Source organism: Mesoplodon densirostris, chromosome 14 (genome assembly GCF_025265405.1).
Source record: "Mesoplodon densirostris isolate mMesDen1 chromosome 14, mMesDen1 primary haplotype, whole genome shotgun sequence".
NCBI classification, from domain to species: Eukaryota; Metazoa; Chordata; class Mammalia; order Artiodactyla; family Ziphiidae; genus Mesoplodon; species Mesoplodon densirostris.
In genome coordinates, this window is record NC_082674.1 from 79,726,697 (window position 1) to 80,015,054 (window position 288,358).

The window sequence follows — 288,358 nt, forward strand, 5'->3', positions numbered from 1 at the left end:
ATCATTTGAATAGCCCTACAGCTATTAAGGAAATTGAGTGCATAATTTTTTAACTCTCAAAAAAGAAATATCTAGGCTTACATGGTGTCTCTGGAGAATTCTGCCAGAACTTTAAAGAAGAATTAACACCAATTCTATACAGTCTCTACAGAGAATACCTAATTCATTCTATGAAGCTAGTATTACCCTGGTACCAAAACCAGATAAAGACAGTAAGCCAAAAGAAAACTATAAACCAATATATCTCATGGACTTAGTTGCAGTAATACCCATGAAATAGTAAATTCATTCCAGCAATGTGTAAAAAGATTTATATACCATAATACAAGGAATACAAGACTGGTTTAGTGTTCAAGTATCAACTCATAAATCCACCTAATCAACAGGCTAAAGAAGAAAAAGCATATAATCATATCAATTGATGCAGAAAAGGCATTTGACAACATCCAACATCTGTTTGTGATAAAAAGACTCAGTAATGGGAATTCCCTGGCAATCCAGTGGTTAGGACTTGGTGCTTTCACTGCCAGGATGGGTTCAATCCCTGATCGGGGAACTGAGATCCTGCAAGCCCAGTGGTGTGGCCAAAAACAAAAACCCCAAAAAACCAAAAAGGCCTCAGTAAGCTAGGAATAAAGGGGAACCTTCTCAACTTGTTAAAGAACATCTACACAAACCTACAGCTAACGTAGTTACTGGCGTAAGGCTGAATGCTTTTCCCCTAAGATGTCCTTGGATGTCCACTTTCACCACTATAGGGAAGTGGCTAGAAGTTCTAGCCAGTTCAATAAAGCAAGAAAAAGAAATAAAAGACATGACATACATATTAGAAAGGAGGAAATAATACTGTCCCTATTGCCAATGATGTTAGTGTCTACATAGAAAACTCCAAAGAATTTACACACACACACACACACACACACACACACACACACACACACACACAATCCCAGAACTATTTAGTGAGTTCAGCAAGATCTCAAGATACAAGGTCGATGCACAACACCCAATTGCATTTCTAGGTATTGACATTAAAAACATGTGGAAACTGAAATTAAACACAATGCCATTTACAATTGCTCCAAAGAAAAACACTTACATATAAATCTAATAAAACATATACAACATCTGTTTTCTGAAAATTACAAAATGCTGATGAAAGAAATAAGAGAAGACCTAAACAAATGGATAAACACACTGTGTTCATACATTACTCACTATAGTAAAGATATGAATTCTCCCCACATTGATTGCTATAGATTTAATGCAATTCTGGTCAAAATCTCAGCAAGGTATTTTATAACATAGACAAGCTTGCTGTAAAATTTATAGGTAAAGGTGCAGGACCTAGAATAGTTATAATAATTTTGAAAAAAAAAGAATGAAGTAGGAGGAATCACTCTATCCAATGTTAAGTCTTAATATATAGCTACAGTAACCAAGACTGTATGGTGTTGGCACAGGGATAGACTGGTAGATCAATGGAATAGAATAGAGAACACAGAAATAGGCCCACACAAATATGGACAAGTGATTTTTAGCAAAGGTTCAGGAGAAATTCAATAGAGGAAGGATAGCCTTTTCAGCAAATAGGGCTGGAGTTATCGGTCATTCATAGGCCAAACAGAAGTGAACCTCAACCAAAATCAAACACTTTTTACAAAAATTATCTCAAAATGGATTATGGACTTAAATGTAAAACAGGTCATGTAAAACTTAAAAAAAAACATTGGCCAAAAATCTTTGGTGCCTAGGGATAAACAAAGAATTTTTATATATGACACCAAAAACAGTATCTATAAATGAAAAAATTGTTCATGAACCTCATCAAAATTAAAACCTTTTGCTCTGTGAGAGATCCTGTGAAGAGGATGAAAAAGACAAACTATTGACTGAGAGAGTATAACTGCAAACCACATATCTGATGAAGAACTTATTTCTAGAACACATAAAGAACTCTCAAAACTGAACAGTTAAAAAAAAAACAGTCCAATTAGAAAATGGGCAAAGGGGACTTCCCTGGTGGTGCAGTGGTTAATCCGCCAGCCAGTGCAGGGGACATGGGTTCGAGCCCTGGTCCGGGAAGATCCCACATGCCGAGGAGCAACTAAGTCTGTGCGCCACAACTACTGAGCCTGCACTCTAGCACCCGCGAGCCACAACTACCGAGGCCGCATGCCACAACTACCAAAGCCTGCCCACCTAGAGCCCGTGCTCCGCAACAAGAGAAGCCATCTCAATAAGAAGCCCGCACACCGCAACGAAGAGCAGCCCCCGCTCACCTCAACTAGAGAAAGCCCATGCACAGCAACAAAGACCCAATGCAGCCATAAATAAATAAATTATTTTTAAAAAACACAGGAAAGAAAATGGGGAAGGACGTGAACCTACGTAGCACTGAAGAGGATTTACAGATGGCAAATAAGCACATAAAAAGCTGTTCAAAAATAAATAGCAATTATACATGTATCTATTCTTTTTCAAATTCTTTTCCCATTTAGGTTATTACAGAGTATTGAGCACTTTGCTCTACACCTGGAACTAACACAGCATTGTTAGTAATCAACTATACTCCAATATAAAATAAAAATTTTTTAAAAACAAGAAAAAGGAGGGCCTCCCTGGTGGCGCAAGTGGTTGAGAGTCCGCCTGCCGATGCAGGGGATACGGGTTCATGCCCTGGTCTGGGAGGATCCCATATGCCGCGGAGCGGCTGGGCCCGTGAGCCATGGCCGCTGAGCCTGCGCGTCCGGAACCTGCGCGTCCGGAGCCTGTGCTCCGCAACGGGGGAGGCCACAACAGTGAGAGGCCCGCATACCGCAAAAAAAAAAAAAAAAAAAAGAAAAAGGAAAAAAAATTAGCAGTTAGCAAAATACAAATTTAAACCACCCTGAGATATCACTATATATGTATCAGGATGGCTAAAATAAAATGTAGCAATATGCCAAATGAGGGTGAGGATGCAGAGAAACTAGATCACTCACACATTGCAGATGGGAATGTAAAAAGATACAGCCATTCTGGAGAAGAGTATGGCAGTTTCTTACAAAACTAAACTTGCACTTACCAGGTAACCCAGCAGTTGTTTACACAAGTTTTATTTGTGATAGCTCCAAGCAGGAAACAACCCAAATGCCCTTCAACAGGTGACTGGTTAAACAAACCGTGGTACATCCGTACCGTGGACTATTACTCAGCAGTTAAGAGGAGTGAACTGTTTTTTTTTTTTTTTCTTTTTGCGGTATGCGGGCCTCTCACTGCTGTGGCCTCTCCCGCTGCGGAGCACAGGCTCCGGACGCGCAGGCTCAGAGGCCATGGCTCACGGGCCCAGCCGCTCCGCGGCATGTGGGATCCTCCCAGATCGGGGCACAAACCCGTATCCCCTGCATCGGCAGGCGGACTCTCAACCACTGCGCCACCAGGGAGGCCCAAGAGGAGTGAACTGTTGATACACATGACAGCGTGGATAAATCTCAGGGAATTATGCTGAGTGAAAAAAAGCCAATCTCAGAAGGTATTTTTATATAGCATTCTTGAATGACAAAATTATAGCGATAGAGCACATATTGGAGTTTGTCAGGGATTGGGGATAGTAGGAGGGGCAGGGGTGGCTGTGGCTACATAAGAGTGATGAGGGATCTTGGTGCTGGAGCTCTTCTGCATCTTGATTCGGATGGCCACGCGATTCTACCTGTGTGATAAAATTGCATAGAAGTAAGCTTCAGCATACGCACACACACACACACACACACACACACACGTGCATGTAACATAAATGAATTTGATGGGTTGTACCAGTGTTAGTATCCTGGTTGTGATATAGGCCTATGTAGGATCTCTCTGCATTATTCTAACTGCATAGGAATCTACAATTAACTCAAAATTTTTTACCTGGCCTTTTGAAAATAATTATGATAATGAAGGGGAAAGGCAACCACTCTTTATGTCCCTACTTATTATATCTACATCCTCTTCTCTTTGTTTTCAGGTTTACCTGGTTCCTTTTTTCCAGTGATGAATTCTGAGTTATGTTTAATCCCCCTTCTTCTATCTTCTCCATTTTTCCTGTCAAATAATCAGTAGGTTTTTTGGGCCTGATGCAAGATTCTTTAAAGTTATATTTAAATATAGAAACTATGATCATAGTTCTCAAACTTTTGACTGATTTTCCTTACTGTCCCAAGGGCAATAAGGAGAGTGTTATGCTCTCTAGTGGACAGCACATAAGAAGTATGTAAACAGTGAGCTGCTGTTGCTACCAAAGGAATGCCTCCATTACTAATCCTCTAAATCGTCTTGGGTGTTGAAACAAGTGAGGGGATTTTTTTCTGCTCAACTCATTCTGAGCTCCTGCCTTTACCCTTGGTTGAGAATCAGGCATTACCCTTTTTGGAAAAGAGTAACAGCTTACTAGAATTCCAAGAGGGTATTGTTTACCAGTAGAAATAAAGGTCAGGATATAAGGAAGACCGCGTAACTGATTACAAACATTTGAAAGGAATAGTAACATGTCCTTGGCAAACACGGTGTCGTTTTGTGCCCCCATACCTCAGCATATGCTGTTCCATCTGCCTGGAATGCCTTCCTTCCGTCTTTCAAATCCTGCTTAGGTGTCTGAATCCTTCTGACCCCTTTCTTTATCCTACAGATATAATAATTCCATATGCTGTACTACTCCTACAAAGAATACATACTTATATTGTGACATATAAAATGGAAAGAAGCAGTGCAATAGAGTGATTAAGAACTTGAACTCTGGCACCAAACTGAGTTTGAATCTCAGTTCCACTATCTGTATGACCATGACCAAGTTATTTAACCTCTTGTTGCCTCAATTTCCTCATCTATAAAATGGTGATAGTAATAATATTTACCTCATAGAGTTGTTACAAGATGAAATTAATCAATATGTATAAAATCCTTAGAAAAGTACCTGGCATGTAAATAAGCACTATATTAAGTGTTAGCTATTGTCTTTATGTATATATTTATTTCACTTAATCAGACCATAAGCTACTTGAGGGCAGTGTAAGTTATCTATTGCTATATTCAAATTACTCTAAAACTTAACGATTAAAACAACAAACATTATCTCATGGTTTTGTGGGTCAGAAATCTGGGAACACTTAGGTGGGTCCTCTGGTGCAGGGTTTCTCACAAGGCTGCAGTCAGGGTGTTGGCTAGGTTGGCAGTTATCTGAAGGCTCAACTAGGGGAGGATCATGTGGTTTTTGGCAGGATTAAATTCCTCATGGATTGTTGGACCGAGTTCTCAGTTCCTCACTACCTGTTGGCCACCCTTGGTTCCTTTCAACTGGGCAGCTCACAATGTGACAGCTGGCTTCCATTGAACGAACAAGCAAGAGAGGCTGAGCAAGAGATGCCACCCTAATTTTATACCCTAATCTCAGAAGTGACCTCCCTCACCTTTCCTGCATTCTATTTGTGAGAAGCACGTTACTAGGTCCAGCCCACATTCAAGGTGAGGGAATTACACGAGAGCAAGAATAAGAGGAGACAGGGCTCCCTGGAACCCACCTTAGGGGCTGCCTCCCTCCTCCCACGTGCAAATTACACTCATTGCCTCCCAAAGTCCCCCAAAGTCTCATCTCATTATAGGCAGGGAATGTAACTACAGCTACCTTTTCTTATGGATTTGAACAAAGGGAAAACAGTAACATTCTTCTTTGTTTTGAAGGAAAAATATAGAATCTCTTGTCACGAAAACTTAAGCTATGTGAACAAAATTCTATAAATAAAAATGTATTAAAGAACAAGATCTTTTTTAGCCGTTATTTTTTTTTTTTGAATATATTTGATTTACCCTTAGCACTTATTTTGAATGCCCTGAAATCTTTTGGAGAATTTAATAACTACACAAATTTTAAACATTCATCATTTGATTTCATTTCCACGTTTGGTTTGAGTGTGAAGATATTCCAAGAGATCAGGAGGTAAAACTTAATTTTACATCTTAAATTTCAATAAGCTCATCCATGTAATATTTATCTTGTCTATTTATAGTTGGATTCATAATGCCAAGGAATGTGGATAATTTAAACTCCTTTTTCCAAAACAACTCCCGATCATGGTTGTCCAAGAAGGTACAACCAACTAAAACACAGCAATGTATTCAAATAGAACTCTTCTCATCTAGCCATCTCCAGGGCATTTCTCCAATCTCTAGCTATAGGTTCATTCATTCACCTGTGATATGAAAGAAACACAGAGTAGGTATATGACATACCTTGCTTTCTATCCATGAGACATATTTTCCCGAGGCATAAGCAAAAGCCATCTGCTTTGCCATGGAGCCTCTGGTGGATGTATAATAGCTGTTGGAGAGGGCGTTTGGAGAAAGGGCAGGGGGAAGGGGATTTCTCCTTATGAAGAGCTGAGTTCAGTGCCGTGAGACAAACCAGAGGCGTTTGGAGCCGACAGGTCTCCTCAAGGGGTAGGTATTGATGGCACAATCATTAAAATCTATTTTTCTTGTTCCCAGTCCAGAAAACTTTTTCTTCTGTTTTAAAACTTTGGGATTTTAAGACAAACTTAAGGTTTTAGATTTAAATTATCGATATAAAGGGAGATTTTCAAGCTACTTCATCTATCAGGGCTAAAAACCTGTAGGGCTCTTCAGGATCGTCGTTTTATTTTTCCTGAGAAGCTACGAAGGATATACTTCATAAAAAATCAAATGGTGTATTATAAATAGTAAATAGTTCCGTCTGTGGACCGCCAGTCTCCTGAAATAGCACCTCTAGGAATCTCTGAGCAATGCCTCCTTACTAAATCCGGTCACCTTCCTGTCCTGCTTGCTACTGACCCATTTGTTTTCGAAACGTCTTCCTGGCATGACCCTTCAGTTCTGATCTGAATCAATCTCCTCATTTTCTCTACTCACACTGTCCTTGCTTCTGTCCACAGCCCTCCGCTAATCCAAAGCCCTTTTCTCAAGTCTCTGAAGTCTGATCCTATCCCTCAGAGCCCAGCTTATATTACAGTTTTTCCTTGAGGCCTCCCCACACCACGGGAGCCCTCCTGGATCTCTGCCTCCTGTGGATTACTCTTGCAGATAAAATTTGTCACTGCTTATTTTGGCTCTTAACCAAATATTCTTTTTTTAAGTTATCATATAACCTTTTCACGAGTGAGTGTCCATCACAAAGCTGTCATGTCATGGTATTTGTTTTCAATTTTCAAAGACCTGTGGAGGGACTTCCCTGGTGGTCCAGTGGGTAAGACTCCACGCTCCCAATGCAGCGGGCCCGGGTTCGATCCCTGGTTGGAGAACTAGATCCCACATGCATGCCGCAACTAAGAGTCCACATGCCGCAACTAAAGATCCCACATTGCTACAACTAAAGATCCCGCATGGACTTCCCTGGTGGCGCAGTGGTTGGGAGTTTGCCTGCCGATGCAGGGGACACGGGTTCGTGCCCCGGTCCGGGAGGATCCCACATGCCGCGGAGCGGCTGGGCCCGTGAGCCATGGCCGCTGGGTTTGCGCGTCCGGAGCCTGTGCTCCGCAACGGAAGAGGCCACAAAAGTGGGAGGCCCACTTACCGCAAAAAAAAAAAAAAAAAAAAAAAGATCCCTCATGCCACAACTAAGACCCAGCACAGCCTAAATAACTAAATACTAAAAAAAAAAAAAAAAAAAAAAAAAAAGACCTGTGGAGATTAATAGATTGTAAAGTGGGAGTTTGTCCTGCAGATGCTGTACAACACTACCAGGTGGTGGTGAACAGTGCTGCATATTCTTGAGATTGAAGGGTGCAGAAACAGAAGAATGTGTCTTTCCTGAATTAAAGGGTGGGTTTCTGCCTGAAATATTAAAATTAGACTTCCAAATCACAGTACAGAAATAAACTAAAACAACTTCAAATTAAACACGTAAAGCTGGTATTTCTTTAGAGTATCTTACTAAAAATATTATATGGTGTATCTGCATGTGCATGCATTTGTATGTCTGTATTCTATGATACATGTGGATTCCTTTCCTCGTGGTTTCTTAATTATTTCTGAAACTATAATTTTCAAATTTTCCTGAATTTTTACTTAAACTAAGTCCTTTTGTGGGCAATTTGTCAAGTTTACTACCTTTTCTGACAAGAGTTTTATTGTGACTACTGCTGGGCTCAGAAGTAAAACATCTACAAACTTCTGAACTAAATTGTAATAATGGTGACAGGTTTTATTCACCCTTCTTGGGTAGCTTCTCACAGAGTTTTCCAACCTGTCTCTCACTTTCTCTCCAGTCATTTCTCAGGACAAAATACACAGGACACTGTTATATAGTCAGCAGCCAAAAATTCTTATATATTTTCCACCAAACAGAAGATAATACTCAGCCACTTAGGAAAATTCATCTTAATTTTACCCTCTCTCATGGCCATCTCAGGCAGGGAGTCCTTTAGGCATTTTTTATTTACTAACCTAAGTTACCAATTTAGCAACTTTTTCCCTTGGCAAATTATAGTGTGTGTGTGTGTGTGTGTGTGTGATTTCAGTGATTTCTTCATATTACATTTAAAGTGACAGTATCCCTTTTGGGAGACAAAAAAATAGCTGGTTTCATCATACTCCATAACTAAATTATAGGGTTTTTTAAAATAAATTTATTTATTTATTATACTTTTGGCTGCATTGGGTCTTTGTTGCTGCGCACAGGCTTTTCTATAGTTGCGAGCGGGGGCTACTCTTCGTTGCGGTGCAGGGGTTTCTCATTGCTGTGGCTTCTCTTGTTGTGGAGCACGGGCTCTAGGTGCTCGGGCTTCAGTAGTTGTGGCTCACAGGCTTAGTTGCTCTGCAGCATGTGGGATCTTCCCGCACCAGGGCTCAAACCTGTGTCCCCTGCATTGGCAGGCGGATTCTTAACCACTGCGCCACCAGGGAAGTCCCTATATGTTTTTAAAAATTTTTCTCTTTCCTGCACCTCTCCCAACTTAGCGCAAGTGTTTAAGTAGTATAGTATGTAGTCCCAAATTAAAATTCTATTTAAAATTCAAAAATGAAAATATGTCAGGGTACTAACTGCTACAAAAAATTCTAGACCTCCTCCCTACCATTAATATTACCACAATATTATAAATTTCATTTGTTGGAAATGAAATTTTAAGTTTTAAGACTAATAAATAATTAGCAATTTAACAAATTACATTTAATATTTGTTGATGAGAGTTTATGACAGTGAAGCTGCTTAATTTCTCAACATGTTGCCCTTATACACACACAAAAAGTGAAAAGTGCTCTCCATAAGAGACTCCATGTTCTTGCTGTGATCAGAGTTCTGGTTCTCTCTTTAGAATTAAGGGAGCATCTAAAATTCAAGATTCAATACTGTTGGAAAAGAAGTGATAAAGCCTTGATCCAACAACTCCCAAGAATGAAAATTCTGGAACAATTTCCTGGGCTGGTCTTCTTCTCCTGTTACCCAGCCTCTGGACCCAGAAGGAGTTGAGAGGAAATGTCATGATAGAGTTGCTCTATTAGTTATCTCTTGCTATATAACAAATTATCCCAAAACTTAAGAGCTTAAAACAAACATTAGTTGCCTCACTTAATTTCTGAGGTTCAGGAATCCAGGAGTGGCTTAGCTGGGTGGTTCTAGCTTAGGGTCTTAAAAATAGATGAATCATTTATATATACACATGTATATATATGTATATGTATATTTGTATATAAATGAGTCATCTATTTTTATAAATTGATATAATTATATATAAAATTGCAAAAAAGTGAGCACATTTTATTTTACATGAACATTACATTTAATCAGAATGTATCATGTGTTTCATTATCATTTCAATTAACTTCTGATTTTTTTTTGCCTCTTTGATCAGGTCTTTATTCAAAATTAGCCATCCAAAATGATTTGACCTTTACCGAATAAACAAATTTAAGTTTATACAGCAGCCTTCTTTTCCTCTGTGGTGGGTTTCTTTTCTGTGGGCTTCTTTATAGCAGGCTTCTTTTCAGCTGCTGGTTTCTTGGTCAGAAGAAAGGCTATAAAAACGTTTTCAGACAGCACAGGTTTGCTTCTCTCAGAGAAATGCAGCAACATAGCAAATAATTAATAAACAGGAAAAAAGACTAATGAAAACATCAGTGTCAAATCATGGGGCAGATTAAACAGAGAGCCATTAAAGTGAAATTGACAGTCCATAGTAGAAAGAGGAAGATGATGTACAAAGGGCATGGAACATGGAATCAAAAGTTTGGCGTTCCAGCCCAGTTCTTCCAGTTGTTTGGCCTTAGGTAGGACACTTACTTCTCTGTGACTTTGTTTCCTGAACTATAAATTGAGGAGATTAGAAGATCACGGTACCAGAAATCTCTTCTTAAAATGATGTAGCTCTGTGTGTCTAAGCTCTAATTGGCAAGACATAGAAGTATACAAGACAATAAAGAAAAGGCAAACAAAATACACCCTTTAAGGAAATAACTGAAGAAAAAATTTCTGAATCAAACAAACAACTTAAAAGTCAAGAAAGTTCAAGCTGCCTCCAAAGAATAATGATCAAAGAAAAACTCATTCCCACCATTCTCCCACCCCCAGTCAAGCATATTTGAAAGAATAATCAATCATAAATGAAGCAATAAATGAAAGTCTAATTATAATAAAAGATATGAACTCTGCATTTTCAAAAGATTATAATAAATTTAACAAAGATACAGTAGATTTGAACAATACAATGAATAAAATGTAACTGATTGAAAAAAATCTATAAATGTACTTCCTTTCAGATGAAAAGATTCAAATGAATCTTTTATAGGAACTACACGATAAGCATAAAGAGTATCAATTCTATAAATGACTTTATACAGTTTCAAATAATTTTTTTAAGTATCTAACCATAAGGGAAAATAGTAAAACATTATTTTTACAAAAGTTCTCTTCAAAGAAGAAATACAGGGGCTTCCCTGGTGGTGCAGTGGTTAAGAATCGGCCTGCCAATGCAGGGGACATGGGTTCGATCCCTGGTCTGGGAAAATCCCACATGCCGTGGAGCAGCTAAGCCCGTGAGCCACAACTACCAAGCCTGCACTCTAGAGCTTGTGAGCCCACATGCCTAGAACCCATGCTCTGCAACAAGACAAGCCCCTGCAATGAGAAGCCCATGCACTGCAACAGAGTAACCCCCACTTGCCGCAACTAGAGAAAGCCCGCATGCAGCAACGAAGATCCAATGCAGCCAAAAATAAATAAATAAAACAAAAAAAAAATTTTTTTAATTCATAAAAAAAGAAGAAATACAGACTATAATAATGGAATTTTAAATTAGCTGTATTGAGGTATAGTTAACATACAATAAACTGCACGTATTTAACGTGTACAATTTGACAAGTTTTGACATATGTATACACCCATGAAAACGTCACCACAATCCACACAATGAGCACACCCATCACCCCCAAAATGTTCCTTGTGCCCCTCCGTAATCTCTCCTGCACTGCCCTACCTCCTGCCCATCCACATGATCTACTTTCTGTCCCTATAAATTACTTCACATTTTCTAGAGTTTTATATAGATGGAATTATACAGTATGTACTCTTTTTGCCTGGCCTCTTACTCAGCATAATTATTTTGAGATTCATCCATGTTATAACTTGTATGACCAATCCATTCATTTTTATTGCTCAGTAGTTTTCTATTGTATGGATATACCACAATTTGTTTATCCATTCACCTTTGATGGACATTTGGGTTTTTTCCAGTTTGAGGCTATTACAAATAAAGCTGGTATGAATATTTGTGCCCCAGTCATTGTATGGACATGCACTTTAATTTCTCTTAGGTACATGCCTAGGAATTGAATGACTAGGTTATATGGTAAGTGTATGCTTAAGTTTTAAGAAACTGACAAAGTGTTTTTCAAAGTGCTAGTCCCATATTTCATTCCTACCAGTCCCATATTTCATTCCTACCAGCAGAATGTAGGAGATAGCTCCTCCACATCCTTGCCAACACTTGGTATGGACAGTCTTTTAAATTAGACATTCTAATTGAGGCATAGCAATATCTCGTGATTTTAAATTTGCATTTCCCTAATGCTAATGATTTTTAAGCATCTTTTCATATGCTTATTTGCCACCTGTGTATCTTCTTTAGTGAAGTATCTTCTTTTGCCCATTTTTTATCAGTTGTCAGGTTTTAAAAAAAAATTTAGTAATCTTGAGAGTATTTATATATCCTGGACACAAGTCCTTTATCAGATATGTTACTTACAAATACTTCTCCAAGACTGTGCCTTGTCTTTTCACTCTCTTATCATTGTTTTCCAAAGTGCAGAAGTTCTTGATTTTGGTAAAATCAATTTTTTTTTCTTTTATGGATTGTGCTTTTGGTGTTATTTCCATGAAATCTTTGCCTAACCCCAAATCACAAGGTTTTCTTCCATATATTCTTCTAGAAGATTTATAGTTTTAGGTTCTGCATTTAGTTCTATGAACTAGCATCAATTATTTTTTCTGTGTAGTGTGAGGTATGGATCAAAGTTCTTTTCTTTCTTTCTTTCTTTTTCTTTCTTTCTTTTTTTTTGCATATTGTTATCCAATTGTTCCAGCAGAATTTGTTGAAAAGAAATGTAATTTCTTTGTATGTTTGTGAAAAATCAGTTGTCTATATATGTGTGGGTCTATTTTTGGCCTCTACGTTCTTTCCACTCATCTGTTTATCTTTTTTTTAAGTATTTTTTTTTTTTTTTTTTTGCGGTATGCGGGCCTCTCACTGTTGTGGCCTCCCCCGTTGCGGAGCACAGGCTCCGGACGCACAGGCTCCGGACGCGCAGGCTCAGCGGCCATGGCCCACGGGCCCAGCCGCTCCGCGGCATATGGGATCCTCCCAGACCGGGGCACGAACCCGTATCCCCTGCATCGGCAGGCGGACTCTCAACCACTTGCGCCACCAGGGAGGCCCCTTTTTTAAGTATTTTTAAAAATTTATTTTATTTATTTATTTTGGCTGCATTGGGTCTTCGTCACTGCGCACAGGCTTTCTCTAGTTGCAGTGAGTGGGGGCTACTCTTCTTTGCGGTGCATGGGCTTCTCATCGCAGTGGCTTCTCTTGTTGCAGAGCACAGGCTCTAGGCACATGGGCTTCAGTAGGTGTGGCGCACAGGCTTCAGTAGTTGTGGCTCACGGGCTCTAGAGTGCAGGCTCAGTAGTTGTGGTGCATGGGCTTAATTGCTCTGCGGCATGTGGGATCTTCCCGGACCAGGGCCCGAACCCGTGTCCCCTGCATTGGCAGGCGGATTCTTAACCACTGTGCCACCAGGGAAGCCCCTGTTTGTCTATCTTGATACCAATTCCATATTGTCTAGATGACTGTAGTTTTACAATGTCTTGAATTCAAGTAGTGGAAGTTCTTCAACTTCGTTCTCCTTCCACAGAGTTGTTTGGCTTTCTAGGTACTTTGTATTTCCGTATGAATTTTATAATCAACTTGTCAATGTTTACAGAAAAAGCCTATTGGGATTTTGGTTGAGACTGCATTTAATATATAAATCAATTTGGGGACCGTTGGCATCTTAACAATATTGAGTCTTCCAACCCATGAACAAGGTGTGTCTCTTCCTTTATTTAGATCTTTTTAAATTTTTCTCAGCAATATTTTGTAATTTTCAGAATACAGCTGTTATACATCTCTTTTTCAGGTTAATCACTTAGTATTTCATATTCTTTATGCAAGTATAAGTGGTCTTTTAAAAGTTTTTTCAGTTTCCAATTGTTCTTTGACCATGTATGGAAATAGAATTGAATTTTGTATATTGACTTTATATCCTACAACTTTGCTAAACTCACTTTTAATCAGTGATCACTTCTAATACCTCTTTTGCAAACTCCATTGGATCTCCTAAATGATCATGTCTGCAAATAACAATAGTTTCACTCTTTTCTTTTCAATCTGGATTCATTTTATTTCTTTCTCTTGCCTGATTTCATTGGCTGTACTTTCCAGTACGAGGTTGAATAGCAGGTGGTGAGAATGCACATCCTTGTCTGTTCCTGATCTTAGGGAGACAGTATTCAGGCTTTCACCACTAAGTATGACAGCAGCTGTAGATTTTTTTAAGATGCCCTTTATCAGGTTGAGGAAATTCCCTCATGCTTTTGTAATTATTGATATAGTTAGGTTTAAGTCTGTCAGTCTGATATGTCTTTTCTAATTGCCCCATATGTACCTTGTTCTCCTTTTCTTCACTTTCTTTGGATTGAGGATTTTTTTGATTCCTTTTTATATCTTGAGTTGGGTATTGGCTATTACTTTTTCTGTTGTTCAATGGTTGATTTAATGTTTATGGTATATTTTCCTTGATGCATCACAGTCTACCTTGAAGTGATATTATGCCACTTCATGTATAGTATACAAACCTTAAAATAGTATACTCCTACTTCTTAGCTCCTGGCTTTTATGCTGTTGTCGTCATGTATTAGAGTTAATACGTGTATTAGAAGCCCCACTTATGTTTTCTTAAACAGTTATCTTTTAAAGATATTTAAATAAGAAAAAAGGGCAAATATTTACCCATATAGTTACCATTTCCAGTGTTTTTCATTCCTTTACATAGATTTATATTTCCACCTGATACATTTTTCCTTCTGTCTGAAGAACTTCCTTTAACATTTATTTCAGTCTAGGTCTGCTAGTGATTAATCCTTTCATTTTCTATATATTTCAAAAAGTCTTTATATTGCCTGGGTTTTTTGTTTTCTGGGGGGGGGCGGTTTTTGGCTGTGTGGCATGTGGGATCTTAATTCCCCAACCAGGGATTGAACCATTATGCCCTACATTGGAAGGTGAAGTCTTAACCACTGGACCACCAGGGAAGTCCCTAGGCTGACAGATTCTTTTTTTCTTTTAGTATATTAAACATGCTGCTCTCTGCCATCTAACTTGCATTGTTTCCAAAGGGAAATCTGATGCTTCTTTGTGTCTTTCTACATAACTTGTATCTTTTCTTTGGTGGTTTTTATCACTTTTTTTGCAAACTGATAATTATGTACCTTGGTGTAGTTTTTGTTATATTTCTTGTGTTTGAGATTTGTCAAGCTACTTGAATCTTTGAATTTAAAATTTTCATCAAACATGAAAAAAAAAAAGTTTGACCATTGCTTCTTCAAATATTTTGCAGATCCCCACCCTGTCTCCATTGAGGACTCCAATTACATTTATATTAGGCTACTTGAAGTTGCCCCAAAGATCACTGATTTTCTGTTCCTTTTTTCTTGAATTATTTTTTAAATCTGTGCTTCAGTTTGGATAGTTTCTATTACTATGCCTTGATGTTCACTAATCTTCTTTATGTCAATTTATAATCTGCCATTAATGACATCCAGTATATTTTTCACCTTAGATACTATAGTACTCATCTCTACATATTCAATTAGGTATTTTTAAATATATTTTATGTTTCTACTTAAGTTTTTGAACATATGGAACACAGTTATAATAACTCTTTTTTTAACATCTTTATTGGAGGATAATTGCTTTACAATGGTATGTTCATTTCTGCTTTATAACAAAGTGAATCAACTATACATATACATATATCCCCATATCTCCTATAATAACTCTTTTAATGTCATTGGCTGCTAATCTAACAGCTGTGTAAGTTCTAGTTTAGTTTTGCTTTGTTGATTCAATCCTCATCAAGGGTCATATTTTCCTGCTTCGTATGTCTAGTAATCCTTGACTGGATGCCAAACATTGTGAATTTTGCCTTGCTGGGAGGTGGCTATTTTTTTTTTTTTTTTGCGGTACGCGGGCCTCTCACTACTGTGGCATCTCCCATTGCGGAGCACAGGCTCCAGACGCGCAGGCTCAGCGGCCATGGCTCACGGACCCAGCCGCTCCGCGGCATGTGGGATCCTCCCGGACCGGGGCACGAACCTGTGTCCCCTGCATCGGCAGGTGGACTCCCAACCACTGCGCCACCAGGGAAGCCCTTGGAGGTGGCTATTTTTATTCCTATGAATATTCTTGAACTTTGTTCTAGAATGCATTTAAGATAATCGGAAACACTTTGATCCTTTCAGGTCTTTCTTTTACAATTGTTAGGTGAGACCAGGGCCATGTTTAGTCAAAGGTTAGTTATTTTTTACTACTGAGGTAAGATCCTTTTGAGTACTCTACCCAACGTGCCATAAATTATGAGACTATTCAGTTTGTCTAATGGGAACAGGCCCTATTCCCGGCCCTCTATGAGTTTCTCTAATCCTTTTGGATGGTTAATTCCCAAGCCTTGAGTAATTTCCTTATACATATGCACTGATTAGCACTCTGCTCAATACTCAAGAGGGACATTCTGAAGATCTTCAGGGTTCTCTTTTTGTATCTCTCTGGTACTCTGTCCTGTGATGTATAGCCATCTTGGTCTCTCCAGACTCTCAGTTTCATTTCCTCCATTCAGGGAGTCCAGTGAATCCCCTTTCTATGCTCTAGACTGGAAACTCTCTAAAGGTAAAAAGCCGGGACAATTATAGGGCCTACCTAACTCATTTGTTTCTTACCTCTCAGGAATCACCTTCTTTCATTGCCAGTGTGCAATATTGAAAATTATTGTTTCAAATATTTTGTCTGGTTCTGCTGTTGTTGCTTCAGATGGGAGGGTAAATCCATTTCCCATTACTCCATGTTGGCCAAAAGCTCAAGTCCATTAGTCTTTTATAAGAACTATACAATAATCTTAAATAAGCTTAAATTCTACAGAGAATTATGTGTGTGTGTGTGTGTGTGTGTGTATATATATATATATATATAATTTTATACATATACCAAATTATGTGAGTAAATGACAAAAATTATGTTAAAAGTAAATATTCTCTTCAGAAAGTCCAGAAATAATAATGGCATATATTTAAACAATGGAAATCCTAGATAAAACATTTTAAAATCACTGGAATAGAGCCAAAAACAATATGTTTGCTTCAAATGCTTACACTGACAAAAAGAGAGAAAAGAGAAACCCAATTAGTCAAATTATATTTTAGAAAAATAGAAAAGGAAACTAGGAAAGGTATAGTAATAAATTTAAAAGTAGAAATATACTGTTGGAAAATGATAACTTAGTATGAAGGATAAATAAAACTTAAAATTAGCTCTTTGAAGAATAAAATACAGGTAAGCTATCAGCCCAACTAATTTTTTTAGAGCACAGGAAGTACATAAATTAAGAATGCCCAAAATGAGGAAGAAGATATTGCAACCAATAAATACACATACAGGGAAATGATGTAAGCCAAAATTCAGTAGTCCCCCCTTATCTTCTGTTTCGCTTTCCCCAGATTTCAGTGACCAGCAATCAACCACAGTTTGAAAATACCTACAATACAGTAAGATATTTTGAGAGAGAGAGAGACCATATTCACATAACTTTTATGACAGTATATTGTTATAATTGTTGTATTATGTTAGTAGTATTGTTGTTAATCTCTGAGGTTGACCAATTTATAAGTTAAACTTTATCATATGTATGGATAGGAAAGAATGTAGTATACATAGGGTTTGATACTATCTGAGATTTCAGGCATCCACTGGGGTTCTTGGAATGTATCCCCCTTGGATAAGGGGGGACTACTGTATTACTTACTAGTTATCATTGGGAGCTGGGGTTACATATAACTTTTATTTATCTCTTTCTCTGTTGTGTGTCTGTGTGTGTTTTACATTTTCTGCAAAGAACATATGATACTTTGTAATAAAAAAGGTATTTGGAAAAAAAGTTGATGCAACAAGATTTAGAAAACTTAAAGGCAGTAAGAAGGAAAGAAAGAAAAACATTTATCCAGTTGATTCACAGAAGGAGAAATTGGAGTGGCCAAGAAAAGATTAAAGAGATGTTCACCCTTACTAGTAATCAGAGAGGCACAAAATAAAACAATGTGAGAACATTCCACATCTTTGAGTTTGCATAAGTTAGTAAGTCTGATAATGCCACGTGCTGGCAAGGATGTAAGCCCCAGGAGCTCTTATATTCTGCTAGCAATAGTGTAAACTTATAATGTTGCACTTTGGTTCTCTGGGAAACAGGCTCTGAGACAGAGATCTGTGTACGGAAGATATTGGAGAGTGTGCTTGGGAGCAATACCTGTAAGGAGGGAGAGAGGTAACATTCAGCAAAAAGAGAAGTTGAGCCCTCCTTACTCCTCTTCCCCAAGACCCTGGCAACCATGAATAGGCTTTCTACCTGTATGAATTTTATTTCGTATGAACGTAATCATATGACATATGTCCTTTTGTGAACGGCTTCTTTTACTCAGCATGTTTTCAAAGTTCATCCATGTTGTAAACATGTATTAGTACTTCATTCCTTTTGATGACTGACTATTTCATTATATAGATATATCACATTTTGCTTATTCATTCATTAGTCAGTGAATACTTTGGTTGTTTCTGCCTTTTGACTATCATGAATAGTGCTGCCATGAACATTTATGTGCAAGTGAACATCTATTTTCAATGGGTATATAGCCAGGAGTGGAATTGCTGGGTCATATAGTCATTCTATTTTTAACTTATTGAGGAACTGCTAAACCGTTTTCCATAGCTGAAACATTTTTCACCCTACCAGCAATGCGTGAGAATTCTACTTTACCCACACCCTTGGCCAACACTTGTTATTTTCTGTTTTGTTTTCTTTTGTTATTATTATTAAAGCCATTCTACCAGATGTGAGGTCATATCACATTGTGGTTTGATTTGCATTTCCCTAATGACTAATGACATTGAACATCTTTTCATGTGCTTGTTGGTGATGTGTGTATCTTCTTTGGACAAATGCCTATTCTGAAGTGGTTTTTTTTTCTATCACCATCAAGCAATTCTCAGCAGACACTCACAGGGTGTCTTACAAGTTTAACTCAGTTCTGACACTGTCTACCTGGAGGTAGCATCCGATCCCACAGGTTAAGGGCCCAGTCCCATAAGACCCTTCCCACATCAGACACCAATCAAAAGGCTAGACATTCCACAGCCCCCGCCTCCAGTTTGATCATTTGGTTAGAATAGCTCACAGAATTCAGGGAGGGAAACGTTTACTTAGGTTTACCAGTTTATTATAAAAGGTATTATAAAGGATCCAGATAAACAGCAAGATGAAGAGGTACACAGAATGAAGTCTGAAAGGGTCCCATGCACAGAAGCTTCTGTCCGAATGGAAGTGGTATATGCCATCCTCCAGTATATGGATGATTTTACCTGCCCAAAAGCTCATCAGATCACGTGTTCAAGAGTCTTTATAGAGCTTAATTTGCAGATTCTCCCTCTCCCTCTGCCCCATTCCAGAGGTTGATAGATGGCACTGAAAGTTCCAACCTTCTAATCACTTGATATTTGTGGTGACCAGCTCCATTCTGAGGCTATCTAGGGGCTCGCTCTAAGTCACCTAATAGGCATAATAAACTCCCTGTACTCTAAAGGGGGCTTCTTAATGAATAACAAAAGATACTTCTATTACTCAGGAAATTCCAAGGGTTTTAGACGCTTCGTGCCAGGAACCCAGAGACAATCAGCAAATATATTTCTTATTATACCACCCCTATTTAAGTCCTTTATCCATTTTAAAAATTGGATCATTTGTTTTTTTGTTGTTGAATTTTAAGACTTTATACATTCCAGATACCAGGCCTTTATCAGATAATATTGTTACTGAACTGAACTTGGGTCTACTCACCTGCTGCACAGCAAAGCCAATCTACTGACATCAGGTTATAGTGAAGGAAAGTACAGTGCTTGTTGCAGGGCACCAAGTGAGGAGAATAGGCAGCTAATGCTCCCCGATGGCTTTCAGGGAAGGGTTTTAATGGCAATATTTGAGGTGATGGTTGCAGCTCTTGGACTTTCTTCTGATTGGTTGGTGGTGAGGTAATGGTGATGTTTCAGGAATCTTAAGCATCAACCTTCTGGTTCCAGCCAGACTGGGGTCTATGTGCTTGTGGTCAACATGTAGTCACCATCCTCTACCTGGGGGGGTGTGGGTCTTGGTTCCTTCAAAACAACTCAAATATCTGCATCAGATTGTTATGTATGTCCCTTTGAGGAGGAACTAGGACTCTGTTTTATCACTGAACTATTGTTTAAGCTATCGTTACTTTTTATGTTTGATTGCTTTTCCTTTCTTTCTGCATTCCCTCACTTCCACAACTAGTAACTGTTGAATCTGCTCTTTGAAACTTAGGGAAGGCCTAGGAGAATAAAGCCTTTTTCTACAAACAAGAAACGGGACACAGAGGGACTTTTGTACCCAGGAGGGCCCTACAGGGTCCTGCTCAGTTTCAATATAATTTACAAATATTTTTCTCCCTTTCTCTAGGTTTTCTCACTCTCTTTATAGTGCTCTTTGGTGTACAAAAGTTTGTAAATTTGAAGGCTGATTTATGTATTTTTTCTTTTGTTGCTTGTGATGTTGGTGTCATATCTAAGAATCCACAGCAAAATTGAGGTCATGAAAATTTACCCCTATGTTTTCCTCCTAGAGCTTTACAGCTTTATCTCTTATATTTAGATCTTTGCTGAATTTTGAGTTAATTTTTGTATTGTGTGAGTTATGGGTTCAATTTCATTCTTTTACATGTGGATGTCCAGTTTTCCCAGCATCATTTGTTGAAGAGGCTATTCTTTCCCCATTGAATGGTCTTGGCACCTTTGTTGAAAATCAGTTGACAATAGATGTATGGGTTGTGACTAGGAATTCTGTGATTAAAACAGTAGCTTCCAAAGTGAGTATATACACCCCTGAAAGTATTCAAAATGATCTGTTAGGACACAGAAAGAAATTTTATAAACTATATATTTTTTAAATTTAATATACAATTTATAAGATATGTAAAGTAAAATTATATATCCTTAAAATAACAAATTAATCGTATTAGTATTTACTTTGCTAAAAAAAAAATTCCACTGAGTAAATCTGAAGATCTAGTTGGCTTTATTCAACGATTCATGAGCAACATCCCATGTAGTAAAGAGAAAGGCACTCTCAGGGGTTGTACAAAATGGAAGGTTTTTGTAGGCAGAAGGAGAGTGGGACAAGAAGGGATTAGCAAAAGAAAAAAAAGGATTGTTTTAGGCCAAGCCATTTTCTTTTGTGGGGAAGGGAACAACGACATGGGGTGGGGAGGTTTGTCTTTTGTTTTTATTTGGCTACACTGCACAGCATGCTGGATCTTAGTTCCCCACCAGGGATCGAATCTGTGCCCCCTGCAGTGGAAGCACGGAGCCCTAACCACTGGACCGCCAGGGAATTCCCCAAACACAGGTTTTATTATGCATTCTTCCTCTGGGGGAAGGGGGAATAGAAAGGCCCATGTGACAGATTACCTCACTGGTGCTGATCAGAAAATCCTAGACTGGCCCATTAAGATTACATTCCTGGGGAAGGCCAAAACTAAAATCAGGTCAGGTATTAAATCTAGGTTTGGTATCCTGGGCTTTAGCAAAAGTGACACCACTTTGGGCCTGTGGTTTTCTCTTTAACAGCTTTGTAGATTGACCCTGTGATACACCTTTTCTTTTATTTTCTGTATATTGGGACATATCACAGTGTATTTGCTACAGGGCATCATGAACACGATTAACCTTATTTTTTTTAAAAAAAGAATTTTCAGTGCTAGACCCTCTACAGTATTTTGTATTGAGATGGGAAAGCACAAATGCAGTTTTTGATACCACACGGAGTTTCACTGGCATAACCTTTCTCAATCTTTTCCCTCTAGAGGAGCTCTTGGAATAATTTTCAGGTCTCAGAGAACATCTGTATAATTTTTTTTTCTTACAGCTCATAGTACATTAGCATGATCATTAAACTGTAGATATAACAATCCAATAATAATCTCCAATGATCTTTTTTATTTAATTAATTAATTTATTTGGTTGCACAGGGTCTTAGTTGTGGCATGTGAACTCTTAGTTGCGGCATGCATGTGGGATCTAGTTCTCTGACCAGGGATTGAACCCAGGCCCCCTGCATTGGAGCATGGAGTCTTAACCACTGCGCCACTCCAATGATCTTTTGAGTAGAGAATAATTTTTTTTTGAGGATCTGTTTATTTTAGCTAATTGATTAGCCTACTATGTTGTGAGGTTCTTCCTACTAACAAAAGATGTTAACTTATAATACCTACTTGATTTTTTATCTTAACTAACTATTCTGAAATTCTTATCCCAATTCCTACTAAAGGATATTCTAATGAGGTTGCTATGTGGTGTATGATGTGCACGAGTATTTATTTTCCTTATTTAAAATTAAAATTTCTTTTAACCATCTGTCTTTGAAAAAGAATCAGATAATTAAGATTAGCTTACCTTTCTTGAAATTTATCTCCTTATTGCCTTGTCATAAATAGTTAAAACTTGTGAGGCAAATATAATACATTTTTGTTAAATAACTGGCTTAAGACAAAATGAAATTTAATTTTTTAAAGGTGGGGGAGTAGATTTAATTTATGTGAGGTCATACATTGATTTTAATTAATGTTATTTACAATATGAAATTTATTGACAATGCTGAAAGTTACTAAAATTATAAACCAAGCAATATGAATAAAAATATGACCTAAGACAGTTTTTTTTTAATTTTTTTTATTGGAGTATAATTGCTTTACAATGGTGTGTTAGTTTCTGCTTTATAACAAAGTAAATCAGTTATACATATACATATGTTCCCATATCTCTTCCCTCTTGCATCTCCCTGCCTCCCACCCTCCCTATCCCACCCCTCTAGGTGGTCACAAAGCACCAAGCTGATCTCCCTGTGCTATGCAGCTGCTTCCCACAAGCTATCTATTTTATGTTTGGTAGTGTATATATGTCCATGCCTCTCTCTCGCTTTGTCACAGCTTACCCTTCACCCTCCCTATGGCCGCTCTCTCTCTCTCTCTCTCTCTGTAAATATTAATCAAGACATATAGTTAAGATTTGCATACTTTGCTGTATATATGTTACATCTTAATTTAAAAATTGCTGGGAATTCCCTGGCAGTCCACTGATTAGGACTCGGCACTTTCACTGCCATGGCCCAGGTTCAATCTCTGGTTGGGGAATTAAGATTCCACAAGGGCCTCCCTGGTGGCGCAGTGGTTAAGAGTCCGCCTGCCGATGCAGGGGATACGGGTTCGTGCCCCAGTCTGGGAGGATCCCATATGCCACGGAGCGGCTGGGCCCGTGAGCCATGGCCGCTGGGCCTGCGCATCCGGAGCCTGTGCTCCGCAACGGGAGAGGCCACAACAGTGAGAGGCCCGCATACCGCAAAAAGAAAAAAAAAAAAAAAAAAAAAAAAAAGATTCCACAAGCCACGCAGCGCAGCCAAAAAATTAAAAATAAACAAAAATTGCTAAATTTTTAGAAAGTTTGATAACTGGGTATGGAGAGACAGATATATTGCTGGCTGCACTGTAAATTGATAACAATCTTTTGGAAAGCAGTCAGGCAGTATGTAATGAGAATTAATACTTGACATCATTTCACCCACCAATTCCACTTTTGGCAAAAAAAAAAAATTTCCTAAGAAAATAACAGGGAAAAAATTTAGAGAGCACTTGTAAAAACATGTTTATAACAGTATTATCCACAAAAATGGAAAGTACAAACCAAATGTCCAATTACTGGGGAAAGTTTAAGTAAACTGTGGTAAAGGAATACAATAGAATTGCATATAACCATTTTAAATTGTCTTGAAACTTGGTCAAATACATAAAAAATTATATCAAAATAATAATTCCAAAATTAGAATGCAAATATAATATACCAAATTATATCAGTTATCTATTATGCCCTACAAACTACCTAAAATTTAGTGGCTTTTTTTTTTTCTTTTGGCCACACCATGCAGCTCGTGAGATCTTAGTCCCCCAGCCAGGGATTGAACCCACTCCCTCAACCAGTGAAAGTGCAGTCCTAACCACTGGACTGCCAGGGAATTCCCTAAAATATAGTGGCATAAAACAGCCATTTTATTTGCTCACACTTCTGTGGGTTAGCAATTTGGTCTGAATTTAGCTGCATGGTGTTTTAGCTGGCCTGACCTGGGGTCAGTCTTGTGATTGCAGTCATCTGGCAGCTCGACGGGGGCTGGATGGTCTTAGACGGCTTCATTCACCTGGCTGGAGTTTGGTGCTGGCCGAAGGGTAGGCCTTCCTCTCTACATACTCTCTCATAGCAAGGAGACTAGGTCAAGCTTCTTCACAGGATGGTGGCAGCGTTGCAAGGGGGCAAGAGCAGAAACTGCAATCTCTTGATCAAAGCCAGTCACAAGCCAGCAGAGGTTCAAGAGGGGAGGCAATAGACTCTGTACCTTGATGAGAAAAACATCTAGGTCACATTGCAAAGGGTGTTATGAGAAGGGATGGTGGAGTATGTGGTCGTTAAACAACGTACACACCAGTGATTCACAGCCAATCCCACAAGGAACATATTAATCATGTGTAGTACACTAATAAAGATCGAAGAAAGATCCAAAAAGCTGTAGCAAGTTGTTTTATACATATGATGTTTTTTCTGTAAAATTGTTTGCAAATTGTTTTTAAAACTAAGAAAAGAAATTTACATACCAAAGTATATTCATCTGACCACATTAAAAGAGAACACAGATGACTGTTTTGTGCACAAGCAGTGCTCATAAAAGGTATCAGGTAAGTAACTCCAGCGTTTCAGATTCTATATTTAATGACAGAGCAGATATGGCAGGGACCGAATCAGCTTTCCAGGAAGCTTCAAAGATTTTCTGAAAGATTCCCCACAGTTTGTGATAGAAGAAAATGCTACATACCTGCTTATGAGCAAAGGTTTTTATTTCACCTAGAACTTCTTAGTAGCACTGGCCTACACTACCAAAACAGGTTCCCCACTCATTACTTCAGATTCCTTCCACTCACTGAACGTGTCCTCACATTCTTATTTCTAAAAACTTTGTACTTTACATCCATACTCACTTGCTACACATTATTGTATTTATTTTACCATTTTGTTCTGATTTCTTCTTGCTTAGATGCCTAAGATTTCTCCTAGATTTAAGGACATACAGCCCCTAAAACTTAGTGTGACTAAACTGAACTCGTGTCCCCCCAAACCTGCTGCTCTTTCTGCCCCCCTGGGTTAGTGGCATCTGCATCATTTTAGGCACATCCAGGCTCAAAACTCTGGAGTCACCTCCATTCCCTCCCTCTCCCTCTTCGGCTAGCATCCTGTTGGCTTCCTCAGCCAGCTGAGTTGACCTTTGAAAAGCCTCTTCTGACTGCTTCCATTCTAATCCTCAAGGAGCCCCAATTCAGGGCATTATCAACTCTTGCCTAATTACAGCTGCCTCTATCTCTTCATGATTTTTTTTCCATGCCTCATGCTGACATCTGCATTATCCTTATAAAATAGACCAGTCCAGGTACCCTGATCAGGAAATTCAAGTACCACTTGTCTTCTAGGTTATGGACAGAAGGGGATATTTACCTCCTTCCCCGCCCTTAGCAGCTGAGGTTTTGTGACATGAAAGATTGGACACCAAGCTTGAACTCTTGGAGAGTCAGGAGGAGAGTCTGAGGGTTGAAGATGAGGTACATCTAAGGTTATGGGGTAATGCTTTGTGGATCAAAATGTCGTCTACAGACCAACAGAACCAGTAGCAGGTGCGAGTTTGCAAAAATGCAGAATTTCAAGAGCTACCCCAGACCTACCCCAGAGTCAGAATCTGCATCTTAGCACTATCCATGTGATTTCCGTGCACACTAAAGTTTGGGAAGCATTCTAAGGGGCACCGTTTGTGCACTACTTTAATCCTGTTGGCCTCAGATCTTACTCCAGTGGAGACTCCTGGAGCTTAGTTTCACAAAGTAGCGTAGCCCACATGAGATTGCCTGCCCTCAGGGCAGGGCCAGCTTCATGCGTCTGAGATGGGTCTGTGCACTCACACACAGAAGGGCCCCGCACTGGGTCTAATGCTCTGCTGTCGCCATCTTGAAATTGTCAACGATTTTTGAACAAGGGGCTCTGTATTTTCATTTTGCACTGAGTCCTGCAAATTATGTAGCTGGTCCTGCTCCAGGATAGGGAGAAACAGCAAAGTCTGGGTCACAGGCTGAGTGATTTCTCTTTAGGACATCCATAAGCTCCCAGACTCTTCTATGATCCCAATGGAATTGGGAGGGTGGGGAGAGAACTCCTCCCCAACACCATCATCTGCAACGAAACTAGGTTTTTGCAACTCTGAAGAATGGGGGAATGAAGCAAATTTGATTTGATGTTAGAACACAAAAGAGTATAATAGTACTTGCATTTCAGGTTACAGAGCAAATTCTTACCCCTTCCATGAAGACTTTATTATGTCAGGTGTATATTTAACATTCTGTGGTGGCTTTCCATTACCCAGAAACTAAAGTACAAACCTTGTAGTAAAACATTCGAGGTTTTCTTTGATCTAATGCCACCCTAGTCTACTGCCCACTAAATTCTCTCTTGAACCTTAAAGATGGGGGATAGGGCTGGAGGGAGTGAAGTCTTCCCTCCAGCCCCATCCCCCATCCACCCAGACCACATACTTGACTCCAAATAGCCAACCCTGATATTAGGTTCTTATGAGTACACAGAAACTTTAAGCATTTATACAAATAAATAATATGCACTTTGTTTCCTTTTCTTATACAAAAGGTAGCATACTGTATTCACTGTTCTCTCCATTATTTTACTTATGCTACTGTCCTTAGCTTGGGATATTTTTCTATATCATCTTCATTACTATGTCAAGCAATCTTTAACACTCATTGCAAACCCCTTGCCTGAGCATTCCCAAATCCCACTAGTTGCAATTTAAGATTGTGTTCCTGGGAAATTAAATAGGAACTGTATAACTGAACTGTAATTAGCTGTTCAATATCTCAGAAAGTGTCTTAATTTTGACTTAAAAATGGCATTTCATGTGGGTAATCAGATAGATTTAAGTTTAAATAGACTTTTCCCTCCCTTCTTTAGATTGCTATAGGATTCTTTTCTTACTGAGAAGCATAGAATTTAGTGACCTATATTCTTTTATTCCAACACTCTGCATCAATAATATTAACCTTATGTGAATCTAAGTCTTTCTAGGTTCTAATTGTCTTTTTTTTTTTTTTGGCTGCGTTGGGTATTCGTTGCTGGGCACGGATTTTCTTTGGTTGAGGCGAGCGGGGCTACTCTTTGTTATGATGCACGGGCTTCTCATTGTGGTGGTTTCTCTTGTTGTGGAGCACGGGCTCTAGGTGCGCAGGCTTCAGTAGTTGTGGCACGTGGGCTCAGTAGTAGTGGCGCACGGGCTTCATTGCTCCGCGGCATGTGGGATCTTCCCGGACCAGGGTTCGAACCCGTGTCCCCTGCACTGGCAGGCGGATTCTTAACCACTGTGCCACCAGGGAAGGCCCTCATAATTGTCTTTTATGCCTACGTCACACATGGCTCTTACTCAAGAGTACTGACTCATACTGCCTCCACCATCCTTATGACCAGCACAACCTGCACATGTTGTCATCAACTCTACAACCCACTGCTTAGGTAAGCAAAGCATGAAGTCACTCAGGCATTGCAGCTGGTATTGCTTCCAACTATGTGGGGTTTTGGGTTTTTTTTTTTTTCTTTCTACTCTGCTTGCTAGTTCTAAATGAGGTCATAACAACAGCAGTTGGCACATCACACAGATCATGTTCTCTAATTAATCAAAAACCTCATCACTAATTCATGTTAGGAAAACTTATGCTGAAGACCTCCTCTTGCAGATGGACTCTCCATACCCAGCACGTATGCCCTCCAACAGCTCTGGGCCCACAGCCAAAAAATTCAGTGACCAAAAGGGAAGAAAAGAAGACCAGTCCTGTTAGAAAATGTTTGGATAAGGACTCTGATTGTCCTGGCTGGGGTCATATGCCCATCCCTGGACCAGTCACTGTGTCAAGAGAGATGGAATAATATTATTGTCCACTGCTATAACAAGGACCACATTATTAACAGAAGAAGCTGGGGAGGCAAAGGTATCCTGAATAGATAAGAACACTAATTTCTACTCCACGTTGAATTGAAACAGATTCCCTGACCTTCACCTTCACCAAGTGGGTTCCTTTTTGTTTTGTTTTGTTTGTTTGTTGGCCATGCAGCATGTGGAATCTTAGTTCCCTGACCAGGGATCAAACCCATGCCCCCTGCATTGGAAGTGCGGAGTCTTAACCACTGGACTGCCAGGGAAGTCCCACCAAGTGGGTTTTATATTACCTCTTGTGTTATATACAGGCATACCTTGCTTTATTGTGCTTCACTTTATCCTGCTTCACAGATATTGTGTTTTTTACAAGTTGAAGGTTTGTGGCAACTTTACATTAAGCAAGTCTATTGGCACCATTTTTCCAAAAACATTTACTCACTTCATGTCTCTGTGTCACATTTTGGTAATTCTCACAATATTCCAAACTTTTTCATTATTACTATATTTGTTATAGTGACCTATGATCTTTTATGTTACTATTGTAGTTGTTTTGGAGTGCCGTGAACCATGCCCATATAGGATGGTGAACTTAATAAATGTGTGTGTTCTGGCTTCTCCACTGAATGGCCATTCCCCTGTCCCTGTCCCTCTCCTCGGGCCTCCCTATTCCATGAGACAGAACAATATGAAATTAGGCCAGTTAATAACCCTACAATGGCCTGTTGGTGTTCAAGTGAAAGGAAGAGTCACAAGTCTCTCACTTTAAATCAAAAGCTGGAAATGATTAAGCTTAGTGAGGAAGGGATGTCAAAGCCAAGATAGGTGGAAAGCTAGACCTCTTGCACCAAACAGCCAAGTTGTGGACACAAAGATAAAGTTCTAGAAGGAAATTAAAAGCACTACTCCAGTGAGCACATGAATGATGAGAAAGCAAAACAGCCTTATTGCTAACATGGAGAAAGTTTTGGTGGCCTGGATAGAAGGTCAAACCAGCCACAATGTTCCCTTAAACCAAAGCCTACTCCAGAGCAAGGCCCTAACTCTCTTCAGTTCTATGAAGTCTGAGAGAGGTGAGGAAGTTGCAGAAGAAAAGTTTAAAGCTAGCAGAGGCTGGTTCGTAAGGCAGAAGGAAAGAAGCCATCTTCATAATGTAAAAATACAAGGTGAAGCAGTAAGTGCTGATGAAGAAGCTGCAGCAAGTTATCCAGAAGATCTAGCTCAGATCATTAATGAAGGTGGCTACACTAAACAACAGATTTTCAGTGTAGATGAAACAGCCTTCTACTGGAAAAAGATACCATCTAGAACTTTCATACCTAAAGAGGAGAAGTCAATGCCTGGCTTCAAAGCTTCAAAGGACAGGCTGACTTTCCATTAGGGGCTAATGCAGCTGGTGACTTTAAGTTGAAGCTAGTGTTCATACACCATTTTGAAAATCCTAGGGCCTTTAAGAATTATACTAAATATACTCTGCTTGTGCTCTATAAATGGAACCACAAACCCTGGATGACAGCACATCTGTTTACAACATGGTTTACTGAATATTTTAAGCCCACTGTTGCAATCTATTGCTCAGAAAAGAGTCCTTTCAAAATATTACTGCCCGTTGACAATGCACCTGGTCACCCAAGAGCTCAGAAGGAGAAGTATGACAAGATTAAAGCTGTTTTCATGCCTGCTAACAATCTCCATTCTACAGCCTATAGATCAAAGAGTAATTTTGACTTTTAAGTCTTATTATGTAAGAAATAGATTTTATAAGGCTATAGCTGCAGTAGACAGTGATCCTTCTGATGGATCTAAGCAAAGTAAGTTGAAAACCTTCTGGAAAGGATTAACCATTCTAAATGCCATGACTTTGAGGAGTTCAAGACTTCAGTGGAGGAAGTAACTGCAGATGTGGTGGAAATTGCAAGAGAACTAGAATTAGAAGTAGAGCCTGAAGATGTGACTGAATTGCTGCAATTGCATGAGAAAACTTTAACGAATGAGGAATGGCTTCTTATTGGATGAACAAAGAAAGTGGTTTCTTGAGATGGAAACTACTCCTGGTGGAGATCTATGAATATTATTGAAATGAAAACAATTTAGAATATTACATAAAAGTAGTTGATAAAGCAGCACAGGGTTTGAGAGGATTGACTCTCTCAAAATTTTGAAAGAAGTTTTACTGGGGGTAAAATGCTATCAGACAGCATTGCGTGCTACAGAGAAATTGTTCTTGAAAGGAAGAGTCAATTGATGTGGCAAACTTCACTGTTGTCTTCTTTTAAGAAACTGCCACAGCCATCCCAACCTTCAGCTATCACCACCCTGATCAGTCAACAGCCACCAACATTGAGGCAGAGACCCCCCACCAGCAAAAATATTATGAGTCGCTGAAGGCTCAGATGATCGCATTTTTTATCAATAAAGTGTTTTTAATTAAGGTATGTACATTTTTTTAGACATAATGCTATTGCACACTTAATAGACTACAGTATAGTGTAAACATAACTTTTATATGCACTGGGAAACCAAAATATTCACGTGACTTTCTTTATTGCTGTGATCTGGAACCGAAACCACAATATCTCCGAGGATACCTGTAAATAATTGTCATATACTTGTTATATGAATAAATTTAATCTCTTTTCCACAAGAAAACCTTCAAATATGTTAACAGCTTATTTGTCCTCCCTGTTTCTTCCCTTCTCCAGCCGGTAACCCCACTGCTGGTTTCCTCCTAGGACTGGCCGTTCCTCCCAGGTCTGGCCGTTCCTCCCTGAGCCTTTCCCTACCCCACGATGTAGTCTTTTGTGGGTTTTTACGTTGACCCTTTTCTCTTCTTCACTGTCTACACTCTCCCGGGGTCAGTTAGCCATTGCCTGCTGCTCTGTCACTAGCACACCACACCAGCATTTCCTGTGCTTTCAGACCTTTCTGACTCTATGCTTTTTCTGACAGTGTTTACCTTGTCACAGTTAAATAAAATCATGCAACACCTCCACTTAGGAATTGTATACATTATTTATTTTATTTCATTTTATTGAATAGCTTTGCCTTACAATGTTGTAATTTCTGCTATACAGCAAAGTGATTCAGTTATACACTTATATATTCTTTTTCCTATTCTTTTCCATTATGGTTTATCACAGGATATTGAATATAGTTCCCTGTGCTATACAGTAGGACCTTGTTGTTTACCCATCCTATATATACTAGTTTGAGAATTTTATCAATTACTTAATCATTTGTATACGTTAGGATTGTATTTGCTTGCACATAAAATATAGATGGTGGGACTTCCCTGGTGGCGCAGTGGTTAAGAATTCACCTGCCGGTGCAGGGGACGCAGGTTCGATCCCTGGTCCAGGAAGATCCCACATGCCACGGAGCGGCTGGGCCCGTGTGCCACAATTACTGAGCCCGAGCGCCACACCTACTGAAGCCCACGCACCTAGAGCCCATGCTCCGCAACAAGAGAAACCACCACAATGAGAAGCCCGCGCACCACAACAAAGAGTAGCCCCTGCTCGCCTCAACTAGAGAAAGCCCACACACAGCAACGAAGACCCAATACGGCCATAAATAAATAAATAAACTTATTTAAAAAAAAAGATAGCTGGTGTCTTAGTCTATCTGGGCTGCTATAACAAAAATACCACAGACTGGGTGGCTTAAATCACAAACACTTACTTCTCACAGGTCTAGAGGCTAGGAAGTCCAAGATTAAGGTGTGGGCAGATTTGGTGTCTGAGGAGGGCCTGCTTCCTGGTCCATAGACAGTGGTCTCAGCAGACAGGGCAAGGCAGCTCCCTGGGGTCTCTTTTACGAGGACACTAATCCCATTCATGAAGATTCTACCTCATTACCTAATCACCTCCCAAAGGCTCCAGCCCCTAATACCATCACATTGGAGATTGTCAATATGTGGATTTTGGGGTGACACAAACATGCAGTTTATAGCAGCTGGCTACAGCAGTTCAAAAAAGTAAGTTGTTTCTGTGCCTCAAGTCACAAGAAGTTAGGTAGTCAGTGTAGTGCTGGTGTAGAAACCCCACAGCACCATCCATAACCAGGTTCCTACTACAGTAGATGTTCTACTATTTCTCTGCACTTCATGAAAAAGTACTTTGTAAACTGAAAAGTGCTGTATAAGCATGACTTGCTAACAATTAATCCTTAGATTTTCAATCTAGACTTCCTGAGGTCCTTTCTTCCACTGACTTCTGAGCCTGCACCCCTCCTAGCACCTTCACCCTCCAGCCTTGGCATGACCTCCCTAAAGCCCTTCTGTTTGTTTGTGGAAAAATGTATTGATAAGAACAATTTTACAAGATAAACAGCAAAAATACACTATTAATTGCTTCACCTTTTCTTGGGTAGCCTTTTCCTTTTTTTCTATTTCTTCTATTTGTATCCATTGGTTAATGTTTCAAGCTCCCCAGCTCTGGAGAAATCCTCCTGCCTAGCCCTGATTACCCTGAGCTGCCTACGCTAATCCCAATCTAGATATGGAAAGCAACTCCATTTGCATTGTGTTCACTGCTCACAGATAAAAAGGGACAATAATACATGAGTTTATCACACTCTTCTCTTGTGGAGCTTGTTGAAAGTAACAGCATGAGCACTGACAGTGGAAGTTGTAAATTGGTACAACTACTTTGAAGGGACATTTGGAAAACATATCAAAACATCTTTTAAATGTTCAGATCCTTTGATAAGGTAATTTCTCTTCTATAGAATTTCTCCTAGGGAAATTATCAGTAATAATAATTTGTAGAATCATGTGGTAAAATCAAAGATGGTCAGCAAAGCCTTTTTTGGAATCTCAAATTATCAGAAATGTTGAAAATTACAGGATTGATCAAATAGATGATCATATATCCATGATGTTGCAGAAATGCGTCAACTTGAAAAAAATTCAGAATATATTGGCAAGTGAAGAAAACAATTTATATAAAAGTGTTCACTGTGTTGTTATCCCATTTTTGTTTCTCTAAAAATACGTAGAAGAGGTTCTGAAGGATTTCCACTAAGGCATTAATAGAGAGAGGGGATTATGAGACTAAGATTATGAGTCTCTTTTTTATTATTATTATTTTATTTTATTTTATTTTTTAATTTTTCAAAGTTTTTGGCTGCGTTGGGTCTTCGTCGCTGTGCGTGGGCTTTCTCTAGTTGCGGTGAGCAGGGTGTACTCTTTGTTGCCGTGCGTGGGTTTCTCATTGTGGTGGCTTCTCATTGTGGAGCACGGGCTCTAGGTGCGTGGGCTTCAGTAGTTGTGGCACGTGGACTCAGTAGTTGTGGCTCGCAGGCTCCAGAGCACAGCTCAGTAGTTGTGGCATACGGGCTTAGTTGCTCTGCGGCATGTGGGATCTTCCCAGACCAGGGCTCGAACCCATGTCCCCTGCATTGGCAGGTGGATTCTTAACCACTGTGCCACCAAGGAAGTCCCATGATAGTCTCTTCTTGCTTTGTCATATTTTTCTGTTTTTCTCTGAACATCACAAATTATTTGTGCAATCAAGTGTCAACAATAAACGATGTTTTGATTGCTGTAAGAATTATGTGAAGAGTCAGGATTTGCCTGGTGGTCCAGTGGTTAAGACTCTGTGCTTCCACCGCAGGGGCGCGGGTTCCATCCCTGGTTGCAGAACTAAGATCCTGCATGCCACGAGGTGCTGCCAAAAAATAAAATAAATAAAATTTAAAAAATAAAAAGAATTATGTGAAGAGTTAACGTCCCTGCCTGTTCTAATAAGCTGTCACCTGCTTCTCCCAGGCCAGCTAAAGTCAGTATTCCACTGTGGGTGGGTCTGCCCTTCTGGTAAAGAAGGTATGTCTTCAAAAAACAGGTTTCCTAATTTTATACCCTGCTCATCTCTGCTCAAACAACTGCAGAACTATCAGGAATTACAGTTTTCACAACTGATGTAGCCAGTTTGGCCCTAGTTTCAACAGATTTGCCTATTTGCTAAAGGAATGTGGTCTGCAAACCTCACTCACTGTCTCTAGAATTCAGTAATGTTTTATTAAAATTTAGTGCTATTTTCTTTGGAAAAAAGAGCTCTCTGTATTTAACTTCTCTAAGATACATGGCAAAATATGGCAAAGCATCCTCTGCATCTTAAATCCTCTCAATTATACCCTCTGTCTCCCTGATTTTTGGTCTATCGTTGCTCTACTGTAAAATCATTTATCATCATCAATCACATTATTGAGTACATACAATATGCTAGGTACCACATATGTACATTATATGTATCATTAAATTTGAACTTCCCAGACTACTCTGAGGCAGGTGCTATTATTATAATATGTAAAATAAAATATATTAAATAATATAATATACAATATAAATTTAAATATAAAATAAGTTAATATATAAAGTATACAAAATAAAATTATATATATATATATATATATGTATAAATATGAGTCAGGTGCTATTATTAGCCCATATGGTAGACAAGTGTAAGTGGCCAACCCAACATTTCTCTCCCCCATTCCTAACAACACTCTGGAAAATGGGGAGAATGAGAGAATCTACCTCATAGGATAATGTTGTGAGTTTTAGATGAGTGAATACATGACTATTGCAAATAAAGCCACTATACACATTCATGTACAAATCTTTGTATGGATATATGCTTTCTTTTCTCTTGGGAAAATAGCTAAGAGTGGAATGCCTGGGTCCTAGGGTTGGTATATGTTTAACTTAAAAAAAAAAAGCCAAATGGTTTTTCCAAAGTGGACATACCATTTTATATTCTCATCAGCAGTGTGTGAGAGTTCTAGCTCTTCTACATCATTGCCAACAATTGGAACGGTGAATTTTAAATTTTAGCCATTCTAGTGAGTGTATAGTGATATCTCATTGTGGTTTTAATTTATGTTTTCCTAATGGCTCAAGATGTTGAGCACTTTTGCAGACGTTTATTTGCCAGCTATGTATCTATGTATCTTTTCTTTAATTGTCTATTCAAATCTTTTGCCAACTTTTGCATGGGTTGTTGTTTTGCTTATAACTGACTTCTGAGAGTTTTTATATGTTCTGGATCCAAGGCTTCTATAAGACAGATGATTTTAAAATATTTTTCTCTCAATCTATGGCTACTCCTTTCACTCTCTTAACAGTATCTTTAAAGAATAGAAATATTAACTTTAAGTCCAATTTATTATTTTTTGTGGATTGTACTCTTGATAGCATGTCTAAGAAATCTTTATCTACAAGGTCACAAAGATTATCTCCCATGTTTTCTTCTAAAAATTTAATACTTTCAGACCAAAGATCTATTTTGGGTAAATTTTTGTATATGACACAAGATATGGACTGAAATACAGTGTGTTTGGGTTTTTTTGCATATGGATAGCCAATTGTTCCAACACCATTTAATGATAAGACTATCTTTTCTTGCTAAATTGTCCTGCACATTTATAAAAAATAAGTTGTCCATACATGTATAGGTTTATTGCTGAACTCTCTATTCTGTTCCACTAATATATTTTCCTAATTTTGTGCCAGTACTACACAATCTTGATTACTGTAGTTTTATAATAATTTTTGAAATCAGATAATGTAAGTTCTCTACCTTTGTTCTACTTTTTCAATGATGTTTTCACTTTTTCAGGTCCCTGCATTTCCATATGAATTTTAGAATCAGCTTGCATTTCTACCATAAAAAAAGTCTGATAGGATTTTGATTAAGATTGCATTAAATCTATATATCAATTTGTGGGTAAATGACATCTTAACAATATTGAGTCTTCTGACCCATGAACTTTCTGTTCTTTAATTTCTTTAGTTTCTCTCAACAATGTTTCATAGTTTTCAGTGTGCATGTCTTTCATATCTTTTGTCAGAATTATCTCTTTCAATTTTTATGTTGTTGTAAATGGAAACTTTTATATCAATTTCCAGTTGTTTGCTGCTAATATGTAGGACCATTGATTTTCATCTATTGATCCTGTATTCTACAAACTTGCTAAATTCACTTATTCTAAGCCCACAATGGAATTGGGATATTATATTGGATTTCCTACATATCATCTATCATATCATCTCAAATTAAAACAGTTTTGCTTCTTCTTGCCCAATCAGGATGCCTTTTATTTCTTTTTATGGCCTGATTGCACTGCGTAGAATCTCCAGCATGATGTTAAATAGAAAGGAAAAGCATTCCGTTTTCACCATAGAGTGTGATGATATTGTAGGAATTTGTAGATGCCCTTTATCAGAATGAGGAAGTTCCCTTCTATTCCTCATTTGCTGAGAATTTTTATCAGGAATGAATGTTAGATTTTGACAAATACTTCTCCTGCATCTATTGAGATGGTCATATGACTTTTCTTTTTGAGTTTATTGATATGGCAAATTACACTGACTAATTTTCAAATGTTAAACCAACCTGGAATTCCTGGGATAAACCCCACTTACTTACGATGTATTATCTTTTTTATTTATTGTTGGCTTGATTCACTAAGATTTTGTTGAGAATTTTTGCAGGTATGTTTATAAAGGATATTGTTCTGTAGTTTTCTTCTGTAATGTCTTTCTTTGGTATTGATATCAAAGAAGAATTTGTATAATACTGATATTATTTGTATCTTAAATTTTGGTAGAATTCACAAGTGAAGTTATTTGGGCCTGGAGTTTTCTTTGTGGGAAGGTTTTTAACTACAAATTCAGTTTCTTTAATAAATATAAGGCTAGTCAGTCCATCTGTTTCTTCTGCATAAACTTTAGTAGTTTGTGTCATTCAAGGCATTTGACCATTGTTTCTAAGTTACTGAATTTATTGGCATAAAGATGTTTATAATGTTCCTTTATTATCCTTTTAATATCTGTAGAATATGTTGTGATTTCACCTCCCACTCTTTATGCTATCATTGTCATATTTATTTTACTTATATGTGTTATAAACCCCATAATGCATTTTTATTATTAGTTCATCATTTTCATTTAGAAAGCAGTCATCTTTTAAAGAGATTTAAATTTTAAAAAGTCGTATATTTACCATATAGTTATCATTTACAGTGCTCTTCATTCCCTTGTGTAGATCTATATTTCCATCTGGTATCACTTTCCTTCTGTTCATAAGATTTTCTTTAACATTTTTTGGAATGTAGTTTGGCTCATGATAAATTCTTTCATCTCTTGTATGTCTAAAAATGTCTATGGTTTTTTTTTAATTTAGATGTAATTCAGATATCATAAAATTCACTCTTTAACGGTGTATAATTCAGTAGCTTTTAGTATATTCACAAAGTTGTGCAACTATCACCACTATTTAACTCCAGAATATTTCATCAGTCCCCGTAAATCCATACCCGTTAATAGTCACTCCTCATTCTTCCGTCCCCCCAGACCCTGATAACCATTAATCTACTTTCTGTCTCTATGTCCTTAATTTTTTTTTTTTTTTTTTTTTTTTTTTTTTTTTTTTTTTTTTGGTACGCGGGCCTCTCACTGCTGTGGCCTCTCCCGTTGCGGAGCACAGGCTCCGGACGCGCAGGCTCAGCGGCCGTGGCTCACGGGCCCAGCCGCTCCACGGCACGTGGGATCTTCCCGCACCGGGGCACGAACCCGCGTCCCCTGCATCGGCAGGCGGATTCTCAACCACTGCGCCACCAGGGAAGCCCTCTATGTCCTTAATTTTTGAAAGATATTTTTACTGAGTAAAATATTCTAGGTTGACAGGTTTTTGGTTTTGTTTTTTTACATTTCTTTTAAGACATTTTCCCACTGTCATCTCATATTATTTTCAACAAGAAAACTAATGTTTTCCTTATATGTGCCCCTCTGTGAGGTAGCTTTTTCCCTGGCTGCTTTTAAGATTTTTCTCTTTGTTATTGTTTTTGAGCAATTTGATTTTGATGTGTTTTGGTGTAGTTTTCTTCATAGTTCTTGTTTTGAAGGTCCATTGATCATCTTGGATCTGTGGGTTTATGGTTTTCACGAAATTTGAAAAAATTCTGGCCATCGTTTCTTCAAACATTTTTGAGCTCCCCTTGTTCCCCTTCTACGTCATCTGGGTCTCCAATTGCATGTGTATTAGGCTTGAAATTGCCTTATAGCTCTTTATTTTTTCTTTTTCAAATACACTTTTCAAATACACACTTTTTTCTCTGTATTTCATTGGAGACTTTCTAGTGCTGGGTCTTCACTAATCATTTTCTAAGTAATGTCTAATCTGCAAGTAATCACATCCAGTGTGTTTTCCATCCTGGACATTGTAGTTTTCATCTCTGTAAGTTCAATTTGGATGGTTTTCTATCCTCCTGTCTCTCCTTGACTTTCTGAACATATGGAATACAGTTCTACTAGCTGTTTTAATTTACTTGACTGCTTAGTCTAACAGCTGTGGCAGTTCTAGTTCATTTTTGATTGATTTTTCTCCTCATTATGGGACATATTTTCCTGCTTCTTTGCATGTCTGGCAATCTATGGGTGCCAGGCATTGTAAATTTCACCTTGTTGGGAGGTGGATTTTTTTAAAAAACAATTTTTTAAGGCAGTTATAAGTTTACAACAAAACTGAGAGATAGACACTTCTCACATATTCCCCTGTCCCCATACATGCATAGCTTCTCCCATTTTCAACATCACCAAAATCATACACTTACCAAGGATGAACCTACATTGACACATCATGATAACCCAAAGTTCATAGTTTACCTTAGGGTTCACTCTTTTTTTAAAATATCATTCATTCATTCCTTCCTTCCTTCCTTCCTTCCTTCCTTCCTTCCTTCCTTCATTCTAGCTGCACCAGGTCTTAGTTGCGGCACACAGGATCTTTCGTCCGGCATGAGGACTTCTTAGTTGTAGCATGCAGACTCAATTGCGGCATGCGGGATCTAGTTCTCCGACCAGGGATCGAACCCAGGCACCCTGCATTGGGAGCACGAAGTCTTCCCCACTGGACCACCAGGGAAGTCCCAGGGTTCACTCCTGCCGTTGCACATTCTATGGGTTTGGATAACAGTATAGTGGCATTATATCAGGCACTATAATATCAGGCAGAGGAGTTTCATTGCCCAACAAATCCTCTGTGCTCTGCTTTTTCAACTCCCTCCCCAACCCCTTCCCACAGGTGGGTATTTTTGATCCTTACAGATATTCTTGAGATTTGTTCTGGAACGCAGTTAAGTTACTTGGAAGCAATCTAATACTTTTGGGTTTTGCTTTCATGACTTGTCAGGTAGGACCAGACCAGTGCTCAGTTTGGAGTTAATTATTCCCCTCTTGAGGCAACACACTTCTTTGTAAGCTCCCCCAGTGACCTGGCAGTCTTCCAGCCTGTGTGAATGCCAGTCACTCTTACCTCTAATCTTTATGGGTGATTCTTTACCTAGCTTTGCATAGTTTCCTCACACACATGTGCTGATCAGTACTCAAAGGGCACACTCTAAAAATCTTCAGAGTAATCTCTCTGTGAAGGTCTCCCTCCTTGATACTCTGTCCTGCAAACTGTATCTTCTTTGGTCTTCAATGCTTTGAGCTTGATCTCCTCAGTGCAGGGAGATCACTGGTCTCTGCCTGGGCTCCTCCTCCCTGTGTCATTGCCTTGAAACTCTCTCTACACAGCAAATTGAGACAAAGAATAGTCCATACACATACAAATGTATTACTAAATGTTTAAGCATATATGGGTGGTTCAGAGGTATGAACTTAGCCTAGGATGGAGGTTGAGAAAAGGGGATTGTCAGCATGGGCTTAGGCAGCTGCTTGTGGCTTAATGGATGACACTCGGCTTGAGCTAGTCTCAGTAGAGGCATATGCTTAGTAGGGCATATTCCAGGACAGGGAGCAGCTTCCAAAGAGATTTTTCTCCTAGAGTGAGTGACATCAGTAGCCAACATGCCAGAGGCAGGAGAATTAGCAAGACATGGATCTGAGGTTGCTTCATGGAGAGGGAAAGAGCTGCAGATTTAAGAATGTTCTGAGCTGGACAGATAGAGAACAGAGGAAAGGTATTTCAAGGAGTGTTTGAAGAAATTCTGAAGTGTAAGGAAAAGTAAAGGTGAGTGGAAAGAGGAGGTCAGCTATGGGAGACATTCCGCAGAAGGCTCTGTGGAATATGGATGTTGCATTTGGTATGGCCTATGAAAGAGAAAGAAAAGCCAATGCTGACTCTGATATTCAGAATTTTGTTCACTCCTGGGGAAGCCTTTGGGGATAGTTCTCCATGGCTCTCTTGTTTAGGACACTGCTGACCACCTGTGGTAGCTAAGCAAAGAGCAGGCATAGTAGGAACGGGACACGTTCAGTTCACAAAGGGCTGACTTGCAAACCTATACCTTAAAATAACTGTAAACACTAACCATATATCCCCATTTGAGAATATCCCCCCGCAAAAGACATCTCAGAGTCGCATGCATATGTGACCGATGCTGACAATCCCCAGGTTATTAAATTTGGGTGAAAAAATTCCCCAACGTCTTTGTCTTTGACTTCATCAGTGCCAATTTTCTACGTGGAGCACCTCTAGATCCTTCTCTCTTTTGTTTGCTTGCAGTAGGATAGCATATAACATCCAGCTGAAAGTTTGGGGAAGAAAATAAAGATGTTTCATACTGAGATGGATTCTTCTCAGAGCTAGGGACAAGTTGGGTTTTCCATATACACTTGGAAGCTCCCTTTTTTTTCAACAACAGCGATAGCTGGAATTCATAGTATGCTTGCTGTATAGCAGGCAGTCCCCTACATACTTTTCATAGATTATTAATTTACATTCATACCAACCTTGTGAAATTGACACAGATGTTCCCTATTTTACAGATGATGACCTGAGGCACAGAGAGATTAAATAATCTGTGCTTCCCCAAAAGCAAAGCCCAAGACAAAAACTTTTGGGTGAGTAGTTTAATTGGGAAAATGATCCTAGGGGCAGGAGTGAGGGAGGAAGGGAGTGAAATGGGAAGGAAAGGAAACCAACACAAGGATGTGTCTTGAGTTGACCAGCATTGCAGAGACTGGTTGCTTGATTCCATGGGATCTTCTGAGAATTTTCCAGCCAAGGAAGACAGAAGACAAATGTGCACATCAGCTACCTCCAGCCCCATTCCATTAGTCAGCATTTGCCCCCATAGTACATAAAGTGCTGTACTTCCAAGCTGCACATGAGTGAGAACTGAGAGGAGTCCTGTAGCCATACCACAAGGCATGTCAGAAAAGCCCTGGGACTGAAATCAAGAGGCATGTAGCTTAGATGCTATCAGGCTACACCATCTAGACTTGCATAGAACTGGTCATTTCATCAATGGCCAAAATAAGAAGTGAGGCTGAGAGCTTCTGAAACGCACAAGAGGTATTTTGCTCAAGGTTCCACCACTAGTGTTCGGTGGAACATGGCAGAGCTGAGACATGAATGCAAAGCCCTCTGAGAGCTCTTGCCAGGAACAGGGCATCCTTGGTATGTTTCACTCTTGCTGTTGCTGGGGAGACTGAGGGCGGGAGAGGGTAGGGGAAGAGGTGGGCAGTGGTGAGACTTTAATTATTTTGTAATGTAGTACATCTTATAGTCCCTGCTAGGCATTGCACCTTGAGTTGTCATAGTAGCAAAATTTGCAAGACTCACACAAATCTACTGCAGGACCCAAAGTCCCCTGGGAGAGGGTCAGACACCTGCACCTGCAAAACCACTTGGAGTGGGAGGCTGGACAGCAAGTGACGAGGTAGTGTGGGTACTTTTACTGTGACAGATGACTTTTTCCCACACACCCTTCATGGTTAGGCTGCTCCCCATTTGGTCCTTTTAATACACAGGAGTTTTCTAAGTAAGCCCAGGGTCCCATGCTGTCTTCCACTTCAACTGTAAATGAACCATTACACGATTTCCTGTAAAATATTCTTCTGGCTTCCCGTGGATCATTACCTCCTATTATCTATTTTGTTTTAAATAGTTGTAACTTTTTGCAGCAGCATTGGCTTTGAACTCGGATAGATCTCGGTTTGAATCCCAGCTCCACGGCTTACTAGCTTTGTGACTCTGGCAAGTTACTTCCCTGAACATAAAGTAAAAGCACATCTTGTTTTAAAACCTGAAAAGAGCCCCAGGCTTTGTTGGCTATCAAAGTTCTTATCAAAGCACAGATTATGCTCGGTTCGTAGGATTTGGCTCTGCTTAAACACAAGGGAGTTTCTGGAGCAAATAATGCAGAATCGTTACTCTCTTACATTTATTCAACAAGGGTCTGAACCAGGCATCATTCTAGGTGCTGGAGATAGAGCAGTGAACAAGTCAGGCAACAGCCTTACCCTTAAGGTGTTTCCATTCTAGTTGTGGGATGCCAGACAACACACAAGTAAATGATTAATTAAAGTAAGCTCTGTGGAAAAAAGAAAACAGGACACTATATTAGAAAGTGACTTTGGGAAGAAACAGGGCAGGAAGGAAGTTACTTTAGCCAGGCTAGTTAGGAAAGGCTTCTCTGAGGAGATGACACCTGAGCTAAGCCATGAAGAATGAGACTGAGCCAGCCATATGTAGTCACTTATTGCTGCATAAGAAATTACCTCAAAACTTAGCAGCTTAAAACAACAAACATTTATTACTTCATGGTTTCTGTGGGTCAGTGATCCAGGCATGGCTTGGCTGGATGTCTCTGGCTCAGGGTCTCCCACAAGGTTAAAATCCAGGTATTAGCTGGGCCTGCAGGCAACTCAAGGTTCTTCTGGGGGAGGATCAGATTACAACCTGACCCACGTGGTCGCTGGAAGGCCTCCTTGCTGTCTGTTGGCCTGAGACATCAGTTCCTCACCATGAGGGCCTTTCCATAGTGTACCACACGGTAGGCAGCTGACTTCCCTCAGCGTGAGCCAGAGAATGAGAGAGAGCGAGTGTACCCCAAACGAGGACCACCTTCCTTTTGTAACCCATCACCTGTACTCCATTTTATTTGCTAAAAGCATGTCACTAAATCCAAACCATGTTCTAGGGGAGGGGATAACACAAAGGTGTGAATACCAAGAGGCAGGGATGATTGGGGCCATCTTAGAGGTTTCCTGCCATACCATGCAAAGAGCTGGGAAAGTGTTCAAGGCAGAAGAAAGAAAATGCAAAGGTCCTGACTGCGAGAAACCTAATTATGTTTCAGGAAGCAAGAGGAAGCTGAGGGAGGTAGAATGTACTGAATAAAGTTAAAAAGCGACGGTAGGAGATGAGACAGTCAGAAGGCAGACCATGCAGGGTCCAAAAAGAAGTTTTGATTTTATTCTGAGTACAGTGGGGATCCAATGAAGGGTTTTTAAGCAAGGGAGTCAAGGATGTAATCCAACCACTTGACGTTTTCCAGAGCTCTATGATGGATGGAGTCCCACCGGGACTTGATAGAGCAAGTGTGGTGGGTGAAGGAAAATAACTTTGGGGCTCAAAAAATCTTAATGGCGCCCAAATGCTTATTCATCTAAGTATAAAGACCTCAGAGTCCTATAAAATATTCCCCTTATCTCCCACCACTCCCCTAACCTTCAGTCAAAGTGAAGTTCCCCAAGCATGCACTGTGTTTTCTTGTCTCTGAGCTTATGCTGTTTCCTCTGCCTGGAGGACCATCCCACCATCTCCACCTGTCAAACTTGAACACTTCTTTCAAGACCCTTCTGAAGTCCCACCTCCTATGTGAAGCCGTTCTCAATTCTTCCCTTCCTTGAACCCTTCTTTTTCTTTGTTTAATCTACTTTTTGATTTTACCATGTCTTTCCTAGTATCAGTAGTTCATATCTAGATTGTAAGTTCCTTGAGATCAGGCACCCTACTTTCCTTATTTTTGGAACTTTCTTTTTGGACTTGAGCATATATAATCACTGTTCAACAAATATTTGTCAATTTGAATTAAACTGGGAACTATCAATAGATGATTACAGCAACTTTGGTTGGCTGTGAGGGTTTCCTGAGAAATAATAGCTTCCCTTTGGTTGACACTAAGCTATAATTTTCCGATCACAATTCACAAGCTATAAACATTATGTTCTTTGACCATAATGGAATTAAATTAGATATTAATAACAGAATATTCTCAGAAAAGTCTCCAAATATTTGGAAACTAAAAAACACACTTCTAAATAATACATGGGTGAAAAAATAAATTTAAAGGGTAATTAAAACTTATTTTGGGGCCTCCCTGGTGGCGCAAGTGGTTGAGAGTCCGCCTGCCGATGCAGGGGATGCGGGTTCGTGCCCCGGTCTGGGAGGATCCCGTGTGCCGCGGGGCGGCTGGGCCCGTGGGCCATGGCCGCTGGGCCTGCGCGTCCGGAGCCTGTGCTCCGCAACGGGGGAGGCCGCAGCAGTGGGAGGCCCGCATACCGCAAAAAAAAAAAAAAAAAAAAAAAAAAAAAAAAAAAAAAAAAAAACTTATTTTGAACTGATAAAAATAAAACAAATCAGAATTTGTAGGATACTCCTAAGGCAATTTTGAGGGAGAAATTTATAACATCAGACACCTATATTAGAAGAAAGATTTCAAATCAATGATCTGAACACACTAGAAAAATAAAAGCAAATTAAACCCAAAGTAAGCAGAAGGAAGCAAATAAGAAAGATCAAAGTATAAATCAATAAAATAGAAACAGGAAAACAATGGAGAAATCAATGAAAGCAAAAAATGCCTCTTTGAGAAAAATCAATAAGTTGATAAAATTCTTGCCAGACTTATTAGGGAAAAAAGAATATATAAATGAAAAATATTAAGAATGAGAGAGGTGATACCACTTCAGATTCTACATATATATTTATATATATTTATTTATTTCATTTATTTATTTGTTTATTTATTTATTGACTGCGTTGTGTCTTCTTTGCTGCACACGGGCTTTCTCTAGTTGTGGCAAGCGGGGGCTACTCTTTGTTGCCGTGTGTGGACTTCTCATTATGATGGCTTCTCTTCTTGTGGAGCACAGGCTCTAGGCGCGCAGGCTTCAGTAGTTGTGGGTTTGCAGGCTCTAGAGCGCAGGCTCAGTAGTGTGGCACACGAGCTTAGTTGCTCCACGGCATGTGGGATCTTCCTGGACCAGGGCTCGAATCCATGTTCCCTGCATTGGCAGGCAGATTCCTAACCACTGCACCACCAGGGAAGCCCCAGATTCTACATATATTTAAAAGACAATTAGGAATTATTATGAACAACTTTATGCTAATAAATATGACAACTCAGATGAAATAGACAATTTCCTTTAAAAACAAAAATTACCAAAGCTCACTCAAGAAGAAATAAATAATCTAAAGAGCACTATATCTATTTAGGAAAGTGGCATAATTCAAAACTCTCCTCCAAAGAAACTCTAGGCTGAAATGACTTCATGGGTGAATTCTATTAGACACTTAAAGAAGAAATAATACCAATTCTATACAAACTCTTCCAAAAATATCAGAGGAGAGAACAGCTCTCAGCCCATTCTAAGAGGTCAGGATTATCTTTAAAATGAAACAAGACAAAGGCATTACACTATAGACCCAAATCCCTCACGAACAAAAATTCTATACAAAACGTTAGCAAATTGAATTCAATAATACATTAAAAGTATAAAGCATCATGTTGATATGATCAAATGAGGTATATCCTGGAACCAAGACTTAGAAGATCCATTTAACATTTAAAAATCAATCAATATATGAGTACTACAACAGGACTTCCCTGATGATCCAGTGGCTAAGGCTCCAGGCTCCCAATGCAGGGGGCACAGCTTCCATCCCTGGTGGGGGAAGATCCTGCATGCTGCATGGCTCAGCTAAAAAAAAAAAAAAAAGTCAAAAAAATATATATACTTCAACATACAAACTAAAAATAAAAATCATAAGCTTATCTAAACAAAACCCAACATTCATTTCTGATAAATACTCTCAGTAAGCTAAAATTAGAAGGGAACTTCCTCAGTTTCATAAAGGTCATCTAAAGAAGCCTACAGCTACCATTATACTTAATGGTGAAAACCTAAATACTTCCCTCATAAGATCAGGAACCAGGTAAGAATGTCTGCTGTTATCACTTTAATTCAAAACTTGGAGTGGTTCTGGCCAGTGCGATCAGACAAGAAAGAGAAATAAAAGGTATGCAAATTGAAAAGGAGGAATTCAAACTGTTTTTATTTTCAGATGACATAATCACCTACGTACAAAATATGATGGAATCTTTTTTAAAAGCTATTAGAACTAATAATTGAGATCAGTAAGGTTGCAGGATACAAGTTCAATATACAAAATTCAATTGTAGTTCTCTGTAGTAGCAACAAATAATCAGAAATTTGAATATAAAAACATTACTATATACAATAACATAAAAAAGAAATACTTAGTGATAAAATTAACAAAAGAAGTAAAAGATCTGTACACTAAAACTACAAAATATTGCTGAAAGAAATTAAAGAAGACCTAAATAAATGGAAAGATATACCTTGTTCATGGATCTGAAGACTCAGTATCATAAAGATGTCAACTGTCCTTGAATTAATCTATAGACTCAATGCAATTAAAGTCAAACTCCCAACAGGACTTTTTGTAGAAATTGACAGGCTGATGCTAAAACTTTTATGGAACTGCAAAGAATCTAGAATAGCCAAACCACTCTGAAAAAGACATACAAATTTCAAGGTATAACACTGCCTGATTTCAATAATTATTATAAAGCTACACTAATGGAGACAGTGTGGTATTAGCATAAAGACAGAAAAATAAATCAACGGAACAAAATAGTAAGTCCAGAAATAAACTCATACATATATCTGGACAACTGGTTTTTGACAAAGACACAATGCAGTGGAGAATAAATAGTCTTTTCAACAAATTGTGCTCGAACAATTGTATATACATATAAAAAAAAGAACTTAGATCCATAACTCACACCATATGCAAAATTTAACTCAAAATGGGTCATAGACCTAAATGTAAAAGCATAGATCTATAAAACTATTAGAAGAAAACAGGAGTAAATCTTTTTGACCTTGGGTTAGGCAAGGATTTCTCAGATATAACATCAAAAACACAGTTCATAAAAGAACAAGTTGATTAATTGGGCTTAGTTAAAATTTAAAATTTCTACTCTTTAAAAGACACTCTTAAGATAATGAAAAGACAAGACACACACTGTGAAAAATCTTTGCAAAACATATATCTGATTCCAGAATATATACTCTCAAAATGCAAAAATAAGATAACAAACAAACCAATAAAAACTGACTAAAAGATTTGAACAGACAAGTTAAGGTACAGAGACGGCAAATAAACATAAGAAAAGATGGTCAACATCATTGTCATTAGGAAACACGAATTAAAACCACAGTGAGGGGGGGAAAGTGGTGGGGGCAGGTGGTGGTGGTGGGATGAATTGGGAGATTGGGATTGACATATATACACTAATATGTATAAAGTAGATAACTCATAAGAACCTGCTGTACAAAAAATAAATAAACAAAATAAAATTCAAAAATTCAAAAAAAAACCCATGAGATAACACTACTTAGCTATTAGAATAACTATAATTAAAAAGACTTGTCATACCAAGTGTTGATGAAGATGTGGAGAAACTAAAACTCTTGTGAACTTATGGTGACAATGTCAATATTACAACCAAACAATTTGGCAGTTTCTTAAGATGTTGAACATACAATGACCGTATGATCCACTCAATTCACTCCTAAGTATTTACTCAAGAGAAAAATTAATTTGTGACCATATAAAGACTTGTACACAAATGTTTACAGAAGCTTTATTTGTAATAGCCCCAAACTGGAAACACCTCAACTGTCCATCAGCAGGTAAATGGATAAACAGACCATGGCGTATCCATAAAATGGATTACTACTCAGCAATAAAAAGTAATGAACAATTGCTACATATAATGACATGGATGGATCTTAAAATTATCATGCAGAGTGAAAGAAGCCAGCCAAAAAAGAGTACATACTATATGATTAAAGTGTGGAAAATTCAAAACTAATCTATAGTGACAGAAGGGAGATTGATGACTGCTTGGAGATAGGGGACAAGGTGTGGGAGGGAGGGATTAGAAAAGCACAAGTGAAAACTTTTAGAGGTGACAGATATCTTCACTATCTTGATTGTAGTGATGATTACACATGTAAAAACGGTACACTTTAAACATATGTAGTTTATTATAAACTTTATATATAAACTTTAGTAAAATTTATTTACATATAAACTTAATCTGTATAATTGACATACAGTAAACTATATATAAAACTTTTATTTAACTTGGGCCCAGAAGTGAAAATGTCACTTTCTGTCATATTTCATTGGCCAGTGAAAGTCATATGACCTCACCTAACTCCAAAGGGGCAGAAAAGAACATTCTTACCACATGCCTGAAAGGAGAGAGAATATTTGTGCATAATTCTAAAAAGTACCATACTCAGCAGTAAGCATGCTGATTCTTTGTAAATGGAACACTTGTCCCAGTTGTTATATAATAGAATTCACATTCATTTGCAGAACCACCAAGCAACAGTGGACTTAGCAGCTCTTACTCAGAAAACCTGCAAAGATACAGCTATTCTGCTTACAATGGTGAAGAATATACACATTAAGTCAAATTAGCCATGTAACCCAGAACTTTTCCTACTAATTTTGAAATTAGTGCTTCCTAGAATCTAGGGAAATGTGAACAACCACTTGGTCTAGCTTCTGTCTCCTAGCCAATTAAGTTTAAGGTGAATCATAGAAGAGAGATGGTGGGTCAGAGATTCCATAATGACAAATTCCTTCTCCTGCATTTATTCTCTTCATCGTCAGGAAATTGTTTCTCATATCCAACTAAAAAATTTTTTTTTAATTTAAACTAATTTCCTTTTGTTCTTTTCAGTCAAAAATATTAAAACAAAAGCTCTATGTCATAGAAAAAGGTTAGCACCTTAATATACAAAAAACATTTGCATATCAGTATGTAAGAAAGACATTTAACTTTTTTTTAGCAACATGGCAGATTGTGTTAATACAGACCCCATCTCACACCTAACAGGCTTTCTTTCTGAAAAACACATAGAAATACTGTGTGCTATATTATTTTCTGTACTTTTTAAATGCATTTTAAAATATTTCTGATTATTTAAAAGAAAAACAGGGAATTCTCTGGCAGTACAGTGGTTAGGACTCCACGCTTTCACTGCCGAGGGCGCATATTTATTCCCTGGTCGGGGAAGTTAAGATCCTGCGTGCAGCGCGGCACGGCCAAAAAATACACACACACACACACACAAATATATATATATGAACAATAAACTTACAAGATGAGAAAGAAGTAATTTACTATTCAAAGAAGCAATTTAAGTCAAAACAGCAATGAGATGCCATTTCAGATGTAAAATTGGCAAATATTTTTAAAAATGAAAATGCCCAGTATGCTCAAACCTGTGTTTACAGTAGGATAATCAACTGGTACACACTTGTTTGTTGTGTGAGAATAGTGGGACTGTGCATATTTTAGATTTTCTTCTTTTTGATAATACCTGTTTTCTAAAATAAATATGTACTACTTTTATAACAAAATACTCACTTTTAATTGAAAGCAATATTGCTATTTTAAAGTTCTCTCTTATCCTTCTCTTCTCCATGCTCTCCAGCTCCAACTTCTTTCATCTTTCCTACTTTCATTCTGAAATCAGATTTACCAAGGTTTTCAGGACATTCTTCATTTTCTCTATGTCCTTAATTCAGTTGCACTTAGTTTTTGAGTTATCCCATCAAAACGGGTTTGAGCTTTTGAAAAAAGCTTTTCTGCTTTCTTCTTTCTTCTTTAAATAATCAACTTATATTTGCATTGCATTTCACCTAAAGCATTCATTAGCCAGACTGATATTTTATTTTATTTTTTATTTTTTATTTTTTTTCCTTTTGCGGTATGCGGGCCTCTCACTGTTGTGGCCTCCCCCGTCGCGGAGCACAGGCTCCGGACGCGCAGGCTCCGGACGCGCAGGCTCAGCGGCCATGGCTCACGGGCCCAGCCGCTCCGCGGCATATGGGATCCTCCCAGACCGGGGCACGAACCCGTATCCCCTGCATCGGCAGGCGGACTCTCAACCACTTGCGCCACCAGGGAGGCCCAAGACTGATATTTTAAAAATGTTCCTATTATCCATGTTCTTTGTCCAAAAAATAGATTTATTACATACCTTCTATGTACTCTACTACCATCCCTGTGTGTCATAGCAGAGATGTATGGGTATCATGTACATGGGTAAATACATATTTGTATGTATGTCCATTTGTACATAACATATGCCAGTCACTGGGCTTAGTGCCTTATCAGCTTTACTTCATTAAACCCTCATAACAATCTTATGAGATCATTGTTTTATTTCTGTTTTAGAAATAAGGCTTAGAGAGGGGCTGTAATATGCCAGAGAATAGCTGATAAGGGTAGGAGCTAAGCCTTGCAGACGGTGTCCAGGAAGGGTTACGTACAGAAATAAAACCATCTATAGCAGCCTATGCATGCCACAAATGTGATAAAAAAAATAAAGAATTTTCTGGACCTTCAGTGGTTTCAATCATTCTATCCCACACAGCTGGCTTCATGGGTGTGTCAACAAAGTAGAGGCTCAGGACCCCAGGTTCAGAGGGATCCTGCGGGTGCTTGGAGTTTAATGCTCTGCAGTTGCCATCTTGAAATTCTAAATAATTTTTTCTTTGGCTTTGTGTTTTATAAGTGAGGTCTGATGGACACTGGAGCATGTGCCGAGGCCTTGGAGCCTTCAGCTTACGTGCGGTCTGCCTGCGGTCAGCTCCCCGCCTCCTGGCAGCTGGCCCTCCATTGCCTGGTGCCCAGGGCCCCTGCCCAGTCTGTCTCCACGACTCCCCTTCCCACTGGGGGGTATTTCCATATTCTGCTGCCTCCCTCAGTGGGGCCCTGGGCTCAGGTCTGCAGAGGGTTGGGGGACAAGTCGCTGAGATCATGCCTCTTGCCCACCCCCAATCCAGGTATGAGCATATGAGCATAAGGACTGAGTTGCAGTCCTTTCAGGACCCACCATCTGCTGCTGGTGGCAGAGGGGTGGAGTCTGCCAACGGAGCGGGGGGTCCAGAGGAGGTCCAAATGTCTGTGAGGACCTGCACTTACCCTGTGAATGTCCCCTGCCCAAGGGAGAGTTCCATTAAATTGCAAATTAAAAACCACTGTAATAAGTCAAGAGAGCGAGGGGGAAAGAAAGGAAAAGCTTTATATAGTACCCCTAATGGCACTTTTTTCCCTGCTTTTTGAACAAAGGGCTTGCATTTTCATTTTGTCCTGGGTGGGGAAACTCTGCAGCAATGCCAGCTGTCCCATGGTCTGACCACGTGTCATTGGAGCTTCAGGTGATCAGAGAAGGGAACAGTTTACTCCAGGAGGAAAGGTGACTTATTATTTGCTTATTCCACACTTATTTACCTTTGTCGTCAAAGTGTTTGTACAGAGTCCTCCTGCTTGCTGTTCCTGGTGTTGGAAGATGAGGGCACCGGTGACTGCTGGCCGCTGGCTGGCCAGGGGAGAAGGGCTGTGTATTAAATGGACAGCAACATGCAAAGCAGAGCTGCCCTGCCAGGGTGCATTCCTCTCTGCTTTGTTGAAAGCCATGTTCTGTAGGTTTGTCTCTGGTGAAAAAAGGTTCCTCCTTTTGAAGATTCCAGCTTGAGTGCCAAACAGGTCTCTGAATATTGCTTCGGGACATTGCTTATTCCTGCATTTAATGGCCTAGTGCACTGGAAAACACAACGTGGTACCAACGCTGTGGTCATAGTCAGTCAACACAGTCCTCTCCCCAGAGGAAGGACTGGACGGGCAGTTCTCACAATCACAGCAGGGGATGTTCCTGGAGAAGGCACTCAGGCAAGTCTGATTTTCTCACAGGAAAAAAAAATGTAATTAGGTAGCTCCATGCCTAGGGCTTGATCTTAACTCTTCTCTCTCTCTCATTTTTCTTTAAATTAATTAATTTATTTATTTTTGCCTGCATTGGGTCTTTTTTTTTTTAATTAGTTTGACCCTCTGCTCATGAGATTTTTTTTTTTTTTTTTAGATGTTGGGGGTAGGAGTTTATTAATTTATTTATTTTTGGCTGTGTTGGGTCTTCGTTTCTGTGCGAGGGCTTTCTCTAGTTGTGGCAAGCGGGGGCCACTCTTCATCGCGGTGCGCGGGCCTCCCACTATTGCGGCCTCTCTTGTTGTGGAGCACAGGCTCCAGACGCGCAGGCTCAGTAGTTGTGGCTCAGGGGCCTAGTTGCTCCGCAGCATGTGGGATCCTCCCAGACCAGGGCTCGAACCCGTGTCTCCTGCGTTAGCAGGCAGATTCTCAACAACTGCACCACCAGGGAAGCCCGCGTTGGGTCTTTGTTGCTGCACACAGACTTCCTCTAGTTGTGGCGAGCAGAGGCAACTCTTCATTGTGGTGCACAGGCTTCCCATTGCAGTGGCTTCTCTTGTTGTGGAGCATGGGCAAGTGGGCTTCAGTAGTTGTGGCACATGGGCTCAGTAGTTGTGGCTCGCGGGCTCTAGAGCACAGGCTCAGTAGCTGTGGCGCACAGGCTTATTTGCTCCACGGCACGTGGGATCTTCCGGACCAGGGCTCGAACCTGTGTCCCCTGCATTGGAGACGGATTCTTAACCACTGCGCCACCAGGGAGGTCCCAACTGTTCTCTCTCTCTCTTTTTTTTTTTTTTGTGGTAGGTGGGCCTCTCACTGTTGTGGCCTCTCCCGTTGTGGAGCACAGGCTCCGGATGCGCAGGCTCAACGGCCATGGCTCACAGGCCCAGCCGCTCTGCGGCATGTGGGATCTTCCTGGACCGGGGCACGAACCCGTGTCCCCTGCATCAGCAGGTGGACTCTCAACCACTGCACCACCAGGGAAGCCCCCCAACTGTTCTCTTTTAATGATCATAAATGCCATATTCAGATCAGCTATAAATACATCATTGTACACTGTCCAATAGTAAGCTTTCAAAATGCAAACCTATTAGTCTGGTAATAAAGAAATAGATCCTATAAATTTTAAGTTAACTTTGTTTAATTGTTTAGGAGACTCCTTAGGTAGGGGGCTTGTGCAGGGGTGGGAAGTATGGGAGGAGAGCGTCCAGAAAGGGCAGAGGATCTATGGGCAGAGAGGGGAGAAGCCAGGGGGACAGTAGGTTTCAGGGGGTGGATGTATGCACTACCTGGCATCACCTCACAACAGTGTGTATCTGGCAAAGAGGTCCCAGGAGAAGTTGCTGGAGGGTGAGCTGCTCTACCCATATCATCCTTTTTATTATTAGTTACTCATGAAGTGAACATTTATGTCCCTGAAATAAGAAATCTCAAATACATGTACACACAGGAGATAGACTTAACATTGGTCCCTTACCTGCCTCAAATCCGTGCTTAGCTGGGTTTATGAACCAGACATACGATGATAAACACCCAATCTATCTACTCAATCTACCCATAGGACTTAGATTTCTAGCCTTTTTTTAAACCATTTCTAGCCATTTTTTACCATTTTTTTACCAAAATATGTTCTCGATAATGGAGTTAGAGAACAAAGTGAGGAAAATGGGGTTATTTCCTTTGTCTTTATCTGCCACTCTCCTTGCCCCCACCAGCAAGCAAAGTAGCAAATGTTGGGATTCGTTTTCCCGTGCTCCCTGTCTACCATTCTGAGGTCCCTGCCAGCCCCACTTTTGCTCTCTGGCTTGTGGAATTGATTGTGTCTTGGAGGCAGAGAGCTCTATGGGCAAAAAATAGAGGCAGAAGAGAAGAACAAATCCCAGGGGCCCCAAGGTAAAGGTCTCAGGCTATTCTTTGGGCCCACCCCTCTCCCTGGCCACCCAATCTAGAGAGGGCTCAAGGCTGTTTATGAGGGCCAGGTCTAGAAGGGGTGCACATCACTTCCACTTGACTCCCACCGGCCAGAATTCAGTCACTTACCCAATCTACCTGCAAGAAAGACTACAAGCTGGTCTGCCTAGACTCCTGGAAAGAGGCAGTGGTGTGGTGGATCTGTGGCACTACCTCTGCCATGTTAAACAGCCGGTGCCAGAGAACCCAGGAAAAGTCCAGAAATTGGAAACACAGCACTTTGGAAGCCCAGGGTGTTGGGCGGGGCTGAAAACTAAAGGATTTGCTAAAAGTTTCATAAGATATAGTTGAACCTGGTGCAACCAGGCACTTTCCCCTCTCCCAGCCCAGAGGAAGATGTGACATTTACCTTCTGAACAAAGAGGCTCTGGACTTGAAAATATGGACATAGCTATGTGAGGGAGGTGAGGAACGTCACGGAAAACCGTAGTAGTAAGTTCAAGCCTAATGGCTGAGACTTGATATTCCCCAGCCTCTTCCTCCCACTCAGTCCCTGGATGCTGACAGTGAAACCTGTACTTTCCAGGCAGGATTCCTCTCTGATAAAAACAAACAGCCCAAGAGGAAAGACTTACAGATCCTTCTAGTGAAATGGCTGGGCCCTGATCATTATTCACCCTAAGTGAGCCCCAGTCACTCAGAGAACTTCCAATGAGCTTTTTAGTACCTCACATTTATGAACTTACGAACAAGGAGAGAGTCAAGTAGTTAAGGTGAGCTTCTAACGTGAAAGATGAAGTCCAAAACAAACAAATAGAAAATGAACCCTGATTCAAAGAGCAAAAGAAACCTTGGGGGGAAGCCACTATCTTCAGAGAGATACGAGAATGTATTGCATACACAAAACAAAACGCACAGGGTGCTACAGAAAAGGCACATACCTGTGACAAGAAAGAGCCTTTGAAAATTAAAAAATGATAGACAAAGTTAAGAATTCACTAGAAGGGGGCTTCCCTGGTGGCGCAGTGGTTGAGAGTCCGCCTGCCAATGCAGGGGACGCGGGTTCGTGCCCCGGTCCCAGAAGATCCCACATGCCACGGAGTGGCTGGGCCCGTGAGCCATGGCTGCTGGGCCTGCATGTCCAGAGCCTGTGCTCTGCAACGGGAGAGGCCACAACAGTGAGACGCCCGCGTACCGCCAAAAAAAAAAAAAAAAAAAAAAAATTCACTAGAAGGGGTGAAAGATAAATTTGAAGAAATCTCCGGAAAAGTAGAACAAAAAGCAAAGAGAGGAAAACTAGAGAAAGAAGAGAAAAAATTATAGGATTGATTTAAGAGTTTCAATATCTCACTAGTAGGAGATCTACAAAAGTGAGAAAATGGACAGAAGAAATTACTGAAAAGTTTCCCAACGGAAGGTCACGAGTTGCCATATTGAAATGGCCACTGAGCACTCAACACAATGAAGGAAAGGAGACCTGCACTAAAGCACATCATCATAAAAGTTCAGAGCACCAAGGATGAAAAGAAGAGTCAAATTACAGAGAGAACGTTCCAGTCACAACAGAAGCCATAAGACAGTGGTTCAATGCCTTCAAAATTCTGAGGGGAAATGATTTCCAATTTAGAAGTCTCTAACTGGCCAGACTATCATTCAAATAGGAAGAGTAACTGCAACTAACTCCTAAGTGGTTTAAGAAAAAATATATACATATTCAAAATAAAGACATGATAAAGCAAGTACAGCAAAAATGTTAACACCTGGTGAATTGGTGAAGGGTATTAAGGAGTTTTTGGTTATAGTCTTCCAAGTCTTTTAAGTTTGGGGAAAAAAAAAAGAATAAGAGTAGAATAAAGGAATTTTTAGGTGTGTAAGGTCTCCAAAGTTCACTTTCTTACTAAATCACTGTAGTTGTGTTCCATGCAAACAAGGGAGTGAAATAACAAAGTGTAACCAGGATCAAAAAAACAGGATCCAACATGGAAGAGAAGGGTAGTCCTGGAATGACTACATAGCTATTACAATAGCTATGTAATTGGTCTGCAGGGTAACAAGTCTAGCCTAGAGCAGGAGGACCAAGGGCAGGTTTATTTCCAATAAAACATAGAATTGATGGATTAGCCATTTGAGTAATTTGATAGTTCAGACAGAGAGTTTGGGAATGAATAAGTGGACAGCGCCCTAGAAAATAGAACAAACCAAAATTTGAGTTAATTATTAACTCCAGGAAAAATGAACAATTGCACAAGAAAGGAAATATAAATGATGTGGTTCAGTCATGAACAAGATTTATATGGACACATTAATATAAAAGTGAATATGTAATATAATCACGTTGGGAATGAGGGGCGGGAAATGGTGTGTGAATGGAGGGTATAAAAGAGATCATTCCTCATCTTCCATGGTAAGAAATCAATAGATAATGTATATAATGGAAAAATCAAGAAGAGCAGTAGAAACCTATTATTAGGAAATACAGAAGTAAACATAAAAAAATGCTTAATAGAATTGAAGGCAGTTGCCTCTGAGGAATGGGAATCAGAGTGGGTAGGGACAAGCAAAGGATCTGTTTTTTATGAGTAGGGTTTGTCTGGGACAGTCCCAATGTATCCTTGATAGTCTGGCATAATTTTGTTACCATTGCCCCTTCCACTATCAAAATTGTCCCAATTTTGAAGCCTTGGAGTGTTACTTGATATGGGTAATAATTTAATAAAAATAAGAAGGGAGGGCTCTTTGGACCCTAAGTTAAATATCCTTGTTTCATCCAGCTCAACCAAAGCTCAACTTTCTTTTCCTCTAAAATTAATTCTTTATTTTAAATTAAATACAAGCAGTATGTTTGTTTCAAAGCACTTTTTACATTCACTACCTCATTTAATCTTTACAACAGTTTCATGAGGTAAGCAGCCTTTCCCATTTTATAGGTGATAAAAATGAGGTTCACAGCGGTCTTGTGACTTCTTAACAAGGTGACACAGCTAGTAGATACTAGTCTACACTGGACCAGCCCCTCCAATTATGGTTCCCATGCTCTTGCCACAATATCAAATGATAAGGCATTTAAGTCATCCCACAAATGAACAGAATCTGAGACTCTGAACCCAGATCAGCAGCCTAGCTGTTAGAAAAACAGATTATGAAAAATGATAAATATTTCAAACATCCTTTTGTCATCCTGGTCTTGGAAGAGAAATTCTAATTAATCTGCCCAGTTAGGCGTAGTGGAAACTGAAATCATCCTCATGGGAGGACAGCCCACACCTCCCTTAGAGTCCTGGAGGATGAATCCCTGCTGCTAAACCTCAAGACGAGGGAAGCAGTTCTAGTGGGGTTTTTTTGTTTGTTTGTTTTTTTAATATTTATTTACTTATGTATTTATTTTGGCTGTACTGGGTCTTAGCTGCTGCACGTGGGATCTTTAGTTGCAGCATGCTGACTCTTAGTTGTGGCAGGCATGTGGGATCTAGTTCCCCGACCAGGGACCAAACCTGGGCCCCCTGCATTGGGAGCATGGAGTCTTACCCACTGGTCCACCAGGGAAGTCCCTGTTTTATGTTTTAAAACACAGTTTTAAATTACAAAAATAATGTATGATTATTTCAGAAAAAGAATAGAGATAAAGCACAAGAGAAAAAAATTTAAATCATCTAAATCCCATCACATAAATATGCATACAGTTAACATTAGAGAATATATATATATATATTTTTCTAATACATATACAAAAAGTTTGCATATCATGCATACTTCTCAGTAACCTGCTTTTCCCCCCCAAATACTCTATTTTGGACATGGTTTCATGTCCATAACCATGTGTCTTTATTGTCTCTGTATCTTTCTTTTTAGTAGCTGCCTACTAGTTCACCTGGGTTTTCCCTTTTTTTCTCTCTCTTTTTCTATTATTAACTTTACAGTAATAACAAAACTCTGCACATGCATCTTTGTGCACACATTCTATGCTTCCCTCAGGATAAATTCCCTGAAGTGAGATCACTGTGCCAAAGAGCCTATGTTTCAGGGGGCCTTCTAACTGGCGTTGTAAATTGCTCTCCTGAAAGGCTGTACATTCCCATCAATAGGGGATGTAAATGTCCATATCCCTATTTCCCACCAACCCTGCGTGTTCTTTTATCAGTGCTGTAATCTTTCCTAAGTGTTTTAACCTTGAGGAACAAATCCAGGGTGTTGAGGATGGGAGGCAGTTAAGATAAACAAGAAATATCCAAAGTGTTCTTTAGTAACTCCTTTCCAGTCTCTTCTACAATCATATTTTTCCAATTTGAAACTCTGGCCTGGCTGGTTCCATCCTCAGCCACCCCAATTTTCCCCACCTGCCCCTCTTGTGGTCAGTCTTTCCTCTCCAGTGAGTACATTTCTTTGAGGTGAAGGACATCACTTTATATGTCAAGATTTGGACAGCAGTATCACCCAGTAACAGCATCACTGTGCCATGCCCAAGGATTCTGAAATTTCAGAACCAAGCGTTTTAGAATGTTTCATACAGTCTCCCACGTTGATCTGCCAGCCCTGGAAACAAAGCCACACTGACGCTAGTTAAGACACACATGCAGAGGCCAAGAGCCGGTTGTACATTCCTACACCTCCTCCTCTGATTCTTTCTCCCTCATCCCTGGGCCCATCCCCGCTAAATAATCCTCCACTAGCTGGACACTGAAATGCCTTTGTTTGCTTTATTCTAAAAGGGCACCACTCCGAGGCTACATTCTCACGGTCCATTCTTTGCTTTCCATTCCTCATTTGTTCCAAACCTGAGGATCACACCCCCATTCTTCCTACAACTTTCACCCCTAGTTCAGGACATTTGACAGCTTTGCACAATAGCTAACGTTTCTCTTGTAATTTCTGGATCTTTTTCCTCCTCATCAAGGAGTGTGGTAAGGAGCTTCCCTGGTGGCGCAGTGGTTGGGAGTCCGCCTACCAATGCAGGGGACGCGGGTTCGTGCCCCGGTCCGGGAGGATCCCACTATGCCGCGGAGTGGGTAGGCCCGTGGGTCATGGCCACTGAGCCTGCGCGTCTGGAGCCTGTGCTCCGCAATGGGAGAGGCCACAGCAGTGAGAGGCCCGCGTACCGCAAAAAAAAGAAAAAAAGGGGGGGGGGCTTCTTCTGGTAGAAGCCAGCATGCAATCCCCTTCTCCCTCAAGATTGGCACAGAGATCGACAGGAAGAGTATGCTCTCCCGGGGTTAAATAAATACAGAACCGCGTACTGCGTGCTCACGTTACTCATTTTATGTAAGTTCCTCTTGCTGGCGGTGCCCCACTCAGCGAGGGTAATGAAAGAAAACGCACGGAAAATTTGCACGGGGACATATCCACACTCAACAACCTTTGCCCTGGGAGCTCAGCATTTCGATACCTGGCTTATAACGCCCCTGAGACTGAAACTGCGACGGGTGAGGAGGGGGTGTGGTGAGGCCTTTGTAACGGGCAGGGACGGGTTCTGCCTAGTTCTGCCTCCCCCTTTGACCAAATCTCCTCCAACACAGAAATGCGCAAACTACCACATTCTCACCTAGAGATGGAAAATCATTGTTTTCTGGGTTTCGCCTTCTACCATCTCAAACCAACTGCGCCAAAATTTTCCCAGTTAACCGGGACCTGGCATACACGTACTCTTATTTTTACTTATTTTAAGAGGATGATTAACTGCCCCATTTTTACCAAAAAACACACAAAGCGACACAGTCCTAACTGCAACCCTCATACAAAATCACTTACTAAACATCTGCAGGGCAAAAGGAAAGAGAAAGGAGGAGACACTGGAGAGGCAACTTCGGGAGCGCAGAAGAGACCGCGTCGAGGCTGCGGCTCCGCGCCGCTCTCCCGCCCCCAGGCTTGGGCTCCCCCTTCCTTCCCCGCACCCTCTCCTCCCCACCGCCGCCCGGCGGGCGCTCCCGTCGTGGCCCCGCCCGAGGCCCCGCCCCGCAGCCGACGTCAGTTGTTATGTCTCGGTTTGGGCCGTGGCCGCCGAGGATCCTCTAGTCCCGAGGCGACGGTGGCGGTCTCCGCGGGGGAGGGGGCGTCGGAGACGGCGGCCGGGAACCCGCGCCGCCCATCCAAGCGGGACGAGCGCTGCGTGACCAGGAGGCAGCCCGAGAGCCGCCCCGGGGAGACGTCTCGGGCCTATTTTTGCGTTTTCTCCGGGACCGTCGCCTCGCGCGCCCCATTTCCCTCTGCAGAGACTGCGACGCCCCCTCCTGGGCCGGGCCGCGGTGCCCGCCCGCCTGAAAGGCGCCGCCCGCCGGCCTGAGCGAACCTGCACTCGCCGCCGCCGCCGTTCCCCGCCGCGCTTCTCGTGGAGCCTTCGCGGCCGGCGGGGCCTGGGTCCTGGGCGCCGGGCGCGGCGCTGCAGCGGCCGGTCCTCCCCGCGCTGGGCCCCGGGCCTGGCCCCGCCGAGCACCGCGCCCTCCTGACTGCCGCCGCGGGAGCCCGGCCTCAGCCCGGCCGACTCCAACAGCCTCCCGGGACCGCCGCCCCTCCGGCCTCAGCCTGCAGCCCGGCCCCCTCTTCCTTTGTGAATCTGAATGATTTTTTTGGCCTCCCCCCTCCCCCCTTGAGATTACGGTGCTAGAAGGCCGACCCCCCCACATCCCAGTGCCCCTCGCCGGGGGAATCGGCCCTCATCTTGTTCTTACCCGCGGGGTCTCCCCGCGCCTCTCTCCTTTCAGGGTTTAATGGGTGGACTTTTAAATTTTTTCCCCCTTTATTTTTCTCGCCTCTTGACTGGAAGGCCCCGCGCGAGGCTCTGCGCCTCTGCCGCTCCTGGTCTGTTCCTTACCCCCGCACAGTCCACCTGCCTCCCGCCGGGGATGGCCCCGCAGTGACGGCGGCGGGCTCCGTACCCCACGCCAGGCTGGTGCCCTCGCCCGCACTCCCCCAGTCTCCCCTCCTCTCCTCCGTGTTCTGAGCTCTCTGAAAAGAGCGAAGACGCAGGGGAAGATGTGGCTGAAGCTTTTTTTCTTGCTCCTCTATTTTCTGGTCCTGTTCGTCCTGGCCAGGTTTTTTGAGGCCATTGTGTGGTACGAAACTGGCATCTTTGCCACCCAGCTGGTGGATCCGGTGGCGCTGAGCTTCAAGAAGCTGAAGACCATTCTGGAGTGCCGGGGGCTGGGGTACTCGGGGTTGCCCGAGAAGAAGGATGTCCGGGAACTGGTGGAAAAGTCAGGCGAGTATCGGCTCCCCGAGGGTCCCCTCCACTCGGAGGAGGGGACGACCCGTACTTCCTTGTACCTGGTGGTCCCCCAGAATGAGGCGGTACCTGGAAGAGTTAAGCAGACTACTTCCAGAGCTGCCCGGGTTTCCTTTGTCCAGGTTTTCTACCAAAAAAAAAGTAAATCCCAGTTTTTGGAAGGGGGCTGGGCTGGAATTATATGTAGGGGTGTTGGTGTGTCTTCCTAAGGTTATTTTAAAATAACAGTGTAAAGTGCAGCTTCTTAGTGTTGTTTACTAAACTGAGTGTTTTTCTCAAATTTCGGAAATGTCAGCCAGTTACAAACAAATTGGAAAGCATTATTTGCCAGTTGAAATTCATAAGTATATAAGAAAAACCCCAAAACGATGTCTGTAGATAGCAGCATTTGTCACCATAGTAATAACAAGTTACCCAGAGGGAAAAACATCATTGGGAATACTTAATATCAAAGAGGCATTTAGGCCTAGGATTTAAATTTTATTTTATTTGCTTTTTATTTTATTTTATCTTCCAGATTTATTGAGATGTAGTTGACTTGCAGCACTGTACAAGTTTAAGGTGTATAGCATGATGATTTGATTTACATACATCATGAAATGTTATCACAGTAAGTTTAGTGGACATCCATCATGTCATATAGATACAAAATTAAATAGAAAAAAATTTTTCTAAGATTTAAATTTTAAATAATGAGTTTAAATATAGAGAAAGTGTACAGGGCACAGTATTAGCTTTTCATACTTTAAATTTGGTGAAAATAAGGTGAATATTTTTTGTGAATGCCTATCTTGTTTGTTTCGAAAGAGTTTATATTTCTCTAAGGATTTTTTTTTTAATTCTTATATCTTGGGTGTAAACTACTTTTCCCCTTCTGTGCCACAGGGACTGCATCAGCTTAAATGGGTTGAGACATATTGATAGAATTGAGCTAAGAGATATTTAACATCTCAAAGAATGCATTTTCAGTAACTGTTGGTTTTGGGGGTAGGATTGGGTGAGAAATGTGCTTAATTTTTTTCACCCCTGGACAAAATATATCTTGGTTTAGATACACTTCCTGGAAGGGGAATGTACTGTAATTTGAGAAAGGCATTCTGGGTTGCTGTAGGAAGCAACTGAAACTGATAGTTATCTTTTTTATTTGTTTCAAGTATATCTGTCAGCTGTGTCTTTTACAAGACAATTTTTTTCCTTATTTAGTATCTCATAGCCATGTAGTATGATAGACAAGAATACTAACTCCAGAGGACTTGAGCACCCAGGTATTTGCAGATCAAGGTTAAGATCACTACTGGGATAGAGGAGGGAACACTCTGTAAAAGTGATGCATTTTTCTTTAGAGAAAACATAAAATTGTGTGTTACTTGCATAAAATTGTGCCTCTTGTTTACTGACTGGTTTATGGTGACTTTTATTACTAGCATGGCTGGCATGTAGGGTAGGGGGAATAAAGTAAAGTAGCAGATCTCTAAGAAATAAACTTTCTAGGTTTAGAAGTGAAAAGTACCTTAACTGCCCAAGCCAAATCATTTTTCATGGTAAAGTAATTTGATACCACATTTGTTTTCTTGTGACTTTTATTTAGTGTTGCCTTCCTCTGGGCCTAAAAATACTTGTAACTTTGAGTGTACAAGGAGTGCACATAATATTTAAAGAATACACACAGCTCATAAAAATATGACTCAGATCACGCATTTTATAGCAGAGAGGTCTGGGTAAAGCAATTTAACTTTAGAATTTAAATATTTGTTGTGAACGGTTTTGCTGCCATCATGATACAATGCTTGTTTTTGCATTGTTAACATTTAAGACAAAAGTTAAAATAATTTGACCTGTTTTTCTTTACTTTTTATTTGATGATACAAGGTGTAAATTTACACTGTAAATGTGTGTATGAATATGGAATTTGTTCTTATAGGTAATCTTTTGTATCTAACCTCCAAGTCATGTAAGCGCTGTTGCTATGTTACGCAGGTGGTGATAGCAAATTTTGTAAACCCATTTCTAATTCTTGTAAGTCAGAAGTATATAAATCATACTGTTTAAAAATTATTTGATGCCTGGACAAAAACTAAATAATATTGTGATGGCTTTTTGGGCTGGTATAAATTCAGTAATTTCCTAATAAATTATGTGATGATGCCACTAGAATATAAACTCCATCAGGAGATGGATTTTTATCTGTTTTGTTCATTTTTGCCTGACACATAGAAGGTTCTTCTTACATATTTACTAAATGTATGAATCTTAAATAGGTGTATTCAGGTTCTACTCTTCTGTAGAGTGCAATGAAAGTACAATGACATAATTTTTTAACAGTATAAAATAGAATTTATCATTGAAGTTGGGAACATGAGATTTTTGCAATCTTATTAGTGTTATTTTTTCTTTTCTTCAGGTGACCTGATGGAAGGTGAGCTTTATTCTGCACTCAAAGAAGAAGAAGCATCTGAATCTGTTTCTAGTACCAATTTCAGTGGTGAAATGCACTTCTATGAGCTTGTAGAAGACACAAAAGATGGCATCTGGCTGGTTCAGGTATTAGAAACAGTGATAGAAGTGAAATTATTTTTACCAAAATAGTAGTCACCAGCTGGTGACACTTCTGTGTACTTGTGTCATGTTTCTTAGACATAACTCACTTCTCATAGGGAGGCTCCAGTGTCCCCTTAAAGAGGTTTTGCAGACCAACAAAAATGAAAATTAATTAAAGAGTGGGGGAAGGGAAATGTTGGGGAAAGAGGGTTGACTGTTTTGTTTAGAACCAGCAGAAGCAAATCCATTTTAGTTGTTGGATCTGCATTATAAAGTAAGAAACACATATATATTCCTTTTATTTAGTGATTTGTACTGTTTCTCTCAGCTTTTGTTAACTCCAGTTTTTAATTCAGTTTTTAATTCATCATTTTTGTTTCTAAAGAAAGAACTATAGCCAACTTTGTGCCTATAGAGGAAGAACTATTGTGGGGAATGGTGGGGGAACTTATTACTTTGCTCATGAAATTGATGAGATTATAATTTTAAACCCTAGCTCTTATGCTATCAAAACTGTGAGATTTAATTAGCATATTAGAATTTTAGAGCTATGAAGGGCCTGAAAAATCATCTTTTATGCTTCCCAAAGTGTGGTTTATATGCCATTCATGGTAAATGAGTGGACACACATTATCATTTGTGTGTTTTTATGTAAATGAGAAAAATCAATATTATATTGAACATGGAATTTCATAAATATTGCTTAGGGAAAGTCTAAAGTTATTTAAATTTTTTAAAATATAAGTTCACTTAAAGTAACATATTAAGTAAATTAACAACATGAATTCAGCTAAAATTATGATTATTGAACCAGAATCAAATCCCAGAACCCCTCATTTCTCGTCCAGTGTTCTTGTTATTTCACATTGGGGTTGGCAAAGTTTGATTCAGGGCATAAAAAACAAAATAATTGGTGCTTCATATTTCTTTCTGAGAACAATGGCTGCAAAATAGGGTAGAAAAAGCTATTGAGTCCAGACACCTTATTTGCAGATTTGGTCCTGTCACTGATTTGCAATATGATTGTGGATAGATAGATTTTCTGTAGCACATGGCCTCAAATAAACACATATACACCTAAAGAAGATAGAATCGTACTATAGTCCGCTGGGCTAACGGGTTGACGTTTGGGAATTCTTCAGGTGATTGCATTGGATATCCATGACCTTTCCTTTACTTGCAACCTTCCTATTGTGTTTGACCTTTTACCCTCCAGATAATCTAGTTCGGCATTTTTTAAGTCTAGCAAACAGAGAAACTGGGAAGAGGGTATGGGTATTGTCTATACATTATCCATCAAATTCTAGTTTATTTGTGTGTTAAATTATTGGTATTGAAAAAATAAACTGTAGCATCTTTAAAGCCTTAATTTATAAATAGTTATTCTATTTCTTTTCCCAGATACTTATTTCTGATAGTTTGATCGAGGAGGACTTACTGGTTTTGGTAACTTCAGTTTTATTACGGAGATTGAACTGAATAGCCAGTCCCTCTGCCCTGGGTCCTATGTCTCATGTTTGTCCACACATTGAACGGTCCCATAGAGATGAATCGTAAAGATGCTGAATACCTTCCAAAGTTGGAAAAAGCTATGTCAAAAGTCTGGAAATTCTTTTGGTATATAGAGTGCTGCCTATAGACTACGAACACATTCTGCTTCACTAATTAGCATTATAGTCTTGGCTTCTAAGTGATCTACTATTTTTCTATGTCATATTAAAGATAAGCATGGATTAAACTCCCTTAAGTTGTTACAAAATTCATACAGTTTATTCAGCATGAATGAATAATAATTCATTAATTCAAGTGAATTGTACACCAGGCTCTGGAGATATACCAGGAGCATACAACAGGCTAAGTCCTTGCTCTTTCAGGCAGCTCACATTCCAGTTGGGAGAGGGAGGCACTAACTAAATAAATATTTAATATAACATTAGTTAGTGGAAAGTGCTAAGAAGAAAAATAAGCAGGGTAAGGAGACAAGAGAGTGGCAAAGAATTCCCTGATAAGGTGATACTTGAATGAAGTGAAGAACAAGTAATGAATGGTAGTGAATGTAAACATTATAAATTCTAATCACTGAATTATTTTTCTCTGAAAATGTTTCTTTAAACTTCATAGGCATCAATAGTCAATGGTGCAGTAAGACACAATTTTTTCAGTGACCTTCAAGATTTGCACTGATCACGACTGTCTGGCTTGTGTTCCCTTGGGCCAGTGGCTTACATCTGTCAAATGGCTGGCTTGGGTTGGAAGAACAGTCTCTGGCAGGACAGCTGAGAAGACTGAGATCGATACCTCAGTCACAGTGCCTACAGCACTCTGAACTCGCTAACTAAGCTAATCAGCACAGACACTTTGGTTTAAGCTCCTAAGAGAGGGCCATGTTGTTTTGTTTTTTAATTGAAAATATCTTCTCAAAACAGAAGAGAAATACTCTCAGTTGCTTGTCATTCTTTCAGCTCAGATTATATTTATCTCATCTCTTGTGAAGAATAACATTCAAGAATTCATTTTTTAACAATTTGAATTATCGTTCTTTTCTATTTGTTTTAAAAGAAGCTGACTCATTTCAGTTTGCTCTATCATTGTCGTTTTTTTTAATCTGTGAGGGTGCATAGATCCCAAACAATTCAGTCTTCTTCATATTGCATTTATTTTAGGTATCCTGGATAAGAAATATTTAAGCACATCAAAGTTCTTTCCTCTTTTGCTCCCAGGTTTCCAATATCATTTTCTTACTCAGATGAATTATACTCTCAGATGAATACCTAACTCTCAGGTAGCATATAACTGATAATTAGCACTTTAGACTTTATATGTCATTGAAAGGATGTCTAGGTTTACTGATTTGGGGAAAATGTGACTTTAATAAATGGGTATATGACTTAGCTATTCCATCACTTGGTCAGTTGATTATTTTTCTGGAATGGGTTGGTAATAATAAAAGATAATCTAGGTTGATTATCTTTTTTGGTGACACTGCATGTGGAATGACACTACAAAAGGAAACATGAATTTCTATAATTTAATTAATTCATCCTATATCCCTTATGATTTCTATCTTCTCGGTAACTCATGAGTTTATTTTCTGAATAATACATGTTAATGGTCTTCATATCTTTCTCCTAACTGTTTTAAGATGTATTGCTGCTCATGAATTATCCTTACATTAAAGCAGAGTGTTAGCACACTTCTTTTCATGTGAAGCTTTTTCGTGTCTCTCCTGTATTCTCTGTAATATGAGGTAGAAAGAACTAATTTTAGTTTCTAAGGCAGCAACACATATGGGACATCTTTACCAACAATACACTACGTAATCCATGAAAGAACCAAGGCATCTTTTTTCTATCAGTTCTTTCTAACATTCTAAGTTTTCCTGCTTTGTTCCTAACCTGACCTCATATCTTTCATTAGCTCTTTATTTCCAGTTTTGTGGATTCTTTGATTCTGATGCCTACCAATCTTTTTAGCATCACAAATAGAAGTTACTTTTCTTTCAAAAGATTCTTGGTCAGGCTTTTTTTTTTTTTTTTTTTTTTTTTTGTCTGTGTTGGGTCTTCGTTGCTGCACACGGGCTTTCTCTAATTGCGGTGAGTAGGGGCTACTCTTCGTTGGGGTGTGTGGGCTTCTCATTGTGGTGGCTTCTCTTGTTGCAGAGCATGGGCTCTAGGCGCGAGGGCTTCGCTGGTTGCAGCACACGGGCTCAGTAGTTGCGGCACGCAGGCCCTAGATCACAGGCTCGGTAGTTATGGTGCATGGGTTTAGTTGCTCCACGGCATGTGAGATCTTCCCGGACCAGGAATCGAACCTGTGTCCCCTGCATTGACAGGTGGATTCTTAACCACTGTGTCACCAGGGAAGTCCCAGCAGATAGGCTTTTGAAATGGAAAAGTTAGTGTACATTGTGGGGTTTATGGATTTATCCTTATCTTAACATTTCTATTTCTACATTTTGACTTTTGTTCAAAGAAGTTCAAAGAGGGACTGTGCTATCTGTTCTCTACTGGCTTTGTCACGTTATAAGGAATTTAACATCAGTGGAATTGAGGTAACAGTGAAAAGCATCATATGATTTAAAGTAAAGCTTTAGGTCAATATTTACTGAAGTATTATGTTAATACAGTTCCTGTTTGGCTGAAAAGACTTACTAGCTGTTTTAAAACTTGTTTATTTTTTACTCCTAGACAGTAGTTTTGTTCAGGGGGGTTCTAAGTTATTTATTCCTCTCTTGACGCTATGCTAAAGGCGAAATACTTCGCAAGCCATCTTATCCTTTATTTTGTATTGGTGAAGAGCTTTTATTTGTGTTTACTCATAAAGAAAGCTAGTGAGGCGACCAAAGAAATCATTAAATGCTGTTGAATTTTGTTTTTGTCAATTACTCATCTTCACTTTTAACGAGTTTATACAATTTGCATATATATATTTAGGTTGGTCTATGATTTTTTTTTTTCTTGGCCATGCCATACAGCATGCAGGATCTTAGTTCCCCGACCGGGGATCGAACCCGTGCCCCCTGCAGTGGAAGCGTGGAGTCTTAACCACTGGACCTCTGGGGAAGTCCCTGTGGTCTATGATTTTGAAAGTAGAAACTCGCTGTTATAATGAAATATTGAGAGATGCAGAAACATATTATAGCTCTACACTCCTTTTATATGGAGTTATGTTATTTAATTTAGCCTCCATGTTGTTGTATGGGGACTAACGATATTAAAAGGGAAATGACAGATGTTCTGATTAGTAATAAAACCCACCTCTAAACAACAGGCGAAAGTGTGTGGGTTTTTTCTTATACCAGTGTAATACCTGTGGAAGGGAGTAAGCAATAACCTGAGGCCCAGTTTTTCTTTGTAAGTTTAACTGGACTACACAAGACTGACATCAGAAAATATGGCAACTTCGCATCTCACACTGTCCAACTCAGCTCCTTCCAGTGCTGTGCTGGAACCAGCTCCAACTGCTTCATGAAGGGCAGTTGTTAACATCCCTTTCCAACTCCACAGTTAGAGATGGCACCTTGGTAACTGGAAATCAGCCATGTGGGAGTATTTACACCAAGGAAATAAGTAAATGATAGAAATCAGAGCTTCTGTTTTCTTCTAGACAGCTAGTTAAACATTTACCAGCAAACCACTGGTTTCATCCATTCATCCAACCATCTAACAAATATTTATTGAAATCTAATGTGTGCCAGCTGAACCTGTGATAAGGGCAAAAAAGACAAATAACCTACAGTCTGCCATAGGACAGCTTACAGCTTGGTTTACTAAAATGTGTGGGCCAGTAAAAAAATCTTAGCATAGATTACCTTTTCCAGCTAAGTTAGATGGTCTGTGATGGTGCTACCATCTTGAGAGATCCTAAAGAACTATTAGACAATAAAGTAAAAACCAGGAAAATTAGTACTAGGAGAAACCTAGTAGTTTTTTTTTCTTCTGGAAAAAGTGTATTTTTAAATACACTGAACTGGAAGTCTTTGTGTGTGACTGGGGTCAAGAACATTGATGTGCAGTTGCATAGCCAGGTACTAGTTATGCTAATGTTTGTCAGAAAACATCCCAGATGACAGGTTGCTGGGGAAGGGACTTTCATGATAACGGAAATCGGAAACTTGGAGCCTGTAGAGAACCTATATAATCAGAAGTAAGAGAATGAGTTACTAAACCATAAAAAGCTGAAATAGTTTAATTCAACATAAATATTTAATAAGTGCCCAACTGACTTAGGCACCATGCTAGCTGCAGGGAATACAATGGTGAGCGAGTGTAGGGATGCTGGTTAGAGAGGCAGATACCCTGGGAAGGGGGATGGAAAGATTGCTTCACTGCTAGCCTACGTTGCCAGGTCTGTTCCAGACTTGAGACTTGGAACTCAGGCTGTACTTTCATCTAGTTTTTTCGAGTCTCTGAAAATATTCCCCACAGAGAATGCAACATCTTTCGTGAACTGCAGAGGAATATGTTTCCCCTTTCACCACCAGAGTGAATGCCATTCAGAATCACTGTGCATGCTTTTGGTTGTGAGCTATAACGTGGAAACTCTTACTCATGTGACACAGTAGTAATAGAGTATTTTGTTGTGCCACGTGACAAGCCAGATGAGTTATTCTGTTAAAACATTTTTAGTGGTTGTTTAATTTGGCCTCCAAGAAATTTAATTTATGCTAAACCTTCAGTTGAATAATATAACTATATAGGACATTGGACAAAGCAATTTCTAATTGTGTAAATATAACTAAAGAGTCAAATAAAATGCTTTCATGTACTGCCTAAGGGATTTTTCATTTTTGTGTGGTTCTCTTAGTCAGGAATTATTAAACTCTTCAAAGCAGATGTTGGAATAGCTTGCTGAATAAATAAGGCCCTGGGGTTAAACATTGTCATGTACCTGCCTCAGAGATGTTCACCACCTCTCTTCACACACTTTTGTTGTCTGTCCTATAACCAGGGGTGCCTGGAGCAACCCCCTCGTTCCTACTTCCTTTCCTAGCATTGGATGACTGTGCAGTGATCAGGATCTTCACTGAAAGATGCCCCTAGACTGAGGGCCAAATCCTATATTGATTAAAGCAACCGCTTGATTAACCCCTTGACACAGTGTCATTATGAATACAGGCCTGAAGTGTTTGGGTTATTTGCAGCCTTGATCAGGAAATAGGAGTGAAAGGGGAGTTATTTTAAAAAACAGGGCAAAGACCAGGGAGTACAGCGATATGATTTTACAGAGATTTCTTAATCCTTCTGAGTAATCCGAAAAATAAGTTCGAGATTTCTTTGGTTACTTGATGGAGAAAAGAACTACCATATTGACTCTTCAGTGGTAGGAAAAGAAAAAAAGAAGAGAAGAGAAATGCCTGCCTTGCTTCATCTCCCTTATTCTTCAGATAAAATTTATAAAGTACTTTTAGACAATGGAAAAATGTGGAAGCTAGGAACTTACTGGGTAATGTAACCTGTGTGCACCTCCTCAGAAAGCGCTTTCACCACTAAGACCATGTCCTCAAATTGCTCTCCTCCTGGTTACCTCAACCATCTGAGCATTTTAATAACATGTGCCTCCCTCATTAAGGCCATTTATTTTCACTTAAAAGTACTATCAGAACCATTTGTTCAATGCCCTAAATTGTATATTTGTGTATGTATTTATTAAGCCTCAAAGTTATGTTACAGAATGTTACATACCTATGTGTGTCTCTGTAGGTATGAGGATGATAGTATCAATGATATATGGCAAAGGTTATTGGACAGTAATCCGTTGGCACATAAAGTGAACTTTAAGTCACTTGTCACCACCACGCACTTTCTCTCCTCCTGCTGCCCTTGAAATTTGTTAGACTTCCCAGCAGAGAGACCAGAGATGAGGTATTTGCACCAACTCTTGCCTCTCCCAGGCACTCATTGCACACACTCACCTGGGATTTCACTTCCTGGAGGCTTTGTGAACGTGAAAATGGCCCCTCCTTCTAGAGAGTTTAGAGGCCCCCAGAGTATTCCGCTGTAATTTTGAATTAAATAGTATCAGTAATATAGCATTCATGAAAATAAACTTGGCCTGTATACCCTGGGCTTAAAATAAATCAAACAGATGGGTTCATGAAGACATAGGACACTTTTGGCTTTCCTTTAAGTTCCCATTTAGTTATTTTTGTTTTTAATATATACTTTCCATTTGTTTTTTACTGGTATCTCTATTCATTAAAATCAGGAAGATCAGGAATAAAGGGAAAAGGTATTAACAATTAGAAGGTCTGAGAAAAGTCATTGCATATTTTGAAGGTTAAGCTACATTAAAAAATATTTTTTTTCTTCTCCCAATCCTAAGTGTTTGAAAGCTATTTGCAAATTTGAATTTAGAAGTTCAAGAATGTAGAATTTATTAATGGTAATTGTTTAATATGTTAGAACCTTTCGTGATTGTTAAGAAAAATGCCATAGTAGTAGTATATGGATTTAGTCAAGCATAGTTTAATAGAAAACATGTGTTTGACTCTTGGCTCCATAATTACACTTTTAAAAAAGTGAAATTTGAACTCGTTGAACCCACATGTGGTAATTTTTAGTAAGCTTTATTTGGGTTATTTAAAATTTTCTTTTCAGAGCAGAGAAATGACTCCAAGGGCCATTTTCTTCCTGTGTAAGTTAATTCTAGAGGATAAGCCGCACGGAGGAGAATGTGGCTAGCTTTTTAATATGGTTTTGACTCCCCCTCTGCATAACTACCACAGAGTGTGAGAGTTTAATGTACTATATTCAGTGTTTTAAATTTCTTCCAGTTGGACAGTTGCTCCTTTTACAAGAATTGCAGTGATAATATGATGACATAGTAAGCAAAGACCTAGGAACAGAATATGTTTTTCAAAAAAAGTAAAGTTATAGATGTAAATGGTTGGTTTGACTCCATTTTAGGTGATTAAAGTATCTGTTTTTCTTTGGGGGGGAATAGGTTATAGCAAATGACAGAAGTCCTTTGGTGGGTAAAATCCACTGGGAGAAAATGGTGAAAAAGGTGTCAAGATTTGGAATACGTACAGGCACGTTTAACTGTTCCAGTGACCCCAGGTAAGTTGATTAGGCAATTCTTAGAATTTGAGTTCTGACCAGAATTTTTTTAATGTGATAAAGACAGTGGTATTAGAAGCCTGTTTAAACTGAAAGTTAATTAGCATGTTTAGCACATTGTTAGTTACACAGGTATTTGATTAATAGTTTTTGATAACTGGCAGTTATTTACTTTCTCTCTGAGATCTCTTTTTGTCTGGTTCTACTATGTTGTTTCTAACGGGGGTGACTCTTTAGAGTATGTCTTCGGTTTTTTTGTTTCAATTTTACTTCCCAAAGAGACTTCAGTACATTGATGGCTTTAGGTGACCCCTTTGTGCTGACCTAAATCTTCTTTCATAATTTGGACCTCTAATTTGCATTTTGACACTCGTTTCCATTTGCCATATGAGTACCCCAGATAGACTCTGTTCCCTAAACCTGGTGTTCAAATTCATATTCATCTTTTATTTTTTAGTAAACCATGTGCCCTTTCTACCTTTTCTTTTACTGTCCTTTACTATTTTTTTTTCCATTTTCTCAGACAAAAATCTTTGCAGGCATTTTTGTTTTACCTTTTGTCATCATCTCCAGTATTTAGTCTGTCACATTACTTCTTGTTTCATTATTCCATTGTTTCTTCTTTGAAATGCGTTTTATTTCAATTTCTAGTTCCTCCAAGTTATAACTTGAATTCATTCATTTATTTAATTATCCATTCAGTAAACATTTAATAAAAGATTAGCGGGACTTCCCTGGTGGCACAGTGGTTAAGAATCTGCCTGCCAGTGCAGGGGACCACAGGTTCGAGCCCTGGTCTGGGAAGATCCCAGATGCCGCGGAGCAACTAAGCCCGTGCGCCACAACTACGGAAGCCCGCGTGCCTAGAGCCTGTGTTTCGCAACAAGAGAAGCCACTACAGTGAGAAGCCCACACACCACAATGAGTAGCCCCCGCTCAACGCAACTAGAGAAAGCCCGCGTGCAGAGATCCAACACAGCCAAATATAAATAAATAAATAAATTTATTTAAAAGAAAAAGATTAGCACGTACAGCGTGTTCTGTTCAGTGCTGAGGACAGGGCATATGATACGTACGGAGAAGTCCCCACGTTAGGTAGTTTCTAATGTAGGTAGATACGCCTGGCTTACCTATGTCGGTTATATGTGGTCACAATGGGAGACCCATTCGCTGTAGAAAACCCTCCTCCACCACTGCTTCACCTCAAATTCTCCTTCCCTTCTCCTTCAGGCTTACGTTTGCTTCGATTTTCCTCACTGTCCTTGTTTTGCTCACTTGTAGTGTAGGCTGAGATGTGTGGTAGGAGGACTCCTTAAAAGTTGGGGATAAGAAGGAAACTTGTGTCTCCTGACTCACATTTAGTCTTCTCATTTACCCACAAAGCTCCCATTTTCATCTTCACCACAGAATCTTGATCACATTCTAATGCCTTTGGTTGAAATGTCCAAGATAGTGTAAGTGTTCATGTTCTTATGAAAAGGAAATCATTCTTATTTCTGTCTTGTGTTTACCAAAGACAACGGCATTTGGTCTTATTCCATCATTCCCAGATGGTCTAAGTGAAAGATCTTTTTCCCTCCCACTGGTGATTGCAATACCAGAATAAATGATAGTTCTGATGTTTTGATATTGTTTTTTCAGATAATGCCAAAAGTCAGTATTAGCATCACTAATTTATTGAAAAATATTCAGAACTTATTTTTTTAAATGAATAAACTAAATAATACATTTTAAACACTAACTTATAAATATATTAGAAAATATCAAGTAAGTACAAAAATATAAAGGTCAAACACATATTTCAGTCTAACATAAGTTCTTAAATAACAATAGAGAATTCAAAATGAAACTAAGCACAACATAAAGTGAAGATGATCTATTCAGCATGAAAAACTGAAGGAAATAGTAGAATTGATTTTTAATATAATTTTATAAAGCAAAATGCCTCAGAAGTGTCATAATTGAGTCCAGTGGACTTTAGCGCGAATTATTCTAGCTTTTCTTTTGAAAGGCCCTTTTTGATTCTATACCAGCTGAGGAACGGTGAAGAGATACATATAATCTACCTCCAAGTTTTCTCTAAATCCTTCATCTTCGTCTTCAGATAATCCCACCTCTTATTTATGATGGAAGAGACCTTTTTTGAGCAACTTTTTGCTTTTTTGTTGACTGCGGCTATAATTTTTTGTTATTAAAGAAGCACTTTTACGTCTTCTTCCTTAGTTTCATCACAAAGATGAAGATCTTGATGCAGAGTTACTTATATCAGTTTCAGTATTGTCATGTTGGTTTCCTTTTATTTGGAAAATCTTCCGACTAGAGTAAGAACTGTTCTTGTCATAGATGCTGTGCTTAGTCAGGGTCATTTTTTTTCTTTTTTTTTGAGGATTATGGAGATGCAGAAGAACAAAATAGGGAGATAATAGAAAAGCGTGTTTAGAATGTCAATGCAGGGTGTAACTGGGCAGAGAATAGTGTTATTCAGCAAGCATGCATTTTAATATGTTGAATAATTCAGTCATCATCTCGACCTCAGATTTTTAAAAACAGCAAAACTCTCTACTCTGCTGCCTATGTTGCTTTCTTTGACTGTAGTTCCTTCTCTTGGGTGGCCTCCAGGACATCCTCCTCTGATGTGCTAACCCCATTGTATAGTAGTATTTTCCTGACCTGTTTTGCTCCCCTTAAGAACATTCAGGACCTCCACTCTGTACAGTATCTGACTCTATCCACGGCAGCAGTTTTCATTTCTTTCCCACACAGCCATCTTGCCCGGCCCCAGTTCTGCTAATTCCCCAACCCAGTGATCTATCTCAGGGGCCTTTCCCTTGTCAGGTCTATTCTCTACTCTCTGTCTCCCCCCACCTTTGGAGAAAGAAGGAAGTGACATGGGATATGTATCGGGAGGTTGGAGAGGCGGGGTAGAGATAGTAAAGAGTGGGATGGCACTGGAATTACAGGAGCTGAGTGATAAATGGGCCAGGAGGGCTTATGATGAAAGAATCAGGGATGCGTGCCCATGGGCTAAGCAGGGAAAAGAAAGTAAAGGGAAGATTGGTGAGCAGGACAGGAAGGCCAAGGAGACCAATGACCTTGTCTGAAGAAACAGCATTTTATGAACAGAATACCAAGGTTTCTTTTTAAATATAGTATGCCTTATCAGAAACTGGAGTGCCAAAACTCACTAGCTATGTTTTTTTTTAATTTTTTATCATTTTTAGTCTTCAAATTCTCTAAGAGATCTGAAAAGGTTTACCTTAAGAACTAGAGGATATTTTTGTGGTGTCATCATTGAACTTATTCAGACCTTTAAAAAGGTTTTTTAAATTGGCAGTAAAAAGTTTTTATATTGATATGAACATTAGTCTTTTCTGTCTAACAGTGGGGTTTTAAAATTAATACGGTGTACTTTATTTGTGTGTTGGATTTCAAGTCTGGAAAACATGATTTAATTTGAAAGATATATGATGACATACAAAATTTTATTGTCCTGGGTACTCTTAAATTCTTGTGAAATGATAAACCTTAAAACTGTCACTTAGTTCTGAACTGAAAAGAAAGTACATAGTACATTTGTTTTCTTCCATGAAGAAATGTATGCACTAAGATAAGACTTTGCTTGTTTTACACAGTAAAATTTTCTGTTTGAAAGACTGTCATTTAATTTATGACACAAATCAGAAGCCAAATATTCTCTGAGGTGGTTATAGAAAGATGAACAGAATGACCAAGAGTAGAAATGTGTCATCACAAGTATCCTATGCAATTTAAAAAGTAAAGCTGGTTAGATATTTAAGATGTGAGTAAGGCAACTCTCTATATGTAGTTGACTTGTTGTTTTGCGGGGAGGGTGGTGGAAATAGCATTCATGTCAATGAACTATTTTGCATTGGACAAATACACTGTTACAGAATAGAAGATATTTTATTTTGTCAGAGTATATAATTCTTAACCCGTTTCAATTAAAGCAGTATTGACATTAATGGTACTATCTTGTTAAGGAAGTAAATCAACTCAACAAGAGGCTGAGTCGTAGTCTTTGGTCCTGAGTCACCCGGATAGCTTCCCAGAGTCATTACTAACCTTGTCTTTGTGACATAACATGTTGTCTTCACTTATCTTAAATTACATCATGAAATTCCTGAGATAAAATTAATTGTATTATCATCATAAAACCATATGCCACGTATGTCAAGACTTCTGTCTTAATCTGATCATATAAATGTATAATATGCTTATTTAATTTAATAAAATATAATCCATACTTTAAAGTAAAGCATAACATTTATGATTTTTACATCAGTATTCTGAATAGCAAAATCAAAAATTAAACATTTATTACCATCCACTTACAAATCTGTAGTGAACAAAATGTATCCACATGGTAGATTTTCTTTTTGCCAACTTTACTGAGGTAAATTTATATATTGTAAAACTCCACATGGTAGGTTTTTAGAAAAAAACTTTTTTTTAAAGGAAATTGTTTCTCTGATTATCTCTCCAAATACCCCTCTTCATGGTCCTCATTAAAGAGATGAGAGAGTACAGAAGAATATAGGACTTGCTCTTTTCTAGGTGAGCTTTCGTGCAGATTACTTTATGACAGTGCTAGTGTGTGTCAGGCATTGTGGTGGGTGCTTGGGTTAATAAGTGGGTACAGCATGGCTTCTACCCTCAGGAGCTTGGCATTCAAGTCAGGGACTCAGCATATAAGATAATCTGTTTCCTTCTCTCCTTTGCCCACCTGAATCTAACCATCCTTCGAGAGCTAGCTCAATTCCCAAACTTTTCATGAAATCTGCACCAGCCCAAACTCCCAATGATACTCCCTTTTTTTTGAACTTCCTTTACATTATTTTGTAATAGAATATATGCAGTTTTATACTTTTGTCTCCTTAATAGGATTTTAAATTCTTTGTGAACGGGAATTATTTTCCTATTATCTTTAGGATCTTATTAGCACATAATGCATTATTAGTTTCATAGTAGATGCTGGAAGTACTTGCCGATTCTCTTGACTCTAAGGCTTTTCAAGCTACACTTTTCTTTAAAAAAAAAAGAAAGAAAAGAAACATAGAGATACAAATGAAAAATATGATTAAAAGAGAGCTTGCTTTTCCTCTTATACAACTGCCAGGTATTGGTACTACTTTTGAGTGTAATTTGTTTTTTGGGGAGAGGGTATCTTTCAAGTGCTAAGGAAATGTATCAGGGAAAAGACAAACTGTTTGCACAACAGTGAAGATAAGCAAGCTAGCTCATTTAGCAGCCTGGCTATTTACTTACAGTCTCCTCTCTTATAGATACTGCAGGAGAAGAGGCTGGGTACGATCCACACTCATTATGTCTGTTCCACAAACAAGTACTTCTAAAGGGAAAGTCATGCTTAAAGAATACAGTGGGCGCAGGATCGAAGTAGAACACATTTTTAAGTGGATAACTGCTCATGCAGCTGCACGGATCAAAACCATTTATAATGCTGAACGTTTGAAAGAAGAATGGAATAAAAGTGACCAATACTGGGTAAAAGTATACCTATTTGCAAAACTTGACCAACCCCCAGCTTTCTTCTCTGCACTAAGCATAAAGTTCACTGGAAGAGTTGAGTTTATTTTTGTAAATGTGGAAAATTGGGACAACAAGAGTTATATGACAGATATTGGTGTATATAACATGCCATCATACATACTTAGAACTCCTGAGGGAATTTACAGGTATGGAAACCACACAGGCGAATTTATATCCCTTCAGGCCATGGATTCGTTTTTGCGCTCAGTACAACCTGAAGTAAACGATTTGTTTGTTTTGAGCTTGGTTCTAGTTAATCTTATGGCTTGGATGGACTTATTTATCACACAAGGAGCTACCATAAAACGATTTGTGGTTCTCATAAGCACTTTAGGGACATACAATTCTCTATTAATTATTTCCTGGCTACCTGTGTTGGGCTTTTTACAGCTCCCTTACTTAGATAGCTTTTATGAGTATAGCTTAAAATTGTTGAGATATTCCAATACGACCACGCTGGCTTCCTGGGTCAGGGCAGACTGGATGTTTTATTCTTCACACCCAGCCTTGTTTCTTAGTACATACCTTGGACATGGTTTACTAGTCGATTACTTTGAGAAGAAGAGACGGCGCAACAGCAACAATGATGAAGTCAATGCCAATAACTTAGAGTGGTTATCAAGCCTGTGGGACTGGTACACCAGCTACCTCTACCACCCGATTGCTTCTTTTCAGAACTTTCCTGTAGAATCTGACTGGGACGAAGACCCTGACTTGTTCTTGGAGCGATTAGCTTTCCCTGACCTTTGGCTTCACCCTCTGATACCAACTGATTATATAAAAAACTTGCCAGTGTGGCGATTTAAATGTCTTGGCGTCCAGTCTGAAGAGGAAATGTTGGAAGGTTCTCAAGCTATTGAAAATGACTCAGACAGTGACAGCACAGACAGTGAGAAGGAAGTATTTGAAGATAAACAAAGCGTAGTTCACAGTTCTCCAGGAAGAGCAAGTCACTGTGATCCTGAGGCTTGTTCGTGTGCCAATAAATATTGTCAGACCAGCCCTTATGAAAGGAAGGGGCGGTCCTATGGATCATACAGCACTAATGAAGACATGGAACCTGATTGGTTACCTTGGCCTGCTGATATGCTGCACTGTACTGAATGTGTTGTTTGCCTAGAGAATTTTGAAAATGGATGTTTGCTAATGGGGTTGCCTTGTGGTCACGTGTTCCATCAGAATTGCATTGTGATGTGGTTGGCTGGGGGCCGACACTGTTGCCCTGTTTGCCGGTGGCCTTCTTATAAAAAAAAGCAGCCATATGCACAACACCAGCCCTTGTCAAATGATGTCCCATCTTAACCATGTGCAATTTGTCCTTTATAAGCTTTGCGTATCTTACAGCTTGCCTTTTTAATGTTAGTCACAAAGTTTTTGTGGTTTGACGTTTAATTTAATGTTAGTGCAGTGACAGGAAATATACATTTTGCTGATGTTGATGACAATTATTTGGTTGCCTAGTGTGTCAATATGAATGCATACTTAAATGTAAAAATTTTTATTTACAACATTGGAAATTCAGAAGTTAATGTTTTTTTGTAAGCACAAAAGAAGTAAGATAGAAATTTATCCTAGCAAGACTTTACAAGGTAGGATCAAATTCTAATGGAATTGAGGCAGTTTCTTATCCTAAGTGTTTCCTCCCTTTTTACAATCTGTGTCCGGCACCTCTTGGTTAAATAATGTATGCTCTGAGACATGAAATTAAAACAGACCTATGAAATAAATTATTTTAAAACCAGAAGATTACAGCTTTTTTAAAATTGTTTTTGATAAGGTGGCTGAGTGCTTTAAGTGTCACAGGTAAGTCAACTATGATTCTTGACTCATGTGGGGGAAAAAACAAGACAAATCATGTTGCTGACACTAGCCAGAGGTGATGTTAGTCCACCTTGGTTAGCTTTGATGGGAAGGAATTTCATGGTGGGCTCTTTTTAAAGTATTAAATCATTTATGAGTATATTCATGTAAATAAAATCAACTATAGCATATTGGCCACACATAGATTACTTTATATATTTTTCCTGACTTTTTATTTTGAAAAAATTTTTAACTATAGAAAAGTTGGAAACATAGTACAATGAACATTCATTTCTCTATCTAATTCACCAGGTGTTTACATTTTGTTATATTTGCTTTATCTCCTCTTTCCATAATCTGGTCATCATGATGCTTCTTTGCCACTAAAATGTATCACCATGTAACTCCTATGAACAAGGACATTTTTTATATAACCACCACACCATTATCACACCCAGGATATTTAACATTGATTTAATAATATCTAATATACAATTTGTACTCCCCAGTTGCTCCCAAAATATTCTATATCTTTATATGTTTCTGTTTTGTTTTTATTGGGAACTCAGGCAAAGTTTATGTTTGGGTTTAGTCTCCTTTGTTTCATTCTTTTCTGTAGAGCAGGTCCCCTGCCCACCCCCCCTTTTTTTTAAAGTCTTCTCTGACATTTTTGAAGAGTACAGGCTAGTTGGCTTATGGAATGTTCCACATTTCTGGATTTGTCTGAGTGTTTCTTCATGATTAGATTTAAAGTAAACAATATTGCCTAGATGATATGTATTTCCCGTTTGTATGACATCAGAAGGCACGTGATGTCAGTTCATCCCATTGTTGGTGATGCTAAATTTGGCTAAGATAGTATCTGTCTTATCTTTGCATTGTAAGGTTCTTTCCACTTGATGATTAAGAAGGAACCCGTGAGGCCACATGAGTATCCTGTTCTTCAATAACCTTTAACCCAATGGTTTTAACATCTGTTGATGATTATTAGCCTGAATCAGTTATTAAATAGGAGTCGTGACTTGGAGATTTTTAAATTCTATCCTTCATTCTACATTTATTAAGTGGCATTTTTTGTGTGTGAAAGAAGAGCTTTCCATTTTTTCATCTTGTGCTTTGAAATATCACCATAGACCCAGATTCTTTTTATATTCAGTGTGTTAAAATTCATTATTCTTTTTGATGCTCAAATCATCCCAAATTTGGTAAGTGGGAGCCCCTCTAAGCCAGCTCTTACGTCCTATTTACATCCCTTTGTGATCTTGAAACACTTCTTTGCCTTTTGACACAAGGTATTCCAGGCTCACTTTGTATTTTTCCTGGCCCAACCCTGTAATCAGTCATTTCTTCAAAGGGTCCAGGTTTCATGGGGGACTTTAAAACCCTTTATTGACTGCCCCTCAAAATGGTAAGAAATTTAAGTTTTCTCATTCTGAATTGCTGCTGGATTACTAGCAGAAACGTTTTTTTCCTTCATGATACACTGAGCCTCATTTTCACAGTAATGGGAATAGTAAGGACTAGCAGTTACTTACTTTGTATTAATATTTGAGAGCTTTTAAAAATTTTAAATGAGTACAAACACTACTCCTTGTGCTCTAATTTTCCTTTCAAAAAAGCAAGTAATCATGTTATCGTAAATGTTTGTGTTTCTCAGAGTTCTGCCATTGTTCCACTGCTCTTTTCTCTCCTATTTTCAGCAGATGTCCCAAATTGACATGTCCAGGCAAAGGCCCCTCCCCAGATCTTCAGTTTCATGTACAGCTGTCTGTTGAACAGCTCCTCCTAGATGCTCTTAAGTAACTAGTAAGTCTCAAAACAGCTTTTCCTTCTCTCTTCCTAACCCCCAGTCCTCCTCTTATGGTCCTGATTTCAATTCATACATATAATATTGTCCATTATGAAATGTACACCAAGTATAGATATTTTAAAAGGTAATTAAAATTTCTCCTCCGGTGTCCCGGGGCACAGCGCATTTTGGAGACTACAGGCATACCTTGGAAATATTGCAGGTTTGGTACACATCCACCACAATAAAGCAAATATCACAATGAAGCCAGTCACAGGAATTATTTGTTTTCCCAGTACACATAAAAGTTATGTTACACTGTACTGTAGTCTATTAAGTATGCAATAGCATGTCTAAGAAAACAATGTACATGCCTTAATTTAAATAATACTTTATTGCTAAAAAAAAATGTTATCGTCAGAACCTTCAGCAAGTTCTAATCTTTTTGCACTATAGTACTAGCCCTGAAGATAAACCAGCCTCCTTAACACTGGATTACAAGGCCCCTCATAATCTGTTCCTAGCCCACCTCTTGGACCCATCATGACACTCTGTACTGCCTGTCTCTTCAGGCCCATGCTCTAGTTTTTCTCAGCTTGGTGATTTGCTGTCCCATCTGCCTAGTGTTTTCACCCCTCTTCTCCGCTTTGTCTGGCTAGATCCCACTTTCTCCAGAAATTCTACACCTCCTCCTACCCATCTTTTCTTTCTCCACCAAGCTTATAAAAAGACACAGATATCTTTACAGTGAAACCTTAGGTGGTAGTCACCCTACTCAAGTGATCAAACTTAGCATCACCAATAATGGAGCAACCCCATTGCTCCTTGACCTTTCTTGATATGTGTCCTTCTTATATCCCAGTGATACCTTGTACGTGCCTGTCCTACATAGCTGCATTGTATTAAAACTATGCATGTGTCTTTTTCAGGTGAATTCCTTTAAGGTAGGAACTGTGCTTTATTCATTAAATATATCAACATGCATGGCATAAAATAGAGATAATACCTTTTGAATGTTAGACATGCAATAAAAATATTACAGTGAGGTCAGGGAGGAAATAATTGCTAGAGGTTCAGGTCTCCAGGGAAGCTTGACTCATCCCTTAATTGTTAAGCATAGCAAACAATGCTTCTGTCAGATTTTCCTGGAGGCAGAGAATTGAAGGAAGTATTCAAGGCTGACAGACTCTAAACTTTAACTGTGTTTAAAAAGAACGTTTGAATTCTTGGAGCCACCTAGTGAATTTAATTAACTAAAAGATTCCAGGGCTTCCCTGGTGGCGCAGTGGTTGAGAATCTGCCCTGCCAATTCAGGGGACACGGGTTCGAGCCCTGGTCTGGGAAGATCCCACATGTTGGGGAGCAGCTGGGCCCGTGAGCCATGGCCGCTGAGCCTGCGCATCTGGAGCCTGTGCTCTGCAACGAGAGGCTGCGATAGTGAGAGGCCCGCGCACCACGATGAAGAGTGGCCCCCGCTTGCCACAACTAGAGAAAGCCCTCGCACAGAAACGAAGACCCAACACAGCCATAAATAAATAAATTAATTAAATTAAATTAATAATAAAAAAAAAAGATTCCAAGTATGTGGACTTTCTAGTTGCTGAATTCATTAACGTAACAGTGGGACGCATAATTGTGTTCTGCTCAACAGTTTTTTTTTTCTTACCGCGGGCCTCTCACTGTTGTGGACTCTCCCGTTTCAGAGCACAGGCTCCCGACGAGCAGGCTCAGCCGCTCCGCGGCATGTGGGATCTTCCCGGACCGGGGCACGAACCCGCATCCCCTGCATCGGCAGGCGGACTCTAAACCCCTGCGCCACCAGGGAAGGGAAGCCCCCTGCTCAAGAGTTTTTTCTTCTGTCTTCTCTAATTATTTCTTATATAAGTCTTTTCTTTCTTTAAGGATGATAAGCTCCCTGAGGGCAGGAGTAATGTTATTATAATCTACTGTTATGTCTTTAACATATTAAACCCAGAGTAGATAATCAATAATTGTTTGCTTGAAATTTAAAAATATTTTCTAATTTTACCCTTCACCAAACATTTTACTCCCCATCAAGTATAGGTGGAAAAGATAAAACAGAAGAGATTATATTTTTAGTACCCATTAATAGTGACGAAGATATCGATATTTATGGCCTACTCCAAGAAAAAATCTTAATTTTTTTCCTGCAGTCACATACTTTTTAAAATAATCTCTTCTTTAGATTATGTGGGAGCCTGGAAGATTATTCAGGTAATCTTTCTCCTTGCTCCCTCATTTTCCCCCTTGGCCATTTTATTATTCCTTAAAACTCTACCAAAGGGACAAAAGGTACAGAGAGAAGTGTTGAGTCCTTTTTGCTATTGGATCTGATTAAAAATTTAGAGAACAAAAAATGGATTTAACTGTTTAAATGTTATTTTTGAATCATCTGTGTTTTAAACATTCTGTTCCTGCTCTTTGTTATCAGTAGTATGAGTACATTGATTTATGATCAATTTAGGCAATCACTGTTTAATTTTTCGTACCACCTTCTCACCATTGTTTTGTATACAGTAGATCACTGTACATTCTAATACTCTCTAATATCCCTATGCAACAGGTAGAACAAAAGGAATTCCCACTTAATAAATGATCAGAACTCAGGACAACCACCGTAGTTAAAGATATGACTATGTCAGGGCCCATGGAAACAGACTTTGAGTAGGGAGCGGTGGGGCAACAGCGTTTATACTCCACCTAAGGGTTCAGATATTTTTTTAAAACAATGTGTCAAGCAGTCAAAGCCGGTGGTGGTGGCCTCTTTGTAACCTGTGGATAAGAGTCTATCTACCTATCTTGTTCAGGATTCTTTCTACCATATTTTCATTTAAAAATAAGTGCATTTGTAGAAGGTATAACTATAGGAAACTGACTTTGTCAAAATTATATTCGTCTTTACTCTGGTGCTAAATTGCTTACTTGTTTTTCACATTCTCTTGGTTTATGCTCATGATGGGATAATAGGCTCTTCACATTGTATGTTAAACAAACAGTGCTTGAGTATTTATTCACAGTCTGTTTGAAAACTCATTCTTAGTACTGACACAGAGGATATCTAACTGTATTTGTAGCATATTTATCTAATAAGAAAAGAGCTTAAAAATACAGAGGCACCCAAAAAGATGGGTGCACTGTGTGTTTCCTTTTTGTTTTGTTTATTTGTTTTCAACTTTATTGAGAGATAATTGACATATAACATTATGTAAGTTTAAGGTGTAGGATGTGTTGACTCGATACATTTATATATCGCCAATTACCACAGTAGCATTAGCGAACACCATCATGTCATGCAATTACATGACTTTTTTTCTTGTGGTGAGAACATTTGAGATCTACTCTCTTAGCAACTTTCAAATATGTAATACAATATTGTTAACTATAATCACAATGCTGTGCATAAGATCCCCCAAACTTATTCATTTTCTAACTGGAAGTTTGTACTCTTTGACCAACGTCTCCCCATTTCTCCCACCCCCAGCCCTTGGTAACCACCATTCTATTCTCTGTTTCTGTGAGTTTGGCTTTTTTGGATTCAACATGTAAGTGATATATACATATTTCTCTGTCTGACTTATTTTACTTAGCATAATGCCCTCAAGATCCATGTTTTCACAATTGACAGGATTTCATTTTTTCTCATGGCTAAATAATGTTCCAGTGTGTGTGTGTGTGTGTGTAGGTGTGTGTATACATGTGTGTGTGTGTATATATATATATATTCAATATACACCGCATCTTAATCCATTCAACCACTGATGAACACTTAGTGTTTTCTTATAAGCATCTACTGACTGAAGAACCATGTAGATGCTTACTCAGAGAGAATTTATTCTTTACATAGAATTTGAATGAGCTCGGTGATCTAGCTTCCCAGTCGATAGAATAGAGGCTACATGTAGAGAGACTATGGAGTAGGGGTAGGGGTGGAGCCTGCTAGAGGCAGGCCTGGCAAGTCATAGTTCCAATAGTATTATAGTAAGGGGTAGAATATATTAAGAACAAAAGAAAGAAAACGCCAAAACAAAAAACAGTCACTTGTGGTACAGTGGCAGATAATTTCCTGAGAGGATATCACTATCTTGCCGACAATGACTATGTCATCAAGAAAAACATTTACCAGTACTATTTGCACAAGAAGTCAGGAAAATTCATTTTATGATATTCAAAATAGTTAAGTTTAAAATGTTTCAACAAAGGGAAAAGTTTCCATTTCCTGGAAAACTCATTTAGGGGGATGGGGTAGGAAAGACAGAAATCTCATTCCTTGGCTCCCTTATAAAAGGTTAATGACTAACAGCCTTAACCAGTTTTTCCATAACCCATGCAATCAGTTGTATAATAGAAAAATGACTTATACAGTGTATATATATTTAATCAGTGTTGCTACTGTTAGTAAAGTTCTGCAAGCTTTTTTCATCTGGGAATATACTTTGAGAACATCATCTATTTGTTGATAAAGCATCTGGTGACATGTTTCCATAAGGGTAACTAATTTGGAGTTTTAGGAGGTCCTTTCACAAAGACAAAGTAGTAGGGTTTCAGACACGGCAAAAGGGAAGTTAGAAATCTGATATTTTCAGGGCCCCTTTTGTTTTATTGTTTAAATGCTCTCCATTTAGTTTTACTAATTTCCTGAGCCATGTGGCTAAAACAATAGGCTTCTGGAACAAAATGCCTCAAGCTGACTCCCAGCTTTGTTGCCAGAGGCTTGGATAGGAGACATCACTTAAAATGCCAAACACAGCAATATCTTGGGCTTTTAAGACAGTACTATTCAAGTTATTTGTTAGTATTGAACATGGTGGACTGTGACCAATCTTAATGTATAATGCTTTGCTTTAATAGCGCTTAGTGTTTTTTCTTTTTTTTTTTTTGATGAGAGAGGGTTCTTATAGTTTTATTGTTTCAAATAATAGAATCTGAGTGTCAGAAGCAAGTGTGAAGGCCCTTTTGTCCAATCTTCTGCCTTAATTTAGATTGTTGATGTCCCTGTTGTCAATGAATTGGCACACTCATCATTTAACAAAAGACATGCTACATTTGCAAGAATCTGTAAACAGTCCACCTACCAGGATCCACAGAAGAACATGCAGTTAACTGGCAGTAGAGTGACAGCAGGTGCTGAAAGCCCAGATTTGGACAGGCGGTTGGACACTTCCCATGTCACCATCTTGGGAAGGAAAATGAATCAGGAGTTCATCTGTTGAGAAAGCTAGTCCTGATATAACCTACTTGCTCTGAAATATGTCATGCTATTTACACTTATTCATCAAAATGGCATATATTTAACCAGCATTTTTATTCAGAGAGAAACCTGTGAACTATAAGGTATTAAAGACCATCCTCAAGAGTTTAGCACCAAACTCGTCCCCTTACCCCAAATATCTCCAAAACAGGTATCAGGAGACATGAGAGCAGTTTTCAGCCAAGCATATTCTCTTCTGTTACTGACTGAGGGCAGACTTACAGACTCGGCTGTATTTTCATGGCTATGGAGAGGATGAGAGGTAACATAACCAAAGCAAAAGACAGTTTATGGTATAATATGCACCGCACTGGGTTGTACAGAGATTGGAGAAAGGCTCCTTTACAATTTCAAAAGTTTTCTAAGGGCTAACAAAAAGACTACAGTAATTCATTCGGTTACATTCCTTTAACTCTAAGGAGGAATGTATCTAATTAACCCATTCTGGGACAATATATGTGTTTTATTTAGAATCTGGTAATCAGAGACCTCGAGTTTCTTCAAGCAGCTTAGAGTTTTTAGTCTAGGAATATGTGGTATTAGCTACAAGTTGCTTATCTGAGAATTATTCCATAGCCTGAGTGCCGTACTAGTGTTTTCTGAAATAATATTCCTATAGGGTGAACCATAGGTGGGAATGGGGAAAGGCTTTGGATGCCTCGTAACGTGTATTAATCAGCTAAAAAGGAGAGGAGCAGGACAAGAAAAGGACGGAACAAATGGACAGAACCTTCCCCATCTGTTCCTTCTTTAACCATCTTCAGCCATCTAGGGAAAATACATTCTTTTTCCCCTTTAATTAAAGTTTTTACTGAAGGGCAATGTATCTCCATAAAAGTATATAAATATTAAATGTGAAGAGGATTAATTTATCACAAACTCAACACACGCTTGTAACCCATCACCCAGATCAAGAAACAGAGCAATTGGGCTTCCCTGGTGGCACAGTGGTTGAGAGTCCGCCTGCCGATGCAGGGGACGCGGCTTCGCGCCCCCGTCCAGGAAGACCTCACATGCCGCGGAGCGGCTGGGCCCGTGAGCCAAGGCCGCTGAGCCTGCACATCCGGATCCTGTGCTCCGCAACGGGAGAGGCCACAGCAGTGAGAGGCCCGCGTACCACAAAAAAAAAAAAAAAAAAAAAAAGGAAACAGAGCAATTGCCACATCCCAGAAACCTCCCCTGGTTCCTTCTTAGTCAATACTTACACCATCCTCCCCAGATGTAATCTCTATGATAACTTCTAAAATCATAGATTAAAGTTTTGCTTCTTTTTGAATGTTATATAAGTGGAACCATATAGTATGTAGTATTTTGTGTATAGTTTCATTTAAAATTATGTTCGTGAGGTTCATCTCTATTGTATGGAGCAGTCATTTGTTCATATTCATTACTGCATAGTATTGTATGAACATACCACAATTTATCCATTCTATTATGGTGGACATTTAGCTTATTTCCAGTCTTTGGCAATTACAAATAGTGCTGCTATGAACATTCTTGTATATGACTTTGGGCCACATTTCTGTTGAGGGTGAAATTTCTGGGTTATTGAGTATGCCTATGTTCGGTTTTGGTAAACATTGACCCTTTTCTAAAGTGGTTATACCAATTTACACCCTGCTCAGCACTATATGAGACTCACAGTTGTTCCACATTCTTGCTAAAATTCGATGGTATAATTTTTTTTTTATTCTTGTAATTCTGCTGGGCATATAGAGATATCTCTGTGGTTTTAGTTTGCATTTCTCCAATGACAAATGAGACTGAGACCCTTGCCATATGTTTATTGGCCATTTGTATTACCTCTTTTGTGAAGTCCTTTTTCAAACCTTTTGCCTATTTTTCTGTTGGGTTGCTGTCTTTTCTTGTTGAATTATATGAGTTCTTTACATATTCTGTATATAAGTCCTTTGTCAAATATGTATATATTGCAGATATTTTCTCCCTGTCTGTAGCTTTCCCTTTAGGGGAAAGGAGGGATTTTTAAAAACCATTTTTTCCCTTGACAAATTTTAACCATACACAAAGGTAAAGAGGTTAATATAATAAATTCTCATATACCCAACTTCAACAATTGTCACCTCACAACCAATCATGTTTCAACTGTATCCCTACTGAAAATCACCCTTTTCTACTGCCCTGATCTGTCCTTTTGTTTCCATTATTAATGCTTTGGGGCTTTACTACCTCATTCAACATTCATTTGTTTATTCTTCATATATTGATTGGATTAATTCCAGTTGAATTGATAATAAAATCCAATGAATGTATTTTTGTACTTATATTATCTGCGTTCTCTGCATATGGTGACTCTATTGACCACTCCCTTCTTGAAATTCCTTTCCCTTAGGCTTCTCTGAAACTACCTAGTTTTCCTCCTACTTCTCCGACCCTTCCTTCGTAATTTCCTTCCTGGGATCTCCTTCCTCCCTTCCTCCTTCAGAGTTATGGTTCTCCCAGAGTTCTGTTCCAGTTCTCAAGTCATTTGGGTGATTTCATCAATATTCATGTCCTTGACTCCCACTTATATGCTGATGGCTTGAGTCCATTTCCAGTTGAGAACACTGTCCAATACCAGACCTCTGTATAGAGCTATCTTCTGAGCATTTCACTTGGAGGGTCCACAACATCCATGGCACACTTGATGATTGTTGGCCGCCTCCAACCCTGTCACCAACCTATTCTCCCATTCTTCCATTATACTAGAATTTTAGCTGAACAAATATCCAGCTATCAACTATATTTCTCAGCTCACATTGTGGTTAGGTGTGACCAGTGTGACTAATTCTTGTCAATACAGTGTAAACAAAGTGATGCATGCCACTTCTGGACCTTGACTTAAAACACTGGGTATGTGCATTATCACTTCCTCTTCTGCATCCAGCTTGCCAGATATGGTGATGACTAATGCAGCCTTGAAAGTTAGGTGTGACCAGTGCACAGAGCTGCCTCAGCAGCCTGCGTCCCTGCATGACCTCACAGAGCAGAGCTACCTGACTATGGAGAGTACTAGACTACTCCACAAACAAATACACTTAATATTTTTTTTTTTTTTTTTTTTTTTTTTTTTTTTTTTTTTTTTTTTTTTTTTTTTTGCGGTATGCGGGCCTCTCACTGTTGTGGCCTCCCCCGTTGCGGAGCACAGGCTCCGGACGCGCAGGCTCCGGACGCGCAGGCTCAGCGGCCATGGCTCACGGGCCCAGCCGCTCCGCGGCATATGGGATCCTCCCAGACCGGGGCACGAACCCGTATCCCCTGCATCGGCAGGCGGACTCTCAACCACTTGCGCCACCAGGGAGGCCCTACACTTAATATTTAAATCATTGCATTTTGGGGTCTCTCTGTGATAGCAGATTAGCCTTTAACTATTACAGCATCTCAGTCATACCATATCAAAAATTTACTAATCGTCCTTTCACCTAAATATCCTGTGTCTATGGTTCCAGTATGAGTAAAGGCTCCTGCGGTTACCTAGTCATTTTTCCTCCATCCCTACATCCAATTTTCCTGAGTGCAGTTGATACTATTTCTTTTTTTTTAAATAGTTTAATTTTTATTTATTTATTTAGGCTGTGCTGGGTCTTAGTTGTGGCATGCTGGATCTTTGTTGTGGCATGTGGGATCTTTAGTTGCAGCATGCGGACTCTTAGTTGTGGCATGTGGACTCTTAGTTGTGGCATGCATGCGGGATCTAGTTCCCCGACCACGGGTTGAACCCGGGCCCCCTGCATTGGGAGTATGGAGTTTTATCTACTGGACCACCAGGGAAGTCCTGATACTATTGCTTAATAATGACTCAGGACTTCTACTTCCGGCCATGTTGGAGTAACTGGTACTAGACTGGTCTTTTTGCCATCACTGTAAAACCAGACAAAAATATATGAGCAGTTGCTTTCAGGCAATGGACAGTAGGCAGCACAAGACTGAGATCCCTGAGAGAAGGGCAAGTAACAGGGTAAGCCCCACAATTACCCAGCTCACTACATAGAGCAATTTCCTGACTGCAATGCAGAGAGCTTGATCCCAGCAAAGCACAGTGAGATTTAACCATGATGTTGCATGCATATATAGTTCATTTTTTGTATTGCTAATTAGTATGCTATTGTATAAATATACCATAATTTATGTATTCATTTGCTGGGACATTTGTTTCCAGTTTTTGCTGTTATGAATAAATCTGCTTTGAATATTATTATACATGTCTTTTGATGGACATGAACACTTACATTGAGTATGTAACAAGGGAAGGAATTGCTATAATGTAAGGTTTATATATGTTTAGCTTTAGTAGATCCTGGTAAAGAATTTTCCAAACTAGTTGTATACTCTAATCAGCAGTGTATAAGAATGCTCATTGCTCCATATTATTTTCCAACACTTGATATTGTCAGCGTTTTTAATATTAACCATTCTTTTTTCTTCCACTTCAATTGAGATATAATTGACATACAGCGCTATAGAAGTCTAAGGTGTACAGCATAATGATTTGACATTTATACGTCATTGAATGATTACCACAATAAATTTAGTGAACATCCATCATCACATAGAGATACAAAATTAAAGAAATAGAGAAAAATGTTTTTCCTTGTGATAAGAACTCTTAACATTTACTCTCTTAACTACTTTCATATATAACATAGAACAGTGTCAATTGTATTTATCATGTTGTACATTACATCCCTAGTATTTATTTTTAACTGGAAGTTTGTACCTTTTGAGTACCTACATCCAATTCCCTCTTCCCCCCACATCCTGCCTTTGCATCTCTTTTTCTATGAGTTTCTTTGTTTGTTTTTGAAGAATAATTGTCCTACAACACTATGAGAATTCATGGTGTACAACGTAGTGATTTGATGTTTCTTTGCAAATTAAAAAAAATTAAAGTATAGTTGATGTACAATATTATATAAGTTACAGGTGTACAGTATAATGATTCACAATTTTATACTCCATTAATAGTTATTATAAAATACTGGCTATATTCCTTGTGTTATACAATATATCCTTGTAACTTATTTTATACATAATAGTTTGTACTTCTTAATCCTCTGCCCTTATAATGCCCCTCCCTGCTTCCCTCTCCACACTGGTAACCACTAGTTCTCTATATCTCTGAGTCTGCTTCTTTTTTGCTATATTCACTAGTTTGTTGTATTTTTTGGATTCCACATGTAAGTGATATCATACAGTGTTTGTCTTTCTCTGTCTGACTTATTTCACTTAGCATAATACCCTCCAAGTCCATCCATGTTGTTGCAAATGGCAAAATTTCATTCTTTTTTATGGTTGAGTAGTATTCTGTTGTAAATATAAAACAAATCCTCTTTATCCATTCATCTTTTGATGGACTCTTAGGTTGCTTCCATATCTGGGCAATTGTAAATAATGCTATTATAAACATCGGGGTGCCTATATCTTTTTGAATTAGTGTTTTTGGTTTTTTTGGATATATACCCAGGAGTGGAATTGCTGAATTCTATGGTAGTTCTACTTTTAGTTTTTTGAGAAACTCCATGCTGTTTTCCACAGTGGCTGCACCAATTTACATTCCCACCAACAGTGTAGGGGGTTCCCTTTTCTCCACATCTTCACCAACATTTGTTACTTGTTTTCTTTTTGATGATAGCCATTCTGATAGGTGTAAGGTGATATCTCATTATGGTTCTTATTTGCATTCCCTGATGATTAGCTATATTGAGCATCTTTTCATGGCCTGTGGCCATGTTCATTTCCTCTTTGGAAAAATGTCTGTTCAGGTCTTCTGCCAATTTTTTAATCGAGTTGATTTTTGATCTTGAGTTGTATGAGCTGTTTATATATTTTGGATATTAACCCCTTATAGGACATACCATTTGAAAATATTTTCCCCCCTTCAGTAGGTTGTCTTTTCATTTTGTCAGTGGTTTCCTTTGCTGTGCAAAAGCTTTTAAGTTTAATTAGGTCCCATTTGTTTATTTTTGCTTTTATTTCCTTTGCTTTAGGAGACGAATGTCCCCAAAAATATTATTATCATTTATGTCAAAGAGTGTTCTGCCTATGTTTTCCTCTAGGAGTTTTATGGTATCTGCTCTTACATTTAGGTCTTTAATCCATTTTGAATTTATTTTTGTATATGGTATTAGAGAATGTTGTAATTTCATTCTTTTACTTGTAGCCATCCAGTGTTCTCAGCACCACTTATTAAAGAAGCTGTCTTTTCTCCATTGTATATTCTTGCCTCCTTTGTCATAGACTAATTGACCATAAGCGTGTGGTTCATTTCTGGGTTCCCTATTTTTTTCCACTGATCTGTGTGTCTGGTTTTGTGACAGTGCCATACTGTTTTGATTACAGTAGCTTTGTGGAATAGTGTAAAGTCAGGGAGCATGATTCCTCCAGCTCTGTTCTTTCTCAAGATTGTTTTGGCTATTGAGGGTCTTTTAAAATTATTTGCTCTTGTTCTGTGAAAAATGCCATTGGTATTTTGATAGGGATTGCATTGAATCTTTAGATTGCCTTGGGTAGTATGGACATTTTAACAATATTAATTCTTCCAACCCAAGGACACAGTATATCTTTCCATCTGTTTGTGTCGTCTTCAGTTTCTTTCATCAGTATCTTATAGTTTTCTGAGTACAGGTCTTTTACCTCCTTAGGTAGGCTTATTCCTAGGTATTTTTTTCTGTTGGATGAGATGGTATATGGAATTGCTTCCTTAATTTCTCTTTCTGATATTTCATTGTTAGTGTATAGAAATGCAACAGATTTCTGTATATTAATTTTGTTTCCTGCAACTTTACTGAATTCATTGATGAGCTCTGGTAGTTTTCTGATGGTGTCTTTAGGGTTTTCTATGTATAGTATTATATCATCTGCAAACACTGACAGTTTTACTTCTTCTTTTCCAAACTGGATTCCTTTTATTTCCTTCTCTTGTCTGATTGCTGTGGCTAGGACTTCCAATACTATGTTGAATAAAAGTGGTGAGAGTGGGCGTCCTTGTCTTATTCATGATCTTAGAGGAAATGCTTTCAGCTGATCCATTCCTTTGTATCATTTAGTCTACTGTTGATTCCTTCTAGTATATTTGTCACTTCAGTTATTGTATTTTTCACCTCTGGTTGTTCTTTATGTTTTCTAACTCTTTGTGGAACACTTCTAACTTCTTACTCTGTGCGTCCATTCTTCTCCTGAGTTCTTTGATTACACTTAGGATCATTACCCTGAGCTCTTTCTCAGCTGGATTGACTCTCTCCACTTCACTTAGTTCTTCTTCTGGGGTTTTGTCTTGTTCCTTTGTCTGGAACACGTTCCTCTGCTGCCTCAGTTTGCCTATGTTGTTATTTGTATTTTTATGCATCTGGTAGGTTAGTTACATTTCCCAACCTTGGAGAAGTGGCCTTCTGTAGGAGACGTCCTGTGTGTCTCAGCAGCCCACTCCCCTCTCATCACCCTAGCTATATGCTCTAGGGGTTCCCCCTGTGAGGGCTGCATGGGTCCTTCTGTTGTGGTGGGCTGACTATGTGGGCAGTCTGGTAGGCTTGCTTGGCCCCTAGTCTGATTGGTTGCCAGACCCTGCCTTGTGTGGAGGCTTCTGACTGCTGGCTGGGGAGGCTTAGTCATGAAATGACTGACTGTAGAACCCCAGGGGGCCCCAGGGCTAGTGCTGACACTGGTGGGCAGAGTCACGGCCCAGAAGACTCTGGGTGGGTGAAAACGCTGGTGGGTGAAGCCAGGTCCCAGGGTTAGTGCCAGACGACTGGGTGGTGGGGGGGTGAGGAGGAGGCTGGTGTCTGATACTATTGAGTACAGGATCCAGGGTGTCCTGAAGCTTGTGTTGACCTAATCATGGGCAGGGCGGAGGCCCAGCTGGTCCCAGGGCAGGGTCTGGTTTGCTGTGGGCAGGCTGGATCCACAGGCTGCAGGACTGTGGTTTTCTTGCATCTGGTGTCTGCCCCCTGGTGGGTAAGGCTGGTCCAGAGGCTAAAGTAGACTTCCTGGAGGGCTGGGCCGGTGCCTGCCCACTGATGAGTGGAGCTGGGACCTGGCCCTCTGGTTGGCAGGGCCATGTTTAGGAGCAGGTCTAGAGGCAGCTGTGGGCCCAGGATGTCTTTAGGCAGCCTGTCTGCTAATGGCTGGGGCTATGTCCCTGTGCAGTTAGTTGCTTGGCCTGAGGCGTCTCAACACTGGCACCTACAGGCTGTTGGTTGAGGCCGGGTCTTGGTGCTAATGAGCTAAAGGGAGGATCCCACAATGATGGCCTCCAGCAGCAGTGTCCACATGGTAGAAAGCTCCCATATGTGGCTGCCGCCAGTGTTTGTGTCCCCAGGGTGATTCACAGCTGCCCCCTGCTTCTCCAAGAGACCCTCCAAGCAGGTAGGTCTGGCTCAGGCACCTATCAAATTACTCCTTTTGCCCTGGGTCCCAGTGCATGTGAGATTTTGTGTGTGCCCTTTAAGGGTGAAGTCTCTATTTCCCAGGACTCCTGAAATTAAGCCCCAATGGCCTTCAAAGCCAAATTTTCTGGGGGCCCATCTTCCCAGTGCAGGACCCCCGGGCTGGGGAGCCTGATGTGGGGCTCAGAACTCTCACTCCTGTGGGAGAACCTCTGCACTATGATTATTCTCCAGTCTGTGGGTCACCCACCCAGGGGTATGGGGCTTGATTATATCATGAGTCTGCCCCCCTACCCATCTTGTTGTTGTTTCTTCTGTATGTCTTTAGTTGTAGGGCATCTTTTCCGGTAGGTTCCGATCTTTCTCATGGATGTGTTCTAGAGGAGGTGAGCTCAGGGTCTTTCTACTCTGCCATCTTGGCTGATTCCTCATTGTGTTTTTGATTTTCATTTCCCTGATGGCTAATCTATGGGGTTTTTTCTTGTATGTTTGTGTGGCTTAAAACAACAACTTATTATTTTTTTAACTGAAGTATAGTTGATGTACAATATTATATGTTACAGGTGTACAATATAGTGATTTACAATTTTTAAAGGTTATACTCCATTTATAGTTATTATTAAATATTGGCTATATTCCCTGTGTTGTACAATATATCCTTGTAGCTTATTTTATAGATAATAATTTGTACTCTTAATTAAATGTATTTGTATAGTTTTTAGTGTTTGCTCTAGGTATTACCATATATATATAAAATTCATCACAGTCAACTGATGTCATCATTTTACCAATTCAAGTATAGAAGTCTTACCTCCCTTTAGGTCCTTTTGCCCTCACCTATTTATAATATAATTATTTTAAGTATTACCTCTATTTAGAACCACATTAGACAGGGTTGTAATTTTTGCTTCAACCATCAAACACATTTTGGAAGACAAAATGGGAGCAAAAGCCTACTGTATTTTTCCATATTTTTGCCTACTTGGATTCTTCTTTCTTCCTAATGTTCCTAGAGTCTTTCTTTTATTGTTACCCTTTTGTTTAGAGAACTTTCTGTTTAGAGACATCCCTTGCTTTTAGGGTAGTTTTCTGGTGACAGATTCTCCTCCTCTCCTCTTCCTCCCCCTCTCCCTCCTCCTCCTCCTTCTTACTATGATTTGCCTCCTGGCAAATTGAAATTTTTATCATTATGTAACTTCTTTATCCCAAAAAAGTTATTTTGCCATAAAATCTATTTTGTCTGATAATATTATAGCTATGACATTTATACCATTCTCTTTTGTGACTTCTACTTTTCCTGACTTTTCTGTGTCTTCTTTCCTATCTTATTTAGATTAGTATTTTTAATTTCATTTTTTCCTTCACTATTTTGGAAGCTTGCTTTTATTTCACAGCTTAGCCTTACAGGTCTAACAAATTTATTTAAAAATCTAAAATTATTGGGACTTCCCTGGCAGTCCAGTGGTTAAGACTCTGCACTTCCACTGTAGGGGGCATTTGTTCCATCTCTGGTCGGGGAACTAAGATCCCACATGCTGCATGGTGTGGCCAAAAAACAAACAAACAAAACAAAACATAAAATTATTCAATATCTTTACTCCTTCCCAAAGAATGTTAGATCAAGTATGTCTTGTTTTCAGTATCTCATTGCTAATGGGAAATAAGGGAAGGCATGTGAATCCCCTTTGATCATCTTAACTCCAATGACTTCCCATTCATTTTTCATATTACTAATGTAGAAAGTTTTAGTTTTATCTTTTTAACTCTCCAAATTCAGTATTATTGTTTATTCAATAAGCTTTTACATTAACCATATGTTCACTAAATTATTTGTCATGATTTCTTCTTGTATGAGGCCTTCCTGCAAAGATCATTGTTATTATTTCTAAAACACATTCTTAAAAACTCTTTAGTGTTAATTTGTTTGGGGATTTTTTTGTCAGTTGTTAGTTAGGTTTCCCCTGAAGATGTCTTTATTTTGCCTCATTTGGGGATGATAATTTAGCAAGGTATACAGTTACAAGTTAATAGTTTTTTTGTTGTTTTCTTTTCTAACCACTCTGCAGATGTTCTTTCACTTTCTTTCATCTTCCATTGTGGCTATTAAGAAGGGTACTGTCAGTCTGACTGTTGTCTTCTTGTATGTAACCTATTTTTTCTCTCTGGTTATGTTTACAGTATTCTCTGTCTTTGATATTTTGTACTGCCACTTTAATGCACAGTTTTAAAAATTTACCTTGCCTGCAATTTATATACTTCTTGAGTCTTAAGATTAATATCTTTGATAAGTTGGGGAAATTCTCAGCTATTATCCTTTCAAAATCTTTTCTCTCCAATAATTTTATTTCAATCTTTCTGAAACTTCAATTAAACATGTAACGGATATCCACATTCCAACATCCATGTTTCATCTTCTTTCCTGTATACTCACGTCTTACTTTATTTCCAAAGCATTTTGGATAATTCAGATCTATCTTCCTACTCACTTATTCTTTCTTTAGTGATGTGTGATCTGTTGCTTAATTCATTCACTGAGGTTTATTCAGTGACTAAGGTTTTTTGTTATTTTTTTTTTACATCTAGAAATTCTTTGGTTCTTTTTCATTTTTGTGGTCTCTTGTTCCTTTTAAGTCCCTCTTTTATTTCTGTGAACATTTTAAGTGTAACATTTTTATTCTGCATTTGAGAATTCTAATATCTGATGTCCTTTGGACTATAATTATGATTCCTTTTAAATTTACTCTTGGCCTTAGATGTTTGTTTCCTTGTGCATTTGGTAATTCTTGTTTATCTTAATCTGTAGGAATACTACAGTGCCTGGATTTGGGGTATGTTCCTTCAAAATGAGCTTACTATGCTTCTGCCAGGTACTCGTGATGTTATCAACCAAGGAAGAGTTCAAATTAATATCTAGGGTTGGGATTTCCAACAGTATGTGAGTAGTATAAATTTAAACCCACATGAGGGCAGGTTTATAATTATGATTTTTTTACTGGCATTTTTTCTTATTAAAAATTATTTATTTATTTATTTAGCTGCACCACACGGCATATGGGATCTTAGTTCCCTGAGCAGGGATCAAACCCATGCCCCTGCAGTGGAAGCACTAAGTACTAACCACTGGACTGCCAGGGAATTCCCTAATTATGATCTTTTAAAGAGGTCTTCTACTTTTTTCATCAGAGCTGTGGCCTAAAACAAACATCTTCTTCTTGGTCCCCTTTGCTAGCAGATAAGACTTTTCTTCTAGCCTGTTCTTTCACCAAGGATGAGGTCTTAATGACTCCTATCTTCAGCGGGTCTCAATTTTTTTCTTTTTTCTTTTCTTTTTTTTTTTTTTTTTTTGCGGTACACGGGCCTCTCATTGTTGTGGCCTCTCCTGTTGTGGAGCACAGGCTCTGGACGCACAGGCTCAGCGGCCATGGCTCATGGGCCCAGCCGCTCCGTGGCATGTGGGATCTTCCCGGACCGGGGCACAAACCCCTGTCCCCTGCATCGGCAGGTGGACTCTCAACCACTGCACCACCAGGGAAGCCCTGAGGCTTCATATTCTTTTTACAGTACACAAACAGGGTTCTTGGCTTCTGTTATTGGCAGATATTACTGATTTACTTTTTTGAGAGATCAACCATGCACATAAAATAATGCTGGCTGTATGTTATCAAGACTCTCTATGTGTTTGCAGTGAGTTTTTCAGAATATCCAGTCCACCGTAATGTTGACTGTGTGAGTTGGATGCTACTCTTCCATTTCTGATACTGTGATACTGATTTTTGGAGACTTTAATAAAGTATTCCTTAAAAATTCAGCTCGATTTTTTTTTTTTAAGTTCAGGCTTTGTCTCTGCTGTGCTGTGGAGAAATAAGAAAAGGCATGTAACCTCCCATGAGAGGAGCTTTGGTGGTGGAAATGGTGCTCTAGATGGCAGTGTGGGATGGTTGCAGTGATTACTGTGACTTCCCGGGAAAGGTACATCCTCCAAGCTAGAGTCAGTCCTCAGATATCTACTTACCCCTCCCAAGTGGAAACTGTCCCTACTTTGGGGCCACTCATGGAGGACAGAAGCTTGTTGTTGTTGTTTTTTAAAGGATTCAGCTGACCAGTCTGCCTCCACCCTCTATCACCTTCTTCTTTAAAGTGGGGGACCCATGTGTATAAATGAGGATTGTTACAGGTTGAAATGTACCCCTTCAAAAGATGTGTTGAAGTTCTAACCCCAGGTACCTCAGAACGTGATCTTATTTGGAAATAGGGTCATTGCAGATGTAATTGGTTAAGATGAGGTCATGCTGGCTTAGGGTGAGCCCTCAATACAATATGACTGGTGTGCTTATAAGAAGAGACACAGAGGGGAGAACATTGCTATGGCTGAATTGTGTCCTCCCCCACTTCATTATATTTTGGAGCCCTAACCCCCAATGTGATGGTATTTGGAGATGGGTCCTTTGGGGGATGACTAGGTTTAGATGAGGTCATGAGGTAGGGACCTCAGGACGGGATTAGTGCTCATAAGAGGAAGTAACACTAGAGTTCCCTCTCTCTACCATGTGAGGACACAGCAAGAAGGCCAAGCCAGGAAGACAGCTGTCACCAGGCTGGCACTTATCTTGGACTTTCAGCCGCCAGAACTGAAAGAAAATTAATTTCTGTTGTTTAAGCCACCCAGTCTATGGTATTTTGTTTTGGCACCCCAAGCTAATACAAACACCACATAACAACAGGGGCAGAGATTGGAGTGATGCAGTGGCAAGTCAAGGAAAGCCAGTGATTGATGGCCATCACCAGAACCTAGGAAGGGGCAAGGAGCAATTCTACCCAGAGTCTCAGAGGGAGCATTGCCCTGCTGGCACCTTGATTTTGGATTTCTAGTCTCCAGAACTGCGAGAGAATAAATTGTTTTAAATCACCTAATTTGTCATACTTTGTTATAGCAGCACTAGGAATCTAATACAAGAGTCATTGTAAGGTTGGTGGAAGAAGGTTGCAAGTGAGGAGGAGATGGCTCAAGGTCTTTCTTTGCCTTATCTCAAGTCATAAACTGTGGTTAGGAGTCCCTCACACCTGAAGGTTGGTCAGAAATTAAGAAATCCACTCCAAAATTATTATATAAGGCAAGGGAGGGGATTCAATTTCCCAAAGGTCAGTTTATATCTAACATTTTCAGAGTCCATCTGTTGTATAAAACAAGGTGTATCTTGTTTTTATTAGGTCAAAATTCCTGCCAGGAATTGGGTTGTGACTTTCTTGCCCAAAGCATTTCATTTAACAGTCTACCTGGTGAATGGGGAACAGTTGTGAGCCAGGAAGCTCACTAAGGTAGGAAATCTTACTGAAATGAGCAAGGACAGTCTGGGGAATGAAGGGAAAACAGTCCTTTCTATTTCTCATTTCAAATTTAGGGAAATACTTAAAGCATCAGGCATTGAGGCAACTTTCACGTCAAGGATATGCATCTATATATCATATTTTTCAGGGATCTGGAGGAGAATGCATATAAAACCTTTTAAAATGTGTGTGCATAAATGTCTATGTGAACATATGGCAAGGGAGTGTGATCCTGTTTAATACTTGCTGTGTTTGGCAGGAGCAAAGAGCTAGAATGCCTGCTCACTTAGTTCTTCCCACCCCCTCAGATGTGCGTCTCAGCAGGTGGGAGGATCCGGTGCATGCTTCCTGAGGTCTATGTAGGAAGGACAAAATTCAGCCGCAGCCACAGCTTTGTCCAATGCCAAGGCAGTATCAGGACACGAAGAGAAAGTCTATGTTGCTCTAAGTGTGGAGCCTGGAAAATGCGTGGAAGATGCATAGTGCCCTTCCAGTCGCTGAGGAGCAAATGCACTGATGTGTTTTTAAGGCTCTGTCGGTAGCTTTGGGCTCTGTACTTCTGTGAGATGCCACAAACCACATCAAACCGTCCTCCGCACTCTGTTTGGCCTCTTTGTCCTCGATGACCAACTTTGGAACAAATGCACCTTTAGGAAATGAAATGCCTGTGGCCCCAAACCTCCACCCCCTAGTAACTGGGAAGGCTCTTAGGCACATGGGGTTTCTTTTGCACTGGAAACTCTTCATCCCTCTGCTAGCTCATCCTTCAGGCCTCAGCTTCTATAGGCACACCTCAGAGTTATTGTGGGTTCGGTTCCAGACTGCCACAACAAAGCAAGTAATGCAAGAAAGCTTGTCACACGAGTTTTTTGGTTTTCCAGTGCATATAAAAGTTATGTTTACACTATACTGTAGTTTATTAAGCATGCAATAGCATTATGTCTAAACAAATGTACATACAAAAATACTTTATTGCTAAAAAATGCTAACCATCATCTGAGCCTTCAGCAAGTTGTATTATTTTGGCAATAGTAACATCAAAGATCACTGATCACAGATCACCATAACAAATATACTAATAATGAAGAAGTTTGAAATATTGCTAGAATAACCAAAATGTGACACAGAAACATAAAGCGAGCAAATGTCATTGGAAAAATGGTGCCGACAGACTTGCTTGATGCAAGGTTGCCACAAACCTACAATTTGCAAAAAAAAAAAAATGCAGTATCTGTGAAGCACAATAAAGCAAAATATGCTCAGGGAAGAGTCACTGAACACCATGTTCTTCCTATAGTCAGAATTTTACACGTTTGTGGTAATTCACTCAATTTTATTTATCACCATTGTTTAGTATCTGTCCTTCTCATCAGATTGTATGAGGTTCTTTTTTGTTCATCGTGGTTTTCTTACAGCCTATAGAATGCCTGACACATAGTAAGCATTTACTAAATATTGTTGACTAATTGGAAGTCCAGTGACCTCCCACCTGAAAAATTTCTGCCTTATAGTTCATTCTCAAAAAAAAGAAGAGGGATATGATGAAGGAGACTTAAAAACATTTCTACAGATTTCTCATCTTCAGAGAGCTCCATCACACTAAAAAAAAAAAATAAAAGGAAGGGAGGAAGGAAGAAAGGGAGACAATTCAATGGAAAATGGGCAAAGGATACGAAGAGGCAATTCACAGAAGAAATTCAAACAGCCAACAAATATACCAAAAGATGCTCATCTAGACTAGTAATCAGAGAAATGACAATTTAAAACAATATTTTATATCCTCGAGCTGGCAAAAATGTAAAATACTGATTAAATTCATTGTTAGCAAGGACTTAGGGAATACGGTGCTCTCACACACCCTAGTAGTTCAAACTGTGCAACCTGTATGGAGGATACTGGTAGTACTTTAAAATTTTAAACTGTGTCTTTATTGCTAAAGGGGAAAACTGGAAACCACTTAATGTCATACGATAAGGAAATGGTTAAATAAATGTTAGTACATTCCTGCTTTGGAATCCCTTAGCTCTAGATATTAATATCAATGAAAACCTATGTAAAAATCTTTTAAAAAGAAGATTGCAAAACAATATGTACAACATGCTCCCAAATAAGTAAAAATATATATAAAAAATTCTCCAAAGGAAAGATCACAAAGAAGTCACACAAACTATTTAATATTATAACTATAAGTAGTTTGAGACCTTTTTCCCTGAGGAAGTGAGTTGTAGGTTTTACTTTTTACAGTGAACATATACTGCTATTTTTTTAAAAAGAGCTTTATTGAAGTATGTTGACATAAAGTATACATAGTTAAAGTGTCCATTTTTATTGAAGTATAGTTGATTTAGAATGTGTTAGTTTCAGGTGTACAGCAAAGTGATTCAATTTTGTATATATATGTAATCTTTTTCAGATTCTTTTCCATTACTGGTTATTACAATATATTGAATACAGTTCCCTGTGCTAGACGGTAGGTCCTTGTTTATCTATTTTATATTTAGTAGTGTGTTTCTGTTAATCCCAAACTCCTAATTTATCCCTCCTCCTCCTTTCCCCTTTGGGAACCAAGAGTTTGTCTTCTATGTCAGTGCATCTGTTTTTGTTTTGTAAATAATTTCATTTGATCATTTTTTAGAGTCAACATATAAATGATATCATATGATAATTTGTCTTTCTCTGTCTGACTTACTTCACTTAGTATGATAACCTCTAGGTCCATCCATGTTGCTACAAATGGCATTATTTCATTTTTTATGGCTGAGTAATATTCCATTGTGTGTGTGTGTGTACACTACATCTTCTTTATCCACTCATCTGCTGATGGACATTTAGGTTGCTTCCATGTTAAAGTGTCCAATTTTTAACACTGTAGGTATCTGTGAAACCATCACCAGAAACAAGATAATATCCATCACCCCCCCAAATATTCCTTATGTCCCTTGGCAATCCCTCCTTCCTGCCTCTTTCAAAACCAAGCCCTGTGCCTTAGCAACCACTGATCTACTTTCTGTCACTATAGTTTGCATCTTCTAGAATGTTATAGAAATGAAATCATACAAAATGTACTTTTTATTTTTCTGGCTTCTTTCACTCAACATAATTGAGATTCATCCATGTTGTTGCATGTATCAAGTCTGTTCTTTTTTATTATCTACCACAATTGGTTTATCCACTCACCTGTTGATAGACATTTGGATTATTGCCAGTTCTTGGCAATTACCAGTAAGGAGGCCTGTACAAGTCTTTGCAAGAACATACTCTTCTCCTCCTCTTGGATAAATAGCTAGCAGTGGAATGGCATGAGATAGATGTACGTTTATCATTTAAAGAACGTGCCCAAATATTTTCAGAGTGGTAGTACCATTTTACATTCCCACCAGAGATGGGAGTAGGGGGTTGAGGCACTAAATGACTCTACCCATCATGAGAGGAGGTAATGACAGCTGCCATCAGATCACCATTGTAGGTTCAATCAGAGATTGCCCAGCTAAAATGCGACTAGTCCTTTTTAGTCACAGAGTCCTCTGAGAATTTGATTAAGGTTATGGTCTATGTGGACTGCAGGACCACACACACACACACACACACACACACACACACACACACACACACACACACACACACGGCAGGTAGGAATTATTCACGCTGGAACCGAACAGAAGCTGTGACACTTGGGAGGGCTGGAGTTTAAAAAAAAAGGAAAGTTACAATTGTTGGGACTTGGTAAGAGGAGCAGGAAAGATAATGTCCAGGTTTTAGTGACTAGGTCCCGGTAGTGACCACAGAGGGGAGGAATAGGTCTGCCGGGAGGAAGAGGTCATTTCTGGCTCGCTGCATGTGGGGTGCCTACGGGACAGGATAAAGATGTTAGGAAAGTGGTTGTAAAAGTATTGTACCTCGTTTGATGCCACAACGTACAGGTTTAGGTGAGCAGGCACAGCTGTAATCACCAGGTGTAGTCAATAAACTCGCAACTTTCAGAGGAACCGCCTCTACGCCTCAAGAGAACACACCTGGGCCCACAAGTCCCCGCCCAGAAAGTGCGCAATCGCCTCAATCTTCCTAACAAAACTCCGCCGACCCGTCTGCGCATGAGTTCGGCGCATGCGCACCAAGGCTCCCCGCGGCCGCTCCCTGCTCCTGGCGCCCCGACTCCTCGCCTCTCAGCGGCCCCGCCCAGGCGGCTGCCCGTGACCTGCCTGGGTGCAGGGAACGGAAAGCCGGGAGGGGTGAGGCGAGTTCAGTTCGCCATGGGGCTGTTTGGAAAAACCCCAGAGAAGCCGCCCAAAGAGCTGGTAAGGGCTATGGCGGCGGCACCGGAGTGGGTGGGTTTGCGTGGGGTGTGATAGAGTTGGTAAACGACTGGACGGTCTCCCCCCAGCGGCTGGCCAGGTGCCGCTCGGCCCCCATTTCCGGGGCCTCCCACTCGACTGAGGGGCCGGAGGAAGTCTCGTAGGAAACGGCTGTAGCGAAAGAGAACCCTGGTATTCCACTCCACAAGGGAGCCGAGGGCCGGGTTAAGACTTCCTCGGCCTCGGCTCCGGGCGCGGAGGCAGCAGCGTCGGCCTCGCCTATGGAACCCTTTCCCCGGCGCGCGTTGGTACGTCCCGCCCGGAACCTTTCCCTGGCGCAGGCCCCGCCCCCTCACTCCCCGCCGCGGACAACTGGCGTACCCCGGTTCCGAGCGTGGTACCCCGAGGACCCCGTCCCCGTCGCGGGACGGTGCCGCCCGTTCCCCACCCACTGCGCCGTATTGAGAGGGAGGCTCTGGATCTCTTTCCCCTGCCCTCCAACGTTCTGTTGACACCAGACGCACAATTATAGCAGGGTCCCCACTCGGAAGGTGGTACAGGAGATAACAACTCTGCGTCTGGCTTAGACTTCTGAATCTGCCTGTCAACTGCGATCACGTCGGGATACTGTGGAGCGGTTGAGTGCCCGGTGGAGTGCGTGTGCCTAAGTTTGTAATCTGGTTCCGCACACATCAGCTTTGTGATGTAGGCAAAGTTAATTTCTCTGAGCCTTTGTCTTGGGTGTCAAGTAGGAATGATAATAGTATCACTTAAGAGTCATTGAAGATGAAAGGACGTTAAGTTTTAGCTAGTAGTGCTAGTTAGGGTAAATTTGTGTTTTTGTTTTGGGCCGCCCCAGGCTGCTCCTGGGATCTCAGTTCCCGACCAGGGATCAAACCCTGGCCTTGGCAGTGAAAGCCCAGAATCCTAACCGCTAGGCTATCAGGGAACTCCCAGGGTAAATTATATATTCTACAACCTTGCTGTCATTGGCAGGCAGATTCTTAACCACTGTGCCACCACAGAAGTCCAGCCTTGCTTTCAAAATGCAGACCAACCATATCGGCATCACCTGGCACCTTGTTAGAAATCTTGAGCCCTACTCGAGACCTACTGAATCATAATTTGAATTCTGACAAGATCTCCAGTGATGCGTATGCACATTAAAGTTTGAGAAGAATTACAGCACCCAGTACAGACTTACACATAATGGGAAACAAACCTAAAATCTTTCATTTAATAAATAGTCTCACATGTTCAGCTCTAGCAGACCTGTTTTAAAAACCAATGTCGTGGGCTTCCCTGGTGGCGCAGTGGTTGAGAGTCCGCCTGCCGATGCAGGGGACAGGGGTTCATGACCCGGTCCGGGAAGATCCCACGTGCCACAGAGCCACTGGGCCCGTGAGCCATGGCCGCTGAGCCTGCGCGTCCGGAGCCTGTGCTCCGCAACGGGAGAGGCCACAACAGTGAGAGGCCCGCGTACTGAAAAAAAAAAAAAAAAAAATGTTGTGCATCATGAGGTTGTTGGCACGTAAAATATGTGTGGATGTTGATCGTATTTGTTAATGATGGGTAGTAGAACAGTAGGCACTCAATAATTACTAGTTCCCTCAGGCAACTTACGCAGTTTTACTCCCTGGTAAAATAAAAATTGTGGAGCTTAAATGAGGTAAGAGTATGTGACATTACTTTTCAAACTGTATAGCATTATATAGATGCACATTTTGTGGCATGTATATATTCTGAGGTGCTTGTTATTGTAAAAGTGTATTTTTGACGTTAGGAAGGATTATTACCTTCAGTGTTTGGTCTTAGGTTTCCCATTCATAAAATGAGAAGATTATGGGAAAACAGTCTCATTACTTTTTAATCTGTTCTTAGTATATGTATTACTTGAATAGCACTGAGACTGCTTTTAAATGATAAATGTAATTGCTAAGAGCTCGAAGATTTTATACTCTTCCAATAGGGTAGCCTACCTGTGAAAGTAAGTTAAAACGTGAAAATCACAGGGTTGTTGCACGAGATTGTTTTTTTAAATGTGCCTGCCAGAGGGATATTATAAAGATGAAATAAACAGCCACAGAACGTATCGTCTAGCAAGTAAGATATGCATTTCAAAAACAAGTCTGGATTGGGTATCATATATATAGTTACAGGAGTTCAGAGGTTGGAGTGATCACTCCCAGACTTGTGTGATTAGAAATGATTTGGGGGACTTCCCTGGTGGCGCAGTGGTTAAGAATCTGCCTGCCAATGCAGGGGACACAGGTTCGAGCCCTGGTCCTGGAGATCCCACATGCTGTGGAGCAGCTAAGCCTGTGCACCACAACTACTGAGCCTGTGCTTTAGAACTGCGAGCCACAACTACTGAGCCCACGTGCCACAACTGCTGAGGCCCGTGCGCCTAGAGCCTATGTTCTGCAACAAGAGAAGCCACCACGATGAGAAGCCTGTGCACTGCAGTGAAGAGTAGCCCCTGCTTGATGCAACTAGAGAAAACCCGTGCGCAGCAACGAAGACCCAATGCAACCAAAATTAATTAATTAATTAATTAATTAATTTTTAAAAACGTTAGAGTGAAGCTGTACATTTAAAAAAATGATTTAGCCCTCCACTATCATATTTTCCACACGCCTCCTGCCTGTGAATTGTTTCTTGACTCTCTCTCCTTTTTAAAAAAAATATTTATTTATTTATTTGGTTGTGCCGGGTCCTGGCTGCAGCACGAGGGGATCTTTGTTGTGGCATGCATGTGGGATCTAGTTCCCTGACCAAGGATCGAACCCAGGCCCCCTGCATTGGGAGCGTGGAGTTTTAGCCACTGGACCACCTGGGAAATCCAGGTTCTTGACCCTTTCGTAGGAATTTTAGTGTTAGATTATTTACTTTAACTGGTACTGGAGATACCCTGCCCAAGATTTTCTTCAAGTTCCTCTTCCTGACAGTACTCCAAGCTATCCTTTGAGTTCTAATTACACCTTGTTCTAATTTGTCAGAAGAGTGTCTCTGTTTGCTTTACATTCAGCTTCTACCAAGCTCTTTATACCTTGTGATTTATGAGGAAATGGTTTTGTCACCTGCCACAATTATTTAGCATTGAATTTGTAATTCCAGAAAGTGCCAATAAAGCAGGAATTAGAAATACTTTTTTCTCCGTAGAGCTGTGGAAGCACAGGCAAAGTATCGAGAACCAATATATGAATAAGAAGACAAATAATGTCTGACATTTTAGTTTTAGTTTGGCATTTTTTTTGAGAGGGAGAAGGAGAAAAATTAAAAATTCAACTTCATAAAAGAAGCTAAATAATGGAAACTTAAAAAACAAACCAAAATCCAAGATAATGTTGGCAGAGAGAGAAGAGTTAGAGGAAAAAGAGAACCGACTAAATGCTGTAGAGTCAGCTGGGCAACTCTTGAATTAGGATGAATTTATAGTATGCCTTCCACTGGGGACTGGAAGATGAGGTCCCAGCACAGAATAAGCAGGGGCCAGGTGCAGCCATGCCACACCATCATCATTGTCATTTAGGCCATGGTGACAAGTCAGGTCAGGCAAGTCAGGTCATGTCACATATACATATTTATGTTATGGGTGATGACCCCAGAACTTTGGTAAAGAATGCAGCACAGAGTAGGTGCTAAATAAATATTGTGTGATGAATGAGTATCAGAATAAGATTAAGTAAGGTTTCAAGTCAAGTAGTTTTAAGATGAGCAGTGTTTCAAGGGATATTCCAGGGAAACATTAGCTGTATAAGGGGCTTTACAGACTAAAGTCTTTGCCCCCAGCTATCTCAGATACTTTTTTTTTTTTTACATCACAGTTTTTTTTAATTCAAACAAAGTCACAAAAATTATAATTATCCTCATCAGTTCACTCAGTCCCATGTAATTAATTTTTTTATCTTTATCTTTTGTTAGCACTTTTATGAATTTATCAGTTTTCCATTAGAGTTCTGAAAATGCTTATTCATTCAGTTCAGCAGTATAGTCAGTTACCAGAAACGAGTACTTGTCAGAGTCTTTTGAATTCTGTGAAGATGAAACTCTTTTACAGGAACATTTTTGCAAAAACATCAGAATACACCCAGAAATGTCTATAAATGACAAAAGACTTAAAAATGACCATGGTTAAAGATTTGATGAAAGTTCATAATAATGCAATTGACAAGGAAATTTAGTTATTTCTGAGATATGCATTTTAAAGTAATAATTAAAATTATGACTTATAACATTATACCAGAACATATAAGATTTTTATGAAATTCATGTAATGTCTGAAACATTTATATTAACATATTTCCATACAAATAACCCAAAGAAAGTTTAGTATTAATTTTTTGTTTGAATTTTTTTTTTTAATTTTTTGCTTTATAACAAATTGAATCAGTTATACATATACATATGTTTCCATATCCCCTCCCTTTTGCGTCTCCCTCCCACCCTCCCTATCCCACCCCTCCAGGCGGTCACAAAGCACCGAGCAGATCTCCCTGTGCTATGCGGCTGCTTCCCACTAGCTATCTACCTTACGTTTGGTAGTGTATATATGTCCATGCCGCTCTTTCACTTTGTCACAGCTTACCCTTCCCCCTCCCCATATCCTCAAGTCCATTCTCTAGTACGTCTGTTTCTTTATTCCTGTCTTACCCCTATGTTCTTCATGACATTTTTTTTTCTTAAATTCCATATATATGTGTCAGCATACAGTATTTGTCTTTCTCTTTCTGACTTACTTCACTCTGTATGACAGACTCTAGGTCTATCCACCTCATTACAAATAGCTCAATTTCATTTCTTTTTATGGCTGAGTAATATTCCATTGTATATACGTGCCACATCTTCTTTATCCATTCATCCGATGATGGACACTTAGGTTGTTTCCATCTCCGGGCTATTGTAAATAGGGCTGCTATGAACATTTTGGTACATGTCTCTTTTTGAATTATGGTTTTCTCAGGGTATATGCCCAGTAGTGGGATTGCTGGGTCATATGGTAGTTCTATTTGTAGTTTTTTAAGGAACCTCCATACCGTTCTCCATAGTGGCTGTACCAATTCACATTCCCACCAGCAGTGCAAGAGTGTTCCCTTTTTTCCACACCCTCTCCAGCATTTATTGTTTCTAGATTTTTTGATGATGGCCATTCTGACTGGTGTGAGATGATATCTCATTGTAGTTTTGATTTGCATTTCTCTAATGAGTAAAGATGTTGAGCATCCTTTCATGTGTTTGTTGGCACTCTGTATATCTTCTGTGGAGAAATGTCTATTTAGGTCTTCTGCCCATTTTTGGATTGGGTTGTTTGTTTTTTTGTTATTGAGCTGCATGAGCTGCTTATAAATTTTGGAGATTAATCCTTTGTCAGTTGCTTCATTTACAAATATTTTCTCCCATTCTGAGGGGTGTCTTTTGGTCTTGTTTATGGTTTCCTTTGCTGTGCAAAAGCTTTGAAGTTTCATTAGGTCCCATTTGTTTATTTTTGTCTTTATTTCCATTTCTCTAGGAGGTGGGTCAAAAAGGATCTTGCTGTGATTTATGTCATAGAGTGTTCTGCCTATGTTTTCCTCTAAGAGTTTGATAGTGTCTGGCCTTACATTTAGGTCTTTAATCCATTTTGAGCTTATTTTTGTGTATGGTGTTAGGGAGTGATCTAATCTCATACTTTTACATGTCCCTATCCAGTTTTCTCAGCACCACTTATTGAAGAGACTGTCCTTTCTCCACTGTACATTCCTGCCTCCTTTATCAAAGATAAGGTGACCATATGTCCGTGGGTTTAACTCTGGGCTTTCTATCCTGTTCCATTGATCTATCTTTCTGTTTTTGTGCCAGTACCATACTGTCTTGATTACTGTAGCTTTGTAGTATAGTCTGAAGTCAGGGAGCCTGATTCCTCCAGCTCCATTTTTCGTTCTCAAGATTGCTTTGGCTATTCGGGGTCTTTTGTGTTTCCATACAAATTGTGAAATTTTTTGTTCTAGTTCTGTGAAAAATGCCAGTGGTAGTTTCATAGGGATTGCATTGAATCTGTAGATTGCTTTGGGTAGTAGAGTCATTTTCACAATGTTGATTCTTCCAATCCAAGAACATGGTACATCTCTCCATCTATTTGTATCATCTTTAATTTCTTTCAACAGTGTCTTATAATTTTCTGCATACAGGTCTTTTGTCTCCTTAGGTAGGTTTATTCCTAGATATTTTATTCTTTTTGTTGCAATGGTAAATGGGAGTGTTTCCTTGATTTCACTTTCAGATTTTTCATCATTAGTATATAGGAATGCAAGAGATTTCTGTGCATTAATTTTGTATCCTGCTACTTTACCAAATTCATTGATTAACTCTAGTAGTTTTCTGGTAGCATCTTTAGGATTCTCTATGTATAGTATCATGTCATCTGCAAACAGTGACAGCTTTACTTCTTCTTTTCCAATTTGGATTCCTTTTATTTCCTTTTCTTTTCTGATTGCTGTGGCTAAAACTTCCAAAACTAGGTTGAATAAGAGTGGTGAGAGTGGGCAACCTTGTCTTGTTCCTGATCTTAGTGGAAATGGTTTCAGTTTTTCACCATTGAGGACGATGCTGGCTGTGGGTTTGTCATATATGGCCTTTATTATGTTGAGGAAAGTTCCCTCTATGCCTACTTTCTGCAGGGTTTTTATCATAAATGGGTGTTGAATTTTGTCAAAAGCTTTCTTTGCATCTATTGAGATGATCATATGGTTTTTCTCCTTCAATTTGTTAATATGGTGTATCACGTTGATTGATTTGCGTATATTGAAGAATCCTTGCATTCCTGGAATAAACCCCACTTGATCATGGTGTATGATCCTTTTAATGTGCTGTTGGATTCTGTTTGCTAGTATTTTGTTGAGGATTTTTGCATCTATGTTCATCAGTGATATTGGCCTGTAGTTTTCTTTCTTTGTGACATCCTTGTCTGGTTTTGGTATCAAGGTGATGGTGGCCTTGTAGAATGAGTTTGGGAGTGTTCCTCCCTCTGCTATATTTTGGAAGAGTTTGAGAAGGATAGGTGTTAGCTCTTCTCTAAATGCTTGATAGAATTCACCTGTGAAGCCATCTGGTCCTGGGCTTTTGTTTCTTGGAAGATTTTTAATCACAGTTTCAATTTCAGTGCTTGTGATTGGTCTGTTCATATTTTCTATTTCTTCCTGATTCAGTCTTGGCAGGTTGTGCATTTCTAAGAATTTGTCCATTTCTTCCAGGTTGTCCATTTTATTGTCATAGAGTTGCTTATAGTAATCTCTCATGATCTTTTGTATTTCTGCAGTGTCAGTTGTTACTTCTCCTTTTTCATTTCTAATTCTATTGATTTGAGTCTCCTCCCTTTTTTTCTTGATGAGTCTGGCTAATGGTTTATCAATTTTGTTTATCTTCTCAAAGAACCAGCTTTTAGTTTTATTGATCTTTGCTATTGTTTCCTTCATTTCTTTTTCATTTATTTCTGATCTGATTTTTATGATTTCTTTCCTTCTGCTAACTTTGGGGTGTTTTTGTTCTTCTTTCTCTAATTGCTTTAGGTGCAAGGTTAGGTTGTTTATTCGAGATGTTTCCTGTTTCTTAAGGTGGGATTGTATTGCTATAAACTTCCCTCTTAGAACTGCTTTTGCTGCATCCCATAGGTTTTGGGTCATCGTGTCTCCATTGTCATTTGTTTCTAGGTATTTTTAAATTTCCTCTTTGATTTCTTCAGTGATCACTTCGTTATTAAGTAGTGTATTGTTTAGCCTCCATGTGTTTGTATTTTTTACAGCTCTTTTCCTGTAATTGATATCTAGTCTCATAGCATTGTGGTCAGAAAAGATACTTGATACAATTTCAGTTTTCTTAAATTTACCAAGGCTTGATTTGTGACCCAAGATATGATCTATCCTGGAGAATGTTCCATGAGCACTTGAGAAAAATGTGTATTCTGTTGTTTTTGGATGGAATGTCCTATAAATATCAATTAAGTCCATCTTGTTTAATGTATCATTTAAAGCTTGTGTTTCCTTATTTATTTTCATTTTGGATGATCTGTCCATTGGTGAAAGTGGGGTGTTAAAGTCCCCTACTCTGATTGTTACTGTCGATTTCTCCTTCTATGGCTGTTAGTATTTGCCTTATGTATTGAGGTGCTCCTATGTTTGGTGCATAAATATTTACAATTGTTATATCTTCTTCTTGGATCGATCCCTTGATCATTATGTAGTGTCCTTCTTTGTCTCTTCTAGTAGTCTTTATTTTAAAGTCTATTTTGTCTGATATGAGAATTGCTACTCCAGCTTTCTTTTGGTTTCCATTTGCATGGAATATCTTTTTCCATCCCCTTACTTTCAGTCTGTATGTGTCTCTAGGTCTGAAGTGGGTCTCTTGTAGACAGCATATATGTGGGTCTTGTTTTTGTGTCCATTCAGCCAATCTGTATCTTTTGGTGGGAGCATTTAGTCCATTTACATTTAAGGTAATTATCGATATGTATGTTCCTATTCCCATTTTCTTAATTGTTTTGGGTTCGTTATTGTAGGTCTTTTCCTTCTGTTGTGTTTCTTGCCTAGAGAAGTTCCTTTAGCATTTGTTGTAAAGCTGGTTTGGTGGTGCTGAACTCTCTCAGCTTTTGCTTGTCTGTAAACGTTTTAATTTCTCCATCAAATCTGAATGAGATCCTTGCTGGGTAGAGTAATCTTGGTTGCAGGTTTTTCTCCTTCATCACTTTAATTATGTCCTGCCACTCCCTTCTGGCTTGTAGAGTTTCTGCTGAGAGATCAGCTGTTATCCTGATGGGGATTCCCTTGTGTGTTATTTGTTGTTTTTGCCTTGCTGCTTTTAATATGATTTCTTTGTGTTTAATTTTTGACAGTTTGATTAGTATGTGTCTTGGCGTATTTCTCCTTGGATTTATTCTGTATGGGACTCTCTGTGCCTCCTGGACTTGATGAACTATTTCCTTTCCCATATTAGGGAAGTTTTCAACTATAATCTCTTCCAATATTTTCTCAGTCCCTTTCTTTTTCTCTTCTTCTTCTGGAACCCCTATAATTCGAATGTTGGTGCGTTTAACGTTGTCCCAGAGGTCTCTGAGACTGTCCTCTGTTCTTTTCATTCTTTTTTCTTTATTTTGCTCTGCAGCAGTTATTTCCACTATTTTATCTTACACCTCACTTATCCGTTCTTCTGCCTCAGTTATTCTGCTATTGATCCCATCTAGAGTATTTTTTATTTCATGTATTGTGTTTTTAATCGATGCTTGATTCATCTTTAGTTCTTCCAGGTCCTTGTTAATAACTGTTTCTTGCATTTTATCTATTCTATTTCCAAGATTTTGGATCTGGGAAATAGAATCTTGGATCATCTTTCCCATCATTATTCTGAATTCTTTTTCAGGTAGACTGCCTATTACCTCTTCATTTGTTAGGTCTGGTGGGTTTTTATCTTGCTCCTTCTCCTGCTGTTTTTCTGTCTTCTCATTTTGCTTATGTTACTGTGTTTGGGGTCTCCTTTTTGCAGGCTGCAGGTTCGTAGTTCCTGTTGTTTTTGGTGTCTGTCCCCAGTGGCTAAGGTTGGTTTAGTGGGTTGTGTAGGCTTCCTGGTGGAGGGGACTAGTGCCTGTGTTCTGGTGGATGAGGCTGGATCTTGTCTTTCTGGTGGGCAGGTCCACGTCTGGTGGTGTGTTTTGGGGTGTCTGCGGACTTTTTATGATTTTAGGCAGCCTCTCTGCTAATGGGTGGCGTTGTGTTCCTGTCTTGCTAGTTATTTGGCATATGGTGTCCAGCACTGTAGCTTGCTGGTCGTTGAGTGAAGCTGGGTGCTGGTGTTGAGATGGAGATCTCTGGAAGATTTTCGCCGTTTGATATTATGTGGAGCTGGGAGGTCTCTTGTGGACCAGTGTCCTGAAGTTGGCTCTCCCAACTCAGAGGCACAGCACTGACTCCTGGCTCTTCAATTTGGGATGATGTGTTGTCCATTCATGTATTCCACAGATGCAGGGTACATCAAGTTGATTGTGGAGCTTTAATCCGCTGCTTCTGAGGCTGCTGGGAGAGGTTTCCCTTTCTCTTCTTTGTTCTCACAGCTCCTGGGTCTCAGCTTTGGATTTGGCCCCGCCTCTGCGTGTCGGTCGCCGGAGGGCGTCTGTTCTTCGCTCAGACAGGACAGGGTTAAAGGAGCAGCCTCTTCGGGGACTCTGGCTCACTCAGGCCGGGCGGGAGGGAGGGGCACGGAGTGCGGGGCGAGCCTGCAGCGGCAGAGGTCGGCGTGACGTTGCACCAGGCCGAGGCGCGCCGTGCGTTCTCCCAGGGAAGCCGCCCCTGGATCCCGGGACCCTGGCAGTGGCAGGCTGCACAGGCTCCCGGAAGGGCGATGTGGACAGTGACCTGCGCTCACACACAGGCTTCTTGGCGGCGGCAGCAGCAGCCCCAGCGTCCCACGCCCGTCACTGGGCTCCGCGCTTTCAGTCGCGACTCGCGCCCGTATGTGGAGCCCCTTTAAGCAGCGCTCTTAATCCCCTCTCCTCGCGCACCAGGAAACCAAGAGGGAAGAAAAAGTCTCTTGCCTCTTCGGCAGCTCCAGAGTTTTCCCGGACTCCCTGCCGGCTAGCTGTGGCTCATTAGCCCCCTTCCGGCTGAGTTCTCGCCGCCAGCCCCAGTCCTCTCCCTGCGCTCCGACCGAAGCCCGAGCCTCAGCTTCCAGCGCCGCCGGTGCGAGCAGACAAGCCTCTCGGGCTGGTGAGTGCCGCTCGGCACTGATCCTCTGTGCGGGAATCTCTCCGCTTTGCCCTACCCAGGTATGTGGGGAGTTTCTTGCCTTTTGGGAGGTCTGGGGTCTTCTGCCAGCGTTCAGTAGGTGTTCTGTAGGGGTTGTTCGACGTGTAGCTGTATTTCTGGTGTATCCGTGGGGAGGACGGTGATCTCCGCGTCTCACTCTTCCGCCGTCTTACCCGGAAGTCCAATGTTAGTCTTTATATTTACTTTTAACCTTAGTCTTGTAGGCAATGTATAGTTGACTTTTTCTTTCTTTCTCTCTTTCTCTCTCACTTTCTTGCTTTCCCCGTCTGGTTTTCACTGAACCTTTCATATGATTCATTTAATCTCATCTATTAGCGTATGAATTATGTGTTTTTACAAAGTTTTTAGTGATTGTCCCAGATTTTGAAATATACATTTTTAATTAAGTTAACTTCAAATGCTATTATACTGTTTAACATGTAATGCGGATACCTTTTAGCAGTGTATTCTGTCCATTATGATATTGCTCTCATTCATTTCAGTTATCCATATTCTATCTTCACCCAATATAATGTTACTATTATTACTTTAAGAATAGGAAATTCCCTGGTGGTCCAGTGGTTAGGACTCAGCGCTTTCACTTCTGGGGCATGCGTTCAATCCCTGGTTGGGGAACTAATAGCCCACAAGCCATGCCACACAGCCAAAAAAAAAAAAAAAGTTAGGAATAAGAAAATAGATTTTGTCTTCATTTATTCTTTCCCTAATATTCTTTCTTTATATATGTCCCAGTTTCTGACCTGTATAATTTTGCTTCTCCCTGAAGAACTTTAAAAAAACATTTCTGGTAATCTAGATCTGCTGTGATGAATTCCCTCAATTTTTGTTTGTCTGATAAAGTCTTTACTTCTCCTCTTTTGAAAGATAATTTTGCTGGATGTAGAGTTCTAGGTTGGTGATTTTTTCTCCAGCACTTTATCTCACTCCACTCTCTTCTTGCTTCCATAGTTTATAACAAAGAGTGTTTTGTAATTCTTATCTTTGTTCCCTTGTAGGTGAGGTATGTTTCTTCTCTGTCTTTCAAAATTTTCTCTTTGCTCTCGTGTTACCCACTTTGAAATGAGATAACTAGTTGTCATTTTTTGGATTCTTATCCTACTTTGTCTTCTCTTTGCTTCCTTTATCCATGGTTTTGGGGTCTGTCATTAATTTTGGAAAGTTCTCAGCCATTATTATTTCATATTTTTTCTGTACTGTTTTCTCTTTTTTTCTCCTTCTGGTATTCAATTATGTGTATGTTACATCTTTTGAAATTGACCACTGTTCTTAGATGTCCTCTTCTGTTTGTTTTCATTCTTTTTCCTATTGCATTTCAGTTTTGCAAGTTTCTATTCACTGGTTCAGATTCACTGATATATTCCTTGGCTATGTCTTATGTACTGATGAACTCGTCAAATGCAGTCTTCATTTCTGTTATAATATTAATGTTTTATATTTCTAGCATTTCCTTTTGATCCTTAATGGTTCCATCTTTGTGCTTACATTACCTGTCTCTTCTTGGGTAATGTTTACTTTTCCCACAAGAGCCAGAAAATGTCAATATCTATGTCATATTTAAGTCTGGTTCTGATGCCTACTTTATCTCTTCAGACTGTGATTTTTCTTGTCTTTTAGAATGCTTTGTAATTTTTTGTTGGAAACTGGATGTGATATGTGGGGTAATAGGAAATGAGGTAAATAGGTCTTCAGTATGAGGTTTTATGGTGATCAGGCTAGAGGTTTGGCTTTGTTAATGTTTGCTGTGGCTATAGGTGCCAGAGGCTTAAAGTTCCTCTACTGTCCTTGTTTTTATTTCTCTTGTTATCTTGGGCATCCACAAAAACTCCTCTTTAGATAGGGCATGCATCTTGCGTCTCTTTTATCTCTAATGCATTGTTATACTGGAGCCCTATTGGTGTGGTGGTAAAATGTGGGGGACTGGAAGCATTCTATAATCTTATTAAAACTCAGTGTTTTAGTGACCTGTGTCCCTGGACGTGGTGTTCACAAGTGTTTCTTAGCTTCCTGCCCACTCCCAGTGACTTAGGAAGAATAGGAGAAAGCAGATAATGTCAGATAAACATCCTTCTCCAGGGTGAGATAAGGCTCTAGTAAGGTTTGTTTTACTGGAGGATAGGCCTTTTTTACAAAGAACAACACTGTGTGAATATTTCAGAATGGTTACTTTTCTTTTCTCCCTGCCGGAGAAATAGGGGTATCTTTCTTGCTTTTTCACAATGAGAAGCTTCTGTGGTTCTTGGAGGTAAAGCCCATGAAAGTTTTGGGGGACCTAGGAGTTTCATTCTCATGGTAGTCTACACTCATCTACCAGCAATTAGTCGAAATTACCATTTAAATGTTCCTTCCAGTGGTCCAGGTAAGCATATCTCAAATGTCACTCTCTGTATTCACCTCTGTCTCCACATTGCAGGATGGCCGTTTGACCTATAACCTTGGTTTTCTGTTGAATCAAAGAAAAGTTGGTTTTTTTCCTTGTTTTATGGATGGGAGTGATGACTTCCAATCTCTATATATCAGAGCTGAACCTGGAAGTTGTCTTCACTTTGAATGATATTTTCACCAATATAGAATTTTGGATTGAGAGGATTTTTTAAGTTCTCTCAGCACTTTAAAGATGTCTCTCCATTATCTCCTGATCATAGTTTCTTTTGAGAAGTCTGATGTACTTCTTATCTTCGTTCCTTTGTCATTAATGCATAGTTTTTTCCTCTCTAGCTGAGTTTAAGATTTTATCTCTGATTTTCAACATCTTGAATATAATGTGTTTAGGTGTGTTGTGTGGTGTTATATTGTATTTTTTGTTTGTTTTGTTTTTGATATTTATCTTGTTTGGGATTCTCTGAGCTTCCTGCATCTGTGGTTTGATATTTTTCATTATTTTTGGAAAATTTTCAGCCATCGTTTCCTCAAATACTTACGCTCTCTTCTCTCATTTCCTGCTGGGATACCAATTACACATGTGTTAGACCGTTTGTTTTTATCTCATAGCTCTTGGATACTTTGCTTATTTTATTCTTTTTTTTAGTTTGGGTAACTTCTATTGACTTTTCTTCAAGTTTGTTGATTCTTTCTTCAGCTGTGTCAAGTTTTGTGAGCCAATGACGGCGTTCTTTGTGTACATTTCAGCATTTTTATGCCATTTCCATTCGAAGAACCCGAAAGTTGACGTGAACTCCCATTGTACTTGTGGCTCCTGAGGTTCTTTGCTGTCCACTAACCCACACTTGGATTTTATCAATTTATTTAGAAATTTAACTGAATTTTCTTCAGTTGCTTTTGAGGTGCCGCCATCCAGGCTATACCACAGATGATTCAGTGCCGGTGTCCCCTCTTTTCTTAGATGTGCCTTTCTTTAGGTTTCATGCTGTACTGTTGCCTTGTGACCTGAGCTTTTCAACAGGTTCAGGAAAAGTTATTTTGTAGTTCATTCAGCTTTGTCTTACCGTCTTGAGAGTCTTCTCCGCTTTCTATACCTAGGCAGAGATGGAACTCTCCAAATCTTTTTGAAATTATCCCCCCTTAGATTAAACCTTCCTTTAATGTCTTTGTTTGAATCTTTATTTCCTCACTAAGAGCGTATTATGTTCTTCTCTGTGTTGTATCATTTGCACATTTCTCTTTCTTGCTCGCGTTTTCCTGAGCTGCTACCCCATATATGATATACAATGATCCTTCACAATGAAGTGTATTACTTGTAACATTGAAGTCATTTTACAGAGATGAAAATACATTTTGCACTAAATCAGAAAACTTGTTATTCTGGTTTGGAAATAAAAGTAGGTAAATTAATTACTATTTTTCCCTAGAATGAAGACAGATTGACTTCAGTCTTCAATTATCATCATTTGTCATACATTTTACTTTTTTGAACTTTTTAATGTTAGAAACTGCTGGTTGTCACTTACGAAAGTGAAACAAAATTTGGGTTCACATTGAACTATTTTAAAGTTTTGGGTAATTGTCTAACAGAGTAGGCTGTGTGGCATCTAAAACAATTTTTTAAAAAATAGCCTTAATGAATATTCTAATATTACAAGGTAGAATTTTAAAGTATTTATTCCAAACAGGGATGATTTAAAGCAGCTCCTGAACCTGGACTTTTTTCATAATTCTTTCTTATGTTATTTTTTAAAGAAGTGTTTCTTGAAATAGGTTATATTTGCACATATTATAAAATTCAAAAGGCAGCAAAGTGTATCCTAAATTACAGGAAAAAGTAAATCTCCCTTTCACTCCTGTTCACAAATTAATTCAGTTTATATCTTTGAAGGCAGCCTAATTTCCTGTAGATTTTTCTGTCGATGTTCCATAATATATGAATATAGAGAGACATATTTATATATCTCTCTCCCTTTTTTTCACCTCCCTCTCTTCTTCCCCTTTCCTGCTCCTTCCTTCTCTCCTTTAGCCTCTCCCTCTCTTTCCTCTTCTCTCCCTTTAACATATGTAATATTATACTGTACACATTCTTTACGTTGCTATTTTCATTTATATTTTGAGAATTAATTCCATGGGTAGTCCTCAGTGCATTGCCTTTCTCTCTTTAATTAGAATATACTGTTCACTTATGGAAATTCTCTAATGTGTTTAGCTAGTCTCCTCTTGATATACATTTAGGTAATTTCTAGACTTTCGCTACTGCAAACAATGCAGCAGTGCCTTTTTAAAAAACTCATTTCACTGTTGCCATTTATTGTCTTAAATTGAATGTGCACCCCTTAATGAACATGAGCAGTTACATAATGTAATGATAAATTTTGAAACAACCATTTCTAAATGACTTTGCTTTCAATCTTCTGGATTCGTTTAAACAATGGACAGCCTTAAAAGGCAAATTGTTAAGTAACTGTAATGGTAAACAGATGTAATAAAATAGTTTCTTAATCTCTTTGAATTAGAATTTTTCAATACTAGACACGTAAAACAATACGGAAGACACTGGATGCTGAAGTTGGTATAACATCGTAACAGCTAATTTAGAGCTTTATATTTCATCGGGACAGACAGAGTATTCTAATTTATTTGCTTTATATTAGTAAAAGTTTTGAACCTGAACCTATGTGATAAATGTACATTATCATAATCTTTTTTGTATCTGTGGAGTTCCATGTTACATTTATTTGAAGGATTCTGCTACTAAAAACAAGCTTAAAAACCACTGCAGTTGTTCATTCTGCCTCATTTTCAGGTTTAAATTTGCATTGTGAAATTTATACTAGGCATTGTTCCTGGAATTCCAGTAACTGCTGAAATTTGAATTGCTTCCAGTAGATTGGCTATCATCAAAGATTACCAATTGAAAGCAGAAATAATGGGAGCTAATCAGTATTTTGATCCATGAAAAAAAAATTAAACAGATTTAGCTATATCATATACAGGATTAGGAGTAATTCACTGCCTTATGTGATTATTTATGTGTAATAGATGATAAATATTTTTTCTATAAACCTGAATTGAAATAGTTTTATTAAAGTTGCTAGTTCAAACAAAAATTTAATCAGGGACTTCCCTGGTGGCTCAGGGGTTAAGAATCCACCTGCCAATGCAGGGGACATGGGTTCGAGCCTTGGTCCGGGAAGATTCCACATGCCGCGGAGCAACTAAGCCCGTGTACCACAACTACTGAGCCTGTACTCTAGAGCCCACGTGCCACAACTACTGAAGCCCACACACCTAGAGCCCATGCTCCGCAACAAGAGAAGCCACCACAATGAGAAACCTGCGCACCGCAACGAAGAGTAGCCTCTGCTCACCTCAACTAGAGAAAGCCTGTGCGCAGCAGCGAAGACCCAGTGCAGCCAAAGATAAATAAATAAATTAATTAAAAAATTATTTAATCACACCTGGTCTTCTACCCCCATTCCTTAGTCTGTATTGAAGGACACTCTTTTGCCTAGGTCTCTTAGTGGCTTTTGTTCTTACACAGAGTATAATGCCATAGCCCCTCCCCCTATCTGGATAGTGGATAGTCACATGTTTCCCTTGCAGGTGTCTTCAGGTCTTCAGGTCTCAAAAGTCACCTCAGCCATTGAACTTTCTTTCATCTTCACATATAAAGTAATCCTTTCCCAATTCCCCTTGTCTTACTTCCTTGCTTTATTTTTTCCCTAGCACTAATTTTCTGACCTAGTATACATTTACATGTTTATTTGCTTATTGTCTGTTTTTCCTCATTAGAATGTAGGTTCATAAGCCTTTATTTTGTCTCCTGCTGTATCACTAGCACATTGAGTGGTGCCTAGCACATTGAACAGGTTGTAGTGGGTGCTCAGTAAACATTTGACTGTTTGAACGTTGAATTTTCTTTCCTGCTCTTTCTGAAAGTTCTGGTTAGATTATAACAGTGTCTTCATATTTCTGGATGTATCACCTACAGTAATTTTGAGTACCTGTGTTCCCCTTGGACATTTGTAAATCAGTATTTTATATTTTTATCATGAGTTTAAACAGTTGCAAATGGTATGATTTTTTGTATATAGTAAATGTTGTGTTTGAATAGAATTGTTACAACACTTCTAAAAGTATCACAGTGATTCGATACCTATCAATGTTCAAACATACATGCACAAGTTCTTATTTATAGTCAGACAGTTTTCATTACTTTTTTCTCTTTGAACGAAAATCTATTTTCTTTCTATTCCACTTTCTCCCATAGATTTCTCCTAAGGTAATACTTTTATGCTTGAAATAATTATACTTGGAACAAAAATATGTAAATACTTTTTATGATAAAAACACTCAGCGAACTAGGAATAGTAGGGAAGTTCCCTAACATGATAAAGGGCATTTATGAAAATCTACAGCTAACCTTATACTTCATTTTAAATTGTGAAAGACTGAAAGCTTTTTCCTTAAGATCAGGAACAAGACAAAGACACCAGGTTTTGTTGCTACTAATCAACATTGCATTAAAAGTCCTAGCCAGAGCAGTTGAACAAGAGAAAGGAATAAAAAGCACCCACACTGATAAGAAGTAAACCTGTTAATTTGCAGATAACATGATTCCACAGATAGAATATGCTAAAGATTCCTCATGCACCAGAAAATTAGTTATAAGTGAATTCAACAGAGTTGCAGGTTTCAAGGTAAATATGTAAAAAATCAGTTGTGTTTTTTACACTAGCAATGAAAAATCTAAAAGGGAAATTTTAAAATTTCATTTACGGTAGCATCCAAAATGATAAAATACTGAGGGATAAATTTAACCAAGGAAACAGTACATTTGTACACTGAAAACTACAAAAAATTACAGGAAGAAATTCCAAGTTTATGGATTGCAAGACTTAATGTTGTTAAGATGGCTGTACCACCAAAATGATCTGCAGATTCAGTGCAGTGCCTGTCAAAACTCCAAATGCCTTTCTTGCAGAAATGGAAAAGTTGAGCCGCAAATTCACATGGAATACAACAGGTTCCAAATAGCCAAAACCATACTGAGAAAGCAAAACAAATCTGGAGGACCCGCAGTTCAAGATTCCAAAACTTACTGTAAAGCTATAGTTACTAAAACTGTGGTATTAGCATAAGGATAGATGTATAGATCAGTCAATGGAATAGGATTGAGATCCCAGAAGTAAACCCATACATCTGTGGCCAGTTGATTTTCTATAAGGGTGCCAAGATCATTCAGTGAGAGAAAGATAGTCTCTTCAACAAGGTCTGTGACAAGTGGATATCCACATGTAAAGGAATGAAGCTGGGCCCCTGCCTCACTCCATATACAGAAATTAACTTGGATCAAAGACCGAAATTAAAGTCTTTGACCTAAAACTATAAAACTCAGAAAATACATAAAGGTAAGTCTTCATGACCTCATATCTGGAAATGGATTCTTTTGCTATAACACCAAAAGCACAAGCAACAGAAGAAAAAAATAGACAAATTGGAATTCATTAAAATTAAAAGCTTTTGTGTATCAAAGGACATTATCGAGAAAGTAAAAAGATAACCTATGGAATGGGAGAAAATATTTGCAAATTATATATCTGATAAGGGTTTACTATCAGAATATATAAAGTACTCATATAACTTAACAATAAAAAGACAGCTGAATCGATAGAAGACATCAATAGACATTTCTCCAAAGGAGATATACAAATGGCCAACAAACACATGAAAAGATATTCAACTTTATTGGTCATTAAGGAAATGCAAACCACAATCATAATGAGATGCTCTTTCAACAGGTCCAACAGATTGGCTGTAATCAAAAAAATGGAAGATAACAAGTGTTGATAAGGATGTGGAGAAATAGGAACCCTTGTACATTGCTTGTGGGAATGTAAAATGGTGAAGCCCCTTTGAAAAAAAGTTTTGGAGTTCCTCAAAAATATAAAATAGAACTGTCATATGACCCAGCAATTTCACTCCTAGGTTTATACCCAAAAGAATTGAAAATAGGTACTCAAACAAATACTTGTATACAGATGTTCATAGCAGCACTATTCACAGTAACCAAAACATGGAAGCAACCCAAATGTCCATCACTGGGTGAATGGAAACAATTTGTGTTCTATGTACACTCAATGTAATATTATTCAGCCATAAAAAATGTTGATAGGGACTTCCCTGGCAGTCCAGTGGTTAAGACTTCACCTTCCAGTGCAGGGGGTGAGGGTTCGATCCCTGGTCAGGGAGCTAAGATCCCACATGCCTCGCAGCCAAAAAACTAAAACATAAAACAGAAGCAACATTGTAACAAATTCAATAAAGGCTTTAAAAATGGTCCACATCAGGGCCTCCCTGGTGGCGCAGTGGTTGAGAGTCCGCCTGCCGATGCAGGGGATACGGGTTCGTGCCCCGATCTGGGAGGATCCCATATGCCGCGGAGCGGCTGGGCCCGTGAGCCATGGCCGCTGGGCCTGCGCATCCGGAGCCTGTGCTCCGCAACGGGAGAGGCCACGACAGTGAGAGGCCCGCATACCGCAAAAAGAAAAAAAAAAAAATGGTCCACATCAAAAAAAAAATTAAAAATGTTGATACATGGTACAACATAGATGAACCTCAAAACCACTATAATAAATGAAAGAAGCCAGACACAAAAGGCCACATAATATATGATTTCTTTTGTATTAAATATCAAAATAAGCATATCAAAAGACATAAAAGCAAATTAGTTGTTGCCAGGGAATGGGAGGGAGGATGGTCATAGGGGAAGATTATTTATAGGTTATAGTGTGTTCTTCTGACATATTGAAAAACTTCTTAGACTATAGGGAGTTGGTGATTGCACAGCATTGTAAAGGCACTAAATGCCACTGAATTGCACATTTTAAAGTGGCTAAGTAGGGCTTCCCTGGTGGCGCAGTGGTTAAGAATCTGCTTGCCAATGCAGGGAACATGGATTCAAGCCCTGGTCCAGGAAGACCCCATATGCTGTGGAGCAACTAAGCCCACGTGCCACAACTACTGAGCCTGCGCTCTAGAGCCTTTGTGCCACAACTACTGAGCCTGCATGCCACAGCTACTGAAGCCCGTGTGCCTAGAGCCCATGCTCCGCAACAAGAGAAGCCACCACAATGAGAAGCCCGCACACCGCAACAAAGAGTAGCCCCCACTCGCCACAACTAAAGAAAGCCTGTGCACAGCAACGAAGACCCAAAGCAGCCAAAATTTTAAAAATAAATAAATAAAATTTATTTTAAAAATGGCTAAGTATAGTTACGTGAATTTCACTTGAAAATGTATATTTAAACCTAACATTAACTTTTAAAATTGTATAACCATACAATTTTAAGTGCTTTAATATATCGTCTGGGTGGAGTTACTAGAGTTGATGAATAATAAATATTTTACAGATTTTGTTAAATAATGATTTTAAAGTCATTAAAAAGTGAAATTTATTGGAAATACATCTTAAGGATATGAATTTTTTAATGCCATTTAGTTCATGTATTCATGGATGAATGCATGAAAGGGTCAGCATCAATTCCATTCCTGTTTTATTATTTTTTACCTTAAATCTCACAACCATTGTTTATTATAAAGGTGAACCCTGATCCTCATGATAGGCTTATTTGTAGGATTTCTAGTAGTAATTGCAGACACCAGGGTCTCCAAATGTTTGAATTTGCGGCTACTGGCGATGTCCACTCATACAGGTTGAGGATGTCTCTGATCTTTTTGGAAGCCTATCCACATATTTCTGATAGTAAGATCACCAGGGCTTTGGAGGTGGACTGGTGGATTGCAAAAGCTGGGCTGTGTGACCACCACCCTTCACACAGACACTGAGGTCCATGCCAGCAAATTGCTCCTTGTCCAGAAGCAAAACGGTACCAGTAACTTGTAGCTGTATTGTAGCTGTGCGTGGTTGGATCATCTCTGGGGGTAACCCATTCACCTAAGGAGCCAGTGTGCCATGGCTGTGGTCATCTTCTTGTGTCTGAAGGGCTGTGCCAACTGCAGAGGGTCCTTGGGTGGCATGGCTGTGATGTAGAGAAGACAGCCTCATCGTGAGACGCCTCAACTAGAAGAAAGCCCTATTTTATGTTTTATTAGACTCACATGATGAGAAACATTGTTAATATAAATAAGTAGATGGTAGCAGAAAGGATTTTTCTGTGTCAGTGTCACTTAGTTTTTTGAACTTCTGTGTCATATGCCAAAAGCAATAATTGATTAAATGTAAAATTTAGTTTTAATGATTTATCAACTGATAACTCAGATTTTCCTTCATTTTTGAAACTGAAGAATTAGAAAGAAATGCATAAGAATTTGGTAATTATTAGAGTCATTCACTACTTTTTCAACACCTATAGCAGTATTTCTAGTTGTCCCTATGTTTAGTGCTTCAGAGGTTTTTGCCTCTCTGGGAAACCTATCATAGTAAGAAGAGACACATAGGTTAGAGGAATATATTTCTTTTGTAAAATGAAAAAGTATAATTGTTAAAGGGGAGAAGGAAAAGGTGAATTCTTATCACACAGGCAGAGCAGTTTTTTAAAAATAATTATGTATAGAAATTGAAAATCTTCTGATGCCCATAAAACCTTTCTATGCCCATGGCACCTCATGAAAAATTTTTATATACCTGCAGGGTACTGAACTTTCTTGGGGAGCTTGTATAAAGTGCTTCATACTGCCTTCAGATAGGAATCTTTGAATAGTTTGAGACTTCTATGTACTGTGAATGAAAAGATGGGAAAAAAAAACCAGAATTTGGCCAGAGAAGAAAAAAAAAGAATTTGGCCCTAAGGCTGTTTCTTTCAAAATAGGTTTATATTATTTCTAACTTGTGTCAGGAATAAATGTAGCATTAATATAAAATTCTTTAAAATGTGGTGAACTGGGGGTATTGACTTCTCTTATAATTCCTTTTGTAAAATTTTTCCCAGGTGAATGAATGGTCATTGAAGATAAGAAAGGAAATGAGAGTTGTTGACAGGCAAATAAGAGGTAAATTATTATTTTACATCTCCTATTCTTTATCTTGGTGTATTTTGCATTAGTTCATAAAAGTAAACTGTATCTACATCTATAAAACATAGTTTATATTTATTATTTATGGCTGCCCTAATTATTTACTTTCTAATTATAGTAAGAAAAACAAGATATAATCAACTCAAAGATCTTTACATTTGATAAGAACTAAAATCTTTCCTCCAGCCTGGCATTGAGCTATTCAAGGGGGAGAGGCCATGTTCATTCATCTGTGATTTCCTAGAGTCCAGGTTACTGTTGGAAACAAAGCAGGTGCTCACATTCTGTGGTAGACAGAATAATGGCCTCCCAAAGATGTCCACGTCCTAAACCCCAGAACCTGTGAATATGTTACCTTACATAGCAAAAGGGAACTTGCAGATTTGATTAAATTAAGGATCTTGAGGTGGGGAGATTAATCCTGGGCTATCTGGGTGGGCTCATAAGAGTCCTTATAAGAGGGAGGCAGTGTGTTGAGAAAAAGTGAGAGAAAAGGAGATGTGACCACAGAACCAGATGTTAGAGTGCTATGCTTTGAAGATGGAGGAAGAAGACACAAGCTAAGGAATGCAGTTGACCTCTAGAAGCTAGAAAAGACAAGGAAATGGATTCTTCCCTGAAGCTTCCAGAAGAAACACAGCCCTTCCAACACCTGGATTTTAGGCTTCTTTTTTGTTTTTGTTTTTTAATATTTATTGGGCTGTGCCGGGTCTTAGTTGTGGCACACAGGTTCTTCCTTGCCGCATGTGGGATCTTTTAGTTGCAGCATGCGGGCTCTTAGTTTGCGGCTTGTGGGATCTAGTTCCCCGACCAGGGATCGAATCCGGGCCCCCTGCTCTGGGAGCATGGAGTCCCAACTGCTGGACCACCAGGGAAGTCCCAATTTTAGACTTCTGATCACCACAATTAAAGAATAAATTTTTGTTGTTTTAAGCCATTTGAGAAAAAAAAGTAAAGAAACCTCTTCCTACTTATAAAGAAATGGTTTTATGGAATTCAAATTAAATAAATTGTATGTGAGGAATGCAGTTCCATTTTCACCACAGTTTATCTTAGCATGGCTGTAAATTGAGCAAAATATGTTTCTAAATAAAGTTGATTATTGTTGAGTACTACTTAAAACTAAGGTGACTTGCAAAGAGTAACATTTAAAACTTTTATGATTTTTAACACTTTCATGATTGGAGAAAATAACAGGTATCACCATATCACTCCTTTTAAAAAAGAATTAGAATAGCAATACAGGGGTAGGGAAGTAAAACGTACAAACTATTAGGTATAAAATAAGCTACAAGGAAAAAAAATAAGCTACAAGGATATATTGTACAACATGGGGAATATAGCCAATATTTTATAATAACTGTAAATGGAGTAAAGCCTTTACAAATTGTGAATCACTATGTTGTACATCTGTAACTTATATAATATTGTACAGCAACTATACTTCAATTAAAAAAATAAAAATGGAAAAAATACTTGTAAACAAGATATTCCAAAAGTAAATAAATAAAAAATAGTTACAGAGGGGAATTACATTCTTAGCCATGATGGAGTAATGGTTATGGATTTGAACTTGCACTCCATTGTAAATAAAGAAAAAACTGGACAAAAGCTGTGAAACATCTGTTTTCAAACATTGGATAACTGTCAGTGCAGGATTTTGATCAGTGAGAAAAGGGAAACAGAAGGAGAGAGCCCTAATATGGTCCTCATTTTCTGCCTAGGGAGACTTTCTGGGTCATAGCATGTGGAAGGAGATTCCAAGCAGAGTGTGGTGTTCTCACTGAATTGAGGAGAAGGAGACTAGGGTTCAGGAGGCTGCAGTGGCTGGAACTTGTGGGGCAGAGTATCAGAACAAGAGCAATATCCAAGCTGTACATATCCACACAGGGTCCCATTGAGTCTTCAGCCGACTGCTAAGCTGTGCATACTTAGACTGAGATCTTAGGAGGCAAAGAACAGTTACTGGGGACAGAGCAGCTACCCGGAGGAGGCTGTAAGCTAAACGGTTCCCAGAGTTAACAGAGGATTGAGAGATGGTAGAGTTCTGACCAGGCCCAGTAAAGAGACTTTGTTGACTATCTGGGGCATTCAGTAGAGACTGCAGAAGGGTCATGCCTTAATAAAGGCTACCATACGCCCACACCAACAAAGCTTAAAAGCAGATCTGTTACTGTATAGCACAGGAACTCTACTCAGTGTTCTGTGGTGACCTAAATGGGAAGGAAATCCAAAAAAAGAGGGGATATATATATATATGTAGAGCTGATTCACTTTGTTGTACAGTAGAAACTAACACAACATTGTAAAGCCACTATGCTCCAATAAAAATTAATTTAAAATAAATAAAAATTAAAAGAAGTCTTGGAAGGTGAACTACCAAACTAAAGTTGAACATTCTTTAAAGCTCTTGAAGGCTGAACTACCAAAATTGCAGATACCCCAAAATGAAACATTTAGAGTGTTCAGCATCCAATGAAAAGTTACTAGGAAAGTGTGACCCAAAATCAAGAGAAAAATCAGGAAATATAAATAGACCCAGAAGAAAAATGGATGATCAAATGAATAAGCAGACAGGGATTTTAAACAGCTATTATAAATATGTCGAGGTATTTAAAGGAAAACATAATGAACATATGTTTCAAAGGAAAACATGAGCATAATGAAGAGGTAAATAGAAGATATTGAAAAGAACAAAGTAGAACTTAGATGAAAGATCTAGAATGAAGTGAAGTAAAATGAAAGCTTCACTGAATGGGTTGAACAAGCAGATTATACACTACGGAAAACAAGATCAGTGAAATCAAAGATAGTAATACAAACTATCCAAACTGCAGTACTGAGAGAAAAAAGTAAAAAAAAAAAAAATCAAATGATCCAACATGTAATTTGAGTCTCAGAAGGAAAAGAGTCCAGAAAGGATCACATGATATAATAGCTGATGAAAACTGTAAACCCACAGATCCAAGGAACTCCAATTTCAAACAGGATAAACACAAAGAAAACCTTGCCAGGACGTATCATAATCAAATTACTGAAAGGTAACAATAAAGAGATAAAACAGTCTGAGGAAAGGGTAATGATTAAAATTTTATTATCAGAAACAATACGAACCAAAACATCTTTGATATGATAAAAGAAAAATCCCCACATTATCCTAGAATTCTGTGTCCAATGAAAACAGCATCCAAAGGTGAAGTAAAGCTACTTGTATACAAAAGCCAAGAGAATTTGTTGCTAGTAGGTCTACAGTATGAGAAATGTTAAAGGAAGTTGTCAGCTGAAGGAAAATCATACCAGATACAAATTTGGATTTACCCAGAGGAATGAAGCATGCTGGAAATTAGAAGTATGTAAGTAAATATAATGTTTTTCTCTTCTAAAAGTTTCTTTTTAATAATTATTGACTGTTTAAAGTAAAAATAATCATATGGGGCATAAAACATATGTAGAACTCAGCAGTATGACAATAATAGCAGAAACCATTGATTAATGTTGTCTTTAGAAACCACATAAATTCAGTTAGTGTCTCACACACCTCATTTATTCCTGTTTTGTGCATTGCTTATTGTATACGTTCTCACCTCCATAGCTCATTTATCTGGTTAAATGATCTTCAAGCTCTGTCTTTCTCCTCATGGTTCCTGTTATTTCTCATTCATAGCAATTTATTAGTTAACTAACTAACATGATATCAGAAAAATAATAGTGGGTATTGGAGTCCTTACACTACCAGATTTCAACCATCACTGCTATCAATTAGCCACCTGTCCCTATTCAAATTCTTTGAATCTCACAGAACTGTACTGACAAATCGGTGAATGTATGTAAAATGTTTAGGACAGTACTTGGCATACAGTAGACAATTTACTACATTTACGGTGATACCAAAAAAGGAGGGTAGGGGTTACTTTAGACAATGTATAACTTTGAAATAATGTGATTACTTTAAACGTTACTTGCATATGAAGGTTTACCACTGAAACACTTTCAAAGTCTTTCATTTGGTTTTTTTGTGTTTTTTTTTAGATAGCATACATAGCTTTATTTAGTCTTTGATTTGAATTTTATTTTATTTCTTTATTTTTATACAGCAGGTTCTTATTAGTTATCTATTTTATATATATTAGTGTATATGTCAATCCCAATCGCCCAATTCATCCCACCACCACCCCACCCCCCGCTTTCCCCCTTGGTGTCCATACGTTTGTTCTCTACATCTGTGTCTATTTCTGCCCTGCAAACCGGTTCATCTGTACCATTTTTCTAGATTCCACACATATGTGTTAATATACGATATTTGTTTTTCTCTTTCTTACTTCACTCTATGACAGTCTCTAGGTCTATCCACATCTCTACAAATGACCCAGTTTCATTCCTTGTTATGGCTAAGTAATATTCCATTGTATACATGTACCACATCTTCTTCATCCATTCGTCTGTCAATGGACATTTAGGTTGCTTCCATGACCTGGCTATTGTAAATAGTGCTGCAATGAACATTGGGGTGCATGAGCAGACCCAATGTGGCCATGGAAGGCTCCAGCATTGGCCGGGGTGACAGCCCAGGCTGGGGCCCCACGCTCTGACAGAGGCTGAGCGGCTGCTGCAGAGCTCACGGGAGGAGACGTGGAGGAGCGGAGCCGGGGGCAGGGCCGCTTCAGAGCCAGGGAGAGCCCGTCCCCTCTGCTCGCTGGCTGGTGGGTCTGTCCCAAGTGCCCCATGGAGTTCCTCTTGCGCACCTCCTAGAGGGCTTCCCCTCTGGGGCACACCGAGGGGACCTGTGGGTGGGGGGGTGGATGGGCTGCAGGGGCAGTACCCAATAAAAACTCTGTCCGGAGGCGAGGGGGGCGGGAAACACTTGGCAGGCCTAGTGTACACAAACTGGTTGTATGTATCATACCGTGGACCTAGGGAGGAGTCGTTGTGGCACAAGTCTTTGCACATCCTCCGCTTCTCTCCACCAGCATCCTGCCTCTCTAGAAGACTGTCTGTGTCTTAGTTTAGTGTACAGACCTGTAAACAGCTGCCCTTCTCTCAGCTCAGACTAGTTTCCATATCCTTTTTCTTTTATTTTTAATTGCTCATTTGTAAAGTTGTCCTAATCTTTCCTAGCTTTTAACTATTAGAAACGCTCTACTAGTTTTCCTTTGAGTTTGTGAGCTCTTCTCCTTGTAGCCCTGAAGGGACTTTTTGAATTACAGTTTTCTGTGGGTATATGTGCAGTAGTGGGATTGCTGGGTCATATGGTAATTCTATTTTTAGTTTTTTAAGGAACCTCCCTACTGTTTTCCATAGTGGTTGTATCAGTTTACATTCCCACCAACAGTGCAAGAGGGTGCCCTTTTCTCCACACCCTCTCCAGCATTGGTTGTTTGTAGATTTTCTGATGATGCCCATTCTAACCAATATGAGGTGATACCTCATTGTAGTTTTCATTTGCATTTCTCTAGTAATTACTGATGTTGAGCAGCTTTTCATGTGCCTCTTGACCATCTGTGTGTCTTCTTTGGAGAAATGTCTATTTAGGTCTTCTACATATTTTGAATTGGGTTGTTTGTTTTTCTCTTATTGAGCTGCATGAGCTGTTGATATATTTTGGGGATTGCTCCTTTGTCCGTTGATGTGTTTGCAAATATTTTCTCCCATTCTGAAGCTTGTCTTTTCATCTTTTTTTATGATTTCCTTTGCTGTGCAAAACATTTTAAGTTTCATTATGTCCCACTTGTTTATTTTTGTTTTTATTTCCATTACTCTGGGAGATGGGTCAAAAAAGATCTTGCTGTGATTTATGTCAAAGAGTGTTCTTCCTTTGTTTTCTGCTAAGAGTTTATACTGTCTGCTTTTACATTTAGGTCTTTAATCCATTTTGAGGGGTTTTTTTCTGTGTGGTGTTAGGGAGTGTTCTAATTTCATTCTTTTACATGTAGCTGTCCAATTTTCACAGCCCCACTTATTGAAGAGACTGTCTTTTCTCCATTGTATATCCTTGCCTCCTTTGTCATAGATGAATTGACCTTAAGCGTTCATTTCTGGGCTCCCTATTCTTTTCCATTGATCTGTGTGTCTGGTTTTGTGACAGTACCATACTGTTCTGATTACAGTAGCTTTGTGGAATAGTGTGAAGTCAGGGAGTCTGATTCTTCCAGGTCTATTTTTTTCCCTCAAGATTGCTTTGGCTATTGGGGGTCTTTTATGTCTCCATACAAATTTTAAGATTTTTTGTTCAAATTCTGTAAAAAATGCCATTGCTAATTTGATAGGGATTGCATTGAATCTGTAGATTGCTTTGGGTAGTAGAGTCATTTTCACAGTATTGGTTCTTCCAATCCAAGAAAATGGCTTATCTCTCCATCTGTTTGTATCATCTTTAATTTCTTTCATCAGTGTCTTATAGTTTTCTGCATATAGGTGTTTTGTCTCCCTAGGTAGGTTTATTCCTAGGTATTTTATTCTTTTTGTTGCAGTGGTAAATGGGAGTGTTTCCTTAATTTCTCTTTCTGATCTTTCGTTGTTAGTGTATAGGAATGCAAGAGATTTCTGTGCATTAATTTTCTATCCTGCAACTTTACCAAATTCATTGACTAGCTCTAGTAGTTCTCTGGTGGCATCTTTAGGATGCTCTATGTATAGTGTCATGTCATCTGCAGGCAGTGACAGTTTTACTTCTTCTTTTTCAATTTGTATTCCTTTTATTTCTTTTTCTTCTCTGATTGCCATGGCTAGGACTTCCAAAGCTATGTTGAATAATAGTGACGAGAGTGGACATCTTTGTCTTGTTCCTGATCTTAGAGAAAATACTTTTAGTTTTTCACCTTTGAGAATGTTGTTGCTGTGGGTTTGTTGTACATGGCCTTTATTATGTTGAGGTAGGTTCCCTCTATGCCCACTTTCTGGAGAGTTTTTTTTCATAAATAGGGGTTGAATTTTGTCAGAAGCTTTTTCTGCATCTATTGAGATGATCATATGGTTTTTATTCTTCAATTTGTTAATATAGTGTATCACATTGATTGATTTGCATATATTGAAGAATCCTTGCATCCCTGGGATAAATCCCACTTGATCAGGGTGTATGATCCTTTTAATGTGTTGTTGGATTCTGTTTGCTAGTATTTTGTTGAGGATTTTTGCATCTATATTCATCAGTGATATTGGTCTGTATTTTCCTCTTTTTGTAGTGTCTTTGTCTGGTTTTGGTATCAGGGTGATGGTGGCCTCATAGAATGAGTTTGGGAGTGTTCCTTCCTCTGCAGTTTTTTTAGAAGAGTTTGAGAAGGATGGGTGTTAGCTCTTCTCTAAATGTTTGATAGCATTTACCTGGGAAGCCATCTGGTCCTGGAATTTTCTTTGTTGGAAGATTTTAAATCACAGTTTCAATTTTGTTACTTTTGATTAGTCAGTTCATATTTTCTATTTCTTCCTGATTCAGTCTTGTAAGGTTATACATTTCTAAGAATTTGTCCATTTCTTCCAGGTTGTCCACTTTATTGGGAAGAGTTGCTTGTAGTAGTCTCTTATGCTTTGTATTTCTGCAGTGTCCATTGTAACTTCTCCTTTTTCATTTCTAACTTTATTGATTTGAGTCCTCTCCCTCTTTTTCTTGAGTGTGGCTAAAGGTTTATCAATTTTATTTATCTTCTCAAAGAACCAGCTTTTAGTTTTATTGATCTTTGCTATTGTTTTCTTTGTTTGTATTCCATTTATTTCTGCTCTGATCTCAATTTCTTTCCTTCTACTAACTTTGGGGATTTTTTGTTCTTCTTCCTCTAGTTCCTTTAGGTGTAAGGTTAGACTGTTTATTTGAGATTTTTCTTGTTTCTTGAGGTAGGATTATATTGCTATAAACTTCCCTCTTAGAACTGCTTTTGCTGCATCGTTTGGATCATCGTGTTTTCGTTGTCATCTGTCTCTAGGTATTTTTTGATTTCCTCTTTGATTTCTCAGTGATCTCTTGGTTACTTAGTAATGTATTGCTTAGCCTTCATGTGTTTGTGTTTTTTACGTTTTTTTCCCTGAAATTTATTTCTAATCTCATAGTGTTGTGGTCAGAAAAATGCTTGGTCGGATTTCAGTTTTCTTACATTTACCGAGCCTTGATCTGTGACCCAAGATGTGATCTATCCTGGACAGTGTTCCATGTTCAGTTGAGATGAAAGTGTAATCTGCTGTTTTCGGATGGAATGTCCTATAAATATGAATTAAATCTGTTTTGTCTGTTAAGTCATTTAAAGCTTTTGTTTCCTTATTTTTCTGTCTGGATGATCTGTCCATTGGTGTAAGTGAGGTGTTAAAGTCCCCCACTATTGTGTTACTGTCGATTCCCTCTTATAGCTGTTAGCACTTGCCTTGTGTATTGAGGTGCTCCTGTGTAGGGTGCATATATATTTATGATTGTTGTATCTTCTTCTTGGATTGATCCTTTGATCATTATGTAGTGTCCTTCCTTGTCTCTTGTAACATTCTTTATTTTAAATTCTGTTTTATCTGATATGAGTATTGCTAATCCAGCTTTCTTTTGATTTCCATATGCATGTAATATCCTTTTCCATCACTTTCAGTCTGTATGTTCCCCTAGGTCTGAAGTGGGTCTCTTGTAGACAGCGTATATACGGATCTTGTTTTTGTATCCATTCAGCGAGCCTGTGTCTTTTGGTTGGAGCATTTAATCCATTCACATTTAAGGTAATTATCGATATGTATGTTCCTGTTACAATATTCTTAATTGTTTTGGGTTTGTTTTTGTAGGTCCTTTTCTTCTCTCGTGTTTCCTACTTAAGAGAAGTTCCTTTGGCATTTGTTGTAGAGCTGGTTTGGTGGTGCTGAATTCTCTTAACTTTTGCTTGTCTGTAAGGCTTTTGATTTCTCCATCAAATCTGAATGAGATCCTTGCTGGGTAGAGTAATCTTGCTTTTAGGTTCTTCCGTTTCATCACTTTAAGTATATCATGCCACTCCCTTCTGGCTTGTAGAGTTTCTGCTGAGAAATCAGCTGTTAACCTTATGGGAGTTCCCTTGTATGTTATTTATCATTTTTCCCTTGTTGCTTTTAATAATTTTTCTTTGTCTGTAATTTTTGTCAATTTGACTACTGTGTGTCTTGGTGTGTTTCTCCTTGGGTTTATCCTGCCTGGGATTCTCTGCACTTCCTGGAGTTGGGTGGATATTTTCTTTCCCATGTTAGGGAAGTTTTCAACTATAATCTCTTCAAATATTTTCTCGGGTCCTTTCTCTCTCTCTCTCTCCTCCTTCTGGGACCCCTATAATGCGAATGTTCATGCATTTGATGTTGTACCAGAGGTCTCTTAGGCTGTCTTCACTTCTTTTCATTCTTTTTTCTTTATTCTTTTCCGTGGCAGTGATTTCCACCATTCTGTCTTCCAGGTCACTTATCCATTCTTCTGCCTCAGTTATTCTGCTGTTGATTCCTTCTAGTATATTTTTCATTTCAGTTATTGTATTGTTCACCTCTGTTTGTTCTTTAATTCTTCTAGATATTTGTTAAACATTTCTTGCATCTTCTCGATCTTCACCTCCATTCTCTTTCTGAGGTCCTGGATCATCTTCACCATCATTATTCTGAATTCTTTTTCTGGGAGGTTGCCTATCTCCACCCATTTAGTTGTTTTTCTCTGGTTTTATCTTGTTCCTTCCTCTTGTACATAGTCCTCTGCCTTTGCATATTGTCTGTCTTTCTGTGAATGTGGTTTTCATTCCACAGGCTTCAGGATTGTAGTTCTTGCTTCTGCTGTCTGCCCTCTGGTGGATGAGGCTATCTAAGAGGCTTGTGCAAGCTTCCTGATGGGAGGGACTGGTGGTGGGTAGAGCTGGGTGTTGCTCTGGTGGGCAGAGCTCAGTAAAACTTTAATCTGCTTGTCTGCTGTTGGGTGGGGCTGTATTCCCTCCCTGTTGGTTGTTTGGCCTGAAGCATCCCAGCACTGGAGCCTACAGCTCTTTGGTAAGGCTAATGGTGGACTCTGGGAGGGCTTATGCCAATGAGTACTTCCCAGAACTTCTGCTGCCAGTGTCCTTGTCCCCGCAGTGAGCCACAGCCACCCCCCACCTCTGCACGAGACCCTCTGACACTAGCAGGTAGGTCTCGTTCAGTCTCCTATGGGGTCACTGCTCCTTCCCCCTGGGTCCTGGTGTGCACGCTACTTTGTGTGTGCCCTCCACGAGTGGAGTCTCTGTTTCCCCCAGTCCTATCGAAGTCCTGCAGTCAATCCCTCTAGCCTTCAAAGTCTCATTCTCCGGGAATTCCTCCTCCCGTTGCCGACCCCCAGGTTGGGAAGCCTGACGTGGGGCTCAGAACCTTCACTCCAGTGGGTGGACTTCTGTGGTATAAGTGTCCTCCAGTTTGTGAGTCACCCACCCAGCGGTTATGAGATTTGATTTTTTTGTGATTGTGCCCTGCCTACCAGCTCATTGCAGCTTCTCCTTTGTCTTTGGATGTGGGGTATCTTTTCTGGTGAGTTCCAGTGTCTTCCTGTCGATGATTGTTCAGCAGTTAGTTGTGATTCTAGTGCTCTCACAAGAGGGACTAAGCACACGTCCTTCTACTCCGCCATCTTGAACCAATCCTCATTTGGTTTTATGTTAGCAGTCAAGGTGAATGGATTTAAAGAATATATTAGTGAAAAAAAGAGTACCTGCAAGACTGTTCTGTGCTGTTAGAAGTCAGGATATTTGTTTCCCTTGTTGGGGGCATGGTGAATTAGTAGGGACATAAAAGGACCTCATGTTATGTTGGTAATATTTTGTTTCTTCATCTGATACCTAGTTACATGGGTGTGTTTAATTTGTGACAGTTTATGTGGCTTTATGGTTATGTGTGTGATATATGTATGTACATATGATATACTTCAGTAAAACATTTAAAGAAAAACAATAGTAACTTAAAGCAAAGTATAACTACAAGTAGTTCTTCTTATGGAGGACTCAAGGTAGTCCACATTTTTAGCTTTCAGCCAAATGTAACACATTTAGAGCACTCATAATAGGCAATACTGGAGTGAATTTAGAACATTTATTTTGCCCTCTCCTCAAATGAACATAGTTAGCTTGCGTTTTTACCCCCATGACTATAAAGGTAATAATACACACACTGATGCAGAAAAGTATAAATAAGAAAGTTAAAATCACACTGAAATCCTACCACCCAGAGATAACAGCCACAGCATTTTGGTGATCATCATTTCAGATACATTTCTGTCTGTATTTGTACTTACATATAAATACTTGTTTATAAATGAATCATAGTATTCTTCCTGCCATTTTATTTATTACATTAAAATATACATAACAGAAGTTGACTATTTAAAAAAATTTTTATTGAAGTATAGTTGATTTATAATGTGTTAATTTCTGCTGTATAGCAAAGTGATTCAGTTATATAGATATTCTTTTTCATATTCCTTTTCATTATGGTTTATCACAGGATATTGAATATAGTTTTCTGTGCTATATAGTAGAACCTTGTTGTTTATCCATTCTATATATAATGGTTTGCATCTGCCAATCCCAAACTCTCAATCCTTCCCTCCCCCCACCCTCCTGGCAACCACTGGTGTGTTCTCTATGTCTGTGAGTCTGTTTCTGTTTCGTAGATATGTTCATTTGTGTCATATTTCACATTCTACATATAAGTGATATCACATGTACATAAATTGATCATTTAAACCATTTTAAAATACACAGTTCATTGACATTAAGTACATTTACATTGCTGTGCAGCCATCACCACTATCCATCTCCTGAATTTTTCCTTCATCTCATATTGAAACTCTGTACCCATTAAACAGTAACTCTCCATTTTTCCTTCTCCACATCCCCTGGTAACCACCATTCTGCTTTCTGTCTCTATGTATAATTAGACTGTTCCAGGTACCTCATATAAGTGTAATCACAGAGTATTTGTCCCATTGTGTCTGGCTTATTTTACTTACCATAATGTTTTCATGACTCATTCATGTTATAGCATGTATCAGAATTTCCTTCTTTTTATAAGACTGAATAACATTCCATTGTATGTATATATCTCATTTTGTTTATCTATTCATCTATCACTAGAAATTTGGGTTATTTCTACCTTTTGCTATTGCGAATAATGCTGTTATGAACATGAGTATACAAATATGTGTTCAAGCCCCTCCTTTCAGTCCTTCTGTGTATATACCCAAAAGTGGAATTGCTAGATCAAGTAATGATTCTTTATTTAATTTTTAAGGAGCCACCATAGTGTTTGCCACAGCACTACACCGTTTTACATTCCTAACATCAAGGGCTAAGACATTCAAAAGCAACCACACTTACAGGGGAATATAGGTGGTCACTGTGCATGCCCAGGGAAATACACAGACTCTGAAAAGACCTGAGAAGGCTAACTTTACACCTCAAGATGATCTCCAGTACAGAGACACCATACAGCAATAAAACAAAACAAAACAAAACAACCATATCAAACCCTGGGGAAGTGGGAGAATCTGGTTTCCAAAGTTACCATCTTAAAAAGTTTAAATGTCCGGTTTTCAACAGTAACAACAACAAGATCACAAGGCATACAAAGAAGCAGGAAAGTATGGCCCATTGAAAGGAAAAGAAATGAATAGAAAATGTCCCTGAAGAAGACCAAGTGACAGATTTACTAAATAAAGACTTTAAAACAGTGATCTTAAAAATATGCAGGGCTTCCCTAGTGGTGCAGTGGTTGAGAATCTGCCTGCTAATGCAGGGGACACGGGTTCGAGCCCTGGTCTGGGAGGATCCCATATGCTGCGGAGCAACTAGGCCCGTGAGCCACAGCTAATGAGCTTGCGCGTCTGGAGCCTGTGCTCCGCAACAAGAGAGGCCGCAATAGTGAGAGGTCCGTGCACCGTGATGAAGAGTGGCCCCCACTTGCCACAACTAGAGAAAGCCCTCGCACAGAAATGAAGACCCAACACAGGAGAAATAAATAAATTAATTAATAAACTTCTACCCCCAACATCTCCTTAAAAAAACATGCAAAGAACTAAAGAAAGGAGGACTTCCGGGTGAGATGGCGGAAGACTAAGATGCGGAGATCACCTTCCTCCCCACAGATACACCAGAAATACAGCTACACGTGGAACAATTCCTACAGAACACCTACTGAACGCTGGCAGAAGACCCCAGACCTCCCAAAAGGCAAGAAACTCCCCACATACCTGGGTAGGGCAAAGCGGAGAGATCCCCACACAGAGGATCGGTGCCGAGTGGCACTCACCAGCCCGAGAGGCTTGTCTGCTCACCCGCTGGGGCGCGCAGCGCTGGAAGCTGAGGCTCGGGCTTCGGTCAGAGCGCAGAGAGAGGACTGGGGCTGGCGGCGAGAACTCAGCCTGAAGGGGGCTAATGTGCCACAGCTAGCCGGCAGGGAGCCTGGGAAAACTCTGGAGCTGCCAAAGAGGCAAGAGACTTTTTCTTCCCTCTTGGTTTCCTGGTGCGCGAGGAGAGGGGATTAAGAGCGCTGCTTAAAGGGGCTCCACAAACGGGCGCGAGTCGCGACTGAAAGCGCGGAGTCCAGTGACGGGCGTGGGACGCTGGGGCTGCTGCTGCCGCCGCCAAGAAGCCTGTGTGCGAGCGCAGGTCACTGCCCACACCGCCCTTCCGGTAGCCTGTGCAGCCCGCGACTGCCGGGGTCCCGGGATCCAGGGGCGGCTTCCCTAGGAGAACGCACGGCGCGCCTCGGGCTGGTGCAACGTCACGCCGACCTCGGCCGCTGCAGGCTCGCCCCGCACTCCGTGCCCCTCCCTCCCGCCCGGCCTGAGTGAGCCAGAGTCCCCGAAGAGGCTGCTCCTTTAACCCTGTCCTGTCTGAGCGAAGAACAGACGCCCTCCGGCGACCTACATGCAGAGGCAGGGCCAAATCCAAAGCTGAGACCCAGGAGCTGTGAGAACAAAGAAGAGAAAGGGAAACCTCTCCCAGCAGCCTCAGAAGCAGCGGATTAAAGCTCCACAATCAACTTGATGTACCCTGCATCTGTGGAATACATGAATAGACAACAAATCATCCCAAATTGAGGAGCCAGGAGTCAGTGCTGTGCCTCTGAGTTGGGAGAGCCAACTTCAGGACACTGGTCCACAAGAGACCTCCCAGCTCCACATAATATCAAACGGCGAAAATCTTCCAGAGATCTCCATCTCAACACCAGCACCCAGCTTCACTCAACGACCAGCAAGCTACAGTGCTGGACACCCTAAGGCAAACAACTAGCAAGACAGGAACACAACGCCACCCATTAGCAGAGAGGCTGCCTCAAATCATAAAAAGTCCGCAAACACCCCAAAACACACCACCAGACGTGGACCTGCCCACCAGAAAGACAAGATCCAGCCTCACCCACCAGAACACAGGCACTAGTCCCCTCCACCCCTCCACTAGTAACCCACTAAACCAACCTTAGCCACTGGGGACAGACACCAAAAACAATGGGAACTACGAACCTGCAGCCTGCAAAAAGGAGACCCCAAACACAGTAACATAAGCAAAATGAGAAGACAGAAAAACATACAGCAGGAGAAGGAGCAAGATAAAAACCCACCAGACCTAACAAATGAAGAGGTAATAGGCAGTCTACCTGAAAAAGAATTCAGAATAATGATGGTAAAGATGATCCAAGATTCTATTTCCCAGATCCAAAATCTTGGAAATAGAATAGACAAAATGCAAGAAACAGTTAACAAGGACCTAGAAGAACTAAAGATGAATCAAGCATCGATTAAAAACACAATACATGAAATAAAAAATACTCTAGATGGGATCAATAGCAGAATAACTGAGGCAGAAGAACGGATAAGTGAGGTGGAAGATAAAATAGTGGAAATAACTGCTGCAGAGCAAAATAAAGAAAAAAGAATGAAAAGAACAGAGGACAGTCTCAGAGACCTCTGGGACAACATTAAACGCACCAACATTCGAATTATAGGGGTTCCAGAAGAAGAAGAGAAAAAGAAAGGGACTGAGAAAATATTGGAAGAGATTATAGTTGAAAACTTCCCTAATATGGGAAAGGAAATAGTTCATCAAGTCCAGGAGGCACAGAGAGTCCCATACAGAATAAATCCAAGGAGAAGTACGCCAAGACACATACTAATCAAACTGTCAAAAATTAAACACAAAGAAATCATATTAAAAGCAGCAAGGCAAAAACAACAAATAACACACAAGGGAATCCCCATCAGGATAACAGCTGATCTCTCAGCAGAAACTCTAAAAGCCAGAAGGGAGTGGCAGGACATAATTAAAGTGATGAAGGAGAAAAACCTGCAACCAAGATTACTCTACCCAGCAAGGATCTCATTCAGATTTGATGGAGAAATTAAAACGTTTACAGACAAGCAAAAGCTGAGAGAGTTCAGCACCACCAAAGCAGCTTTACAACAAATGCTAAAGGAACTTCTCTAGGCAAGAAACACAACAGAAGGAAAAGACCTACAATAACGAACCCAAAACAATTAAGAAAATGGGAATAGGAACATACATATCGATAATTACCTTAAATGTAAATGGACTAAATGCTCCCACCAAAAGATACAGATTGGCTGAATGGATACAAAAACAAGACCCATATATATGCTGTCTACAAGAGACCCACTTCAGACCTAGAGACACATACAGACTGAAAGTAAGGGGATGGAAAAAGATATTCCATGCAAATGGAAACCAAAAGAAAGCTGGAGTAGCAATTCTCATATCAGACAAAATAGACTTTAAAATAAAGACTACTAGAAGAGACAAAGAAGGACACTACATAATGATCAAGGGATCAATCCAAGAAGAAGATATAACAATTGTAAATATTTATGCACCAAACATAGGAGCACCTCAATACATAAGGCAAATACTAACAGCCATAAAAGGAGAAATCGACAGTAACAATCATAGTAGGGGACTTTAACACCCCACTTTCACCAATGGACAGATCATCCAAAATGAAAATAAATAAGGAAACACAAGCTTTAAATGATACATTAAACAAGATGGACTTAATTGATATTTATAGGACATTCCATCCAAAAACAACAGAATACACATTTTTCTCAAGTGCTCATGAAACATTCTCCAGGATAGATCATATCTTGGGTCACAAATCAAGCCTTGGTAAATTTAAGAAAATTGAAATTGTATCAAGTATCTTTTCTGACCGCAGTGCTGTGAGACTAGATATCAATTACAGGAAAAGAGCTGTAAAAAATACAAACACATGGAGGCTAAACAATACACTACTTAATAATGAAGTGATCACTGAAGAAATCAAAGAGGAAATTAAAAAATACCTAGAAACAAATGACAATGGAGACACGACGACCCAAAACCTATGGGATGCAGCAAAAGCAGTTCTAAGAGGGAAGTTTATAGCAATACAATCCCACCTTAAGAAACAGGAAACATCTCAAATAAACAACCTAACCTTGCACCTAAAGCAATTAGAGAAAGAAGAACAAAAACATCCCAAAGTTAGCAGAAGGAAAGAAATCATAAAAATCAGATCACAAATAAATGAAAAAGAAATGAAGGAAATGATAGCAAAGATCAATAAAACTAAAAGCTGGTTCTTTGAGAAGATAAACAAAATTGATAAACCATTAGCCAGAATCATCAAGAAAAAAAGGGAGAAGACTCAAATCAATAGAATTAGAAATGAAAAAGGAGAAGTAACAACTGACACTGCAGAAATACAAAAGATCATGAGAGATTACTATAAGCAACTCTATGCCAATAAAATGGACAACCTGGAAGAAATGGACAAATTCTTAGAAATGCACAACCTGCCAAGACTGAATCAGGAAGAAATAGAAAATACGAACAGACCAATCACAAGCACTAAAATTGAAACTGTGATAAAAAATCTTCCAACAAACAAAAGCCCAGTACCAGATGGCTTCACAGGTGAATTCTATCAAGCATTTAGAGAAGAGCTAACACCTATCCTTCTCAAACTCTTCCAAAATGTGGCAGAGAGAGGAACACTCCCAAACTCATTCTACGAGGCCACCATCACCTTGATACCAAAACCAGACAAAATGTTACAAAAAAAGAAAACTACAGGCCAATATCGCTGATGAACATAGATGCAAAAATCCTCAACAAAATACTAGCAAACAGAATCCAACAGCACATTAAAAGGATCATACACCATGATCAAGTGGGGTTTATTCCAGGAATGCAATGATTCTTCAATATATGCAAATCAATCAACGTGATACACCATATTAACAAATTGACAGAGAAAAACCATATGATCATCTCAATAGATGCAGAGAAAGCTTTCGACAAAATTCAACACCCATTTATGATAAAAACCCTGCAGAAAGTAGGCATAGAGGGAACTTTCCTCAACATAATAAAGGCCATATATGACAAACCCACAGCCAGCATCGTCCTCAATAGTGAAAAACTGAAACCATTTCCACTAAGATCAGGAACAAGACAAGGTTGCCCACTCTCACCACTCTTATTCAACCTAGTTTTGGAAGTTTTAGCCACAGCAATCAGAGAAGAAAAGGAAATAAAAGGAATCCAAATTGGAAAAGAAGAAGTAAAGCTGTCACTGTTTGCAGATGACATGATACTATACATAGAGAATCCTAAAGATGCTACCAGAAAACTACTAGAGCTAATCAATGAATTTGGTAAAGTTGCAGGATACAAAATTAATGCACAGAAATCTCTGGCATTTCTATATACTAATGATGAAAAATCCGAAAGTGAAATCAAGGAAACACTCCCATTTACCATTGCAACAAAAAGAATAAAATATCTAGGAATAAACCTACCTAAGGAGACAAAAGACCTGTATGCAGAAAATTATAAAACACTGATGAAAGAAATTAAAGATGATACAAATAGATGGAGAGATGTACCATGTTCTTGGATTGGAAGAATCAACATTGTGAAAATGACTCTACTACCCAAAGCAATCTACAGATTCAATGCAATCCCTATCAAACTACCACTGGCATTTTTCACAGAACTAGAACAAAAAATTTCACAATTTGTATGGAAACACAAAAGACCCCGAATAGCCAAAGCAATCTTGAGAACGAAAAATGGAGCTGGAGGAATCAGGCTCCCTGACTTCAGACTATACTACAAAGCTACAGTAATCAAGACAATATGGTACTGGCACAAAAACAGAAAGATAGATCAATGGAACAGGATAGAAAGCCCAGAGTTAAGCCCACGGACATATGGTCACCTTATCATTGATAAAGGAGGCAGGAATGTACAGTGGAGAAAGGACAGTCTCTTCAATAAGTGGTGCTGGGAAAACTGGATAGGGACATGTAAAAGTATGAGATTAGATCACTCCCTAACACCATACACAAAAATAAGCTCATAATGGATTAAAGACCTAAACGTAAGGCCAGACACTATCAAACTCTTAGAGGAAAACATAGGCAGAACACTCTATGACATAAATCACAGTAAGATCCTTTTTGACCCACCTCCTAGAGAAATGGAAATAAAGACAAAAATAAACATATGGGACCTAATGAAACTTAAAAGCTTTTGCACAGCAAAGGAAACCATAAACAAGACCAAAAGACAACCCTCAGAATGGGAGAAAATATTTGCAAATGAAGCAACTGACAAAGGATTAATCTCCAAAATTTATAAGCAGCTCATGCAGCTCAATAGCAAAAAAACAAACAACCCAATCCAAGAATGGGCAGAAGACCTAAATAGACATTTCTCCACAGAAGATATACAGACTGCCAACAAACACATGAAAGGATGCTCAACATCTTTACTCATTAGAGAAATGCAAATCAAAACTACAATGAGATATCATCTCACACCAGTCAGAATGGCCATCATCAAAAAATCTAGAAACAATAAATGCTGGAGAGGGTGTGGAAAAAAGGGAACACTCTTGCACTGCTGGTGGGAATGTGAATTGGTACAGCCACTATGGAGAACGGTATGGAGGTTCCTTAAAAAACTACAAATAGAACTATCATATGATCCAGCAATCCCACTACTGGGCATATACCCTGAGGAAACCATAATTCAAAAAGAGACATGTACCAAAATGTTCATAGCAGCCCTATTTACAATAGCCCGGAGATGGAAACAACCTAAGTGTCCATCATCGGATGAATGGGTAAAGAAGATGTGGCACATATATACAATGGAATATTACTCAGCCATAAAAAGAAATGAAATTGAGCTATTTGTAATGAGGTGGATAGACCTAGAGTCTGTCATACAGAGTGAAGTAAGTCACAAAGAGAAAGACAAATACTGTATGCTAACACATATATATGGAATTTAAGAAAAAAATGTCATGAAGAACATAGGGGTAAGACAGGAATAAAGACACAGACCTACTAGAGAATGGACTTGAGGATATGGGGAGGGGGAAGGGTAAGCTGTGACAAAGTGAAAGAGCAGCATGGACATATATACACTACCAAACGTAAGGTAGATAGCTAGTGGGAAGCAGCCGCATAGCACAGGGAGATCAGCTCGGTGCTTTGTGACCGCCTGGAGGGGTGGGATAGGGAGGGTGGGAGGGAGATGCAAAACGGAGGGGATATGGAAACATATGTATATGTTTAACTGATTAAGTTTGTTATAAAGCAAAAAAATAAAAAATAAATAAATAAAAAGAACTAAAGAAAGATGTCGACAAAGCCAAGAAAATTATGTATAAACAAAATGGAAGTGTCAGTAAAGATATAGAAAACATGAAAAGAAGCCAAAAATAAATTCTGCAGCTAAAAGTATAACAGAAATTTTTAAAATTGCTAGAGTTATTCAGAAGCCAATTTGAGCAGGGAGAAGGATTAGTGAACTTGAAAATAATACAGTTGAAATGTTCAAGTCTGAGGAACAGAAGGAAAAAAATTTGAAGCAAACAGAGCCTAAGGGACCTGTTGGACAGCATCAGTTGGAGCAACATACACGTTGTGGGAGTCCCAGAAGGAAAGGAAAGAGAGAAGGGGGAAAAGAGATTATTTGAAGAAATAAAGACAGAAACTTAACAAATTTCCTGAAAAACATGAATATAATCATCCAAGAAAGTCCACACACTCTAACGTAGAATAAACTCAGAGACCCATGCCAAGGCACGTTATAATCGAACTATAGAAAGACAAAGAGAGAATGTTTAAAGCAGCAAGAAATGACCTGTCACATACAAGGGATCCTGAATAAGATTTTCATCAGAAATGTTGAGGGCCAGAAGACAGTGGGTTGATATATTCAAATGCTGAAAGAAGATACCTATACACCAAGAATCCTATACCCAGCAAAACAAAGGAGGAATTTTGACATTCCCACTTAAACAAGAACTATGGGAGTTTGTTACCACTAGACCTGCCTGGGAAGAAATGCTGAAGGGTGTCTGTACTTCAGGTTGAAATTAAAGGACAGTAGACAGTAACTGGAAACCATATGAAAAAATAAATACCTCCATTAAAGGTAAATACATGGGCAATTATAAAAGGTAGTATTCTTGTAACTTCATCTTTTGTTTTCACATGATTTAGGAGGCATGTGCATTTAAAAAAATCAGGCTATATTTTTGAACACAGTGCAGAAAGATGTGCTTTTGTGACATCAGTAGCTCTATGGGGATGGAGTATAGAAGCAAAGTTTAGAAGTAAAGAAGTGTATAGAAGTAAAGTTTTTGCATACTGTTAAAGTTAAGCTGATATAAATTCAAATTAGTGTTATAACTTAAGGATATTAAGTGCATTCACCATGGTAATCACAAAGAAGGTAGATATAAATTATACACTAAAGCAAATGAAAAGGGACTTGAAGTTTCACCATAAGAAAAGAAACAGATAAACACAAAAGAAGACATTAATGCAGGAAATGAAGGATGAAAAAGCTGTAAAACCTACAGAAAAAAGTTGCAACATGGCAGAATTAAGCCCCTCCTCATCAGTAATTACTTTAAATATAAATGAATTAAACTCTCCAATTAAAAGGCAGAGTTTGGCAGAATGGGAGCAAAATGACCCTAGTGTATACTAAGATACAAATAGGTTGAAAGTGAAAGGAAGGAAAAAGATATTCCATGGAAATCTTAACCAAAAGAGTGGAGATTTCTGTACTGATATAATGCAAAATCAACTTTAAATTAGAAAAGATTATAAGAGTCAAAGAAGGACATTATATGTTAATAAAAGTTTTAATACAGTAAGATGTAATCTATGCACCTAATAATAGATGGTCAAAATATATGAAGGGAAGTAGATCTACAACAATAGTTGAAGATTTTAATAACCCATTCCCAAAATTGGATATAACAACCAGACAGAAGATGAATAAAGATAAAAGAAGACTTGAACAACACTATAATGAACTAACAGACACATACAGAATACTAATAGACATATATAGAATAGACATATGCAGAATACTCAATGCAACAACAACAGAATACACATTCTTAAGGGCACAAGGTACATTCTCCAGGATAGACCACGTGTTGGGCCAAAAACCAAGTCTCAACCAGTTTTTAAAAAAGGAAAATAAGAAAATACTTAGAGATGAGTGAAAACCACAGCACTATATATCACAACTTTTGGGATGCAGCAAAAGCTCAGAGGGAAATTATAGCTATAAAGATGCTTTACATTAAAAAAGAAGAAAGATATCAATCAACAACCTAACTTTACAACTTACAGAAAAAGAAGAAAAAACTCAACCTAAAGCTAACAAAAAGAAGGAAATAAGAAAGATTAGGTCAGAGAAAAAGAAATAAAGACTAGAAAAGCAGGAGAGAAAAATCAAAGAAACTTAAAGTGAGTTCTTTAAAAAAGCAACAAAACTGATAAACCTTTAGCTAGATTGATGGTGGTGGGGAGGGAAGAAGGGAGGAGGAGGGAGAGGGAGAGGAAATCAAATTCCTAAGATGAGAAATGCCAGTTGGAGCACTACCATGATTCTACAGAAAAAAAAAATGTAAGAGAGTACTATGAACAATTGTACACTAAAAAAATTGGATAATTTAGATGAAATGGACAAATTCATAGAATTATAAAATCTACCAATACTGAAACACCAGTAGAAAATCTGAATAGATTTATAACTCTTGAGATTAAATCAGTAATCAAAAACCTCTCCCAACAAAGAAAAGTCCTAGACCTGATGTATTCACTGGTGATTTCTACTAAACATCTAAAGAACTAACACCAGTCTTTCTCATACTTCTTCAGAAAATTGAAGAAAAGGGAACGCTATCTAACTTGTTCTCTAAGGACAGCATTTCCCATAGCAAAGCCAGACAAAGACACTACGGGAAGAGAAAACTACAGACCATACTCCTTATGAACACTGATGCAGAAGTCCTCAACAAAATACAAGCCAACAGGATTCAAAAGGATTATACACCATGACCAACTGGGATTTATTCCTGGAATGCAAGGATGGTTCACCTATGAAAATCAATCAATGTAATACACCACATCAACAAAATAAAAAAACTCAAATATTCCAAAAATTTGAATAGGAAGGAATGCTTCCATACTCATTCTATGAGGCCATCATCACCCTGATATCAAAACCAAAGATATCACACAAAATAGAAAAGTACAGGCCAATATCACTGATGAACATAGATGCAAACATTCTCAACAAAATATTAGCAAACAAATTCAACAGTACATTTAAAAGGATCATACTCCATGATCAAGTGGCATTTATCCAAGGATGGAAGGATGGTTCAGTTTATGCAAATTAGACATTGTGATATACCACATTAATAAACTGAAGAATAAAGATCATAGTCATCTCAATAGATACAGAAAAAGCTTCTGACAAAATTCAACATCTGTTTATGATAAAAACTCTCAACAAAGTGAGAAAAGAGGGAGCATCACTCAACGTAATAAAGGCCATCTATGACAAACCTATGGCCAACATCATACTCAAGGTTGAAGAGCTGAAAGCATTTCCTCTAAGATCAGGAACAAGACAAAGATGCCCACTCTTGCCCTGTTTATTTAACATAGCATTGGAAGTCCTAGCCATGCAGTCAGACCAGAAAAAGAAATAAAAGGAATCCAAATTAGAAATGAAGAAGTAAAACTGTTACTATTTGAAGATGACATGATACTATGTGTAGAAAATCCTGAAGATGCCACCAAATAACTATTAGAAATAATAAATGAATTCAGTAAAGTTGCAGGATACAAAATTAATTCAGAGAAATCTGTTGTGTTTCTTACACTAACAACAAACTGTTAGAAAGAGAAATTAAGAAAACAGTTCCATTTACAATTGCATCAGAAAGAGTAAAATACCTAGGAGTAAATCTAACCAAGGAGGTAAAAAACTTGTACTCAGAAAACTATAAGACACTGATGAAATAAACTGAAGACGACAGAAACAAATGGAAAGATATACCATGCTCATGGATTTGAAGAATTAATGTTATTAAAATAGCCATACTACTCAAAGCCATCTATAGATTCATTTCAGTACATATCAGAATTCCAGTGGCATTTTTCACTGAACAAATAATTCTAAAATTTATATGGAAACACTGAAGACCTCAAATAGGCAATAAAAATGGGCAGAGAACCCGAATAGGCATTTTTCCAAAGAAGACATACAGATGGCCAACAGACACAAGAAAAGATGCTCAGCATCACTAATCATCAGGGAAATGCAAATCAAAACCAGAGTAAGATACCGTCTCACACCTGTGAGAATGGCTATTATTAAAAAGACAACAAACAAGTGTTGGATTAGGATGTGGAGAATAGGGAGCCCTTGTGCAGTATTGATGGGAATGTAAATTGGTGCAACAACTACAGAAAACAGCATGGAGGTTCTTCAAAAAATTAGAACTACAATATGATCCAGCAATTATACTTCTAGGTATTTTTCCAAAGAAAACAAAAACACTAATTTGAAAAGATATATTCACTCCTATGATTATCGCAGCATTACTCACGGTAGCCAAGACATGGAAGCAACCTAAGTGCCCCTGATAGATGAATGGATAGATGTGGTGTGTGTATATACATATATAAGTTAGAATACTAGTCAACCATAAAAAGGAATGAAATCTTGTTGTTTGTGACAACCTGGATAGACCTAGAGGGTATTATGCTAAGTGAAGTTAAGACAGGAAGAAAATACCATATGATTTCACTTGTACTTGGAATCTAAAAAACAAAACAAATGAACAAACACAGCAAAACAGAAACCGTTATTGATACAGAGAACAAATGGGTGGTTGCCAGAGGGGAGGAGCGCAGCTAAATGAGTGAAATGGGTGAGGGGGATTAAGAGGTACAGACGTCCAGTTACAAAATAAATGAGTCACAGGGTGAAATGTACAGAGTGGGGAGTATAGTCAATATAGTATCATTGTATAATGATGGATGGTAACCAGACTTATTGTGGTGATCATTTTGTAATGTACAGAAATACCAAATCACTGTGCTGTACACCAGGAACTGTCATAGTGTTGTAGGTCAATTATAGTTCAAAAAACCACAAACAAACAAACTCATAGAAAAAGAGATCAGATTTGTGGTCACCAGAGTTGGGGTTTGGGGGGAGTGAGAGTTGGATGAAGGTGGTCAAAAGGTACAAACTTGCAGTATAAGATAAGTACTAGGGATATAATGTATGACAGGATGAATATAATGAAGACTGCTGTAGATTATATATGAAAGCTGTTAAGAGAGTAAATCCTGAGTTCTCATCACAAGGAAGAAATATTTTTTCTGTGTTTTATTTTCTATCTATATGATGATAGATGTTAACTTACTGTGATCATTTCATGATCTCTGTCAGTAAGTCATCATGCTGTGTAACTTAAACTTATACAGTGCTGTATGTCAGTTATATATCAATAAAACTGTAAGGAAAAAAACTTCCTACAAAACTGTCTAAATAAAACCAGTATGCTACTGGCATGAAGACAGTCATAAAGACCAGTGAAATAGAACAGAGAGCCCAGAAATCAGCCCTCACGTATATGGTCAAATATATGTGAGGACCATTCAGTGAGGAAAAGACAGCCTTCTCAACTAATGGTGCTATGTAAACCGGATTTCCACATGCAAAAGAATGAGTTTGGACCCTTACCTAAAACCATATGTGGAAATTAATTAAAAATGGATCAGAGACCTAAATGTAAAAGCTAAAACTAGAAAACTCCTAGAAGAAAGCAGGGCTATAGCTTCACAACATTGGGTTTGGCAGTGATTTCTTGGATATGACCTGAAAGCCACAGGCAACAAAAATGTATAACAGACCACATAGACTTCATGAAAATTAAAAAGTTTGTGAATCAAAAGACACAGTAAAAAGAGAAAACAGTAAAAGGGCAACCCATAGATTGGGAGAAAATATTTGCAGAATATACGTAGAACTGACCTTGTAAAACTCAACTTTAAAAAGCCCTTTTCAAGCACTTTCCTGGTGGTCCAGTGGTTAAGATTGCACACTCCCAATAATGGGGGCCCAGGTTCGATCCCTGGTCAGGGAACTAGATCCCACATGCCGCAACTAAAAGATCCTGCATGCCACAACTAAAAGATGCCACACGCTGCAACTAAATACCCCACGTGCTGCAACTAAAGATCCTGCACACGACAACGAAGATCCCGTGTGCCACAACTAAGACCTGGTGCATCCAAATAAATATTTTTTAAAAAGCCCTATTCAAAAATGGACAAAGGACTTGTATAGACTTTCAAGTCTATGGAATATTTTTTGAAGAAAACATACCAGTGGTCAGTAAGCACATGAAAATATGCTCAACATCACTAATCATTAGGGAAATATAAATCAAAATCAGGATGTGCTACCACCTTATACCCATTAGGATGGCTGCTATCAGTCAAAACATAAAGTAACGAATGTTGGCAAAGGATGTGGAGAAGTTAGAACCATTGATCACCATTGGCAGGAATGTAAAATGGTGCAGCAGCTGTGGAAAACAGATAGCTGTTCCTCAAAAGGTTAAAAATAGAATTACCATGTGAACCAGAAATTCCAGTTTCTAGTATTGCTGTGGGCTGAAGGTTTGTGTCCTTCCCAAATTCATGTGTTGAAGCCCTAATCTCCAATGTGATAGCATTTGGTGGGGGGGCGGGGGTGCTTTTAGCAAGTAATTAGGCCATGAAGGTGGAGCCCTCATGAACGAGATTAGTGCTGTTATCAGAAGAGACACAAGACAAATAATATCTGTCCTCCATGTGAGAGGACACAGCAAGAAGACATCCATCTGCAAACCAGGAAAAGGGGGCTTCCATCAGGAACTGAATTTGCCAGCACCTTGATCTTGGACTTCCCAGCTTCCAGAACTGTTTGAAATAAATTTCTGTTGTTTAAGCTACCTAATCTATGGTATTTTTATTATAGCAGCCTGACTAATCTGACTAATACAGATATTGGTACCAAGAAGCTGTAACAAACACATAAAATGTGGAAGCAGCTTTGGAACTAGGTTAATGGGTAGAGGCTAGAAGAATTTGGAGTTGCATGCTAGCAAAACCCTAGTTCTCCAGGAGTGGACCTTTAAAGGTGATTCTGGTGAGGGCTTAAGGGAAAAAAAACAGAACTAGAGAGAAAGCCTCCCTCTTCTTAGAGAACACATAAATAACCATGTACATAATGTTAGTTGAAGTATGGATGGTAAAGACCGTTCTGATGAGATCTCAAACGGAAATGAGAAACATGTTATTGGACAGTGGCGAAAAGGCAATTCTTGATAAAGTGGCAAAGAACTTGGCTGAAGTGTGTTCAGGGTCTACTGTTTTGTGGAAATTAGAACTTGGAAGCAATGAATTGTGTGTTTAGCTGAGGAGATTTCTAAGCAAAATATAGGAGGAGTGGCATGGTTCTTCCTGACTACTTATAGTAAGATGCAAGGAGAGAGAAATGAAGAAGGAATTGTTAAGCAAAGTGGAACCAGAACTTAGAGATTTGGAATAATCTCTGTTTGTCCATATTGCAAAACTGAGAAAGCTGGTTCAGAAGACACCAAGTATATGGCTGACCTATCTGACCATTTGATAAGGAGATTAGTATGGGTGTGACCCATGGATTTTATCAGCTACTCCAGAGAGATCACTGCCAGTCTGAACTGATGGGGATGGATCCAGGTCAGAATAAAGGAAGGCTGTCTGACTTCTTAGATTTTACAGGACAAGACTGTAAAACTTAGGCTTTTAACTTGCACTTTTCTTCAGGGAAAGGAAAGAATGTCCCCAAATATGATTCAGACATCATCAGGGCCACTACCTCAGTTCCTATATATGCTAGGCTGCCTCCAACCGAAGACCCCTTGCCTGGCAGAGCCTCAGCTTGGGTGGGACCCCCACAGAAAGCTGCATCAAGGTGGTACCCCACCAGCCATGGTGGTGACATTGCCACCCTTGTGGGTCTGAAAGTCAGAATATCAAACCAGAGAGGTTTATTCTTATTTTTCTTGTTTGTTTGCTTGTTTTTTATTGGAGTATAGTTGATTTACAGTGTTGTGTTAGTTTCTGCTGTACAGCAAAGTGAATCAATTATACATATACATATGTACACTCTTTTTTTATAGATTCTTTTCCAATATAGTCCATTACAGAGTATTGAGTAGAGTTACCTGTGCTATACAGCAGGTTCTTATTGGTTATCTATTTTATATATAGTGGTGTGTGTATGTCCATCCCAATCTCCCAATTTGTCCTCCCTCCCCCACCCCACCCCGCCATCCCCTGGTAACCATAAGTTTGTTTTCTACCTCTGTGGCTCTACTCACAGAGGATTATTCTTGAGTCTTAAGAGCTCATGGAGTTTGCCTTGCTAGGTTTTGGACTTGCTTGGGACCTGTCACCCCTTTCTTCTTCCCTGTTTTTTTCTTTTGGAGTAAGAATGATTATTCTATGCCTGTCACAAATTCGTAGCTGGAGAAGAATTTTGCCTCAGGTTGAATCATACCTCAGGTCCCACCCATATCTGATTTAGAGAATATTTAGATGAGACTTTGGACTTAAACATTAAAGTTGATGCTGGAATGAGTTAAGACTTTTGAGGCTGTTGGGTTGGAATGAATGCATTTTGCATATGAGAAGGACATAAATTGGGGGGGGGTACGCAGAGGCAGAATGCTATAGACTGAAGGTTTGTGTGCCCCGAAATTTCATACATCGAAGCCCTAATCCCAATGTGATGGTATTTGGAGGTGGGGCCTTTGGGAGGTAATTAGGTCATGAGGGTGTGGCCCTTATGAATGGTATTAGTGCCCTTATAAGAGGAGAGACAAGAGGTGAACTCTCTGCCCTGTGAAGATACAGCAAGAAGGCATTCACCTGCAAACCAGGAAGTAGATTCTCACTAGGAGCCCTGATCTTGGACTTCCCAGCTTCCAGAACTATGAGAAATAAATTCATATTTTTTAAGCCATGAGGTCTATGGTAATATAAGTATATACACAAATGATTTGAAAGCAGGGTCTCAAAAAGATACTTGTACACTCATGTTCATAGCAGCATTATTCACAATAGCTAAAGGTTGTGAAAGCAACCCAAGTGTCTGTCAACAGCTGAACGGATAAACAAAATTTGGTATATATATGCAATGGAATATTCAGCCTTTAAAAAGCAGGGTGTCTGATACATGATCCAACATGGCTGAACCTTGAAGACTTTATGCTAAGTTAAATAAGCCAGTCACACACGCACACACAAAATACTGTAGGATTCCTCTTACATAAGGTACCTAGAGTAGTCAAATTCATAAAGACAGGAATTGGAATGGTATTTGCCAGGGGCTGGGGGGAGGAGGGAATAGGGAGTTATTATTTAAAGCCTTTGAGTTTCAGTGTTGAAAACTGTAAAGAGTTCTGGAGACGGATGGCGGTGATGGTTCACAACAATATGAATGTACTTAATACCACTGAACTGCGTATGTAAAAATGGTTAGGATGGTAAATTTGATGTTATGTGTATTTTACCACAATTGGAAAAAATCTCTACTAACCATAAAGCACGTAACTTAGACATATCTTACCTGTAGTTGATACTGATGTGATACTTTTTGTATGTTCAGGCTTTCCTTTAGTTGTAGGTTTTTATAAATCATTAATAGATGTACTGAGATTGTACTCCTGTAATTGTGGGAATACTACTTATTGATTATGAGAGCAAGCTCTGGAATTCATTTACAGTATTCTTTTCTTTTTTTTTTTTTTGGCCATGCCATGCGGCTTGCAGGATCTGAGTTCCCCAACCAGGGATTGAACCCAGGGCCATGGCAGTGAAGCGCTGAGTCCAACCACTGGACCACCAGGGAATTCCCCGCATTTACAGTATTTTTAAAGTTCCTTAGTACCAGTACCAACAGGTGTTAGAATGGGCTTGCAAAAGCAGTTTTGAAATTTTGTCTAGTGTAATAAGATTTACTTTTCTGTTTACTCTTATATTACTTTAATGTTTCTGGAAATAATGAATACTGACCACGTTAATTATTTTTATTTAGTTTCTATCCTCCTATCTGTTCTCCTGTTTAATAGACACATTTAGATCACAGTAAGAACAGATTTCAGGGCCAATAACTCTCCTGGTTTACCCTTAATTTTTTGACATTCTGTCTTCTGTTCTAAATTTAGATATCCAAAGAGAAGAAGAAAAAGTGAAGCGATCTGTGAAAGATGCTGCCAAGAAGGGTCAGAAGGATGTGTGTGTGGTCCTGGCCAAGGAGATGCTCAGGTCGAGGAGGGCCGTGAGCAAGCTCTACGCATCCAAAGCGCACATGAACTCCGTGCTCATGGGGATGAAGAACCAGCTGGGTAAGATGGCGGTACCTTCCAGCCACATCATTAGCTGATGCTCTTGCCGTTATTATAACACTGGTTTCCTTGAATAGGAAGGACAGTCTTAGCTCTGGTTTTTATTCCTTACATTGTCTTAATTGGAGTGTTATACAAAAGCAAAATATACTTATTACTCTCATTTTTATTTTATTGTTACTCATTTTCTTTTGCCAGGGTTGTTGAAATAATGGGAAAATCTCCATCTAAATGTACTTTGTTTAGAACTCAGACTGTATCTCCTCACGTGAACAGTGTGGTAAAGTGACCTGAGAGTTGAGTCAGAGGCATAAGCAGTGCGCCCACACCTTAGAGGAGGATGAAGGGAGGTTTCTTCTGCCCTCGGCCCGGAGTTGCCCCAGGCAGGGTTTTAAATAGTCCAAGTTTGTCTTTGGCTTTCGCTCACCTCCTTTTCTGCCTCATCTCTGACTCTCAACCGAATGCTTTCTTACATCTTAGGAACCTGCAGGCCCTGTACTGGGTATTCAGCATACATGTGAACTATCAATTTAATTTTTTTTTAATGATATATTTTAAGAAGGTTGCTAGAAGGCTATACAAAAAGCTAATAGTGGTTACATCTGTGGAGCTAGAACAAAGAAATGAGAGTAGAGAAAGAACATGAACTTTTCATTTAACCTGCCCTTGCATTGTTCTACAATGAACATCTGCTATTTTCATAATATAGTTTTTAATACCTTAAAAAATAAACTAAATTAATCAACTGGATTTAGTTGCTAATGAGAATTTATCTTATCACTCAGGTAGGCTGGGGCAGAAAAGTTGAAACACATTTATATCAAAGGAAGTCCAAGGTGGATCAATGACTTGACCAGACACAGCTTAACAGAACCTCAGTTAGGACCCAGGACTTCACTGGGGACCCGAGGCGGGGAGTCCTTTCTAATAACTTCTCCTTGCTTCAGAGAAAATAAATATTCTGTAAAGATACGTCTCATCATCTTTGAATATTTATAGATCCTTACACTAAAGTGAAGAGGCCCGGGATGAAAGATCATGTGGAGAGGCCCAGACCAGCAAATAACTGTGCAGTCACGTCCCTGTTGCTGAAAACCACGAATTTGAGTGTCTTTTTATGGAACAAAATAACCAATACAATCTAAACTTTAAAAAAAAAGAAGAAAAAAATGTTGCTGCTCCATAACTATCCTGATGCCATCACACTATTACAATCCTGATTTCTGATGTGGTTTAAAAATCTTACTTTTAAATATTTATATTTTAAAAGAAAAAAGAACAACAAGCTAAACTGAATATTTACTACATTCATAGGAATAGAAGGAATACGACAAGGATTAGAATTTTATAATATACATTAGCCATTTATGTTAAAGATGTTCCATTTTTCAGAGAGGTTACCCCATTTCCCCGTCTTTTCTATCTTCCTCAGAGCAATAAACAGTAATTACTACTCTCATAGATAAGCTGCTCCATTGAGTTAGACAGTAATTACATCTTTATGTTTCAAGTCATTATCATCTTGAAAAACTACCTTTCAGTTCACTGCACAGTCTCACTGCACTGTTTCACAGTAAAACAGTATACTCCTCAAATTTGAAGAGCCTGAATAAGAACTAGAGGCCCAAGGATTTTTAGGGGCTGATTTAGTAACAGTGCCTACTGGCATGAACCTTTTATTTATTCATATTTTTAAAACTTAAATAAAAGAAATGAAAGCTACTTTAATGAAAAAGGAACTCAGGAATGAGCTCATTAAATATAACTAGCTAGACCTTCCTCCCCACAGATACACCAGAAATACAGCTACACGTGGAACAACTCCTACAGAACACCTACTGAACGCTGGCAGAAGACCCCAGACCTCCCAAAAGGCAAGAAACTCCCCACATACCTGGGTAGGGCAAAGCGGAGAGATTCCCGCACAGAGGAGCGGTGCCGAGCGGCACTCACCAGCCCGAGAGGCTTGTCTGCTCCCCCGCCGGGGCGGGCGGCGCTGGAGCTGAGGCTCGGGCTTCGGTCGGAGCGCAGGGAGAGGACTGGGGCTGGCGGCGAGAACTCAGCCGGAAGGGGGCTAATGTGCCACAGCTAGCCGGGAGGGAGTCCGGGAAAACTCTGGAGCTGCCGAAGAGGCAGGAGACTTTTTCTTCCCTCTTGGTTTCCTGGTGCGCGAGGAGAGTGGATTAAGAGCGCCGCGTAAAGGAGCTCCAGAGACGGGCGCGAGTCGCGGCTGAAAGCGCGGAGCCCAGAGACGGGCGTGGGACGCTGGGGCTGCTGCTGCCGCCGCCAAGAAGCCTGTGTGCGAGCACAGGTCACTGTCCACACCGCCCTTCCGGGAGCCTGTGCAGCCTGCCACTGCCGGGGTCCCGGGATCCAGGGGCGGCTTCCCTGGGAGAACGCACGGCGCGCCTCGGGCTGGTGCAACGTCATGCCGACCTCTGCCGCTGCAGGCTCGCCCCGCACTCCGTGCCCCTCCCTCCCGCCCGGCCTGAGTGAGCCAGAGTCCCCGAAGAGGCTGCTCCTTTAACCCTGTCCTGTCTGAGCGAAGAACAGACGCCCTCCGGCGACCTACATGCAGAGGCGGGGCCAAATCCAAAGCTGAGACCCAGGAGCTGTGAGAACAGAGAAAGGGAAACCTCTCCCAGCAGCCTCAGAAGCAGCGGATTAAAGCTCCACAATCAACTTGATGTACACTGCATCTGTGGAATACATGAATGGACAACAAATCATCCCAAATTGAGGAGCCCGGAGTCAGTGCTGTGCCTCTGAGGTGGGAGAGCCAACTTCAGGACACTGGTCCACAAGAGACCTCCCAGCTCCACATAACATCAAACGGCGAAAATCTTCCAGAGATCTCCATCTCAACACCAGCACCCAGCTTCACTCAACGACCAGCAAGCTACAGTGCTGGACACCCTAAGGCAAACAACTAGCAAGACAGGAACACAACGCCACCCATTAGCAGAGAGGCTGCCTCAAATCATAAAAAGTCCGCAAACACCCCAAAACACACCACCAGACGTGGACCTGCCCACCAGAAAGACAAGATCCAGCCTCATCCACCAGAACACAGGCAGTAGTCCCCTCCACCAAGAAGCCTACACAACCCACTAAACCAACCTTAGCCACTGGGGACAGACACCAAAAACAACGGGAACTACGAACCTGCAGCCTGCAAAAAGGAGACCCCAAACACAGTAACATAAGCAAAATGAGAAGACAGAAAAACACACAGCAGGAGAAGGAGCAAGATAAAAACCCACCAGACCTAACAAATGAAGAGGTAATAGGCAGTCTACCTGAAAAAGAATTCAGAATAATGATGGGAAAGATGATCCAAGATTCTATTTCCCAGATCCAAAATCTTGGAAATAGAATACACAAAATGCAAGAAACAGTTAACAAGGACCTAGAAGAACTAAAGACGAATCAAGCATCGATTAAAAACACAATAGGGCTTCCCTGGTGGCGCAGTGGTTGAGAGTCCGCCTGCCAATGCAGGGGATACGGGTTCGTGCCCCGGTCTGGGAGGATCCCACATGCCGCGGAGCAGCTGGGCCCGTGAGCCATGGCCGCTGAGCCTGCGCGTACGGAGCCTGTGCTCTGCAACGGGAGTGGCCACAACAGTGAGAGGCCCGCATACCGCAAAAAAAAATAAATAAATAAAAATAAAAAATAAAAACACAATAAATGAAATAAAAAATACTCTAGATGGGATCAATAGCAGAATAACTGAGGCAGAAGAACGGATAAGTGAGGTGGAAGATAAAATAGTGGAAATAACTGCTGCAGAGCAAAATAAAGAAAAAAGAATGAAAAGAACAGAGGACAGTCTCAGAGACCTCTGGGACAACATTAAACGCACCAACATTCGAATTATAGGGGTTCCAGAAGAAGAAGAGAAAAAGAAAGGGACTGAGAAAATATTTGAAGAGATTATAGTTGAAAACTTCCCTAATATGGGAAAGGAAATAGTTAATCAAGTCCAGGAGGCACAGAGAGTCCCATACAGAATAAATCCAAGGAGAAATACACCAAGACACATATTAATCAAACTGTCAAAAATTAAACACAAAGAAATCATATTAAAAGCAGCAAGGCAAAAACAACAAATAACACACAAGGGAATCCCCATCAGGATAACAGCTGATCTCTCAGCAGAAACTCTAAAAGCCAGAAGGGAGTGGCAGGACATAATTAAAGTGATGAAGGAGAAAAACCTGCAACCAAGATTACTCTACCCAGCAAGGATCTCATTCAGATTTGATGGAGAAATTAAAACCTTTACAGACAAGCAAAAGCTGAGAGAGTTCAGCACCACCAAAGCAGCTTTACAACAAATGCTAAAGGAACTTCTCTAGGCAAGAAACACAACAGAAGGAAAAGAACTACAATAACGAACCCAAAACAATTAAGAAAATGGGAATAGGAACATACATATCAATAATTACCTTAAATGTAAATGGACTAAATGCTCCCACCAAAAGACACAGACTGGCTGAATGGATACAAAAACAAGACCCATATATATGCTGTCTACAAGAGACCCACTTCAGACCTAGAGACACATACAGACTGAAAGTAAGGGGATGGAAAAAGATATTCCATGCAAATGGAAACCAAAAGAAAGCTGGAGTAGCAATTCTCATATCAGACAAAATAGACTTTAAAATAAAGACTACTAGAAGAGACAAAGAAGGACACTACATAATGATCAAGGGATCAATCCAAGAAGAAGATATAACAATTGTAAATATTTATGCACCAAACATAGGAGCACCTCAATACATAAGGGAAATATTAACAGCCATAAAAGGAGAAATCGACAGTAACACAATCATAGTAGGGGACTTTAACACCCCACTTTCACCAATGGACAGGTCATCCAAAATGAAAATAAATAAGGAAACACAAGCTTTAAATGATACATTAAACAAGATGGACTTAATTGATATTTATAGGACATTCCATCCAAAAACAACAGAATACACATTTTTCTCAAGTGCTCATGAAACATTCTCCAGGATAGATCATATCTTGGGTCACAAATCAAGCCTTGGTAAATTTAAGAAAATTGAAATTGTATCAAGTATCTTTTCCTACCACAATGCTATGAGACTAGATATCAATTACAGGAAAAGAGCTGTAAAACATACAAACACACGGAGGCTAAACAATACACTACTTAATAACGAAGTGATCACTGAAGAAATCAAAGAGGAAATTAAAAAATACCTAGAAACAAATGACAATGGAGACACGACGACCCAAAACCTATGGGATGCAGCAAAAGCAGTTCTAAGAGGGAAGTTTATGGCAATACAATCCCACCTTAAGAAACAGGAAATATCTCGAATAAACAACCTAACCTTGCACCTAAAGCAATTAGAGAAAGAAGAACAAAAACATCCCAAAGTTAGCAGAAGGAAAGAAATCATAAAAATCAGATCACAAATAAATGAAAAAGAAATGAAGGAAACGATAGCAAAGATCAATAAAACTAAAAGCTGGTTCTTTGAGAAGATAAACAAAATTGATAAACCATTAGCCAGACTCATCAAGAAAAAAAGGGAGGAGACTCAAATCAATAGAATTAGAAATGAAAAAGGAGAAGTAACAACTGACACTGCAGAAATACAAAAGATCATGAGAGATTACTATAAGCAACTCTATGACAATAAAATGGACAACCTGGAAGAAATGGACAAATTCTTAGAAATGCACAACCTGCCAAGACTGAATCAGGAAGAAATAGAAAATATGAACAGACCAATCACAAGCACTGAAATTGAAACTGTGATTAAAAATCTTCCAAGAAACAAAAGCCCAGGACCAGATGGCTTCACAGGTGAATTCTATCAAGCATTTAGAGAAGAGCTAACACCTATCCTTCTCAAACTCTTCCAAAATATAGCAGAGGGAGGAACACTCCCAAACTCATTCTACGAGGCCACCATCACCTTGATACCAAAACCAGACAAGGATGTCACAAAGAAAACTACAGGCCAATATCACTGATGAACATAGATGCAAAAATCCTCAACAAAATACTAGCAAACAGAATCCAACAGCACGTTAAAAGGATCATACACCATGATCAAGTGGGGTTTATTCCTGGAATGCAAGGATTCTTCAATATACGCAAATCAATCAGTGTGATACACCATATTAACAAACTGAAGGAGAAAAACCATATGATCATCTCAATAGATGCAGAGAAAGCTTTTGACAAAATTCAACACCCATTTATGATAAAAACCCTGCAGAAAGTAGGCATAGAGGGAACTTTCCTCAACATAATAAAGGCCATATATGACAAACCCACAGCCAGCATCGTCCTCAATGGTGAAAAACTGAAACCATTTCCACTAAGATCAGGAACAAGACAAGGTTGCCCACTCTCACCACTCTTATTCAACCTAGTTTTGGAAGTTTTAGCCACAGCAATCAGAGAAGAAAAGGAAATAAAAGGAATCCAAATGGGAAAAGAAGAAGTAAAGCTGTCACTGTTTGCAGATGACATGATACTATACATAGAGAATCCTAAAGATGCTACCAGAAAACTACTAGAGCTAATCAATGAATTTGGTAAAGTTGCAGGATACAAAATTAATGCACAGAAATCTCTGGCATTCCTATATACTAATGATGAAAAATCTGAAAGTGAAATCAAGGAAACACTCCCATTTACCATTGCAACAAAAAGAATAAAATATCTAGGAATAAACCTACCTAAGGAGACAAAAGACCTGTATGCAGAAAATTATAAAACACTGATGAAAGAAATTAAAGATGATACAAATAGATGGAGAGATGTACCATGTTCTTGGATTGGAAGAATCAACATTGTGAAAATAACTCTACTACCCAAAGCAATCTACAGATTCAATGCAATCCCTATGAAACTACCACTGGCATTTTTCACAGAACTAGAACAAAAAATTTCACAATTTGTATGGAAACACAAAAGACCCCGAATAGCCAAAGCAATCTTGAGAACGAAAAACGGAGCTGGAGGAATCAGGCTCCCTGACTTCAGACTATACTACAAAGCTACAGTAATCAAGACAGTATGGTACTGGCACAAAAACAGAAAGATAGATCAATGGAACAGGATAGAAAGCCCAGAGATAAACCCACGGACATATGGTCACCTTATCTTTGATAAAGGAGGCAGGAATGTACAGTGGAGAAAGGACAGTCTCTTCAATAAGTGGTGCTGGGAAAACTGGACAGGGACATGTAAAAGTATGAGATTAGATCACTCCCTAACACCATACACAAAAATTAGCTCAAAATGGATTAAAGACCTAAATGTAAGGCCAGACACTATCAAACTCCTAGAGGAAAACATAGGCAGAACACTCTATGACATAAATCACAGCAAGATCCTTTTTGACCCACCTCCTAGAGAAATGGAAATAAAGACAAAAATAAACACATGGGACCTAATGAAACTTCAAAGCTTTTGCACAGCAAAGGAAACCATAAACAAGACGAAAAGACAACCCTCAGAATGGGAGAAAATATTTGCAAATGTAGCAACTGACAAAGGATTAATCTCCAAAATTTATAAGCAGCTCATGCAGCTCAATAGCAAAAAAACAAACAACCCAATCCAAAAATGGGCAGAAGACCTAAATAGACATTTCTCCACAGAAGATATACAGACAGCCAACAAACACATGAAAGGATGCTCAACATCTTTACTCATTAGAGAAACGCAAATCAAAACTACAATGAGATATCATCTCACACCAGTCAGAATGGCCATCATCAAAAAATCTAGAAACAATAAATGCTGGAGAGGGTGTGGAAAAAAGGGAACACTCTTGCACTGCTGGTGGGAATGTGAATTGGTACAGCCACTATGGAGAACGGTATGGAGGTTCCTTAAAAAACTACAAATAGAACTATCATATGACCCAGCAATCCCACTACTGGGCATATACCCTGAGAAAACCATAATTCAAAAAGAGACATGTACCAAAATGTTCATAGCAACCCTATTTACAATAGCCCGGAGATGGAAACAACCTAAGTGTCCATCATCAGATGAATGGGTAAAGAAGATGTGGCACATATATACAATGGAATATTACTCAGCCATAAAAAGAAATGAAATTGAGCTATTTGTAATGAGGTGGATAGACCTAGAGTCTGTCATACAGAGTGAAGTAAGTCACAAAGAGAAAGACAAATACTGTATGCTAACACATATATATGGAATTTAAGAAAAAAATGTCATGAAGAACATAGGGGTAAGACAGGAATAAAGACACAGACCTACTAGAGAATGGACTTGAGGATATGGGGAGGGGGAAGGGTAAGCTGTGACAAAGTGAAAGAGCAGCATGGACATATATACACTACCAAACGTAAGGTAGATAGCTAGTGGGAAGCAGCCGCATAGCACAGGGAGATCAGCTCGGTGCTTTGTGACCGCCTGGAGGGGTGGGATAGGGAGGGTGGGAGGGAGATGCAAAACGGAGGGGATATGGAAACATATGTATATGTTTAACTGATTAAGTTTGAGGCATAGGTTAAATTTTACATCCAGTTGGTTTCTTTTCTTACTTATTTTCGGTTAAATGAAGAAATCCTAACTCAGAATTAGAGTTCTTTGAGAATGGCAACAAATAACTATCAGGTAATTAGACTGAGTACAGATTCAGGAATTACAGGGTAATTTTTCACTAAAGAATATCTTCAGGGAATGCCCTGGCGGTCCAGTGGTTAGGACTCTGCACTTTCACTGCCGTGGCCCAGGTTCAAGCCCTGGTCGGGGAACTAAGATCACGCAAGCCGCACAGTGCAGCAAAAAAAAAAAAAAAAAAAAAAGAATATCTTCAACTCTGTCATTTACTACATTGATGAGTACATCACACTCAAAAGTTAGAAGACTTGAATGTTTCAGTTTAAATGCTGGTGCCAAATGAGTACTTAATTCATTATTTGGTCGTACTTGGCTCTGAAGGTATTTCTTTATGTTCAGTTTTAACATTTGAATGTGGTTTTTTTTAATGTGCCTAATAGTGAATATATCAGTTTCTTTCTCCAGATATTGAAGAAAACAATCCATGAATTAAGAAAGAGTAAAAAAAAAAAGACAACTGTTTGTACCATATCTTCTTAACTTTTAACAACTGTTTTATTTCAGCCCTAAAGTGATGTATTTGGGCTCTTTAAATATTGGATATATAACCTAGAGATATGACTTTTGGACAAGCCAAGTATTCAGTACTGTGGAGAAACAGTCTAATCTTATCTGTTATTTTGAAAGCTTAACTAAATATACTTGACTTTTACAGCCATCATTGAAAGCTTCATATTTACTCCCTATTTTTTCTGCAATATGCTGAAAAGATACATGTTCAGTTGACCATGATAAGCTTATTTTAAAATTTTTCAGCATTTCCTTTACTGAATCAACATCAAAAAACATATAGCTTATTTTGCCCTTTTTCCCCCTATGAATAAAGCACTGTATTCACACTCTTTTTCTCCCCAGGTGCAAAGATAGTAGTACACAGGATAATATAGTGCGTGCTTATGTACCTAACACCCAGAACCAATACAATTTGACGTTTTGTTATATTTGCCTCAGTTTTTTTAAAATTAATTTTTATTAGAGTATAGTTGCTTTACAATGTTGTGTTAGTTTCTTGCTGTACAGCAAAGTGAATCAGTCACACCTATACATATATCCAGTGTTTTTTAGATTTCCTTCCCATTTAGGTCACCACACCACAGCACTGAGTAGAGTCCCCTGTGCTATACAGTAGGTTCTCATTAGTTATCTATTTTATACATAGTAGTGTATATATGTCAGTCCCAATCTCCCAATTCATCCCACCCCCCCTTCCCCCGCCTCAGTTTTTATATTGTAAAAGAAAGCAGTATTACTAAAGTTGAAGCTTCTTTAATACACCTTCGCAGTTCCATTCCCTTCTCTTTCAGCCTCCTCAGAGGTAACCACTATCATGAATATTAAAATTTGTATAAATGGTATTATACTGTGTGTACCATTCTGCATCTTTTTTTTCCCATTTACCATTGTCCTGTTGAAATATACCCATAAATATAATGATAAATATATCTTGATATGATGATAAATATATTTTGATAAATATATTGATATAATGATAAATATAGTTTGATATGATAAATATGTTTTTAACTCCTGGGTGGTATTCCGTCCTGTGAATGTATCACATTTTATTTTTCTGTTCCCTGTTGATGGACATTTAGGCTGTTTTCAGTTTTTGCTATTACGAAACAGTGCTGCTGTGAATGTTTTTTTACTTTTACACATGTGTTTCTTTAGGACAGTTATATACTCAGAAGTAGAATTGCTGGGTTAAAAATAGCTGGGTTTAAATTTTGCTAGAATTGCAAAATTGTTCTCCAAAGAGACAAATTTGTATTCCCACCAGCAGCGGATAAGGGTTCTTTTTTCCATACCTTTCCACCAACCTTTGTCAGACTTTTTAATTTTTGAGAAATGTTATAACATTTCCCTGGGAACTAGTGGGCTTGACCAGTCTCTTCTGTTCACCTTTTCTTCCTGTGTACTGATTCCAAAATATCTTTTCAAAGATTTATAGCTCACAAATATTCATTAATCTACATGAAAAATATCTCTTCTCCTGTAGCATATACTGTCAGTAATGAACATAACTGTAAACATAAACAACGTATATCAAGAGCCTGTTATCCCTTAAATATACATCCATAATAATATATTATGTTGTTTCCAATACGTGTTATATTGTGGCTTTATCACACCTGAAAAGTAAACTAGCTGCTGCTTTATACTTGTATGTTACAATACTCTAGGGCTCTGTTCTAGACCCTCTGCTCGTTTCTATCTTTCCTCTCTCCCCATAGGTGATCTCATCTAACCTCATGCCTTTAAATGCCATTGATTTCCACATCTTTATCTTCAGGCCTGACTTTATCAGTGTATAGTTGGCATCTCCACTCACATCTTAATGGATACATCAAAATTAATATGCCCATCCAAGAATCTTGGCTGGTCTTACTTCATCTGTATCCCTGCCTTCTCCCTATATTTTCCCCTGGGAATCCAAGACATCATGTAATTTCATCTGCAGATATTTCGACACGGGTTTCTAAAAAGCAAGGATTCTATCCCTTCTGTTTCTTGGTCCTTCAGTTCTTGGGTATGTCGATGTGTTCATTTCATTTCCACTATATTTTCTATTTCTTTCTGAAAGGAAAATATTTTAGTCAGTTGTTAGGAGAGATTTTAGTCAGTTGTTAGATTTCCCAGACTGATCCTTTAATTTTTTTATCTTTCCTTTTTTTTTTTACAGTACGCGGGCCTCTCACTGTTGTGGCCTCTCCCATTGCGGAGCACAGGCTCCGGACACGCAGGCGGGCCTCTCACTGTTGTGGCCTCTCCCATTGCGGAGCACAGGCTCCGGACATGCAGGCTCAGCGGCCATGGCTAATGGGCCCAGCCGCTCTGTGGCATGTGGGATCCTCCCGGACTGGGGCACAAACCCGTGTCCCCTGCATCGGCAGGCGGACTCTCAACCACTGCGCCACCAGGGAAGCCCGGAATTTGCTTTATTTTTACCCTTCTTCTCTTCCTCCCATCACTTACCTTTTTACAATAATCAATAGTAACTTTAACACTGTAGAATTTCTATCTTTCTTATATCATTATAATGGCATATATAATTTATTGCTTATTTCAGCCATACAGATTCTTAACACTTCTTCTCTATAATTAGACTGATCTTAATAAATAGATAAATATTTTACTTTCCCTTTTCAGTGTCAAGGGAAATGAAGTATTCTCTGCAACTAGCAAACTTCCTTACTCCTTTAGAAAAATCACAAAATGCTGTGTATGTCAGGCAGACATTTCTCTGGTTCCTCTTGTTTCCTTGCCCCTTGTTTTCCTTAACTATGACAGCTTCCTGGAGTCTGGATTCATACAGAGGTGGATTGGTGGTGATTCCTGGGGTAGCTGGGGGGCCCTGTGCACTGGTTTTGGTGAACAGCTGAACGTGAGGCATTTCTCAGAACTTTTAAGTCTCATGAAATTTCAAAACAGATTTGAAGGGTTGCCAGCTCTTTATTTTGACATGTTAAAGACTTTAGGGGGGAGAAATGATCATTTGTTACTACCACGATTTCTTATAAAGAATATATAGTGTGTGTATGATCTCAGACAACAGAACATTTTTTGTAACAAGGAACTGTAGCCGTCTTACACTGACACATACTCACTCTCATTTTCCTGTGGACCAGCAGCAGGCCCCTCCCGGGCAGCCACCCTCCGTAGGCTGGTGTGTGGGGAGCACTGCTTGGGTTGCTTAAAGCCTCTTTTCCAGTGTGGCCCCAGCAAGGCCTACCTAGAGCCATTCCTCCTGTGTGTGACTTGTCCTGGGGGTGACATCATTCCTAGCTGGCCTCCTTCCCTAAAGGTCAGATGCAGGCTTTCAGGCCATTCTCCAGATCAGCTGATTGGTGTGGGTGCTCGGAGAATTTGTACCTATTGTAGCCAAAGTAGCACACAATTTAGGAAAGTCAGGCTTGGTCCCAGGACAGTAATGTAGTCTACAGGTACATAAATAGCTTTGGGAGTCCACCCACTGTTGCTGACTTTTACTAGAATAGCTTGTGATTTGACTGTCTTTCTTTATTCCATCCTGCGTCACATTCTGTTGAGCAGTCCTGACTGTCATCTTTCCCTTTCAGCGGTTTTGCGAGTGGCTGGTTCCCTGCAGAAGAGCACAGAAGTGATGAAGGCCATGCAGAGTCTTGTGAAGATCCCAGAAATCCAGGCCACCATGCGGGAGCTGTCCAAAGAGATGATGAAGGTGCCCTGGGGCCACCCTATGTCCTGTTCCAAAGCGCTAAGAGTCAGCAAGCGGCAGGGGCTAGAGGGCCGGGGCTGGGCAGGAGTAGACAGGCCACTGTTGCCAGACAGAAATGATTTTGAGGACAGGGGAGCAGCTATTAACACTGGTTGAAACCGTCTGAGCTGAGCGTGGCAGAGGTTGGGTCAGATGGCCAGGGTGTTCCTTAGAAGAAGCGATAGTATACCCAGAGCTCTAGGGGAGGTGGGAGACCCAGGAAGCAACTGTGTGGGATTCGGGGACCTAGGATTTATGGGTTCTGACATGAACAAGGAAACAGAAAGAAACCCAGGTTCCTCCGTTTGTCCCAGGGGAGTTAGCAAAGCTGGCAAGGGAGGTGTCAAGACCAGGGACGGGCAAACTTTTTTTGTAAAGGGCTGGATAGTAAATGTAGTTTCTACTTTGTGGGCCATACGTCTGTGTTGTAACTACTCAGCTCTACTTGTAGCATGAAAGCAGCCGTAGATCATGTGTAAACAAATGGTCATGACTGGGTTCTTATAAAACTTTATTTATGAAAGTAGGCAGTGGATTGGGTTTGGCCTGCAGGCTGTCGTTGGCTGACCCCTGTCTTAGACTAGAAAAGGAAACTGAGAACCAAATAGAAAGCAGTAAACACCTACCGCCCCGGGATCAGGGCCGGGCAGGGACCTGTCCTGGTGGCCTTCAGATGGGGGGCAGGGCTCAGGAGGGCGTCGTTACTGAGCCCCCGCCTGCCAGTGGTGCAGCACACACCCTCTCCTAGAAAGTCCTCCCAGCCACCTTGGGAGGTAGGTATTTTCTTCCCCATTTTATACAGGAGTAGGAAACTGAGTCTTCAAGTTGCCAGGTAGCTAATCTGAGTGACCTTGGTAGGAGGTGACAGACCTGGGGTTGGGCACAGACGCCTGAGCTGCCTCAGAGGACGCGGTGGTACGAGGTGCCTCCTCAGGTGCTGCTTCACACTTGGAACCCGTGGCCTGAGAGCCCGGACGGTCCACCTCACATTCCTGTTTGCAGCTTGTGCATAGAAGCTGCCTTTCTTCCTACTAGGGAATTTTAGGTATGAACTTGAGTTCTAAGCAGGGCTCTAGGGCATGGGAGAGAGGAACTGGAGAAGAAAACTGATAGAAAAGAAAGGCAACATACAAAGCCCAGAGCCCAGGTCTTTGGAATGAGAAACCCTTGGGCAGTCATCAGGAGGGCACCAGGTCGGCAGGGTCTGTCCTTTACAAGTGGTGTGTGGATGTCTCATCCCCCAAGTTGCGATGCCTGTCCACCTAGAACTGGGTAACAAGGTAATTCTGAAATGACTTCAGGCCTGCTCACTCTGACTTACATAGCCACCAGGATCTGAGGGGCGGAGTCTTTTTTTAGAATCTGGGATCTTTTCCACAAAAGTTTCTGAATACTGAGCATAGTATAGATTTGGAGGAGGGCCTGCATGTAGTAGATAGTAAATATTTCCTGAATTCATCCAAGGGTTCATCTCCAGGTGCAAACTGAAGCCTCTGGCAGGGTCACAGCGTGTTGAGGGTGACGACATGATCTCAGTCATTCCATTTGTCCCCAGACCCTGGCCTGGCGTGTGGCACAGAGCATACATTTGACAAATGTTTGCTGGTTGGATGAATGTATAAGTGAATGGCCACTTGTCCCTCCACGATGTGGAGGGCTATTGGTCAGGCTGCCCTAGGCTCTTTTAACTGGGATGGTGAGTATGTATTGAGCCTCTTTTACACTAGCCTCCAGCACTAAGATCGATTCACCCAGGCCACAGGGCTCCACTTGTATCCTTGAATGTGAATTTGTTCCTTTTGGTTGGGAGCAAAAGGTCTGAGATGGGCAGAATATGGAACTAGCTAGATGCACGCCATGAAGAGTCACTGGAGTGGTCTGACAGCAGGACAGGCAGGAGAGAGGGCTTGCTTTAAATCGGACACCGTCAGCACGGCCGGTGAGAGCCGTGCCCTGGCTGAGTGCCGGCGAGCCACGGCTGGAGCTGCCCCACGTGACCTTGCGCTCGCATGACACTGCTCAGCCAGGAAGACTGCGGGGCCTGCTTGCGTTGGCCGGTGTTAGAGAGCGGTTTTCTCGTGCCCTCAGTGGCGCTGTGCTCTTGAGAACGAAGGAGGCTGACTGGCTGGCTTCAGGCTACCAGGCACGGGGCTTCCAGTAGGGAATGCGGAAGGCACTGTCTTGTTGGGCCCCGAAACACTGTCTTATCAGTTCTCTCAGGCTTTGGTGAATTGATCGATCCTTGCCAGGACCCTGCAGACCCTGGGCCAGCAGCTATAACTTGGATGTGCTGAAGTACAGGCCTTTTCGGGGTTCTGTGGAGCCCCATCCCGCTCTTGGTATTTGTTATCATAGTGTCTACTGTGACTCCAGCCAGTTTCCATACTGTACTTCAACTCCTGCACGCATAGATTTGCAAGGTCAGGGCAAATGCTTCCCAAGACAGCACCCTCTCATCTCAGCAAGTTGTTCCCCACGTGCTGCGTTATCGTCTGAGTTACTTTGTGAAGCTCTGCTGATAGAGGCACCCCCCTCCAACCTGGGTACTAAATTTGGAGAGCAATTTCCGTTTGGCTTTTTGCGTCCTCCAGAGAGGGCAGGCGGCCTGCGGTGTTGCCTGCAGCCAGCTGTCTGTGGCTTAGCCCTTGAAAGCGTGGACAGGACTTGGAGACATCAAAGCTCAGTTGATGCTGGGCCCATAGGGGCACCTGCTGGGAATGGATTTAACAGTTTTGGGGGCTTCCCTGGTGGCGCAGTGGTTAAGAATCCGCCTGCCAATGCAGGAGACATGGGTTCGAGCCCTGGTCCGGGAAGATCCCACATGCCGCAGAGCAACTAAGCTCATGTGCCACAACTACTGAGCCTGCACTCTAGAGCCCGCGAGCCACAGCTACTGAGCCCATGTGCCACAACTACTGAGCCTGCATGCCTAGAGCCTGTGCTCCGCAACAAGAGAAGCCACCACCATGAGAAGCCCGCGCACCACAACGAAGAGTAGCCCCCACTTGCTGCAACTAGAGAAAGCCCGCACGCAGCGATGAAGACCCAATGCAGCCAAAAATAAATAAACAAAAAATAAATAAAGTTATTAAAAAAACAGTTGTGGGAAGTGACATGGTTTATTCTGTGTTTAGGCTGGGATCATAGAAGAGATGTTAGAGGACACTTTTGAAAGCATGGATGATCAAGAAGAAATGGAAGAAGCAGCAGAAATGGAAATTGACAAAATTCTGTTTGAAATCACCGCAGGTATGACCCAAGATCCTTCCTCTTTCCCCTCTCCTTTTATGGCCGTTCTTCTTGCATTCGCAAGATTAACTAGCAGCTTTTTCTTTAGATTATAACTCCCTTCTGCCTATCTTATTTTAGATTAGAACCAAAATTCTAACAATCACAATCCTTAGTTATTATGACTTTGATATCATTAGAAGTTGGTGTTTGCACACATTTGTCATAGTGAGAAAACCCCACCAGAACAGCTGTTTTATTGCCCCTCTTCTGTTTCTTGTCAAACTGAACCAGGTATGAAGGACAGAGAAAATGAGGGGCCACTTGCTTAAGCTGATGTTTTGTTGATCTGCGTGCTGTTCCTTTCCAGGGGCCTTGGGCAAAGCACCTAGTAAGGTGACCGACGCCCTCCCAGAGCCTGAACTTCCAGGAGCGATGGCCGCCTCAGAAGATGAGGAGGAGGAAGAGGCACTGGAGGCCATGCAGTCCCGTCTGGCCACACTCCGCAGCTAGGGCTGCCCAGCCAGGCCCACAGGCTCTCCTCCGGCCCTGTCATCGGGCGCGCACTCCTCGAAGCCTCCGCCATTTTCTGTATCTCTTGCACTACACCTCTGGGTGAGGCACTGCGTTCTGGAGAACGTTCTCTGCTAATCTCTCTTCACTCTCTGCAGAGGTTTGGGGATCTCAATGGAATCGTTTTGAGAGGTGGTGTAATAAATGCATCATTTTCAGCAGAATAAACAGAAGTATCTTTTGGGGGATGAGGGCAAAGAAGTCTGTCTTCTCACGAAGCACTTCTGAGAATAGAGTCGATTGCCTGAATGTTGAGGACTCTCTATTTTTTTTTGTCTGTAAAACACTATATAAATGGATTTTAATAAATTTCTGCTTTAACACTTGGTCTCATTGTAGATTGTTGGGTGCAATGAACTTTCAAGGTGTTTGCTGTCCCAAATTATTTTATATGTTGGCCTTGGAAAGAGGAGGTGCTATAGCACGGCACATGGGATTCGGAAGCTCAGCTGAAAGGGCTTCTGTTCTGTGGACCTGCTCCCCAGCCTTCACAGATGTGCTGTGTGAGCTACTCTTCTGCTTTTTGTCATCTGTGTAAGCAAAAGTATGCTTGGGAATTGTGACCCCTTGTCTTGTTGGCTGGGTAACTATATCATGTGTGTCCTGAGGGGTGTGTGTGTGTCTGTACCTTTCCTCCCTTTCCCTCCCATTGCAAGTTGCAGACAGCTGTGAGATTAGGACTCTCTCACCCTCTGATTGCCTTTCCCTGCGTTAAGCTGATTGTCTTGGATGCATGGGATATGGGCCTACCTTTCAGTGCTTTCTCAAAGCCAGGAGCTGACCGGTGAAAGAGGCATGGTGTGGTCATGCATTGTAAACAACTCACACATTTCTAAGTTATATTTTGAAATAATTCAGCAGTAGCAATTTATATTTGTGTGGGCTTGACCGTTTACAAAGCTGTTTAACATATGTAATCATTCAGTCTTCACAAATCAGGAAAACAGCTCAGCTTGCTGAAGTGACATATCCTAAATCACAGTCACGAAGTGGCAGAACTGGGGTTCAACCCAGGTCCCTCTGGTCCAAGTCTTGTGCCCTAAACAGGTAGGAAAAATACCCCAACCACTCTCTCCCAGGTTGGTTTTGTAGATTGTATGGAGAAATCCAAGTGTATCAGATGTGCTGCAGCAAGGGCCTTCTAGTCTCATCCTGCAAAATGGGAATCTTCAATCCAGGGGACCATCCTATTGCTCTTGATTTCATCTTTAGGATACAGTTTGTTGTTTAAGTAAACATTATTTTTCAGAGAAGTTTTAGGTTCAGAGCACAATTGAGCAGAAAATAGAGTTCCCATGTACACCTCTGGCCCTGACACAGGCACCGTCTCCCACTTATATGTACTGACATCTCACACCCCACAAGTACATTTACTCCTGGAATCATACAGTACGTAGCCCTTTCACATTGGCTTCTTACATTTAGTAATATGCATGTAAGTTTCCTCCATGTCTTTTCATGGCTTGACAGGCCATTTCTTTTTAGTGCTAAATAATATTCCATTGTCTGCATGCACCACACGATCCACTCACCTATGGAAGGACATCTTGGTTGCTTCAAAGTTTTGGCAATTGTGAATAAACCCATAAATGTCTGTGTGCAGGTCTTTGTGTAGACATGCATTTCAACTATTTAGGTGAATACCAAGGAGCACAGTTGCTGCATCTTACGGTAAGAGTATGTCTAGTTTTGTAAAAAACTGACAGTCTTCCAAAGTGGCTGTATCTTTTTGCATTCCCGCCAGCAATGATGAGCGTTCCTATTGCTCCACATCCTCATGAGCATTTGGTGGTGTGTTTTGGATTTTGACTATCCTAATAAGTGTGTAATGGTATCTTGTTTTAATTTGCATTTCCCTGATGATATATGATGTTGAACATCTCTTTATGTGCTTTTTTGCCATATGTATATATTCTTCGGTGAGGTATCTGTTTAGAACTTTTGCCCATTTTTAATTGGGTTGTTTCTTATTGCTGAGTTTTAAGACTTCTTCGTATACTGTGGATAATAGTGCTTTATCAGAAATACATTTTGCAAACATTTCCTCCCAATCGTGGCTTGTTTTCTTATTCTCTTCACATTGTTTTTCACAGAGCAGTTTTTAATATTAATGAAGTCCATCTTACCAATTATTTATTTCATGATAGTGCCTTTGATATTGGATCGTAAAAGTCATTGCCATACCCAAGGTCACCTAGAGTTTCTGTGTTATTTTGTTAGTAGTCTTATAGTTTTTGTATTTTACATTTAGGTCTGTGATCTGTGTTAATTCTTGTAAAGCATGTAACGTCTGTGTCTAGATTGATTTCTTTGCATGTGGATGTCCAGTTATTCCAGCACCATTTGTTGAAAAGACTATCTTTGCTGAAATATACTGCCCTTGCTGCTTCATCAAAGATCAGTTGACTATATTTATGTGGGCCTATTTTGGGGCTCTCTATTCTGTTCCATTGATGTATTTGCTTATTTTTTGCCAATACCAAATTGTCTTGATTACTGTAGCTTAATAGTAAGTCGTGAAGTCAGGTAGCATCAGTCCTCCAACGTTGTTCTTCTTCAGTAGTGTTGTCTATTCTGGGTCTCTTGCCTCTATATAAACTTCAGAATTCATCTGTCAATATCCACAAAACTTGCTGGGATTTTGATTGGGACTGCTTTGAATCTGTAAGTCGAGAGGAACCGACATATTGACAGGATATAGTTTTATGATCGCATTTATCTGGCTATTTTATTCACAGAATGATTTTGGAATTAAGGAATGCTCATAATCCCTGAGCATTTTTGTCCTTATGTGGATAATCAAAGTTTCTCCAGGTGCATGGATGGACAGAAGAATGATGAGCACTGTTTCCACCATTCAAATAAAATGATCTAAATGTAGGGTTGGTTTGTTTTAATTGTTTGAAGAGGTCCTGGTTTTTCCATTCCTGTTTTCAGGCTAAGGAAAGAGCATTCTTGGCTCGTTACCAGGCCGCATATTCCATTTTCCCTCAATGCTCTGTTGGGTATCACTGGAAGCAAGGTGAGTCAGATACTCTCCTGGACCTGGGAAGGTCTGCAATCCGGAAAGGGAAATCATGGTGTCAACGCCTGCAATAAAAGTTTTCCTCTAAACCTCAGGCCCTTGATTTAGGTCCGGCACCAGCAGCACCAGCTCCCACTCTCCCCACCCTCTCCACAGATGAATTTACTTGGTGCCCAAAAAAAACCCAATTTAAAGGGTTGCATTCCAGAATAGCATTCCACACTGCCAACTCATCTGTTTTGTCTTCAGGCACAGCTTACTCTTTAAAAATCACTGTCCAGCTTATGGTGATCACCCAGCAGTTCGTTCTAGGCAGATGATAACTTTACTTTCTCTGTCCCTCCCCACTCTCCCCATGTTGTCCATCAAAGACACCTTCCTGAGCCCTTGCCAATTGTACTGCTCACCTGGGCTTAGGCCCTTTATCGTGTCATATACTTAAAGGTGTGTCTCAGAACTCCTGGAGAGAAGGGGTTATGACTCATATTTGTTCCAAAATAGTACTAGTCATGCCTGCCTCTGCACCTCTCCCTAAAATCCAACCCCATAACTGTATTTATGGAAACAACTGTGAAAAATCAAAGCTTTGAAAAACTGGACAGTTTTCCTTGTCCTATCCTAGTGACAGATGCTCTTCAAATGCTATTCTGTATTACCAATAAGAAAGGCTCAGAAGTGAAAATAAACTTGCGAAATGTTTGGTTGAAATAAACATAAAGCAGGTTTTTTTTTAACTTTTCACAGCCTTTCCATATGCTTTTACCAATTTATTTAACCAAGCAGTTTCCTTTTGAGATACCAGATTGAATATTTCCTAGCCACTGAACCATTTCAGAAATCCAAGTCTGAACCCCAGTAGGGAAATACTGTTTCTTAAGGAAGTTCTCATTTACATATAATTAATTATAGTTTTATAATATATTTATAGAGTTGTGAGCAAAATGGAGGAGTAGGTAGCTCCAAACACCCATCCTTCCAAAGAAACACCGAAAAAAGTACCAGAAACTGTCAGAACCAACTTTGTCAGAACTCTGGAAAACAAAGGCTTATAGCAACCAAGAAGATGCTGTATTAAGAAAAAAGAAACTTAAAAACAGAAAGAAAGCTTTGTGGCATTTTTACTTGCCCTGGACAAACCTCTCTCCCGGCTTGGCAGTGGTCTTGAAGATGGCAGCCCACTTTCTCAAATGTGAGACCCTGGTCCCTAGTCCCAGGGAAAGAGAGGAGACCTTATTCCTGAATTGTCCTGTTTGCCCCAATCTGAGGGCCATCCTGAAAGACTAAAGGTGCTCATCTCTGGTTTGCCTATCTTGGAATTTATTCAGGGAGGAAAAGCAGCAAGCTTTGCTTGAAAACATGTTAAGGATTTTTTTTTTTTTTTTTTAATGTGCAGAGCTACCTGGGGCAAAAGATTACAAGAGACTGCTCAAAACCTGGGAGGAAAAGCCAGGGAGAGGATTTCTTTGGGATATTAGTGCATTCAAAGGCAATTGTGTATACTGGGGAATTTAGAAAAGCAGGACAGGAATTATGCTCAGAAAAGACCTGAAAACACCCCAGTTTTCACCACTGCTTGACCTATAGGCTTGGTGCATTCAGAAAGTGAAGGCTGAGGCAGAATCATAAATGGTCTGGCTAAGTGTTAAGAGTGTCCCAGCACAGAGCCAATCCATAGAAGATTGGGAGAGGTGTTTTTGTTTGTTTTTTAAGGTTCTGAGATTCAAGGAAATTTCTGTCAAAACACTGGCTGGACACAGCTAAGCCTTCAATAATTCAGAACAGAAAAATCCCTGGGAAGGGGGAGATTCTGATTTCCAGAATTATTCTGGAATATTGGAATGTCCCATTTGCAACAACAACAACAAAATCACAAAGCATACGAAGAAAACGGAAAGTACAGCCCATTCAAAGGAAAAAAATTAAATTTACAGAAACCATCCCTGAGGAAGCCCAGATACCACATTTGCTAGACAAAGAATTTAAGCCAGCTGTCTCAGATACGCTTTAGAGGTAAAGAAAACCAGGAAAATAATATACAAACAAAATGAGAATATCAGTAAAGAGAAATAATAAAAAGGAACCACATAGAAATTCTGGAGCTGGAAAGTACAAAAACTGAAATGAAAAAAAATACACTAAAGGGTTCAGCACATTTGAGGAGGAAGAAGAAAAAATAGGGAAACTTGAAGATAGAACAACTGAAATGATCCAGTCTGAGAAGCAGAAAGAAGAATGAACACCACCCAAGGGACTTGTGGGAGACATCAAGCTCACCAACATGTGCATTATGGGAGGACCAGAAGGATAAGAGAAAAAGGAGCAAAAAGAATATTTGAAGAAATAATGACTGAAAACCTCCCATATCTGAAAGATACTAACCTATACATGCAAATAGCTCAACAGATTCCAAGCAAGATAAAATCAAAGGGATCCACGCTAAAACTCATTATAGTCGAATTGTTGAAAAGAGACAGAGAATCTTGAAAGCAGCAAAAGAGAAGCAACTCCTCATGTACAAGGGATCCTCAATAAGATTAACATCTAATTTCTCATCGGAAAGCATAGAAGCCAGAGGCAGTGGGGTGACGTATTTTAGGTGCTGAAAGAAAAAACTTTCAATGAAGAATTCTACATCCAGCAAAACTATCCTTCAAGAGTGAAGGAGAGGGACTTCCCTGGTGGTGCAGTAGTTAAGAATCCGCCTGCCAGTGCAGGGGACACGGGTTTGATCCCTGGTCCGGGAGGATCCCACATGCCGCGGAGCAACTAAGCCCGTGCGCCACAACTACTGAGCCTGCACTCTAGAGCCCGTGAGCCGCAACTACTGAAGCCCACGTGCCTAGAGCCTGTGCTCTACAACAAGAGAAGCCACCACAATGAAAAGCACGAGCACCTCAATGAAGAGTAGCCCCTGCTCACCGCAACTAGAAAAAACATAGGCAGAACAAAATCGCAGCAAGATCTTTTTTGACTCACTTCCTAGAGTAATGGAAATAAATACAAAAATAAACAAATGGGACCTAAGTAAACTTAAAAGCTTTTACACAGCAAAGGAAACCATAAACAAGACGAAAAGACAACCCTCAGAATAGGAGAAAATATTTGCAAATGAAGAAACTGACAAGGGATTAATCTCCAAAATATACAAACAGCTCATGCAGCTCAAAATAAAAAAAAACCCAATCAAAAAATGGACAGGGCTTCCCTGGTGGCGCAGTGGTTGAGAGTCCACCTGCGACACGGGTTCATGCCCCGGTCCGGGAAGATCCCACATGCCGCAGAGCGGCTGGGCCCGTGAGCCATGGCCTCTGAGCCTGCGCGTCCGGAGCCTGTGCTCCACAACGGGAGAGGCCACAACAGTGAGAGGCCTGTGTACTGCAAAAAAAAAAAAAAAAAAAAGGACAGAAGACCTAAATAGACATTTCTCCAAAGAAGACATACAGATGGCCAACAAACACATGAAAGGATGCTCAACATCACTAATCATTAGAGAAATGCAAATCAAAACTACAATGAGGTATCACCTCACACCAGCCAGAATAGCCATCATCAAAAAATCTACAAACAGTAAATGCTGGAGAGGGTGTGGAGAAAGGGAACCCTCTTGCACTGTTGGTGGGAATGTAAACTGATACAGCCACTACGGAAAACAGTATGGAGGCTCCTTAAAGAACTAAAAATAGAACTACCACATGACCCAGCAATCCCACTACGGGGCATATAACCCTGAGAAAACCATAATTCAAAAAGAGACATGTACCACAATGTTCATTGCAGCTCTATTTACAATAGCCAGGAGATGGAAACAACCTAAGTGTCCATCATCGGATGAATGGATAAAGAAGATGTGGCACATATATACAATGGAATATTACTCAGCCATAAAAAGAAACGAAATTGAGTTATTTGTAGTGAGGTGGATGGACCTAGACTCTGTCATACAGAGTGAAGTAAGAGAAAAATACCATATGGTAACACATATATGTGGAATCTAAAGAAGAAGAATGGTTCTGAAGAACCTAGGGGCAGGACAGGAGTAAAGACGCAGATGTAGAGAATGGACTTGAGGACATGGGGAGGGGGAAGGGTAAGCTGGGACGAAGTGAGAGAGTGGCATGAACATATATACACTACCAAATGTAAAATAGATAGCTAGTGGGAAGCAGCTGCCTAGCACAGGGAGATCAGCTCGGTGCTTTGTGACCACCTAGAGGAGTGGGATAGGGAGGGTGGGAGGGAGGGAGATGCAAGAGGGAGGAGATATGGGGATATGTGTATATGTATAGCTGATTCACTTTGTTATAAAACAGAAACCAACACACCATTGTAAAGCAATTATACTCCAATAAAGATGTTAAAAAATTTTTTTATTTAATACACTTAACCTACTAGTTTAGCCTAGCCTACCTTAAATGTACTCAGAACGCTTACATTAGCCCATAGTTGGGCAAAATCATCTGACACAAGCCTATTTAATAATAAAGTGTCGAATATCTCATGTAATTTATTGAATACTGTACTTGAAAGTGAAAAACAGAATGGCTGTAAGGGTACTGACCAGTAGTGTACCCAGCTGAAAGCACACTGGATTTGAAGAATTTTGAAGGATTGAACTACAGTTAACTGCTGGATGATGGGGATGCTACAGCCACAGGTCATCAGTCCCTCTTCTGATGAGGCTTGAGAATAGCCAGTAGAAAGATCTGGGGCATTGACACTTGGTTTAGCTGGCATACTGTTTGTTCTTCGGGAAGATAACCAGTTTTGACTGCACAGTTTTTCTTCTCTGTGGTAAGCAAGAGCTTCCTGTATCTGCCTGCCAGGTCTTGCCAATCTCTTGTAATTAACATCCATACACCACTGGTGATAACAGCAAACGCCTCTGCCAGTTTCTTTGCTGTGAACTTTCTTGGTGCCTCGGGTATAACTTCTTCCTCTGCCTCAACTTCTTCTTTCTTCCTCCAGTTCAATCAGCTCTTCATTGGAAGGCTCTTCAGCCTCGATGCTGAGAAGCTCATGAATATCCTCTTTATCAACGTCCAATTCTAGCTGCCTCCCAAGCACTAGAAGCTTGTTACTTTACTGTTTCGGCAACAGTAGAATCTTTGTTAAAAGCCTTTCCGTGCGTCCATGTAGAACTTTCTTCCAAATGCCATTCATGCATTGCTGTGTGACTTCTTCCCATGCTGCAGTGATGGTTCACATTTAGAGCATGGTTGTGTTTGGAAGCGAATACACCACCTTTACATCAGGATGCATGTCACAGACATGCTGTGGATGCCCTGGAGCTTTGTCCAAGATCAGCTGGAATGGGATGTTGTTTTGCCTACAATATTCTCTTGCCTGTGACAAACAGTTAAAAAAAAGTCTCCAAACAATGCTACTGTTTCCAGGCTTTCTTATTATGGTAAAAACAAATGGGAAGTGTATGCTTGTTCACATTCTTGAATGCTCTAGGATTCTCTAGTTGGTACATTAGGAAAGGCTTTAATTTGAACCCTGCAACATTTCCACCCAAAAGCAGTGTCAAATGGTCTCAGAATGCCTGACATTGTCTTGGACTCTATGAATGTATGTATGTTCTGGCATACAGTTCTAGAACAAGCTTGTTTCATCAATATTCACTTTGTGTTCTGGCAAATGTTTCTCATCCACAATCATCCTGTGTAGCTCTTCCTTAAAAGCTTCAACACCTTTAGCATTGCCACTTGCTGCCTCACTGTTGAATTTCACATTATGAAAATTATGATGCTTTTGAAGCACTGAAACCTCCCATGACTTGCTGTAAACACTTGTGTATAAAGAGTGAATTGAAAAGACTTCTTGCCTTAGCCTGGGTCATCAGTCAGCTAGGTGGTGTACGTTTCTGTATCTGGTCTTCCACGTGACAAGTAATTTTTCAATATCACCAATTAGCCCAGCTCTTTTCTTCGTGATGATGGTATATTTAATTGATGCTGTTTCACTGCATCATTGATTCACTTCTTATCCTTTAAGATGGTTATCATCAATGGAAAATTCCTAACTCATGTGCGATGATCATTACTGGCTTTTGCCACCTTCGTGCTGGACAATTACCTTGAGTTTCCTCTCAAGAGTAACTGCCTTCCTCTTCTTCCTACTAGAAGCAGCAGATGCAGATGGGCATTTTGCAGACATTACAGGATGTGAAAACACAAACCACAATCTGTAAAAAATGCAAGCAACACAGTACACTGAAGAGTATTGGTTGTTTACCCTCAGGATCATATGGCTGACAGGGAGCTATCAACATCCATTTCTAATAAAACTCAACAAAGTGAATATAGAGGGAACACACCTGAATATATATGGTGTCATATATGACAAGGCCATAGCTAACGTAAAACATATAGTAAAAAATAAAAAAGGAAAATCTGAATAGTCTTAGATCTGTTGAAAAAACTGAATCCTCTGTTAAAAATCCTATTGCATGTTTTCACTGATGAAGTGCTTCTACTACACATTTTAGAAACATTACTTCACATACATTTTTAAATTTTATTTATTTATTTATTTGGCTGTGCCAGGTCTTAGTTCTGGCTGGCAGGATCTTTGTTGTGGCGTGCAGGATCTTTAGTTGCAGCACGTGAACTCTCAGTTGCGGCACGTGGGATCTAGTTCCCTGACCAGGGATCGAACCCAGGCCCTCGGCATTGGGAACATGGAGTCTTAGCCACTGGACCACCAGGGAAGCCCCGTACACATACATTTAAAGCTATAAATTCCCATCTAAGCACTGTTGTAAACTGAATTCCACCACTTTTGAATGGTTGTATTTTTATTATGCCGTTCCAAGTATCTCATTTCCATTCTGATTTTTTCTTGATCAATGGGTTACTTAGAAGTATGCTGCTTAATTTCTCGACATTTGAGAATTTCGTAGTTATCTTTGTTTTGGGGCAGTGTATGGTTCTTGAATAAGCAATGTGCACTTGAAATGAATGTGTATTTTGTAGCCACTGGCTTTAGTGTTCTAATAAATGTCAATTTGTTTGATAGGTTCAAATATTTTATACTTGTATTGGTTTTATATGTTTATTGTATCAATTACAGAAAGAGGTGGGTGAGAATCTTCAACTGTAATTGTGAACTTGTTTTCTCCTTTAATTTTGTCAAATTTTGCTTCATATTACTTTGAAGTTCTGTTATTAGGTTCATACTTAGGATTATTATATCTTCCTGCTGAATTGTGAAAACAACTTCTCTCTGGTAAAACCCTATCTTTTTTTTTTTTTTTTTTTTTTTTTGCGTTATGCGGGCCTCTTCACGGTTGTGGCCTCTCCCCTTGCGGAGCACAGGCTCCGGACGCACAGGCCCAGCGGCCATGGCTCACGGGTCCAGCCGCTCCGCGGCATGTGGGACCCTCCCGGATCGGGGCACGAACCCGTGTCCCCTGCATCGGCAGGCGGACTCTCAACCACTGTGCCACCAGGGAAGCCCGGTAAAACCCTATCTTAACATCACTTTGGTATTAATATAGCCATATTTGCTTTCATACAATTAGTGTTTGCATGATATAACTTTTTCCGTGCTTTTACTTCTAACCTACAAACTGTATCTTTTGTAAGTATTATATAGTCAAGTCTTTTACTTAATCCAGTCAGACCATCTTTATCTTGCAACTGGAGCACAAGTATCGTCCACTTGTTGAAAGTTCGCTTTACACGACTTCACTTTTATGAAATACCTACATTAGTACCTGTTTTTGCTAACTGAAAGAAATCTGAAGAGGATTTTTGCTTTTACCAAAAAAAAAGGGAAAATGTGAAAACAGCATTCAGCGTTTGTTTTGCAGAGAGGTGTTACGGAGGCAGCATGCATCCTGAGCAGTGAAAGTGGCACTGCCGAGCTCCTTCCCAGGAAACTACACTCAGCATCTCAGCATCAAGGCGCCATAGCTTTGAACTGTGTCTGTGAGCATCTGCTATGTGTATTTATTTTGTGCATCCATTAGCAAGACGTGTCCTAAGGTACCTGCTTCTACGCTTGCGAAAGGTTGCAGAGGAAACCTCTACTTTCAATACTTCCAAATAGTGGGGGAAACTTGCATTTAGAGAAGTCCCACTTCTTCCTTCTTTCCTACCTTTTTAATCAATTAAAAAAATAAGAATGTCATTTTCTCATTCAACTCCAAAAGCTTTTCCTACTTGGAGTTAATTTTTATTTTGCTTAAAATATACATAACACAAAATTGACCATTTTAATCATTTTTAAGTGTACAATTCAGTGGCAGTAAGGACATTTACAATGTGGTACAACCATCACCACCATCTGTCTCCAGAATTTTTTCATCACCCAAACAGAAAGTCTGTAACCGTGAAACAGTAACTGCCAGTTCCCCTTCCTCTCAGCCCCAGTAACCATCATTCTACTTCCTCTGCTCTAGGAACATGACTGTCCCTCATATAAGTGGAATCATACAGTATCTGTCCTTTTGTGTGTCTGCCATATTTCACTTAGTATATTTTCAAGACTCATCCATGTTGTAGCCTGTGTCAGAATTTTTCCTTTTTAAGAGACTGAAAAATATTCCACTGTATAGATATGCCACATTGTTTATCTGTTCATCTATTGGGTTGTTTCCACTTCTTGGCTTTTGTGAGTAATGCTGCTATGAACATGAGTCTACAAGTACCTGCTTGAATCCTTGCTTTCAATTCTTTTTGAGTATAAACATAGCAGTGGAATTGCTGGATCATGCGTTAATTCTGTTTAACTTTTAGAGGAACTTTATCCAGACTTCTAAAAATATAGTACCACTGCTGCTTAAGATTATCCATGAATTTACAGTTTCCCTTGTACACCGTTTTTTCTTGCATCATGATGTGGGTTACTTTTTTTTCCTAAGGATATTTTTTTTCTTTTTCTTATTATTTTTTTTAAGCCTGAGGATATTCTTAAAAGTTCCTTCAGCAGGTGCCTGAAGAAAAACTCTGGCTTTTATCTGAAAATGTCAGTAAGAACAGGGAAAATAATTTTGCTGTGTCTAGACTTATTTTCAGGCATGTTCTCTGGCACAGTAAGAGTGGCATCTACTTTCTTGACTCCCCCTGTTGTTGTTAAGAAGTCAGCTGTTAAGTCTGTCACCTCTTTGAAGATCATGTTTTTCCCCATTCTGGGTACTTTTAAGAACCTAGTTGTTTTGGGTATTCTTTTAACTTATTACTGTTACTTACTACCCACAGGTGTGGATATTTTATTTATCTTGCTTGATTTAGTTAGGCTTCTTCGATCTGACATGTCAGTACTGGAAAAATTTCAGTCTCAGAATGTCACCCTCCCTCACCAGTCTCTTAATTCTCTGTCACTGATGGTCAAACCTAGACTTTTCTGTGCCCGGCTTATAAGTTAACACTTCTTTACAGTTTCCTGTTACTCAATGCTGTCTTGCGTTATTTTTACCAATCTTTCAGTTTGTAAAAGAGCTTCTTTCTGCCACTTAACGCATGTGCTGAATTTCTAATTTTAACCATCACGTGTCATTTCTGTTAAGTTCTATTCAGCTTCTTTCCAAATCTGGTCATTTCTGGCAATCTCGTTCTTTCATCATATTCCTATACTCTCATTTCTTCAAACATACTAAACATTTCAGAATATAAAATAAGTGCTGGATCATTCCAGAACCTACAAACTTTGCACATTTAATATGGCAGTTTCAGGTTTGCATTGACTCTTGCTCATGGTAGCTTTCAGTTTTCATATTTGTCTATACAATGCATTTGATTGTGAATAACAGTCCTTGGAACTATCTGTGGGACTCCTTTGAGGCCTGGCTTGAAGGTGATTTCCTCTATAGAGAATCCAAGTTTTCCTCTTCTTTTGCCTATTGGAGATTTCTAATCAACAGTGCCAATTCTAGATCCAAAACTGTATAAAGAAGCTTCTGGTAAGAAATTCCCAGGGAAGACGTTTCCCACTAAGATAGGTAGATATTTCTACTTATTCTTTTCAGAAAACTTTGTTTTTGAAAGTTCCTCCATTAAAGATTTTGGTTTGAAGTGGGCTTGACATTAGGCGGGGATCTTTGATCTCCTACTCTGAGCTCACAGGTAAAAATCCAGGCTCTAGGCCTTGTCTACGCTACTTGATTTCAATTTAATTCCTTTTAGTACAGCTACAGCTGTCTAGGAGAATCAACGAGCTATAGAAAAGTGGCTTCTTTATTTTCTTCCTTCATAGAGATGATTATTTTAGATACTACTGTTCTAAAACTGCTAGTAATTTCATTTTCCTTTGAAAACTCTTAAACTATAAAGGGTCAGAAGAGAGACAAAGAATTTTGATCTCTTACCTTTTTAGAACCATTTAACCCATCACTATTTGGTTTTTTGGTTAATTGTCATTTCTAAAGGTAGTAATCAGTGGTGTTTCTTTACAAAAGTGTGACAGGAGTTTCAACTTGGCTGGGGAGAAACTTGTTTCCATGTTAGCATTGTAATAACCACTCAAAAATCACTATAGCATCAAATTTCTGTGCTTTTAAGATGAGTTCCTGGTGCAAACTCTTACACCTGTAACACTGATGAAGTGTGTGTTGACTCTGCAACCAGAGAATAATGCCAATAAACTGAGTCAAAACATTATATGAATACTTTAATGCAAAATGCTTAACACTTAAAATTAGCAAAGCTTCATTTAAATTAAAACTCCATTTAACTAAAGATGGTTAACCCCAAGAATGGTGCAGCAGTTGACCTCTGCTATATAATGCCAATCCTAAGGCAATACAACGTCCAAACGTCGGTGGTCGCTTCCTCCACTGCCCTTCTGAACCCTAAGGGGTCGGGGAGAGGGTACTCAGACACAACAAAACACAGCCCAAATAAACTGCGTGGTGATTCCTAAGAGTTATAACCCATTTGACTAAGCTGTCCAACCACACAGCTGGGGAATAACTGCAGGTCTTGTTCCGGAGCTGATAAGGGGTTCTGTTTTTACAGCTGGGTAGAAGCTCTGCACTAGGTGAGAAGTCACAGTTTAAGGATGCATGTTCTGTAAATAGTTACTACATATACACATTTAGTGTCTGTAAACACTAGAAATATACATTAGACAGAGTACCCTTACTAGGTGGGTACAGTTTAAAAAAGATGAGGTAACATGAGTCTCAAAGTCCACAGGATTCCTGCCTGAAGAGTTTGAACAGCTGCCAGTAATTCATTTCCAATGTGCAGGGGTAAGGCGCCTCTGGGACCCTCAGGGTTTGCCAAAACTGGATTCACTGGCTTTCAGCATAGCAACCGCATCTTTCACTGCATGGTAGATAACATTCTTCACCTGAAAAAACGAGAGAAAATATGGTCAGTTTACCATGAGATCTAAAATCTGTCAGTAAGAATAAACCTCCCCCCCACCCATTTTATACCATGCTCTTGAAATTTATAACTCAAAATCCAATATGAAATGTTAATAATACTTGAAAGGCCCCATGGGCTCCTTTAGGCTGTTATTTTATACACATTTTAAACCCATGCCTCCTTTGAAGAACTTAAAAGCTCATTTTCCCCCTTCCAGAGGCTTTGATCCTACGTGGCCCTGCCCCCAGTGAGTGCAGACACAAGCAAGCCCCAAGGTACAGCTCTATTTTTCAGAGTTTATCTATTTCTCTAGTTTTCCAAACATGGAATCATATTTAGATGATTCACTACTGAAAGCCTCTAAACCAAAATGAGATTTCCTCCATGTTTATTCCTCCTTTGCCTAAGTAGGTAGCAGAACTAGACATAAAGCCAGTTCATCAACTCACTGGACCAAGTGTGGTATGGCCAAGTTTGCTGATTATTTTTATAAGGTCAGTAATGGGCTACAAAGCCAGAGTCAGAGAATGCCAGGAATCACAGCCATTTTTACCTGTAATTTGTCTTCATGATTTGTATGAGTCTGTGACAGATAGCGGAATTCCTGAGTAAGCCAGAAGCAGTGCTTAACATGTTCTGGAGAAACAAAATCTTCAGCCACTTTGATACAGCTATATAAGTTATGAACCTGGAAAACAACAAGCCACACGGTAACACATGCCAAAGTTTACAGCGTAAGGAAAATAAAGACTAAACTAATGGTTCTTGCCTGGTGTGGAGCTCCTGCTGGGATAAATACCACATCTCCAAGAAACTGCACGATAGCCCAGCCTTGAACTCCATACTCTTGATGAAGACGCTTTCTTAGTGATCGGTCTAAATACCAGCTCTGATCATGAATGGGATCGTGGTCGGCGGGGTTTTCTTGACCTTGCTCTTCTGAAACCTAGAATACATTCCAAGTATTATGAAACTGAGTAACATGCTGGGTCTCCATGAGGGCATTTTGCCCCCTGGACAGTGGGCAGTCAGTCAGTAAATGTCAGGCCTTCTTTAAGGTGTGTCCCTGTTGGCAGAAAGAGAAAATCGCACTCAAAGACGTTAACTGACTGACCAAGAGGAGACTGAAAGAAAATGTGGGTTCCCTGCTGTCATTTCCTGTAAACCGTGACTGGCAGGCTGCATATTTCTGTAAACACTGTGTTAGGACAGTATTTTGGCCTAGGCTTTTGAATGTAAGTAGACTTAAGCGCCTTAGAAATAGACTTGCTACACTGCAGTTCTTAAAAATCTGTATTCACTTAACAATTTGAGTTATGAAACAGTCCCAAAGTTGGCTGTAGGTTAAACTCGTTTACTCTAGACCCAGTATCTGGCATCACAGACTCAGGGTGACACCATCAAAGGCACAATATGGTGACCAGCAGGTTTTCTGGAAGAGTCAAGTTATCCTTAGCTGGAAACGTCTTGATTGAAGCAAATGCTAGTTAAGGGTCTAACCTGGCACCAGGCAGCAGGCTAGGAGCGTTCATATCCACTCCTCATGAACAACTGAAGAATACCAGCCACAGATATCTGGGCTGCAACTAGCAGCCTCAGTGGCGAACAGGTTAAAAACTGAATATGCTCATCTTTCCAGCTGCCTAGAACTTCCACACAGAACCCTTGCTGAACAGCCTGCTAACTACTGGAAACCTGGACTCTTCAAAGTCCCTGTATCCCTTTCCCGCATAAGCTAATGGCCACAGTAGGGTGTGAGGTCTTCCTGACCTACTACTAAATGAGGGTGGATAAAACCAACAGGGACCTTAGTAACTCACTTGGAACACAGCTATCAAGAGCAAAGAAGTGATACATGGACTTCTGAAGCGCTTAGATTTTTAAGGCAATAAAAACAAATAGACACTACGTGATCATCAGAGGAACGACCTCGAAGGGAGAGCACAAAAATCTCCAAATGCACTATGACATAACACACAGACATAAGAACAAAGGTAAGTTTCCCTCTTCTCAGACGTGTGAGCCTAATCATCTAGAAATCGTTGTTCCTTAGCAACCAGCTTCAGCCTATCCAATCTGAGATGCACAGATCTAACTTTTGAAGCTGTGATTATTCTCCAGTAATCCAGCCAGGTCTCGACATGTCGTATATAATACCGCTATTCTGCATATCTCTCTCCACATGCCATAGGGTGAGGAGCACACCTTTTTAAGAAATTCTCGTATCTTCTCTGTGTCCTTAGCAGCATATATGTGCCAGAGGGCTCCTGGCTTCTCTTTTCCTTCAGTAAATCGCTTTATCGTGAGTTCATCAGAATCTCCATCTTGGATGGTTTTAAGGACTTCTGGAGCAAGAGAAAGCAAACATCAGACCACAACGTCCCAGCTCAGAGAATAGGCCCCACTTTTTCATGCTCAGCATCCTACCTTCTTCTTGGTCACACTGTCCTTTGGGAATTCCCACATAGACCATGACGTTAGCTGCATCAGATACATCTAAGTGAAGATTTGTTGTTCCATATTTCCGATCTTCTGGAGTAATTAATCCTGCAAACAGAAAATGCCTTAAATGTACTGAGACAGCGAAGACTGTCTCAGTCTTTCCCACTCCCTGGAATACGTGGTCACAAAACTTAAAAGCTACCTTTCTAAGCATGTAAATGTAATGGAACAATATTTAATATTAAGTTATTTTATCCTTTCAACTTTGGGGGGAAAAGTTCTTATTAAATATTTATTTGTAAGACTAAAAAACCAACTCCTAATACTAGCACTTGTTTCTGGTGATAGGCAAAATAGGTTTCCTCCTGCTGAGAACAACTAAAAATCCTTGATGAAATTATTTTTAAAAATATTTTTTTAATGAGTCAATATGCTGGCAAGAAAAGAAGAAAGCCAAAACTAGAAAGCAGGACTCGGGAACGGTACAGTGGACTACTGAGGCTGGGATTTGCCAAAAGGATGTTTGCTCAAGCAGGTGAACTCAAGCTTTGGTTGACACAGACTAGAGGGACTCTGGGGTAAGACGTACGATGGGGAGTCTAACAGAAACCCCCCTCAGAAACCTGTAAAGCTGGGGCCTCAAATGACTATGCATTCAGTGCAAGAAGGAACGCTGCCCACATGTTCCTTGGATCCCTCGACTGTGAAAGAGGTGAGCCTGAGCACGAGGTCCACGCTGGTACTCATAATCCGAGACTCTAACCTCTGACCCCAGGAGAAGGCTCTTTTGTTCAGCATTCACCCTGAGGCTCGTCAAGCCCTGCGGTTACCTTGGACGCACATCCTGACACGCAGTCGCTGCTTCTTGAATGGGCAGCGGAGCCAAGCATAGCTCGGGGCGGGCAAGCCGAGGCTGTTTCCTAACCTGCCAGGCCCTGAAGCAGCCTGTCTTGTTCGGAGGCCAAGGAACCTCTCTCTGGCTTGCAGGCGCCTGTGGTTTAGGAGCAGCTATACACAGGAGAGGGGACCTTATCATTTCAACCGCGGACCATGGCCCTAGGGCTCTGCTGCACTTTCCTTTCTTCCCAGTTTGCTGAAATATCAGCCCTAGGAGGAGGTAAAGCAACAGATACTGGACAAAAATCATAGGATATATGAGATTTCCTTTAAAATAGTAAAGGAAAAATATAAAGGGAGGAAATAATTATAGAAAAAGAACCTGAGAGCTGTTCTAACTGGGGGATGAGTATATGGGAAGTCACTGTCCTGGACTCTCACGTTTTCAGTGCATTTGGAAAATTTTCTATAGTAAAAAATAAACAAGTAAAATCTGAGAAGAGAAAAAAGCAATTAACATGATAGAAGGCAAATGAATGACATGAACAGTTATTCACGACAACGCGGAGGAATATCCAGAAGTCTGATTCCATTTATATAAAGCTCAAAAGCAGGTTAAATACTAAAGAATATTCTGCAGGAACACAAACATATATGGTAAAACTATAAACGTAAGGAAACGATGAACACCAACTTCAGGACGTGGTTAACACTCGGGGCAGAAGGAAGGAGCGGAGCTGGGAGGAGGGAGGGAAGGGCAGCATGTCTCAGAGCCCCGTTGGACGCTGCCTGCTGGTTTGGCCGTTCCCAAACTGAGTAAAGTGTCCCGCCAAAGAGGAAGGAAACGACACCTACCCAGCCATCAGCCCAAAGTGCAGCCAATCCCAGCTCCGGGTGACTGCACACCAATAAAACCAGGCTCTAAACTGAGAGAGCCTGAACTCAGATGGAACGAAAAACAACGGTCCCAGGGAAAGGATTCCCAGAAAATAGAAAATCCTGAAACAAAACACACCATGGACTTCTATGAAAAGAACACAAGTGGATACAGGAGGGGGCTGCTGGGTGACAGAGTACTGGGGTTGGAGGCTGGGCCAAGCCTAGAAATTAGGAGACTTAAGTCCTCCTCCCAGACCTGCCACTAGATGCCCCTTGGATATCCTGATCAGGTCACCGTCCCGTCTACCGTCCTGAAGTCCTGGTCCCCATGTGTAAAACTGGTGCTGGGGCTGGGGCTGGAGCTGGAGAGACGGTGACTGTATGGTCTTTCCAAGGGGCCTTTCACTCTGCATTGTCTGTGGAGGAGTCACAGCTCAGTCACCCCACTTCAGAAAAACGACTGCTCTTTAACGATGTTTACGATAAGGTGTGAGGTGTTTGAAAATGAACACGTCTTCTTTATTTTCAATCCCTAACTGCTTACTCTGAAAGGGAACAATGTTGATAGGAAAAGCTATTATAGAATAACACTGCCCTCTATCTATTGGTATCTAGGAGGAAGAGAGTTGCTGTCAAGCCATTTAAACCAAGCAGACTATTTATTTTGAAAACTTCTCAGATAACCACTTCTACTCTATGAAGCTGCATAATTTCTATAAGGCATGGATAATCACTATGCAACATTACACCATGTGCTTTAGTGGAAAAATGCTTCCATTTACATAAATTCATTGCAAATCTTCCCTGTGAACAGAATATGCCCTGAAGTCCCAGCCATCCAGCTTCTTTGAAGGGCTCGGGGGAAGGGAACATCCTGGGCATCTAGACTGTGGCAACTTTCCAAGATAAACTCCCCTCTTGGAATGTCCCCTGAGCTCACTGCAGGCGGTTCCCCGGGCGACCCCACCGGAACAGAAGAAGTGGGGGCTGAGGTCCAAGCCCTCCCAACAGCATCTGGAGAACGTGGTAAAGATGCCAGAAGACTCTGGCCTGCCACCCTCAAGTCTGAGAGACTGCAGTTGGGATCAGTATGGAAGGAAGGAAATAAATCAGAGAAGTACAATTCCAAGGGTGTTCTCAGTACTAACTTAAGTAACTAACTACTACCCACCAACACAGAACATTGAATTTAAGAGTAGCAGATGCTGGGGCTTCCCTGGCGGCGCAGTGGTTGAGAGTCCGCCTGCTGATGCAGGGGACACGGGTTCGTGCCCCGGTCCAGGAAGATCCCACATGCCGCACAGCGGCTGGGCCCCTGAGCCATGGCCACTGAGCCTGCGCATCCGGAGCCTGTGCTCCGCAACAGGAGAGATAACAACAGTGAGAGGCCTGCGTACCGCAAAAAAAAAAAAAAAAAAGAGTAGCAGACGCTGAAACAGCTGGAATGCTAGCAGACGGACCTAAACATCCGGCAACATTAATAAAATTACATTCATTCAATTATGTACCATGCAACCGTTAAAAATGATCACACTAAAAACCATTAAGCAACATGTGAAGATTTTACTGTATAATATTAGGTGTAGGAGAAACTTTTTAAATGGCATATGCCCTACAACTGCAACTATGAAACGGAAATATACATACACGTGGCCAAGGAATGAAAGGAAATATGCAAAAATGAAGACTACTGCTGTGTTAAGGGTTAGGGTTATAGATGTTTTCCATCTCTCCCTCCCCAAAAATCAATGTTCCAAACATTGTCTTGCCTTACTTCTGTAATAATTTTTTCAAGTGAGCCATTTCTTCCTTACCATAAGCATTATACATCTTGGGACCCAGATCTGGCCTAACGAAGTAGTTTGGCAGCCTTGAGGCCAAGTTCAGTTTGCCATCTCTCCTGGTGTACTCAGGCAGTGGAATGTTGGCCATCAGATCATCAAACCTAGAACAAGAGAACCGTGAATTTGCAAAAGAAGCTTGTGTTTCTAATATATCGTGGGATTTGATTTGTTCCTTCTTACGCCAAAAGGAACGACAAAACTATCTGTGCTCGTGAAGATGGAGATAGCTATCGTTAACAACATTTAAGATTAGCGTATGATATCACTTATATGTGGGTTCTAAAATATGATATAAATGAACCTATCTAGGAAACAGAAACAGAATCAGGGACATAGAGAATAGACTGGTGGTTGCCAAGGGAGAGGGGGCTGGGAAAGTGTAGGAGTGGGAGTTTGGGGATTAGCAGATGCAAACCGGTACATACAGAATGGATAAACCACAAGGTCCTACTGCAGAGCACAGGGAACTATATTCAATATCCTGTGATAAACCATAATGGAAAAGAATATAAAAAAAGAGTGTATAGATATGTATAACTGATTCACTTTGCTGTACGGCAGTAATTAACACAACACTGTAATTCAACTACACTTCAATAAACAATAAATTTTAAAAACCCAATAGTTAAGATTAGAATTATAGTGCTTATGAACAAAAACATCTTCTTTCTCTCCTACAACACACATATATATCAAAATGAGCTCGAATACTGCAGACAAAAGATCTGAGCAACAAGTTCCTGATGGTAAGTAGTGACACTAAGGGATATATTATTCATTAGTTCTGAGGATTCTCTGCAAGGTTCAAGCTCAATTCAGGAAAGTGGATCTAGCGAGTCCGCTGTCTTGTCTAAAGCAATGATATCACTGTATTATACGCAACCCTAGCATGTCTGATCTCACCCCTGCCTCCAAATCAGTGCGTGCACGTCTGAGTCAGCCTCTTCTCTGGCGGAGCACTACAGTGGAAACGCGTGGAGTTTTCACCAGTGAGCCAGATTTAAAAGTCAGTAACTTCATCTTACCACCTCAAAAAAAGTTTATCCTACCAAGTCAAGGACAGGATCATCTCTCCCCTCCCCATAATCGTACCTGGAGGGCATCATATCTCTAAAATCTTCTCCTGGGGGCCAGTCCTTAAGTTTCAACACCATTGGCTCTTTTTCATTTCTCAAGCGGTCTGCAAAAAGGTAACCGGAATTACTGAATTGCTACTATTCATAACTCGGAAACAGACCAAAATCGATGGCAAATTAGCACTTTAAGCCTTAACAATGCAAATAAGACTTATCTCTGCAAGATCTTCATAATCTGATACAGTTGGTATACAGATACTATTTTTAATATTCCCCTCCTGCAAATGGCCAATCATTTTATTTCTGCAGTGCCGAGAGATCCATTCATACCCAGGAAGCAGCAAGGGGTAGCAAAATGAAGACCACCAACTAGTTTGTATTACAGCCCTGTCTTTTCTAAATGCTTATTCAACTGCTACTCCTTCTTTGAGATTTCAGCCACTCCCTTTTGTCTATTCCACATAGGCAGTGTTTTGACAGATCCAACCTCCTCCTATACAGTGTTCTAGAAGAAGTGAGCAGCTCCCCAACTAACAAACAGCAATTTAACAATCAAAGGGCCACAGATTTTAGAAAACCCAGTTTTCTGAGGCCAGCACGAAATAGAAATGACTTACTTTGCTCAGAGAGGCTGAAGCTACCTGATATTCTATCCAGGGACAACTAGGGCTAATAAGGCCCACTCTCCCCCGCCTCCCCATCTTCTAGGTGACACATACAGGGTTTAGTCAGAACTATGTTCTTGTAATAGCGCAGTTACCCACTGCAGGTAATGTGAAGGAACCAAGAACCAAGGAGCTCTAACTGAAAAAAATATGTTGACAATTATGATTAACAGCAATGATAACTATTATTTCACTTCTTGCTGTGTTCCAGTCTCTGCTCAAGTGTTTTAACCATTTAGTCCTTACACCTAAATCCAACGTCCCAGTGAGATCTGGCACTATTTAATATTTCTACTTTTGGATGAGGAAACTGACAGATGCCTGAGGCCATCCAGCTGTTGAAATTAAACAGCAGAACTGAAACTGGAACCCAGTTTCAAACCTTATATTCATGAGGACTAACATTTGTATAGCGTCCTATAGTCAACCGAATCCCATAACCTAGTTTGAACAGGCGCACACTCCAGGAGACGGGAAACACAGGAAAACACGGGTCCAGTGTGTGTTCAGGACACCAGTGGCGTCTCAGCGTGGGGGGTGTACCGGGGGTCTGGGCAGCAGGATCATCAGTATGGAAAGGGCAGGCTGCGGTGGACTCTGGGCTGCCTTAACCATTGGCAGGCATGAGGAAGTGTGAGCCCCAGAAAAATGCAATTACCAAGCTCACGCACACAGCAAGCACCTATCAAGAGTCAGGATTTGAACCCAGGCCTAAGTGGAAAGCACACTGTAGTATGTGTGGCCCTCGATCCCCTTTCAAAGGACCTGCTGCCCAGACACAGCTCGGGGGTCTGCGTCAGCTGCAGAGAGCTGTCCTGCCAGGTCATGCCCTCCCTGGGGCACCAGCACCTGGAGGCCGAGGGAGGTGAGGGGATAAAGGCCCTGACTTTCCCCACTTCAGCCCAATCCGAGACAATGAGAGGCGATGCCTGCTGCAGAGCTCCCTGCCAGACTGGCTGAGGCTCCGCTGGCCTCCGCCGCAGCCCCTCCCGCAGCCCGCCCCTCCCACAGCCCCTCCCTCCCGCAGCCCGCCCCTCCCACAGCCCCTCCCGCAGCCCCTCCCTCCCGCAGCCCCTCCCTCCCGCAGCCCGCCCCTCCCGCAGCCCAGTCCGGCTTCCTCCTCCTCCATCTCAGACGTTGATCCCCAGGGAAACACCTTACGTCTGAAACCCAACCTTAACCTCTACATGTGGAAACCCCCATCATGCCCTGCTTAGAGTCAGCTATACCTTTGTTCTAAAGTTCGTTGAAAGTGCGGGCCATAACCTGTAAGCGTGGGTAATGGGAAATAAGGAAGCAGGAGATTACAAGGTAAAAACATGTCGTGAAAGAACGAGAATGCTAAACGAGCAAAGTTGAATTACTGAGTCTGAGAATGAACTGGCCAAGCCCTCCAGTGGGGGTGGGAGCACGAGGCCAGGTGCCTGTGCTGATGAAGGGCTTCCTGCAAACAGCGTACTGACTGGCCAGTCCACGGAAAGGGCCCCAGCTCGGCACCAGACACTCCAGCCTCCTTACCACCACCAGCCCCCCTCGCCCAGGGATAACCTGCGTTCAACGGATCCACGTTCTCTGGCACTTTCAGTTCTACTTATCGTGTTAAACATAATTAAAATTTTTTAAATAACGAGGCTACAGAAAACCACGAGCCCTGGCTCCGTGCTCCCCTCCCCGTGGGCACATTTCTGTCACAGGACAGACCTGGAGCCACGTGCAGAAGAGGTGACTAAATCCTCACTCTCCAAGGAACCACAAAGCGAACTGGCCTCCGTTCAAAAGCACAAACTTTGTAAAAAGAAAGGGCAAGAGGAGCTAAGACACTGATTTTAAACTCCGGAGTCACAGAAAATGCTGTCGCTGCCGCTGGAGGGCCGCAGACTGCTGCTACTCCCGTGCCCCCTCCTTTCACATCCTCAACCCCCTTAAAAGGTCTCTAATACATACTCGGAACATCTTCAAATCCATCCCAGAAGTCTCCTACTGTGGCTCCTGTGATGATTTCATTGGTTCTGCAATTAACGAGGTCAACTTCCTGACTTCCAAACTCTTTCCTGAAGGATTCCGGTTTCCAGAGTTCAGTGTTCAGTTTACGATGCACTCCTGACACCATCACCGGCTACGAGGACAGAACGAAGACTTTACTTTGAACTCCCCGAGCTCCGTCCCTTCACCCGAGGCAGCCCTTCCTCAAACCGCTGCTGCTGTGTTTCTCTGTGGCTGGTCCTCAGTCTCAGATCCCAAAGTGGCAGCTTAGTCCCGAGTCACCTGCTACACACACCCCTCAAACTACACTAGTGAGCTCCTAAGAGCAAGGATCACACCTTCCAGCTCAGATCCCACTGCTCACAGAACCCCAAGGCCAAGGCTCAGGGCTACGCAGGGGATGTGAAGCAGAGACAGGCGGCGAGAGTGCCCTGTCCAAAGAGGACGCTGCCCCTGGCGGGCAGGCAGGGACACGGCCCTGGACCGCCACGCCTTCGGGTTACCCAGGACAAGCCAGAAATCCTGATCTTTATGCGAAAGAGCCTGACTAAAATACTGGCAACAAGCTCAACTTTTAAAAAACATTATCTAATCTAAACAAAACATGCTGGTGGACTGTATTCGGTCTGTCATTGTCATCGTGAGCAAATCTTGTTAGAACACAGGACTGAAAAGAATCTTTTTTTTTTTTTGGTTAAATACATACATTTTTCTATTTGGCAATTCCCCAAGTCCTGGCCTTGTCCAAGAGAAAAGTGTTCCTTTAGTGAGGCCTCCATGTGGCCCAGAAGAGAAGACAAAGATCCAGAAAACATAAACCAAAACAAGAAAACGGAGGAACAGGTCTACGAAGCCACGCGTCTCCTAAACCATCAAGCAAACCTTAAGACTGAACATCACTGCCCTTTAGAAAGCAGGCTCCTTCCCTTGGGAGACTACACACCAATTCCAGGCTGACACCAAATGGCTCAGGGCCACCTAAGATTGTCTTCAGCACAAGGTTCTAATTCATGGAAGAGGGATGCCTGATTTTTATCCTATTTTGTGTAATCCCCCAAACCCCACCAGCCTGAGTCATCTTCCCACTTCTCCTACTGAAGTTTATCATGCAAGAGTCACCAAGAGCCCAGAACGCTCTCATCAAAAATCCAAGGATGGGGCTTCCCTGGTGGTGCAGTGGTTGAGAGTCCGCCTGCCGATGCAGGGGACGCGGGTTCGTGCCCTGGTCCGGGAAGATCCCACATGCCACGGAGCGGCTGGGCCCGTGAGCCATGGCTGCTGGGCCTGCGCGTCTGGAGCCTGTGCTCCGCAACGGGAGAGGCCACAACAGTGAGAAGCCTGCGTACCGCAAAAAAAAAAAAAAAAAAAAAATCCAAGGATGACTGGTTGGAAGCAATCAAAACCTCATCAGAGAATACAGCTCAGGAATGTCTGCGGTAAGAAATAAGACTCATGGCCACACTCTGCTCTAACTGTATTCACAGTAAACAATAAAAAGAGATAAAGTATATGCCATTTACAATCCAGGAAGGGGGCAGGGGAGGGGGGGTTGTCAGGAGTCTACCAAAGGCACCAAGAAGGGGATGTGAAGTGGGTTGGAAAGCAGAGGCCCCGCGTACCTGCCCTTGCTTCCAGCACTCCCTAAACACATTCCAGTTGCTCTTGTTGTTCGGATCTTGCAGGCACAGCAGGCGACTATCACACAGCCAGTAGTGAGGAGTGTCAAAGCCCAGGATGCTGGGCTTGATGGTCAGTCCTTGCGGCCGCTTAGATAAATCGGAGCAAGTCTTATTTTGCACCAAAGAGGCAAAGATGTCATCAAGGATTTTTGGTGTATTCTTGAGTCCATTTTCTGTCTGAATTTGGAAAAAAAAAAAAACCCACGAGTTTTAAATATATCATTCCCTACCATCAAAAAACCCATTCCTATTATGGTAGGATGAGCATACATTACACATCCAGGAAAGAAGCTAAACCACGAAAGAATCTTACCCTCAAAAGGGTAAGTCCTCTTCCTCTCCCTGACATCACAACTCTCAGAAGTGGGTACAGGAAAAAGTGTTAACAGGTGAAAATGACCCAGCCCAGAATTCTAACCATGTGAAGCCCATGTGCCAATGACACAGCCTCTGTACCCATGAAGGAATGCATGGGACTCATCCTTCCTTCTGCTTTCTATTTCAGTTTCTCCCTACTCTAACTCCAATTCATCTCTACAAGGTGGAGTAATAAACAGTAAAATAAATGCGTACCTTTCCTGCAGAGGAATTCAAGAGATTTCGGAGGAAACCAGAATTGTTGTTGCTTACAGGTGTCAAAATTGTGCTGTTAAAGGTGTGGAGGACTGTGTTGGATTTGCTCAAGGGGGGTAGAGGTGGAAGGCATTTGATTTCATTCTTTAAAATTGGCATCGTTGGTTGTTTTTCTAAAAACAAATCAAAAACATCCAGATGGAAAAAGCATTCTGAAAAGGCAAATCCCTTACTAGTCTTGTACTGACAGAGTTACTTTGGAACTTGGTTTTCATTTACTAGAACCCAAACAACTTAAGAGGATAAATGACATTATTGATTTAGACATGGATTTCCAACTGCTATTAAAAAAATAAATATCCAATATCCAAGGTGATACTATGGTAAACTGCATTTTTTATTTGTTTGTTCCTGGTATACAAAATACAATTGAGTTTTGTAAATTAACATTGTAACTATCAACCCTGATAGATATGTTTACAAATACAGATTCTCTTAAGACTTTTCCCACGTATAATTAGATTGCTTACAAATACCAACAGTTCTATCCCTTTCTTTCCAATCCTAACATCTCTGTTTACCTTACTGACTTAAATAGCCAAAACTTCCAATACAATGTTTAATAAAGGAGTGAAAGCAGGAATCCTTGTCTCATGCCTGAACACAGAGGGAAACTGTTAAAAATTATTCAACCGATGAAAAAATTCAATCACAATTTAGGATGTTTGCTGTTAGTTTTATTATAGAAACTCATTAGATTAAGGACATTCCCTTCTATTCCTATTTTAAGGGTTTTTAAAAAAAAAATTATAAATAGGCTTTGACGTTTACTCTTTTTCTGTATCTCTTCACATGACTTTTCCCCCGCTTTTTTTTTTTTTTTAAACCCCACAATTGTTTATTTATTTATTTTTGGCTGTGTTGGGTCTTCGTTTCTGTGCGAGGGCTTTCTCTAGTTGCGGCAAGCGGGGGACACTCTTCATCGCAGTGCGCGGGCCTCTCACTATTGCGGCCTCTCCCGTTGCGGAGCACAGGCTCCAGATGCGCAGGCTCAGTAGTTGTGGCTCACGGGCCTAGTTGCTCCGTGGCATGTGGGATCTTCCCAGACCAGGGCTCAAACCCATGTCCCCTGCATTAGCAGGCAGATTCTCAACCACTGCGCCACCAGGGAAGCCCTTCCCCCGCTTTTTTAATGTTAAAACTACAGCTGCATTTCTGAAGCTCTGCTTGGTCACCCTGTATGATTCTTTTATTTATAGTGCTAAATTCTATTCACTGAGATGTTGTTTAGGATCTTTGCATGAAAGAAACTGATCTGCAACCTTCCTTTCTTTAACGCAGCCAGGGAGCAGAATCACCAAAATCCTAATCTAACTACCTGATTCCAAACCCGTGTTCTTTATACTATCGTCAAGCATCCCAAGACAACAGCACAGATGAGAAAAATAAAGCTGAAGCCAGGACGCTGCAACTTAGACGAAACAGGAAATATACACAGGGTTAAAGGCAGAAAGGCAAAAATCACTATTAAAACACACACGTCTCAGCCCACTCCATTCCTGCCAGACACAATCTCAACCTTACCTAGAGTTGTATCGGAAGCAGAAGTTCTCTCTGGCGCTGCACGTGTGTCAGGTCTCAGGGCGACTACAGGGAACTACCTTCCACTCCACACTACTTCTAACCGCTCTGTTCTCACCGTAACTAAGGCTGCCAGGACCCTCTGGGAACAGACGGAAGTTCTCAGGGAGGCAGGAAACACTCACCCTTGTTTTCCTTGTTGACATTGCCGCTGGTCAGGTCTGCCAGCCAGTTCAAAGGAGATGTGCTGGCTGGACAGGCAGGCTTCACACTGCTGGCCGGCTTGGACGCAGCCTCCCCACCTACAGCCATGGGCTCCAACACCGAGGGGCTCTGCTGGAGCCCGGCACCAAGAGTCGATTTTTCTCCAACCAGGGAAGTCTGCGGTGAGTACAGGAGGAGAATCTTACACAAGCTGAAAAATTATGTTTCCCATTTCTTACCTTCTCCCCTAACTGCTCACCAGTAAGAGAGAAATATCCAAAACAAAACCACCTAATAGCCCTGGACATCACCACCACTGCAGTAGTCTCTCAACAATCGAGCAGAACTATGTAGGAGAAATTTTAATCTTTTAGCTTTTAAGGATTACTAGTAAAAATATAAGATGCACGTGAAGAATGTAAATACAGCAAGATATCCACCCCCACCCTCGTATCCCCATCTCATGCTGCTCATATCCCTATCGCTCCGTTCACCATGTTGCTTTGGAACGCCCAGTTTGTGCCCATCTCCCCTGTGAACTCACCCCTGTATCATGAATAGGCACTCAAGACCCAGTGGCTGAGCGCGTGAACGAATAAATGAGGCAAGGTAGGAAATACAGCTGTGAATTCAGAAGGAAGTGGGATGCAGAAAAAAGAAAATGCTCTTTTGATTTAGCATAGTGTAGTAGGCTTTAAAAATGGATGAACAGCCCTAAAAAGAATTCAAAACATAAACTGAACAAGAACAACAAAAACTGGACAGACAGAACACACCACTTATTTTTCTATTACTTAGAAAACTGCCTTGACAACTCAGCTAGCGCGTTTATACATACATAAGAAGGAAAAAGGAGAGTCAAATTCCTGTTGGGGTCCAGGCCCTCACTTTACATGTGCTATAATTCTGTGATGCCTAATTACCAGCACTGTTTACTATTTCTCTATTACTGGTGAGGAAGCTGAAGCATATATACATCAGTTCACTTGAGCCAAAGTTATACAACTGGAAAGTGGCAGAAACAATTCAGTCCTGACTACAAAGATCAAAACTCTTCTACCTGTGCTGCCTCCACCACCACAGCTTTATCGAAATGTAAACTAATTTCTGATCACTAAAAACAATGTGGGATAATGATTATTGGGGTGAGGAAGAAAAAGGGAGACAGCTGGGGGGTAGGTGGGATGGTGAAGGGTAAGGGAATGTCACCAGGAAGAGGCATGTGAGCACCGAGGAAATGCACCTTTTTTATGTGGAGTGAGAGCTACATAAAGGTTAGTTTCAGTATTATTTCCTTCAATTCTTCATATATATTATGGGTAAAACGTATTTAGTAATTAAAATATTTTTAAAGCTTATCTGAATAATTTTTACTGTGTAAAACATGAGACGTTAAAAAAACCTATACAAATTTGACAGCAACTTATTAGGTAGACTATAATAGAAAGGGGTTTTGCTTTTTCAAGGAACAAAATTAAAAGCCTACTAAAAGAGGCTACAGATGAGGTCCACAAAAATAATGTGAAACTTGAGAATGGGTCTATAAAGTATTACATGGGGCTCCCCTGGTGGCACAGTGGTTGAGAGTCCGCCTGCCGATGCAGGGGACACGGGTTCATGCCCCGGTCCGGGAAGATCCCACATGCCGCGGAGCGGCTGGGCCCATGAGCCTGTGCGTCCGGAGCCTGTGCTCCGCAACGGGAGAGGCCACAACAGTGAGAGGCCCGCGTACCGCAAAAAAAAGAAAAAAAAAAAAAAAAAGTATCACGTGAACCATATGAACTATCTCTTTCCACTGACAGCTCTCCCCATGTTCCTTTCAAATATACTATAGAAATCCTTGGGTTATTTGAAAACAGACACACAACAATCACAAGGCTGGTGAATCTAGCATAAACAGTAATACCTGTTTTACGTCTTCCTTTGAGGCTGGCTTTGACAAGAGTTTGAACTGCCTGTTTGCACAGGGACAGTTTGCCTTTATTCCCCATTTCGCTCTTACAGAATGAACAATGTCTCCAACGTCATAGAGGGCTAAAAAAAAGGGCACAGGCAAACACCTGAATAAGGATATTAGGTACTTTCAACCTCAACATTACAAAGCAAAAGCTTATATTTCTAACAGGGTAAATTTTTTTTAGCAGCATTTCTTTTTTTTTTAGGGTGCTTACACTCCCCCCCCCTTTACATCCTAAGTATGCCTTGCCCCAAATGTGCCATTTTCTTTCCTTTTACAAAACTATTTACAAGGCCTTTACCAGAAAGTTTGGGGGCGTTATTTAATACAGTTCTCGACAATTTATGGCACATACTGAAATAAAGTCAGTAAGTGATTGTACTGCACAAAGTAAAACCGAACTACCAGCCTCTACGAGCTACCCGAAACACAGGGAAAGGAAAAGCATTGCACCACACGCAATACCTTTTCCAGGAATGATCTGCGTCGGCATGAGGTTCTCCGGTTCGTGTATCTGGCTCTTCACACATCTCAGCCAAGAGAAAGTCTTGTAGGCAGCGCCTGCAAGTAACTGATCTGTAGTAACTGCTCTTTATGGACTCTGGTCCCAAAAGTTTCAGAAATCCATCAACCACAAATCAATGAAAGGCTTAATTTAAGAGTATAAGGGGCTTGGAGAAGAGTCAAGTCAGTTCTCACCCTGTTGGCAATTTTTCCTCTTCATCCGATAGCAATCCACACACACTCCAAACCCACACCGAGGACACACCCAGTGCAGGTTGAAGATGGTGGTGTCACACACATCACACATTTCTCGAACACCTCTGACAGCTCGCTTCCAAGCAACCTGTCCTACAAAAATCAATAAATCACTTAGTCTTGGGGACGAGAGGGCTCCTGAAATAAAACATGAAGTGGGAGGGGAGCTGATGCCGTTCCTCCCTCTCACTGGAGTTCCCATTAACTGTTCAGCCTCCAGAGGCCATCTCAAATCCCCCACCACCGCCATGAAGCTCTCCTGGATTCCTTCAGCACTCCCATCAACTTGTATTTGTACTTCAGACTCAGGCCTCTTCACACTGTACGCAGTCAGGTGCAGTTTTGCTTCCCTCTAGGAGACTAAAGTCCATGCAAGCAGAATCCCTGCTCAGGCTGTGCCCTAGCCCCACACCCCAGCCCACCCTCCAAGGAGCTCTGCATAGTAAGTCCTGCTGAGTAAGTCAGTGAAAAAAGCAGCATTGGTTACACAAGCTGGAGCTCAGACACAAATATAAAGCAGCAGTGGTTCTTCACATTTTGGGTCATGAGACCGTCTGAGACTCTAAAGGCAACAAGGACCATGCTTTCTCCAAAGGAAAAAAAACTGACTCAAGTACACAAACCCAACCTTCAGTGTCGAGTGTTAGGTTATTCACAGATGCCCCGAAACCACTCAGACTGCCCATTACAAACCCCAGGGCGCTGAGGGGAACCTGGAGGGAGCAGCGCATTAACTAGTGGGGGGCACAATGGTCCAAAGTCGGTTCCCTCATAGGCCAGTGTCCAAAACTCAATTTTCAGAGCCAGGAGTGATGCAGGCACCCGGGACCGACTCACACTAACCAAGCAGCCAACAGATTGACGCACAATCAAGAATTCTATGAAGTCGCATCTTCTGTTCCAGTGGCCAAACACTGAAAACTGGAGAGACGGGCCTTCCAGGACTGGGCAAGAAATCGTACCCCACCCCCCGACCATGGAGGAGTGCCACAGACGGCATTAGAAAGCTTCACGGAGTAAGAGCAAAGGGAGGACATTTTCCTGCGTCACAGAAAAGCCCAACGTCTGCTGAGCAGAAGACTGTTTTCTGTCTGTCTGTCTGTCTCTCTTGAACAAGACAGGATCAATACTGTCACATTCGTGTTCTACGGAGAACATCTTTTCCTAATGCAGTCAGCGGTTACTTCTTTCTTCAGACTGCCCCCCAAAAAAATGACTAACTTCAGTTTGCTTTAAGTTAATCCAACTGCTGAGTGAACCTCTGCCGTTCCATTACAATGTAAAAGCTCAGTACACAATACATAGAACTTTAGGCATTTTACACATGAGATTTTATGAACTTCACCTTGGTCACTTGGATTAGACTGTTTTATTAGAAAGTAGTCTTAGATCTCTTAGCCACCTATTTAATGATTATTTGTCATTGAAAAGACAGAATAAATGTACAAAAGCTGAGACCTGCTTCCTAATCTCAGGATCAGAGGGTACCCTCCATCCCCCTCTCTAGCGACACCTTGTGATGGCATCTTTCAGTACCACTCACAGTTGAGTTCCTCTCTCCAGCTGACCAGCTTGTCACAGAGGAAATAAAGAGGAACAGGATAATCAAATAGGCAAGGAGGAAAGGTTAATCACAATTACATCTTTAAAGACACATTTTTCAGACGACTCACCCTGAGCAAAGAAAAAACATCAGTAGCTTAAAACAGCCCTTCCGATTCAGGAAGCTACTAATACATTCCAAAAAATTGGTTTTGCAACCCAGTCATTCATATACTACCTCTAGACCAGTTACTTAAGAACTTTTCTTTAAATCTTCTCTTACTTTAAAAGTACGTAAGAAGAAAACTTTTGTATCTCTACTGAAAATGGAAAACCAGTATCACTTGTCCTAAATAGATTATAGGAAAAACAACTTTAATATGATTCTTGACTTATCAGAGTCTCTACTACCCCAACAGAACAGTGATTATAAAGCTCTCTTCACTTTAGCAGGACTCTGGCTGCCCATGGAGCTCACAATCCCATACCCCACCTAGATCTGAATTCCTGCTCCTGGGAATGTCAGTTCCCATTCCTTGGACTCTGAGATATAACAGTGTTCAAACTTATCCAGTAAGTTATTTTTGTGCTTAAGCTAGCTTTAGTTAGTTCCTGGGACCTACAACCAAAATTCTTAAGATCAGTATGTGTGGATGCTTATAGCGAAACATATTTGGCTATGCAAAGTCTGAAAAGAGATCTACCAGAGGGATGGAAAGGCTTCACTTTTAACTTGCCACCATTTGGAAAAGATAAAATGATGGAACAAAGTGTGAGACTTAAAAAGATAGATGCCCCTTGGTGCTTCTGGCTGGATATCTCACTTCTAAGGGCACACACACAAGAGGTGTGCTGTCCTCCTCGACACCGTACCTTGAGATGTCACGAGGGAGGTCTGGCTCTCATGTGTCACCCACACTGACCTCTGTGGTTCACTGGGCTGCCAGGTTAGTGTGAGAGCACTCTCAGGGAGGGGGGACACTGCACACACCGGCTGGAACCTCCAAGTTTTCCCTGAAAACCTTGACTCTAACGGAATCATTTTCATCTGCGCTTGTTCCCATTTTCGTGCCTGGGTCCCAGCCTCCTCAGACCCTGATTCAGTAGGTCTAGGGTACAGCCTGTCCATTATCTTCTTTGAAATGTTTTCTTAAGAACCTTTGTCTTAAAATAAACCCCTTTTGGTGAGTCCACACTTGTTGGTAAGGCTATGCAAATTCCACCGCCACCTCACCTTTACCTTTCTTAACAGAAAATTTAGTAATTGCCCTGAAACAAACCCCACAGACAGATGACTGACTCTGATGAAATCAACAGGTAGAGTCTGTTACAAAAGGAAAAATGCAACTTCATTATACCAAAGACATCTACACTTCTGGGTGAAAATGAAATCCATGCAATTAGGACTTAGGTGTCATTTAGGAACAAAAATCAAGCTGGACTCAAAAATCCTACCCCCTAAGAGATGCTCTTACTGTGTGGCTCAATAGTTGACATAGCTTCCTTTTCAGAAATCACCATTTGACAGAAGTGATCTCCAATGTTGGCCAGGATATACTTTGCTGTGTCCAAATCAGTCCCAACAACATTTTTGGTTAAAGGCAACCACAAGCCAATTGCTTCACTGTCATACTTGTTTGGTGTTAAGAAGCCTTCTACCCGCAATACACCATGTTTGTTGAACTGTAACCTAGAGGGGGTGAAAAAATAAAAAAAGGATGTTACATACATGAAATAGTGATTTACATGTTGTTGTTACTTTTTAAATGTTATTTAAATCAAGCATTTCCTTCCCAGTTTTCTATAATCTCCATGGCTAATTACAGCCACTTGCTACTTGGCAACATCAATAGAAAGATTTTTAAAACTTCCAAGTTTTCCCCCAAAAGACATGGGGGGTTGGCAGGGAGAGGGGGTTGTGCTCTCCACCCGAACCAACATCTATTCACGTCATTTCCAAGGACAGCTACTGAACCTGCCTGACTCGGAACTTAATAGCGAGAATAATCACAGGTCACCACAGAAGTAAACTGATAACAAACAGAAGGTGACAAATAATCTGACCAAATCTGAATACAACTACTGCTTCAAGAATAATGCTCAGGAGGGGAAGGCTAACCCTAGACAACACTGAAGCCATGACCATACACATCCATGAGGTATTCAACACCCTCAGGAATCCTAGCTACAAATTACCATGCAAGCTTCTGGAATAAGAGGCAGTGTTAAGATGGGCCTCGGTACCTAAGAAGGTGGAGCAAAAAGCAGAATATTTTCTCAGCATTCTCTTTCAGCATCTTTGACATCTGCAATGATTTTTCTAAGCCATGCAATAGTTTTGGACTTACTTAAACACAACATTATATGTCAACCTAGCTGGAGACCCAGAAGTAGACATAAAACACCCAGGGAAGTAGGGTATGACAGGTATCATAACAGTCACTGAGTCTTACAGGAGTCAGAGGAAGAAGTGCTGACTATGAGTTCTGTGGGTCTTATATGAAGAAGACTCATGTTAGAGACAATAATTAAGCTTGGCCTTGCAAGAAAAATGCAGGGACCTTGATTTCTTTGCTAGTCATTGGGCAGCTGCCGAAACTTTTTGAGTCCACGAGACACACATAGAGTTGTGCTTTAGAAAAAGCATTTGTCCAGAACTGTGTAGAATGAACTGGAAGGACACTGGGAGTTGCATAACAGATGCAAATGTATTTCTAGGAGTCCAAAGGAGAGATGCAAGCTTTTAACTGATAGCCCAAGTTAGAGCTAGTCATAGTTCTAAACAATAAATTTGGAAGTTATTTCAAATGGGGAGGAGATGGAAAACAGGATTTGGCAACTGAGCTTTACCACTGAGACCCTACCCCCTCCCATTTCATCTGCAGAATTTAATGAGAAACAAACTTGATAAGACTATTGACAGTGTCGATCTTCACTCTAAACACCAGGAAAAAAAGGCTTTCCTTTTACAACCATGATATTCCTTTTACCAAAGAAGTGAGCTTGTCTGAGTTTCTAACACACTGACTTCTGTTAACAGTTATCGCAGCTCTAAATGCTATACACACATATTATCATGGTGCTTTTGCAATTTACTCAGGAATGAATGGGGCAAACTACCATCTAAAAAACTCTTAAATAAACTCTTCATTAAATAACCCTGAATCTGAAAGTTATCAGCACAGATATAATTATTGATCATTAAAATGCCCGTGCATTTAATTCAGTTCATCCGCAATCTTTAATCTTGATAAAACTAAAGGAGAGGAGAATAGGAAGAAATTAAAGTCAACACTGCAGTTTATGATTAGAACTAGTTGAGACTGAAACTACCTAGATTTCTGAAAAAATGTATGATATCTAAAAGCTCACCTACATCCAGAACACTGCTCAATTATATATCAAAAAGACCAGAAGGCTACCTTTCTCTTCACTCAGGATGGAAGGATTTAAAGAAAATTAATTTGACTTGAAAAAAAAAAAACTCAATGTAAAAATGAAAGTTTTTGCCTATAAAAGCAGAAGATTTTTTAAAGATACACCGGCTGGCAAAGGTTCACGGAGACAGGAATGCTCAAACCCTGCCAGTGGGCATGGATGCAGGTGCAACCTTCCTCCAGGGCTGTTTGGCAGAACTTATATATCAAAGCCTTAAAACACACACACCTTCTGACCCAGTAATGCCACTTCCAATAACCTTTCCAAAATAAATAATCAGAGATGTGGACAAGCTGATGATCATTTCTGTATTATTTTTAGTGGCAAAAAATACATAATAATCTTAATGCCAACAAGGGAATTGGTTAAGTGAATTTTCCAACACTGTTATTATGGGTTCTTGCATAGTTATTCTAAAGTATTTGCAAAAAAAAGTTAACATGATCAAGTGGTTCCTATTACAAACTGGGAAAGTATGCACCGGAGAAAGTAAAATTCAAAACAGTATATAGGGACTTCCCTGGCGGCTCAGTGGTTTTGAATCTGCCTGCCAATGCAGAGGACACAGGTTCGAGCCCTGGTCCAAGAAGATCTCACATGCTAAAAACACAACCTTTCAAGACTGAACCAGAAAGAAACAGAAAACATAAACAGACCAATCACAAGCACTGAAATTGAAACTGTGATTAAAAATCTTCCAACAAACAAAACCCCAGGATCCGATGGCTTCACAGGTGAACTCTATCAAACATTTACAGAAGAGCTAACACCTATCCTTCTCAAACTCTTCCAAAATATAAAAGAGGGAGGAACACTCCCAAACTCATTCTACGAGGCCACCATCACCCTGATACCAAAACCAGACAAAGACGTCACAAAAAAAGAAAACTTCAGGCCAATATCTCTGATGAACACAGATGCAAAAATCCTCAACAAAATACTAGCAAACAGAATCCAACAGCACATTAAAAGGATCATACACCGTGATCAAGTGGGAGTTATCCCAGGAATGCAAGGATTCTTCAATATACGCAAATCAATCCATGTGATACACCATATTAACAAATTGAAGGATAAAAACCATATGATAATCTCAAGAGATGCAGAAAAAGCTTTTGACAAAATTCAACACCCATTTATGATAAAAACTCTCCAGAGGGCTTCCCTGGTGGCTCAGTGGTTGAGAGTCTACCTGCCAATGCAGGGGACACGGGTTCGTGCCCTGGTCTGGGAAGATCCCACATGCCACAGAGCGGCTAGGCCCGTGAGCCATGGACGCTGAGCCTGCACGTCCGGAGCCTGTGCTCCGGGAGAGGCCACAACAGAGAGAGGCCCGCGTACTGCAAAAAAAAAAAAAGAACTCTCCAGAAAGTGGGCATAGAAGGAACCTACCTCAACATAATAAAGGCCATATATGACAAACCCACAGCCAACATCGTTCTCAATGATGAAAAACTGAAACCATTTTTCAGGGCAACAAGACGAGGTTGCCCATTCTCACGACTATTATTCAACATAGTTTTGGAAGTTTTGGCCACAGTAATCACAGAAGAAAAAGAAATAAAAGGAATCCAAATCAGAAAGGAAGTAAAACTGTCACTGTTTGCAGATGACATGATACTATACATAGAGAATCTTAAAGATGCTACCAGAAGACTACTAGAGCTTATCAATGAATTTGGTAAAGTAGCAGGATACAAAATTAACACACAGCAATCTCTTGCATTCCTATACACTAATGATGAAAAATCTGAAAGAGAAATTAGGGAAACACTCCCATTTACCATTGCAATGAAAAGAATAAAACACTTAGGAATAAACCTACCTAAGAAGACAAAAGACCTGTATGCAGAAAACTGTAAGACACTGATGAAAGAAATTCAAGATGATACAAACAGATGAAGACATATACTATGTTCTTGGATTGGAAGAATCAACATTGTGAAAATGACTCTACTACCCAAAGCAATCTACAGATTCAATGCAATCCCTATCAAACTACCAATGGTATTTTTCACAGTACTAGAACCAAAAATTGCACAACTTGTATGGAAACACAAAAGACCCCAAATAGCCAAAGCAATCTTGAGAAAGAAAAACGGAGCTGGAGGAGTGTGGCTGCCAGACTTCAGACTATACTACAGAGCTACAGTAATCAAGACAGTATGGTACTGGCACAAAAACAGAAATATAGATCAATGGAAAAGGACAGAAAGCCCAGAGATAAACCCATGCACATATGGTCACCTTATCTTTGATAAAGGAGGTGAGAATATACAATGGAGAAAAGACAGCCTCTTCAGTAAGTGGTGCTGGGAAAACTGGACAGCTACATGGAAAAGAATGAAATTAGAACACTTCCTAACACCATACACAAAAATAAACTCAAAATGGATTAAAGACCTAAATGTAAGGCCACTATAAAACTCTTAGAAGAAAACATAGGCAGAATACTCTATGACATAAATCACAGCAAGATCCTTTTTGACCCACCTCCTAGAGAAATGGAAATAAAAACAAACAAATGAGACCTAATGAAACTTAAAAGCTTTTGCACAGCATAGGAAACCATAAACAAGACGAAAAGACAACCCACAGAATGGGAGAAAATATTTGCAAACGAAGCAACTGGCACAGGATTAATCTACAAAGTATACAAGCAGCTCATGCAGCTCAATATCAAAAAAACAAACAACCCAATCCAAAAATGGGCAGGAGACCTAAATAGACATTTCTCCAAAGAAGATATACAGATTGCCAACAAACACATGAAAAGATGCTCAACATCACTAATCATTAGAGAAGTGGAAATCAAAACTACAATGAGGTATCACCTCACGCTGGTCAGAATGGCCATCAAAAAATCTACAAACGGGGCCTCCCTGGTGGCGCAAGTGGTTGAGAGTCCGCCTGCCGATGCAGGGGATACGGGTTCGTGCCCCGGTCTGGGAGGATCCCATATGCCGCGGAGCGGCTGGGCCCGTGAGCCATGGCCGCTGAGCCTGCGCGTCCGGAGCCTGTGCTCCGCAATGGGGGAGGCCACAACAGTGAGAGGCCCGCATACCGCAAAAAAAAAAAAAAAAAAAAAAATCTACAAACGGTAAATGCTGGAGAGGGTGTGGAGAAAAGGGAACCCTCTTGCACTGTTGGTGGGAATGTAAGCTGATACAGCCACTATGGAGAACAGTATGGAGGTTCCTTAAAAACTAAAAATAGAACTACCATACGACCCAGCAATCCCACTACTGGGCATATACCCTGAGAAAACCATAATTCAAAAAGAGTCATGTACCACAATGTGCATTGCAGCACTATTTACAATAGCCAGGACATTGAAGCAACCTAAGTGTCCAGTGACAGATGAATGGATAAAGAAGATGTGGCACGTATACACAATGGAATATTACTCAGCCATAAACAGAAACGAAATTGAGTTACTTGTAATGAGGTGGATAGATGTACAGTCTGTCATACAGAGTGCAGTAAGTCAGAAAAAGAAAAACAAATACCGTATGCTAACACATATATATGGAATCTCAAAAAAAAATATGGTTCTGATGAACCTAAGGGCAGGACAGGAATAAAGATACAGATGTAGAGAATGGACTTGAGGACACGGGGAGGGGGAAGGGTATGCTGGGACGAACTGAGAGAGTGGCATGGACATATATATACTACCAAACGTAAAATAGATAGCTAGTGGGAAGCAGCCGCATCGTACAGGGAGATCAGCTTGGTGCTTTGTGACCACCTAGAGGGGTGGGATAGGGAGGGTGGGAGGGAGCCGCAAGCGGGAGGAGATATGGGGATATACGTATGCATATAGCTGATTCACTTTGTTATACAGCAGAAACTAACACAACACTGTAAAGCAATTATACTCCAATAAAGATGTTAAAAAAAATGGAAGTTTATATTTTTAAGCTTCTTTGCTTTAAAAAAAAAACCTGAAAAGGAGAATGAGAAGGAAAGAATGTGTAATAAGACCTAGATTCCTAAATCCACAGATTAAAAAGTGTAATCTGTACTCTTTTCAGTTTTAGACTTACTGTTGCTAGGAGAAGAGGGAGAAAAGCACATTATAGGGCCCAGGGTATCTCAGCTTTTCCCCAAACGGCTCACCTCCTGAAGTGAAAGAAGCGGCAAAACACGGGCGAGTCTTTCTGCTGCTCCTTATCCTTTCGGAGGCTGTCCAAGCGACACTCCCGGCACTTGGGCAGCTGCGCAATGATGTTCACGCAAGAGTCGTCCTGCACAAAGGCCTCACCGCTCTGCTGCAGCTTCTTGAGTTTGGCTGGGTCTGTCAAAACCGACTTCCGGGATGGGGCTAGAAAAAAAGATGAAGGAAAATGGGACCTCAAATTTAAAAAATCACATCAATATCTGACTGAATTCTATTCAAAAGGTCAGTTTTCCCAAAGGGAGAACTCCTCTTCTCAATTACTGGTTCAACTGTAGTAATTTCTAAAAATGGCGTAATAGAAGACAACTATCAGAACAATTGGAAGTTTTATTCTCTTTATAAAATACATCTCATTTGGTGAATCCATTTGGCAACTTACAACCCCAGACTCACAATTCCAAGTTAGTGCATACCTCTATGCACAACCCTAGATAAGAAGAACGCTTCAACAGAGGACCGTGCGGGAGTCAACCGTGTCAGTTTTCACACTCAAAAAGACTGGTTTGAGATGTGTTTTCCAAAGCATTCTGCAAAAGCTAACCATTCCAAATGTCACAGGCCCCTTGGCCTATAAGAGTTATCCTCTAAATGCTTCTACGAGATGCCACTTGACCCTTGACATATCTTCTACTTCCTTCACACATATGTTCCATTCAAGATTAAGAGCACTGGCTAAAGAGAGGATTTTGATTCTAAGTAAATGCATGTTTTAAGTTTTAACTTGTAATGGGCAGGTGAACTTGAAAGGAAAAGTTAAGATGGTTTCTAAAGAAAAAGGGAGACAAAAATAGAGATGTAACATTAATGAGCAACCACTGTGTCAGACCAGATAACCCAGAAAGGAATCCATTTCTAAGTCAAGAGCCGTAAGGTATACAGTGGGCCCTCTGCATACGTGGGTTCAACCAACCATGGGTTGAAAATACTACACGACCTGTGGTCGGTTCAATCTGCAGATGCAGAACCTGCAGATGGGAATGGGAAGGCTAACTGTAGGGGACTGGTGGGTTTGTGGTATCCACAGGGGGTCCTGGGCCTGATCCCTCTCAGATACTGAGGGACTGTATTTCATATAAAACCGACAGAAAAGACCTTTTCTCGGGGTCCAAGGGAGCTGAGAAGAGGAAAGTTGATTCTTAGGCAAACAAAAAACAAAAACACAACTTCTGGGGAACCAGTCAAGAGATAGGTAGGAGACGGTGGTAAGTAGTGTTGAAAGTCTTGAAAGAAACTAGAAGAAAGATCTCAAACCAAAGAAGGCTTTAAATAAAATAAGCATCTTTAATAATTACCTTAGAGGTGTTCTAATCTTACCTCTCTTTTAAAGCACGACTACAGCACACTGTAAAATGCTAAATGGATGCCATCAGGCCTTGACCCCTTAAACATTCTTATTCAGTTAGTGAAAGAGAAGGTAAAGCAAGAAAGGAGGGAAAATAAAGAAATCAGTAGTTCATGATGGAATTTTAATTACTCAGATATTGGAAACACATCATCCTTTGAGTTGGACCAGGTTTTCCCAGATCGAGTCCAAAGATGATCTTATCTGTTCTGCCTGGGCTTAAAAAAGGAAATACCTAGAAATAAGCAAGTTGAACTATCTAAATCTAGCCCTTCAGGGAGGAGAGGGACAGTTGATCCCCAGTCAGTGACTCAATTCAGAGCAGAGCCAGGGGAAAAAAGCAACACCAGCTTCTGAGGAGCCACACATCTACTAAACAGAGAAAGGGCAGCTGTTCAACTCCAGCTTGTTTTTGTTTTCTAACCCCTAAGCAAGCAAGGACACACACGGCAGAGGAACAGTTTCCAGTCGAGTCCCTCCATACCCACAAGCAATACTGGCGGAAACAGCACAGAGATCCTGGCAGGCTTCTGATCACACTGTCTTACTCCTCAGCCAAAAGTCCCAGTAGACAGCATGCCCCAGGATGTGGACTAGGCTTTTCATTTCTCTTAAAATCATTTTAGTTGGAGCACAGCTGCACAACATATTAAGAAAGACAAAGCTGGACTCTGAAACTCACTTCTACACCTATAATGTGCTTACCAGTCCAGAACTTTGTTTCTTCACATATTAAAATAATTTGCCTTAAAAACTAGCTGAGGGCTTCCCTGGTGGCGCAGTGGTTGAGAGTCCGCCTGCTGATGCAGGGGACACGGGTTTGTGCCCCGGTCCGGGAAGATCCCACATGCCGCGGAGCGGCTGGGCCCGTGAGCCATGGCCGCTGAGCCTGCGTGTCGGGAGCCTGTGCTCCGCAACGGGAGAGGCCACAACAGTGAGAGGCCCGCGAACAGCAAAAAAAAAAAAAAAAAAAAGCTGAATGTGAGAGCTGATGACTCAAAAAGAATTAAGAAATAGAACAGGGACATGGTTATGAATATTCACTTTCTTTGGGGAGTTACATAACTCCTGAAGAACAGTAGAACCTTATGCAATTAATTTTGGGCAAATTACCAGCTATATCAACTTAAGCCTCAAGAATGAACAAGCTGGGTTAGAAGTATTACTCAGCAAGGAAAGTTGTTTTCAATTCCTCCAACTCTACTTCAAAAAGACCCCCAGTCAAATCCACCTCCAATTTCAGAGGCCTGTAGGAAAAGCTAGAGTGTGGATTATTCATTTGTTACTTACCCAAATGAATAGCGTTTTTATTAAGTTTTTTTTTCAAGTAATTTTCCCACACAGCTGACAATTATCAAGTTTATTTTTAAACTGTAATAGGCCTGAACCTTCTGACATACTGAAGCCATTTAGTTCTATTAATTCTAGTAAGAGAGCATCTGGTAACTACCATCACTGATATTCATCCTCAAACTTAACATAAGTCGTGTGAAATACATGTGCCATTTTCTCTATAAGAAGAGTACTTAGTTCTAAATTGTGGGTGCAGCCAGACCTCCCCTTAAGCAAAGAGACTCTGCCTGGTGTTTCAGCACTGTCCTTAAATTCTTTAACTAAAAATCCCTTTTCTAGAGGTGGTGATGCAATTCCCTTTTTAAAAAAATTTCAAATCTGGACTACCTGTGTGAGCATAAAATTTCAATCACTTCCTTCACTCCAACCTGGATGTCACAGAAAGATAAGTAATAGGCTGAAGATAAAGCAATCATCAGATCACTCTAGATTTTATTTCAAAATTATTTCCTTAAACCAAAAATTGGGAACCACCTAAGTCATATGGTAAATGCATATAATGGAATCCTTGCAGACTTTAAAATGTTGACAGGCACCTACACTAATGCACTGGGTAAAACTGTCGGTATGAACCCATTTGTGTAATAGTTTATCTGTGTTTCTATATACATGGAACTAAGTCCACCAAAATGTTAAAAGTAATCATTTCTGAGAAGATTTAGGGATTTTACTTTCTTCTTTGAACTTTTTTGATTGTATGAACTTTTTCTACATTTTCCTATTATTTTCTCATAAGGTAAGAAGAAGATATGTACGTACTGACAACCATTTCTTACCTTCTACCAATAAAGATATGCAGAAACACTCACCATTCTGGATTTTATTGTTGCTTCTTGTACAGCAGCTTTCAGTATCTACTTTTGCTGAAGACTCCTTTAAATTCTGTGACTGGCAACCTAAAGTTGAAGGTTCTACCCTTTTTTCTACACAACGAGGACTATTACTACTGACATCTGCTTTCTCTTCTGGCTTATTTGAAAGGACATCAGATGTGGAAGGTCCATGTTCAAGATGTTTCTGCAGTTCAGGAGTACTGGCAATTTCCAATTCTGCCGTAGAAGAAGCCTTTGTAGGTAAGCACTCCTTAGGAAGGTCAGTCGATGATGGAGGAAAAGATTCCAAGCTGCTTTCCTGGTCAGTGTTTGTCTTCAGCTGGGTATAGCTTCCCTTTGGTTCACTCAGGGTTTTCAAGTCTCCAGTTCCAATCTGAGAGGACTTTGAAGAGAGCAACCCTACTTTGCCGACAACATCTGATGTTCTCAGTATTTCAGGCTTTGTATTTAGACAGGAAGAAAGTTCTGGTAAAATCTGTTTATGACTTCTGAAAAAGAGTAATATGTAAACTAGCATCTAGGACTCTTTTATCTCTTCCCTACCTTCCAAAAATAATTGTTTGGTTCCCTAAAGTAACCAGTATGAAAGAGAAAAGAAAACCGCTTATATTAGAGAATTTATGATAGGTTTCTGTGGGCTGAAGTTAAAAGTAATCAGTCAACGGCTCTGCAAAAATATATTAAACACTAAGAAAAAGATAACCCTAAATACTATTTGCATGTTCTCATAAATCTTTAACTGATTCAAGTTAGTTCTACTTCTCATAGCAAAATGAACCGTAGCTTTCCCTCAAAACAAACTGAGTATCACATGGAACCAAAATCACCAGCAGCGCAAAACCCTATCTATGAATGTGTTACCAGCCTTAGCACTGGACTATTTCACTCTTGTTTGGTCAGTGATCAAGACCCAAAGCAAAGAGAAGAGCCAGCTGATTACGTACTTGTTCACAGAACCATCTGGTACTCCCTCCACCCCCGATAGGGGTTATCCTTAAAGAAATTTTGTTTCTCTGAAATTCATCCTAAAGTTCCCCAGCAAAATGCAAAGTCCTTTTTTCCTGTTACACTTGTTTTCCTGCCTCTAACAAAGGATCTCATCCTGGAGAAGCTGTTCTCACTTAAGTACCCATACTAGACACCTTTGCTTGGGTATCATCGAACTTCTTACTGCTCCCCCTTTCTGCTCTGAAGACCACTCCGCCCTCTCTCTGACTGCTATGTGTCCCTCCTCCAAGCTCTCTCCCAAGCAGCTCGCTGTCCTCCCAGTGAACCGATGTGCTCACCCACTCTCCCACTGTATTGCAGTGGTCTTCCAAGCCTACCTTTCTACACCAGTCTCTGACCCCTATCTTAGGTTTTTATCAACTGCCTGCATAGGCCACCACTCCTCCTAAAAGAGATCCTTCCCTTAAAACCCTTCTCTCCATTAACCTTGTAGCCACTTTAAATATCTGATCAAATTTTACATTTCTTTTTTCTTTTTTTTTTTGCGGTACGCGGGCCTCTCACTGTTGTGGCCTCTCCCGCTGCGGAGCACAGGCTCCGGACGCGCAGGCTCAGCGGCCATGGCTCACGGGCCCAGCCGCTCTGCAGCATGTGGGATCCTCCCAGACCGGGGCACGAACCTCTGTCCCCTGCATCGGCAGGCGGACTCTCAACCAATGTGCCACCAGGGAAGCCCAAATTTTGCATTTCTTATTATCTCCATCTGTAACTTAGTAACTATGCCTCATGACTTAGTATTTTCTCTACTGCCACATTTCTCACCTATACTTGAGGTCTGGGCTGATGAGAACCACTCACTGGAACCCTGTCTCCCTCTTCTCCACACTCCCACTGACCCCAGTCTTCCACATACAACCAATCTGCTCCCTCTTCCTTGCAAGTGGACATCTATTCTACAGCTGTCGGTAGTATTTCATTGACCGTTCTCCCTATATCACGTCAAGAAAGCGCCTCTTTCCTCACACCCGCTTCTTTCCTGTAACCTTTTAAATGCTGTCCTGTGTGCCTACCACACCTACCACCTCTGAAGGCACCTGACCAGCTTGGAAACTCTAACCTCCCGGGACAACCTGAGATACACTGAACGGCAGGTAATTACACCAAATTTTAGCTGCACTAATAGCCTCTCTATAAACACTGAATGCAGCGTCAGTCTTGCCACCTGAGCAATGACAGCTCAGACAGGAAGAACCATGGCTAAAATAACCGTTCTTTGTATTATGATTAAACATTTTAAAATCATAACTACTCACCCTTGAGGAATTTTTGCTCCAAGGTTAGGTGGAGAGTGGGCAGCCTGGGGGGTACTCTGGTGTCTCGGGTCCTTACTTGGCGGAGTTGCTGCAGTGCAGCCGAGCAGTATCTCCTTAAAAACTGTTGTGGGAACAGACTGTACAGGACACACACTGGGAGAGGCCTAAAAGATACCAAACCAAACAGATATTAAAAGGAAAGCCCCTAGTGGAGGCATTACGAAATGCTAGCAAGATTCAAGTCTATTTGCTCGGTTTAGTAGTAAACAAGCACACCAAAGTCACCGAATAAAAAGAACAGGACAGTAGAACAAGTAATAAATCACAAATTAAGGACTTATACCTGAGAGCTATTAAATAAGTCACTCCAGCTTTTCACAAAACTTGCGTCTTCCTACAAAAGATCACAAGCTCATCTTTTACAGACCTCTGAATCATTCTGCCGGGAAAATGCAGTCGTGTGGCAATTACTTTACTAATGCAATGCACAGAAGTGAGCTTTTAATCAACAGTCTTCAAATGGTGGCAGCTTCACATGCATTCAGTTCGACATTACTAAGTGCCCACCACCCACTTACTGCGTAGACTGGCAGGAGACCAGACCACATAGGACTCTTACAGGCAGTGGTGCCTACTGGGTACCAACTTAAGCCTTTACAATGCAATAAAGGTTGAGGACATGGTTCTTGCTGGTATGTGGCTCATCAAGTCACAAAGGTCATCCCAAGCTGCAAAAAATGTTAAGTCATGACAGGCCTGTGGGACAAATTTAGGACACTTGTCCCCTTCCACTTTCGTGAACTTTTAACTTTACAAAAATATTAATAACGGACCAACTTCTCCCCAGTTTATACTATCCAGTTTATACTTTCCCACCATGGAAAGAGAAGGAAGAGATTAAACTCAACTCCAGACAACTAAACAGTCTGTGGCTTAACCAGGTGAAACCCAATGACCATCTTCACCAGCCTCTTCATTATGTGCTTAAATTTAAAGTCACATTCTCCTTTTCAACTGCGTCTCTTTCACACCACAATGACCTTTACATTCACCTTACCAAATCTAAACTTGCAAAATCTTCAAAGTTTCATCTTCTAGTTACTAACTTCTAAAATTTGATGCAGAACTTCCCTGAGTAAATTTTTAAAACCTCACAATTCTGAATACAGACTATGTAGTCTACTTATGAATCTTTCTCGCATTTACTCTGACAGCCTTGAAAATACTGTCTAGTATATGCTAAATACAAATATCTGAAAAATAAGAATTTACTTAATCACTATTACAGTTTTGGCATAGCTTCCAACTATTTTAAGGTATCAATGCTAAATCATCTGATCATATATTACACTACGTTAGCTCCGTTTTGGTTAAATATTAGCAGCTTAGTGTTCCCCAGAAGGATTTTTTGGGGGAGGCTTTGGCTATTCTAAGGACATCCTTGGGCTAGCCACCTTTACCTCTCTGGGCCTCAGCTTCCTAATCCTTAAAATGAGGAAATCAGTTATTTTTATTCTGTACACATCCATTGAACTGCTCGAGCCAAAAAACCCTCCAAGTCATTTCCCATATCCGATCAATGAACCAGGAAATCCTGCCTCTATTTCCAAAATGTTTCTGGAATCTATAAATTTCTTTCCAGGCCACCATTACCACCATCTTTCCCCTAGACTACTATGTTTATACTAACTGGCCTGATTCCCTTCCATTTTTGCCTAAACCTTTTGCCTCCTATCTGAAATGTATTCTACCACAGAGCAATCTTTATAAAATATAAATCAATCAGATGGTGGCACTCCACTGCCTACAAGAATTCTGCATGGTCTGGTCTCTGCCAACCCCTGCCCCTCATCTCACTCCATTTGTTTACGGTGCTCCAACTATACCAGCTTCCTTTCTGGTCTTCAAATGTTGTAAGCTCTTTCTTGCCTGCCCCTGTGTACTTGCTATCCCCCGTCTGGGCAGTTTTCATGTGGTTGGCTGGTTCCATCCTTCACCCTCAAATCTGCTCAACTGTCACCTCAGTATCTCTGATCACCCTTTCCAAAGCAGTGTCCCACAAGCCACTGCCTTACGCTTTATTATATTGCCATGTTTCTATCTTTCACTGTACTACCACACTGTGAAAATACCTTAAGTTACTTTTTTTACTGTCAGTCTCCTCACAATGAAACGTAAACCCCTATGGACACAGACCCTGCTCTTGTATCCACTGTTATACCTTTTAAAGCCAGGCACATAGCAGACGCTCAATAAAAAAGACTGGTGGAATGCATGAATGAATAAATGCTCTTAGCACTTAATATTTCAAAGAGCTACAACTAAGTCTTGTGAGATACCTCAAGAACCAGGCAGTGATGCTCACCAATGTCTAGCACATATTAAGTGTTCAATAAATATCTGCTGGAAAGCAGGATGGAGGAATAGAGGGAAGGGAGGGGGATTCTGCTGTTTTTACAATGGCGCCTCACCACACCGAGGAAAGGTTTTGTAGAGGAGCGGCAACGAGAGCACGGTGGCTAAGAGCACTGGGTTTGGGTGTTAGACCCTGGTTGGAATCCAGTCTCCGACACTTCCTAGCACATTATTTAACCTCTCTAAGCTTCAGTTTCCTCATAATGAGGAGTAATGAATGACAGTAATGAGAAAAAAAGGAGAGTAATGAAGCATACTGTACAGGGCTGTGCTTCACCACAGTGCCTGGCACACAGATTAGCTGTCTCAAAGCAGAAAAATATCCTGAAAAGTTTCTCGGTGCAGTCACCATGTGTTAGAATCATCATAACCTGGATGCTTTTCCTTTAAGAAAACGAAGTATATCACGCTACAACTTGACTGAGGTTTAGCTCAACAGGGATACGGCTCCGATTCCAAAACCCATCTCCACGTGCACACCACTGCATTGGCCTCTGACTTGACAAGGGTCAAAGTTTCTTCTTACCTGAAGAGTTTTCCCTGAAGGTCTTCTATACCAGTCATGGCAATAGTTCCTCCCTGCCAGCAGACGGAGATAATATAATTGAGCGTATAATGATATTCCAGAAAGGACAGAGCTGGCTCACAATCCTCAGCAGACTCTCTCCACTAACCAGGCAACGTCCTAACTCTGAGGAATAGTCTGCTAGGCAGAGAAGACCTTCAAGGAGCCAGATGTTCCTGGCGAACAGGTTTACCTTATCCAAAGGTATTCACCCCAGCAATCAAGAGTGTTGTCAACCTCAACCTAAACTCCTGTCATCCAAAGAGCACCAAACTCTTTGCCAGTCCAACACATCTGGAAAGTGCAGACACAGTGAGACGTGCACCAAGTGTGTTACTGTACTCACCTTTCACTCACACATGTAAACGAACTCTCTTTCTTTCCCCACTTCTTCCTTTACCTCTCCATCTCCCCTGAAATCTAGGCTAGGCCAGTGTTTCCAAAAACTTGCTTGATTACAAGGATCACCCAGGATATGGAAAAATATTCACAGTATACTGTAAAGGAATCAAGGAAGCTACACAAGAGTATGGCTTTTAGTTTACAAAAAAAAAAAAAAGCCTCCATGAATATACAGGAAAAAGAAAAAGAAAACAAACAGGAGGAAGACAGGTATTCCAAAATGTAAAGAGTGAGAGTCTCTGGGAAGTATGATTATGAGTGACGTTTCTTTTCTTTACTGTGCTTTTCTGGGTTTCCTAAATATTTTTAAATGAGAATAACTTTTTTTTAAATGTAAGAATCTTTATTTTGAAAACAAGTGCAATATAAAAGAATAACTTTTATAATTAAAAAAAATAATAATTTCTAAAACGTCAATACCCAGGTAAAAATTTACCATCTCCAAATTCCTTTAGAATGTGAAGATGACTAGGATAGTTCTTAACAGCTGAAACAGACATTTTTTAAACAAATCAAATTTATTTCCACATCTTAGATGCTGAAGTTAAGGCTCAAACAGGTTGAGGAACTTATCTCCCAACCAAAGTTCAAGCCTTTTTGAAAAACAGCTTCTACTGTGTCCAGTGATCAGTAGCACACAAACCTACTGAGCTGGACCGTATGCTGACAGAGAGCAAAGACACAAGCTCCCTGCCCTTCAAGAGCATGAGTGAGGAAGAGAGGATCACTTACATACGTATATGTTACCATATTTTACAAGCACGTCCTTCAAGGTTATCCATTTACTTGCTCAATTGCCTATCACATCACTGATAAACGGGACACTCTGAAGAACTGGCACCTTCCCCAACAGGAGGTCCCCACTGACCCCAGTCCTGCTTGTACCCCAGGTTGACTTCTCCATGATCCATCAGGAGCCATGTCCTCGGGTCTGGTCCCCACCTCAACATAACGTCACGTGGCTCTCCTTTTCAGCTTATCGAATGTTTACAGTGATGCCTTCTCCATGACAGGCAACATGCAGTCAACTTCTCCAATCTGCCCTTTATTACTTCTACGCAAGACTGTTAACAATTTATCCAGTACAAAACCTGACAGGTTACCATGCTGCTCTGTTTCTCTTTCAGCTTCTAATACCATGGATTACTTGACAGTATCCCCTGTGAGTCTGCCTCTAAGAGGCAATAATCACTTGCCTGACATCCTCAATTCACAGTCCTTACTACATTACTTCCCCTCCGTAAATTTTAAGGCAAAATGAAAAGGTAGTCATGCTAATTTCTGTAATTACCTCTTCATTCTTTCCTGAACCACCTGAGGTCAAGCCTACACATTTGGAAGACAGAGGTATTAGACATCCTGGTTTACAAAGTTTCTCATCAAGTATCAAAGTTCCTGTGGCCTGTACATAGGCTTAAGACTCAGGAAAGCCAATCATCTTAGCCACCCAGATTCTTTGGTATTTGTGTAGCGTGTGCTTGCTTTGTTTCTAGTTGATGTTGTAGTCCAGCCTGCCCTGATCCAGAGCCTTAGATGCATTCACTGACCCTGACCCATTCTCATGCCATCTCCCCTTGCCCTGCCCCCACCCAGGCTCCAAAGTTCCCTCTACAATGCTGCCAACAATCTCGACAATATCCACTTGATCAATTTTAAAATTCTAAACTCCAGGGACTTCCCTGGTGGCCCAGTGGTTAAAATTCCACGCTCCCAATACAGGGGGCCCGGGTTTGATCCCTGGTCGGGGAACTAGATCCCACAAGCCACAACTAAAGATCCCGCATTCTGTAACTAAGACCTGGTGCAGCCAGATAAATATTTTTAAAAATAAATAAATAAAATAAAATAAAATTCTAAACTCCAGCCTGGAGCAGAACATCGTAAAGGCGTTTCTGACAATTATAACACAGTAAACTTTCCATGTAACACAAGTGCATTTGGATACCTAAGTTGTGAGAAAAGTAATCTGTACTGTAACAGGACCTAAGGATTCAACTCACTTAAAAAAGAAAAGGCCTTAAGTTTCTCTTTTTCCCCCCAGATTTCAAAATTTGACCCTGTCATTTATACCCTCCCTTGAGAAGTCTACCCCAGTCCCCCAGCCCCTCATTAGGCTAGTCTGTCTAGCCTAATCTTTTGGGAATTCTGAATAAAATTGCCCCATTGTGTACACTGTGATGTCCTGAAGACATGTACGAGTAATTACAAAGCATAATAAATTAGGGAATTTGACCTAGTCTGGGATATAGGTTAAAATGATGGTAGAGATGTTAGGTATGGCTTCCTGGAGGAAGCAACATCACATTAGAAAGATAAATGGGAGTTAATTAGAGTGAAGATAGGATTAGAAGAGAAAGGAGAACAGTGAGTCCTGAGGTTGGAGAAAGCACGAGGACTTGAAGAGCTGAAGGAGGCCAGCTTCTCTACAACACAGAGGAGAGGGCAAAGCTGATAGCCTTAAGTTTCTTGATCCAAATCCTATTTCAGGATAGAATTAAATCCAGCACTTGAACTCAGCAGTGCCATTCACAGAAGGCTGTCGTTTTCTAGGCAGAAATTAGCAATGGCAAACCAACCACTTCCTTCAAAAAGTGAGTATGTTTGTTCACCCAATCATAAACGACCAATCAAACCTCTCAATTATTGAGGTGGGAGTCCTATTTCAACACCAAATCTACTCAGAATTCTAAGGTTCCTCCCCTCTTCTCATGCAAGGCGTTCTTCTGATTTGACACACACAACGCAATTTATCTTCAAAAATACCTCCATATGGTGAAACTGTCAAATCTATTGACAATTTGCAGGAAACATCAGAACTAAAAACTTTTTCTTGACAAAAACAGTGAACCAGAAACTTATATTATCTCCATCTGCTTGAGTATAGAAATTACGGCCAAGATCTGGGACTAGTAAAGAGCAGACACAACAGCGCAGAAGAGCAGAAAAGACAGCTTTATTACCACTAAACAAACTGGCCATGCACTGTGAGAATTAAAGAAAGGTTTACACAAGTGACAAAAATAAATCAAGGTTACCTCAGAGCAAGATTTTGCTTGTTTGGAAACCAGGCTTCCATTATTCTCAGAAGATTTGCGTTTTACAGCCCCAATTCTTGTAGAATTACCTAAAATATTTAAAAACAGGTAAGTAGGCGTCCCTGTTTCTCCTAATGTGAGAAGGATAAAGGGGGAAGGAGAACAAAGATTTTAATCGAACAGTGTATCTTACCACATGTCACAAAGTTATCATGTACAACTTCAACATGAATCAGTGATGGATCGACAATTTTCAGTGCTGGAATCTTAAAAACAAATAAATAAAACAAAGATACTGGGAAATTTTAAAATGCTCAGGAACACACCAGAAATTAGCTCTATCAGCATAACAGTAGGGGCTTCTGGGACTTCCCTGGTGGCGCAGTGGTTAAGAATCCGCCTGCCAATGCAGGGGACACGGGTTCGAGCCCTGGTCCGGGAAGATCCCACATGCCACAGAGCAACTAAGCCCGTGCACCACAACTACCGAGCCTGCGCTCTAGAACCCACAAGCCACAACTACTGAGCACGTGCGCCACACACTACTGAAGCCCGCACACCTAGAGCCCCTGCTCCGCAACAAGAGAAGCCACCACAATAAGAAGCCCGTGCACTACAACGAAGAGTAGCCCCCCTGCTCGCTGCAACTAGAGAAAGCCCGTGTGCAGCAGTGAAGGCCCAACGCAGCTGTAAATTAATTAATTAATTAACATTTATTAAAAAAACAAACAATAGGGGCTTCTTACATATAATTTCTTTTAAAAATAATTGAGATTTTTTCTACTCTGATATTTTAATATAAAATAATAAAAGTGTTTAGCTCCTATAAGATACTATAATTCCTTTTTATAATTATCTTTCCCTGTCAAGTTATCTTACACACAATTATCATCATCCTTACCTCCTCACAGTTGACTTGAAGAGTTTTTGATGTTGGGTTTCCATTTACAATGGTTGCAGAAAACCACTGAGTAGATGGATCCAAGCTATAAATTTTTACTTCTGAACCAACTAAGTTTTTGTCACCTTAAAAAAGTAAAAATTAAAAAAAATCCTTAGAGCAATATGCATTATCTCCCAACAGCACCATTATCCAGGATCATCTTTTCCCAAGTCTTTAAAAATGCAGTAGACAAAAAGTAAATATTAAAAGATACTGCTATAAATCCAAGAAGACAGGCATTTCAGCAAAGCTAGGAGAAAATTTAAACTATTTTTAAGCTTCACTTTTCTATTGATTTATCTTAGACTTGCAATGTATTTATTCTAGCATTTGTATCAGACCATGTAGTATCAGATAACACATTGAGACGTAACTCATTCTCCTATGCAGAGTTTTAGAGGATCCAAATTCAGGAACCTCACTCAGCAAAACTGCTAAGTCTGATAAAATACTTACAATTGTGAAATTGACCAAGAAAATCAATAACAGTAAATGGCAAGATCAAGATTACCAAATTAATGCTTTAATTTTATAAGACTGAAATTCCAAACATACCAAATTCCATGTCAAAATACAGCTGAGCGTGTTTAATATCTACTTCACTTTTATAGTCTTCACATGATCCCTGAGCTTTCCAAATTTCACAGGCTTTAGAATACATTACAGAATAAAGTCCTTCACTCATCTAGTTGCATGGGAAAAGCAGCCAAAGAATTTCTAACAAATTAGAATTTTTAATGAGCAAATGAGTGAGAAGGGCTCAAACATAGCTTCTTACCTTGTAAAAGATGGCTTTCATCCAAATGTTTCACAATCAAAGCTTGAAATTCTTTACTGACATTATGATTATCGATAAGTGAAAGTCGAAGATTGTTTACATCCTGAAAAAGGGAAAATCATTACATTTTAAGGTAACAAGTAAGAAGAGTTGTTTAAATTCCAGTGGATATTTCAATCAGTTTAATCACAGGGATTAAAGTAGTGTCACTTAGCCATTTGATGGCAGCAAACCATTGCAACTCCAATGAATTAGACTGGTCAAATAGTAGGAAACCATCAAACCATCACAAATATAAGGTAGACAGAAGTGAAGTCACCCCAAGCTAAGAGCAAGACAGATACTAAGAGTGGCTCAAAGTTTAAGTATAATAAGCAAACAAACTAGCTAGTCAGTTCATGTCAAAAATACTCTGTATCCCAAACTCTATGGATTAGGGAAATCACAGCTCCAAATGCAAGGGGCAGAAGACACATACATAGAAATCACTTAGATCCATAGAGTCAATTCACTGAAATTGCTGTTTTTAACAAACATCATTTCACACAGATTCATTTACCCTAGCTAGAATTCCAAATGCATTCTTGTTTACGAAGGGGGGCGTGGGGGTGAGGAAGGACTAAATCTGAATGAATAGCGTTAAGCCTTCAGCAAGCCAGCTTTGAAACATTCAATTCTTGGCAGCTCTATTTTTGGCACTATTCCACAGTGCTCTGGCTTTGTGTGTACACTCAGTTATGATAAATGTATACAGACTGTCAATAGGAGGAACCTGCCAAAGCCAAACTGTATAGCACAGAAGCCCTTCCAATATCAGGCCTTCATGCTTTTCTGCATGTGAAATGGGTACACAGTGGCCAAAAACAGTTCATCCATTTCTCCCATTGGAAAGAACAGTCTTTTAGAGAGGCCATGCTGGAAAAATTTCTTAAGCCAAATAACATTAGACTTAAACTAGGGGTTTCGTAAGAGCTCAACATTAATAACCAGAACGGGCCGTGTTTTTTTTTTTTTCATGCTACTGCAATTTCAAAAAATTTAAATGTGTTCTCCAATTCCTACTACAAGGTAAAATATCATGTTAATGGGGCGAGCCACAAAGGGCTCTTAAATAAATAAAACTTACTGACCTTTTTCAACCTCAAGAAACAAAACTGAAAAGGTTAAACCCATGAAAGATATAAAACAGAACTGTCCCGAAAACAATGCTAAGAAGTAAAAACTACTCTACTGCTCAGTGAAGCAGACATCCACAGCCCCTGCTGTATGCTCCTTGGTCCTTAAGAGCAGTCATTCTGCCTTTTAATGTAGGAAAAATATCAAGATGCCTATTTGACATATGAAGATAACTTGTGTCTGCAATTAAGTAAAAGCATCTTCCTCTGTTCCATTTACTTAAACATTATAAAATAGGGTTCAGAGTGTGAATCTTGTTTTCACTCACTTCGAGGACATGGAAGTAAAAGTAAGACTTGAGTAGAGAAAAGTCAATGCCAAGGCCCAGCAATGGTAATGACCCTTGGTCCTAAACAGTCTTTCAGCAAATAAACTGGTTTAATTGTTCTACAGGCCATAGAAACAAGTCAGGTCACAAAACAGAAGTGGGTAAAGGGGTTACTAAGCTTCACAAATGACACATAAAAAAACCAATGTTAGGGCTTCCCTGGTGGCATTGGGTTGAGAGTCTGCCTGCCGATGCAGGGGATGCGGGTTCGTGTCCCAGTCTGGGAAGATCCCACATGCCGTGAAGCGGCTGGGCCCGTGAGCCATGGCCGCTGAGCCTACGCGTCTGGAGCCTGTGCTCCGCAACGGGAGAGGCCACAACAGTGAGAGGCCCACGTATCGCAAAAAAACAAAACGAAACAAAAAAACCCAATGTTATTATAAGACCAACATTATTCCCAAGGTAGTGATGTGTGGCGGTAATCTGTGTGTTCTTCCCCTCCCTCCCAACATTTAAGGAAAAAAATCACACACGAGCAAGACCCAAGAGCCTAAATGTTGTCAAGAAAAAGGAGGGAGTTCTGCAAGCTAATTGGAAAGAATATGAACACGCACACACACACGATTCACATTGTTTGTGGTAGTTATGTTAAGTCACCACAAACACTGCATTAGTGAACACTGAACCATTCCTAGGGGAAAAATGGGGTTAGGTTCCTTCAGCCTCTGGTCACAACACTGTTGTCAACCAATCAATACATAACCTTGTTTTATGTGTTTCTGTTGAAAAACACATTATTTAGTATATATTGCTGCAATACTAACCTCAAACTCATGGCCACTACACCTCATGGCTGAATGCAGCTCATCTAACGCATGTATTTTCTCCCTAAGACACATCACAGCCTCCCTGCACTTAGGAACACTAGCAAGCACTTCAGCACTCCCCTTGGGGGCCACTTTAAACAGTGAGATCACCAACCAAAAAGCACAAAAATGCAGTACTAAATAGACCTTGACAAGGACACTTGTTTACAGTAGAAGAGAGGAAATAAGAAGGCAGAATGTCACCTTATTCAACCTCAGCTGGGAACGTGTGTCAGACAACTGAAAATTTTCACCACTCTGCACATGTCTGTGAATGACCATGAAAGCACCAAAGTCCTGATTGGGGGGTTACAAATATATTTTAGCAAGTAAGCAAGTTCCCAAATACAGAATCCTTAAATAATCAGGACTGACATATATATATATATATACAGATATATGTATATATATGAATGATAGTCTTAGAAATTATCTTCATATCACCTAGGTGTTTCTATATACACACATCATCAACGGTAGTTACGTCTGTCCTTCCAACCCCAAATAAACAGTACCCACCCAACGGCTAACACTGAGCAGTGATGTCTGACAACTCAGCTGCTCATAAGATGGGTCCTTTTCTCTGTTAGATATCTGAATGAGAGCAATCAACGTCAATATGTTCGTTCTCATATTAAAGGAGTTTGTATTTCTATTTTTAGGGTTTAAGATTGTTTCCGAGTTTTACCTGTATAGGCTTTAAAAGGTCTTTAGAAAGAAATACTCTTTGTTGATCTCCTAAAAAGCGAATAGACGTTATGGATCCCAAACCAGCTTTGTCCAGCAGAGATCTGTACATCTGAAACAAAAGAAAATGTTTTGGCATCATAACTGCTGCCAGCATAATTCTGAAAATGGGGCCTGGCAATTTTCCATACACATGGAAAGAGATAAAGCCATTCAGTTGTTTATTTAATACCAGTATCTCAATAATAACTATTTATGCAACCACAACAGGAGCACTCCAGAATCAATAATTTAAATGAGATACACATTTGAGTCATTAACACATAGGTCTGGGTCCACAGATGTATGGCTTCCCCCAAATTTATGCAAAATATTGCCTTATGTACATTTTTGTGGGGCGACAGGGCCATGTTTTTAGCAAATTCTTAATAGATGGGGGAAAAAATACAAAGAGCAAAACACAACTTTAAACAAAACGTGACGTCACTCAAACATCTCCAGCAGCTCTTCTCACCCATGGGCAAGATCTTAACTTTGCTCATACGGGCATGCAGGCCCTTCACAAGCTGCTCAGCCTTTCAATCACCCTCTTAGCCTTTCAACTATCCAATCTGCCCCTTCCTCCTTCAAGCCCCAGCTCATGTCTCAAATAGCCTTAACTGTCCTCTCCTGATCACTATTTTCCTTTAACTGCACCAGACGTTATGGTGTGGAAATGGCATAGTCATATACTGACTGCCAGCATCTTTAAAGCCAAAGAACTATGAGCCAGAGGGAACCTTAAAGATCATGAGACCAGAAGTGGAAACCCTTACAGGGGCCAGGCAACAGCTACTTTCCCCTTCAGCCTACTGTTGCGATAAGGAATTGCTATGAGGCTCCAGTGTTGCCGTATCTTGCCATTTTTCCAAGAAAAACTGGAACTCTAGATTTTTAAGGACATTCTCTACATTTTTTAAAGGTAGGCAACTAATTTAGATTTTCTTAAAACACTGTGAGGGTCAAACCAAAAAGATCTGTATGTCTGTATATATCTGCTGGTTTCTAACCACTGACCTAGACTAGACGTTCCCCCCATGACCTCCACCCCCGACTTTTCAAGTGAAGAAACCAAGAAAAGTCAAGGGTCAGAGTTGCAGGGCTCCTAGCAGGGCTGACAGGAGGTCCTGGGGGTTTTTCTGAATCTTCTACATTGTCATATCTCTGTACTATTATTTTCCAGAGGACCAAATATAGGCATTACGTATAGATTTTCCCTGTTTCATTCATAACGGGTGAAATACCCTCTACTCAGGAGTTCAAATAAGCCCGAGTTTTACTCACTATCGCAGGCCACTGAACAATTCGTTCAGAAACATCAGGAGACTTTCGTTCAGCCAAAACCAAGTTATGTTCCACTAAAAAGGCTCTCCTTAGAAGGCTGTAGACATCTATCCATCTTCTCTTCCTCCAAGATTCCCCATCAAACTCCACACACACCTAAACAAACAGAATTGAAGGAAAGCAGACTTGATTAACAAAAATAAACATGAAAAATGCCTAAGTTGAATTATACCCTCACCATTCTACTCGAGTCTTGTATCTGAATATGCTGCCCCCGACTCCTGCTCTCTTACTTCCCTTCTAAACCCACAATAAACTAACCAGATCTGTTAGTCTAACCAACAAGCTTTGGCTCCCAAACCGCTTTGGGAAGCAGAGTCAAGGGATATGGAGACCAGTCACTGCCCTCAAAGTAACCTCTGGGAAGCCTTAACAAAAAGGAACCCCCAAGTAGAAGGTTTTTACATATGTTAATTAGACATCAGAGCTCTGAGAATTGAAAGACAGAAATCTGAAACCCAAAGTACTTCTCGCAGGGCATTGTAATTCTATGTTGACATTGTCAGTGAGTTTAAGATGACCGCCCATCAACACAATCCACCACTGGCTTCTGAATCCCTCTGGTAGCAGCAGGACTCAGCACGAGGCGCTTTCAATGCTTTGAGTTGAATAAACTGGGAAATTTACCTCAGAGTTTGAAATCCAAGACAACTTTGCTAAATAGAGAAATAAGTAATTGATAAGGGACTCCAGAATTTTCCAAAACTACCTCTAACTTCTTACATGAAAATTAAACTACCTTTGAAATACTATTTTCCAAGTAACTATGAAGTTTTCTGCTTCTGATCTGCAAAATACCTTTTAGCCCTAAAGTTAAAACCCTTCTAATTTGTACAGATATTTTAAAACATAAAAAAAGAATTCAGTCCAAAAGTGGGTCTCCAACAGTAACCCATAAGTAGGAATCAGTCACAAAACCTTAGAAGTCATATAAATGTACCAAACACCTTAGCTTCCTTAACCCATTATGAATATGCTACCCTTTAATTTACTCTAAGTCTTTTTAAATGTTTCTTATGTTTTAACTGACATACAATAAACTCCCTCAATATTCAGTGTAAAAAATCACTATTTTGGGCTTCCCTGATGGCACAGTGGTTGAGAGTCCACCTGCCAATGCAGGGGACACGGGTTTGTGCCCCGGTCCAGGAAGATCCCACATGCCGCGGAGCGGCTGGGCCCATGAGCCATGGCCGCTGAGCCTGCACGTTAGGAGCCTGTGCTCCACAATGGGAGAGGCCGCAACAGTGAGAGGCCCGCGTACCGCCCCCCCCCAAAAAATCACTATTTTAATTTGATTTAAAAGCTCTCCTCTTAATAGAGTGATGCCTCATTTTTGGTTTCAAAGAATTAGTTAATAAATCTATCAACACTTCATAATTTCATAGACAATCCTATCTCCCTTTTCAACCTTTAACTTAAAAAAGTTTATTTAATTTCCATTTATTCACCAGAACCCAGTTCAAAAATCCTTTCCTCAAGGAAGCCGTCCCTTACCAAAGAGCCCCTCTCTCTCCCAAGAGAAGTCCCTTGCTAATTGTACTCAGAACTCTGTACTCTTCCTTCGTAGCACGAATCCACATTTTGAATTATTTATTTGTGGTTAACTGATTGACATATTAAACACTCTAATCGGTCAAAGTCTGTCTTTTACTTACCATATATTTCATCAGTCAGTACTCGAATACTTGTTGAATGAATACACTTCTCTCTGAATTGGGCTTTTACCTTGTTTCTCTCATCCATTTGGAAGGCAGGAAGTTCCCAACTGATACACCACTAGCCTCAATGCCAAACTTTTCCAGTTTTATGGCTATAGGCTATCAACCTTTAAAATCAATGAAATTTGAGACCCATCCTATCCTTCTCCCCCAACCACAAAACAGGCACCCCTAATTTCTCAGGCAACTTCTGCTGAGAAGCTGCATATCTTCTTGGTATGGCAGGCTTTTAACCTTGCAGTTATTACAGAATAAGCGTAAATGTGTTAAGCACCTACTATGTGACAAGGCCCTGCGTACTCCACCTTGGTTCTATGTATTCCACCCATCACCATAACCAACCGGTGGTCCTTCACATCGGGCTTCAGAGACTGCCTATCTTCCTTTCTGTTTGCCTAGCCACAGAATCCAGGTCCTCTGACATCTCCCCTAGTCTTTTTGCCCCACAGCACATCAACCTCAAACCCAACTTAGCTTTGGATGACAGTTTTCCCATCAATGTAGTGTAAGAGGAATGCACATCTACACACATCAGAACCAGAGAGATCTGGGTTTGAATACCAGCTATGTTGAAGCCTTCTTAGAATGATTTTACATGCATAAAATAAAATATGTAGGATTAACAAAGGAAACCAATTAACTGTACCCAGGTCAAGAAGCTAAGCTCTCTGAAGCTTGTGTTCTGGTAGCTTCAGAATGAAAGTACGAACACCCACCCTTCACTGAATTGTTAGGTAGATTTTAAAGGCAGTTTATGTTAAGTACCTAGCAAGGAGACTAGGTAGTTTTAAGACCTCCGTGGTAATTCAAATCTTAATTTATCAGAGTATCACTTCTTCAGTTAGGAATGGAGGGAGGAAGACTTCAATATGATTATCTAACATCTACTCAGAAAAAAAGTAATCTAAGATCTTAAGTGGCTTCCCAAATCGTATGCAATATCACAATTCTTATCATATCTATAAGCTATCTATAAAGCTTACGATCAACCCTAAACCAAATTTTAGACAAGGTCCCTCTTTATATCTCAATTTTTAAAATATAAATTTATTTATTTATTATTTTTGGCTGCATTGGGTCTTCATTGCTGCGCGCAGGCTTTCTCTAGTTGTGGCGAGTGGTGCTACTCTTTGTTGCGGTGCGCAGTCTTCTCACTGTGGTGGCTTCTCTTGTTGCGGAGCACGGGCTCTAGGCACACGGGCTTCAGGAGTTGTGGCAAACGGGCTCATTACTTGTGGCTCACAGGCTCTAGAGCACAGGCTCAGTAGTTGTGGCGCACAGGCTCAGTTGCTCTGCGGCATGTGGGATCTTCCTGGACCAGGGCTCGAACCCGTGTCCCCTGCACTGGCAGGCGGATTCTTAACCACTGTGCCACCAGGGAAGTCCCTATATCTCAATTTTTGAGTAATATGAAAATTAAGTTTAGTTCTTTAAAAATAAATAATAATACTTTGAAGTATTAGGTTGTGTTGGTCAAAACTTCACATTTAAAAAGATGACTTTTAAAAAAATATAATGAAACCAACAAGTTGTGAGCTTTCTTAAACATTCTTTAAAAAGTTTCCTATTTATCATAACCACATATCTTTCATTTGTGCCTTGAGGTCCGAAGCTCTATATATAAGGACACTCCCCCATCAAAAGCCTCTTTTACAGAAATTTCTATTTAAAAAAATCAACGGTAAGAGTTCAAATTCAGGGGGAACTAATGTGATTTGACCAAGCTCCTGCAAAGTGACAGATACAACTAGTTCTCATTCTAAATTGTGTGCTTTCCTCCACAATCCCTTCGTCCACAAAGGAGATGTTATCTGTGCTGTCTGACTCCAAAGGCCAGTTTAAGGCCTATTAATTACAACTTACTACCTATAATTCCCAAATTTCCTTTTTAAAAAATAGGGCGGGCTTCCCTGGTGGCACAGTGGTTGAGAATCTGCCTGCTAATGTAGGGGACACAGGTTCGAGCCCTGGTCCAGGAAGATCCCACGTGCCGCAGAGCAACTGGGCCCGTGAGCCACAACTACTGAGCCTGCGCGTCTGGAGCCTGTGCTCCGCAACAAGAGAGGCCGTGACAGTGAGAGGCCCGCGCACCGCGATGAAGAGTGGCCCCCGCTTGCCACAACTAGAGAAAGCCCTCGCACAGAAATGAAGACACAACACAGCCATAAATAAATAAATAAATAAATAAAGCAAACTGTCAACAAGTAAAAATAAATAAACACTATAAAAAATAGGGCATTTTGTAAATACGTGCCTATTAGCCTATAAAATTTCTTGACCAGATGTTCGATATTTCAAGTTAATTAGTTCAAGCTGTTCTTCCCAGAAAGCTCAATCTCTTTCCTTTAAGATATATGAATTAATATTATCTAATCAAGCTAACCTCAAAACCTCCAATTTTAGTATACACTAATCTTACCTAAGTATATGATTATGAAAACTATCAGAATGGCCAAGTAAAATGTTTCCAAGTTTCAAAGTAGGCACTTACACAATGGCATGGTTTTTAATCACGAAGTTTTTAATGACATGTCTACTCTATGCCCGGTACCAGAGTACAGAATACCACTTATTTCACTACTTCACAAATTAGGAATTCATTATGCTTCATTTATGTCTTCTTATACCTAGACTCTTATCTAAAATCCCAGAGTCTAGCATTCAATTATAGGGGTAAACGCTTTTTATTACACTGTGCTAAGAGTTTCTCATTTTACATGGGTTGACTGTCAACAGAATCCACCAACATTCAAGTTTCAACTGTATGCAAGGATGAAAAAACCAGGCATTGATTGGTCAAGGCATCCAATTGCCAAAAAGGGTTTTAACAGCAGGAAATGGTACATGTAGTCGGCAAGTAGTACTGATCTGCTAAGGACATCCTAAAGAACTAACAAGGGGCAGAAGAGGGCTTCCCTGGTGGCGCAGTGGTTGAGAGTCCGCCTGCCGATGCAGGGGACACGGGTTCGTGCCCCGGTCCGGGAAGAGCCCACATGCCGCGGAGCGGCTGGGCCCGTGAGCCATGGCCGCTGAGCCTGCGTGTCCGGAGCCTGCGCTCCGCGGCAGGAGAGGCCACAAGAGTGAGAGGCCTGCGTACCGCAAAAAAAAAAAAAAAGAAGAAGAAGGGTCAGAAGACTCAAGGAAAAAGTAGGTTCAAAGCAAGGAAAAGACCCGGACAAATACGCTGGGGAAGGAGGGCGTTCCGAGCATGCGCAGAACAAAGCCGGTGAGGAAGCAGTCTGCCTCACACTCCAGTAAACAAAGTAGCATAAAAATAAGGTTAAAGAAGTCCTTATACAAAGTGAGAGAGTGGCGTGGACATATATACACCACCAAACGTAAAACAGATAGCTAGTGGGAAGCAGCTGCCTAGCACAGGGAGATCAGCTCGGTGCTTTGTGACCACCTGGATGGGTGGGATAGGGAGGGTGGGAGACACAAGAGGGAGGAGATATGGGGACATATGTATATGTATAACTGATTCACTTTGTTATAGAGCAGAAATTAACACACCATTGTAAAGCAATTATATTCCAATAAAGATGTAAAAAAAAAAAAAAAAAAAGAAGAAGTCCTTGTAATCACACCTAATTAAGATCTGTTGTTATCCCAGTTAAAGAGAATGCCAATGCTCCATCGGAAGATAATTCCTAAACTGCTTTTCTATATACAAGTAATAATTTTATGATTCCTTCATTTGGTCAAATATTTTAGCAAAAACTACATGCCAAGCAATGTTCTCAGTGCTGGGGATACTGAACCCAGCAAAATAGAGTTGCCCTAACCTCACTCTATCTAAATATTAAAGCCTAGTGTTTAAGGTCTGGGGACAAACTTGGGCAAGTTATTTAACTTGTTTAAGCCTCAGTTTCTAACACTAAAAAATGTGGTTTACTATCTAGAATTTTTGTGATAAAAGTATTTACTGCATGATAAGTATCTATTATGTCTTCACCTAACTTCTTTGTAATCAACTACTAAACATTGTATCTGAGTAAGTGACTTTGTTACAAAGTCTTTGTTACAAAGTCTTTCTCTAGATGAAACAAAGTTAACAAGACTTGGTCTCATTAATTTCAACCTCAAAAAAGGAAGCAAGTCAGTCTAGACAGACTTGTACTTCTATCAGTACTAAAACAGTTGCACACTACTTGAATTTCATTCATTCATATTCATTGCGGCCCCCCAACCCACTCCCCAAAACTCAATATCCCTAAGCCCAGGTCTTAGGCATTGTCTTAGTTACTCAGTTCCTGCCTGCATCTCGCAGAACACAATTGGTTTCAATGTTTCAAAAACTGTTTTTGCTAACACAACATGCCCTTAAACTTACACCAATTACTTTATCCGCTACTCAATTAAGGAATGCAGCAATAAATCATGATTCGAAAAGAGAAACTGAGTAGATTTCTTACATGAGGGCTGAGTTGTGAAGTCTGTAGGTAAAGCAAAAAATCCACTATAGTCAAAATTGTTCTTGAATTAAAATCTCCGTCATCTCCAGGTTAGGCACCTTAGTGCAGTGGAAGACACACAAAGCCAAACTTGGATTCCAATGCTCCCTCTGTCACTTGGCAGCTAACTATGCAAGTCTGGACAAGATTTCCTTTCCTAAATCTATTTCTTTATTCTGAAAATGAAGATATCACCACCACTTCAAAGGCTGGGGGTGGGGGAGATGTGGAGATTAAAAAGAACACACATAAAGGACCTCCTAGATTCCCTTCCTAACCCAACAGGTCCGCAATCACTGCTGAGTAAGGCAACACCTAGTCTCTCATCATCTGCCAAAGAACTAAAGACTGTAAGGATTAATCTTGTTTCCACTCAAATCGGGTAAAAACAAATGCACTAGAGAAAATTTTACTTGGCAGGTGAAATAAACCGCCATAACTATGACTGTAATCTACTACACAAAGCCCATTTTATTGAGAAAGATTATTAGCCTAAGCAAATAGGCTGTACCGCATTACCTTCTTTCTGTAAACATCAGAACGCACCTTGCTAGGAGTGAAACCAAATTTCACAGCGTACGACAGGAGTCCTCTGGTGGCAGAGCCTTTGATCAGGGAGCACTGTGATTAAGAAGGTGGGCTCAAGGGTCAAAACTTTCCGGGTCAGAACACAGGTTATGCCAATTCCTTGAACAGTGTTTCAGCAACCAACACATATTCAACTGCCAATGCGAAAACTTGCTTCCCTTATTTGAGCAGTTTTCAAGAAAAAGCAAAGATAATGACCAAGTGAAGATACTGAAACATATCCGTTACCCAGGATGGAAAGCTCTTCCGTTCTGACAAGCTTCCTTCAACTTATCACCACTTCGGAGTCTTTGTTGGGAACCTTTTTTCAGTTATTTTTGCACAAAGGAGTCTTTGTTGGTACAATGGCTTCCTCACTGGTAGTTTCCACACAATCCTTTCACACCAATACTTCTACTAGGGAGTACGATCAGAATTCATCTCTTTTTGAAAAGATCTAACTGAAAAAGGTTCTGCGTGTCATTCTGATGAAAAATCACTGGCCGCACTTGTTCCCATTTCTCTCCCTCCCCTCAAACGCTCAAATGGAATATTTCAAAGCCATCCCTCCAACACACCATATAAGGGGCAGCTCCACCCCAGCCCTCCATATATGGTCATATCCCACACCCACTCACAGACTCATCAGAGACAACCAGGAACCAACTCCTGCCCTGACCCACCATATACGGACAAATACCCACCTTAATATACTGAAGAGAATTAAGCTCCTTCCTCTACACTCACACTTCTAAGTCTGAAAGTTTAAGAAGCTGGGTGAAGAAATTAGAAGGAACCAACAAAAAACCCGACTGAAAGCACTTCTAAGCACTACCGCTCAATTCTCAATGATTCCAAACGTCACCCACTTGCCCAACGACACTCCCCCTTCGCAGAAATCATCGTACAGCCCTAATGAGGCACAGCGCGTGCAGTAACTAATCATGTCTGAGCAACCCTAAGCCCATCATTAAACACGGGCAACTCTAGGCCAAACACACCTCGCTCTACACACCATTTCAAAGACTTTCAAGGTCTACTTTTCTGCACCTTCAGATCAGATGCCAACTTTCTGGTCGCCTTTTCAGAAAAGGGGAGGGAGGGTTGCTGGCTGTCTCGTTACCAAGGTAACTAGGAAACGTCCGACTGCCGAGGCCCGGGAGCCGGTTTTACCTTCAGATCCTTCTTAGTAACGTCGGTGTGGGAGACGGCTCGAATGGTCCCGGAGAGCCAGGGCCACTCGGCGACGCGCTCCAAGTCCCAGCTGTCGTGGCCGCCGTCGCTGCCGTCGGCTGCGGACAGGCTGAGGAATCGCTTCCCTACCAATACTGGCCAACTTTCTCCGAGCGTGAGCACCATGGTTCCAACGCTGCAGGCAGGGCTCCTCCCTGCAAAAACACAAAAACAAAATGCAACGGGGGCGGCCGGCGGGAGGGGGCCGGGAAGAGAGGTCGGTGGGGGAGGCCAGGGCGGAGGAAAGCGTCCTAACCCCGATCGGAGGAGTGGACCCCACGCGGCGGCGGGTGAGACGGAGGACCCCGCACCCGATCTCTCCACCCGCGCCCTCCCCGCTCCCCGATCCCTCCCCCACCGCAAACACTGGCCCAAGCGTCGCGTGACCCTGGCTCTCCCAACTTTCGCTTTTCCAAAACCTGAAACCTAAACGCAGACAGAGTGAGGGGAGAATTATCTGTGGCTTAAGTGGATTTGAAAGTGTTCGCCCCTCACCCCGGAAAAGAAAAGGCCCCGAAGCAGAGGGCCCGTCCCAGGCGGCCGGGTCCCCGCCCCGGGCAGCCCCGCGGGAGGGGTGAGCCCGCCGTTCCGCACTTGCCCCGCCGCCCCGCCCCGACACCCTTCTACTCGGCCGCAGACCCCCAATCTGCGCCGCAGCGCGGGGGCGGCGGGGCCGCGGGCTTGGCGCCTTCACCTTTCTTCCTCCGCTCCCCTCAGCCGAGGCCGCGGCGCTCTTACCCCGCCTCCCGCCTCCCTGAGTCACCGGCGGTGGCCACCGTTTCCAGCCGCCCAGCCGACTCTAGCTCTCTGACTTGGTTCTAGAGCTCTCACAAGACACGCACAGCCTCCCGGGCCCGCCCCCTCGGAGCCGCTTCTATCGTTCATTGGCTGAGTCCAAGGAGGTGGGCGAGACTCGTGGGGAAGGAGCCCATCGCCATTGGCCTCCCCGGCGAGGGCGGGGCGAGAGAAAAAAACAATTCCTCGGCTGCCTCCTCCCTTTTCCCTCCCCCTTCCGACTCCCGGACGACCCCCATTAGGTTAAAGTACACCGAGCGTAAGCGAGGGATCCCTCCGCCACAGCCATTCTTTCCATTTGTTGCCTCACGGGATGCAAAAAAGTCCAGAGAAATCGGTTATCAACTTTAGGACCCAGAGAAAAATTGCACTGGTGCACAGATAAGACTGAATGGCGAACCCCACGGCTGTAAGTGCTTATTGGGTTGCTTTTCAAGTGCGTGGGCTGTCGACCGAAGATAGGCTTTTCACTTGGCGGAAGAATCTCACAGGAAAGGAGTGAGGGCGGTGCAGAGTCAGCGGGGGAGGGAAGGGACAGGAACGTGCGGTTTGAAGCGTACTCAGCTAGAGGGAGGAGCGATGGTGCTCTGGAGACTCGTGCGCAGGCGCTTCGCGGAGCAGAGGCTGGAGCTTGGGCTGCTGGGCGAAATGGCCGCGGGAGGCGCAGGCGCACGTGGTGCTGATCATGGAATGTCTAAAGTCCGCCATTTTGAAGGAAACATGAGGAAAGGCATGGAGTCCCTGGGAAATGACGTTAATTAAATCTAAAGCAAAAGATGCCGTTCAGTACAATGCAGAATGGGTTTTTTTCTTTTTGTTTGTTAATGTAAAGGGAGGATGAAAAGATATTCTGAGTCTTACAATGAAATGGAAAGACTAGATCAAGGTCATAATGATGTAAGAGATATGAAGAGGAGGTGACTTTGAAGGACAAAGGAGTTGAGGGGTGATTGTGTCTTTTGGACCTGAAGTTTTTTGGTTGAACGAAGAAAAAAATGGAATGAAGTAATTGAAGACCTCTTATTTTATAAAGGCTGGTGCTTGATCTGGCATCACATTTAATCTTTAGATTAAATGAAGATTAAGTGAAGAACTCAAGCTCCCAATTTTACAAGTGTGAAAACTGAGAATCGGAAAAAGTTCAGAAATGTATTCAAGGAATTATAGATAGAAGCTAACTGCAGGTGTTGATTTTCAACATATATGTTCTGAATACATGACATTAAATAAAAATTTTAATTAAGAGTAAACATTGAAGAATTAATTTGATTTGTAATTTGCAGACCATTGAAAAGGGGGAAAATGGAACAAAGAAAACTTGTCCAGTACAACATAAGTCAGAATGGGAAGAAGGGAGGAATAAAAAAAGAAAAGGAAAAAAAAAACCTAAGCAGAAATACGGTAAATACAAAAAAATAAAATAAAATTAGAGGAGTAAGTCTAAATATCAGTATTTACAATAAATATAAGTGGGTTAATTTACTCAGACCTTAAAAAGACACACTGGATTAAAAATAAAATCCATCTATAAATTGACCACCAGCAAACTCCAACAACAACACAGAAAACTTGGAAATAGTGGGTTAAAAGAGTTTGTAATCTAATGGTAATTGAAGGAAAGTGATATAGCAATGTTAATATAATTGAAAGCAAAGGCATCAAAGAGAAAAAGATTTTATACTAATAAAGGATAAAGTCCACAAAGATAACACACACTCTTGAATTATTGTGACTCTGGGAACATATTCTAGCCTATGCTAAGACTAAACTTATGAGAAATTTTTGACAATTCGTAATAAAAGTACAGTGAAGATATTTATAAATACATCTACCCCAGAAATAGGCGTCTCAGATTTTTAAAATAAGTGAGGGTATGGAGGATCTAGATTACATAATTAACTATTAATTTGAAAAACAATAGCTGGGAACAAGTTCTATGAAACTTCAAATAACATATAATTCCTAGGTTACATTCATGGTTCCAGAACTTGGGAAAGATGGAAAGGTATCCAATGCATTTTATAAAACTTGCAAACCCCTATTATCCAATCTGAACCAGTAGAGTACAAGAAAGGAAAACTATAGTTCAATCACACTTATGAACAGAGATAGAAAATTCTTATATAAAATATCAGCAAGTTAAATCCAGCAGTATATTTTTAAAATAATCACTGTGATTAATTAGGACTATTTTATGAATATGAGGATATTTCAAGATTAGAAGATTACTATAAATCACCACAACAGGTTAAAAGAGAAAAATTGTGTTCATTTTAGTAGAGGCTGAAAAGAACACACACTCACAATGAACACTGAACTGCCATGAAAACTAGGAATATTAAGAGCACACACATATTTAATGCTTATTCATGATTAAAAAATAATTTGAAACTGCCTACAAACCTAGGAATATAAGACACCCACCTTAGAAAAACACCTGCAAATATGAACTAGGAGACATCAACAAGGTTGTTCATTTCAGCATTGTTTGTGGCTGTGAAAAATTAGAAATAATTGAAATGTGCTTCAATTAAATAAATAAATGAAATGTGATACATATAGTGAAAACCTGTAGAGCATTTGAAAGGGAATGAAATATATTTTGATGTACCAATAACGATAGATTAGCAAAACACATTTTGAATGAAAAAGAAAGTTGCATTTGGCAATATTTGAAAATACACAAAAATTACACTATATATGTTCCATGAAATATATATATTGAGACTCATAATGATGGTTACTAGTATTGGAGGGTGCACACTAGCATTGGGGGTGTTGGTCAAAGGTGATTTAGCATTGTTTGTAATTCTCTCATTTTTATAAGGCAAAAGTATTCATGTTACTTTTGAAATTTAAAGCTATATTTTAAATCCTATGAATGTAGTTTACTACATTAACACTCAAGAGTATTCATGACAAATTATTAGAACTAATACAAGCATCGAGAAGGTGGTGCAATAAAAAATCAACAAAAAAAGATCAAAAGAATTCCTATTCCTCAACAAGCATCAATTACAACATAAAACAGAAAATAAGAAACCATTTATGATCATGAAACTACAGAATACCTTGGAAAAAAACATAACATGAAATGAACAAAACCTGTATGAAGAAAACCATAGAACTTTACCAATGGAAAGATAGCCATAAAATGTATGCATAAAAAAAGATTTCAAAAATTCCATTTCCTTATATTACTTGATAAAGATGTCATTTCTCCTAAAATTAAACTACTTTCAAATTAGATTTCTTTCAGTGAATGAAAGAATCAAAATAGAAATACAGTAAGTCCCCTACATACAAACGAGTTCCGTTCCAAGAGCGCATTCGTAAGTCCAATTTGTTTGTAAGTCCAACAAAGCTAGCCTAGGTACCCAACTAACACAATCGGCTATATAGTACTGCACTGTAATAGATTTATAATACTTTTCATTCAAATAATACATAACAAACAAACAAAAAAAATAAAGAAAACATTTTTAATCTTACCAGTACAGTACCTTGAAAAGTACAGTAGTACAGTACAACAGATGGCATACAGGGGCTGGCATCAAGAGAACAGGCAAGAAGAGTTACTGACTGGAGGAGGGAGGGGAGGTGGGAGATGGCAGAGCTGAAGGATCATCAGCAAGAGGAGACGGAGGGCAAGCTGCAGTTTCAGTCACTCCTGACGTTGATGGCACAGGTTCTGGTTCCTTGCTGGATTCAATTCTATCTACCCTCTTGAAAAAATGATCCAGTGATGTCTGGGTACTAGCTCTTTTTTTTCTCATCATAGATGACATGGTAGCCCTGGATTGCATTCTGAACGGCTGCTGCAAACTTCATGTACCGTTCTAGGTTTGGGTCCTATGCCTCAAACACTAACAGTGCCTCCCAAATAAAGGAAATCCCCTTGCCATTTCCTGCATCGTGAATCTCTTTGGTTCTTCAGTTACTTCTTCTTCCTCTTGTCTCTCTTCCTTCTTTCTCTGGGCCTCCAATTCCATCAGGTCTTCAGTGAAGCTCCTCATGTTGCACAGCAAGGAGTTCAATGAAGTCCTCCTCTTGCAGATCTAGCTTGAAATAAAGATACTCTACTACTGTACTCTGTACAGTACTGTACAGTAAAATACACAAAAGCACAACCACTTGCAGAGGATACACACACGTGACAATGTACACCAGATGCGTGAACTAACTTAAATGATTCGTCATGTGAACACACGTTGGCATCTTTGAAAGTTCGCAACTTGAAGGTTCGTATGTAGGGGACTTACTGTATGTAAATAATTAAGAGAATACAGAAACAGATCCATGTGTATATGAACAATTAATTTATGATTAACATAGCATTTCAAATGAATGTAAACAATAAACTATTCAATATATGCTTTGGGGTCTATTTGTTATCCATTAGGAAAATATAACAAAGTCAGATCCCCACATCAAAGTTCACAAAAATAAGTTGCAGGTGAATCAAAGAGCTTGATATAAAAAATCTAATAAAATATTTTAAGATTCCTTCCCCTTTTCCTTCCTCCTTCTCTTTCTCTTCCTCTTCCTGAGCATTTCAGTCCTAAAGCCATCAGGAGTGCAGAGTAAGGTAGGTTTTCATAAGAAGAGGCTGCCTGGCATGGAATGTTTGAGCTAATTAGGAGTTATGGCCTGTCATCCCAGAGCCCAAGTGGGGTGAAATGGGTAGATATAAAGAAGGTCAACCTGGCATGAGATACCTAGAGCCCAAATAAGGTGAGGCGGGCATCCATGAATGAGGATCACCTGGTGTGGTATGTTAGAGTCCAAACAAGGTGAATAGACTGCTCTCGTTGGGGGAAAGCATGGCACTGGAAGTTAGAGCCTGGGGAAGGTAAGGAGAGCATTCACTCAGGGACCAGCAAAGGACACTGAGAAGACTAAGAGAGACCTTAGAAGTAGGAGGAGAACAGGAGACAGGGGCATCCTGGAAACATGACAGGAGAGAATTTCAGTATGGAGAACCATTCACAGAGGTCAAAGGATAAGCTGAAGTCAAGGCAGATGGAGGACTGAGAAGCAGGATATTGACACTTCCAACAAATATATTTTAGCCTGGAGGTATTGCCATAAATCACTTCTATTAGTTTGTAAACACTATCATCCAAGCTCCAGCCTAAACATTACCTTCCAAATCCTGCCACTAATTAAATGAGTTGACTTTTACCCCAAGGGACATCAGAAGTTTCCAAAAGCCCTTAAGAAAGTTAGCAACTAGAAATTTGGAGTCTATTTGGACCTTGATTCCTCAATTGCAGAACAATTAGAATACAATTTTCTGTCTAAATCTGCTTCTCTTAAATAGCACAGTAATAGTGTTTTGTGTGAAAATTTAAATGTTTTATGTTATTTCTGTTAATGCATTGCACCTGTGACAATTAATGAAGCAGACCATCAATACTAAGCTCCTTGCCTCTTTTTTTTTTAAAGAATTTTTCTGTTGAGGAAACATTTCCAGAGAAATGCACAGATCTTAAATGACCAGTTTCTTCAATTTTACAAATGCATACATCCGTATAACCCACACCCCTATCAAGATGTAGAACAGAGGTCAGCCAACTAGAGGCTACAGGCCAAATCTGACACACCACCTAATTTTCTACAGCCTATGAAGAATGATTTTTACTTTTTTTTTGTTTGTTTTGGCCCAGACATGCAGCTTGTGGGATCTTACTTGCCAGACCAGAGATCGTACCCAGGGCCCCAGTAGTGAAGCACAACAAGTCCTAACCACTGGGCCACCGGGGAATTCCATATTTTTACATTTTTTAATGTTTGGGAAAGAAACAAACAGTAGTAATATTCTGTGACCATGAAAACTGTGCAGAATTCAAATTTCAGTGTCTATACATAAAATTAGAACACAACCTGTAAACAGAGGGACCTCATAACTTATTTTCTTCTGTAGTTTCCTTAATGTCTTCAAAATGTGGTCCCTAAATATCTCTAGATAAATTCCCTGGATTAAGTCCACTGGAAAGGCTAATACGCCCCCCCACCCCCCACCCACAAAAGAATCTCTTTCTTAAAATCATATATTTCAGTTGCTGACTTCTTACCATCTGGCTGAATGACTCTGTAAGTGACAAAATATTGTTTCAAAAGTTTTCTAGAACTTGTCTTTTAGTTAGTTGACTTATGGCTGAATATATTGTTATTTCTCCAGCTGTTTTCTGTTCTACAACTCCGACCTCAACAATCTGTGCAATGAGTGGAAAAGGGAAAGAGGGAAAATTTCACATGGGACAGTTCCTAAATGCAACCTCTTGTTTGTTTTTCCCCCCCAATGCTTTATTATGAAAAATTTTAAATATTACCCATATGCCTACCATCTAAGTTCAACAATTAACATTTTGCCATGGTTGCTTTTTTTATATAATTTTATTTACATGTATATATATATAATTTTTTTCTTAACCACGCAAATTTGCAAATATCATTGAACTTCACCACTAAATACACCAGTGTGCATCTTCTAAAAATAGTCTTTTCTTACAAAACTATAGTATTGTTATCTAATATAATTTAATACCCTGTCAATTTTCAACTTTCTCCAATCATTTTGAGTTTAATTTTGAAAAACAGGCATTCTTGGATCTCAAATATTCCCTGAAGGAAAGAGATGATAAATAATCTATAATCAAGAAGTTTGGATCTTTCCCTGGTCTCTAAAACAAAGTGAGAACTAAAGGGATTTAGTTCATCAAAGTTGAACAAACAGTTCTTTTATGCAAATCTTTCTGTCTCCCTCCTAAGAAATCACAGGGTAGTATTCATCCCTAAGAAGTTTTCCAAATAAAAGATTATACATGTTTGGATTCTTAATATCTACCCCTCTCCCCCAACAAAAAGTGATTAACTGATTTTAAATCTTGATGATGATAAGTTCTGGCTTTTCATGGTTAAATGATTTGGGGTGCCTAAAAAAAATTTTTAGAACACAGCCACACCCATTCATTGTTTTATATATGGCTAATTTCATGCTACAACAGAGATTGTATGACTCCCAAAGCCTAAAATATTTACTCTTCACCCCCTTACAGAAAAAGTCTGCCAAACCCTGACAGAGAACATTCCATGACCCCTGAATGTTCCTAAGTGTTATTTTCTAGTCAATACCCCTGCCCAGAGTAAATCTTGTTCCAATGTCTATTACTATAAATTGACTTTGCCTGTTTTTGAATTTGAATTTGAATGACATAATACAGTATGTATCTTTTGTGTCTAGCTTCCTTTACTCAGCATGTTTTTGAGATTTATCCATGTAATTATATCTATAAGATGTTTATTTCCATTCATTGCTAGGTAGTATTCCACTGTCTAAATATGCCATATTTTGTATGTTCGTGCACTGTTAAATATCTGAATTGTTTTCAGTTCTTGGCTATTATGAATAATGTAATTATGGGGGACTTCCCTGGCAGTCCAGTGATTAAGACTCCGTGTTTCCACTGCAGGGGGCTTGGGTTCAATCGCTGGTCGGGGAACTAAGATCCAACATGTCATGAAGTGCAGCCAAAAAAAAAAGTAATTATGAATATGTTTGGGTTTCAGTCTATTTTCTTAGTGTTTGATTTCTGTTTGTCTTATCTGTTCTGCCTTTATACTTTCCAACATTTTAACTCTTTCTGCTACTGTTCATTCCTTCCTGCAAAATCAGATTTCTATTTCATATTATTTCCCTTCAGCCTAATGAATTTTTTAAAATGGATTAACAATTTATTCAGTAATTTAGATGGCATAAGGTCAAATAATCTGATAATCTGGTAATTGCTCACTGTGTAATTCTGACTACTGACAATGCTAAGCCAAGAATTTGATATATATTCCACTCAGTTGTATTACAAGTTTCCATGTGTGTGATTTGATCAACAACAACAAAAATAATGTACACAATGTCAAGCTGTTTTTCTTTTTTCTTCTTAAGAGCAGCTCAATGATTTGGGGAGTATTAATACAATACAGAAAACATAAGGGGGAAATGATATTTAGAATTTTACTTTGGAAAGAATTAATGAGAAAGCAAATTGGAAGATAAGACTTCATCTTTGGTTTCAAATAAATGATCTTAATTTTCCTATATAGAAAAAGTTTAATTCAGTTAATTATAAATATACCTAAACCATTAATTTTTGCAGCTTTCAGGTAGAGCCCAGCACTTTTACACTAATGAACTAATTTTAGTAGATCTTACAGTGTGCAGGTGTGCTGCAGATAAATTCTTTCAGCTTCTGTCCATTTAAAAAGTCATACTTTTAGGGAATTCCCTGGCAGTCCAGTGTTTAGGACTCAGCGCTCTCACTGCTGGGGCCAGGTTTGATCCCTGGTCAGTGTACTAAGATCCCACAAGCCATGAAGCTTGGCAAAAAAAAAAAAAAAGTCGTAATTTTACCTTCATTTTGAAGGATATTTTTGCTAGATATAGAATTCTAGATTGACAGGGATTTTTTTTTCCTTTTACCTTTAAGGATGCCAATACATTATCTTTTGGTCTCTATTATTCCTGATGAGAAGTCAGATATTATTCTTATCATTGTTCCCCTGTATGTAATGTATCTTTTAGTCTCTGCTGTCAAAATATTCTCTTTACCTTTGATTTTTAGCATTTTGACTCTGATGTGCCTAGGTGTGGTTTCCTTTGTATTTAAACTACTGTAGATTTACTGAGCTTCTTAGATCAGTGGCCTAATAATCTTTAATTAATTTTAGTAAAATTCTTAGTCATTATGTCTTTAAATATTATCATTCTGTCTCTGTTCTTGTGGGAATTCATTCACACATATATTAAACTGTTTGGTATTGTTATGCACACTCAGATATTTTGTTTTGTTTTGTTTTCACTCTTTTCCTCTTTGTATTTTGGCTTGGGTAATTTCTAATGACTTGTCTTGAAGTTATCTAATGCCTGTGTGTAACCTGCCCTTTAAAAAATTCTTTATTTCTTATATCATTTTTTTTTATACCTAGCATTTCCACTTGGCCCTTTATTATAGTTTTCCTCTTTCTGGGGAAATTCCCCATCTGTTAACATATGTTGTCCACTTTTCCCACTAAATCTTTTACATATATATCATGGTTAATTTAAGTATGGATTTTGATTATGCCAACATATGAGACAGCTCTGTGTCTGGTTCTATTGACTGTTTTCTCTCTTGACAATGGATATAATTTTCTTGTTTTTAAAATGTCCTTACACAGGACTTATTTGACCACATTATTGAGGCAATTAGTCTAAGGCTTATTTTGCCCTTCTGAGGACCCTATCCAATGCCCAGTGAATTATGATGCATTCTACTTTGCCTGGTACAACCATGGATTATTCCCAGCTCTCTGGTGATTGTGTTCCTTTCACACAGTTATTACCCTAGCTATGGGTAGTTTACTTACTCAAATGCTCTGATCAGCATTTAACTAACTACTCAAGGTGGACCTTTTACAGTTATCCAGAACTTTTTCTTTGTGCAACTATTTCCCTTCTGGTACCCTGCCCTGTGAACTCTAGCCTCCTCGGCCTCCCCAGTCGCCCAACTCTATCTGTTCAACTAAAGGAGACCTCCAGGCTCTGCCTGCGTTCCAACTCCTTCCACTGTAACCTGAAGCCTCTCTCAGAAAAAGTAAGCTGGGGCAATTGTAGAGCACACTTCATTTGTTTCCCTTCTCTCAGTTCTGCACCATCCAATATTATGTCTGTGACCCATTGTTTCATATAGTTTGCCTTGTTTTTTAATTTGTTTCAGGCAGGAGGGGTGAATATGGTCCACAATACTCCATCTTTCCAGAGGCAGAATTCCATCAAAGGTTCAATTCAGATCAGGGAGGAAAAGATGAATTGTTCAATAAATGGTGCCAACACATATATGAATTGGGGGTCCTAATTTGCAGTTATAGAGTCCATTGTTGATAGTTTTAATAGAAAATAAATGTATGAAGCAATAGGAAGTAGAATAAAAATTTTCCAGAAGAGTTGGAGAGTTAGACTTTGAAGTGAAACATTTGGAAACTGCGTTAGCTTGTTCAGCTACCCAAAGGAATGGTGGCACCATTTCTGGTGCTGGCACCGTACTTTCCACCACAGATGTGCTGTTGTTGCTGCTGACTTCTTCATGACTTTCTGCTGCACTTCATCACCCTCTTCAGGAAATATGTTCAGGTGGAAACTGTCTCCTCATTCTGCTCTCTTCCAACTCAAGACCTCACTTGTGCATACCTGGTTAATGAAACCTAGGTCATATTCCTCTTAGCCACAAGAGAACCTGGGGAATCCTCTTTCCTAGCCACATGAGGAGGCAGGGCACATAACAGGAGAATATCCCCAGATATAGAAATGGGATTCAAATGACACAAGGTGACCACAAATAAGACACATGATCCCACAGCAAAAACTGAATAATCATCTGAAAAAGAGGTAAAGTTGAATTCCCTGTCTCACACCTCACACCAGAAGGTCAAAGACTTAAGCAGGAAAAAGTAAAACAGTAAAGGTACTAACAGAAGACTAAGAACAACTGAAAAATAACCCATTTTATTTACTTTTTTGCATCTGTATCTTCTAATCAAGTATCTAAGAACTTACAAATCTAAAATAAACAACATAAAACCCAACTGAAAAATGGGCAGAAGACCTAAATAGACATTTCTCTGAAGAAGATATACAGATGGCCAATAGGCACATGAAAAGATGCTCAACATCACTAATAATTAGAGAAATGCAAATCAAAACTACAATGAGGTACCACCTTACACTGGTCAGAATGGCCATTATTAAAAAGTCTACAAATGACAAATGCTGGAGAAGGTGTGGAGAAAAGGGAACACTCCTACACTGCTGGTGGGAATGTAAGTTGGTGCAGTCACTATGGAAAACAGTATGGAGGTTCCTCAGAAAACTAAAAATAGAATTACCATATGATCCAGCAATCCCAATCCTGGGCATATATCCAGACAAAACTATAATTCAAAGAGATACATGCACCCCTATGTTCACAGCAGCACTATTCACAATAACCAAGACATGGAAACAACTTAAAAGTCCATCAACAGATGAATGGATGAAGAAGATGTGGTACATATATGTAATGGAATACTACTCAGTCATAAAAAAGAATGAAATAATGCCATTTGCAGCAACATGGATACAACTAGAGATTATACTAAGTCAGAAAGAGAAAGAATAATACCATATGATATCACTTCTTTGTAAAACCTAAAATATGACACAAATGAACATATCTATGAAACAGGAGCAGAATCACGGACATGGAGAATAGACTGGTGGTTGCCAAGGGGGCGGGGGCTGGGGGAGGGGTGGAGTGGGAGGTTGGGCCTAGCAGATATAAGCTTTTATACATAGAATGGATAAACAACAAGGTCCTACTGTATAGCACAGAGAAATATATTTAATATCTTATGATAAACCATAATGGAAAATAATATTTTTAAATGCATATATATGCATAACTGCATCACTTTACTGTATAACAGTAATGAACACAACACTCTAAATCAACTATACTTCAATTTAAAAAAGCAAAAATAAAATAAAATAATATAGGGCTTCCCTGGTGGCGCAGTGGTTGAGAGTCCGCCTGCCAATGCAGGGGACACGGGTTCGTGCCCCGGTCTGGGAAGATCCCACATGCCGCAGAGCGGCTGGGCCCGTGAGCCATGGCCGCTGAACCTGCGTGTCCGGAGGCTGTGCTCCGCAACAGGAGAGGCCACAACAGTGAGAGGCCTGTGTACTGCAAATAATAAATAAATAAAATAATAAAATAATATAAACAACATTAAAATGTACCAATGAAATGCTGATGACCTGTGAAATAAACATAAAATCCAACTTAATGGCTCTGCCTTAGGCACAGGCTGTACTAGTAGGATCTGGGAGGTGTCTCAAAGAGTCTACAGAGTTTTCTAATCTGTATGACTAAATATCCACAACAAATCAGCTGTGCTGAGTCTTATCCTCTAGGGTCTCTATTTTTGTCATCAGGTACATATCCAGCAGAGTCCTTTTAGCCTTTAAGAGCTGGAGGTGAGGGCCATTTCTTGTCGTGTTATTAATAGCGCTGCTGTAGATTCTTAACTGCACTGTGGAGCAACAGACACAGGAGAGGCAGTTGTGCAGTGGAAAGAAAAAGGGCCTTGACTCATGAGCCCTGGTTTGCGCCCTGGCTCCCATCACTTACTGGATGATTGAGCACATTATCTAATCTCTATGGGGCTCAGTTTCCTCACAGATAAAATTGCCCCAGTAATTCCTACCACACTGGGTTGTTCATGAGGACAAAATAAAAATAACATATATGTAATCTTATTTTTATGAAAGAAGAGATGTTTAGTTATGCTTATTTTATGCATATATATTCCATTACAATATTTATAAAATTAATTTTAAAATAGCACTTTCCTTTGAAGAATGAGGAAAATTATCCTTCTAACATATCAAGGAAGACATGGTTTGCATTGTGGAATATGAAACACATTTTTAAGTCACACATTTTAACTCTCCAGGGGCTTGCAGTTGAATTGGTGAGCTCAGGGGTTAAAAAAATTGAGCTGGAGTGAGGGGTTTTCACTGTCACTAATTTTGGACTCTGATAGACTTTCAGAACTCCATCTCATTTGCCTACAGTAGGAGAAGCATCCCCCTCATTTCTTGTCACAGAGCTCTGCTAAATTAAAACTAGTTTTATCCATTCTATATTTGGAGAAACATGAGTTTCATCCTTGCAGTTCCTCGTATAACAAGAGCTGTAGGGACATAATACCTAATGTTGGAATCTTGAGGATGTATCGTGAAAAATGAACTATTTAATAGACCACCTTCAATTTATTTCCTAACAGAGAAATTATTATGAACATCTCACCTCTCAAACTCCAGCATATTATGGGCTTAATTATTTGACTTAGTGACCTTGGCTGTTACAACCAATAATAAGGCAGATTTGAGGATATTGTTGCCATGATAAGGTTCTAGAAAAGTGAAATCCCCTCACTGGTCCACTTACCTGCCGTGTGGTGTCCTCAAAACCATCTTTCATACTACTGCTCACCTACCAGAATGACCAAAATCCAAATTACTGACAATACCAAATGCTGACAAAGATGTGGAACAACAGGAACTCATTTATTGCTGGTGGGAATGCGAAATGGTACAGCCACTTTGGAAGACAGTTTGGCAATTTCTTACAAAACTAAACACACTCTCACCATGGGATCCAGAAGTTATGCTCTCTGATATTTCCCAAAGGAGCTGAAAACTATGTCTACCTGAAAACCTGCACTCAGATGTTTATAGCAGCTTTATTCATAACTGCCAAAACTTGAAAGCAACCAAGATGTCTTTCAGAAGATGAATGGATAAATAAACAGGTATATCCAGACAGTGGAATAATATTCAGTGCTTAAAAAGGAATGAGCCATCAAGCCATGAAAAGACATGCAGGAATCGTAAATGCATATCACTAAGTAAAAGAAACCAATCTGAAAATACTACTTATTGTATGATTCCATTTGTATGACATTCTGGGAAAGGCAAAATTGTGGAGAGAGGAAAAAGATTAGAGGTTACTGGGGCTGAGACGGGTAGGGAGAGGGATGAACAGGTGGGGCACAGAGGATTTTTAGGAGAGTGAAAATACTCTGTATGATACTATAATGATGGTTACATGTCATTATACAGTATATATACATTGTACATAAAATGTACAACTCCAAGAGTGACCTGTAATGTAAACTGTGGACTTTGGGTGATTATGTTGTGTCAATGTATGTTCATCAGTTATAACAAACATACCACTCTGGTGGGAGATGTTGATAAAGGGGAGACTATGCATGTCTGGGAGCAGGGGGTACATGGAAAGTCTCTGTACCTTCCTCTCAATTTTGCTGTGGACCTAAAACTGATCTAAAAAAAAAATGGAGTCTCAAAAAAAAAAACAAACCAAAAAAACTTTTCACACAATCCCACCAGAATGGTCCTCCTGAAACGGCTGTAGCAAAAATATTTCAGTGGCTGGAAAGAATAAGTCGAAGACCCTTACCATGGCTTTTGAGGTCTTCCATACTTCCCCCAACTTGTGGCTGCCCTGCGCATATTAATTTTTCTTTTCTACTTGGCCACACTGCACGGCATGGGGGATCTTAGTTACTCCACCAGGGATTGGACCCTCACCCTCTGCACTGGCAGCACAGAGTTCTAACCACTGGACAACCAGGGAATTCCTGCACATATTAATCTTGATTAACATAAACATACCTGTAGTTCCACACTTTCACGCTGATGTTTCTTGATTTCATGGTTTTGCGTATACTATTCCAAGAATCTAGAATACCTATTACTTCTCCAAAGCCCGCTAATTCTGGCTCACCTTTGAGACACAGATCCAGTGCCACCTCTCTGACAGTCCTAGGCTGGGCTGAGCACCAAGCCTTCTGTCTCCTTCTTTCAGGGCTCACGGATTAGGGTGGGTGAGTGAGGCGGGGGGATAGTGAACAGAGAGAGTAGTGAATGCTACGGTGGGAAAGTACAGGGTTCTGGTGGCGCCCCCGTCTCATGCAAGTGACACTGCAGCTGATAGCCAGCAAAAGGGGATGGAGAGAGAATTTTACACCAAGGGAAGAACTTGTGCAAAGGCCCAGAAAAAGGAAGCCGAAGAGCTATACCGGGGCCAGGTGGAAAGGAGTTTCTGAGCCATGTCAAAGAGTTTGGACTTTATGCTCAGAGTAAAGGGCAGCCATTGAAGGATTTAAGCAAGTTTAAGCAGATCTGCATTCCAAAAGATCACTTTGATCAACTGTATCATGAATTATAAAACAGAGGAGGTGAGAACAACAGCAGGGAGGTGAGTAAGGAGACTGTTTTCTTAATCAAGATGGAAGATGATGGTAGCTTGATGTAGGTGAGCCAAAGAGGAGTTGGAGGGAAATGGAAGGGTGTGGAAAGTACTAAGGAATAATCAACAGGACTTGGGGATACTTAGAGAGAGGCTGGCGGTCCCAGTTTTCTGGGTTGGATGGTGACACTATCCGTGAGAGAGGAGACAGGTAAGAAAACTGTGCAAATGTGAGTTGGTCTAATATTTTAGATCTTTAGAGCTTAAAATTTTAGATCTCAGCTACAGAGGAGTCATTCAACATTGAACAAAAATTTACTGAGCAAGTACTATGTGCCAGACCCTGTTCTAGGCACTGGGGATATAGTAATAAATAAAACAGAATAAAATTCTTGCCTCTCTGGAGCTTATATTCTAGTGGGGAGATGGGAGGAAAATTAGTATATTGTACAGGTTATCAGAAGATGATAAGTGCTAGGAAGAAAAAAAAAAAAAAAGCTAGAATAGTGTCCTAAGTGAGGAGGTTACCTCTGGACAGAGACCTGAGGCTTTAGGGGAACAAGCTATGTGGGTAACCGGGGAAAGAGTATTCCTGGCAGAGGGACCAGACAGTGTCCTGAGGCAGGCGCGTACCCCGCATGTCCCATGGAGGCCAGCGTGGCTTCAACAGAGGGAGCAAAGAAGAATCAATCTAAACAGGTAGCAGAAGGCCAGTGGCAGTCCTGAGTGAAATGGGAAGCCACTGGAAGTTTATCAGACTAAGAGAGAGATGACCTGATCTATGTTTATCCAGGATCCTCCTTGGGGCAAGAATGGAAGTTGGGGGTCCAGTTAGGAGGCCATTGCTGTGATCCAGGTGGGAGATGGGGGTAGCAGTGGAGGTGGTGAGAGGCAGTCAGGTTGTAGGTGTATTCTGAAGGCTCTGCTAAATGATTGAATGTGAGGCGTGTGAGAAAGGGGAGAGTCAGGGATGCAACCATCCTGATACACTGCCTCGTTTTCACATGGTGGCCTCGCTCACTGATGCACTTCATGAGAGGCACTCTCTAAGTGACTGCGCTGACTTCTGTGGTTCACCACAACGTCTATTTCCATGAGAAGTTGAGCTTGACGGTGCCCATTATGGTGTCTTTAACGTCACCACAGAATAATTGATCCATGTTCTGTATCCTCTTCCCATGACCCTCAAGAAGCACATGCTTTCTGTTCTTATGCTGAATAATGTTTTGAAATACTTAATTCTTTGATTCTCCCTGAATTTTCCCCTTTCTCTCTCCTCTCTGAAAGCCCCCCTCCCACCCTGTTGAACTCAGGAGTAACTTTTGTTGGCAAAAGTGAAGTGGATCCCTTTGAAATCAAAGCTTTAAGAGCTAGCCCATGATTCTCCACACTTCCTCTCCCTTGGCCACAATGACTGACAATATTCCATACAGAGACTGCCCCATCAGCACGGGTCCAGAAGTGAAAACAACATGGAATAGAGACACAGCTTACTCTTCATTAAACATGTAGTCCAAGGGAGAACACAAAAACCCAGAAAACAAAAACAAACAAACAAACAAACCTTCGCTGCTGTAAACAATTGAGATTTGGGGGTCGTTTGTTCCCACAGCATCATCTAGCCTATCCTGACTGATAGACTCACCTAAGGACATGTCACAATAAGCAGGGTTGCTGGGCTCCTGGGGCTCATACCTAGACAGTCTGGCCACAGTTATTGATTGGTCACCATATGTAACACTGTCTCTTTGTACAAACACAAAAGTTGCAGCCCACAGCAGCTCAGGTAAGCAATAGGTCGTAACTATTGCAAGAATTCAGCCTCACTTCTGCTTCAAGCCTCTACTTCATGAAGGGATAGAAACTTCAGGGCAGGGTTGGGTCTACACTATACCACGGACATAATTTTAAGTTAGTAGATACAGGTTTACAGAATGATCTTCCTAATTTGCACCACTCCCCTGTTTACACTTTTCCAATGACCTCCTTTGTATTCAGAATAAACCCCAAACCCTTACCATGACATGGACATCTTCCTGCTGTGGCCCTGCCACCCCTTTGGTCTCCTCTCCAACCTCCTGGCCCATCCACTCAAGGCTTCAGCCACTTCCTAGACTGGTCCCCACCTAGGACCATGCCACTGGCAGTCAAGTCTGGAGCTTTCTTCACCCAGATATTCCTAAGACTGGCTTCTCCTACTCATGCAGGTTTTCAACTCAGCATTTATTTCTTTTAAAGGACCTTCCCTGGCAAGCCCCTCGCTGCATTGCCTCCGCTTTCCCTACCCAGCCCTGCCCACTACTAACACACTTATTTTATTTTTGAAACTTATCATACCTGAAACTATCCTGTTGATTTATTTATTTACCTGTTTATGATCCGTCTTCACCCTCTTTCACCCACCAGAAAGAGAAGAATTGTTGTATGTCTTGTTAACTGCAGAAAACCTGACTAAAAACCCTGCCGGAAAAGGGCTTAGTGTGTGGAAAGGCTCAATTGTGGAAATATTATTAACGTTATAAAGAGTCTCGATACATATTGTCAAAATGCTTTCCCAAAAAATGGACAACTTACATCTTTCCCTGCACTCTTGATAATATTGGAGAAGATTTACAAGTTTTGTTTTTGCTAATTTTCTAGTAACCAAATCTGGTTATTTCAAATCTGCTTTTCTTTGATTACTAGTAAGTCTGAATATTTCTTATCCTCTTTCTAAACATTGTTTATTCACATCATTTGTCCATTGATGAGTTAGGGAGTTAGTTCTTGTCTTACTGATCTATATGCCTTCTTTATAATGAAAGGTAGAATTTTGAAGATCAGTAACTTACTGGGAGCTTGAAATCTATTTTAAAATATCCTACTGGAAGCCCAGAATAAAGACATGCTCACATGGTTTGTTTTGTTTGTTTGTCTTTAAACTTTTTAAAAATATTTATTTATGTATTTTATTTTTGACTGCATTGGGTCTTAGTTGCGGCACACAGGATCTTCCCTGTGGTGTGTGGGCCTCTCTTGTGGCCCGCGGGCTCCAGAGCCCGTGAGCTCTGTAGCTGTGGCCCGTGTGCTCAGCAGCTGCGGCACGGGGCTTAGTTGCCCTGCAGCATGTGGGATCTTAGTTCCCCGACCAGGGATTGAACCCACATCCCCTGCATTAGAAGGCGGATTCTTAACCAGTGGACCATGAGGGAAGTCCCTGTTTGTCTTTATTGGAGGGGGGAGTGCATGCCTAGTTAATAAGCCATGTCAAGGGGAAGATTACAGGGGTCAACAAAATGCTTTTCACAATATGGTAAAAAAAATCCTACTGAAAACAGACAGCAACCTATAAGTGAGTCAGGTAGGTAAGCCAAAGTCCTAGATCAGGGTTCAAAATAAGATTCAAGGTGAGTTCCAAAGGGAATTGTGAATAGAGGTCTCCTTATGAGACCAGGATTAGATGAAGCTACAATTAATAATATTAAGGTGAATTTAAAAGGTAAAGTAACTACTTCTATTTAATGTTTATTAATTTGCTTAAATAATTCTTATTAACTCTGTATACTTGAGCTGTTTTAATGAAAAGCTGATTGGCTAGCTGCTTTGTATCTGCCCCTCCAGATCTGCCCATCTCTTGTCTCTGTGCCCCAGGAGGCTGACCCTCCTATTCAGTAAGAGATTGGATGGTGGGAGAGGGAGAAGTTGGCATGTGTATTCCCCAGGCTCTTCTTTCCCTGCTGGACCCTGGGTTAACTGCATTCCTTTAGTGAAGGTCACATCTCCTGCTGGGTGGCTCTCTCCTACAACCATAGCCTCTCCTTCTGGGCCCCAGTGACCCCTTCCTCTTCTTGCCCCTTGAGGTAATGGGTGGTGATGCCTCCACCTTGTTGCTAGCCTTGGAGTATTGCACCGTCCTTGTGGTTAACTTTAACCCTGCCCCGACCCTGTAAATACAGTGCCTTCATTACGCACTTCTTGGTTTTCTTACTTGAGTGTGCTATTTGCTGCCAGGATCCTGACTGATAAAGTGATGTTCCTTATTAAAAAGAAGGAAGGGAGGGAGGGAGGGAGGAAACTGTCAATCTGGTACTAGTGCCAATTGGTAGGATCATAATGTATCCAAAGATGAGAAAATCTCTTAACAATCAAACTTACAAATCTCAGCAAACCCGATGACACATTCCTCTTTTTCTCTGCACAGCTCTGCTTACATTGTGTCCCTGTAATGTAACACACCACCCTTTGTTGAGTATGTTGGCAGAGACAGCTAGTTGTCTCTGCATATCCATCATCCTCTCTTTTAGTAATGAATCCCCAAGTTTTAGTCATCCAGCTCAAGATTACATTACTGAGCTTGCTCTATAACTAGATGTGGCCATGTGACTAAGTGCTGGCTAATGGGATATGAGCAGAAACAATAAATGAGGTGCACCTTCAGGTCATGCCTTTAAAGGGAAGGTGTGACCTCCATGTTTCCTCTCCCCTTCCTGCTGGATGGAGTATTATAGGGTGACCAATGGCCCCTGTTTATACAGATTCCTGAGATGCAGGACTTTCTGAGCTAAAACTGGGAGAGTCTCAGGCAAACTGGGACATGTTGGTCACCCTAAATGTGGATGTGATGGTAGAGACTGGAGCAGCCATTTTGAAAGCTGTTAAAGACAGAGGAGTTTGGATTTCTGGCTCCATGACTCTTACATAATTGAAAAGCAAACTTTTTTCAGGCTATTGTTATTTTGGCTTCTTTTACAGTAACTAAACCTGTATCTTGACTAATGCATGTTTTTTCTTCTATATTTTTTCTCTTTCATTTCTCCTCCTTCTTTCCTCTCTTTCATCATCTCCTTGAGAGCTTTTACTTCCTACTGGAGTATTATAATGGTTTTTGTTAAATTTACTTGTTCTATTTATGTTGTATTTTTAAAAGATGGCCCATTAAACGTATTATTACCATATGACCCTGCAATTCCACTCCTAGGTATATACCCAACATAATTAAAAACAGGTATTCAAACAAAAGTTTGTAAATGGACGTAGCAGCATTATTCACAATAGCCAAAAGCTGGAAACAATCCAAATACCCATCAACTGATGAATGGATGAACAAGTACAGTGGAATATTATCTGGCAACAAAAAGTAATGAAATACATGCTACAACATGAATGGACCTTGAAAACAGGCTAAGTGAAAGAAGCCAGGCATAAAATATGACATATTGTTTTCCATTCATATGAAACATCTAGAATATAATATTGTATAGACGCAAAGTAGATTAGTGGTTGCCAGCACTTGGACGAGGGGGAAATGGAGTGTCACTGCTAAGTGGGTATCCTTTTGCAGTGATGAAAATGTCCTGGAACTAGATCGTGGTGGTGTTGAACAGCATTGTCAATGTGCTAATGCCACTGAATTGTACACTTTAAGATGGCTGAGATGGTGAATTTTATGTTATGTGAATTTTATCATACTCTCTCTCTCTCTCACATACACACACACACACACACACACACACAACTCTGTAACTGGAACTGAGAAAGTATAGACTGGTTGAAAAGTATAAAACTGGTTGAGTTTTCTTCCTCGCTCCAATGGGCTTTTCTCCCTGTTTTACCTCTCCTGTGACTTCCTGGAGAGCTGGGACAATAATGTGTCCAGGGCACAGTGTCTCCTTAGCTTTCATCATGAACAACTAGACCCCACTCCTCCAACCCCTTTTTAGGGAAGGGTCTCTGTTTGCTATTGGACTGAGTGATGATACATCAGAAGTCAGAGACAGCATTCTCAACAGCAGGGTTTTGATGTGTTAGATGGTCCTCTGAGGCAGATCTGAATAATTTGTTCCTAGTAAGAGTTAGGTCTTAAAGAGCTAGGACACCTTAGCATGGACACTAGGTTAATCCTTACAGGGGGATATGGTAAATAGAATAATGACCACCTAAATATGTCCAGGGCCTAATCCTCAAAACCTGCAAATATGTCACCTCACATGGCAAAGGGACTTTGTAGGTATGACTAAATTAAGGATATTGAGATGAGATTATCCTGGATTATCCAAGTGGGTTTGATGTAATCCACAATTGTTCTTATATAAGAGGGGGCAGGAGGATCCGAGAAGGAGATGTGATGGCAGAAATGAGAAAGACAGAAAGAGAGAGTTTTGAAGATGCTATTCTGATCACTTTGAAGATGGAGAAGGAAGGGCCCATAAACCAAGGAATGCAGGAGGTTTCTAGAAGCTGGAAAAGGCAAGGAAATGGATACTTCCCTATAACCTCTAGAAAGAATTTAGCTCAGCTGACACCTTGATTTTAGGACTTCTGAGCTTCAGAACTGTAAGACAATAAAGTTATGTTTTAAAGAAACAGACAACAAAAAAGTGGCATGGTTGAACCTTTTCTTTTTCTCCCTCAAGAAAATCCCAATACCTTAAAAATGCTTTTCTTTCCTATATAGCTGTCATGAAAATGAACTCTTTTCTCCTAATGAGTGAATAATGAAGGCTATCCTTTGTTGATTGCTTATCACATAATTTGTAAGCTTTATCTTGTAGAATCTTCAAGATAGCTTTATAAGGTAGGTATATTATTCTTACTTTTCTCAGGAGAAACTTGAGCCTTTGAAAGGTTAGAAAGCTTGCCTAAGAGCATGTAGCTAAGAAGGGTGAGTTGGTCTGTCTTCAAAGCTGGTGTGTCTTTACCCCAGTCTTATACTATTTGTGAGCCGGGGTGTTAAAATGTGTCTGACCTCTGCCGTAGACCATTATTGACTGCTGCAGCTGTGACTGCATGTGCGCAAGGGGCTGAGAGGGGCCTCCTGGCAGCCCAGTTGGTTTGACAGATTTAGCTGACAGCTGCCTACTATTGCAGTGTGGTTTTTCCCAAAGAGCAGCCTGCAAGGGGCTCCCACAGGGGACTGGGGCCAGAGGACAGGGGTCCTGCTCTCTTGCTCTATGCCCCCCCCAGATTCCTCCCTATGGGGCTGCTTCAGCCCTAGATTCCTTCTTAAACACTCACCCTTGACTGTTTTTCATGAGTATATCTTTCCTTTTTAAGGGTTTAGTAGTCTGAAAGTTTTACCTTTGTACTTTTGTATTATCTTACTTTGTTTTTAAATTCTGATTTATGTTGCTCTGATTTATTTTATTTTATTTTTATAAATTTATTTTACTTATTTTATTTTTGGCTGTGTTGGGTCTTCGTTGCTGTGTGCAGGTTTCTTTAGTTGCAGCAAGCAGGGGCTACTCTTCATTGTGGTGCACGGGCTTCTCCCTGCAGTGGCTTCTCTTGTTGTGGAGCACGGGCTCTTGGCCCACGGGCTCAGTAGTTGTGGCTCATGGGCTCTAGAGCGCAGGCTCAGTAGTTGTGGCGCACGGGCTTAGTTGGTCCGCAGCATATGGGGTCTTCCCGGACCACGGCTCGAACTCGTGTCCCCTGCATTGGCAGGTGGATTCTTAACCACTGCACCACCAGGGAAGCCCCTCTGACTTATTTTAAATGGTATTCTCTTATTTTTTCACCTCTCAAGTCTTTATCAGTTTTCTAATTTTATCTTTTTAATCTTTTCATATTTGTTTTGCTTTAAAATGTTTCCTTTTTAAACTTTTATTTTGTATGCAATTTTTAAAATATATAGCTTTCCTAACATTGTGTTTGATTTTTAATCTTTTTGTTGCTGTTTTTCTCCTTTTAATCTTTTTCTTTTTTTGCCCTGCTATCCTTTAGCAGTCACTATTTTATCTTCAACATTTTTGATCTTCTGGTTTTACTTGTTTCAATATATGATTTTTTTCCCCAATTCTTTACATTTTAAATTAATTGGCTTCCTTGTTTTGATTTATTTTATAATTTCTATTCTCAAGCTCCTTGTCTCCTTTTTATCTGAACACATTATATTAGCTTTGGGATTTATTTAAAGATTATTTGGGGTTTTTTTGATATTTATTTTCATATTTTATATTATTTTAAATTCCTTTAAAAATAATTTTATATTTAAACTGTGCCATTGATTTCACCAGATGAATTATTAAGCTTCTGCCTTGTTTTGAATTTGTTTCATGAATTTGAATCATGATTCTTTCCCCCTCCTTTTCATTTCATTTCTTTATTCCCTTAAAAAAGATAACTTCATCTTAATAGTTGTATCTATTTCTTCTTTTCTTAACTTCTACTTTTTACTGTTTCTTTTCATAATGGTCATCAAGAAGTTGCTGGGAGGGTGAAAGCTTCTGCAAAAACTCTCACCATAAACTGGCAAGATTTCGGCTCTGGCTACAGAGGTCCCTCTGGCTTCTCTTAATAGATTTCACATGCTCCTGCACTACTCAAAAGATTTAAAAAATAACAGTAAGAGAAACAAATCACCCCTCCTGAAATGAATGCCTTTCTGGCCATGGAGAGCTTGCTGTGCATCAGCTGAGGGGCATGGATTTAACAGACACCTTCCTTGAGCTTGGGGAGCAGCATACTCCCATGCAGCCACCAAGGCAGTACCAGAACTACACACGTATTCAAGCGGCAGGCGTGCACCAGGGATTATTTTGAACGGATGTTCAGGTTCTTGGTCCTTACGCTCCTGAAACAAATGTCTTCAGCAAGCGAGTAGGTGTGAATCTCAGTCTATAGATACAGGTATGTAAGAAATGGAAGCTTCTTTACTTTTTATAACTCACCTTAAATTCCATGTCCAGCCTAGCAGAAGATCTTGAGTCCTGGCTGGGGTCCCCAACCACAAGGTTGTGTCATGGTTTGAGGGCCTTACTCTGGTCCAAGAAATGGGCATGTCTGGAGTCTGTCTGGTCATCAGTGATCTGAGCTGGGGCTCTGCCACTCTCCTGCTCCACACCTGCTAAAGAAGGGGCATCTTTTTGAGGCTAACAAAAAGACAGGACACCCATTCCTCCAAGACCCACAGGTCCTCTCCCTCCCTGGCCATTACTATTCCATCTCATCACTCTTCTCCCCCACAGTCTTTTTGGGTTTAGGGATGACCCTTCTCTCATTTGAAATTTCTTCAAAGCCCTTGTTTATGCCCATGAATTTCCCTTCCTGGTAGAATTCATGGCAGACATGTGGGTTACTTCTGGTTCTACTCCAGAGCAAGAAGGGAAAGCAAGTTACTTAATATCTCTATGCCAATATTTTCTCACTTGTAAAATGGGAATAATAATGGTATCTATCTAAAAGATAGGTTTGTTTGTTGTAAGTACAAGACACGAAGTGTTCAGACAGTGCCTGGTACATACATAGTAAACACAAGGCCCCTGAGCCAAGAGTGGCTTATACAGTTTTAAGTGGCTGAAAAAAATCAAAGGAAGAGGGACTTCCCTGATGGTCCAGTGGTAAAGAATCCACTTTCCAATTCAGGGGATGAGAGTTCAATCCCTGGTGGGGGAACTAAGATCCCACATGCTGCGGGGCATCTAAGCCCCTTGCACCACAACTAAGACCCAATGCAGCCAAAAATCAATCAATAAATATTTTTTTTAAATCAAAGGAAGAATAACCTTCTATGACACATGAAAATAACATAAAATTCACATTAAAGTGCAAAACAGAAACAAAAATGAAAAAACAACTTTCCCACATTTCTCAATGCCTCCTAAGAATCAAGAATAGGAGAGAGATTGGGTCTTGGTATCTCAACTTGCAAATTATTCTGGTGTCAGGATGACTGGACACTTCCAGAGCCCAAGAAGAGCTTCAGCCATTGGAATATGTACCCAGAAAGGAAAACACTTCTCTGGCCCTGTGACTTGTTTGACTTTGAATGCTTTGAATGCTGTGGAAGTGATACAGTGTGGTTTCCAAGGTCAGGTTTTAGGGGCACTGTCACTTTTGTTTTCAATGGAATGCTGCCTTGAGTCCACTGTGCTCTGAGGAAGCCCAAGTTATCCACCTGAAAAGATCACATGGAGAATATCCAAGATACACCAGCCGACTACCCCCACTGAGCCCAGCCCCCAGCTGACCCACCAACCCATCACCTATCTCAGCCAATATTGTATGGAACAGAAAACCACCCAGCCAACACATACCATGACAATCATCACAAAAATTTATGAAGAATTGTCAGAAATCATGAATTATTGTTTTAAGTCATTAAGTTTGGAGTGATTTGTTACACAGCTGTACTCTCAAATGCTAGAGAGATTGTATGAGCCAGTACATTCCATCTTCATGTCCCAACCTAGTTCACCCCAAGTGAATGTATCAGCTATTACCATCCTTAGAATCTGCTTCCTAGAACCAATTTTGATACCAATCATCTGATGTCAATTTCCCTGGAAGTTTAGCCTGAGACAGGGATGCATGTGCATCTAATTTATTGAGGGTATGCTCTCAGAAGAGAGGGAGTGAGGGAAGCTAGATGATACAGGGGAAGGAGCTAAGCAAGGATGTATTCTCAGCCTGAGCCGTGTGATCACACAGGGGCCCCAAAAGCATGAATTGTACCTCAGCCCTGGTCCTACCTTGAGGCAGGGAGCTGGTCTTTTTTAAAAAAACAGCTTTATTGAGATATAATTTCACATACCATACAATTCACCCATTTAAAGGGGACAACTCAATGGTTATATCCATCTCCCTTTAGTTATCACCTCCCTATGCTCCATCCCCACATCACATGCCTTAAGCAACTGCTAATCTACTCTCTCTACATTTCCGTATTGTGAACATTTCACGTTAGTGGAATCAGACAATGTCTTTTGGTCTTTTGTGACTGACTTCTTTCACTTAGCATAATGTTTTCATGATTCATCCATGTTGTAGCATGTATCAGTACTTCATTCTTTTTTTATAAGTGAATAACACTCCATTGTATGGATATACCATATTTTATCTATTCGTCAGTTGATAGAAATTTGGGTTGTTTATACCTTTTGTCTATTACGAATAATGCTCCTATGACCATTTATATGCAAGTTTTTGTCTATGTTTCATTTCTCTTGGATATATACCTAGACATGAAATTGCTGGGTACTATAATAAATCTCCGCACAATTTTTTGAGGAACTGCCAGACTCTCTTCTAAACTAGCTGTACCATTTTACGTTCCCGCTAGTAGTGTATGAGGGTTCTAATTTTCCAGGATCCTTGACAACACTTGGTATTCTTTGACTTTTTGATTCTAGCCATCCTACTGGGTATGAAGTGGTATTTTACTGTGATTTTGATTGTATTTTCCCAATGACTAATGATGTTAGTGTTTCCAAGTGCTCATTGGCCATTTGTATATCTTTTGGAATCAGATCCATTGCCCATTTTATAACTGAATTATTTGCCTTCTTACTGTTGAGTTGTATGAATTCTCTATAGGTTCTAGTATGTCACTTATCAGATACATGATTTGCAAATATTTCCCCCCATTCTGTGGGTTTTCTTTTCACTTTATAAGGGTGTCCTTTGTTTTTGTTTTTGTTTTTTAATTTATTTTTGGCTGCGTTGGATCTTCGTTGCTGCACGCAAGCTTGTTCTCTAATTGGAGCGAGTGGGGGCTACTCTTCATTGTGATGCATGGGCTTCTCATTGTGGTGGCTTCTCTTGTTGCAGAGCACGGGCTCTAGGCATGTGGGCTTCAGTAGTTGTGTTGCGTGGGCTCAGCAGTTGTGGCACTCAGGCTCAGTAGTTGTGGCTTGCAGGCTGTAGAGCACAGGCTCAGTAGTTGTGGCACACAGACTTAGTTGATCCGTGGCATGTGGGATCTTCCTGGACCGGGGCATGAACCCATGTCCCCTGCATCAGCAGGCAGACTCTCAACCACTGCGCCACCAGGGAAGCCCAGCAGGTGGATTCTTAACCACTGCACCACCAGGGAAGTTCCTAATGGTGTCCTTTGTAGCACAAAACTTTTAGATTCTAATGAAGTCCAATTTATCTATGTTTTATTGCTCACAATTTTGGCGTCATAAGTAAGAATTCATTCGTTGCCAAATTCAAGATCATGAAGACTTACTTCTACGTTTTCTTCTGGTGTTTAGCTCTTACATTTAGGTCTTTGATCTATTTTGAGTTAATTTTGATATGTTAGATTGTGGTGTTAAGGTTAGGATGAAACGTCATCTTTTGCATGTGGCTCTACAGTTTTCTTGGTACCATTGGTTGAAATGACTATTCCTTTCCCATTGAATGATCTTGGTATTCTTCAAAAATCAGTTGACAATAGACACATGGTTTTGTTTCTGGACTCAATTCTATTCCATTAATCTTTTTTTAAAAATACATCTTTATTGGAGTATAATTGCTTCACAATGCTGTGTTAGTTTCTGTTGTACAACAAAGTGAATCAGCCATATGCATACATATATCTCCATAATCCCTCCCTCTTGAGCCTCCTTCTCACCCTCCCTAACCCACCCCTCTAGGTGGTCACAAAGCACCGAGCTGATCTCCCTGTGCTAGGCAGCTGCTTTCCACTAGATACCTGTTTTACTTTTGGTAGTGTACACATGACCATGCCACTCTCTCACTTCATCCCAGCATACCCTTCCCCCTCCCCATATCCTCAAGTCCATTCTCTACGTCTGCATCTCTATTCCTGTCCTGCCACTAGGTTCTTCAGAACCATTTTTAAATTTTAGATTCCATATATATGTGTTAGCATGTGGTATTTGTTTTTTTCTTTCTGACTTACTTCAGTCCGTATGACAGACTATAGGTCCACCCACCTCACTACAAATAACTCAATTTTGTTTCTTTTTATGGCTGAGTAATATTCCATTGTATATATGTGCCACATCTTCATCCATTCATCTGTCGATGGACACTTAGGTTGCTTCCATGTCCTGGCTATTGTAAATAGTGCTGCAATGAACATTGTGGTACATGTCTCTTTTTGAATTATGGTTTTCTCAGGGTATATGCCCAGTAGTGAGATTGCTGGGTCATATGGTAATTCTATTTTCAGTTTTTTAAGGAACCTCCATACTGTTCTCCATAGTGGCTGTATCAATTTACATTCCCACCAACAGTGCAGGAGGCTTCCCTTTTCACCACAGCCTTTCCAGCATTTATTGTTTCTAGATTTTTTGATAGTGGCCATTCTGACCAGTGTGAGGTGATACCTCATTGTAGTTTTGATTTGCACAATAAAAAATCTTGAAAAAGAAGAAACAAGTAGGAAGACTCAAATTTCCCAATTTCAAAACTTACAAAGCAGCAATAATAACTTTATGTCTATCTATATGCCAGTTCCACACTGTCTGTATTATTGCTGCTTTGTAAGTTTTGAAATTGGGAAATTTGAGTCTTCCTACTTGTGTCTTCTTTTTCAAGATTATTTTGGCTATTCTGAGTCTCTTGCAATTTTATATAAATTTTAGAATCAGCTTGTCAATTTCTACAAAGAATTCCACTGGGATTCTGACAGAAATTGCACTGAACCTATAGATAAATTTGAGAAGTTTAACCATCTTAACAATATTAAGTTTTCCAACCCGTGAACATAGATGTTTTTCCATTTATTTAGACCTTTAATTTCCTTCAACAATTTTTTACAGTTTTCAGAGTATAAAATTTGCATTTCTTTTGTTAAATTTACCCCAAGTGTTTTATTCTTTTTAATGCTATCGTTTAAGTGGAATTGTTTTCTTAATTTCCTTTTTTGGATTGTTTATTGTAAGAATATAGAAATATCATTAATTTTTTATATTGACTTTATGTCCTGCAACTGTGCTGAATTTATTTATTAGTTCTAATAGTTTTTTAAGTGGACTCCTTAGAATTTTGTACCTACAAGATCATGTCATTTGTAGATAGAGATAGTTTTGATTCCTCCTTTACAATCTGGATGCCTTTTATTTCTTTTTCTTGCCTAATTGTCCTGACTAGAACATCCAATACAACATTGACTAGAAATAGTGAAAGCAGGCATCCTTATCTCGCTCCTTGTCATAAGGGGAAAGCATCCAGTCTTTCACTATTAAGTATGATGTCATCAGTGGGTTTTTAGGTAGATACGCTTTATTTTATTTATTTATTTGTTTGTTTTTTAAATTTATTTATTTATTTATTTTTGGCTGCACTGGGTCTTCATTGCTGTGCACAGGCTTTCTCTAGTTGCGGCGAGTGGGGGCTACTCTTCATTGCGGTGCAGGAGCTTCTCACTGCAGTGGCTTATCATTGCAGAGCACAGGCTCTAGGCACACAGGCTTCAGTAGTTGTGGCATGCAGGCTTCAGTAGTTGTGGCTCACAGGCTCTAGAGCACAGGCTCAGTAGTTGTGGTGCACAGGCTTAGTTGCTCCACGGCATGTGAGATCTTCCCGGACCAGGGATCAAACCCATGTCCCCTGCACTGGCAGGCATATTCTTAACCACTGTACCACCAGGGAAGCCCAGATAAGTTTTATCAAATTGAAGAAGTTCCTTCTACTCCTAGTTTATCTAGTATTTTACCATTAAAGTTTGCTGGATTTTTGTCAAATAATTTTTCTGTGCATATTGAGACAATCATGGGTTTTTTGTTTTTTTCTATTAATATGGTATATTACTTTAATTGATTTTGGATGTTAAAACCAACCTTTCATTGTTGGAATAAATCCCACTTGGTCATGGTATATAATTCTTTTTATATGTTGATGACTCTCTTTGGTAATATTTTATTGAGAAATTTTGTGTCCATGTTCATTAGAGATATTGGTCTATAGTTTTCTTTTGTTGTGATGTCTTTGTCTGGCTTTGGTGTCTGGTTATTACTGGCCTCATAGAATGAGTTGGGAAGTGTACTCTCCTGGTCTAGTTTTTTGGAAGAGTTTGTGGGGAATTGATATTACTTCCCTTTTAAATGTTTGGTAGAATTCAGCAGAGATGCTATCTGGGCTTTTCCTTGTTGTGTAGTTTTTTTATTATGAATTCCATCTCTTTACTTGTTTTAGGCCTATTCAGGTTGTCTATTACTTCTAGAGTCAGTTTTGGTAGTTTGTATCTTTCTAGGGATTTGTCCATTTCATCCAAATCATCTAATTTATTGGCATACAATTGTTCATAATATTCTTTTTTTAATTAATTTAATTAATTAATTAATTGATTAATTTTGTGGGGGGGCTGCGTTGGGTCTTTGTTGCTGTGCACGGGCTTTCTCTAGTGAAAAAGCAGGGGCTACTCTTTGTTGCAGTGAGCAGGGGCTACTCTTTGTTGTGGTGCACAGGCTTCTCATTGCAGTGGCTTCTTTAGTGCAGAGCTTCTCTAATTACTGAGCACAAGCTTGGTAGTCGTGGCACATGGACTTAATTGCTCCGCGGCATGTGGGATCTTCCCGGACCAGGGCTCGAAACTGTGTCCCCTGCATTTGCAGGCAGATTCTTAATGACTGCACGACCAGGGAAGCCCCATAATGTTCTATTATAATCCTTTTCATTTCTGTATGGTGAGTTACAATGTCCCCTCTTTAATTTTGGATTCTAGCAATTTGTCTTCTCTCTTTTTTCTCTGTAAATCTAATATTTACTAAAGATTTGTCAACTTTTTTGAGCTTTTACAGAAACAACTTTTGACTTAATTTTCTGTATTGTTTTTCTATTCTGTATTTCATTAAGTTCTGCTCTAATCTTCAATATTCCCTTCCTTCTGCTTACTTTAAGTTTAGTTTGATCTTCCTTTTCCAGTGTCTTAAGATGGAAGATGAGGTTATGATTTGAGACCGACCTTCTTTACAACTATAAATTTCCCTCTAAGCACTACTTTGGCTTCATTCTATAAGTTTTGAAATATCGTGTCTTCATTTTTATTCATCTCAAAGTATTGTCTAATTGCCCTTTTGATTTCTTCTTTGACCCATTGGTTATTTAAGAATGTGTTCTTTAATTTCCACATATCTGTGAGTTTCCCAAATTTCTTTGTTTTTGATTTCTAATGTCATTCCACTGTGGTGGGAGAACATACTTTGTATGGTTTCTATACTTTTTAATTTATTTTGTTTTATGGCCTAGTATAAGGTCTCTCCTGGAGAATGTTCCATGTGCTCTTGTGGAGAATGTATATTCTTGTGTTGTTGGGTGGAGTATAACATAAATGTCTGTTAGGTTTCTAGTGTTGTTCAGGTCTTCTCTTTCCTTCTTGATCTTCTAGTTAGTTGTTCTATCCATAATCGTAAGTGGAGTATTGAAGTCTCCAACTCTATTGTTTAACTGTCCATTTCTTCCTTCATTTCTGTCGATTTTTGCCTCTTGTATTTTGGTGCATATATGATTATAACTGCTATGTCTTCCTGATGGACTGACTCTTTTGTCATTATTAAGTGATTTTTTAAATCTCTAGTAACATTTTTTGTCTTAAAGTCTATTTTGTCTGACAGTAGTGTAACTACTCCAGCTTTTTTATGGTTGTTGCTTACATGCTATTTTTCCATTCTTCTACTTGCCTCTTTGAATTTAAAACACTTCTCTCCTAGATAGCACATAGTTAAGATCTAGTTGAGTTTTTTTTAATACAGTCTGACAATCTCTGCCTTTGGATTGGATTGTTTCGTCCATTCACATTTAATGTTTGTATTGATATAGTTGGATTTACATCTGCCACTTACGTTTTTGTTTTCTATGTTTCTCATGTCTTTTTTGTTCCTCTATTCCTCCTTTCCTGCTTTCTTTTGTATTAAGTGAATATTTACTAATGTAGCATTTTAATTACTGTAATGATTTTTCACTACATTTTTTAAGGTATTTCCTTATTGAGCTTATCACATACATCTTAACTTATTAGAAGCAACATCAGATTTATAGTAACAATTCCAATGAGATATAAAAACATTACTCCTATATAGCTCTTCTCTTTTCTCCTTTTTTGTGGTATTGTTATACATATTGCATCTATAAATGTTATAAACCCAACAATAAATTGTTATAATGATTACTTTATATAATTTTATGTTTTATATAAGCTGAGAGAAGAAAGAACCATAAATAAATAAATACTTTTTGTTATATTAACCTTGTTTTTTTTATATTTACTTATTTATTTTTGGGTGTGTTGGGTCTTCATTGCTGGGCACGGGCTTTGTCTAGTTGTGGTGAGCAGGGGCTACTCCTCATTGCAATGCACGGGCTTCTCACTGTAGTGGTTTCTCTTGTTGTGGAGTATGGGCTCTAGGCACGCATGCTTCAGTAGTTGCAGCTTGTGGGCTCAGTAGTTGTGGCTCATGGGCTCCAGAGCACAGGCTCATTAGTTGTGGCATGTGGGCTTAGTTGCTCTGCGTCATGTGGGATCTTCCCAGACCAGGGAATGAACCTGTGTCCTCTTCATTGGAAGGCGGATCCTTAACCACTGCGTCATCAGGGAATTCCCTATATTAACCTTTTTACTTGTCATTTCTAGGTCTTTTTATTTATTCTTATGGATTCCAGTTACCATCTGAAGTCATTTCCTTAGCCCAGTACATCTTTGCTCCCTCCCACCCACATCCTTTGTACTGTTACTGGCAAATACATTACATTTCTATATGTTATAGACCAAACAATACGTATTATTTTTGTATACATATATTGTTTTGTAAATCAGTTGAGGAGAAAGAAGAAAGTACATGCATTTATATTGTGTTTTTAAATTACTTCCCTTCACTTGTGTTCTTTCCTCCCACCCCACAAGCTCCCACCTTGTGGATTCAGATTGCTGTCTGGGGTCACTTGGTTTCAGCCTAAAGAACTTCCTTTAGTAGACTTGTAAGGCAGGTTTGCTAGGAACAAATTCTTTCAGTTTTTTCCTTATCTGGGAATGTCTGTATTTTGCCTTCATGTTTGAAAGATAGCTTTGCTGCATATAGGATCCTTGGTTGACAGCTTCTTTCTTTCTTTCTTTTTTGTTTGTTTGTTTGTTTGTTTGTTTTTGGCTGCTCTGCAGGGCTTGCAGGATCTTAGCTCCCTGACTAGGGATTGAACCCAAGTGCACAGCAGTGAAAGAACCAAGTCTTAACCACTGGAATGCCAGGGAATTCCTGACAGCTTATTTCTTTGAGCACTCTGTATATGTGATGCCATTGCCTTCTGGTCTCTATTGTTTCCACTGAGAAGTAAGTTGTTAATTTTATTTAGTGCCCTTTTAAGTAATACATCATTTTACTCTTGTTGCTTTTGAGATTTTTGCCTTGTCTTTCAGCATTTTTTAAAATTTCTATTTATTTATTTTTGGCTGTGTTGGGTCTTTTTTTTTAAACATCTTTATTGGAGTATAATTGCTTTACAATGGTGTGTTAGTTTCTGCTTTATAACAAAGTGAATCAGCTATACATATACATATATCCCCATATCTCCTCCCTCTTGCGTCTCGCTCCCATACTCCCTATTCCGACCCTCTAGGTGGTCACAGTTTTCAGCATTTTTATTATGATGTGTCTATAGAACTTTTTGTGTTTATCCTACTTGGGATTCATTTAGCTTCCTGGATGTGTGGATTATTGTTTTTCAATAAATATGAGAGATTTTTTAGCCATTATTTCTTCAAATATTTTTTCTACTCCTTTCTCTCTTCTTCTGTTACTTGTGTTATGTGTATATTGGTGCTTAATAATGTCCCATATTTCTCAGAGCCTCTGTTCATTTTCTTCATTCTTTTTTTTCTTTGTTCTTCTGATTGCATAATCTCTATTGACATAGTTTTAAGTTCTTTAATTCCTTCTTCTGCCAGTTCAAATCTACTGTTGAGTCCCTCTAGCTAAGCTGTCATTTCATTTATTGTACTTTTAAACTCCAGAATTTCCATTTTCTTCTTTGTCACAATTTATATCTCTTTATTGATACTGTCAATTTGATGCAACACTGTCATAACATTTTCCCTTACTTCTTTAATCATACTTTCCTTTAGTTTATTGAACATATGTATAATAGCTACTTTGAAATCTTTGTAAAATGTGACATTCGTTCACTCTCACAGGTAGTTTCTGTTGCCTGCTTTTTTCCCAGGGTGTGGGTCTTATTTTCCTTTTGTTGTTGTTTTGTTAGAAACTGGATGTTTTAGATAATACATTGTAGCTTAATTTTGTGTTTAGTGACTGGCTGGATGATTTTAATATAGTCTATCCCACCCATCCCCAGTGTTTATCCTCTGATGTTGTTTCTTGGGAATGCAGCCTTGGGTATGCCCATGGTCACCGAGGGATGACAGTAGTTTTGGTAGGGCTCTTTTTGATTATCTCTATTCCTGAAATTGAAGCCTAATCCCAATGTGATGGCATTGGCAGGTGGGGCCTTTGGGAGGTAATTAGATCATGAGGGTGGAATCCTCATGAATAGGATTAGTGCCCTTATAAGAAGAGGCTCCAGAAAGCTCCCTCCCCTTTTCTGCCATAGGAGGTTGTAGGAAGAAGACAGACGTTGATGAGCCAAGAAAAGAGCTCTCACCAGACACCAAATCTGCCCATACCTTAACCTTTGACTTCCCAGCCTCCAGAACTGTGAGAAATAAACTTCTGCTGCTATAAACAACCCAGTCTGTCGGATTTTGTCATGGCAGCCCAAGCTAGGCTAACGTGACTCCTCATGGGCTGCTCAGAGAGCAACACAACATCATCTGTGAAACATCCCTCCTAAAAATAGTGAACTGAATGTGATCATGAGGAAACAGCCAGACAAATGCATTGAGGGACGTCCTGCAAACGACTAGCTTGGAATCTTCACAAATGGCAGTCAACCCTCCCTGGGTATGTGTGTGTAGGGGTAGGAGGTAGGCTGGCCCTGGGACAATAGGAGGACCACGGGTTCCTGGGCATATATCTCCCACACCCTCTAGTCCTCAGCCCATCCCTGACCTGAACACAACAGACACCGCAGCATGCCCACTGCAGAATCAGGCTGGAGCGCCCCTCCCTGGGACTTGATGGAAACCATACTTTTGTTTCCCCTCTTCCCTTTCCCTGTCCTGCTGACCCCACTCTGTGATGATTTTCCTTGATAAGTCTTTTGCACAGGAGTTCTCCTCTACGGGTCTGCTTCTGGGGAATCTCTCCAAAGTGGGGGTACCCCAACCTAGCAGAAATTTTCCACTTTTCCCTCAGAGACTCCTCCTCAGGCTCCTTTCAATGTTTGACATGCCAGCCACTCTCCTGGGCACAGCTCTTCTTTAAACCTGTGTCACGACTTCTCCTTTCTGCTTCCTCTCTAACACCTCCTCCTCTGTTTCTCTCTCTGGCTAAGAGTGCTTGCTCCACCCATGAAGGGAGTGTTCCCCAGAAGTTTTTTTTTTTCTTTTCTCTCTACATTTTCTCACTTGACAAACTCATGTATTGTCATAGTTCAGCTCTTATCTCCATATTGGGTGGCTACCAAAATCCATCTTCTCTCCTGAGTTTCAGTCTCACAGTACCACCAGATCCTGGCAGCTCATCCTTACTGTCTAAAATGGGACTCTCACGAATTCCCTGGTGATTCAGTGGTTAGAACTCAGCACTTTCACTGCAATGACCTGGGTTCAATCCCTGGTCAGGGAACTCAGATCCCGCAAGCCATGCAGCGCAACCAAAAAATAAAAAAATTTAAAATTTAAAATAAAATAAAATGGGACTCTCCCCCAACTGGCTTTCCTCCTTGTCTCCTAGCTCTGGGACCAACACCTCCACCCTACTTCACTGTCATCGTGGGATCCTCACTCTACTTTGTTCCCCCTTTCCAAGCACTGGCCAAGGACTATTGGTCTTGCCGCCACAATTCTTGACTCACTAGCCCTCCTTTCTCCTTCCTCCACCATCTCAGTGAATCAAGTCCATATCCAGGTCTAAGCCCCTCCCATTCTGCGTGGTCTCAGGTCATTTCTGGTTCTACTCCAAGATACCACAGAAGTTGGAACAGACCCTGGGATCCCAAATTTCTCTCTGAAAGCATCACTAATGAATTCAATGACTTATATCTGTTTATATCTAGTAGATCCTCATTACAGTATTGATGTCAGAAAATGTTAATATCAGGAATTACAGGCATTTTGTGGTCACAGAAAGAAAGAAACCTTAGGTACTATGGCATAGAGAGAAAAGGTAAGTTAAATTCAGTTTACCCCAAACCATGGCATAATAAAGCCCTTTATAAAAGATTACTATAAAGTAAATGAGACACATTTTCATCTCATGGACATGCATTGAGTTGTGAAGCTATGGTAATTTGCTGAAAATATCTGGATTAAAATACCTTTTTTTTAAACTTTAACTAGTTGTTTTTTTGTTTGTTTGCTTTTGTTTTTGTTTTTTGCTGTACACGGGCCTCTCACTGTTGTGGCCTCTCCCGTTGCGGAGCACAGGCTCTGGACGCGCAGGTCCAGCGGCCATGGCTCACGGGCCCAGCCGCTCCGTGGCACGTGGGATCCTCCCGGACCGGGGCACGAACCCATGTCCCCTGCATCGGCAGGCGGAATCTCAACCACTGCGCCACCAGGGAAGCCCTAACTAGTTGTTCGTTTATATCATCAAAAGATAAACACCTTATTCTAATTGTATAAAAGACAATCTATTACTGACACCATCAAAATAGAATTTAAAAATATTGACTTGCTCACTAATTATGTCACTGACATGTATTTCCTCCATAGCAAAATTTAACATGCATCCGTGTGGTATATTATTATTTATATCATCTGCCCAAACTGCAACATCCTTCTTCTGGGAAGTTGTCCCTACACTCCAGCCACACAAGTCTGCCATTCTTGATACCCTACACTTCCAGTCACCAGTGAGGATAGATCCAAAGGATTCCTGGACCCAGTTCCAGTGTGTGTGTGTGTGTGTGTGTGTGTGTTTGCTCACGTGCACATGTACTTCCCCACACTAACAAGGAATTCTTGGACACCGGCAAGATGTCAGAAAATTCGATTCAGTTTTGACACTATCTACCCAGAGACAGAATCAGATTCCATAGGTAAAGGGCTCAGTCCCAGAAGACCGTCCTCCACTTCAGACACAGATCACAAGCCCTGGTTGCTACCTGTACTTCTGACTGACTGGCTATAAATCAGATGTTCCCATGACCTCCTCTTGGGGTTCAATTAATTTGCTAGAATGGCTCATAGGACTCAGGAAAACCTCGTTACTCACTAGATTACCAATTAATTATAAAAAAATATTAAAAGTTACAAAGCAGCAGCCAGATAAAGAAATACATATGGCGACATCCCAAACAAAGGAGATTTTGTCCTCATGGAGCTTGGGGCCTGCCATGGTGGCACTTGGAAGTGTTCTGTTTCCCTCATGGGGAAGCTTTCTGAAAAGGGCCATAAAGCTATCCTTTTGGGGTTTTGTGGAGGCTTCATTACATAGTCATGATTGACTAAATCATTGGCAAATGATGATTGATTCAACTTCAAGCCCTTCTCCCTTCCCCTGAGGTCAGAGAATAGGAAAGGACTGAAAATTCTAACCCACTAATCACATGGTTGGTTTCCCTGGCAATCAGCCTCCATCCATAGACTCTACTAAAAATCACCTCATTCACATAACCAAAGACAACTTTCCCTCCACCTCCCCCCAAGGGATCAAACCCATGTCCCCTGCATTGGAAGCACAGAGTCTTAACCACTGGAATACCAGGGAAGTCCCAACAAAAGACAACTTTATTACTCTCCACACTTAGGAATTTCCAAGAGTTTGGGGACCTGTGAGCCAGGAACTGTGGATGAAGATCGAATATATATGAGAAATGTATTTTGGTTATCTGAATGACCAACTGTACATTTCTTATAAATCACAATATCACAGTGGGTAGTGCAAGCCAAACATTAATTCCTAAGGCATAATGATTGGGCCAGCAATGAATACATGATCTAAGCCTGGACAATCAGAGTTTTTCTGTAGGATTTTTCTCATTAGAGCTTGGAGAAAAGAGCCGTATTTCCTCTCTGGTTCTGTGCTCTATGGCCACATCTCCTACCCCATAGAGGAGCCAGTCTAAGAGAACAAGCTAGAACGAAGAGAGGAAAAGAGACTCAAGCACAAGAAGAGAGTCCTGGCAGAGTCTAAGCCCTGGATCCAGCTGAATCTGAAGGCAGATCTACTTCTACTTTTTCTGCAGTCTTTCTCCTTGAGCCAATATGTTTCCCCTGCATCATTTTTAAAAAAATATTTATTTATTTTATTTATTTATTTTTTTTGGCTGCATTAGGTCTTAGTTGTGGCACGTGGGGTCTTCATTGAGGCATGTGGGATCTTTCGTTGCGGCATGGGCTCTTCATTGTGACGCTCAGGCTTCTTTCTATTTGTGGCGCGGGCTTCTCTCCAGTTGTGGCAGGCAGGTTTTCTCTCTCCAGTTGTGGCCTGCAGGTTTTCTCTCTCTAGTTGCGGCATGTGAGCTCCAGGGCACACGGGCTCTGTAGTTTGTGGCATGAGGGCTCTCTCATTGAGGCACACAAGCTCAGCAGTTGTGGCACGTGAGCTTAGTTGCCCCGCGGCATGTGGTATCTTAGTTCCCTGACCAGGGATCGAACCCGTATCCCCTGCACTGGAAGGCAGTTTCTTTACCACTGGACCACCAGGGAAGTCTCTCCCCTGCATCTTTAAGCTAGTTAGAAGAGTCTTAACTAGTAAATCCTTGTAGGCAGAAACCATGTCTTATATTGATTTATGCTTCATGGAATCTAGAGCAAGCATAGCATGAGGTCTTAATGAAGACCTGCTTTAAAAACTAACACACATTTATCTGAGTCAAGTTTAACTGATTCATTTGCTTGGAATCCCCAAGATAAGCAAGCAAATGCACACAAACATACTCACATACACAACAGACTTACTTTGGCCTTCTCCATTTAGCAGAACTAGAGCGTATGCATGTGTACACACACATACACACACACAAACATGCACACACACAAATGCTATTTCCTGGAAACACAGCAATAGTCAAAGGCCAAACTGCCAAAGCCAAGTTTTTTAGGGAATATATCCAGCATTATATTCAAGACATGAAAGAAAAACTGGTATTTTTGAGGTCTTACTTTCCCAGGACTAGGCTTTGTGTTGTTTTCCAGTCCCTCTCATTTGCTTCCCACAGTACCCTGTCAGGTAGATATTATTATCCCCATTTCACAGATGAGTGAGCTGAAGGCTCAGAGAATTGAAGCTCAAGGCCACAATCTAATATCTAAATCGGAATTCAGAACCAAGCCTGGCTCATGCTCCTGTACCACACCTTGTGGATTACAGACTGCTCTGAGGTGGAACAGAACCCAACAGATCATTTCTGAGAACACACCTCATATTTTCCAGAATCAAGAGAGGTACATAGCTAAGGTCTCAGGCAAACCCAAATTCTGGGGACTCATCCACATGGAGAGAGGTGGGCACTCTGGTTACAGGGTTTACAGGTATAGGGTGGTGTCGGTGGCCTTGCAGCTGGTTTGCTCTGTGAGTCTGTGGAACCTGCACCGTGAGGAACAGGAACAAGAAGACAGCGTTGGGGGCAGCGAGATGACCAGGGTTAGAAAGGGGAAGTAGACAAAAGCAAAGAGGGAGGGGCAGAGACCCAGACCTCCCTGTCCCCAGTCTTCTAGTTTTGTGCTTTGCAAACCAATGACCATCTTTCAACCCATGAACCACTGACTGTAAATTGATACTTACATACCCCAGGCCATCTCTCCTTCTTCACTAAGTGGACGACAGATGTAAATACTTCTTAAAACGCTGTCTGTTGGGAGGATTTCCCTTCGCCCCTATCTTTCAGACTTGCTTCTGAGGGAAGAGGTAAAACAGCATCTGTTCACTTGAGGCTGTATCATACAGACCCATCTGCAAACTAAGCCTGCCCTTTGTTTTCCTCTGTCAACTAGTCATAATTCCCCATGAGGCTGTGGGTGTGGGCTGAGAGAGAGATGGTAAAACAGTAGGAGCAAGAACCATGGGAGTACGGCTGACCTACTCATGTAATATTCTCTAGCTTTTAGATCTGCTGGAGCCTTATCTTCTTCTTACCATTTCCATTATACACTGAGCGCTGTTCCAACTTTACGACTCAGTGGATAAAATAACATCTAGTTCATGAGGGACAGTTTGGGTTTCCTGGTGTCCCATGTTCAAGATTCAATCTCTATCAGGGCCTTGTTCTGATAACTGGTGCCTGGGGACTTGTGGTTTCATGGGATTTCCGGACTATCTTCTCTAAAGAGCACAGGGCTTCCTGTGTGCAAAAGAGGACCTTGTACCAAAGGCTAATTGAAAATCTCCATTCTTAACATGGTTTTGTTGCTGCATAAACCAGGATAATAATGACTAACATGGTTTTCACTTCTACTACCTTAGTTAACCTTCGTAACAATTTGGTGAAGTAGGTTTTATGATCTCCATTTAATCAGAGAGGAAAACTAAGACATGGCTCTAGATGTTAAAAGCCTTGCTCAAGTTCACATGGCTCAAAAGTGGTGACAGCTGGATTCAGACTGTCAACTTCAACAGTGTCCCTTTGCCCATCCGAAGTAGCTGCCTAAAGGCATGTTCACATCATTGACTTCTGGAGTCTTCTCATCGCAAACAGTCAAATTAGACTGATCTAGCTTTGGCCAAGGGAGAGGGCATGTTGGGGGTAGGGGTGGTCAAGGCAGGATATCAATGGCTATCAACGGGCACAGGCTGATTTTGTTGAACTCCAAAGGACCACATTGTCAAAGGTGATGACTACATTGTGATATATATTGAAGTACTTATGGATAAAATGATATCATCTAAAATTTGCTTTACAGTGGCCAGGAGAAATCAGTGATGCAATAAGATTGGCCATGCGTGGATAACTGTTGAAGCTGAGTGATGAAAATATAACTCATTATACTATTCTTTCCACATAATAAAAAGTAAAAAATGTATTATATTCACCAAGATAGACCATATTCTGAGCCACAAAACACACCTTAACATGGTTAATAGAATGGAAACCATACAGTATCTGCTCAGAGCACAATGGAATTAAACTAGAAACCAATAACAACAAGATATCTGGAAAAATCCCCAAATATTTGGAGATTAAACAACATCCTTCTAAATAACACATGGTCAAAAAAGGAATCTTTTTTTAAAATTTTAATTGGAGTATAAGTATAGTTGCTTTACAATGTTGTGTTAGTTTCTGCTGTACAGCAAAATGAATCAGTTATACATATACATATACCCACTCTTTTTTGGATTTCCTTCCCATTAGGTCACCACAGAGCACTGAGTAGAGTTCCCTGTGTTATGCAGTAGGTTCTCATTAGTTATCTATTTTATATATAGTAGTGTATATATGTCAATCCCAATCTCCCAATTCATGCCACCTCTCCTTCTCCCCTTGATAACCATAAGTTTGTTTTCTACATCTGTGACTCTATTTCTGCCTTGCATATAAGTTCATCTGAACCATTTTTCTAGACTCCACATATAAACAATATTATATATTTGCCTCTTTCTGACTTACTTCACCCTGTATGACAATATCTAGCTCCATCCTTGTTGCTGCAAATGGCATTATTTCGTTCCTTTTTATGGCTGAGTAATATGCCATTGTATATACGTACCACATCATCTTTATCCATTCCTCTGTTGATGGACATTTAGGTTGCTTCCATGCCCTGGCTATTTTATTTTATTTTATTATTTTAAATTTCATTTATTTTTTGGCTACGTTGGTCTTCGTTGCTGCACGTGGCATTTCTCTAGTTGTGGTGAGCAGGGGCTACTCTTCGTTGCAGTGTGCAGGCTTCTCATTGCGGTGGCTTCTCTTGTTGTGGAGCACAGGCTCTAGGTGCGTGGGCTTCAGTAATTGTGGCATGCGGGCTCAGTAGTTGTGGCGCACGGGCTTAGTTGCCTGGCAGCATGTAGGATCTTCCCGGACCAGGGCTCGAACCCATGCCCCTTGCATTGGAAGGCAGATTCTTAACCACCGAGCCACCAGGGAAGCCCCAGTAATCCACTTTTAACAGAGGAGAGGTAAGAAAGAGGGAGTTACACAATCAAACAAATATATTGGGTATGAATCTTAGTTTGCTAAATTTATTTTCCTTAAATCAAGTTAATTCTGACTCTACGACTTCATCCTTCCTACAGAAATCCATCTTGGGCACTGTTGGGCCCCTCCCCCGATGCTGAAAGCTCAGCTTCTCTGTGCACTGGTGCCAAATCGAATCTCAGAGATGCAGTTTTGGGTGAAGTAGAAAAGGTTAGCTTTATTGCTTTGCCAGGCAAAGGGGGACACAGTGGGCTCCTGCCCTTGAAAACTATGTGTCCTCACCCAGGAGGATTTGATAAGGAATCTTGTTTTGGGTTTTTTTTTTTGCCACTCGGCATATGGGATCATAGGTCCCCAACCAGGGATCAAACCCATGCCACCTGTATTGGAAGCACAGAGGCTTAACCACGGAACTGCCAGGGAAGTCCTTAATGAGGAGTTTTATAGCACTAGTTCAAGGGTGGGGTTGCTGACCAGATTAGGGTGTGTACAGGGTGTCAGGTGGTGGGTCTCCTAATCTTGATGAGCTTCTCTGGTCCCTGTAATCTCACCCCAGGTGGTTTCTTGGCTGCTCCTCTCTTGATTAGCAATTGTTGGAATCTGCCCTTTGGAACTCAGGGAAGGTCATGGAGGCTGGTGTCTCGCCTACAAGAAACAGGGGTTAAAAAAAAAAAAAAGAAAGAAACGGGACAAAAAAGGCTTCCATGCTCAGGAGTCCCACAGGGTCCTCCTCGGTTTCACCCCTCCCCCTGCCCCTGCGGGGGTGTCATAGCACTCCAAAATGCTGATAGAGAGCCCTGAGAATCAGAGAAGGGTCTCTACTCTCCAGTTCACCACAATTGCCACTGTGCCCGAGAGAGGGGACAGCGGGGAAGCACCACATTATCCATAAAGTAAGTCTTCCAGCCCCTGGCGGTGTCCTCATATGGCCACGGTCACGGAGCTCACACCACTTTGTAAGGCAGCACCCCCTCCTTAAGACCGAGTGACCCTGGAAGTAAGCATTCCTTTCTTTTTATCTAACTTCTGTAACTTCTGGGGCAGGGGGGCTCAGGAACGTGTGGCTGGCTGTTCCCCCATGCCACTTCAGAGCCATGGGAAGTTAGGTGAGGCTGTCCCAGGACCTCTGTGTCCCTGGCATCCCACTCAGCCATTTTTACTCTATGGCTGCTACTGCATGAGGGCTTGAGAAACTGCTGCAAGGTACCAGAGTTCTGGAGAGACAGAGGGAACAGATCTCATCTGTTCTCAGATCTCCAAACCTACTGCATCTCTTTCTGTGCCGCCCAGATGGTAGCCACGTGTGGGTATTTAATTTTAAATTAATTTAAATTAAGTAAAATCTGGGGGAGGGATAAATTAGGGGGTTGGGATTAACATATACACACTACTATATATAAAATAGATAATCAACAAGGACCTACTGTATAGCACAGGGACCTCTACTCAATACTCTGTGATAATTTATATGGGAAAAGAATCTGAAAAAGAATAGATATGTGTATATGTATAAATAAGTCACTTTGCTATATACCTGAAACTAACACAACATTGTAAATGAACTATACTCCAATATAAAATAAAGGTTAAGAATTAAAATAAATAAATATTTAAAATTAAGTGAAATGTAAAACTCACTGCCTCAGTCACACTAGCCACATGTGTCTAGTGGCTACTGCATTGGCTGGTGCAGATACAGACCATTCCCATCATTGCTGAAAGTCCCACTAGACACCTCTAAACTACTGTTTTCCATTTCATTTGGATCTAGGTGAGAAACCATCAGTTCTCTTGCTTCCTCTCCAGCTGTCTTCTATTCCACAGGCCAGAGGGAATTTTTATCTCCTTTCATCTCCTGTCAAGAGCATGTGTGTGTGTGTGTGTGTGTGTGTGTTGGAAGGGGGGCACATATGGGTTAATTACAACATCCCTCCTCTCAGCTTTCCCATTCTTCTTCCTCTCTCATTATTTCTTCAGTGATACCTGTCATTAAATTGCTGACCTTTCCTCGGACTCATGAGAAGAGGAAGGAGTTTGTCACTCAGTGATTTATTAAAAGTGTCCTATGACAGTGCAATTCCTTTTATTATATAGGAAGCTATTAAAATGGATATTGCTTAGTACTCTTTATTAGTCAACGTGAACATTAGATTTTTTTTGTTATTATTATGTTGCATGCAATTCTTTTACCATAATTGAGCTCTGTTAAAAATCAAGATTCTGGAACGCTGATCTGGCAATTGAAAATCTGAGAACAAAAGGAATTTCATCTTATCCCAGGGATTGTTTCAGAGGGAATATCGAATGTGAATGAATTGGTAAATATCTAGCAAAGCAGGAGGGAGGTTTTGAGGAGGGAGGGGGCTTCTGCAGTTAGTAAATAAACCAAAACGCGCTGCTGTTGGCTGTCAGGTGCAGAGTTTTATGAATACCATACTGCTGCATAATTTTGTTCTGTCTCTCTCCTCTTTCACAAAGAGAGGAAAGATTCAAAAGAGATGTGGAAAGGAAATGAGAAGGGCAGAAATAGACCTCCACCACCACCCCAGGGTTGCTGTAAATAAACCGTTAAATGTCTGTGTTCCTGGAGGGGAATCAGATCTTGAATGTAAGCTTCCATAAGGCACTGTGAAGTCAAGCTTTCCTCCTACTATTGAATGCTGGAGATGTGCATATTGTTTAAAATGTATCATACATTTTCTTTTAATTATAAAAGTAACACATGCTCAATCTAAGAAATATAGAAAATATAAATATGAAGAAGAAATGAAAAATTAATCACTATCCAGAGATAAACACTATTATAATTTCCTTCTGTTTCATTATACACAAACACACTTTTTTTATTTTAACACAATTGGGAATATACTACAGAAACATTATTTGACTCCTTTTTCTCTTTTTACATCATGAGTATTTTCCCATTTCATTAAAAATTGTTTTAAAATGTCATTTTTAATGACCACGTAATATTCCATCTTGTAAACACACCATAACTTATTTAACCATTCTCCTGTTGTCAGACTTTTTAAACACTTTTTTTCTCTTATAAAAAGCATGGCAATGAACTTTTTTTTTTGCATTGGCTTATTGTGGGTCTCTAGAAGTAGAAATTCTTGATCAAAGAGAAAGAATTTTTATACATTTTTTGATGCACTCATAGCCAGGTACTTATCAGGCAGGTCTCCATCTGCCTAAATTCCAATTTAGACAAATCTAAGCTGTTTCCTAAGGCAATGTGAGCCCCATGCAAATCAGAGGAGACTGTTTTTCAGTGTTCTGAACATTCTAAGATAGTTAGAGAGTGTGCCGGTTATCAGTTTATTGCTTTCCAGCTCCAACCTCACCCTTTTTGACTGCTCTGTGAAAATGGGGCTGGGACCTTTAAACATCTTTCCTTTCCCAACTGGCCTTAAAGCTGTGTCAGTAGAGGGCGCTGGAGAGACACTGCAGAAGGAAAGCTTTGCTTCCTCCCTCCAGTGTGCTTGTTTAGCACGTTCCTGCAGCAGGCACAGCTTCTACAGCCCCAGGCTCCTGCAGCACCCAGAGGCTAGCAGCTTTCCCTGGCACTCCCACCTCTGGTGGTTTTGCAGCAGAGTGTCTCCAGTGACACCGCAGTGTGAGCAGCTTTCCCTAGCCCCCTAGAGGGCTGATTCTCAGCAAGTTCTGCTGCTGCAGCCTCTGGGTAACCCTGCCATCCTGTCCACCATGGCAGCCCTAGGGGTAGCAGCTGCTCCTTGTATTTGCTATAGGTATATTCTTTAGAGTCCTCTTTGCTTCTTACTGGCCAATCCTTTGTTATTCCAATCCACTATTAGAGTTAATAATTCTTTGTATTAAACTTTACCTGTTCAAACGGGTCTGTGGTTCCTCTTTTCTGATCAGACCCTGACTGATCCTGGAGCTAGACTGCCCTGATCTCTTTCACGGGTGATGCAGCCTGACTCCTCAAGCCAGCCTGGATCTCAGCTCTGACCCAGACCCAAATATTCTATGTTGCAGTATTAAATAAACTGATTTAAACTTCCTTTTAAGCTTTCAGGTTGAAAGCCTTATTGATATTTAATTTAGGAGGCAAAGTATAGGCACTATTGAACTATTGCTTCTTCCTCTTTTCTGATGGCCTCTACTCAGCAGCCACCAAGTTCAGTCAATTTCTCCTCCATTTATTCTTTCCTCTCTGTTGATGTCTCTCCATTCCTCTTTCCCCATTTCAAGCATTTAACCCTCTACACACAATATGCATTCTTGCTGTCACCAGGTAATTCTCCTTTCCACTTATTGCTCCACTCAAAACCAGCGGCACCTGAGTTAACAGTCCCCAGCCATGACCTTGGGTGATTAGTGACCTTGTAAACTAATGACGATCATATATTTTCCCTTTTCTGTTATCATCCAGAGCCACCAGCAAATGAGGCTGCCTGACTTACAGGGTAAATAAGAGATATCAAGGATAACAGCTATTCTGCTCTGTTGAGCATAAAAGAAAACGCTGAGTTTAAGGATATTTTAACTGTTATTAAGTAATAATAAAGTCCTTCTTCTCTGCCTGCTGGAAATTGCACACAGCCTTCAAGATCCAAATCACGTGTCACTGTTTTGTTACCTGAAAACTGGGTTTGCCTCTTGGTGGGTGTTGAGCTAAAAGACACAACCAAGCCAAAGAGCAAGAGAGAGAAGGATTTATTACTTGCAGCAAGTAAGAACACCAGGGATGTTTCCCAAAGCAGTTGTCTCCCCAGACAGCAAAATTGGGGAAGTTTTATGCATATTCATGAAGAGGCTTGAGCAGAGGAGAGCTCAGCATAGAATTTGGGAAAAGGTTGACAGAGTCCAAGCTTTAGTTGATGGAATTCACGAGAGTCAGAAAAAGCCAACATCATCATTCCTTAGATTCCAGCTGACCTGGTGGTTGAGCACTGGAGTGGGGTTTGAATTCGGGAAAACTGCTCAAGAAAGTGCTTCAGGCTAATCTTTGCCATTGAAACAGAACTGGGAGTCTTTACAACTGATTTATTACCTTTGTTATTGTTACTTCTTTTGCCTGAAAACAGTCATTTGTTCCTGCATTCTTTTGTTCCCTTAAGGTCATTAATTACTTTGACCTGTTCAAGGGCAAGCACTGTGGTCAGGCTTAGATCACAAAATGGCTGGGGCCAAAAATGGCTTCTCTTATGTCAAGAAAGCCATGCCTGGTACCCTTTCTCCAGGACCTCCTACCCTATGTATTTAACAGTTTCAGTAATGTTTTCCCTCAGCTTATCAGTGGGAATCAATCCCTTCTTTCTTCTGTGCCCTTAATGTGTTTATCCCTTGGCTGTAGAGCAGATCACAGTTTGTCTGGGTTGAAATCAAGTTTCCCATCAGATTGTGAACGCCTAAACAAAGAATTCTTGTTCACTTTTGTGTTGACTCATAAGTGCCTAATTAATGAATGCTATACTGTTATATTAACAGCAATAAAATCGATCCTATGTAATCAACATTCAGAGGACAAGAGCAACCAGAATAAGACGAACTCTAGATAAGTGGTTCTCGAACTGTAGCTTGCATCAGAATGCTGGAGTGGGGGTGGGGTGGAGGTTTGTTAAAACACAGATTCCTGGGCCCCGCCAATAGAGTATCTAATTCAGTAGGTCTGGGGTGGGGTCCCCAAATCTGCATCTTTTTTTTTTTTTTTTTTTTTTTGCGGTATGCGGGCCTCTCACTGTTGTGGCCTCCCCCGTTGCGGAGCACAGGCTCCGGACGCGCAGGCTCAGCGGCCATGGCTCACGGGCCCAGCCGCTCCGCGGCATATGGGATCCTCCCAGACCGGGGCACGAACCCGTATCCCCTGTATCGGCAGGCGGACTCTCAACCACTTGCGCCACCAGGGAGGCCCCCCAAATCTGCATCTTTAACAAATTCCCAGGTGATGCTGAAGCTGCTAGTCGGGAACCACATTTTGAGAACCACTATGAGACAGGAGGGAAGCGGCCAGGACACAACCATTAAAAGAATGATACAACCACTGAGAAGAACTGGATACGACAAAAACTGGTTAGAACCAAGTAGGTCCAAGATGGCGGAAGACTAGACTTTGGACTTTAAGCCTCATTATACGCTCATTGTAATATATTAGCATTTGCTAAATGACACACCCACCGACGCCATGACAGTTCCGAGGCTGAGCATAAAAGGCTGAAAGTGGGTGGTGGCCCAATTCCTGGAAATCCCTGCGCCTTCCCCGAAACAGCTGGAATAATCCTCCCACTCGTTAGCCTATGAAATTACCCAGTGCATAAAAACCAACCACCTCAGGGCCCTCTAGCTTTTTGAGACAGACCACATTCAGTCTCTGGAATGTGTACCTCTGCTTTTTTTTTTTTTTTTTCCCTTATCTTTATTGGAGTATAATTGCTTTACAATGTTGCGTTATTTCTGTTGTACACCAAAGTGAATCAGCTATATGCATACGTATATCCCCATATCTCCTCCCTCTTGCATCTCCCTCCCACCCTCCCTATCCCACCCCTCTAGGTGG

General features: G+C 40.3%; 3 protein-coding genes across 7 annotated transcripts; 2 read left to right on the forward strand and 1 right to left on the reverse strand.

Moving 5' to 3' along the window:
• Positions 1-59,660: 59,660 nt before the first annotated feature.
• RNF103 (ring finger protein 103) lies at positions 59,661-79,297 on the forward strand. The gene is made up of 4 exons (XM_060117230.1): positions 59,661-60,862; positions 63,288-63,427; positions 71,870-71,985; positions 77,289-79,297. The coding sequence occupies exons 1-4, from the start codon at positions 60,637-60,639 to the stop codon at positions 78,853-78,855; spliced, it is 2,049 nt and encodes a 682-aa protein (XP_059973213.1). The 5' UTR covers positions 59,661-60,636; the 3' UTR covers positions 78,856-79,297.
• A 24,908-nt stretch (positions 79,298-104,205) lies between these two features.
• CHMP3 (charged multivesicular body protein 3) lies at positions 104,206-173,403 on the forward strand. Of its 2 annotated transcripts, none has more exons than XM_060117231.1 (6): positions 104,206-104,409; positions 126,530-126,590; positions 156,207-156,386; positions 169,122-169,243; positions 172,414-172,528; positions 172,878-173,403. In XM_060117231.1, exons 1-6 carry the CDS (start codon positions 104,206-104,208, stop codon positions 173,018-173,020), a joined length of 825 nt encoding a protein of 274 aa, XP_059973214.1. In that variant the 3' UTR covers positions 173,021-173,403. The 2 variants fall into 2 exon arrangements, with proteins under 2 accessions (XP_059973214.1, XP_059973215.1); XM_060117232.1 differs by lacking the exon at positions 104,206-104,409 and adding an exon at positions 104,571-104,714.
• Positions 173,404-186,720: 13,317 nt separating this feature from the next.
• KDM3A (lysine demethylase 3A) lies at positions 186,721-240,169 on the reverse strand. 4 transcript variants are annotated; one of them, XM_060117034.1, is made up of 26 exons: positions 240,086-240,169; positions 239,288-239,502; positions 231,313-231,468; positions 229,991-230,101; positions 226,993-227,095; positions 226,173-226,297; positions 225,465-225,537; positions 225,272-225,360; positions 218,855-219,018; positions 216,570-217,081; positions 213,005-213,209; positions 206,920-207,134; positions 203,843-203,995; positions 203,609-203,704; positions 203,093-203,220; positions 201,168-201,363; positions 199,402-199,574; positions 198,769-199,005; positions 197,111-197,282; positions 194,518-194,605; positions 193,396-193,526; positions 189,851-189,970; positions 189,629-189,768; positions 188,193-188,369; positions 187,977-188,111; positions 186,721-187,403 (listed from the first exon to the last, which is right to left on the reverse strand). In XM_060117034.1, the coding sequence occupies exons 2-26, from the start codon at positions 239,471-239,473 to the stop codon at positions 187,323-187,325; spliced, it is 3,966 nt and encodes a 1,321-aa protein (XP_059973017.1). In that variant the 5' UTR covers positions 239,474-239,502; positions 240,086-240,169; the 3' UTR covers positions 186,721-187,322. The 4 variants fall into 4 exon arrangements, with proteins under 4 accessions (XP_059973017.1, XP_059973019.1, XP_059973018.1 ...); XM_060117036.1 differs by having other exon boundaries at positions 189,629-189,765; positions 240,042-240,147; XM_060117035.1 differs by lacking the exon at positions 240,086-240,169 and adding an exon at positions 239,843-240,026.
• Between the last annotated feature and the right edge of the window lie 48,189 nt (positions 240,170-288,358).

Bases quoted from the DNA above. Each gene is read 5' to 3' on its own strand.
- KDM3A (XM_060117034.1), bottom strand. From the start codon at position 239,473: ATGGTGCTCACGCTCGGAGAAAGTTGGCCAGTATTGGTAGGGAAGCGA. The intron at 217,082-218,854 runs GTGAGTAGTTAT...ACTCTTTTTCAG, and splicing joins GGAGCAAAAATTCCTCAAGG to AAGTCATAAACAGATTTTAC. The intron at 193,527-194,517 runs GTACGATTATGG...CTCTTGTTCTAG, and splicing joins AGAGATATGATGCCCTCCAG to GTTTGATGATCTGATGGCCA.
- CHMP3 (XM_060117231.1), top strand. From the start codon at position 104,206: ATGAGTTCGGCGCATGCGCACCAAGGCTCCCCGCGGCCGCTCCCTGCT. The intron at 104,410-126,529 runs GTAAGGGCTATG...AATTTTTCCCAG, and splicing joins AGAAGCCGCCCAAAGAGCTG to GTGAATGAATGGTCATTGAA. The intron at 156,387-169,121 runs GTAAGATGGCGG...TTTCCCTTTCAG, and splicing joins GGGGATGAAGAACCAGCTGG to CGGTTTTGCGAGTGGCTGGT.
- RNF103 (XM_060117230.1), top strand. From the start codon at position 60,637: ATGTGGCTGAAGCTTTTTTTCTTGCTCCTCTATTTTCTGGTCCTGTTC. The intron at 60,863-63,287 runs GCGAGTATCGGC...TCTTTTCTTCAG, and splicing joins GGAACTGGTGGAAAAGTCAG to GTGACCTGATGGAAGGTGAG. The intron at 63,428-71,869 runs GTATTAGAAACA...GGGGGGGAATAG, and splicing joins ATGGCATCTGGCTGGTTCAG to GTTATAGCAAATGACAGAAG.